The sequence below is a fragment of the Mustela erminea genome, chromosome 12 (assembly GCF_009829155.1).
Source record: "Mustela erminea isolate mMusErm1 chromosome 12, mMusErm1.Pri, whole genome shotgun sequence".
Lineage (NCBI taxonomy): Eukaryota > Metazoa > Chordata > Mammalia > Carnivora > Mustelidae > Mustela > Mustela erminea.
In genome coordinates, this window is record NC_045625.1 from 2,515,918 (window position 1) to 2,732,345 (window position 216,428).

A 216,428-nucleotide genomic window follows, 5' to 3' on the forward strand; every position below is an offset into this window, starting at 1 on the left:
AGCCAGGACCTGGTCCCCACCCATGGACCTAGAGCTACAAGCCAAGGACAGACTGGGCCCCATTCCTTCCAGGAGGTCTGGCTCCATTCCAGCAACAAGGAACTCGCTGGTTCCTCCCTCCTGCCCCCTAGCCCTGTGCCCCAGCTGGATGACCTCTGGAGCCCAGGGAGCCGAGAGACTCCGGCAGACACCTGGGACCTCAGCCAGGGCACCTCTGATGTCCCCAGGGGCTGGAAGACAGGAAGAGATCTTGACCACCATAGGCCCCTCTTTTCCCCAGGGGAGAGGGGGTGTGCCAAGGAGTGAACATCACCGTCCACCCAACCGGGCTCCAAGGCCAGTACCAAGGCTCCTGTGAGTAGCCCGCCCTCTGGCCTGGGTGCCGTGCTGGCCAGGGACGCTCAATGTCCCGAACCAGGGTGGGGGCTGGAGGGAGACAGACTCCCGGGGTCCTGCGCTGTCCGGGGTCCTGTCGGGGGGGTAGAGGAGAGAGGCTTCACCTGTCGCCGGGTGGGGGTCGCCCACAGTGGTAGGAGGCACCAGCATGCACGTCTGCTTCGTGAGCACGGACTACAGTAGCCTCATTCTTTACATCCGCCTCGAGGATGCTGGCGAGGTCACCAGCCTGTGGGCTCTTCTGGGTAGGTGGCGGTTCTCTGGATGCCGGCCGGGGCCTCTGCCCAACACCTGGGCTTAGGGGGATGGGGGCTCCGGGGGTGCTGGCTCCACCAGGGACCCTGTGGGTGCTTCCCCCGGGGGGCCTGTCCTTCACGTGGGGCAGCCCTGCACCTGCCCGCTCACTCCCTCTGGAGTTCACTCAGATTCGCCCGCGGTGCGCACGTGTGGGAGTGTGCGTACATGTGTGTCTGCGTGTGCATGTGCGTGCACGCGCACATGTGTGTCCCGGGAGCGGGGACACTGTTAGAACAGAAAGCCCCCCCGGTCTTGACCAGGGAGCTAGTCAAGGATCCTAAAGGCCCTGAGTCCCGTGAGGCCCAGAAAGTGGAAGAGGCACGTGGGGCAGACCGGGGTGGGGGGCGTCCCCCGGGAGGTGTGGAGGATGGGCTGGTGGGTGGGGGCGCCTGAGGACTAGATGGAGGCGGCGGGGGGTGTCCCGGGCTGGCCGAGTGGCGCAGGCAGCAGGCTGCCGTGTGAAGGGGCCCCCCACAGGGCTGGGGCCTGACGTGCCCGGGGAAGGAGCGCTGTCCCTACTCCGCCAAGGGCGGACCTGCTCCCGGGGCAGACGAGGATGGAGGGGACCAGGGAGGGCTGAGGCCGCAGCCACCAGCCAGTCAGCAAGGGGAGGGGCACTCGGAGAAAAGCCACGGCCTCTGGACTCTGGGCCCCTCTGACTTCAGCCAGAAGAACGCGCGGGGACCCCACGTGGCTGCAGAAGTTCCTTGAGTACGCGGACAGATTTCACCTGCAGAAAGCCCCTGTCTTCAACCTCGACGGTAAGCACGGCGCTCCGGACACACCCCCCCCCCCCCGCCAAGACCAGGCCACCATGCTGGGGCCTCACTCGCCGGGCCCGGAACCCCTAGGAGCAGTGACAGGCACAAGACCAGAGCAAGCAAAAATATGGGCAGCCTCTCCCAGGCCGCAGCCGGTCAGCCCAGTGCCGGGCGCCTTGCCTGCCAGATGGCACGAAACCCCTAGAACACAGCGACCTGGGCACAATATCCGTCCCCAATCTGTGAATTAGGGCTCTGGGGTCTGAGGGGCTTGGAAACAAGCCCCTTCCCCGTGTGCCGTTCAGTCCATCAACACACGCATGCCAGGCTGTTCAGGGCGGCAGTCGGGGAAGCATGGAGAACAAGACAGACACACCCTCCAGCCCTCTCCCGGCTTACCCGGGGTCACTGCAGGCCCGTCCCTGATCTGTCAGGGACAAGGGAGCCCGGAGCAGGGCAGCATGGCCGCGCCGCAGGGTCAACAATGCCTGGAGGCAAGGGGGGGCGACCCGAGGGGCAGTGGGGGGTGGAGTCTGGGTGGCCGTGGCAGGACAGGTGGCCGCACAGGGCCGTGGCAGGAATGGTGGCCCGTGGGTGCTGCGCTGCAGAAGGCAAGCTGCTCCCCAGCGAGGGCTGCCGGCTGCACGCCGGGTTGGTTGGTTTCAAAGGGACAAAACCTTGGGATCCCCATCCTGTCCTCTCCCCTCCACAGCCCGGTGCCCCGCAGCTGAAGCCTAGGTCAGGGCCGCCGGAGATGTTCTGCCTGGCCCTCCTGACCCCTGCCCTGGCCTCCCTCCCCTCCCCCTGCCTTGCTTGCCCTGGGGCCTCCTGAACCCCTGGGCCACCTGAGGCAGCCCCTCAAGCCTGAGCCTGAGCCCAGCCTCCAGCCGTCCCCTTCCTGGCCTCCCCCAGCCGGGCCCAAGGGCATGAGAATGCTGTGAGTGGCCGGGAGGGGCCCCGCAGCCCCCAGGGCTCTGGGCCACCACAGACACAGCACTGCAGTGGCGCAGGGGACAACCCCGCTAGGGTCTGGGCTGGGGCTCCTCTGACCTGCTTCCACCTGGGTCCTGCTCTGGGTCAACTCCGGAGAGGTGCACGGGGCCGGGGAGCCAAGCCTCACGCCCGCCCAGGTCAGAGAGCACCGAGGGCGCCCAGTACCCACCCACGCGCTCCCACAGAAGAGCCAGGGAGACAGGTCCGGGCACCCGCACGACAGGGGAGCCGAGACAGCCAGCACCCTTTCCTGAAGGTCAAGGGGGCCAGTAGGACAGTGGCTGGACCCAAGCTGTCCCTTCTTCCCGGGTGAGCAGAAAACAACCCAGGGAAGGGCAGGCGCTGGGGAAACTGGGTCAGCGGCCTCCAACACGGGCCGTCTGGAAATGTCAGAGACAGGTATGACCAGATCCTGCCCCAGAACCGCTCCTGCCAAGGCAAGACCACGCCCCTCCGACGGCCACGCCCCTTCGGATGGCCACGCCCCCTCCGACGGCCACGCCTCCGCAAGGCAGCATCCCCCACGCCCAACCAAGCGCTTGGGGTCAGCACCAGCGCCCCGGAGCCACCCGGCCCCCCGCAGACGTCCACCTGCCGCGCTCAGACGCTCCGCGAGACCAGCGGGTGCTCAAAGCACGATGCTTGCCTGCGAATCAGAAAACCCAAATTCCAGACCCAGAATGGCCGCGGTACAATGAGAAAGTAATGCTCATTTAGCCAGAAATCTGCAGACTTTATACAGAGAAAAAATGTTCAAGTCCTTCCTCGGGGACAGTGAGAAAGTGACTTAAGTAAATGGACATGGGGTTTCCTGCATAGTCTTCAATATCATAAATATGTAATAATCCTCAGGGTAACCTGTGCCTCCAAGAAATTCAATCAATATTTCAGCTGGGCGGGGCGAGGGCCCCTGGGGGCTCCAGCAGTGAAGCGTCTGCCTTCCGCTCGGGTCACGATCTCGAGGTCCTGGGATCGAGCCCCGCATCGGGCTCCCTGCTCAGCGGGGAACATGCCTCTCCCTCTGCCTCTGCCTGCCTCTCCCCCCGCCTCTGCCTGCCTCTCCCCCCGTTGTGTGCCCGATCTCTCTCTCTCTCTCAAATAAGTAAATAAATAAAATCTTTAAAAATATATTCCAGTGGGATCTTTACCCAGAACCAAAAACCCAAATCTAGAACCCACACGAAAGATCGAAAGTTTTGACATGTTTAGAGAGGAGCCCCACAGGTACCGTTCCGTGAGTGCGAGCAGGACCCAACAGCAATCACAACTGTACAGACTCAGCTCGGGGACAGAAGAACGACCAGGGAGTAGAGTCAAGAAATGAACACTAGCAAGCATAGGCACAGTGCGGTGTACAAATGGCCCATCTTTAAAGACATTATTTATTCAATAAATAGTGCTGGGAGAAATGGCTAAGAGATTTGGAGGGAAAAAAAATTCAGTTTAGCTGCCTCACTCTGCATTATCTTAAAATTAATTCCCGGTGACTCTGGCCAAACATAAAACCTTGAAAGTCTGTCTCTAGCTCAGGGATGGGTCCCCACCCGACAGATATAAATATCAGGGGAAAAGATGGTAATTATGCTTTCGATGTCTCAGAAACATCCTCACCAAAATTAAAATCCAAACCGGAAATTAATATTGTCAAGAAGCTTGACAGAGGGCCCACACGACCTCTCGGAAGCTATCCGTCAGAGCTCACGGAGAGGACCCCAGCGCGCGAGAAGTGAGCAGAGCACAGACACCGACCGTTTGTACCGTCACGTGTCAGACAGCGGGTCATTATAGCGTAAGGGGAGGTTTGACCTCACAAGGATTCCTAGAAAAAGAGACGCTATTTTACTTATCAGGTTGGCTAAATTAAGTGTTTTTTTATAGCTCAATTGGCGCCCGTGGTGTGGGGAAGTGCACTGTTGCTCGGAGCGATGGAAATGGGGGGCTGTTCTGGGGGACCCGGCTTCATGTCCTCTGGACAGACCTGTCCTTGGACCTGGGAATTCTAGACAAGAACACGCTGACCCATCCTCATCCCAAAGAAGCCAGGGAACTCACGGTGCTTTCGGTCTGATCCCATGGTTTTGTTAAAGGTAGAACATTAGAGACCCTTCCAGGATGTCCCCTGGGCCTGCCCAGCAGGTGTCGAGGGGGAAATCTGCGTGTCTGTCTGAGTGAGGCCCTCCTGGCTGTCTCCGGGCCCCACCTGAGGTAGCTCGCACCAAGCTTGTGCCGGCGGGGCTGTGGGTCGTGGAATATCCCTTCTGCTTTTCGAGACGTTCACGGATTCTGTTTTCGAGAGCTGCTGTGTGACGCGCAAGGATGGAGGTCCCTGAACGTGGCATCAGCAGCCCCAGCCCCGTGGGATCTGCTCATGCCAGATCCTTCACACGTCCTTCAGGAGCCCCGTCGGGGCGGACGGTGAGGACGTGCCCCAACACGATGGGGGGTCACAGCTCCGCCGCGGGGCAAGTCCTGCCCTGCCTTCCTCTCCAGGACGCAACAGCCAGTGTCCCTTGTGGTTTTCCTGTTCTATTTGCCGGCCAGGAGTGCTGTGCCCTTGGGTGCCGGCAACACAGCCCCCCAGAGGGGCAGCTTGAACATCAGAAGGGTATTCCCTCACCTCCGGGAGGCTGGGGTCCAAGGGGCTGGTGTGGCCGGGCTGCTGGTCACTGCGTGTGTACGCACGTATGCACGCGTCCTGACCTCCCATCCACCAGTCCGCTCGGATCAGGACCCACCCGGGACCTCACCTGCTGTAATCGCGTCTGCAAAGACCCCATGTCCAGGTAGCCACGTGCGGGGTGCCAGGGTCAAGGCTTCCACCTCTGACCACACGTGTCACACTGACCAGCACTGGTTCCTGTTCCACAGAGGAAACCTTCAGCCCCTCCAGCCCTCATGGGGACTCTCGAAGCCCTCCCTCCCCTAAACAGACGGCCACTGTGCTCTCCTCTGCGGCAGCCTGTCGCCTCGCATGGAGAAGGTTCCCCTCCTGAGCCACCGCGCTGTCCCCACCCCCCACGCCCCCCTCCTCCTCACTTTTAGCACTTCGGACTTCCAAAAGCAATGCGGTGAGCGGTCTCCTGTGCCGTGCGGGGCCACGGGCTGCTGCGGGACACAATTCTGATCTCAACAACCACTTCCTTCCCTTCACTGCACCCGAGACAGCCTCTGCCACAGGGCTCAGGGCATACCTTCTTCGTGCCAGGATCAAAGAAGGGTCTGCATTCGGTAGGAACGCCCCAGGCCACCCGTGTCCGTCACATACCGACACAGACGATTCGTGGGGATTCAACACGGCAACGCACGCCCGGGACCGACGCACATGGCACATTCTGCCCTTGAGCTGAGGGACATTTATTTTTTCCCTTTTTGCTGTGCCCTTTTGTGTGTATTTTTTTCCTGGGCTACAATCTTTCTCCATTACGCCTCCTGCCCCGCCGGCTGCCTACAACATGCAGATTCTGACATCTCTGTGATCAAACGCACGTCATCATTTTTATGCTTTATCCCGCGTGGACCAAACTGGACATTTCACAGCCACAAGGAGAAACATCTCCCGCGGTGGCCTCCGTGTGCACAGCCCGGAAACCAGGAGCACTTTAGGACGCCCTCTGTGCTCGGGAATCCGTGTCCACGCGGTCGGTCAGTGGGGGGAGGAGCTGGCAAGTCAGAGGGCCCTCGCGGAACACCGCACAGCCTGGACCAGCCAAACCTGCACGGGGGCCACAGCACGTGTCCCGGCGGACTCCGGGGACGGCAGCTTGGCCGGCTGGCGATGACAAAGTACTTGTCCGGGATCTTCCATAGGTGCTGCTCGGCCCTTTGTCCTTGTCACAACTGACGTCCTCCAGGTATTCTTCGATGACATTTAAAATCTCCAGGGCCGTGCCACTGGGGACAGGGCCGCCGTTGTAGTAGTCGCCCTGTCCCGACGGGACACACACCCGGACGCAGCCTCCTCTCGTGAGGGAGGTCCCCCGTGTCTCTGACGTGCAACCAGATGTGGAGCGGAGCCACGGACACGCCCAGGGTCTCCACGCTGCAGGCATCCGGGAAGAGCTCTCCGGCCCTCTCGGCCATCACGCTGGAGACACAGTCCACTGCGACCTGGATACACTGTCCTGTGTGTGCGGCTAAGTTCGTGTGCACGAGGTCCAAGCCGTCCCGCCATGGCCTCCGACGTCGAGGACCTGGAGCATCTGCTGCAACCCCGGCATACAGAGATCACAAGTAGGCAGAGAGGCAGGCGGGGGGCGGGGGAGCAGGCTCCCCACTGAGCAGAGAGCCCGATCCTAGGACCCTGGGATCATGACCTGAGCAGAAGGCAGAGGCTCAACCCACTGAGCCCCCCAGGCACCCCATCCTATAGTCTTCACACATCATGGGGTGTGAACTGGATTTGCATTTCCCTGAGAACTAATGAGGCTCTTTTCATGAGCTGAATAGCCATGTATTTGAAATGGCTCATTTAAGTCTTTGGGCAACAAAAGCAAAAAGAAACCACTGAGACCACATCAAAGTAAAAGCTGTGGCACAACAAAGAAAACCTTCAGCAAGATGAGGAGGTAATCCACCGCGGGAGAAGATATTTACAAACGATGTCAAGATATTTACAAGATATTTAAGATATTTACAAACGATGATACTTACAAACCTGTTACGGGGTTAATATCCAATAAATATACAAAACCTCAACACCAAAGAACAATGCAATTAGAACGTGGACCGATACCCAGAACAGACAATTTCCCAGACATCCAACCAGCCAGCACACGCGTGGAAAGATCCTCAACACCCCCACGGCCCTCATCAGGGAAATGCAGATCAAGACCACGAGATGTCACCTCACACCTGTTCAAGGCGAGTGTCCGCAACAGGAGACAGCAAGTGTCGGCGAGCACGTGGGGAAGCAAGAACGCTCACGCCCTGTGGTGGGAAGGCAAACCGGGGTGGCCGCCGTGGAAGGCAGCATGGACGTTCCTCAAAATTTGAAAATAGAAATTTGAAAATGGAAGTAATTCCACTTCTGGGGATTTACCTGAAGAACATGAAAACATAAATTCCAAAAGATACATGCCCTGTCATATTTATTGCAGCATTATGTACAACAGCCAAGACACGGAAACGAGCCAAGTGTACTGATGGACGGACAGATAAGGGGAGGTGTAGACACACGATGGATTATCACTCAGCCATACAAGAGAATGAGACCTTGCCAGTCACGACAACCCACATGACCCTACAGGGTATTATACTAAGTGAAACAAGTCAGTCAGAGAAAGACAAATACCATAGGATTTCACTTATTTGTGGAATCGAAGAAAACAATTAAACAAACAAACAAAAAAACACTCATAGATACAGAGAACAAACTGGTGGGTGCTGGGTGGGGGGGGTGCAAACTAGGTGAAGGGGTGAAGAGACACAAACCTTCAGTTATAAAATCAGTAAGTCCCAGCATGAGAAGTAAGGTCCAGGAATTATAATCAATAATATTATATTGTACACTGACAGGTGGTGACCACATTCATCATAGTTAGCATTTTGTAAAGCGTAGGAATACTGATGCTCTGTGCTGCATACCGGAAACAAACACAACATAATACCATGTCAACTGTGCTTCATTAAAGAGTTTTTGTCCCACGCCCATCTTCTCCGGGGCAGTCTATTGATTGACTGCTTTCTCCGCTCCTCTCCTGGGCAGAGGCCAAACTGCCCTATTTCTTCACATGTTTGAATGTGAAGGGTTGAAAAATGGGTCATTTAAATAAAGGAGAAACTCTATAAATCAGATCCTTTCTGAGCGGAGATTTCCGTGACCATAAAGGACAAAGAATACAGACTTTATCAAAATAGTTCGGAAGCAATTAAACCAGAGAACATGATGTCAAACAGCAAAAACACAGCCCGGGGAGGAGGGCAGAAGGAAGCGGGGAGGAGGACCGGGCTCAAGGCCGCGGCCGAGCTGGACAGAGGCGCCCAGCCCAGGGCAGGGGAAAGCCCAAGAGCTCACTTGCCTTGATCTTGAGCAAATGCCCCCGAGAGTGGTACAAGCCTTTGGTTAGTTTCCAGAGTTCTGAAAAAGTCAACTGTAACAATTTGGGTCAGTTTCCTCATTGGTTTTAGGAAGGATAAACCTGGGGGAGTTAGTATTTCGTCACTTTGGGTGACATAACTCTGCTCTTGTGCTCATTCTGCTGGAGAATCAACCATCATAAAGCACGAACTTTGGGAACTGACATCAGGTACCAGCTTTGGAAAACCCCTAGCACCATCTTCTGGGCTGCACAGTCCAGCGTCCTGCCCCCCACCAGGGCCTCCACCTCCACCCTCATGAGGCTCCCGCACACACATGCTGGGTGACATGTGTAGGAATGGTTCCAGCAAAGCACAGAAATGATCCAAGTGCCCACCAGCAGGAAGGCTGACGGATAAGCTCACCTATTTCCACGCTGGACTGTTACAGCTGTCCAAAATGGACGGTGACGTGCAAAATTGGGGGAATCTTTCAGCATCAAGAGAAAACGTAAGTCCCAAGAGTGCGTACGTGTGATATCCTCTTTGTACAAATTACAGGGGTCAAGGGTGAACGGATGGGAAAGGACAAGAAGCCAGATGCACATCACGATTGTTGCCGCATTAAAATCAGCAAGTAAGCAAACCCATAAGTAATACCAGTAGGTTTTGCATGAACGAATGAGGCTAGTGTCGTGAACCGTGGGTATGAGTCATCTCAGAAGCTGAGGTCTATTCAGAATGCATGCCCACGTGAGGAGAACATTTGCAGAAGATCAGATACAAATGAATGATAAAATGTGCTCCAACACGGGAATAATTACAGACTTGCAAGCTGACTTGGGCTATTTTAAACTAGCAGTTGGGCCTAGAATAAATGATTTTCTGATGCCTCCCTTTATCCACTGAACCTAACTACAACGGTACCGTTATTGAAGAGAAGTTTGCCAACCCATGTCCAAATGATAACCGCCTGCCTTCTTTGACCCAATGACCGCATCTGGGGGCTGGTCTCCCAGGTCCACTCACTCGATAGCGGGAAAAGAGCTCCAGGCAGGGCTAGTCATGGAAGCCTCACTTGCAAAAGCCCCGAACGGCAGACGACCCAAGACCAGCAGGGACCCGGCTGAGCCGATGATGGTGCACAACTCTAATGGCGGCGATCACGTGGCCATGGCAGACAGGACGCGCCAGACGCCTCCGAGGGCCGCTGTCACTGATCGGACCCATCGCCGGCTGCAAACCCAGCGCCGTTCTCTGTGTGGGTGTCCAGTGACAGCGGCCAGTCCCAAAAGGCGACACTTGCAGACTGTGTTGGCACAGAAACAGAACCACTCTGTGGCTTCCAGGGCTTCAGGGTGGGGAGGGGGGCGGCCTGAAGGGTCCCGGCAAATCTGGACTCTGCCGGAAGGTGTGGGAGCCTGCTGGCCCCAGGAAAGGCATGGCGCCACAGACGCACACTCGCACTCACCCGCAGGGCACACCAACAGGCTGCATGGGGTGGGGGTGAGGGTGACACCAGGGCCCGTGTCGGGGGCGGGGGGCGGCGGGTAGGACAGGGGCACCGGGGGTCTCCTGACGCTGTTCTCACAGCTGCGTGGGAGTCCACAGTAATCTCAGAATAAAAGGTTAAAAAGAGAAAATGTATGTCCTTCCTTCCAAGTCAACCCCCAAAATGCTAGCAGTTCCCCCGCCCATTGTCTCCCCTCCCCAGACCCCACCCAGGCCCCACCACCATCGCTGCCCACCCGCGTCCCGCCCGGGATTCCACCTCCCTCACAGCCACTAGGAACAGGGACCAAACTCTGCACACAGGCTCTGTAAGCGCTGCTCTGGCTGGCGGGCAGGGCGAGGAGGGGGCTGTCCTGGCCCCTGTCTGATGAGCAGCTGGCCCTGGCCGCCCTCCACAGGGGAGCACAGCCGGATATCTCCCCACAGTCCACCATTCCAGAAGCCTCCAGGACGGATTATGGGCTGGACGGCCCTGGCTGGGGTCAGCAGCCCAGATTCAAAGCCACAAATCTCAGTTGGGGGTGGGGGGTCCCAGGGTGCTGCGGGGAACAGTGTCTGCTCGGAAGCAGACTTGGGCTGCTGTAGGACCAGGGGTCTAGGCGCTCTGGGCCATGGAGAGGTTCAGAGCATGTCCGTCAGGACGGGCAGGGAGCTGGGCCGCACCCCGCACCCCTGCACCCCCGTGGCCCACCGACCTCCAGCTCCTGCACCTCAGTCCAATCAGCTGGGCCATGGCAAGGGACAGGTGGGAAGCTGCCCCCGGGCAGGGCCCACGGCTATGGGGAGTTGGCATTTGGGGACAGAACGGGGGCTTTCCAGCAGAGAGCAGAGCTTGGAGGGACCCCAGTTCCTGCTGACCGAGCTGGGCTCTGAGACTCAGCACGCCCCTGTGGGCCACCCAACCCCAGAGACACTCCAGGTGGAGAAGGGGGCAGAGGTAGGGTCAGGGGAGCCGGGCCACGGTTTCGGGGTCACTGGGCAAAGCAGGACTCGTGGGGCGTGAAGGAACCGCCAAGAGACGTTGTCACTGGCGTTGTGGCCGCCGAGGTCCGCCGTCCGCGAGAGCAGGACCTCAGCCGTGAGTCTGGCAGGGTCGAAGTCCAACAAGCTGCAGGACAGTGAGTGGAAAGTCACCCAGTCGGCCTCCCCAGAAGCCAGTGTGATCCGGTGGGAAAGTGCTTCTCGGTGTTTGTTACGACCGGAAAGCTCCTATTCCAGTGGGAGACCAGCACCCGCCGCACTGGGCCCGTGTCCATCCGTAGGGGACCGGCTGCCGTGCCCTCGGCCCAGGGGGAAGGGAGCAGGGATGGGGGGTGGGGCGGCGCGCCAGTGCCCCAGGACATGCGCCCCCGACCCCACGGCGACACGAATCCCCGAGGGACACGGCTGCCAGCCCCGTGTGAGCCTGGGGAGCCCCAGGGCAGGGCCGTCTCCGGGGTCCTTCTCCCTCAGAACAGAGGGTCCAAGTGTATGGCCCTGGTGGGCGGGGGAGGCGGAGGAAGGGCTGCTGCGCCCTCCCCGCCCGCGGATGGGGCCGGGCGGACAGGGTCCCGGGCCGACAGGTCCCGGCCACGGCGCCGTGTTCTCTCACCTCATCGTCCTCCCTCCCGCGGCTCTCCGGAGGACCCTTCGCTCCTGCCCTTAGATGCCCTCCCGCGGCTCTCCGGAGGACGGCAGCCTTCGCTCCTGCCCTTAGATGACAGAAGCAAGGGGGGGGCCCTGCGGCTTTATCCAGGTAAGGAGGATTCCTACGTCCCCAGAGGCCAGGAAGGGACCGAGCCCCTGGCAGAGGGACCCTGCTCCCCACTTGGCCGGGTCGGAACACAGAGGAGACACCAAGCCGGGCCGGCTGCCCAGCAAGCCTCAGTCCTTGCCTTTCCAGGCACCGAGCCCGGGGTGAGGGGGCCGTAGCGCCACGGGGTGGGACCGCGGAAGGAGGCCGCCGCACCAACGTCCAAGTCGTCCACTCCCCGCAGCGCTGCTGTGTCTGAACGTGAGGCCCTCCCCTGCTGCCTACTAGAAAGAGGGCCAAGGAGGAAGAGTCTGGCCTCAGACGTCTCACATCACGTGTGTCCGGGAAAAAGATTTTGGAACAAGTGACACCAAGGCAAGAGGTATGGTGAGGCCCCTGACCCCGTGTGCTGGGTAACGCAGCAGCCAGTTCTGTCCACCGATTCAGGCCTGTGGCACTGGGTGATCGTGTGGGAGACAGGAGGGGTGGGCAGGGACAGCCCCCCCCCCCAAACAGAGGTCCCCATCCTGTACCTACCAGTATCATGTCCCCTCAGGCCTGACACCACCCCTGCACTGCGCAGGCAGACCCTGCCCTGCCTGTAGGGCCCGGACGGCTCAAGGGCACGTCCAAGACCCCGTGGGCACCTGCAGCTCAGGCCAGGCCTCCCCCAGCCGCCCCACAACGGGAACACCAGATGGCACCTTTGCCTTGTGCACACCTGTGTGCCGTGTGCCTGCCTCATGGGCCTCGTAAAGCCCACCGGATCCTGGGATTTTCAGTTATCCTCAAGGAAGGAGCCTGGGATCCCCTTCTCCACCGAGCCAGGGGCACGACATGCGGCAGTCCAGGAGGAACGGGGTGCAGCTGAGCTCGTTGGGCGGGACAGAGCAAACGCCGGGCCCTGCAGACCTTGGCCAGGACGTCACACTCGCGGGCCGTTGCCTCACCCTCCCTCTCCCTTGGCCCTTGGAAGATGACTCTGCCACCTCACCCAGGACAATGGGGCTCACAGGGGCTCTGGGGGTCCCCCACCTACAGGGCGTGGCCTGGAAGGGTCCAGGGTAGGAGCCCTGCCCCCTTAAATCTCTGCCGCAGGAACAGGAGTCTGTTCCTCGGTGCGCATGCCGGCCGGAGGAAGAAGAGGCAGACCAGACAGGGCGGGGCGGGCGGCCGGGAAAGGTCAGGTGAGCGGGGGTACAGAGCTCCCAAAGACGGAGCGGACCCGAGAGGGTCGCTGTCCCATTCAGGGGTTCTGAGAAGCTCTTTCCAGGAATGTCTTAAGCCGTCTGAGGGTGGCCCCCGTGGACTGGCCGCTGAGGTGTGCCTGTCGGGGCTCTGACCATACCCGTCCACCAGAGGGTTTTGTTCCACTGCCTTGGCGCGTGACGGGGACCAGGGCTTTCCAGCTCACTGTTCTGTTTCAGGACGTTTTGCAAAAGTCACTCCCGCAAAGGCTGCTGGACAGGACGCGCTCCTGGTCTGGTCTCGGCTGTCCCGGCTTCCTGTTGTCTTGTTGGGGACCCTGGCCCTGACTCCCTCAGTGTCCCATGGACTGCTAGCACGGCACCCCCTGTCCTGCCCCTCTACCCGGGGAGGCCACGGACCCGAGTCGGACTCCAGCTGAAGCATCGCGGACAGCCCTCCCAGGCAGTACCCACGGGGGGCCCCACTGTGGCTGGACTCCCCGTCCAGAGCCGACGGAGCCTTCTGGTGGCGAGTGAGGCCAAGGAGAGGCACGGGGGAGGGGAGGGTCCCAGCAGGGTCAGGGAGGTGGAGAGGGACCGGAGGCGGGAGGTCGCAGTGCATGCGACCAGGCCATCTGGGGCAGCCGGCAGACGGGCCCATCTCGGGTGCTGGCCAGCGCTGGGTGCGGCCAGGGTCATCCCAGGGATGCGGGCTTCTTCGTGCTCGTCTGTGTCTTTGGAGGCCAAGGCTGAGGCCTTGCTGAGGAAAAGCTCAGAGGAGCGGCTGGAGTCTGACCCCCGCACTCACAGCCCAGCCAGCCGCGCCTGCCTCGACGACATCCGAAAGTGAGAACAGGACAGATGTCCTGGGGGACGCGGCACGGACACGTGGGCCAGATCCCTCATCTGGGGGAGAACGCCGTACCCTGCTCCCCCGAGGCTCTCCGAGGCAGTTCCGTGACTCTGGTCCCGCAGCGGCGCCCCACCCCGCATTGTGGGGAGCTCTGAGTCGCTTTTCTTCCCTGTCTTGGTGTTCGATCAGGACGTCTCTCCGACAGACAGGCCATCTCCAACCCGCCCCCCCGCCGCGGCCTGCAGGGGCTCAAGCAGACCCTGGCCTCCGCCTCCTGTTACTTCGGTCACATTTTGTCACACTGCTGCCTCACAACCATCGTCCATTCATAACTGGATCCTGTCCCCGCCCCTGGGCGCCTTTCTCCCTGGCAGGCCCCCGAGGAGGTGTCCGCGCCGGCCAGGGCTCTGCCTCGCTCCGGCTGTGGGGCCATCCTCGCGGGCGCGCGGATCTCCCTCTGTCGCTCGGCAGAAGTCCTCGTTGCGGCCTTAACTCCCCACACGGGGGGTGCCTGGGGGGCTCTGTCGCTTGAGCCACCGACTCTTGGGCTCAGGTCGTGCGCTCAAGGTCGTTGGGCCCTTCTCGGGCTCCACGCTCTGCCCGGGGTCGGCTTGTCTCCCTCTGCCCCTCCCCCCCGCACACAGTGTCTCTCTAATACGTAAACGACTCCTTTTAAAACCTACGCCACACTCGCTGCCTCTGCTCTTCCGGGGCCGAGGGTCTGGGGTGCCCTGCTCCGCCTGGGTAAACACTCCAGGGCCGGGCCCAAGGGTGCGTACAGCCCCCACGCCCCTGCAAGGACTCCAAGCAGCTCCGGCCCCCACGCCCCGTCACGGCCCGCTCTGTCCTCGGGGGTCACCCAGCCCCGTCTCCCGGGTGAGAGACGAGAGCCGGCCGGCCGCCTCCGCCCGGACTCCTGGCAGGTGGGGGGTGCGTCTGTGCGCTCTCCGCCTCCAGGGGCTCCCTGTTCAGATTCGTTGCCCCCTTTCTGCTTGCGGGTTTTCTCCTTGTTGATTCTTAATTCTCTACTTCGGATACGGATCCGATTTTGCGCCCTGGGCTGCAGACCCCCGTCTGTGACCTGCCTCTTACTGTGCTGATTCCATCACGTCCTTCCAAAACCCACACACCTCTCGTCTGTCTGGCTGTCCTGGTCCACGAACCTGGTGCGCTCAGGCCTGTCTCTGTCCTCCCGTCTCTCCTGGCTCTGATGACAGGCGGCCTGGCTCCCCACGGGGTCGGCCGCTGGCCCGGACTCTGCCACCGCTCTGCGACCTTGGGCACGGCTCTTGACCTCCCTGTGCCTGTCTGCTTGCTGGGGACAAGGACCCCGCACCATCAGATCACTGTGACAAGGATCACAGGGACAGCCCTGGACCAAGCACCTCCCCCACCCCCGGGCAGATGGCATTGGCACAGGGGAGCCGTGTCTCCTGGCCGTCACCGCAGTCTCAGCCCCTGCCAGGAGGCTGGCACACAGGCCCCCAATTAAACGATCGATTGTGGAGTCTGTGCTCTGAGCCAGGAGCGGATCCGCGGGCTCACCCTCCCTCAAGGTCAGGGACGTGGTGGGGGCGGGAGGCTCTGGATCCGGGAGAGGCTGCTCCGTGTTGTTTTTAAAGGCTGACCTTTCAAAACCAGCATCCCCTCAGTGCCAGAAGCACCTAATAGAGCCGGGTTTGGACCCAAAGGGTGACCTTGGCCATGCCTACAAAGAAAGGCAGCCTCTGGGAGGCAGGGAAAGCCACGGGGTAAGACTGCTTGCAGGACCCTCGGCCCCCAAGACCCAGCCCACCCGCGGCCTCTCCGTCACTTGCTCCCCGAGCCTACCTGCAGGCACTGACCTCAGTTTTGTAGGGAGAGTGGAGCTCAGTGTTCCAGAATGAACGAGGCATGCGGGCAGCCCAGTGCTGGGGGCTCCAGGCTGAAGAGAAGCGTCTTGGGGTCGTGACCCTGCGTGGCAGGGTCAGGGGTCAAGGCCGTGACACAGAGTAAAGTGTGGGCAGAGGCATCCACGCTGGCCATCTACCACCCCAAACCAAAGCCCCAGAGGCACAAGCACAGCCTCCTCGCCCTCTGCTTCTCCAGCCCCAAGTGCATCACAGGCCCCGGAAGGTAACGGAGAGGTCTGCTGGGCGGGGGGGCTGGTCTCACACGCGGCATCGCACCCCCACCCCCTGGCGTGGTTTCCAGGCTGACGCTCGGCTGACAGGTGCAGCCAGAGCTGGGCCCAGGACGGAAAGACAAGTGACGGACATGGAACACCATGTGGGACAGTCCCTCGGGATCGGGACCATCGCTGGCCTGCGGGGCTGAAGGACAGGAAGGAAGCCAGAGCTCAGCCCCCGGGACAGGATCGCCAGACACCGCACAGCACAGGGCGCCCCCGCACGGGAACGCGGTTTGTGGTGCGTCCGAAGCTATGGTCTAACTGGGTTTCTGCACGGCCTCGGGCAGGGGTGAACCCAGCGAGGCGCCCAGGGAAGGCGTGGGTCAGCCGGGCCCTCCCGCACCCACCCCGTCCACAGCCCCCCGTCTGCTGCTGCCCTCGGCCCACTCGCCTCCAGCCCAGGGGCAGGACACAGAGCTCGGGCTCCCGTGAGCGGCCACACGACGGGCTGCCAGGCATAGGGATTCCGTCGTCTCGGGGGGCTTCTGCCCCGGGCGGCCCCACAACACTCAGGCATCTTCCAAAGTCCGTGCGGCCACAGGCTCTTTCCTGCCAGCACCACTGAGGCCATGATGGGCGGCAGGGTATTGCCGGGAAACCCTGAAGGGAAGGGGGTTCTCAGAGGACCGGTTCCCAGCTGCACCGCTCAGACCCCCTCGGCCTGACACGAGGCTGTCCCTCATGACTCTCCCCAGGTGGACTGAATCTGGGGACATCCACCTCCTGGCAGGAGGACGGGGTGGGGCAGGCTCAGGGTTCACGGGCCTGCAAGAGGTTCCTGCCACCACAGCCCCCCATCCCAGGAGGCTGAGGGTCAGGGCCCCCTGCCGCCCGAGCTGTGCGGGGGAAGGGTCTGGCTCTCCCCTGCGCTGTCCTGGACATTATTCTGTTCATTCTTGCTCCAGAAGCCCCAGGAGACAGACATGGCACTCCAGTCGCTTCCCGGGGTGCCCTGAAACTCAGAGCCCCACAGGCGGCTTGCCCAGGGCTCCCCGCTGGGCAGTGGCCACTCTAGAGGTCCGTCTCTCGTGGGACATGATGCTGGGAGCCTGGGCCAGGCCAACAGACCCAGCAGTGCCGAGCACCTGCCAGTTCCACACGCACACTGATGTTGACAGGTCTCTTCCGTTCGGGGCACCTGCAGCAGAACGCATGCTTCCCCCAACTCCAGCTGTCCAGGTGTCAGGACGGCAGCTCTGTACCATCCTTGGGCCTCCCGCTCCCACACCCTCGGCCGATCCCCCAGCAGGAATCCAACTCCTCAAAACAGAACCCTTGCCCCCGCCTGCTCCGGGGCTCCCCTGTGCCAGCCAGACCCTCCTGCCACTGAGATTCTCCTAGGGCCCCCTGGCTGGTCACGCATGTCCTCTCCGCCCACCGGCTACGCTGTCCCAGTTAAGATGGGAGTCTGTGTCCTGCTTCCGGTAACACGGGGTGGCGGCCATGGGACCAGCCCCAGAGCACGCACAGAGGTGACTAGTCTGGGTAGGACAAGGACAACCCCCTAAACGCGTGGGACCACGTCGGAAGCAGACAGCACCGAAGAGATGCGGGTATTTGTCCCTCTTTTCTTCCCTTTCTCTCTTTAACAGCTCTCTGCGCGAGCACAGGCCCCACTCGGCTGCGGCGGGGCGGCCGACCCGCGGACAGAAACCCCCGATCTTCCTGGCTTCAAGAACCCGAGAACCAAGCTGGAGGCAGCCCAAGCCCCAAGCAGGGACGGGCGCCCTGGGCAGGGGGGCGCGCCCCGAACCCGGCCGTGCGCCCCCGTCACCGCTCTGCGAGCCCGGGACAGACTGTGCAGCCAGCGGGCCTGGGAGGAAGGGAGGGACGTCCGTCCCAGCGCACACCGTGTTCCGGGTCCGGATCCGGCCGAGGACAGGACCGCTGGAAACTCCGGAGAGGACTCAGGACGCAGGCGCTCAGTCACGCCATTCAGGGTGTCCTGGACACACTCCCAGACCAGCAAACACGCGAAGGGCGAGCCCGTGCTGGGAGGGCAGGAGCCGGAGTCGCCGGACCGGACACGTGAGCAGCTGCGGCGAAGATTCGTGGTCGAGGACGTAACGGAGAAACGTGCTCATAAGGAACGGAAACAAGGGACAGCTCGGGGACGTGACCGCTCTGAGAGGACACAGACAGGAATCCCGGGGCTCACCGTACACACATCAGATTAAACACTCCCTGGACGGTCCGGGGGCCACGTGGAGACAGAGAAGTCGGTGGTCTTGAGGACAGATCGGGAGACACTGTCCAATCTCAAAACCAAAGAGAAGAACTGGGCGGGGGGGCGGGGGGGCGCGAGCAGCACATCCGCGATCGTGTGACGACAGTGAGGGCCTAGTACCCCACTGCAGCTGCAAGACCGAGAAGGGAGGGACATGGGGCACGTGTTTAAAGGAATAACGGGTGGAACAAACCCCAGATTTGGCAGAAAATGTGAACTGGTAGATTCTAGAACTCTAGAACCTTCCGGCCAAAACAGCACAAAGGAAAGCGCCCCCAGGTCACCCGCTAACGAGCACCTGTCCCGCCTGGCCCTTTAGGGACCCGGAACCACTGGGGAGCAGGGACTCCCCATCAGAAACAACGCAGGACACGGAACACGGACCTGCGTCAGTGAAGGTGGGAGAGAAGCCAAATGCGAACCAGGACTCCAATCTGGTCCTTCACGCACGGAGGCAGAGCGAGTGCTCGCTGGGCCGTGTGCCCTCTGCTCCCACCTGCCGCGGGGCGGGGGGGACCTTGAACCTCTTTCCGGCCACCCCATCCTGGCCCCTGGGAGTTCACTGCACCCGCCCTGCCCTCCCCCTGCCCTCGACCCTCCCCGCGCTGCCCCCCACTCTGTTTACAGGTCCCATTCTTAGGGGGACTGTCTCTGTCAACACGGACCCAGAAGGGCTCCCCAACTTCCCGTGTCTTCCGCGTATTGTCTCCGCCATAGAACGTAGGGTCTGTGACCCCCCACCACCACGTGTCGCATCCTGACGTGTCCAACCCCGAGCGGCGGGGATTCCCATGGGCACACACAGGCGCTCCACAAATCTGGCCCAAACACAGGAACAAGCATCTAGGGTTTGCGGAATTCACGAGGATTAAGGAAACCCGTAGTCCCTCCAACACGTGTCTGTAAGGTTTTCACTGTGGACGTGAACCAAGGGCCCCGCTGTGTGCACGGCGGGCACCCATCGGGGGACCGTCCGAGAGGGCGCCCACTGCCCGGCTGGCTCTCGGGAGCCCTCAGCTCCGTGGGCAGAGCCGGCCCGGCCACCGCCACCCGTGTAGGTCGCCCCCTTCACACTGGTTTCTCTCTGACTGCCAAGGGGTCAGTCGTGCTGTGGCCGAGGCTCTGCCCGTTCCCGCTTCCCCCTCCTCCTCACGCCCCGGGCTGCCCCCAACACGTTCCCACGGACCAGGCAGCTTAGAAGCCCCCATCAAGGCCGGGAATCGTGGGGGCTCCTTCAGCGGCTCAGGGGAAGCCCCACCCCCGGCGTCTCGCAGCCCCTGCAGACACCGGCTGTCCTGGGCGGGTAACACCTCCCTCCCCGCCTGCCTCCCGCCACAGCCCATGTCCCGGCGTCCCTGTCCCTGCACAGACACCGGCCGCCTTGCCCTGAGGGCCACGCGACCCCTGCACGACCTCATCTTCATTGCGTGGGCGAAGACTGTGTTCCCAGACCACGGCACGTCCTGAGCTCCCAGGGGTTGGGACTAACACGAATCTTTTGGGGGGATGCAGTTTGACCCCCAGCAACCTCCCAGAACGCTTACATTCCTGACTCCATCACCTCCCAGAGAGCCCAGCTGCCATCACTAGGGATAAACAGGCAGCTCATGGCGACGTTGGAGAACAGTGGGTGGCGGGCATGGGGGACGAGCCAAGCTCGGGGGTCAGCGGTCCCCATGGAATCCTCATCCCGGGAGAGGCAGGCCGCCAGGACACGGCTTCTCTTCGTGGGACCTCCTCAGGGTTCCGGGGACAGGGGTGTCCTGAGCGCTGGAGCAAGACCCAGGCCCTGGGACTTCCTGCAACCCAGCCACGAAGGCTGGACAGGGGCTCCCTAGGGAAAATGCCGCACAGCCCCTCCCAGTCCTCAGGTCTGGGCAGAGGGGATGGGTTGGCGGCTGCAGGGTCGTGGCCTCTGGGAGCGGCGGGGAGCACCTGTCAGGTGCTGAGTCTGCGGGGGGGGGCAGGAACAAAGTGACACACACGGGCTTAAACAGAACAGATCTCCCCTCTGCCAGCTGGGAGGCTAGAAGCCTGGGATGGGGGAGTGGCCTGGCTGATCCCACTGAGCGTCCGTCCCTGGCCTGTCCCCACTCCTGGGGGTCCTGCCGCCGTGGCAGTGAATCCCTAGTCCCCACTCAGCATCTCCTCGTGCGAATCTTGTGCCCCAAACCCCCGCTCCTGAGGACAGCAGCCATCCTGGCTCAGGGTCCCGTTCCAGCACGATGTCATCTAAACTCACATCTGTCACGACGCTGGTTTCTAATAAGGTCCCATTCTGAGGTTCTGGGGGTCCGGACTCCCACATACGTAGCTGGAGGGTCCCGATTCAGCCCCCGACAGGCTTCAGTCACTGTCCCCGGCCTGCGGGGTCCTGCGGGGACCTGCGGGGGCCTGGGTTCTCAACCCTGGGGGCTCCCTGCTCCTGGCCCCCATTCACCAGCCATGTTCCGGCAACATGACAGGCACGGAGGCCAAGGTGACCCCAGCACCCTTTGGGCCCCATTCGCTGACGCCCACGCAGAGAGCAGCGACTGTCACTGTGGGCAAACTACACTTTCATTTAAAACGCGGGAAGGGGCAGGTGGGCAGAGGACACGCACCGGCCTCTCTCTGCAGGCAGAAAGGCCGGTGTGATAAAGTCTCCCTCACTGCGTTCAAGACCGACACCGACAACAAATTCGACCTGGAGTGTAAGTGTGTGCGGACCAAGGGTCCCCTACGGGCACGGCCCACTTGGAGGTTTGGCCCTGTGGCAAGGGCCCGGCAGCTCCATACCCGAGGGATGGGCTGGCATCAGGACTCGGGCCCCCAGCCCAGCTCACTGGGCACGGAGCCTGTCCCCCACCCAGGTCCCTGGGGCTGGGCAGGACGCGGAGTCAGGCCCCAGGCACAGGAAGCAGAGAGACTTTCCCTGGGCCTACGGTCACCCCACCAGGCAGCCCCCCATCTACAGCCAGCCTCAACCCTCATGTCCTCCGCAGTCTGGGGACACAATGACCTCTACCTGGACAAAGTACAGCCCACGGGCTACCTAATTCTCCACATGATCAACCAGCACGAAGACGTGACCAGCCTGGTAGTCCACCTGATGGGTATGTAAGGTCCCCTCCAGGCAACAGGGCACCCAGGGCCTCCCTCACAGGCAGGACTCCGCTCCAGCCAGCCTATGGGGAGGTGGCCCGCTGCCCCCCAGCAGCAGGACTAAACAGGTTTGGGTGCCAGGGACCAGACCCCAGTGGAAGGTTCTGGCCCCATCTGTGTTCCTGCTCGGCCTCAGCCACTGTGGCCCTGGGGATCCCCTCACAACCCCACACACTCGTCCACACGGCCCTCTCGCCAGGACCCTCCCACAGCCGGGGCTCCACCTCCACGCCCTCGGCAAGGGGAAGAAGGGACAGTCCCCTCCTCCGAGGTCATCCCAAGGGAAAGAGGGGTCTCTCCCTTCTCCCCACACCAGCCCCCATCTCCCACCAAGACAAGGACTCCCCTCTCGGTCCAGAGCACTGTCCCCTGGCCCACCCCCAACAGCCTCTGATGCCCCCGGGGCCTCTGCCCCCCACCCCCCACGGCACCCGGCAGACCCCCCCCATGTCCCCCGTAGTCCAGGATGCCAGCACGCAGCAGGACGTCCTGCAGACATTCCAGTCCGTCTGTGATGACCTCGGCCTGCATGAGGACCAGACTGCGGTTCTGAACACGGACGGTGAGCCCCGCCACTCTCCTGCACCCTCGGGTCCCCGTGGGTTGGTGGCCACACGGCGGGCAGGGGCTCACTCCAGCTCACTGTGCCCCTCGGATCGCTGCCAGAGTTTCAGGTCCTAGGGCCGTCGGCCCTGCGCACGTGAGTGGTGCCGCTCTGGAGCTGTGCCCACGGGCTTCCCCACGGCCCCCCAGGCTACACAAAAGGATGCAGGAGGCAGACAGAGCCCCCACCTGGCCCTGGAGCTGCCTCTCAGAGACCAGACCTGGCCCACCTCCTGTGCTGTCCCTTCCCCAATCCCCGCCCCTGTGTGCAGAGCCGAGAAGCCGGGTCTCGCCTACACGGGAACTCAAGCGGCAGGTCCGGACGCCGTGCTCAGCTCCCCTTCCGCCCCTCCCCGCCGCAAGCCCTCCAGGGACTCCACCAAGGACACCAGCCTGCGCTCCCGTGTGCGGCCCTGGCCGGCCCCATTCTGCTCCGTGCTCTCCATCTGCGCCGGCCACACGCTCCGCCCAGCCCCATGATGGGGCCCCCCTCCCCTTGCACAATAAAGGACGTTCCTTTCAAAAGATGACTGCCGGGTTGGTCAAAATTGTCCGGGGGTCATTTCTTCTGGGGCTGCAGAAACGAACAAAGGAAAAGACGAACCATCTCCCCCAATCCGAGCGCGTGGGCAGAAGCAGCCAGAGCCCTCCCCAAACCTGAGTGCCCACAGAACTCAGGCACAGACTGTTGCCAAGTGACGAGGAACGCGTTCATTTACAGTCTCACCCTCCCAAGTGTGTGAACGTGCATCCGTTAGGACTCTTGGCTTCAAATGACAGAAACCTTACACGCACACTTTGGCGGTACATGGACTGTCTTGGCTCTTACACATGAAACGTGCTGAGGCAGTGCTGCCCGCAGGCATGGCTGTATCCAGGAGCAGAAGAGCCATCTCTCTCTGTCTCTTGCCTCTTTTCTTTCTTTCCTTGTTGGCTCCATTCTCCGGCTGCCCATACGGCTGCCAGCAGCCACAGACGACCTCCCCCTCCCTCAAGATAACAGCGTAATGTACTCATACTTCTCTCCAAAGTCCCTGCAGAGGCCTCCACACGGTGGCCGTGGGCCCGCCCAGGTCCTCGCCTGGCCTGTGCTCATCTGCAAATGGAGAGAGGCGATGCCCTCGTGGCCAGGCCTGAGTCAGGGGTCCTCCCAAGAGCCAGGGCGGTGGCGGCTTCACCCAAAGCTCAGGGTCTGAGGAGAGAGGGTGGGCCTCATGAGGACATGCTTGGCGGGTGGGGGGTGGAGGCACGGGTCCTACTTGGGTCCATAGCCCAGGCTGCAACCTCCAGCCTGTGCCTCCTCCCAGTGACGTGGGTGCACCTTGATCACCCTAACACCCTGACCCCCCGCCGGGCCCTGGTCACAGTGCCTGCTCCAGGTCTGACGGGTGGGAGATGGGGGTCCCCTTCATCATCAGGGGAGGGTAGAGACCCAGAGGACGCCCCCGTGAGTGAGAACGAGGACAAGCTCCCACGTCTGCCCCCTTGGTGGGCGTGGGGCCACCTGGGTTACTGCCGGAAGGTGCCCAAAGGAGGGCTCCAGCCCGGCAGGAGACGAGGGTGCCCCACCCGCTGGGACACCGGGTCGATACCCCAGGGAGCACACGGCAAAAGCTTGCTGGTTGCCCTTCCCACGGGGCGCCCAGGGCCCAGGCCACCAGGATTGCGGTCCCAGTGCTCCCTCTGCCCTGCAGCCCTGACAAAGTCCTCCCGGCGGCTCTGCCTCGGGTCCACACCGCAGGCCCCTCCCACAGCCAGCAACGCACACAGACTACAAGGACGCGCTTCACAAAGAAAAAATTCAAACACCCGGCAAAATCATGCGCACGCACTTCCGCTCGCTCGCAGAGAAACGCTAACGACAGCAAGAAGGCTCCTCGTGTCCCCGCGGCTCGGCGAACATCGGGGACGCCCGGCGGCTGTCTGCAGCCCCGGGAACGGGCGGCCACTACGGGGCTGGACACAGACGCGTTTTTCGAGCCGGAAGCCCCCTCGAAAGGAGAAACGGTCCTACAGAACGGCCTCCACTTAGAGAAGCCAAAGCGAGTCCAACGCGCTCCCGATCGCTTGAGAAGCTCCGGCGAACGAAGACCCGGCCAGGAGGGAGAGGACGGTCCAGCGAGCCGAGGCCGGGACGTCTCGCAGACGGGCCGAGACCGAAAGACAGCCCCGCGCGGCCGGTCCGGAGGGCGAGCGGCCCAGGGTTGCTCAGGGAGGAGCGCGGCCCCGCGGGGCCGGAGGAGGGTCCCGGCGGGCAGCAAACACGGGGGCAGTGAGGACGCAGACGCTCTCACAAGACACACGTGCAACGAAATCAAAGATGAGACGGGGCCACGCACTCAGCCTCGGTGATGTTTTCTATCGTTTGTCACGTACGAGACGCCACGAGCCGTGACCAGAGCACCCGAAAGAGGACACACGAGGCTGAGGCCTCTCCCCAACCCAGGCGAAGGCCGAGGCCTGAGAGAACAGGTGGACCCGCACGCCGGGTCCAGGAACCTCAGCAAACAAGCATCGGGGACGGTGGGCGGACGTCCAGCCCAGGGTGTCCACTCTCTCTCCTCCCTTGAGGACCCACAGCAGACACACCCGTCCGTACAGGGCCAAGGCCACCCACACGCCCCCACAGGATGCCAGGCCAGGCACAGATTGGACCACAGGGAGGGGGAGGGGAGGCCACACACAGCCCCAAATGATGCCAGCGGTCCCGAGCGGGGGCCCTGGGGGGTGGGGCTCATTCCTAAGGACACGGCCAAGGAGAATGAAGGGTGCTGTGCCCGGGGAGCTGGAATCTGGGAAGGGCTGGGGTGACCCATGGTAGTCACAGAGCCCCTGGGGACTGCGGGTGACTCACTGATCCACAGCTTGGGGAAAAGCACCCCAGCTGTGGGTCCAGGGACAGGATCCTTGGCGGGAAAGGGTGAACTGGGTAGGCAGCTCCCCTGGGTCCTTGAGAAGACTCCAGAAGGTGAAAGGGTGGTTGGTCCATGGTCTGAGCTGGGACAAGCGCCTGGCCGGCCCACCACCAATGACGCCTCACCCTGCTGCCTTGCTTGTGGTCCCGAGTCCCCCTTCATGGCTCACAGCCTCTCCCACACCAGGAGCCGGCTTGGAAGGGCCCCTGCCTCTGTTTCCCCACACATCCCACGGCTGCCTGTCTGCAGTCAGCCCAGCCGCCCGGAGCGCCTGCTGGCTTCCAGGGCAGGAACACAACTCGCTGGGCATGGGGCAGGACAAAGACAGCTGGTGTCCCCAGCAGGGCTCTGCCCAGCAGGGACAGGGCATCCACTATCGTTCTTCAAGGTGAAGACGTCAACACGCTCCCCAGGGGTGCTGAGAAGCTCAGCGTGGACGCTGATACCCCTGGGGAGCTCCCGGCATAGCACATACACTCTGGACTGATCTCGCATGCCTGGCCGTCCCGACGGCCAGGCCCCAGGGGTCCGCACAGGCCTCAGGGCATCCCCGGGACCAGGGGCAACAGGAGCACTTACGACCGAGCGCACCCCTCAGTGAGAAGGCCATTTGCTCTTTGCCCACAAAGGGCTCCGTGACCCAGAACAGAAAGATTTTTCCCTGAAATGAGGTATGCCCCTAAGTGCCACCTGCCGGCTGGCCTGGACCTTGTGGGCAAGTTTGGGGTGCAGGTGGGGACTGGGGCCAGTAGGCAAGGAGGGGGTGGGGACCAGGAGCCCCAGAGAGGGGCTATGGGGCACACGGGCTGGGCCTGGGCAGGTGCTCCCACCCCTGCAAACCACGCTCTCACCAGGCGAACCCCGCTGCCCTGCCTCGCAGCTCCTCTGCCCAGCTCTGGCCGTCGGAAGTCGGAGATCAGTCTCACTGGACTGAGAGCCAGCGGCCAGCAGAGCCTCGCTCCCTCCCGGGGCCCTCGGGGAGGATCCGGGTTCTCACCTGCTTCCAGAGGCCATTCCTGTTCCCGGCACCTTCTCCTGCTTCAAAGCCAGAAGCAGAGTCTCTTCAAACCCCTCCACCAGGCAAATTCTTCCTTTTGGGTCAAATATCCCTCTGCTTCTCCCCTCTAAAGACCCTTGCCGGTAGTTTACAGCCCAGCGGGTGATCCAGGAAAACCTCCACCAAGGATGCCTAACGTACTCACATCCGCAAAGACAGCTGTTCCACGAGAGGCCACGTCCACGCGCGGACCTGCCCTCTCCGCGGTCCTCCCAGAGTCAGTGCCAGGCCAACGAGGCAGAGCCAGCACAGGTGCAGATGTGAGGAGACACGACCGGTGCATAGCCACGGGACGTCACGCTCGGCGCGGCACACAGAACACCCGTCCCTTGGGGCCCGGGGCACGCACGCCCACACCACAGCTTGCACCACGACCCACAAGCCTCAGCACAGGTCGGAGAACAGAAATCACGTGAGACGGTCCCTTTTCTCTCCTGCAGCTTAATTCATTCCTCGATTAGTCACACCACAATTAGTGGAGAAAAAAGTCAAGTCACACACATCCGACAGACCGCACGGGTAGCATCTCTAAGGAACTCCAACAAATCCACAGCAAAAGGAAAACCACCCAATTTTTAAGAAAAAAAAAACAGGCAGCGAAGGGTAACAGGCTCGTCACCAAAGACGGCGTGTGGGCGCGTGGCCAAGAGGTCCGCGGAAAGGTGCCTGGCGCCACCAGCCGTCAGAGACGCTAAGCCAAACCAAGGTGTCCTGCCGCTTCCCACCCACGAAACGGCTAAATTAAGAGCTGACTCATCTGCGGCGGCGCCAGCGTGAAGAAGTCATCTCCGGCGTGGCCCGTGGGGCTGCCACGGGGCACAGCTCCCTCTGGGAGTCTGGGGGGTCTGTACTGACACGGGAAGCACCACAGCTCGTACCCCGGCCACTCTGCTCCAAGACGTTTCAGTAGACACCGGGGTTCCACGTGGCGCTTAGTGCGGAATGTCTGTTCAGCATCCAGTACGAGTTTGTGCTCAGCACCTCAGTAAGCGGCATGACGCGTCACCGAGGGACTGCACAGCCACAAGCCCGGGGCCAGAAGGAACCCAAACGTCCACGGACAGCAGCATGGACAGCCTGCAGGATGGCCCCACACAGGATGCTCGTGGGGGGAGAACCCAGCACAACCCCACGGGCCTCGTGGGACACAGCCGTGAGCAAGGACCCCGCACACCTGCAGTGTTTATGACATCACACACACCCACGGACACACACAGACACAGTCACACGGGGACACAAGGACACACACACTGATGCACACTCACAGGGACACACACATTCACTCATAAGCACTCACGCTTACACACTCACACAGACTCACACACTTAGACACTCACATGGACCGACACACACTCACACAGACTCACACACACTCAGACACACACATTCCCGCCATGGCGAGAACACAAAATGCTGCGGCGTCTGTGGCAAACAGCGGCAATTTCCCGACAGATGAGACCCAGAACCACGACGTGGTCCAGCAAGTCCCCTTCTGGGCGGAGCCCCACACGTGCTGGAAGCCAGGACGCCGCTCTGTGCACACTTGCGTGTGAGCCGCCGCAGAGATGACCTGACGCCCACGGACGGGGCGCAGGTGACCCGCATATGGCGTGGACCGTCCGCCGTAAAGAAGGACATTCTGACACGTGCCACGACCCACGACCCACGACCCACGTGAGCTTCGGGCACGCTCTGCTGCTCGGTGAGGTAAGGCCGCCCACGAAAGGCCCGAGCCCGGAGGACTGCGTGTGTGTGCGGGCCCTAGCGGGGCCCTAGCGGGGTCGTCGTCGCGGAGAACCGCAGGGTGGGGGCCCGGGGGCGGGGGGGGGGTGGGCGCAGAGCTCCCGTGGGGGGAGGTGGGAGGAGGGAGAACTCTGGAGCCGGGGGCGGGGCCGGCCGCACTCCCCGGCGTGCGCGCTCGCAGCGCTTACGACGGCAGATCTTCTGAGGCACAGACGCGACCATGACAAACATACACCCACTCGCTTAGAACGCCACACGGGTGACTCTTGGAATGTAGCATTTTACCAAAAAGCCTGGGTATGGGCATGTGTGCTCCGTGCAACACCATTCCCATCAATCCCAAAAAGAGACAAAATGAAAACAAGGGCCCGGGACGCACTGTGGTGGGGGGGGACGTACTCGCAGGGATCCGGGGTAGGGTCCCCCTGCAGGGGCGCCCCATGGCGGGGCGGCCACGGGAAGACCCGAGCCACCCGAGAGCTGCTTCAGCCCCCAGGCCGGCGGCAGTAAGCGTTCACCATGGAAAATTAACGTCCGGCCTCTCTGCGGGATCCGCCCGCCGCACCCGGCACATTGGCCCCCTGTGGGGGTGAACGAGCTTCAAGGACCGAGCAGCGTCAGAGGTCACCCTGGGAGGAAGGCCAGCAAGCACAGGGCACATACCCCCGACCCCAAGATGCCCCACTAGACGGGGGACACCTGCCTGCAGACGTGAGCCTGAGCTCCCAGTGGGCGAGCGGGGGACACCTGGCAGCCTGGCCTCCAGCACCGCGGGGCGGGACGAGTGAGGGGCATCGGAGGGCTCTGGTTCCGCTCACCCAAAAGACGGGGTGCTGGGACAGCCCCAGGAGCCGAAAGCACAGGGCCACTGTGGGGACCACCTGTGGGAGAGCCACGGCCAGCCCCTGGCTGAGCCCCTGCCCCAGGCGTCAGACCCTGGCTGCCGCAGAGCTGGGCCGTGGCCCTCCGCCGCCAGCAGCTGCGCTGCATTCTCGGTCCTGCCTGGGCACCCGTGACCTCCACGCAGCCTGGGAGGCAGATGACGCAGAGCGGACACACGGACACAAAGGGTGCGGCCAGCGCCCACGGCTGGCTGAGGCCCCCCGGCCCCTGGGCAAGGATGAAGGCGCCAACCCCATGCCTGCCACAGTGACCGAGAACGCACGCGCGAGACCTGCCGGCCCCAGGCCGGAGGCCTCCCTACCAGTCTGTCCCGGGAAGAGGCCACCAGCACGCCAGCTTTTGTTTTTAGAAAATGAGCCTCTCGGGAACCTGTGTTGACGTGCCGACCGCCACTGCCGCCCTGGCCCCAGGGGACGCGGTAACTGCGGCTGGGAGCCGGGCCAGCAAGGACCCTTCAGGGAGGGGCCCTCACCGCCGGATCCCCGACAAGGATGCCAGGCAGAGAGCGGGCGCCTGGGGCGAGGGCTCCGCGTCTGGGCTGCCCCTGCGGCTGGTCGGAGACAGGGCGAGGTGCCCGTGACCTCCTCGAGGGGCTGCGGACACCAGCGTGGCTGGGAGCCCGCTTCCAGAGCGCACTAGCGGACCGGGAGGCCTGCCCGGGACGGACAAGGACAGGGACAGCCAGCGGAGCCCCGGAGCAGGCCAGGGACAGTGGCGGGGGCCTGCCTTGTCACTGCCACCCAGGGCGTGTCCTCGGGTGACCTGCCCCTCATCTCCATAGCTATTAAAACAAGAGAGGACTCAGTGGGCCGACGCTCAGGGCACATGCGGCCTGACCCGGCACAGGGTAACAAGGTGGGTGGGCCTCCCGGGGCCACCGTCGCGCACACACACCCGGGCTGACGCAGCTGAACTGTGCCCCCCCTCCCCCCCATCCGAGGCCAGAGAGCTAAGCCCCGGGTGGCCGCAGCCCTGAGCCCCGCCGAGGCTCTGAGGGCGAGACTGCCCCTTGCCTCTCCCGGGCTCGGTGGGGCCCGTGTCCCCGGCCTGTAGCTGCCACCCTGCACCCCCCGTCCGTCCCCGCCAGGTTCATCACTCCGCGTCACACGTGGGCCTCGTCTCCACACCCGTCCCCAGTTCAGGGCCCACGGGGATCCAGGACGGTTCCAGGTCAAGCCTCCCCTTAATTCCATCTGCAAAGACTCTTACTCCAGGTAAGGTCCCGTTCTGAGGCCTGGACGGATCAGAATTTTGGGGAGACCCTATCCAGCCCCATTCAGGAACAGCAGCACACGCCCCATGACTCTGCCGGGGTGGGCAGTGCTCACCTGAATGGGGGCACAGGTGAGGGTCCCCAGCACCCGCCGGTCCGAACGCGGCCAATCCTAGCAGGGAGGACCCCAGGAGTCACGGGCAGCACCTCGGCTCGGCCCGGGCTCCCCCTTTGTTCTTGGAGCTTCAGGTGTCTTGAAGCCCAGCGGGTGCCAAGTGGGCCTACCCATCCCCACCAGGATCTCAGGGGGCTGGGAGGATCTGGGCAACCCCGGGCCACAGAGGGACACCTGGGCAGCCACTCCGAAGTTGGGAGTAAAGACCCCAAAGTCCCAGGGGTCCTAAAGGCAGCAGCCAGTATCGTGCCAGAACGGGTCCCCCCAAAATGCTTTCCAAACTGAAACCCATAACCCAAGACCCCAGCCGGCCTTCCAGACTCTCAGTTCAGCCAGTGTCTTGAACGCCCGACCCCACGCCCATGGCCCTGCTCACCCCCACACCGCCCAGGAGGCAGGGGGCCTCTCCCTGAAGGAGTAGAACGCGACCATGTCCCTTTCTTGCATTTACCCTCCAAGCAAGGCGCCACCACTCTGCTTCCACCACAAGCCCCTCTGCGAGGCATGGAGGGTCCCCCCGGCCCCCTACCCAGTCTCCAGTTCCCCCAGTTCTGGGCATCCCCAAGCTCACTCACCCCAAGTGACTCACACAGACTGCCGGCCACACACGTCCTCTCCCCCAGCCACAGCCAACAAGGTCCCAGGTGGCCGGGTGTCAGGACTGAGGTCACCGACGAGGAGGCCCCTGCCAGGCCCCACCCCCAGGCAAGCAGTGTGACCGCAAACACGCTGCAGGGTTAAAACCTGGGACGCAGGCTGGCCACCACCGCGGCTCCCCTCCCAGGGCTTTGCAGGGGCGGAACCAGCACGTGCCGCCCATGGCTGATCGCCACCGAAGTGCCCGGTGCCGCTGCCGAGGGCCGTCACCCACGAGCCACTTCCCACCTCGCTCACTTGGACTCACGAAGCCTCCTGCAGCTCCCGCACACGACCTCCCTGAGCCCGCACGCCCGCGGGGGCTGCCCCTGCACGTCTTCGTTCAGAACAAAGGGAAGACGGCGCCCACCACAGGAGGGGCTCCGACGACACCCCGTGTTCTCACAGGCATGGTTTGGGGCCCCTCTCGTGGCAGCACAGCAGGGGAGGCACCTGGAGCGCCCGGTGGGGCAGGGGGCCTCTGGCAGGTGGTGGCTGCTCTGGGGGGCGCGGGTCGCCGTGCCAGCTGTGAAACGTGAGCGCCAGATGCTCCCCAGCCTCCCGAGGACAGCCAGCACCGCGGTCCCACCCCTGGCCTTCAGAGTAGAGAATGCTGGGGACCCGGGGGGCTTGTGGGCTCACATCACTGTGGGGACATGCCTAGCAGAGCAGTGGTCACGTCCAGGGGCTCTGGCTGGCTGTGCAACTGGCCTTCTGAGGGCTTTGGACCCCCTGACCTCCCTGCCCCACAGCATCCGAGTTCCTGCGAGTTCCCATCCTCACGACAACTGGTGTGATCATTTTATTTCTAACATTCTGGGGTGCTGGGAGTAGGGGGTGTTGAGAATCTCAGTATAATTTCCACTTCTCTGGTTACCAGTGAGGTCGCACACCCTTCCGTGCTTCGGGCTGTCGGATGGCCTCTTGGTCAAGTTCAACTCAAGTCTTGTGCCCAGTTCTCCATCGGTGCGTTCTTGTTGCTTCGGTGTACGCTCTACATATTCTGGAGAAGAGCCCTTGGCTGGTAACAGAGACAGGTCATCTTTGCCAGCTGCGGCTGCATTTTCACCCGCTTGTCTTCAGTGAACGGGGCTCTTCCTCCCCCACAGTCCAGCTGAGTGGGCTTTTCGCCAAAGGCCCTGCCCTTTCGGTCCCGTGTCTGCTGGCTCTTTCTCCCCGAGCCCGTGGGGTGTGCTCTGCAGTCCTCCTCCGGTTCGGAGGCTTGGCTGTTCTTGCTTCTCACGTCCCAGTGGAGCGTCCACCTGTGCGGGACACCCCGCCTCTTCCTACAGACCCTCTCTCCTCTCTCCACCCACGACCACGTCCCTAAAGCTGCAGCGACAGGCAGCTTCCCACGGGACCCAGGGAAGGGAGGCCCCGTGGGAGACGGGAACCGGAGTCCAGGGTCACCAGCAGCCCACCCTGCTGCGTCCCTCCTGGGGCCCAGCCCTCCCCTGGCTGGCCTCTCCCCGCCCTCCCACACTCTAGCCTCAGTGCCTTCCTGAACTCCGCAGATGCCCCTCTGAGAGGGCCGGCTGTGCCTGCAGGGACTTGTCTCCCGTCCTGCCGTAGGGGCGTCCTGCAGTAACAAGGAATCACAGACGGGGCAGACACAGCCAATTCTGAGGTCCAAAGGCCCCCTCCACGTGACAGGGCCGTACCCTCCTCCAGAGACTCCAGGGGGAGACTGGTGCTTCCGCCCCTTCCGGCTCTGAGGCTGCCGGCGTGCCCTGGCTTGTGGCCGCATCCCCCCACCTCTGCTCCGTGGGCCCCCCTAGTACTGGCTTAAACCCACAAAGACTCAATCTCAAAGAAGGTCACATTCTGAGGTCCCAAGGACAGAAGGGCCACCCAGCTCTGGGGAGGGACACCACACAGTGCCCTGCTGGGGTTCAACTTTGTGCGGGTGTCACGCAGGCTCACACTCATCCTCGTCCCAAAGGGCATCCAGCCCCGTCTTAAAAATGCCGTCTCGTACCCCATTTCTCTGCAGGGCCCATACGAGGGAGGTCACGTGCTTCCTTCTGACTTTGCCGAAGTCAAATGACGGGGCCTCATCACGAAACCTCTGCAGTGAGAACACAAGTCTGCCGGAGCGAGTCCCACCAAACTGAGCAGCCGGGAGCCGCGGCCCGTGCAGACCCACGCCTCCCGCGGGGCATCTGGTGAGGACGCAGCTGGTCTCAGGGAGAGCGCACACGCCGCTGACACTTCCAACCCGGGACCTGGTCTGTGACTGACTCTGTTCATCTAGACGTCTCAGGACTAGCTGGTAGTCTTCCGGCCAGAAGGTCCGCCGGATTCTCTATTGGATTTATTGCTGATTACTTGATTTTTTTTCTGAATTGTAAGTAAAGTCTCTTCGGCCTCCCACCCACAGGAGGACCGCGCACACTCAGAGATGGTGCCTCTCGTGTACAGACCCTCGGACAACTCGCCTCCCGGAATTCGCCGGCGCGACGAGCCTACCGGCCATCTTCCCACGACCTCGCTAACGCTCCTTGTCAACCTTCCCCGGGCTCCCGTCGTCCCTTACCGGAGGGAGTCAGTGCCGTGTCCAGCGGCAGGGGTGACGGCGTCCACGGTTCTGCGAGGTAGCTTTCCTTGCTCCGTGCTAACACAGGACTGTTTTATAGGAATCCGGCAACCCCGCTTCCAACAGACCCGTTCCCTTCGTGCCGACCGCGGCTTTGGGCAGGCGTCCTGCTGATTCTCCTCGGGGGCCTTGCCTGCTGCTAACGTGATGCCCACACGATCTTCTCCGTGTCTCTGCGCATGAAATACGGTGACTGTCCGTGACCAACCTTGCGTTTCTGGATCAAACCGCACAGGCTCTAACACATCAGCCTGGCCACACATGGCTGGGCCCACTTTCTGTCAGCGAGACTCGTAACATGGAAATGTTTTGTAATGGTCCCGGTCCGGTTCTGATAACCATGTGCCACCACCGTCGTGAGCACAGACCACGGGGGGCAGGGATGAGCACGGGGACACAGCAGAGTGACCCAGCCTTGGTGGGGGTGCAGGGGTGGGGTGATGGAGACCTCCCGTGAGCACCTCCCAGGAGTCTGCAACCAAGTGGGCAGGAGGGCGGACGGGCAGGCAGAGTCGTCATAGCCACGTCCACAATGAGGACACTGGAGCTCAGGACCTGAGGCCCCTGACCCACAGGGGACACTGTAACCTGCACTTGCACTGGTTCCTGTTCCCTTGGCCCTGGGGTCTCTGAGCAGCTGAATTTGGCCCGGCTCAGGTCACCCTACAGTGGGGAGGCTCTGGAAATAGGCCAAAGTGGAAATGGGGTGCACCCCCAGTCCAGCCCGCAGCCCCCAGCCCGTTCCCATCCTCCTGGGCCCAAGGCCTCGCCTTGCTCTACAAAGATGGGCAGTTCCAGGAGATGCACTGGGCAGCAAGGCCACCTCACAGAGCAGCCACAGTCCCCAGAGCCCTGGCACAGCAGCACGGGGCATGGGCACTCCAGTCTCCTCACATGTCCTGCACAGTCCCTGGACGCCGTGACCAAGCCCTCAACCACCAGGCGGCTGTCAAAAGGAGATGTCACAGCCACCCAGGTTGCTGGCTGCATCAGAAGCAGCTCTGTGACTCCATGAGCAGAGCTCGGTGCCCACTGGGGACACAAGGATCCTGGAGGCAGCCCAGACACACAGTTGGGGTTCTGGGAAATGGCACAACCACCAGCATGGGTCGGGCAGGGGCTTTGTGGACAAATGGCCCAGTGGCCATTGTTGGCAGTACTGTCAACAAATAGAGGTCACTGTAGTGAGCAGGAGGGAACCTGTGACAGCCAACCACGTGGCAGAAGCCCTCTTCCAGCAGGGCACAAAAGGGCCAGTGCCACAGGCCCTGGATGCCCAGGATGCCACCAGTCATTCCTGGGCCACGCCTACGTCACCATGAACACCCCACTGCTGACGCTGGTGCTGGCTTTGCTGAGGGGGCCCTACGCCCCGCACATAGGCCCCCAAGACCCCAACATCGATGAGAATCTGGTAGCCACAGTGGGCATCTGGAGTGGGGAGAGGTGGCAGCTGGGGGCAGAGAGAAGGGGACAGGGCCAGGCGCCAGCCAGCCCCCCTGCTCCCTCCCCGGGACCAGCATACCCACCTCTGCTTGGCAGGTCAGCGGCAACTGGTTCTCGGTAGCCCAGGCTTCCAAAGAACCAAAACTCCTCTGGAAGGACTCAGACATGATGTTCTTCGTTCACAAAATCTGCATGAGCCCCAGGACCATGGAGTTTCATCTCTACCGAAGGTAAGTCCGGGAAGAGGTTTCCAGACGGGTCCAAGGTCCAGGGGAGCCCTGTGCCCTATCCCCAGTCAGCTCAAGGCCATTTAACCGAGACACTGGAGAAAGGGTGACACAGTGACACAGGGCAGGGCTGGGGCTCACTGTGCTGGGATACACGCGTCCAACATCCAGCACAGCCAAGCCCCACCGAGTCCCACCGAGGGGCGCTGTGGGCACATCTTCTGGCTCCAGGGTCCTAAGGAATCTTGCCCCAGAATACAGGACACGCGGGTCCCGATTATAATGGCGGCAGAGGAAACAAAACAGAACTTTCAGTACACGCTGAGATGAAGTATGAACGGTCAGCATCAGCCAGGCTGCGAGTGGGGAGCCCCTGGGAGTCCCAGCAGCGTGTGGCCAGCAGCTCACCTGCCGGGACGCCCCCTTGCAGGAGTGTCCCCAGCCGGCTTCAGCACCCCCTAGGGCCCCTCCACCCACCGGCAGTGGGTGTCTGGGAAGGGCGGGGAGCCTGCACGCAGTCCTGTTCCTTCCTGGGCCCCAAGTGCTCACAAGCACGGAGCTGTCCAAGGCTGTAGGAAGAGGGTGGGGGACAGCAGGGCTCCCAGGGCCTGGTTCTGGCCCCGGGGAGAACCCCGTGCTCCCACCGCCCGCCCTGCTGCCCGAGTCGCAGATGCTGGCCACAACACCATCTTCCTGGAGGAGGTGGACCCCACTCGCTTTCCCATCTTCTGGTTCCACAACAGCCGGCACAGGAAGGAGACAGCAGTGGTGAACCTCCTCGGTAAGGGCCCGCCACCGCCGGCCAGCGGGACCCGGGTTTTGGGGGAGTGGGAAGGCACTAGGCCAGCAGGGGAGCCCTGACACGCAGCAGCTCGGGTGGGCCTCCGTTAGTTTCATGGACAATAAGTCTGGAAGAAACCCGAGGTCGCGCCCCTCCCACCCGAGCGGAGCCCCGCGGTCTTGCCGGCAGCCCCCAGGCTGTCGGAGCCTCTGCTCTTCCCCGAGGCCATTAGGGCCACGGAAACCCACAGACAAGAAGCACAAGTAAGAGACGGGGCTCTGTGGGTTCACTGGGACATCTCAGCGGGGACCACGGCATCCGAGGTGTGACGCGGCAGCATCCAGACGCGGCTGGGGAAATGCTTGTGTTTAGGAAACAGGCTGGCGACCTCACTTGGACCCAGAGGTAAGGGCTGTTGGTTCAGCTTCACCACTCAGAGCTCTCCGGGGCGAGCGAGGGTCAGTGGCAGGGGTGTGGCAAGGGGCCCGACTCCCTCCAGCCGCTCCAAGCGGCAGCTCCTCCTGCCCCTTCCAGCCCCGGGGGCCTCCGCGGTGTCCCTGAGCTCTGCCTCCGTCCCCAGGGGGCTTCTCCTGTTCTCAAACCTCCCTCCTCTTTCCCACTAGAGAACACCGGTCCCTGGTTTTCCTGCCCAGTCTGAACCCAGCTGTTACCTCCTCACCCTAAGACGCTCACCACACCTGCGAATCTCCTGCTTCCAGACTCTGCCCCATTTCCAAGTTCTGGGACCCAGGACGCACCCCCACCTTTCAGGGGACCATTCCAGCCATGCAAGGAGCATGAAGACGTCTGATTTGTGCGTGGCCCCGTGTTGGGCCCCCAGACCCGCAGGGCCAGTGGGGTGAGGTCCGAACGTCCAGGAGCCACTGGCCACGCCCAGGCCAAGAGGCGCGCAGGGGGCGCAGACTGCGGACCCCGGGGCAGAGCGGTGCTCAGGAAAGGCGAGGAGAGGCTGACCGTTGGCCGGGCAGGACTACCGCTGCCCCCAGCTGCTTGCTTCTGCTTTGTGGCGATGGGTGTGGGACTGGGGTCGCAGGGCACGCGATGGTGAACATTCACCTGTGTCCCCCTGGTGCTTCCCAGACACCGCTGGGTCCATCTGCTGGCCTTTAAACAACCCCAACAACCAGACACCCACAGATGTTCTCAGGCCCAGGCCCCTACCCTGACGTGCGGCTGACAAAGCAATCACTGGCTGGGAACAACAAGGCCCGGGGCGCAGAGGACGGGCCGGACCCCAGCCGAGGGCCAGCTGGAGCTCTGTGGGGCCCCTGCCTCCTCTCCAGCCTGGCACGGGGCCCTCCGGGCACACCCTTCCCACTCTGGCCACGGCGGCTCATCCCCACAACCCGGCCTGCACCCAGAAAACCCAGGGCCGTCTCCCAGCTCCCAGAACCCCACAGCCCGTCGTCTCAAAGGACCTGCTGGAGGGACGGCCCCTGCCGCTCTGTCTGCTGGCCAGAGCCCTACCGTGAGCTGGGACATCACGCGGATGTTCAAGAGTTCTGTGAACACCACAGGATCAGCCCGGCCAACGTCATCTACCTGACCCGAATGGGTGAGTGGCCACCCTCGCCCCAGCCCTGGAGGCCGGAAGGGCACAGCTCGGACCCCGGCTCAGGAACCCGTGCCCCTCTTCACAGATCGCCGCCCGCGTGCCCAACAGTAGGTAGGCCACTGGATCCAGGTGAGTGACCTCTGACCCTGCAGGGCTGTGGCTCGGGGCCCGAGCAGGGCGGTGAGGGGCGACTGTTGCCCCACACACACACGGAGCACCGGCCACACCAGCCGTGGGGACCATGCAGCTGCAGGCGGACTGCGCGGAGCTTTCAACCGCTGGTTCTGCTGGCCGGAACCCAAGGTGGGGATGCCCACGGGGTCCCCCGGAGTACTGACAGGGGCAGAGCCAGCGTGGCCTGGGGGACCTGCCGAGAGGCTCAGGGCCGGTCTGCAGAAGGAAGAATATGACAGAGAAGATGGGGGGAGGCCTGCTCATGGAAGACGCCCCCACCCCGGCCCAGGGGCAGAGCCCAAGGCACTGCAGGATCCGCCCCACCTGTCCCCACCCCTGAACCCACCTGCCTGCCTCTCCCTCACGGGAGCTGCAAAGGACTGACAGGTCACAGTAAACCAAGAGCCTTCAACCGCTCCCATCACCCCAGGAAGACCCCATCCCCGAAGACCTTTCCTGGTGTGTCCAATAAATGACTCCTGCCCCGAGACCGAGTGTGCTCTGTGGGGGTGTTCCAGCCAGTGACCACATAGGGCCAGGGCCGCAGCGGTCAGAGAGGTGAGGACCGCCCCCCTGAGTAAACCCAGCTCACTGCGGGCTCATGTCCACACGGCGGAGGAAGCTGCTAGGGGTTCCCAGGGCACCGTTCAGAAGTGACAGCCATGCATGACGCAGGCAGTCAGTGAGGCCAGACCCCAGGGCCACCCGGCGCCCAGTCCCAGGGCTTCCCACCCGGCTGGGCCAGAAGCAGATGTCGTGGAGACAAAGATGTCAGCATCCTTGTCGGGCCCGGCTAGGTCAGGCCTGGCTCAGGAGCCCCTCTGGCCACACACGTGTGTCTCTGTTAAATGGGGGCTGAGGCCCTGGGGGCAAGGACAGCCACTGGGCAGCCGGCAGGGGACGCCACCGCTGCCCCTTCCCCCTCCAACCGTGCAGGTCCTGCAGGTGCGTGCCCGCAGCCCCCACTGAGGCACACTGAAGGCTCCAGCCTCCCCTCCACGGGTGCCTCGCTGCATGGAGGCTCTGTCCTCCCCCGGGGTCACCACATCTGACCCATCCCTCAAGCCCACCTCCGCCCCAGACTGGGGGCTCTTGCCAGCAGTCAAGGGTTCCTCAAGGGAGTCTCTCAGGGCAGGCCGTGCCGTCCAGCATCAAGGCCTGTGTCAGCCTGGGATGAAGGGGAGCTGGCTGTGGTGTCCCCCAGTCAGGAGAGGGGGTCTGGTCTGAGGCTCCCAGGCCCCTTGGACCCACCCCCAAGACACCCCCAGCACCAAGGGGCCCTCCCTGCCCGACGCCCTCTGTGGTCCCCACCCCTCGGGCCCCCACCCCGGCCTCCTGCATCAGAAGCCGCTGTACCCACTGTACCCACCAAGAGCGCTTCCAGCAAGACCCAACACTGGAAGCACGTCCAGCGGCGTGGGGTGGCCGCCCATCGCAGCGGCCCCAGGCCTCGTTGCTCAGCAGGTCAACAACCCCAGCCTCTCCTGCTTCCCCCATCTGGGGGCAACACCAGTTCCCTCTCCTCGGCTCCCTGGAGCCCGGGCTCCCCCTGCGTCCCACCCCCGCATCCTCCCCCCCCCCCCCCGCCCTCACCCCGGGGTAGCACCGACCCTGGCCCACGGTGACGTCTGTCTGGGTCCCGGTCTCGGGGCACCCGGTGTCCTCACTCCTCTCCGTGCCAGCACAGCTGCTCCCACCCCAGAGCCCCTGTCCCCCGCAACCCACACCCTCCAGGACAGGCCCAGCCCATCCTGGCCCACAACCTGAATGCCCTGTCCAGGCACAGGGAGGCGGACAGGCAGGGTGAAGGGACCCATCTACCATCGTCTGAGCAGCGGGAATGGGACCTCCAAACTAGGGCACGGGCTGTGAGCAGGCCTGGGGGCTGCGGGGCCCAGGTGACGGGCTGAGGGACAGTGAGGCCTACTGGGGGACAAGGTGTCCTGGCCATTGGCAAATGAGGGCAGGGCTAGAGACGCACCCGCGGATGTGTGGCTCCCTCGGGTCTGAATGCCGGGGTCGGGGGGGCGGACAGCAAGGCCTGACTAGTCCCGCGAGGGTCTCCTCTCTCTCACGGGCCAGCTGAGACGGGCGAGGGAGCTTATGCCTGTCCTGCCAAGAGTCGACCAGAGCCTGGGGGCAAATGAGGAGCCCGGACGGCACCTCCTCCCAGCAGTGGCACACCCAGCCCCCCAGGGCAGGACCTGTGTGGCCAGAGAGCTGGATGAGGTCCCTGAGCAGAAACGAACACCTCAACCCAGACCCCAGCTCACAGTGAGCACAGTGGCCCCGAGGCCCAGGGAGCGCGAGGAGCAGCAGAGGGACCAGAGGACAGCGGAGAGCAGGCGGGACACGGAAGGGAGACGGGGAACCGACGTCACTGCTCAGAGCAACGGCCAACTGTCACCGAGGCCCAGCCGCGAGCTCAGCCCCCCCAAAATGCCCCAACCCAAGGGGAGTGTGGACTGAGAGGGTGTGGCCTGAGGGTGTCTGGGGTCCTGCCCGGGCCGCGTCCGTTCTGTGTGTCCTACTTCCATGCACTCCTCATGGTGGGGGTAGTGGGGAGAGAAGCAGGTCACCGTGAGAGCTGACTGGAGACTTGCTGAAGCCCCCCAGGCACCTCTAAGGCCCCAGAACAAGCCCGAAGTCACCAGCAGCACAGCTTGAAGCGCAGTGAGGACCAATGCCCCCGGGGCCGGAATTCGGGTTCACAAAGCGCTGGAGAGCAGGACGGCGGGCAGGATGGCAGGAAGCGGGCAGCTCCCTGGACCCCACAGCTCCTTCCAGCTCTGGCCAAGCCCCCAGCAGCCCCTGCGGCAGCCCCTCTCTCCTCCAGCTCCCCTGCGGGGTCCTGCCATCAAGTCCCGCCTGCCTCTGCCCTACATGGGGGGAGGCCAGGCCCCAGCCAGCTCAGGGATGGGGTTTTGCGTCCACACTCCTACGGCCCGGCAGGGTAGGGGCCATGGCCCCCCAGGGGATTGCCGCTTCTGGGCCACTCTCCTCTCCTGGGGGCTGGAGGGAGGGGCAGACGTTGTTGATCAACCACAGCTCTCACCACACAGGCCCAGACTGGGCCCCGGGGTTATCTGCGACACCGGCTCCAGGTGCCCCTCCCTGGGCTCAAGGTGGGCAAGCCTGCCATCCGAGACAGGGCCGTGTCCCTCCCCGGCCGAGGGAGAGCCTGGGGCTGGGTCTCCTCCTTGTTCTCCAGGGCCTGGGCTGCAGATCTCGATCTCCCTCAGTAGGTGCTGACCTGAGGTCAAAGGTGCAGGGGGCCCCAGGGCTCGGAGTCTGCCTGCTCTAGGTCAGCTTGACCAAAATCAGCTGCGATTTCCAGGGAGCCCTGGGGCGAACCCCAGCAGAGACAGACCAGCTCCCGGGGATCAGGGCTCAACAATACTTCCCCAGGTCCCCCATGGGCTCAGGGAGCCAGAAACTTAGGGGGGCAGGGCCTGCACCTGCCTCAGCCCCAACACAGCAGCCTGGCACAGCAGGGTCCTCCACAGCTGGGTTCAGGGTGCTGGCCTGATGCTGGGACACCTGCAGCGTCGTGCTCCCCCCCAAAGAGAGGCACAGGTGTGCACTCGAGGAACACACATGAACACGCATGTGCACACCAGCAGCAACGCCCACGAGCACACACAAGAGCACGGGGCTCCTGAGGACTGGGGTCTGGGGGCGACAGCAGCCCCCCGCGGGCACCTGGCCTCCTGCAAGCACCCCCCCCTCCACCACTGCCTGGCTCTCCTCCAGCCCCACCGCGGGCCCGCTCTGCCGGAGAGCTTCCATCCCACGCCAGCCGCTCCGCACGGTGACTCACAGAATGAATGGAACTTTCCGGCTGCAGGAATGGAAACGCACGCAGGTGCGGGGCAGGCAGCCCAGGCCGGGGGCTCAGGACTCACAGTCAGAGAACCTACTCTCCTGGAGAACAGGGAGCCCTCTGGCCCCCGGAGCACTCGCTGGGCTGGAGGGTCACGGGGGGCTGGGGCGTCTCCAGAAAGGTGCGAGCAGGAGCAGAACAGTGAGACCCTGGCCAGCCTGGGTCAGGGACACACACCCGCCTCTGCTGGACTGAAAGGGGTGAGAGGCAGGGCAGGGTCCGCCGCACCTGACCGCAGGGGCTGGGGATGCTCCTCCCAGTAACCCAGGCCTTCCCCAGCCCCCAGTGGTCCAGAGCCGCTGGGGCTGGAGCTGTGCCCGCCAGGAGAAGGGTCCAGATGCTGACACCAGGTGGCCTCTGTCCCAGGCACACCCACACCTTGAGAGAAGAGTGCAGAGGACCCCCCCCCCCACCTCGAACACAGGGAGACCAGTCCTTCCCTCGGGGCCCTCCTCGGGGCCCTGGCTGTGGACGAGAGCACCAGGGCCTCCCCCAACAGACCCCTGGGCCGTGAGGGCCACTCGGACCAATCCCAGAGCATGAGAGGTGGGGTCGCATGCCTGCCACTCCAGGGAGCCGGCCGGGAACACAGAAGTCAGCCCCAGAGCCCGCCCCAGGCTGCAGGGCTATTCACGGACTCTGCAGGGCCATGAACGGCGCCGAAACAAAGCCCCGGGCAGGTGCCTGAGCTCCACGCGGAAGCCGAGCCATCTGCCCAGTGAACGAGTGAATGGCGCTGATTACACAGATGCTCCCCAAGTCCCGCTTTCCACAGGATCGCCGCCTTTAATCCTCAGCCTCCCCTGGCCGTGGCCCGCCAGCCTGGCCACAGCTCAGCACAGCTGCCTCCCGAGCCCAAAATAAGCACAAGGCACCCAACATGGACACGTGCGACACGGGCCTAGCAGGGGAAGAAGTCGGGGAAGATACTGTCCACCTCCTCCCGCAGGGCCAGGGCCAGGCTGGGGCAGCCCACCTCCGAGCCCCATGGCTCCAGGGGGCCATCCGGGAGCTCGTGGAGGCCGGGCTCAGGGTCCGCTGGGAAGCCCGGCTCGGCCCCGTCCAGCAGGCTGCTCCGGACCGCGCTCCGAGAAGGGGCACGGACCCCTCTGCCCTCCACGGACCCTGGAAGCAGAGCGGACGCTTCAGTCTGGGTACCGCGGCCGACACGGTGAGATCAAGGTGCAGAAGAGGCCACCCCTCTCTGTCCTGCCCGGCTTGGAAGCCCTCGACTCCCAAGTGCCGCGACAGGTAGAGGAATCCACTCCTGCTGGCCGCGCTCGAGACCTACGAGGACCCGTGAGAGCACAGCCATGCTCTCACGGGAAACCATGTCCCACATGGCATCTCACAGACGTCCTGCTCTCCCGTCCTGATGCCCTCACAAGGATGCTTAGGGGGAGGGAACACACAGACCCCGAGCAGCAGGAGACCCACAGCCAGCCCCATATGCCGCGCTCACACAGGCGCTCCACGTGCATGCGCCACCTCGTGCTCCCCACCCCCGGGACCTCGACGACCAGCAGCACAGAGAAAACAGGCCCAGACACAGACAGCAGAACCTCGGTAGCACACAGCAAGGTGAGCCCACTCACACCTCCCCGTGCATCCCAGCCACCGGCCCCGCCCCTCCCCCAGACTGGCTGAGACCCTGAGGCATGGCCCAGGCACACCCCCACTCACCCAGCCACCAGTCGGGACCAGTGTTCAGCAAGCAGGACAACCCGTCTTCCGCATCACATCCCAACACGGGCCTGCGTGGGATCAGAAGACACCATCGTGAGTGATCCCAGCTGAGCCCAACTCCTTAAAGCTCAAGACCAAAGTGCAGGAGCTCAAAGGTGGCTTCAGGCTCAGGTTGAACAGGGCGCCCCTCCCTCCCCACCAGACGGAACCTGCCCACCGAGGACAGACGGGCCCTCCCGCCACCCGCTCCTGCCGGTTTCCCTCCAGCCTCTGCCGCACTCCCTTCCCACGCCCCAGCTGGTGCACGCTCGCAAAACACAAACTCGTTTACTATCAGCCAAAACACAGACCGGCTAGAAACACGACAACGTTTTTGGATATGCGTCAGAAAGCCACACTGCGGCGTCTGGCTTAAACGGGCCCGGGGAAACCAGCTGCGGCCCAGGCACAGACAGCAAGGGGGGCGGGGGACAGACGTCCCCGGGGCCGGGGCGGGCAGAGACCGGGGCACCCACCTGGTGTCCAGCGTCCCCACAGGGTCGGCCCCGTCCGCCGGGGGCCCCGCCCGGCCCAGGCAGCTCTGAGCCTCTGCACTCACCAGCGGGGAAGGCGGCTGCCACACGCTGGGAGGCCAGAGCGGGGGTGGCCTCAGGGCCTCGCGAGCACTTGGGCCTGGGGGCTGGGACAGCAGGCTGTAGGGCTCTACGACAGAAGGGAGGTATAGGGTGGCCTCCCCGCAAGCCCTCAGCCTGCGTCCACAGTCCCCGGCACGGTGACAGGAGAGCTCAGAAGCAGGAGGCAGACAAATGACCCAGAGATAGACACCCAAGGCCGCGGTGCTGGGCAACTGGGGTCAGGGAAGCTGCTCAGAGGAGACGCCGGATTGGCCTCAGCTCAGCCCTTAGAGCTCAGATCCGGAACCCTGCCCCAGCTGCCCACAGTCCCTACCCCAGCCTCCACCCTCGAGTCTCGCTCCCTGCCGCGTGACTTCTGCACCCTCACGCCTGCCCTCGGCTCCCAGAGTTCCCCCAAGGCCCCAGCTCGGCCGCCAGCCCCTGTGACAGGCGGTCCCCTCCCCCACTCCATGGGCACATTCCGGCAATCAGAAAGCGCAGCCTTGGCTCCCAAGGCAGTCAAGTGCATGGGGCCTAAACCCCCCCGCGGTCTTTCACACCCAAGGAGTGACAGACGGCCGGGCTGCGGGGTCCAGCACAAGCCAGACGCAGTCATCGGAAATGCCCTGCGTGCGCGGTTGCACAGTAACAGAGGACAGATGCCCTCCCCGTGCAGCCTGTGACTCACACGGCTCCAGAACACAGGATCACGAGGGCGCCAAGAAGCCCAGGCTGTGTGGGGGCTGCTCGAGAGAGCCGGGCACGGCAGCGGCCAGCAGCAGGCACGAGGACGGGACCCAGGGACCCCCAGAGGCCCGAGGTGAAGGAGGAGCGGGGGCCTGTCCTCAGGGAGCGAAAGCGCGGACGCTGTTCCCCAACAAAGGAGGACAACAGGGTGGATGAAGGGGAGCCCGCGGCCGAGAAGCCGGGCACCTCGGCCGCACCCCGGCTCTCAGTGGCGTCCGTGAACCTGCTTGTCGCAGCTGCGAGCAGCGTGGGGTCCCCGAGGTTCACCCCAACACGTGGGTGTGTCATGATGAGACCACGGTAGGTGCCCAACTTCGTTGAGGAACGGACCCCGTCGTGCCCGGGGCTCAGAAGCCATCCTGCAGCCCAGGCCCGTCCCCTGGCAAGGACACCAAACCCATCCACACTGCGACCCACTCTCGCTTACCAGGGAGGACTGGTGGCCCCTCCACCACCTCGGCCGCCCCCGGCGGGGCTTCGTCCTCACCTGCGCCTGCGGTCCCACAGCTCACAGGAGCCGATGGCCTAGGTGACAGAAGACAGAGGGAGATCCTGAACGGTCTGCATCTGCTGCCCCCATGGGCCCCCCAGCCCCCAGGGGACACTAACACAGTCAGGCCGGAGGCTCCTGCGCCACGGTCTGGGGACCCTGCTGCGCCCGCACGCGACAGGGCCTGCGGCAGAACGTCCGTCTGCCACTCGCTCCACGCCTCCCTGGACAGACCCAGAACCTACAATGGAAACAAGCCTTGTAAATGACAACAGCCGAGCAATACACACACACACACACGCAGGAAACGCAGGCCATGGGTCGTCACAGGCTGCCCTGCGGGGGTCTGAGAGGCTCAGCCTGAGCGCAGACCACGGCCCGGAAGAGCAGAACGGTGGACGAGGAGACGTCAAGGACTGAAGCGGGGACCAAGCTTGTTCCCGGGGGCTCCCACCTCGCTGGGGGAGACGGTGCACGGACAGCTGGCACCGGCACAAACAGAGAACACCGCCCCACCGCCATCACAGCCACCCTGGCTGCCCCCGGGGGCGAGATGTCCCCCGGCAGCTCCTCCGCGCAGTGTGGCCCGGGCCAAACACTACTCACGGTGTGCGGCTCCTGGCTGGGAAGCAGGGTGCCGGCGAGCCGAAGGAACTGCACGGACATCTCCAGCACCGACGCCATGTCCTCCCGCCGGCCGTCAAAACGGGGCAGCAGGGCCCGCAGGCGCTCGCAGCTCACCGAAATCCTCTTCCTGCTTCCAGACAAGCCACATGTCCAGCAGCCCACCCGGCCTTGGCCAGCAGCCCACCGGCCTTGACCACAGCCACGGGCTCTCCCCTCAGAGGGACCCCGGGCTCACCCCTGGGTGGCTCTCGGAACAAGGTGACCCCTCAAGGTTGTGGGCCACAGGCTACCCAGATCTTTGTACCAGCTCTGGCCAGCCCGTGCCTGGACCACCCCTACTAGAGACCCCAGAGGCACACCCTTGAGCTGCCCAGGACTGGGGTCAGAGAGGGGGCTGCCCGGGTGGGCCCTGGGAAGCCCCTCCCTTGGGTTTCCTTGCCGCATGCTAACTGTCCGCTGACTGCACGGCCCCCATATCCCTGGTCCACTGCCCACACCCACGTCACCAGTCTGATGTCCGCCGCCGCCCCCACCCCAAGGCCGCGGCAAGCCCAGGACCGTCCTCCACCCACCTGCGCTCTCTCTCGCTGAGCACGTTCCTCGGGAGGCCAAGGCTGGAGCCGGAGCCGGCGCGCTCGCGGGGCGCCCTGACCAGGCAGGCGGCCTGACCGCAGTCCTCGCTGCAGCCCGGGACGCTGGATGGGGACGAGCCACTGCCCAGGACAGGCAAGAGCGTGGAGCTCCGTGAACCCCAGAAAAGGCTACCGGGACCCAGGGCCTTCACGGTCTTCTCTGGGGGCCGCCGGGCGCGGTGGGGGCTGCTGCTGGGCAGAGACCCCCTTGGCCCGCCACCCCCCCCACGAGGCCTGCACAGGGTGCCCTGCCCCGGGCGGTCCCGCCGGATGGGGACCTGCAGCTCGGGTCCCCAGCCCCGCACCCCTGAGCAGAGGCCTTCCGCCTGACCCCTCCAGTGCCCCCCTTCCTCACCTGCACCCCCCAAGCGCAGCCTCAGGGCCGCAGGACGCCATGAGCGCAGCTGCAGGGACGCAACCACGCGCCAGGGACGCGGCGCCCGCACCACGCATGCGTCAGACCGGCTCCGCCCACTCACGTGGACCCTGCCTCACGTGCGGCCCCGCCCCACCCGCCCCACCTGCCCCACCTGCCCCGGCCCTCCCGCAGAAGCTGCGTTGCAGGGGTGAGCACGCGTGGTCTGCGGGCTCTGAGGCTGGAGTCCACCGGCCTGGGTGCTCCTCTGCCCTCTCCCGGGGGATCGGGGGTCGGGCCGCTCCCACTCCCGCTCAGCTGGGCTCAGCCACCTGCGAGGCCGGGCCTGCCCGCAGGGAGCCTGGCTAGGGAGGGGGACGCAGGCGAAGGCTACCCCTACCCGGGGAAGGAGGGCAGGAGGGACGGGGCGAGCCCCTGCATGTAGGTGGCAGGGAGGACGCCCCCCACGGAGCCGTCGATGTTGCCTGAGGCGGGCAGCCACAGGTGTGGGGAGAGGAGGAGGAGCTGAGGGTTTCTGGAAGGTTCTGCAGCCAGGAAACCCGCTGGGGGGTCCCAGAGGAGAGCGGACAGCTGGTCTGAGAACTGCCGTCGGAGATCCGTGCGATCGGGTCGGCCGGGGAGGGCTGGAGGACACCCACCGGCCCCGGAGGCCGGCAAGTCTGCAGTGCGCCTGTGCCTGTCCCCTGAGACATGTCCCCTTCCCAGGCGCTCTTCCTCGGTGAAGTGGAGCGGGGCGGGGGGGGGGGGGGGCAGGGGTCTCGCCGACGGTGCCCAGCCGCAGCTCTGGACGGCATCTTCCCTCCCTAGGCCGCCCCAGCGCCCCAGCGCACGGGGCTGGCCGGCCTGCCTCCCCACCCTGCCTCTGGCCGCACCGGTGCCCTCAGCCTGCCCAGCGCCACCCCCTCAGCTCACTGCCCGGGGGAGCGCTGCTCAGAGCCCAAGCCCCGCAGGTCCCTGGGGCGTCCTGTGCCCGAGCGCCAGGCTCTGTCCGCTCCTCTTGCTGCGCCTCCAGGGACGCGGGCGGGCGTCACTGGGAGGACAGAGCCCCCTCCCCCCAGGAGCGAGGAGCCCCGTGCGTCCTTGGGGGTTTACAGCGTTAAAGCGCGGCGAGGGTTCCGAGCCCATCGGTGGAGGGGGCGGGTCCCCGGGTGTGGATGCGCCCGTGCGACCGGTCGTAGCGCCGCCGGCAGGGGACACGCCCCGCCTGGCGCCCGACCTCCACCCCGGAACAGGCTTTCTTCTGCTCGGAGGGAGAAAAGTGCGGTGCTTCGGCCAAGGCGAAGCAGCTTTTCCCTCCGCTCCGGATCCCAGCCGCTGCCGCCGCGCATGCCTCTCCCCGACGGGTCGCGCGTCCCGGGGGGCTCGTCCAGCGGGGCGCGGCGGGGAGCGCGCGGCACGGGCCACACCAACCGGACCTTCGTGTTCGACGACGGCAGATGCGCCCGCAGGTACCGCTGACGCGCCTGTCCCCTGGTGGAGGGACCCCAGTCCCCGCCTGCGCCCCCTCCCAGGACCCTTACACCCGAAACCCTCCCCTCCCCACCCCACCCCCCGTCCCAGAGCCCCACATCCCCCGCCTACCGGGGTGGGGGGACAGGAGCACTCCAAGCAGGAACCGGCCGAGGCAAAGGGGCACTCACCCCAACAACCCGCAGGTGCCGCGGGCTGGCGTCTATGTGTCTGCGCTCTCAGCGCGCAGGTGGTCCTGGCAAGGCCATCTTCAGTTGTGGGGCTTCAGCATCTCCCAGGCGCAGGGAGGTGCGGCCCTCGCGGGCTGGGGAGCTGGAGCCACGCTGGTCTCCCAGCCTCCCTCCACCCAACCTGGAAGAAGGGCCCTTGGGGTAACGCGGGGGGGGGGGGGGGGACACGACAAGTGGCTTTGTGGCCCCCAAGTGGGCCATGGCAGAAGGGTACTCCGCAAGGAAGTGGGGGGCCAAGGGCCGTCCTTCCAGGAAGGACCCAGACTGGAGTGTGGGAGGGAGGTGCGCTCTTGCATCAAAGGCAGGAATCCTGGCTTTTGATTGTTTGATGTTTCGGCTTGTCCTTTCTCTTCTGGGTCCCGATTTGCTCAGCAATGTGAGAGTTGTTCCTGATATAGCTTTTAGGTGGCTTGGGAGCCAGTGACGGTCGGCCACCCTTCCCCACACAGTGTCCCAGGATGCCACGTGTCCTGTGCTACCAGGTGACTGGCCCAGAGGGCACAGCGCTTCAGGGAGCCCCAGGGAAGGCAGAGTCCCAGCAGACCTGCTGGGGTTTTTGTCCCCAGCCAGGGAAGGTCGTGCTGGGTGGAAGGTCAGGCTGAATGGGGAAAGGGAGACTGGGTGAGGACCCCCAGGAGAAGGTCAGCCTAGATGGAGAGGCCACAGGAGAAGTTAGCCTGGGTAAGGACCACCCCCCACCCCCACCCAACGAAGGTGAGGCCGGACTGGAGTGGGAGCAGCAAAGGACAGGGCTGTGGGGTTGGGGATGCGGGCTTTAGCTGGGAGGAGGAAGACCTTTCTTGGGTGCATTGGGGGCCTGGGTTGGGGAGGTTCCTGCCCCAGGCTTCACAGCAGGGTCAGCTCTGAAGTCCAGGGGCCTGGCTTGGCGCTCTCTCCAGACCTTGGGTGAGGCTCTGTCTTGAGAGGGGCTGCATGGTATCGGTAATGGCGCTGTGGTTCTGGGCCGGGGGCGGGGTTGCGGGTACCCCTGCCTGCTGCTGCTGGGGGCCGGCCTCTAGGCTCTGAGGTCAAGCACAAGAGGTCCTAGGGAGGGCTCTTGGCTCTCTGGGCTGCAGGAATCTTTACCTTGGTGCCTGGACCCTGGGTCTAGCCCTGGGAGGTGGGGTCCCAGGCTCCAGCCACCCGTCAGATCAACGGGCACTGCCCTTTTTATCCTTTTCCTCCCCCGAGTACAGAGGTCATTGTCCTGCAGGTAACGGTTGTTATGGAAGGGACAGAGGCCTGGGGAGGCCAGTCCTGCTCCTGAGCTGGCCAGTGCTAGCCTTCTGGTCCGAGCCCTGTGGCCTTTCCCAGAACTGCCAATTCCCCTCAGCCCTACCCCTCCCCACTGGGGCTGCCGTGGCCTCCTGTGGGCCCTGATGGCAGAGGGCGCAGAGAGCCAGGGCTGGCGTCCTGCCAGGGACATGCCTGGCCAGAGGTCTCGGCCGGCCCTCCAGGCCCATATTAGGGAGCAGTCCCTCCAGGGCAGCAGGAAGTGGTCTAGGCCTGAGGGGAAGGTTCCCAGGACCTGAGGTCTAGTCCAGCTCAGGCCACGCGAGGGTGGCCTCCTGGCCTAGGGGGCTGGAGAGGACTTGGGTCTGCCTTCAGCCAGAGGAGTCTGCAGCAGCAGCTCGGAAAGACAGCGGTGAGTGAGGAGACCGAGGTGGGGGTGGCCGCTGGGGGTTGTGCTCCTGTCAGAGGGCGTGACCTGTGTCCTCACACGCAGCTGTCCCGCGGCCACTAAATGTGCCAGTCCGTGCGCCCGCCAGCTGGTCCGCCCGTCTGCGTCTGAGTAACCCGCAGGGTGGCCGAGGTCGGCTCTGTGACTGTGACTTCCTCTCCCCACGGAACGGTTAGCGACTCAGTGTGAATTCTGCTCCGAGGGTTCTGCTCAGGCTGCCGGAGGAAGCGGGGGTTTGCAGGCTCTTCGGAGGGTTGCCTGCCTTCTCTCCAGACAAGCCCCGGAGTTGTGCCCCGGGCATGTCTCCCCGAGTGTGTCCGGAGCCTTGTGCGAGAAGGGGCCTAACGGGCGGGTGTGTGCACGCCTGTGTGTGTACGCGCGTGTCACACGCGAGCATTGCAGTAGCAGAGTGGGGCCCCGGGAATGTGGAGTGAGGCCCTGCCTGCTGCTGGAGGCGGGGTGGGGGTGGGGGAGTCTGCGGGACACCTCGAGATGGGTGTTGGCTCGGGAGCTGCCCCGGACGCCGCAGGCGGTCAAGTTGGCTCAAGAGCTCTTTGGACCATGACTGCGGTGGGTCCTGCTCCGCACCTTCCCCCGAGATCTTCCCCCGCGGAGCCAGGGGCCTTGCCCAGGAGGTGAGGCTCACAGTAGACGCTGGGGAGCTTAAAATGTTTGTGGGGGATGGAGGCGGGGCCGGGCCGGCTGCCTGGACTGAGTCCCTCGAGAGCCGCTCCAGAGAAGTCTGTGACGCCGTCCAGACCTTCCATGGGGGGCGTAGTGGACAGTCCGCCGTGTTGTTGCTCTGGGCTGTGCCATGGGGGGCAGGGAGGTCTGGAGGCTTCCGGACTCGCCAGCCACCCTAGGCAATGGCTCTTGCTGGCCTGTGATATTGCCTGACACACTGACAGCGACTGAGCCAGAGGCCGTTTGCTGGGGACCTCAGCTGGTGCTGGTTTCCTGAAAAGAAGGCCAGCCGCCATGTCCTTGCTAGCGGAGGGGACCCAGAACCTTAGGACTCAGCTCTGGGCTGCTGGGCAGCTGCAGGAAGGGGCCGTGCCGGGTCCCAAGCAGCATGGAGGCCGTGGTGTCCGCTGCCCACACTGTGGCTCAGGCATAGGGGTGAGCATCCTTGTCAGCTCTGCCCCTGCCAAGCCGCTGGGGACAGTGCATGGGGACAGTGCATGGGGACAGAGCACAAGCTCCTGTTTCTCCCGAGTGGTCAGGGCGGGAAGCGGGCAGGTGGAGCTCAGCCTCTGTGGGGGCGCCCCTGACCGCTGCGCTGGGCGGTGCAGGGAGACGGGCTCCTGTGGTCTCGGGGCCAGCACTTGAGGACCCGGGGGACCGGGAGGCCCAAAAAGATCCTCCCTGACCCTGTGGGACACGGGTGTGGCGTGACAAGGCTCGGGGAAGTCGACCAACCTGTCTATCCGCCAGCCGAGTGACAGCCAGCTCTCCGACTGCCCCCGTGGGGACCGTGACCAGAGCTCGGGGTTTGTACCTGCAGTAACCATGACAGCGCCAGGCCGGCAGGGGTCTGGGGCCCAGGAGAGGCTGACAGCCTGGTGTGGAGTCCTTGTGGGAACCCTGAGGGTTTTGGTGGGAACGTGACCCCGGAGGCGCTGGCAGGTGTCAGAGGACAGGGGAGCCACCCAGCACTGGGTTCTCTTGGACGCCGAGTGCACGAGACTCAAAGAGCTGAGGACCTGCCAGGAATGAGGTGTCACGTGTGGACAGAATGACAGCCCCACTGGGCTTCTGTTTCATGAGGACACCTCTGCAGGGCAGGGCAGCCTTCGGGGGCATACCCCGTGGCCTGCTCTGTGGGCTGAGCAGAGGCCTGGCGGGGACAGATGGGGTAGCCGTGCTCTGGGGGAGCCCCCATGCCCGGCCATGACAGAGGCGAGTTCACGTTCCCGCCTCGGGCTAGCTGTCCTGATGGGTTCCTAAGGGCCCCCATCAGAGGGACTGGAGGGACAGGTCCTCGGGCACCTTCGGCCAGAGGATGGGACATGGCTCTCGGGCAGGACCAGCTAAGGGTCATGGGCACCCAGTGGGGGAGTTCTGGGCCAGGCAATCTGGACATGGACCCACCACCCGTCCCTGAGGGACCAGGGACAAGGACAAGACATGTTCTTGTTGGCGTGTGCAACGGGGGGCTTTCCTAAGAGGTGGGCCCGAGCCCAGCTGGGTGGGCGGGGTGGAGACTGCAGATCCCCGTGGCTTCTGGGTGGATGTCGGGCTCAGTATCCCCAGCACGACCAGGTCCTTCCTGCCTGCCCTCCAGATTTGCTCTGTGCATGGAGAAAGCTACTGTGAAGGGTCTGTTTGGGTGACTCCAGTTTGAATTCAGCTCAATGACATGTTTCAAGCTCTCCCTTTGGAACTCGACGCAGGGGGTAGGCAGTGGGGAGCCAGCCGTTCAAGGCGAGGAGTCAGAGCCCCGTCCCCTGGAGAGAGGGCAGATGCTCCCCAGAGACGCCTGCCGGCCTGCTGCTGAGGAGCTTGAAAGGCTCTGGCTTTTTAATTATCAGCAGAGGAAGCACTTAGCCCTCCGTGGCTGTCCGCTTCCCCGGGCACCATGCCCGGCTCTCCGCCGCCCCCCGCCCCGACGACGCTGCAGTGACTTCAGGGCTCTCCTGGATGCCGAGCAGGGGTGTGTGGGGTCGCGCTCACACACGTACCCATGCACACGGGCGTCATCACCCACGTGTGCTTACATGCATCTGTGCACATGTCCGCGTGCACACGTTCCCCATCCCCAGTGCCTCTGATGGGCGTGGCTCTCCAGGCTCCTTGGGAATTTTGTACTGAGTTTGAACCACAGAGGGACACGTCATAGGAGAGACACTGTGTCCCTTAGAGAAACTGCCACTCACTGTGGGCCCTGGGACAGTCCATTAGCACGGTCAGCACTCCGGACCCCTACAACGGCCCTGGGTGGGGGGAGTGTTTTCCCAGGATGCCCCACGCCCACCGTGAGGAGCAGGGCACTTCTCCCCAGAGGCCTGCCCAGAGGTGGGCCCAGGACAAGGGCCAGGGGACGGGTGCTCCAGCCTGGAGACACCGGGGGCAGGGCCGGTCCTGGCCTCCTGGCCTCCAGCAACAAGCTCATGTGACACAGGCTCCTCGTGTGGCATTGTGGGTGGGACATGGTCTTTCCACCTGCTGCTGCCCCTGAACCAAGGTCACCGCACAGTGGGGACAGTCCGTGCCCACAAGCGGGGTGCCCAGAGGAAACGCCCTCCTGTGGAGGTTCTTTGGGACTGGAGTTGGCTGTCTTCAGTGTGAGCCCCTGTGAGGCCCACGTCTGCAGGCGGGACAGCCCCGCTGTTCCCTCATAGCCGGGGCGTGGCTCCCAGCGGCTCCAGTCGCGTCCCCATGGCAGGCACGGGCACGGGAGCCCGCCCCACGCCCTCCCCGTGCTGGACGTTCTTGGACCACACGCGGCCACCAGCATGTGCCCGTGCTGGGCTCTGTCTCCCCGAACGCCAGAGGGGCGGAAAGCTTCTCCAGTGAACGCTGACCACTTTGGGTGTGTTCGTTGACCTGCCACGCACCGTCCTTCGCCGTCTGTGCCCGTGTGCCTTTCCTCTGCGACCTGCAGGCGGTCCCGCAGGGGACCCGGTGGGACTGCTGCTGCCGGCGGCGGCTGTCCCTGGAGATTGCGGTTCGGCCCTCGGCTCCGTTTCTCGACGTTCTGTGGTCGTCACGCGTTAGAGGCCTCCTCCACGCCAGATAGCTTTCCCCGGCGTCCTGTTCCAGTCTCCTCCATGGGCGGCCGCAAGGTGGGGTCTCGTGTTCGCCCCAGCCCGGGTACCTGCGTTCCAGCGCCTGCCCCGCCAGGCCCACGTCCCCATGTCCCGTCACCGCGGTTGGTGAGGGGGGAGGGCCACCACGCCCACCACCCCCGCATGACCCCGGCTCCCTGCCACGTGTCCTTGTGCCAAACCCCAGAGCTCCCGTGGCTGCGGCTTGTGCCGGCAGCCGCGAGGCTGGTCTTGGCCTGGGTTGCACGTATATTTTTCAGTCTGAATTTCGGAAACAGTTTGTCACATTTTGAGAGATTGACCACGTGTGTTGATGGGAGCGAGTTGCTGCTTTGTCCGGGGAACACGCTGTGGACCTGTCGGGAGCATGACCTCCTCGTCCTGCTAGCGACGGCTTCCAGCCGGCGTCCGTGTGCCGGGGGCGTCTCCCCTGGGGTCCCCTCGGCCCCGGGGGTCCGTGCGGCCGCCACAAGCGAGGTCTGCCCGAGATGCTCGCCGCCGTGTTCTTGCTCCCGCTCCCGGCTTGTGGGATGTGCTCAGGTGGGGCCCGGCGACAAGATGCTCCCGTTTGTCCGAATAGTTCCTGAGCTGATTCTCTCGGGGGTTCTGGGTGTGCTGGCCACACGCCAGAAGACATGTGCGTTTCTTTTCAGCATTTGTTCTTCTTGCTTTTGTCTTTATCTCCTGGGCCGGCGGGGTCTCCGGTCATACCAGGCAGACAGGCGTCCCAGGCCTCAGGCACCACGTCGGCCTCAATCGCTGGAAGGTTCCTTTTATTGTTATTAAGTTGGGGGTGTGTCTTCCTCTGTGGAACGTAGCAGTGGGTTTTGGATCTTAACAACTTTTTTTGGTAGCTGCCAATGTGACCCAGATGGACTGCGTCCTTGAATTTCTCGGCATAACAAAGTACGTTGCACGTTTTTTTTAGGTAAACTGCATTTGGTTTTGGTCATTAACGGCTCCTGGATCCCACCGTGAACAGTCGATTCAGGCTGTTTGTACAGTGAGTCTTAAGGGAGATGGGCTGATGCCAGCGTCGGTTCCGTGCGAGTGTGACTTTAGCGACAGGTTGGGGCCAGCCCCGATGGAGGAGCAGAGAAGGTTCCATTGCCTTCTGGGCTATGGGGCCGTCTGACTGAGGGGGCAGAAACAGAGCGTAAGACCGTTAGGTCCTGGTGCCTTTGGTGGGAGGAACAGGTCTTTGACCATTTACCTTCCTTCCTGTAGTCCTGCTGACTGACTCCTTGCGCACCAAAGGGGCCGATGCAAGCAGGACAGAGAAGCAGGACTTCCTGGCTCTCGGGGCTTCCCCTCACCACCCAAAGGCAGCAAGCACATCTGCTGGTAGCAGGAGGCTCCGGCATCAGGCCAGCCTGGCTTCTCTCCCCCATGGCCTGTTCTTGTGTTTCAGGTCCTTAGGATCCATGAGCCCATGGGTCCTCACCTCAGAGGAGAGGTGCTGTGAGTCCTGGCTCTGTGCTCTTTGTTTCCGGGACTCCTGGCCACTACCCCGCCGGGCCTCCAGGGCTCTCCTCCCGCAGGGTTGCGGGTTTGGGGAGCAGGAAAGCGCACGCATGGAACTCGCTGTGTGTCAGGATGTACACATCCTTTCCCGTCCCCGGCCTCTCTGCCTGGGGTCAGCGTCACAAATCCCAGCTTCCCAGAGAGGCCTCCAGCTGACCTGGAAATGGCAGGATGGGGTGTTGGCCACCCCAGGAACCTGACGCTTGGGGTCGGAACCTTTATCCATGGGAACTTGGCCAGACGCTGCCCAGTCAGCCTGGAATTAGACACTGATGCAGACGAAGCCGTCCTGTGCCAGGGTTACGCCGTATGTGTCACACTCACCTCCTTGTTACCCCTTTACAACCAGCCTGGGAGGATGGAGGCACACTCACTTATAAATGAGGAAGCTGCGGCTCAGAGAGGGGCGGTGACTCCACTGGGGCTGCCCAGCATGAACTGAAGGGACAAGCCTGAGCCTCGCTCGAGCCCTCCAACCCCTCTGCTGCTGCCTGGGCCTCATGCTTGGTGCCCACGGGCCCTGAGAGTCTCCAGGAGGAGCAGGGACGCCCCCCACTCTGCCCTGGCTCCAAGGGTTGGCAGGTCCCACAGAGGGGGCCCCCAGGCTTGTCCTGAGGGCATGTGAGGGGTGGGGAGATGGGAGCCTTCCTTGGGCCGCCGGAGCACATGGTGCTCGTAGAAATCAGTGGTCCTCCGGTACGGCCACATCACAGGAGATGTAAAGACAATGGGCACGGTCGCGGACTTCCCAGGCTTCTCCCCTCAGGTCAGGCGGGGACAAGGGAGCAGGAAGGGGGCAGTGGACAATGTGTCTGGGCAGCCAAGCCAGGGTCCTGTCCCTGCCCCACCCAGACCACCTCAGCCGCGGCAGGGATGGGACAGCATGCCTCCCGGGTACCCAGAAGCTCTCAGGGACACATGCCTTGGGGCTTGGGGAGGGGTCTCTACCAGACCCCAGTGCCTCAGGGAGCATGGCTCAGCCATGGGCCACTTTCCAGGAGACCTCGGGGGCCCCAGCCCTCAGCTAGCACAACAAACAGTCCTGGGCTTTCAGCTCTGCTGGGGGAACAAGGCAGGGTGCCAGGAGGCCTGTGGGGTGCCCGTGTACTGACTCCAGTGTCCTGTGTCCCAGCGGCACCATCGGGGATGAAGGCAACACACCCTCACCCACCCCAGGAGTGGGAAGCCAGGCCTGCCGGCTCCTGATGCGCTTCCTGCCCCCACCTCCACCCCCACGCAGCGGAGTCCCCCCCTCTGAACTCTTCCACGGACCCTGCAGGTCTGGACATTGAGGTTAGGAGAGATGGAGGGCCCAAAGCAGCTCAAGTCTGGGAAGGAATCTGGGGCAGCCCTGCCCAGGGATCTGGCAGTCTCTCGGGGTTCTGCCACTGAAGGAGGCTTTCAGCAAGAGAGGGGCCAAACAGAAATTACAGCCCCCAGGCTCTGCCCTCCTGCCTGCCCGCACCTCCCCACAGCCCAGCCAGCGTGTGACTAAGGAAAAACACACAGCCACACTGATGCAATTAGGAAAATGTTGTTTTTCAAACGTTGCCAGATCCTCGGGGTTGACCTTGTAACATGGGAAAACCGCGCGCGGGCGTGTCGGGCCCGCGCCTGCCACTTGCAGCTTTGGCCTGGGAGTGCTCCGAGGCCTCGAGCAGCTCTGAGACCTGTGGGGTGGGGGTGTCGAGACGCCCCTGTTGCGTGTTCAGGGCACAGGGAGCGTGGGACGAGCCCTTGCTGGGGGCTCAGGGAGTGGGCCTGGCCCTCTGGGTTTGAGGAAGGAGAGGAGGGCTTCTAGGCGGCCGCCTGCCTGCCTGAGAGGATCTCGTGCTCCAGGTGAGTGCCCCCCAACCCCGCAGCCGCTCCCAGCCTCTGGGCACAGCCTGCCCTCAATTTTCCAGCTCAGGGAACAGAGTGTGGTCAGCAGACTCCTGTGCCCGCCTGGAGGCCAAGTCCAGCTCCTGCGCCCTCCCGCTGCCCTCCCGCCAGCCCTGCTTTAGACTCGGGAACAGGGCTGCCAAAGTGAGGGCGCCGTCCCCAGCTCCTTCTGCTCTCCCTGGAGCAGATTAGAAGGGGCCCAGGAGGCCCAGCCCAGGGCCCCCTGACTCTAAAGAACCATAGCTGTGGTGTGGCCCTCCTCGGGGTCTTGGCTCTTACAGGAGCCTGGGGAGGGTGAGCCCCGCAGGTAGAGGCTGCAAGGGAAGGATTCCTGCTTTCTCCCAAACATCCCACCATGGGCCGTCTGGGAAGCAACACCAAGGGGTGACCTGGGGCTGGACTGCCCTGGAAGGTCCACTGATGCCAGAGGACCGGGAGTCCAGGGTACTGGTTGAGGTTGGGAGCCTGGGTCCCTGTTTGCACATCTGTGCCACAGAGGCATCCCATTAAGAGATGTGCAGCTGTCCTGCTGGGTCAGGAGCCACCAAGCTGTTCTGAGGTTATGGGCTCAAGGGGTGGCTAGTAACCCTCTCGCCTGGAGAGCAGAGAGGGCGCATGAGCCTTGGGAGCTGCTGCCCCAGAAGGCCAGGAGCATGGGGGTGGCTGCGCTGGTATCTGCCCACACTTCTTTTACGGGTAACTAGCCAAAACTCACTCCGATGTGGTGATGGGGGCGGATGGGTAAGGGGCAGGAGCCCTGAAAGATGCTTGCAACTCCAGGGACCCCCTTGGCTTACCTAGTCTGGCCCCAAACCCCCTGTGCCAGCATGGTCAGGTCTCTTCCACTCAGGTGATGGGGGCAGGGGGCTCTGTGGTCTCTGAATCCTGTGGACACCACCAAGGGCAGTTCAGCCCTCCCCAAGTGACACCCCACTCCTAGGCTCTGATCTGAGACAAGCCCCTTCGCCCCAGGGAGGCCAAGAACAAGGTCCTCTCTTAAGTCTTCTGATCAGGCACTCCCCCTCCCCAGGAGCCTGAGGGTTTGGGAGGAGGTCTCTGGGTCAAAGACGGGTGTTCTGGACCTGGAGGAAAACTGAGCAGACAGCCTTAGCAGCAAGGATTGTGGAGGGGGCTGCTGGGCGGGCTTCGTGGCCCTGAACTGGACTTGACAAACCTCTCCTTGTGTGCTTTGGAGTGAGCCCCTGGCAGGTGCTGTGCATTCCAGTGGCCACAGGCCTGGTGGGTAGGGTGGAGTTGTGGGATGGGGGGAAGCTGGCTGGTGTGGGTGACGGGCCTGCAGAAGGCAGGGCTGGGGAGGGAGGGGGACTGGGGGTGCAGGTGGGGTGAGAGCTGCTGTGGGCTGACCAGGCAGGGGTCTTTGGAAGGGGAGGGGGAGGCACAGGGGAAGGGGATGCAGAGGGGAGGGGTGGTGGGTCCAGGGAGGGGGGGAGTTGTGCATGACTGACCCAGCAGGCAGGGGCCTGCAGGGGGTCGGGGGTGGGGTCAGGTGGGCAGGCTGGGGCTGCGTGAAGCTGACCCGGCTCCGAGTGGAGGGGGTACTTGGGGGGATGTGGGCAGGGGCCGCTCTCCTGCTGACCCCACGGGGAGACGTGTGTGGGAGATGGGGGTGGGGTGGGGGTACAGACCGCGGATGGCGCTGATGACCCCGCGGGCGGGCGGGGGTCTGCGGGAGGCGGAGCCCGGGGTGGGGGGGGCGCGGGCGCGGCGCGGGCGCGGGCTGAGGGGGCGCTGGCGTGTGCCCGCAGGCAGCCGGGCGGCGGGGACGGCGGCCGCGGGGACGGCGAGCGCCCGGACACCGGCAGCTTCAAGATGAGCGACCTGGACACGGAGGTGCTGCCCTTGCCGCCGCGGTACCGCTTCCGGGACCTGCTGCTGGGAGACCCGTCCTTCCAGAACGACGACAGGTAGGGGCGGGGGTCGCCGCGCGCTCGGCGCTGTCCGCGGTGCTGAAGGCCGGCGCGCCGCCCGCTGCCCTTCAACTTTCCCGGGTTTCCCGGGCTTCCGGGCGGGGGAAGTTTCCGAGGGGGGCTGGGCGAGGGGGGCGCGCACCTTCCTGCAGGGGGCTCGGGGGATGGGACGGGGAGCTCTGTGTGGGGAGTCCTCCCAAAGACCGCCCCCGCCTGGCCTCCCCAAGGCGGGTGCCTGCCCCCTGCCCCGCTCCAAGCCCGGCTGACTTGGGGGACAAGGCCAAGGCCAGAAGCAAGCCGGCGGTGGAGCCCGGGAGTCTGGCTGAAGGCCGATGTCCTCCAGACTCTGGCTGCGGCCGTTTATTCTTGTCTGAGGGAGCTTCTTTCAGGCTCCTGTTGTGGTCCCTTAGGGAGGGTGACCACGACCCCTCACCTCCAATTCTCCTGGCTGGAGAAAACCAACATGAGTCTTTCGGTAAGAGACCAGCAGAACCAGCTCTTGGGAATAATTCATACACCAGGAGAGCTGGCAGGAAGCGGGAAGAAATGTTGCTTTTCTCTGCCTTTTCCCCAAATAGCTGTCTTGGGTAAACACCCGGCACTTAAGCTCCGTCAGCCTCAAGGGAGGCGCCTTTCCACCCGCCTTCACTGCAAGCACAGGGACTCAGCGGAGGAGCCTGCAGGGCTGGGGAAGGAGCTGGCTCTCCTTGCTGTGTGTACCCGAGCCGCCCTCCATGGCCCCGGGGCACCTGCAGGCCCCTCCCCGCCCAGCTCGGGACCAGCTGGGTGAGGCCCAGTGTCCCCCTGCGGTGCAGCGGTTGACGTCAGCACCTAGCACACGGGTTGAAAGGGTCGGACACGGACTGAGTCCCTGGGATGATCGTTTGCTGAAGCTGACCTGGGAAAAGTCAGATTTGTGAACAAGGTCAGTGTGTAAGGACGGTGAGGAGCTGCCAAAGCATGTGGAAAGGGATATTAAGACCGCTGTGCCCACCGCCGGAAGCAGAGCGTCCCACCAGACCCCAGCACGTCTGCTTGCGTTCCCATCGGGAGGAGAGCCGAGCAGACCCCACCTGCCCACTCACCGTCAAGGTCGAGAGTTCAGTAGCCAGGCTCCCCGCTCCCTGGTTCCCCTTGTGGGACTGCATGTTGTAATGACAAGCCCACCCAGAGCACCCACAGGAAAGTTTCCCATCCCTCTCTGGGGAGACAGAGGGGTCAGGAGAACTCTGCCTGTGGCCAGGGCGCCCCTGCCCCCCTGGAACACAGAGCTGGACCTGCATTCTGAGCATCTTCCTAGGGCAGCGCCAGCCCCTCAGCACCTGCTTCCCTGGGACTCCGTTAAGTCTTGAGAACAGCAGCCCCAGAGATTTTTCCAACGTGGGCAGGAATGGCGTCTGTCACCCGGAGAAGGCCGGGGGCCTCTGGCTGCGTCGGTAAATGCCAGTGTCTGCGGCTGGCATAATTGAAGCCACACATCCCTCTGCTTTCAGGAGTGGATGGCAGAGGTCTTCTCCCTGCGTGCCCCAGAGAGGAGGCACAGGGCCTTGGTGGGTGTGGCTGGCCCTTGGAGGGTCCACGGGGCTCCTGGGTGGGGAGGGGGCCACTGGTTTGCACCTCTCCTGCCGGGTTCCAGGTGATGCTACCCCTGCTTGCTTGGGGACTGGAGGAGAGCCGGGGAGGTGCGGTGTTGGCTGCCCAGGGTTCCAGGAGCAGCCAGCTGGGGTGGGGGGCGCTGAGGAATGGGCACAGTGGGGAGCTGGAGGGACCTTTCCGCTGCGCCCTGCCAGCCACTGTGCCAGGAGCACAGCAAGAAGAGCTTTTTTTTTCAAGCTTTTTGGTTCAGGTGTGGCCTTGTCCCTCTCGTGAACCCCTCATGCTGACAGGCTGTGCTCCTAGGTCTTACTGGGGCCAGGGTTGTGTTTGGAGGTCGGGTGGCTGAGATCAGCTGAGACCCCCGTCCATCAGGACTCACAAGCAGGGAGGCCCAGCCTGGGTCGGAGCTGACAGTCCTAGCTCAGGGAGGAGGAGCCAGGGAAGCCAGGCTGCTGGAGGCCACTTCCTGGATGCCTGTGACATGGGCCCCTAGAGTTTCTACCTCTGTCCCTTTCTCATCCTCAGTGCCTATGTCCCCTCCCCCATCACCGACTCCTAAGGTGGAGGATGGAGGCAGGCTTCCGCCCAGCCCGGCAGGTCCCCTTCTGCATGTATAGAAACCTGGTCAGGGCGTTTCTGGGGACAGAGGCCTGGCCTGGGGTTCTGGGGCTGCAGGCTGTCCCCCAGCACCATGAGGCTGGGGGCTCTGGCAGACCCCACCCAGCATTATCCTGGAGCCCCTTCCCTCGCCCCAGCCCTCCACCTGCAGCCCCCAGGCCCCAGGGCAGACTCTGTGGGGTGAGCTGTGATTTGCTGCCCTGACTCTTGGCAGGCTGCGAGTGGGCAGGAAGGGCTGTGGGCTTCCTGCTCTCCGGAGAAATAAAGCCACCAGCAGTGAGTCACTGCAGCCTCACACGCTGTGGCCTTGGAGGGAGGGAGGGACTCGGCCCACGTGGGTCGAGGAGGCTGCTTCGGCCTCTCCTGGGGGGGTGGGGAAGAGCCATGGGGGGGGCGGGGAGGGCAGAGCCAGAACTCACAACACTTGCAGGGAGCAGCTGAGGTCTCGGGGTAACCTTCACCACTGCCTGCAGGGCCAGGTCTTGAGGTCCAGGAGAGCAGGACTCTGCAGAAGAGCCCCTGGGCCAGGCAAGGCCTGGGGCTCGGGACTCCCACTCCACCTCCTGCTCCCTGCCCGCCCCCCAGCAGGTCCGCAGCTGACCCTCCCGTGCGCTTGGACACCTGAGCACGTGGCACTAGCGTCCTGGGGGATAGACTTAGGGATCTGAGTGCTTCACAGCTGGGGGCCACAGGAAGGGGTGATGACAGCCCCAGTCACCCCGCAAACAGCACTGTGATGAGACAGCGACATGGAGGGGGAGTTTTGTCATCATAAGTGTTTCTCTGCCTCCTGTCCTGGAACACAGACGGGAGGCTTTCCGCCCTGCCCACCCCCAGGCTCAGGGAGATGCAGCTGGGCTCTCCCCTGAGGTACAGGGGGACGCGGGGACACGACGACACGACTGCCTTGTCCCCCACGAGAAGAACTGTGGGAAGGGCTGGGGTGGGGAGAGCCACAGGTGAAGGCAAAGGGCCTGGCATGTGGCCACCTCCTGGCCTGCGTGTCCCTGACCAGCTGCTTTCCACAGCTGCCTGCCGGGCCAGAACTCAGCCTGCGGGGTGGGGGGGCGCCGCTGGAGGCCGTGTCAGCATCGGCGCCCTCCCCTCTCCCCCAGGCATCTGAGTGGAGGGCGGAGGGACCCTGAGAAGCATCCAGGGATCAGTGCCCTCGGGGGGGCCCTGGGGATTGGGGGGGCACCAGGCTGCTGCAGGAAGGACTAAGAGGCCAGGACCCCAGGGGCCCCCACTGGGCTGTTGGTCTCTGCTCCTCTGAAAACAGAGGAGGGAGCCGGGCTTGCTTCTCTGGAGTCGAGCAGTGCCAAATATTATTTCACACAACAAACTGGGAAGCGGGAAGACAGTCCTGCGCTGCTGGAGCCTGGGGTGGGGTGCGGGGGCTCGAGCACAGACCCCTGCCCACCCTGCCGCAGGGTGATTGACAGTCGGGGATCCCGGGACAAGGACTCCCCAGCTCTTGGTCCACTGGGGACCCTCAAACCCAGGTTTTGGGTGCGGAGAGTAACAGGCAGGGCTGGGGTCCCTGCGGGAGGCGCGCCCCTTCCCCTCCGCTGAGCAGAAGAGGCTCAGGCCCCCGCAGCAGGGGGATCGGGAACAGCTGCCCTCAGAGCCCCTCAGCTGTAACTGTTAGAAAGTAGACATCGCTGAGCCCCACGGGAGAGGCCGCCAGCGCAGGCGGATCTCAGTGTGGCCGGGTCAGAACCGCCCCAGGGCCCTTTCCTTCTTTCTCTTCCCCCTCTGTTTCTCTCCCCGGGGCTCCAGCAGACGCACAGGCTTCAGAGCGGGACACTGTCCCTGCTCACCGACCGGCACAGGACCCAGGGCCCTCCCCAGAGCCCCGGAGGGCAAGCACCACCGGGGATCCCTACTCTGGAGGGGGTCCGGGGAAGATTGGGGGCCGTGAGGGAGGCCGTGGGGACAGCAGGCTAGCCCGAGTTTTGCACGTGGGGGTTCCCTGCCGATGACGAACACAGAACGCCCTGTCACAGTAGAGGGGAACCAGGGACCATGGACGTGCCCCGGCCCATGCCAGCCAGGCTGAAGGGGCAGCTGGCTTGGTGCCAGAGGAGCTCACGGCTTCGCGCCGGGTCCTTCCTGTGTGGGGCTGCCGGGCTCAGACCTCCTGGGGGCCTGCCGCCTCTTCCGTGTCGTGACTCATGGGCAGGGCTGGGTTCGTGGCTCCATAATGAGGGCAGGACAAGGTGGGAACCCCGCTCTGCCCCAGCACCTGCTCCCTGCCCTGCCCCAGCTGGCGGCCTGGGTTCATTGCAAACACATAGACTTGGAGGACACACAGGCCGGGGAAACGGCCAGGGCCCCGGCTGGTGGGGCCCAGGCAGGGCTGGAGGATTCTTGCCACCTTCAGGACCTGCGCAGTAGGACTGGGTGGGCCCCGGACAGGGGGGACATGGGGCTAAAGCCAAACCCCTCAGCTTCCCCCAGACATTCTGTTCAACCAGCGCAGCCACCCCTGCAGAGCCCGTCACCCCCGGGAGCGGCTGTTCCTGCCCCCGGGCTCCTGCCTGCTGCCCACCGGCCTCTCTGACGGACTCCCAGTCTTCCTCCCCCGCTCCCCGGCTCTGACCCGACATCCCTGTGCCCCCAGCTGCCGCCGCACCTCTGTCCCACCTGAGCCCCAAGGCCCGCTGCCTCACGCACAGTCTGGGCAGCTTCTGGCTTCGCGGTGTCGGGGCACGGCCCGGGCGCTGGCGTGTGGCCCCGGGAGCTGATGCTGGATGCCGTGCGGCTGCTCCAGGGATGCGTCCGTCTGGGGCTCACTGCGGCACGGCGGCGCGATCCAACCAAGGAAGAGCCAGTGTTGGGGAGTAAAATTGGTGATTTTTTCCACGCACCTTCCCGGTCCAAGGCTCACCGCTGTCCCTCCCCCACGGCACTGTGAGTGGGCCGGGGCCGTCTGACTCCGTTCCCCGTGTCACCTGGGGTCCCCCACAGGGAACAAGGGCCTGAGTGGTGGGGAGGGGGAGGAAAAAGGTAGAGAGACGGCGGTGACCCCTGTGGAGTCCAGGCTCCTGGGGGCAGATCGTGCCTTTCTCCAGGTGGGGGTTCTGGGGACTGGGGTCCCCCAGCCTGAGAAAGCGAGCAGCAGGCAGACGGAGAGTAAAGGGACACCAGGGAGGGACAGGACGGGGAAGGGCACAGGCCCACGTGTGCCGAGACGGGTCAGCCGGGCTCTGGGCCCTGTGTGTGTGTTTGTGGACTGGGCACGCCGCTGTCTTCTGGGCGCTGGGGGAGTAGTGGGCCTCAATCCGTGTGCCGGCTGTCCTGACCCCCCTGCTCATGCCCTGGAGGTATCTCGGAGTCCCCACGATGGGGACTTGGGTGTCCCCCGGGAGCTGTGCTCCCCATCCTGGCGCTGGGCTGTGCCAGCTCTAAGCCCACATTGGGAGACACGTGTGCGTGACTCAGAGTTCGCTTCCTCCCAAATTGGTGTGAAGCGCGGCATGGACCCCCTACGAGGGGCACCAGCATCCTCCAGGGGCTCCAGAACCATGATTGGTTTTGGTTTCAAACTGTAGCTCCCGTTAGCGCCTGTTGGGGTCCCCGTGATGGCCGTTTACCGCTGCGGCCGTGTCGTGGGGGGACCGTCGCACTGTGCAAGCGTCCGGAACAGAGCAGGGAGGCGGCAGGGCTCGGGCCGTGCTGCAGTCAGCTCTGGCTGCGCGACAGAACGGCCTCGACCCAGCAGCTGAAGCAAGAGATGCTGACGTCTCAGAGTTCTGGCAGCGGGAGGTCCGAGGGCACGGAGCCCGCACGGTGGGTCCGGCTGACGGCCTCTTCCCGGTTTACAGCCACCTTCTCGTGTCTTCACGTGGTGGAGAGACGGAGGGAACGCAGGGACCTTAGCGAACCCTGATCACCCCCAGGGACGCCTCCCAACACCATCCCACTGGGGGCTGGGCCTTCAGCATACGAAGTTGCAGGCTTGGCAGAGGAGTTAATGCTACGAGAGAAACGGCAGGTGGCAAGTGGCCCTTCCCTTCGTAGGGTTAAGCTCTGCTTTGACTTCACAGTCCTTAAGCTCTGAGAGCGTCCCAGGAGACACTGGAGAGAGGGGCTGCGTGGAGCCTCTTGTGTCCCCTCCAGGCTGGGCGTGCGCGCAGCGAGGGGCCCTGTCCAGGGTTCCAAGGCTGATTAGGGGAGCTTTGGGGAGGGGTGGGCTGCAGAGAGTACCCCAGACCCAGACCCCTAACAGTGCTTGCAGCGAGCCTCCCCGCCCTGGCCCCAGAACGCATGCTTACGCAGAGCCTGTGCACACGATCTTTTTTGGAAATAGGGGCTTTGCAGCTGTGATCAAGGTAAAACTCTCAAGGTGAGATGATTCTAGGTTAGGGTGGGTGCCGAGCCCCGTGGCCAATGTCCCTAGAGAAGAGAGGACAAGGGCAGAGGTTGCGGGGACGTGGCTTCAAGCCAGGAGCAGGGCCCCGGGAGCCGGGAGAGGCAAGAAGGACCCTAACCTGGAGCTTCCAGAAGGACCGCTGGCCTCGGGACGGGCAGAAGATGAGTCCCAGGTTGCCGCACCCCAGGACGCTGACACGGCTATCACGGATAAAGGGCGGGGGGGCTCCAAAGCCAGGGACCAGCCACCTGCCCCCTTGTCTGGGTACTAAGGGATCTTGTGGCGTGGGGTTGTGGAGGGCACCCTGGGCCTGCAGGGTGGTTCCTGCCCTTGTCCGGTGGGACCCTTGGCCCACGGAAGTTGGATGGAGTCTGGGAATAACGTGGCCCGTCCTTTTGCTGGGGTGTTTTCTGGAGCGGGTCCTACACTGACGTGGAAAATCGGTTTTTCAGCGGAGAAAGAGAGGCTCCCTCCCACTGGGCCTCCCCCAGCCTGTGGGAACAACGGCTCCTGGCTCCCAGGGCTCAGGGGCTGGGGGGGCCCTGCGTCCTTTGTGACCTTGACCCTCGCTAGAGCTCAGGAAGGAGGCCACCTGCAGGCAGGGAACGCAGCTCCCCTGGGGCAGCAAGGGGCAGGGAGGAGGTGTCTGTGCTGGGCAGGGGCTGGGGCCTAGGGCGGGTGCGCAGGGGAGTACGTGAGGACAGAGGCCGAGGTGCCCACCTCTCCTCTCCACAGCTGGGTGCCGGGCAGGAGACCCACACTCCCAAGCCTGGCAAGGCCCCGGCCAACCCCCACTGCGCCTTTGTCTTTTCTAGAGGTGGGAGTCCCTTCTGGGAGGTGAGCCAGCTGCCTCCTCAGCCCCGGGAGCCCACGTCCTGGCTCCCTCCCTCCTCCGTTGCCCCTTTCCAGCCTCAGTGGGCCCTGGGTGGGGCAGGGACGAGAGGCTGAGGTGAGCTCACCCGGGGCTCTCCCCGTGTGCAGCCCCTGGAGAGCCCCAGACGCTCCCCAGGGGCCTGCCCTGCCCGCGCCGCACCCCCCTGCAGCTAACCAGCAGCTGACTGTCTCCCTCTGTCTCTGTGTCTCCATGTCTGCTCGGTCTTGCTCTGCCTCTCCAGCCGGTTTGTCCTTCGTTCTAGGCCCTTCCAGAGCAATTAACTAGGGGCTGGGAGCAGGGAGAAGGACCCCAGCCCTGTGTCTCCTTCTGGAGGGGCCTGTGGCCAAGAACTCCGGCTGAGCCTGGCAGGGGTTCTAATGCCCTGAGGGGAGATGTGGCCCCATGGCCAGGCAGTGCCCCCGACAGCAGCGGCACCCCCCACAAGCCAGCCCCGCCACATTCCTCTGGACCTGCTGGGCGGGAGCGGGGCACACGGGTGGGCTGTGGGAGCTGCCCCAGGAAGACAGCCAGCCAGGACCACCCCCCGCCAGGTCGGCTGAATGATAGTCCTCCAAGGATGCCCCCGTCCTAATTCGTGGAACCTGTGAATGTGGCCTCAGACGGCAGAGACTTTGAGAGTGGGACCAAAGTAAGGATTTTAGGACGGGGAGAGGCTTCTCCCTAAGCGCTGTCCCAAGTGTCCTCATTAGAAGGAGGCAAAAAATGTTAAAACGGTCAATTTTGTTATGTGTGTTTTACCCCAATTTGAAAAGAGAGAGAGGCAGAGAGTGATTTTACACAGACAAGCTCGTATGAGGACAGAGGCAAGGATCAGGGGGACACGGTCCAAGCCAAGGGACACGGCAGCTTCCAGGGGTCACAGCCCTGCGGTACTGACCACGGACTTTGGGGCTCAGAACTGGGAGGGAACGGTCCCCGCTAGGACAGCCGTGGGCACTGGAATGCACAGAATTATCGGGGGAGAGTGGCCATCGGGAGAAACCACCCCGTTTTCATCTGGGGTGTGCCCCGGCCCGCGGACCAGCCCCACTCTGGGAAGCCACTGTCTCCCGACAACACGTTCCCGGCGGCATGTACAGGGGACTCCCCGAGACTCACGCCATGTGCTGGGGAGCCTCTGGTGGTGCCCGGGGATTGGTGGAGGGTGTGAGGGGGAGTGGGGGCTGGGGGTCCCCGGGAGGGGAGCGGCGGCAGCTGCCCAGGGGGGAGCTCACCCCTCGCGACTGGTTTGCTCAGACCAGGAGTCCTGTGTCCTGTCTGGTTATTGGGATCCTTGGACTCCTCGTGATTCCGAGCAGCTCCCACCCAGGGCGGCCTCCCCAAGGTCTCCAGGGCTGCCCGGGACTGTGAATGGGGTGGGAGGCCACACCCGGCCTCACAGTACCCGACACGGTGTCAGCGGCTGAACTTCTAAAGTCACAGGTTGGGGTTCCAACCCCCCCAGGGCCTCAGAAGAGTCCTTGTGTGGAAGTAGGGTCACGAGGTCGTCGAGGGGGCCCTGCGCCTACACGACGGGCCCTTTTACAGAAGGCAATTTGGAGACAGGCCCGAGGAGGACACCCCAGGGGCAAGGCAGGGAGGGAGCCGCGGAAGGGCTGGCCCTGCCAGCCCCGGGGTCGGGACACCCACTTTCCCTTGTCCGAGCCGCTGGCTCAGCGCTGCTTCCCTGCGCGGGGTGGGACTCCACTGTATAATTAAGAAGACTCAGCGTGACCTTGAGCTGATCAGAAGGACATTCTCTGGGGGACCCAGTCCCGTCGCATGAGCGCCCTGAAAGCAGGACGTCTTCTCTGGCGGGACATGGAAGAGCGGGTGGTTTGAGGCACGGGGTCTCTGGCACCCGGTGCCTGGCGCTCCAGATGGGGGGCCACAGCCGAAGATGGAGGCAGCCCTGGGGAAGGGAGCAGGGGGCAGCCAGCGAGACCAGGGGCCCGGCCGCCCGCCGGGGTCTGGAGGAGTTGGAGGAGCTGCCGGCGAGAGAGCCCAGCCCCGTGGACGGGGCCGAAGCCTGGCGAGCCCCCAGGACAGACGGAGCCAGGCTGTGCCCGGACTCACCCTGCAGCACTGGCAGGGGTGAGGCATTGCCTGCAGTCCAGCTGCGTCCGGCTGCCCCTTCCAGGGGCTTCAGCCTGTCCCCCTGCCTCCAGTTTCCTCACACGCTGGCTCTTGGGCCCAAAGGCCTCGTGGACCAAATAGGAAGGACTTTTTAGGTGATGCTGTAGCCTCCACGTGGCCCCGTATCCTGCTGGGTTGGGGCTGGCTGCTCATCCCTGCTCTGGGCGGGCACAGCCCCCCGCTGCCCTGCACAGACCCCATGTGCGTCCAAGGACCGCAGCTCCAGGAGCATCCCCGCGGGGCCCTGCCACCTGCCTCCTCCGAGTCTCGCCCCCAAGTGTCAACCACGCGCTTCTGCAGCTGCTGCTGCTACTTCGTCGAGGGGAGCTGGGTGTGTACCCTGACCCAGAACTCCTGCTGGAAAGGCAGAAAAACCGCACACCATTCTTTCTCTCTCGTCACCGGTTTCCCGAGCAAGGCAGCGTGTCCTGGCAGCCCCGGCCGTGACCCCGCAGGGCCGCTTTTCTGACCCTCCTTGTGGGCACGAGTTCACCCGCGGGGCCACAGAGGCTCAGCGGAGCCCCCAGCACGCCCACACCCCAGTTCCCGGCACCTGGCGCGTGTCGCCACCACGGGCCGGAGGGCCTTCGCGGATGTGGTGAGGTGGAGGCTTTTGATGTGGGGGATCTTTGCTGTGGCCCCGTGGTGTCATAGAGTCCTCGAAGGGAGGCGGAGGCACCGAAGCAGAGGTCAGCGGCATGAGGCTGGGCCCCGAGAAGTTGCAGAGACGGGGAACATCCCTCTCCAGAGCCTGCAGAAGGAACCAGCCCTGCCCAGCGTGGAGCTGGGGTCCCAGGACTATGAGATGGTAAACTCGTGTTCTCAGCCACTCAGTTTGGGGTGAGTTGTCCCGGCAGCGGCAGGAAACCCCTCCACCACGATTTAATCATTGCCCGTCCCGGTGCTCACCTGTCCCTGCTGGCCCAGCGGGAGCCCCTCTGGCCGGGCTCCCTGCCTTCCCTGCCAGCTTCTCTTCACGGCGAACCGCACGCGTAACAGAAAACTTGTCATCCTAATCGTGTGTAGGGACATAGTTCAGGGCACACGCATGTTGGGCAGCCTTCCCCAGAACGTGTCATCTTCCTAAACTGTCCCAGTGAAACACTGTCCCCTCCCTCAGCCGCGGGCCCACGCCGCGCCCCGCGCCCCTCATCTGTGGGTCCGGCTCCCCCGCGGCGTTTCTGCTCACACAGACCTGGTCCCGCGGTGCCGGGCTGACCTCTGCCGGCACCAGACCCCCAGCTCCGCGGCGCTGCAGCCGGTGCTGGGGCTCCCTCCTCTCGGAGGCCGAATGCTGCTCCGTGGTGTGGACAGACCGCGTCTCGCCCTCCTTCTGTCTTTGGGCTCTTGAGCCGCTTCCACGTTCAGCTCCTGTGTGTGACGCCGGACACGGTGTGCGACTGCCTCCCGGAGGCTCTGCTTCCTGCCGGCGGAGCTGCCGGCTCACGGGGAAACCGAGTTCAGCTCTTTGAGGAAGCCCCAGGCCCTCCCACCGCCGCCGCCGCCTCTCGCGTTCCCAGTGACGCGCACGGTGCCCAGTTCTCCATGTCCAGCACGTTTTCTTTCTGTGGGTCGATCACCGCCCTCCCGGCGAGTGCGCGGTGGCGTCTCGTTTGAGTCACGCTGCCCTCGTGATTGGCGGTGTTGAGCACCTTTCCGAGGACTCCCTGGCCCCCAGGAGCCGCCCAGGCACCGCCCCGGCCCGGCGACGGTGCCTGTCATCAGGACACCCCCCCGGGTCGCCTCTCCCGACATGGGGCTGTGGGTGAGGATGCCGAGGACCCCGCAAGCACACCCCAGCTTGGCTTCAGAGGGTGGAGGCCGGCACCCGCCTGGGGGTCCCCGGCCCGCGCTCTGCCTGCTGCTCCTGTTCTCCCGAGCCCCATCTCGAGAAGCTTCTGCCTCTCCCTGGGCTCGAGGCTCTGGGGCCAGCCCTCTTCCCTGCCTGCACACCTGTAACGTCCCACCTGCAGTCCCTCTCCAGCCCCGCCGCCCACAGCGTGCCAGGCGTGGGCGCCCAGTCCCCCACGAGACAGTGTGGGGCAGGCACGTGAAGGGTGCCCAGAGTGGACCTGGCAACGCACCCCATCCGCTCCTCTTGTCCTCCCCGTCTCGGGGCATCACCGCCCACCCACTCCCTCAGCCCAGGTGGATTCCCCCACCATCCAGTCCTCCCGAAGCCTGGCAACCTCCACCTGTGCTCCCCGCCTCCACCAGGCCCAGCCCCTCTGGGCACAGAAGATGCAGAGCGACCCCTGCTCCGCGGGGCTGCTCCAGCAATAGGAGGAAAGCCGTGTTCGTAGTGCTTGGGGAAAGGGAGACGGCTCTTGGCTTCCGCCCCCCTGCCGCAGCCACGGGGCTCGAGCTTGTCCAAGCCCAGCAGGAGTGGGCAGTTTGGGACACTGCTCACGGTGTGCTGTGGCCAGGGAACTTGGTGCCCCATGCCCGGGGTCTCTCCTCCAGGAAACAGGGACTGTACAGTAAACTGGATGACCATCTTCCAAATAAATCAGAGCTTATGTAAGCGCTGCAGCAGGCCAGCTGGAAGGGCCTCCGCCACCCACTCCAGACAGAGCGGTGCTGACGGTCGCCTGGTGGTCCGTCCCTGCACATCAGCCGAGGGTTTCCGTTAGGCCCCGTCATACATAACACTGGGAAAACCCTCCTTGGTCCCCCTTACCATGGACCTCGGAAGCCATCGCTGCATGTGGACCAAGTGCCCTCAAAACCCAGGAATGGGAGAACACAGGGTAGCCGTGGCGGACGCGGCCGTCCGGCCAGATGTGCAGGCTGTCCTGCGGTGGACGGGCGCGCTGGCCGTCTGCGCACATACAGGCGGGCGCCGCGCCATCGTGGCCACACGACCACGAGCTTGCGTCCTGTCTGTGGGTGAAAACGACTCCCAAGGAGCCCCGCGGCTTCCTTCCCCCGGGGTGGCCCGCCACCCGCCCTGCTCCTTACTGAGCGAAGGAGCCACAGCATTGCCCAGAGCCCCGCATTCGCTGGGGGCAGCCGCTCCGTGTCGTCCCGCGGGAAGGGGGACAAGTGTCCGCCAGCTCCTCGCACCCCCCCCCAGGAGCAGGCGTGGGGCTTTGCCACATCAACACCTTGTTCCTTTGAGGCAGATTCCTGATGGGGGCACAGCCCCGTGGGGTGCTGGGGGTCTGCCGAGACCCCAAATGGCTCTGTGCCAGACTGTCCTGCCTCTCCATGTCGGGGCAGGGGCCAGCAGGGGCTGCGGGTTCTGAGGCCTACCGTCCTTCCACAGACCTTCCAGAAGCCAGGCAAGCTGGAGCCCCCGGTCTGGGCGTCCGGGTTCAGGCAAGTCAGGAAAGCCTGGAGTGCTGGCCGCTGAGTTCAGCCGTGCTTCTCAGCACCTCCTGCCCCCAGCGGGCTCCAGCCAGAGCCTCGGCCCCCACCCCCCCACACCCACACCTGCTGGCAGCTCCCTGGCCAAGCGCCTCACCTGCCTCACCTGCTGGCTCCTCAGACTGTTTCTCCCCGCCTCCGTCTCCTGGGGAAGCCACCTCCGACCTCCGTGCCGTGCCGCATCTCCCCACTTAACAAAACTGAAGCTTGCACTGTCTCCCGAGTTGTTCCCAGTCGCCGGGGTGACCCGAGCCGTCCCCAGCGGGGCATCAGGCGCAGACGGGGCTCCACGAAGCAGCTGCTTTGTCCAAAGCAGGGCCCTTGTACCTGGCACGGAGCTGAGCCTAGCATACGGGCCCTGCTCAGCGAGTGCCCCTGCGAACACCGGATGGCCCTGTGGGATGGAGGGAGGGTGGGCAGACAGATCGGGCATGTCCCACCTGGCGGGGGTGGGATCACCCAACCTGAGCCAGCGTGGGTTTGGGGGCCTGGCAGGTGGGCACAGCTCCCGCAGGCCATCCAGAGCCCCACCTGAGTCCCCAGGATCCGCAAGCTGCCTGGGACTTGGGCACACAGCTGAGCACCGCTCGTGGGCTCCAGCCGCTCTTGCCTGCGGAGGTGAGTGGCCAAGAGCCACCAGCTGTCACCGCGCCACTACTGCTCCCCTCCCCCAGCGCCGTGACTGTCGTGATTCTTACTACTACTTCCGTTACAAGGCGGCGCTGGCCCCTGGGCGCTGAGACCCCTCCCGCCGGGACTCCCCCGCGCGTCCGTCCGCCCCCCCCCCACGGTCTCTCGGCGCCCCCCGCCCGCCCGGCCGGGCCGATCCACTGCGGCGGCGGCGCGGGGAGCGCGGGGCGGGGCGCCGAGATGGGAGCGCCGCCCCCGCCGCCTCCCGCCCGTGCGCTCCCGCAGGATGGCGCGGGCCAAGCTGCCGCGCTCGCCGTCCGAGGGCAAGGCGGGCCCGGGGGGCGCCCCGGCCGGCGCCTCGGCGCCAGAGGAGCCTCACGGCCTCAGCCCTTTGCTGCCGGCCCGCGGCGGGGGCTCCGTGGGCAGCGACGTGGGCCAGAGGTAGGGGCGCGTGCCTGGGGTCCCCGCGAGCCGCCGGGAGGGGCTTTGCTTCTGCCGCTCGCATCTCGCACGGGCTCCGCTGGGCTGCACCTGCCGCGTTGCCTGCAGCCCCGGGGAGGGGGGCGATGACTGGGTTCCCCACTGGGAACCCTCACCCAGGCGCGCGCGGAGCCTGTGGTTCCCCCCTCCCCCCCCCCCCCCCGCAACTCCCTTCTGCTCTCAGTAACTGGTACGGTGGGCCTGCAGGTAAGACTGCAGGGGAGAGGAAAGAGAGGACCCGGACACAGTGCCAGGTGGCTCGAGGACCCTGCCCTGCCCTGGCTCACTGAGCCCACACTCCTGTTGGTTCTAGTGGCTGCTTGTCCGGAGGCAGGGCCAGCGTCCTCATCCCCACTTCAGAGGCGGGCAGCATGAGGCCCAGGGAGGTAGGGGGCCTGGCCAAAGGCTGCATAGCAGATTGGAGCTGGGACATAGTCAGGTCTCAGGTTCCCTGGGGACGAATGCCCCAAGCTAGTGGCCCCCAGGGTGCAGGAGGTCTGCTTCCTGGGGAGGGGGCTCTCCTGAGGAGGGGGCATCACGGGTCCTTCTCCAGTTCCTCTGAGGGCAGGGGGGCACGCAGCTCCCCCATCTCACGGGCAGGGTGGCACGCAGCACCCCCATCTCACGGATGAGGACACTGAGGCTTGGACTGCTAGCACTAGTACTTAGCCAGCACCTTCTGTGTGCAGGAAGCCCTTCTAGATGCTGCGGGAGGAACAGAGATGAATCAGACCCGCCCTGGTGTAGGCACACATCGTGGGCACGGAATCCTGTGTCTGGCAGAGAGGAGCAGGCTGGGCCAGGGTGAGGAGAGCGGGGGCTCCCCGGGCTGCTGGTCTTCGGGGAGGGAGTCCAGGAGGTCGGCAGGGGCCCTCCAGGCTGAGCCAGCAGCCAGGGCCGAAGCCCAGGGGCAGGGGCGCCAGGCCTCATTAAGGTCAGGGCGGAGGTTGGCAGGGAGTTGGCCTGGCAGATGGCAGAACCAGGGGTGCCTAGGGAGTCTCTCCCGTGCCCCTCCCACCGGGCTGCAGGCTGTCCAGGCCCCTCCCTGCCTTCACACCCCATTTCCGGCTCCTTGGAGCTGCCCAGTGGTTACTCCCAGTCCCTGGAGCAGACTGTCGAGAATGGAGGCGAAGCGTGTCTGAGAGGCTCGGGGCAGCTAATGGGCAGCCTGGGTGGGCAGGAAGCGAATGCTGGCCAAAGCCCTGAGGACGGCTCTCTCCCCTCCATGGCTTCTTGGACACTGTGGGCGGCAGTGATTCTTGAGGCTCTGGTCACAGCCAGCCCGGCCCTGGGAAGAGATCGGCTCCCTCGCTGCCCCTGTTCCTGCAGGGACGCGGGCACGGCCGGTCCTGCCCAGGCCGCATCTGAGCCTGCAGTGCCCAACGGGAGCGGAGATGGCCAGGCCGCCTCCTCCAAGAAGCCTTCTCCCATGCCCGCACTCTCCTGCCCCCAGTTCCGTGCTGGTGCTTACGTGAGGGGCTCATTCTGTCCCCAGCAGCCCCTGAAGTGTGGGACCCATATCAGCCTCCTCGCGCAGAGCAAAGGGCACTTTCCAAGGCTGCGTAGTATCGGGGCCGGGAGCCCGGCTGCCTGTTGCCCCCAGACTTTAGACACATGCTACGAGGTTCATTCTGGATGGGAGCAGAGAGCACCCACAACAGGTTCCTGAGCTGAGCAGGCCTTGCAGGCCTCCGTAGGCAGTCAGATGTGACCGAGCACCCGGCACCCAGGGTCCGGGTGCTGGAGACAGTTGTCACAGGGAGCGAGGGGCCACGGCTCCTGAGCCGGTCTCACCTGCATGCCTGGCTGCCCCCTGGGGCCAGCCAGGGCCAGAGCTCTTCGGGCCTGGATGCTTCACCAGTGCTGGGGAGGCAGTGAGGCCCAGGGAAGTCCTGCTCCCAGTCCCATGCCCAAGCCCCTCACCCACCCACTCCCAACACAGTGCTCCCTGGTCACAGGGATGCTGTGGGCCCGCATGGGTTCCTCCCGAACACACACCCAGCCTAGGCTCCCTGGGCTCAGAGCTCATGGGCCTCCTCCTTTTTCCTCTGTCCCTTGCCTCCTCAATGCCTTGTGAGGCCAGGTGTGCGAGGGGGACAATGGTTAGAGATTGGGATCTGGAGGTTGGAGTGATGCAGCCCGTCGTCATTCGAGAGCTTCTGAGCAGGGGGCCCAGTGGGCCCTCCACAGGCGTCAGCGCTGCTCTGGGCCCCCCCCCCGTGGCCCCAGCAACCCCAGGACCGGGTGGCCTTGTTCTCTGGGGCCCCCTTGTGCCCCCAGCGACCCCAGGCCGGGTGGCCTTGTTCTTCCCAGGAGCTATGGCAGGTCAGGGAGGCTGACCTGGAAAGGCAGACAGGGCGGGAGAGGATAGGCCTGATCACTGGGAACGCCCTCCACCGGGGTTTGGGTTCTGCACCCAAGGAGGGGTCCCTGGTGTATCCTCGGAGGGGACGCCTGGCTGGGCAGCCCGGAAGGCGTGAAGGCAGCACCAGTGAGCAGGGAAGGGCTGCAGATCTAGGAAAGAGAGTCGGGGGCTGTGGGAGTTGTGGGGAGTGGGCGGGTGTGAGGGGCGCCCCGGGGGCAGCTGAGTCTGGGGCATCTGGAAGCACATCCAGGAGAACAACAAGGGCAGGACCCTCTTGTGGGTCTGGGTGCTCTGAGGGGAGGGGAGGAGCAGGTCAGAGGCCAGAATGGAAATCAGGCCCGGTGTGAGGCGGCAGGTGGAGGCCAGGGTGTCCGCAGGGCAGAAAGAGAGGAAGAGGCGTCCCCAAGGAGGAAGGGGAGCAGGAGGGCCTGGGCGGAGGAGGAGTCGTGCACTTGGCCGTGCCCCTGTCTGTGCCCCCGCCATTGGTAGTTCAGGGGAGGGGACATCCTGGGGCGGGGTCTCTCTGAGCTGGGCTGACAGGCAGGGTTTAAGGAGTAGAGGGGAACTCCAGCTGCCCGCCAGGGGCTCCGCGCCAAGGCCCTCGGGGGGAGGCGGGGCCTGCGGTGTGGGGGCGGGGCCCGGAGGTGGGCCTGGTGGGCGGGGCTTGACGGGGGCGGGGCCGGAACAGGTGGCTGCCGGCGCCGGGCCTGGGTTAGCATCCCTGTGAGCCCAGGTGGGGGCGGCATTGAGCGGCCCCTGGGCGCAGTCTGTCCCTCCCCGCCGCGTCTCTGACCACTGAGGAGGGGCCTGGGGGGGCAGGGCCCATCCCCGCACGCAGGACCCCGGGAGCATCTGTGAACTGGGGCTGAGGAGGGAAGGGGCGCCAGGACTGCAGGAAACACCTTTCACTCCGCGCTCCCGCGCAGGCGCGCAGTGTGCCAAGCCCCAAGCGTCGCGGCCACATCTGGGGGTCCTCGGGGTGCCAGTGTGGTCCTGCTTTCCTGCTGTTCTTCCCAGGACCCCACGTGTTTGCCCTGACCCCAAGCCTGCCTGTCTCAGTCCAACAGCGGCAGGCAGAGTTCCCTCCCCCCAGGCGCACTCGCCCTCCTCCCCTTCCTGTGGCCCCCATGCTCCTCCAGGAACCTCAACCCTCCACACCACCGCCCCCCCAGGGCCCCACACCCACTCTCCCTGAATTCCTGGCTCCACCACCACGGCCGTGGCCCTGCCAGACTCCTGGGACAGCTGTCACCCCAACTTGGGGCTTGGGGCAGTGCCGGGGTCTATGAAAGGGAATCTGAGCAAACATGTAGACTCTGCCGGAAGCACCCGGTGACTCCAGGCTGAGGCCCGGTGCAGCCCTGGCTCCCACTGCTCCATGGGGGGCCCAGCCGCTCCGCACACCCCGTCCAGACCTCGTTCCCAGAGAGTCCTGTGGCCCCACCTTGCCCACCCCAGCACAGGGAGCTGCGGGCTGGGTGCTGGGAGGGGAGCCTGCCCACCCACAGGGAACGGGTGGGCGAGTGCCTACGGCCCAGCCCATGGCGAGGGACTGCCCCAGCCCTACAGGCCGGCTCCTTCCTCCTGCCTGTGGCCTTGGGAAAGAAGTGGTCCTCTCTGAACCCATGCTTCCTCTTCTGGAACGTGGCTGCTTTGAGGATTAAGAGCACGTCATCAAAGAAGAGTAGAATTTCGGCACACACAGACCCCCGCCAGCCCCCCAGGGGCCAGTTCCCAGAGCCCCATAGCTCCCACCCGCCTCCTTTCCAGCCCAGGCCCAGCTGTCTTGGGGTCAGTTGTGTGTGGCCAGGTTGGCAGAACCCTTCCGCAGGCGGCCCAAAGGGCAGCCACCGTTTGGTGGTTGGTCAGTGGAGGGGGTGCACCTGGGTACCCCCTAAGAAGCATCAGCACCCAGCCTCGGCCTGTCCTTTCTCTGGGAGGTGAGGGTGCAGGGCTCATGGGCTCTGTGGCCCATAGAGAGCAGGGGAGCAGAGGGCAGGTGGGTGGACTTGAGACAAGGGAGCCCTGACTGTCGCGCCTTATGTGGGAACTGGCTCTCGCCAAGTCGGCTTCCCTGGTGGGAAGTGGGGCTAACAGTGCCTTTCCCTGGAGCCAGGGTTGTGGTGCTGGGGACAGGCGTGGCAGGAGCAGGGACAGTGAGCGCTCGCTGAATGGACTGATCCTTTCCTAATCCCTGGGCTGAAGGCAGGTGGCCTTGGCCTTGGCCTTGGGTGGGGTATGGCCTGGGCAGGGGACGCATGTGCCGGCTGCTGCCTGCGCTGTGCTGCTTTCCAGGGCACTGAGGTCTCCGGGCACGGTCACTGCCCCGCTGCAGGCTGTGTCCCGTGGGCCCCTCTGCCGCCTGAGGGCTCCGTGGGTCGGGGAGGGGTGCGTGCCCATGGGTTCGCTCCGCTTCCCTCGGGCCCTGCCCAGCGCCTCCTTGAATGTCCGTGACCCGCCTGGTCCAGGAGTCCAGGCCCCCCGTCCATCCGTCTTCCGTGTTGACGTGAGCGCCTGTGTCTGTCCCCAGGCTTCACGTGGAAGACTTCAGCCTGGAGTCCTCTCTGTCTCAGTAAGTGCTTGCAGGGACGCCCGCGGGAACAGGCAGGGGTCCTGGCACCCACGGCACCCTAGGGAGGCAGGGGCTCGGGCCCTGCCCACTCTGGCGGGGGGGAACTCCAGGCAGGAGCAGGCCCAAGGCAGCACCGGCCTCCCCCTCCCCGCACCAACAGGAGATGTGGGCCTGAGGGCTGGAGCGTGGGCTGAGTCCCCCGGGCGGTGCCCTACAGTGGGAAACAGGGCTGTCTGGAGGCGGGGACCCCCAGCCTCTGCCTGGATGGGGACAGGCAGACGACTGTTGGGACCCTCCTGCCTCACCCAGCCTGGGCCATGTGCGCTGGTCCAGGCCCCGGGCACAAGGCTATTCCTGGGCTCAGCTCCGATCTAGGTCAGGTGGAGGGTGGCTTTGAGGCCGGGGAGACCTACGTCGTTCTCAGAGTGGCCACATCCTGCCCAGGCCCTCGGCGTTCGGTGTGGCACTGATGAAGTCAGTGCAGCCTGACTTCATCCATTCACACGGTCGCCCTCCCTTGGGGCATCCCGCTGCCCACGCTCTCCCTGTGGCCTGAGGCTTGGGGCTGGGATTCTCCAGTCTGGAGTGTGGCAGCCAGGAGGCCGGGCGGGCCTAGGCCCCTGTGGTGCAGTGGGTAATGGGGGGTCCACTGCCCGCAGGGCTCTCTGGGGCACCCCAGGCTGCCCGGGGGATGTGGACCGTGTGCAGCCCCCCGAGGGGCCGAGGCTACAAGTCCTACCCACCCCCCAGAGTCGTCACCGGTAGAGCAGATGCCCCGGGCCACAGAGGCTCTCCCAGGCCCCTGCCCATCCGAGGGTACCCACACCGGGCCCTCCCCGACAGGCACGCAGCAGGCCCCAGGTGGGACCACCCTACCCGGAAGGCCCAGGCTGGGCTCCTCTGCTGTTTTGAGAAGCCACTGTCCACCCCCCTCTTCCCCTTCCCCCGGCTGCTGTGCTCCTCCAGGGTGCCCACCCAGGGGACGTCTCTGGCAGTCGGTCCCTGGCCGCAGGCAGGCGCTACAGGAGAGCTTTCAGCTCCGGTGAGGGTCGGGGCACGGGAAGGATGTGGCCACCCGCCCTCCACAGGCGGGTCTGCAGGCTGGGGGCTGGGGGCTGGGGATGGCGGGGACAAAAGCAGCCTTCGTGCCCACGCCACCCCACCCCCGGTGCCCCGCCACCCTGCAGACACCCCAGCCAGTGCTCTGTGCCTCCACGCCCGGCTCTGCGCCCACAGGCCTCAGGAAGAGCTGGGGCACGGGGGAGCCGCTAGCCCCACATCTGTCCTGCGCTGGGCCCCTGGGCTGCTCACCTGCCCTGCCCTTGCTCAGAGTAGCTGGCCTCGGGCTTAGCAGGTAGGCCTGGGCCCCGGCCTGTCTCTTGACTGTCTGTCCGTAGGTTTCAGTGTGGAGGGAGCTCCCGGGCACCTGCCAGTGGAGCCGGCAGCACGTGGCAGCGAGCCAAGGGAAGTGGGCAGTGGGATCTCGGCCGCACAGGAGGGCACAGCTCTGTGGCCACGGGTTTAGTGTCCGGCCACCCTCCCCTCTGGCTGACAGCACGGCCTGCCTCTGGAGCTTCCCGGCACAGGCCATCCATGCCGGAGCCGCCTGCCAGGGCTCCCCAGGGCCTGCCTGTCGGTTTACCCGGCAGCCCACCGGGCAGCGGGGAGAGGGACGGCCGCCCGCCTCCCCTCGACCGGCCTCACCACTGGACAGCCACCCTTGCCTGGTGGGTCCTGTCCTGGCATGAGGTGAGGGAAGTTTGAGCTGTTTTGCCGGCACAAGGGGGGCTGCACGGGTCCACTCCTGCGTGGGCGAGACCGTGGGGCCCAGGAGGGCGGTGGGCCTCCCTCAAACACGAGCTGGCTGGGGATGCAGCAGAGCAGGCTGGGGACTGACTCTCCACCCCAAACATTCATGAGGTCCTGGTCTCATGGGGATCCCGGAGACCCCCAACGCCTGTGACCACTGGGTGGTTCTGGCCAGTCTCAGGCCTTGTGAGACCTTCCTCTCCGTGCATGGAGGGATGAGTGTGGTTGGGAGTCTCTGAGGCCCCCACAGCGGGACTCAGCGAGATGGCCCTTCTGTCTGCTCGGCCTGGACCCGTCCTCACCAGCCTGAGAGCCACTCACCTCTGAGGACTGAGGACTGTCCCAGGGACAGGGCCCACATTGAGCCCGTCCGGTCCTCGGGGCTGGTGGCCTGACCCCAGCTGTCTGAGCCTCGGGCTCCCCGCAGCCTCTGGGCCCCAGACCAGGCCCACCCGCAGCAAGCCTGAGGGACACCCCTGCCTCCGACCTTCTTCCTGGGCCCCTGACAGCAGGAAGCAGGGGCCTCGGGCATGCCCAGTCCTACCCCAGGCCTCCTGCCGAGAACGACACGTAGAAAGGTCGACCTCTTTGCTTGTCCTGGCCTGTGGTGTCCAGGCGGAGTTTGCTGGCCGCTGGGGGCTGACACCCCGCCCCAAGACCACCGCACCGTGTGTGGGTTCCCAGGGCCCCTCTCCCGGCTCTCCCTTGGGCGGCTTCCTGGGAGCTTGGTCCCCAGCCCCGTCCCAGGGCCTTGAGCCACAGCGGGACCAGCCATTAGGGGAGGGGGTGGCCCCAGCCAGGGTCACAGCCCTGCCCACGGAGGGCATCAGCCACGCCCCATTTGCAGCCACACATGCGGACTTAAGGCCCAGGGCCCATCTCTCTGGGGCAGTGTGAGATCCAGAGCGGGCCACTGTGGGCGCCCCGAATCAGTCCGAGCCGGGGGGCGGGGGGTGCCAAGCCCCAGGCCCTGCACAGGGGCCATCAGTCACTTAATCCTCCATCCGGGAATGAACGCTTTGCCAGATTTCCCAGGAAGCAGCCTGAGACCCAAGAGGGCAGGTAACAGCCCAGGCCTGGCTCCCTCCAGACGATGTGGCAGACGGTCCCGTCACTGTTCCTTCCCCAGGTGAGGAGGCCCAGGCTCAGGCAGGTGCGGGGGCTGCGGAGCAGCCGGACAGCAAAGCGGCCTCAGGAGGGCCGACTGCCTGTGGCCCCGGGGACCCTCGCGTCTTCCCGCCAGCTCGCCAAACCCAGAGCGCGTCCTTCAGCCGGGCCCAGCCCGCGGGGGCACTGGGGCCTCGGGGCCGGGCGGCTGGGAAGGCGTTTCCTCCTGCGTCCGCCCGCGCCCCCTGGGCCTTGTCACGCTCATCAGCACCTGTACCTCGGGGTACGGACAGCTCGGAGTTCACTCTCGTGGCCGGGCTAGAAGTGGGCAGCCGCAGCTCATGAAAAATTAAAAGCTCAGGCGGCTTCCTGTGCTCCCCGGCCCTGCAGGCTCGGTCCACGAGGCCACGTCCGCCAGCCTTTCTCGCCTCCATCCACAGGCCGCTGGCTGCTGGCCACCGACCGCCTTGGGGGCTGTCCTGATGGGTGTCTGCAGCTGCCCCACAAGGGGACAAGGGCCGGCCAAGGAGTGACTGGGGTTCCACTCCTCCGGAGCAGGGGAGGGAAGCGACGGTGTCCGGGGCCCAACAAGCCCCAGGTCGGCGGTCCTGACCCCGTGGGCCCAGGCGGTGGGGATCGATCGGGAAAAGCTCCAGCGCAGTGAGGGGCTGGTGGGAAGCAGGGGCAGGGGGCCGGGTTGGGTCAGGGTCGGGGTGCCAGGGAAGGAGCTGGGGGCCCCCTGGGTTTTCCCGACAGAGAGCGGGAAGGACCTAGGGACTCTAGCCTCCTGCCCTTTGTCTCACCGGCTGGCGTCCAGCCTTCCAGAAGGAACAGGCAGGGGAGGCAGAAGTGCCGGGACCTCTGGAAGGGAGAGAACAGGGGCCACTCGGCCACATAGAGGGTGGCCCCGGGAGGAGGTGGCTCTGAGGTCTGACGTGGGGGAGGAAGCCGCTTCTGGCCTGGGGAGGGGCTGGTCCTGCTGGTTTAGGGAGCAACACCCCAAGGGGCGATGCTGGAGGGCAGCAGGGCGTCGTAGGAGAGCGGGGGTTTCAAAGTCACCTTGCACAGGCCGGTCAGGTGGGCGTCGAGAGACACCGGCGACCAGCCCTGGGGCATCGCACATTCAGAGCTGGGATGTGGGATGGCCAAGGAGTCCGGGGCCGAGGGAGGGGACCAGAGCGGGTGGGGGTGGGGGGCAGCACGGTCAGTGCCCGGGAAGCTGAGGAGGAAGGTGCCCAACGGCTACCAGTGCCCGAGGGCAGGCGGGGCCTTGCTGGCCAGGGACAAGCCAGAGTGGACGGCACAGGTGGTGTGGGGAGACCCATGTCGAGGCTTCGCTGGGACCGGGCCAGGGTGGCGGGGAGGGTGTGTTCCCAAGCTGGGTGCTCTGGGGCCCTGGGGAGACCCTCGGACTTACTGAGTCGCATCTGTTCTCCTGACATGACCAGACCGGGCGCAGGCCCCACCGGGGCTTGCCTGACCAACTCCCCAGAGAGACTTTCGGGGGCCACCAACCCTGCACCAGGTGACAGCTACAGGGGAAGATGGGATTCAGGGGCCCTGAAGCGGGCAGCGCTCCAAGGGGAGAGAGGAAATAAGCCTGTGCTGGGGTCCAGTGGGGTACGAGGCATGTGCTGGGGTACAGAGGGCATACTGGGGTACCGTGGGCGTGTGCTGGGGAACAGAGGACGTGTCGGGGTTTAGGGCTTGTGCTGGGGTACCATGGCGTACGTCAGGGTTCAGGGCATGTGCTGGGGTACTAGGAAGTGCACTGGCCACTGGCTCTGAGGTCGGAGCGCCCTGGTCTATGGAAGCTTCTTCCTGCTGCTCGGCTCCAGGAGTCCAGGTTGTGGCTGGGGGACCCTCTGCACGGGACGCAAGAGAGGAGAGGGGCCCACAGCACCCCTGTCTCCTTTGGGACCCTTCTTGAGCCCTGTGAGCGGCAGAGGCCACAGTAGCCGGGGCCGAGGCCCCCAGACCAGAGCAGGGCAGGGAGGTGCGGGTGCCCAGTCCGAGGCCCCTCCCGAGGGCCCACGACCAGGGCCGGCGCGGACGGCCTCCACGTCTATGCCGCGTGTACTCTGCCCAGAGCAGCACTTGGGGATGAGGACGGCGGCAGACCCGTCCTGGAGACGCGGCAGCCGCCCAGGCCCCACAGCCCCGCCCCGTCAGGGTGAGAGCAGGGCTGACGTCTGCCCCGGCGGCGGGGGGATGCCCGGGGCCTCGGTTCACAGCCCACCCGCCACGTGACGGAGCCCCTGCCCTGGTGGGCAGTGGCCAGGAGGCCAGCAGGAGGACAGGCTGCCTGCCATGGGATCCCTGGTCCCAGGACCACGCCCGCCTGTCCTGCTGGCTGTCGTCACTGGAGTTTCTATACCGGGGGATCCTGAAACCCCGCCAGGCCAGCGCGCGGGGCAGAGCGGCTCCGGGGGGCCCCTGTGTGAGGCCAGAGCTATGACAGCCAGAGGCTCATTGCCCCAGGCCCTGTGTCACTGCGGGGGACCAAATGGCCCTTCCCCACAGCGACTCCCTCACTGATGTGCTGGCTCTGCTCTGTCCGTCCCAGGACGCTGGGAGCCTGAGCAGGACTGGGGGCCTGTGGACATCGGTGAGCCCAGGGAAGCAAGGGCAGCTGGGGCTGGAGGGGCCTGTGCTGGCTGCAGGGGAGGTCACGCCTCCCGGCCCCTCTGTGTGACCATCCTGGAGGCTGCAGCAAGTCTCAGGCCACAGCCACCAGGGGCCATCAAAAAGAGCAACTGTCAGCTTCCAGAACATTCTACATAGATGAGCTGGCATGTTTTGAGCCCGTGCTGAGGGCCACACAGGGTGCATTTAACCCGGGTGAACGGCTGCCTGCGACAGCAAGCCTGGGGACCGTGCGTGTTCACACTCAGGGCCTGAAGGGCCCTGGTGGGAAGCAGGTGGCTGCTGACCAGCCCCCGCTCTGCCCACTGGCTTTGCAAGGGTGGGGTGGGCAGGTCTGCCAGGACCACACAGGTGCATGGATCACTGGCGGGGGGAACCCTCCTTGTCCTGCTACGCCCTCTGTCCGTCTGTCTGCCCAGCTCCTGAAGTGCAGGGGTAGCTGGTCCGGCCCCTTGGGGAGCCCCCGCTGGCCAGAGCCCCCCATGGCCCTCTCCCCGCCCCCAGGGTCCAGGTGGAGTTCTACGTCAATGAGAACACCTTCAAGGAGCGCCTCAAGCTGTTCTTCATCAAAAACCAGAGATCCAGTGAGCAGGGGCGGGGGCAGGGCCCGCGGGGGCAGCAGTGTTGGGCGGGCAGGAGGGGGATGTCACTGAGCCAGGGCGTCTGTGCGGGGCAGGGGCGTGGGGCAGAGGAGGGGCTATGCCAGTGAGTGGTGGACGCAGGGCAGGGTGGGAAGGCCCCTGGTCTCAGCATTAGGCCCTGGAAACTGTGGGGACCCTGCCCCCTGCTGGACACTGGGCTGGACTTGGGGCCCTCCTACCCGCCCCCTGCAAGCTTCCCTGCTCCCCTCCGTGCAACCCCACCCTTCCCCTATAGGTTCCCTCCACCTGCTTCCCCAGGAGGAGCTTGGCCTCCTCAGACTCTTCCTGGCGCACAGGATGGTGGCGGTCCCCCCGGGGCCTCACCCGTCCCTGTGACCCCGAGACTCCCACCCTTCCGTCCCGAGGAGTGGGTGGCCTGGGGAGCTGTCTGCACCCCCATCTGTAGGGCAGGACAGTAGCAGCCCCCGGCCATGCAGAGCGGTCCCTCAGTCCCTCAGCCCAGCCCAGGGGGTCCCAGGGGTCCGGGGGGCGGGGGAGCTGTCAGCAGTGACCGTCACCGTGGGACTCCGGTGGTGCCGGAGCCCTGACGGCCCCTCCCCCGCAGGCCTGAGGATCCGGCTGTTCAACTTCTCACTGAAGCTGCTCACCTGCTTGCTGTACATTGTCCGCGTGCTCCTTGATGACCCGGCCCTGGGGATCGGATGGTGGGTGATGCGGGGGCGGCCGCTGGCCAGGGCCGAGGCCGTGGGGGTCTGCGTGGGGTGTGCGCCGGCGTTCAGCCCAGCCTGGCCCCTCGGGGACTCCTGCCTTCCCTGTGTCCTCACTCAGGGTCCTGCTGACCAACGGGCTCAGCCCGGGGACAAGGGCACCCCGGCCATGGACGGTGGCCAGCTGTGCCTCCAGCAGAGCACAGGAGGGGCTCGGCCAGCAGCTCGGTGCCGGCTTCGGCCGGGGAGGGGGCAGGACACATGCCAGCCCGGGGATGCACGCGGTGCCATGACTCCTCCTGGGCCCCTGTCCCTGGCAGGGGGCACCCGCGGCCCCCCCAGGTCTGGGCTGTCACGCAGGCTCACGGATGCCCCGCGTGGCCTTGCTGCTTCGGGTTCTGCTGGTCAGCCTTGCGGGACGCCCGGTTTTCTCACCGGCCGGCTGGCAGAATCATGTCTCTGTGCCTGGCAGTCTCAGGGACACCTTGGGTGGCCCCTTCTCTCCCACGCCGGACCGGGGGACAGGGCCCTGGAAGAGGACACCCTTCCCTTCCTCTGCCGTCCCTGGGCTTCCAACGCCCGGGCGTGCGGCTCTGGACGATCCCGTGTCCCCCGCGTCTCCTCTGGGGCCACTTTCTGAGCTTCGTCTCCAGCCCGGCCTGTCTTCCCATGTCGGGCCCCGATTCCCAGAGCTCCCCTTGCCTTGGGCAGGCGCAGCCTTCCCGCTTCTCCCGAGGCGGCGTCTGGAACCGGGCTCTTGCTTGTGGTTTTCTCTTTGGCTCGGTCTCTGCTTCTTCCGAGCTCGCGCTGAGTGGGTGTCCACAGCCCCACGCGAGGGCCGCAGAGGCGGGTCGGGCGGGCTCAGCACTGTCTCCGAGTGGACGGGCTCCCTCCGCAGAGCCGGTCTTCCTGCCTTTCCCTGAGGGTAGGGGCAGCCACCGGGCTCCCAGGCTGAGCCAGGGAGGAAGCTGGGGCCCAAGGACAGGGCAAGCTGCCCTTCACCCCTGTCTGCCCCAGGCCTAGTGTCCCCAAGCCACACACTCAGCTCCCTGGGAACCCCTCCTGCCTTCAACGCGGGGGGCTGCACAGATCCGGCTGTGGGGGTTTGAGGAGAAAACTGAGGGCTCAGACTCTCAAACCGCTTTCCTGAGTCACCTTCTCCCCCGGCGCACCCTGAGGCATCTGGTTCCACAACCCTACAGAGCCCGGGTCTGTTATATTCATTGTCCAGTGCCCTGCACGTAGCTGGGCAGGGGGGAGGGCAAAGGGACGGAGGAGGGGCCGGTGGAGGGGTGCAGGGGCGGGTGGGTAGGGGTGGATGGATGGGTTATGGACTAGTGTGTGGCGGCTGGATGGACGGATGGATGGACAGGTGAATTACAGAGAGCAGATGGAGCGGTGGTGGTTACGCGGACGGTGGATGGTGGTCGGTGGTCGGTGGACGGTGGATGGGCGGGGGTGGGGGCGCGCCGGTGGGAGGACAGCCAGCCACATCTACGGGCGCCGAGTCTGCAACATTAGCCCCAGTAAGACTCAGGGAAAGAGGGTCACTTGGAAGAAGAGGAGGAAGGAGCTGCCTGTTGTGACACTTGTCACCACGGGGCTCTGTGAGAGCGAGGTCCCCTCGGCCAGGGCCATTGGTTACATCCTGGGGCAGAATGAGCAGGCCTGCCCCGCCCCTCCCCCCTCCCCAGGGGCCGGGCATCCCAGAGACGTGCGTCTTGGAGCCGGCCGTCAGGGTCAGGGAGGGAGCTCGCTGTCCGTGCCCGGCTCTCTCACATCGTCCTGCCATGTGTGTGGCCGCTCCGGACTCCGGGAGCCTCTGCGCTCCATCTCCGACCCTCCCCAGACCCCCCTGTCAGACCAGGCCGAAGCCCCAGCTCTTCCCTGGGCTCTGCCATCCCTGTCCCAGCGTGGGGTGCTTTCCCACCCGCCGGCCTGGGGGTCCGCGGGCCCTGGGTGGGGTGCGGAGGGCGGTCCCGTGGCGTGCTCCCGCGCCCGCGGCAGCCTTGGGAAGCGTGTCTTCGGGGCCTCGGCTGGGCCACCTCTCTCTCTCCACAGCTGGGGCTGCCCAAAGCAGAATTACACCTTCAACAGCTCATCCTCTGAGATCAACTGGTGAGTCCCCTGGCCCAGCCCCTCAGCTGGTGCGTGGCCTTGGCCCGTGCGCGGGGCGGCACCGGGGTGCCCCTCGAGAGCCCCTGACGCCTCGGGGGCAGCGTTAGACTTCGAGGCACCACCAAGTGACTTGACTCAGCAGCCCCCCACTCCAGCTCGGCCCGCAGACGGCGGTGGGGTGGGGGGCAGCAGCAGGGAGGGGCCTGAGTGAGGCGGGGCTGCTCCCCTGTGTGCCACCTTCACCCAAGGAGAGCCGCGGCCCCAGAGCGCCCCTGATGCCTGGTTCAGAGTTAGGATGCGTCCCCCAGGGCGCGGCCACCCCCTGGGTAGAAGGGCTTCTGGCTTCCCGCTTGCTCGGTTTGTCCCCTCCCCCGCTGGCCTGCACCCCCCCGAAGCAGGGGAGGAAGGGAGCCCCGGGCTTGGTGAGCCCCAGTGAGCCTGTCCAGGGTGAAGGGCCCCCCTGAGCCTGCAGCCCTGCCCCTCGTCCCCAGCTTCGGGCCTGGCCTCCGCTCCTGGGAGCCTCCCCTCCCCCTCCTGTCCTTGTCGCCTCCGGGGGCAAGGCTGGTGCCCTCCATCCTCCCAAGGAGCAGCTCGGGTCACCAGAGGCCCGGGGGGCTGGGGGACAACAGCCCAAGGCTCACCTCCCTCCCTCCCCAGGGCGCCCATCCTTTGGGTGGAAAGAAAGATGACTCTGTGGGCGATTCAGGTGAGTGGGGGCGTGGCTCCGGGGGGGCCCTGCTGCCCCTCGCCCCACTCAGGCTCCGCCCCTCCTAGGTCATCGTGGCCATAATAAGCTTCCTGGAGACCATGCTCCTCATTTACCTCAGCTACAAAGTGAGTACCCCCACCTCGCCTGACCCTCCCCTCTGACCCCCCCACCCCACTCCTGGCCGGCTTGTCCCCCCACCCCGTTTCCTGACCTCCTGGCTGGTTTGTGTCTCTCTTCTGCCACCACGGCGCCCAGGGGAACATCTGGGAGCAGATCTTCCGCGTCTCTTTTGTCCTGGAGATGATCAACACGCTGCCCTTCATCGTGACGGTGGGTGAGCCCCGGCGGAGCGGGGGTGGCCCCCTAGCACCAGCCCCCTGATCCGTCTCCTCCACAGATATTCTGGGCGCCCCTGAGGAACCTGTTCATCCCCGTGTTTCTGAACTGCTGGCTGGCCAAGCACGCCCTGGAAAACATGATCGTAAGCCTCGGGCCACGCAGCGGCCTGCCTCCCCGGGTGTGAGCCCCCCGGGACGCCCCCGGCCTGGCAGGGAGCTGGCCACCGTCCCTCCGTGCCCAGGAGGCCGGGCTGAGGCTCGGCAGCGCGCCACCTCTGTCACAGCAAAGGACCGTCTCGGCCCTCCCATCTCTGTCTCGACCGGGACCCGTGGTGGCCTCGTGCTGCAGCCGAGGTCCAGCCCCGAGCTTTGCCTGCAGCTGCAGGAGGAGGGGCGGGAGCCAACAGGCCACGCGGACCGGGCCCACGTGACCCAGACCCACGGACGGACCGTCTGTTGAGTGTCTGACCAAAACCCCTTTCCCAAGCAGTCAGCCGGCAGCGGGACACAGGCTACCCCCGGGGCAGCCGTCCCCCCCCAGGGCTCACCCCCATCCTCAGTGAAGCCAGGCCCTTCCGGTCTGTGCCCCCAGCAGCCCCCCACTGCGGGTGACCTGAGGGGCCACCGAGAGCAGAGAGCCGAGGGCAGGTGTCCCACAGGGGAGCCTGGGCCACAGACACACCCCCTCGCTCGCTCCCGAGCCCTGGGACGCCCCGCAGGAAGGGCCCCAGCTCCAGGGCGGGTCCCAGGCTGTGGCCCTGACCGGCCGGCATCCCGCAGAACGACTTCCACCGCGCCATCCTGCGCACGCAGTCGGCCATGTTCAACCAAGTGCTCATCCTGTTCTGCACCCTGCTGTGCCTGGTGTTCACGGGGTGAGTGCGCCCTGCAGGGGGTCCGCCACCCTCGCCTGCGTGTCCAGGAGGTCAGGGAGGCCTCAAGGGGGCGGTTGGCAGTCCGGCCCAGGGCTGGGGGGTGGCTCAGAGCCCACTCTTGCAGCCGGCGGGGTCCTGAGTCCAGCTCCTCTAGGAGGAGGTTGGGGATGTGCCCTGCCCGGGGCTAGTGAAGCTGGTCACTACCTCCTGTGCCTCGGGCAAGGATGCAGGACAGGCACCGAGGTCTGGGAAAGAGAGAAGGAAGGCCACAGGCTTCTTGGCTGCCCCCACCCTGCCCTCCCAACACACACACAGTCCAACAGAGCTGGGGGCTCAACCTGATCTCTCCCTGTGCCTGTCCCCCTGGGGGACGGTCTCTGAGCCCCTCTCTGTGCTGAGCACCCCGTGGTGGGTGCTATGGGCCCCCCAGGCCCTGCCAGCAGCACCTTCCGTCTGGGGACTGGGCCTTGGGGTCCCAGGCACAGGAAGCAGGGCTGTCCAGCCGGGCCCAGGAGGGGCTGGACAATCCCCGCACCCCATCCGACCTCCTGGGTGAGGAGGCTGGCCGGTGGGGTGGCGTGTGGGGGCTCACAGCCGGGACACACCCACCTCCACGGGCCCCCAGCCCCACATTCAGCCAGTGCACGAACTTCGGGCTGCACTTTCCAGGGGCCTCAAAAGAGCCGTGGGAAGGAAAGGGAATGTCAGGGGGAATCCGACGGGCGGGGTTGTGCCGGCTCTGACAGACCGTTGGCATGGCGGGCGGGGAGCACCTAGAGCCCACAGGGACTGAGCCAGACTCAGGACTACATGTGGGGTGGGGGGTCCCCCGGCCAGTGATGGGGCACCCAGGGAGCTGTGAGGTGGCCACGGCCCTGCTCACGGCCCTCTGACCGCCCGGCTCCCCAGGACCTGTGGCATCCAGCACCTGGAGCGAGCAGGTGAGAACCTGTCCCTGCTCACGGCCTTCTACTTCTGCATCGTCACCTTCTCCACCGTGGGCTACGGCGACGTGACGCCCAAGATCTGGCCGTCTCAGCTGCTCGTGGTCATCATGATCTGCGTGGCGCTGGTGGTGCTGCCGCTGCAGGTGCGCGTCCGGTCCGCGCCCCCCACCCACCCCCCACGCCCAGCTCAGGAAGGAGGAGTGCCAGAGACCTGCGTGGGACAGGAGGGGGCGAGCCCGTCACCTCCGGCCCTGTGGGAGCCGTGGTGGGTCTGGGGCTGGTGAGGCCACTGCCTCCGGCGGGTCGAGGAGCCAGGGGCGGCATTCTCAGTGGGGGACCGCGGTCAGCTGGAGCAGACGGTCTGTTGGAGGAGGCGGGGCTGGGGCCTCAGGAGCAAGGTCGCGGCTGAGCGCGGCGCTAGAGCAGGTGGAAAGGGTGGTTCCCATTTTCTCCCCGTGTCCTTCTGCTCAAGTCTGCTGCCCGGTTAGCTCCCGCGGACAAGAGCAAAGCCAGCTGACCGCGTGGCGCATGCAGGCTTCACACGGCAGAGACATCCTGACCCTGTCTGGGGGCCCGCATCTGAGTGCAGGGTGACCGCATGGCGAGCGCCTGCTGGACACCCCGAGGGAGGCTCCCTTTCACACCCTTCCTGCTTCTGGGGCCACGGGGATCCCTGGGCTCCCCCAGCCCATGGCCCCATCCCTCCCATCCCTGCTCCCGGCCTCACGCGCCTCCTCCTTACGTGTCTCCGTGCCCACTGCCCTCCTTTTAGGGGCCCCAGACATTGGAGGAGGCCCACCCCAATCCTGTCTGACCTCACCTTAACTAATCTCACCTGCAAAGACCCTGTTTCCACGGAAGATCCCACGGGGAGGTTTGGAGTGGGCGTGAGTCTTAGGGGACGCGGTCGAACCTAACACAGGTCACTTAGCTGCCTCTCGGCCCCGGGAGGTAGACATGATCGTGCCATCTTACAGAGGGGGAGGCTGAGGCCCAGCGTCCATGCACGCGGCCCCCACCCTACACAGGTGACCCCTCCAGCCGCGGAGCCAGTCCTATGCTTCAGGGCCATGGGGTCTTGTCCCCAGAACTTAGCAGGTGCGCCATAAACTCAGTGAAATGATCCCATCTTGGCGGGATGCTAGTGGGCCTCCCAGCAGGGGTGAGCACACCAGAGGGCAGCTGCCGAAGGCAGGGGTGTTGAATCTCAAGGCCCGGAGATAGCGGGGAAACTGCCGGGGAAGGAGGCCGCCCAACCCCCGCGGGTCGTGGAGCCCTGCTAATTCAGAAGGACTCACAAGGGGTGTGTGTGAGGCTGGCGTCCCTGAGGCGTGGGCGGAGTGGGCGAGTCCCCACCGGACAGAACAGTCTCTTCCTCGCCACGAGTCTGGATTTCGGTCCCTGTGCCTGAGAGTTTCCTGCCACCCCCAGGCTTCTCCAAAGGGATCTTAGGGGCCCATGGCGACCCCAAGTTCTCATCATCGCCCCCATGTCAGGAGCGTGGACTTGGGTATCGCGTCACTGTTGCCAGGGCTCCGGGGGCCAGGAAGCAGGGCTCCGTTCCCCCCCCGCGCCCCACCCCGTTCCCTGCCGCCCCCCCCAGGCGGCCTGTGCTGTCGGGGAAGGGGGCTCTGCATGTGCAGCTCCCATGAGGAAGGGCCCCTTCCCTGCACTGCCCCCGAGTCGGGCCCCCTGGGACTCAGCGGCTCTCCCCCCCGCAGTTTGAGGAGCTGGTCTACCTGTGGATGGAGCGCCAGAAGTCCGGCGGGAACTACAGCCGCCACAGGGCGCAGACGGAGAAGCATGTGGTGCTGTGTGTCAGCTCCCTCAAGGTCGACCTGCTCATGGACTTCCTCAACGAGTTCTACGCGCACCCCCGGCTGCAGGTGAGAGCTGCGGCCCCGGATCCCCGCTGTCTGCACTGGCCGCCCCGCGGATGGGCCCACTACACCTGAGCCGGGGCGGGACTGACCCCGCCTCCCGCAGGACTATTACGTGGTTATCCTGTGCCCCACCGAGATGGACATCCAGGTCCGCAGGGTCCTGCAAATACCCCTGTGGTCCCAGCGGGTCATCTACCTCCAGGGCTCCGCGCTCAAAGACCAGGACCTCATGCGAGCCAAGTGAGTGCCGGCCGGGGTGAGGGAGGAGCCGAGTGGGGAGGGTCATCGGGGCAGCCAGCGGCTCCCACTCAGGCTCTGGGCCTGCTGCCCGCCCAGGCCAGCCAAGCCCCACATGGACCCCACCTCGGAGCACCAGGGCTTGCCCAGCCCACCTGTCCTCCCGTGCCCAAGGGTCGGCCTGCCGGGGCTCCCACTCGCCCCTGCTCCGGGATGGGAGATGCAGTCAGGTTCCGGGAACGGCTCCAGGTGGGGTCAGGGTGGGAAGACGGGGGCCGTGGGTAAGGTTTCTTTTAAAGACAAGCTGCGAGGTGCCTGGGCGGCTCAGTCCGTTAAGCATCTGCCTTTGGCTTGGGTGGTGATCCCGGGGGTCCTGGGATCCAGCCCCATATCCGGCTCCCTGCTCAGCGAGGAGCCTGCTTCTCCCTCTGCCTGCCACTCCCCTGCTTGTGTTCTTGTGCACTCTCTGACAAATAAAATCTTTAAAAAAAAAAAAAAAAAAAAGACAAGCTGCCAGAGTGACTTGAGGAAAGAAGACGAAGCTGTCAGATGGGACTTCCCAAATGTGCCACTGCACGTTGCAGGCAGCCCGGGAGTCCCCCCTCGGCATATCTTCATTCCAGGGACCTCTTCTCATCCTGCGATGGAGTGTGGGGTGCTCGGCCAAGGGGAAGCAGTAGACTGGAGAGCCAGGGCGCCCCCCTTCCCACCTGTAACATTTTAGAAAGGACTCCAGCATGGAGGTGGCCGTGGCCAGGGGACCCAGCCTCTCCTGTGACCCAGCTCCAGGCCAAGGGGCAGGGAGAGGCAGAGGCCTGGCAGGGGCCAGTGATGAGCCAGGTGGGGGGGGGGGGGTGCAGGGCAGCGTATTGGGGAGGGAGCGGCCTCCCTGCCCTGGGCTGTGAGCACTTCCCCGGTGCCCCTGCTGCAGCCGGGGCTCTCAGGGGTGGGAGAGGAGAGCAGAACAGGCCATCCAAGTCCCTTGGGAGACACAGGCCAGCAAGTGGACAGGGTCCGGCCTCTTAATTACCACATGCTCTCCCCCATTCTGCGCCCCAACCTGGCCCTGGCTTAATAGGGTCATAGAGGATGGGCCCCCCCGCGAGCTGGTCTGAGTCCTGACGCCAGCCCATCAGCCCAGAGCGAGGTGGGGTCCGACGGGGCTCAACCCTTCCGGCCTCTGAGCCCGTGACATCTGAGGAGCGTGGACGGTGCAGGCAGCGCTCAGACCTGGTGCTTTGCAGGATGGACAACGGGGAGGCCTGCTTTATCCTCAGCAGCCGCAACGAAGTGGATCGTACAGCAGCGGTGAGCGCCGCTGGCCCCCAGCCCAGCCCGAGCAGGGGGACGCCTGAGGGCAGAGACCCTCCCCTGGGCCGCTGCACCCCTCAGCACTGACCCCGCCTCCCCTCCCCCAGGACCACCAGACCATCCTGCGAGCCTGGGCCGTGAAGGACTTTGCACCCAACTGCCCCCTCTACGTCCAGATTCTCAAGCCGGAGAACAAATTCCACGTCAAGTTCGCAGGTGCGTGCGGCGGGTGTGCGTGGGGGGCTGTGGGAAGGGCTGGAGCACCCGCGAGCTCACAGAGCCTATCGGGGGGCTGTGGGGCGCGGTGAAGCCCACGCAGGCGTCCCTGTGGGAGGTGACCGTCGGGCACGCGGACCCAAGTGTCCGTGGGGCCTCCGAGAGGCATCTCTGTGGTCGCGCTCCAGCTGGGCTCCCGGTGGGAGGGGGCGAGCAGACCCCCCGCCCTGGAGCGGTCCTCAAGCTGCGAGTCCGGCTCCGATGCTGGGAGGGCAAGCGGCGCCGGGGGAGGGCGCGGGCCGGGGCGCCCGCTGTGGGACGGCGAGGCCCCGGCGGCCACCTGCCCCGTCCCGCCGCAGACCACGTGGTGTGTGAGGAGGAGTGCAAGTACGCCATGCTGGCCCTCAACTGCATCTGTCCCGCCACGTCCACGCTCATCACGCTGCTGGTGCACACGTCCCGCGGCCAGTGAGTGCGCGGCCGCGGCAGGCGGGGCGGGGGCGGGGCCGTCGGGGGGGGGGGCTGCTGCTGGGCTCCGCCCTCAGGGCAGGGCGGCGGTGCGGTATGGGCCGCCCCCGGGGGCCGCTGACGGGCGGCCGCCCCGCAGGGAAGGCCAGGAGTCCCCGGAGCAGTGGCAGCGCATGTACGGGCGCTGCTCGGGCAACGAGGTGTACCACGTGCGCATGGGGGACAGCAAGTTCTTCCGCGAGTACGAGGGCAAGAGCTTCACCTACGCCGCCTTCCACGCGCACAAGAAGTACGCGCCCGCGGGCGGGGGCGGGGCCGCGGGCGGGGGCGGGGCCGCGGAGGAGGCGGGGCCAAGAAAGGAGACCGGAGGCGGGGCCGCGGGAGGAGGCGGGGCGTCGAGGGGCGGGGCCAAGAAAGGGGACCGGAGGCGGGGCCGCGGACGGGGACGGAGGACGGGGGCCGCGGGCCAGGGCGGGGGTGGTCGGGGGCGGGGCGCCGAGGGGCGGGGCCGGCGGGGAGGGGCGGGGCCGGGGGCCCGGGGGCGGGTGGCCGCGGGGTAGCCAGCCGCTGCGGCAGGACCTACAAGACGCGCCCCGCGCAGGTACGGCGTGTGCCTCATCGGGCTGAAGCGCGAGGACAAGAGCATCCTGCTGAACCCCGGGCCGCGGCACACGCTGGCGGCGTCCGACACCTGCTTCTACATCAACATCACCAAGGAGGAGAACTCCGCCTTCATCTTCAAGCAGGAGGAGAAGCAGAAGAAGAAGGGCTTCCCGGCGCAGGGGCTGTACGACGGCTCCTCCCGCTTGCCCATGCACAGCATCGTGGCCTCCATGGGTGAGCCCCCGCCCCGCGCCTCGTGTTCCCGTCGGTACACCCCCCCCCCCGCCCCGCAGGGCCCTCGGGGGCGCTGGCGTCCCAGTGTCCGCCCTGGGACCGGGCGGGGGGAGGCTGCCCCGCACCAGCGGTCCCACCTCCGATCCGCGAACCAGCCGCCCCCAGCAGAGCCAGGGAGGGACGGCCAGCCAAGGTCAGCCGCTCTGCTCCAGGGACAGTGGCCATGGACCTCCAGAACACAGAGTGCCGGCCCGCACAGAGCGGTGGGGGCGGCGGGGGCGGCAAGCTCGCGCTGCCCACAGAGAACGGCTCGGGCAGCCGGCGGCCCAGCATCGCGCCCGTCCTGGAGCGCCCGACAGACAGCTCCGCTCTGCTGCCCTGCGACCTGCTGAGTGACCCGTCGGAGGACGAGATGACTCCGTCAGACGACGAGGGGCTGTCGGTGGTGGAGTGAGTGCCCCTGCGCCCAGACAGAAGCTTCCGATGGGGGGGGGGCAGACACGGGCCTGGGGGCTGCGGCCAGCAGGGAGGGAGGGTGAAGTCCCCGTGGACTGAGTCAGGGCTTCATGGGAGACCTCGTTTGGCAAACGGAATGAAAGCTGGGCTGTGCCTCCTGTCCCGCCTCCCCTCCACCTCTACCGCGGGCTGCCACACCTGCGGGCCAGGCCTGCTCAGAGGGGGAGGCTGTCCTCTGAGCATCATCTATCGAGGTCACGGGTAGGGGAGCCCTTGGGGAGGCGCCATCCAGCCCCAGAGGCAAGTGGCGTGGCTGGCCACCAGGGCCGTGTCCCTGAAGCCAGCGGGAGACAGAGCAGAAGGCCGTCCCCTCCCCCACGCTGCTCAAGGCCTGGCTGTGGCCACCCCCATGTGGGGTGCACTGGGTGCTGCTGGGGAGACCAGCCCAGCCCCGGGCAGCCGGCAGAGAGGGGCCGAGGGCCAGCGTCGGCCCCCGGGCTGGGGTGCTGGTAGCTTCAGGGAGGGCAGGAGCCTCGGGTTATGCCGGCGATCGCAGGCTCTGTGTAAGCGTGTGTGTGTGTCCATGAGTTGTGTGTTCGTGTGTGTGCTGCGTGGCTTCTCACCTCGGACCCGTGGTCCGGGCCCAGCCCTCCTCGCCCCACACACAGTCCCACAGCTGCGCGGGTCTGTGGGGTCTGGCGCCTCCGTGTGGCCGCTCGGGGGCACAGCCCTGCTATGCTGGGCAGTGCGGGCAGGGGCTGGGGTGGGGCTGCGGGGGCGGAGCCGGAGCCCCCAGGCCCACCGGACAGGCGACTGCTGTCTCCCACGCCAGGTACGTGAAGGGCTACCCCCCCAACTCGCCCTACATCGGCAGCTCCCCCACCTTGTGCCACCTTCTGCCCGTGAAGGCCCCCTTCTGCTGCCTGCGGCTGGACAAGGTGGGGCCCCCCCCCCCCCCCCGCACTCCACGGGACTTGACCTTGCGAGGTAACCGTGAACTTCCAGAAAAAGCTTCAAGACGAGCAGGAGATCCTGGGCCTTTGCCCAGACTCACGGCATTTGCTCTCGGCCTCCAAAGACATGCGGGTTTTACCCGCACCCCCTGGGAGCAGGTGGAGCCCCTTCCCCCTGCCCCCCGCCTGTGTGCTTTCTGAGAGCCAGGACGTCCCTCAGCGCCCCTGTCGGGTCCACCGGCCGCCTCGGGTGCCCCCTCGTCCCGCAGCCTTCGCTGCCCTTCACGCGGCAGGTTTGCCTCCAGGGCCCATCCACACCTCGCGGGGCATGCACCTGTCCTGACCCTTCTCACGTGGCTCTCAGCCCTGCGTCTGGAGGCGTGGACAGTGGTTTGGTGGCACCTGCCTCGGATGGGGGGGATGGGTCTGAGAGCTTTCTCGTGAGAAGACTCTGCCTGTGCACCTGGGGCCCGATCTCCGAAGGTGACAGTGTGCTCAGAGGCACGAGACGTTCGTGCGCTGCATCCCTGGGGGTGTTGGTGTGGATCACGTGGCTCACCCAGGTTCCTCTGCTTCTGCCTTTGGGGCTAGTGAGTCATTTGTGGGGAGACGGGGAAGGTCTGTCCTCGCCCGGGGGTCTCAGCCGGGATCCCTTGTACCTGCTTCTAAGCGTTCAGCCACGAGGAGGCGTGTCCACCTCTGCGCTTCGCACAGTGCGGTCTCTGACTCCTCTTTGGTTCAGGACTGTCACCACACTTACTCCTGTGGTGCTGCGGTTTGTGGCCAATCGTTACTGATTTCGGGGCTCAGACTTTCCTGTTTTGTGGGGGGAAGTCATTTGGGCACATTGGGGCGAGACTGTGTCCCTGTTGTCCCCAGAACACTTCCACAGCATCCCCGCCCTGTCGTGCACCTGCCCTGCCCTGCTCCTGTCCTGGAGCCACTCCCCCAGGGAGCCCCGCGTCTCTCCGTGCAAAACGGGGGTGACACCAAGTGCTGGGTACAGGCGTGCTCGCAGCTCCTACAGTATCACTGCATCTGGGCCTCAGCGGATGGAGCTGGAACGTGTGCATACACGGATGTACACATGTGACACATGTGCACATGCACGTGGCATGCACACACCACACGCATGATATGTGACACGTGTGCACATGTACATGCACAACACATGCACACTGTGCACATACATGACGTGCACATGTGACGCGTGGCGTGTGCGCACATGCACGTGCGTGCATGTGCATATGTGTGGCTCACATGCGTGTCACACATGTGCACATGTGACACACACATGTACACATGCACATGCACAACACAGATTTCCTTTCTGCATCTGCTGAGATCCAGGTTCGTACAGTGCTTCCCTCCCCTCCTGGACTTGGGGGTCCCACAGCACCATCCCCTCTTGCCGCAGCTCTGCCCCAGGGCGGTCATACACGGAGCCGCCGCAGGCGGGGTGAGCAGGTCTGCTGGGGCGTGTGGCTCCCATGGGGCTGCTGCAGGCCACAAAGGGGCCAGGGCCAGCAGCTGGCCACCAGGTGCCTGTGGGTGCCCTTCGGCAAGGGGTCCCTGAGAAGCCTGGCGTCGCCACGGTGGCCGATGCCGTGTGAAAGTCAGTGAGGGGAAGCCCCACAGAGACAGTCAGGAGGTGGGCAGAGGGAGCTCCTCACGGCCACTGTCCAGGGCAGAGCCACAGGGAGGAGACAGGCTAGCCACGGGGCAGCCAGTGAGAGGCCACCACACCCGCCCCCGGTGGACTTTTAGTTCCGAAGAGCCCCTGCCCACTCACCCCTTCTCCGAAGCCCAGCAGGCCTGCTCTTCTCAGAACTGGCCCATGGCTTGTTCCGGATGGAATCTCGCTTCTTCCCGGTGAACCCGGGTTTTGCTGGTACAGTAACCGACGGTCTCGGTCCCAAGGCTGAGGTCGGCCCCGGGCTCTCGGCAGGGCTGCAAACACAACAGCTACGAGGACGCCAAGGCTTACGGCTTCAAGAACAAGCTGATCATCGTGTCGGCGGAGACGGCGGGCAACGGGCTGTACAACTTCATCGTGCCGCTGCGGGCCTACTACAGATCGCGCCGGGAGCTCAACCCCATCGTGCTGCTGCTGGACAACAAGTGAGACCCGCCGCGCACCCCCACGCCCACTTGCAGAGGCCCCTGTGTCCCTGGGCCCCCCGGTGCTCAGAGCACCCTTCTTCCTCCTGCACGGTTTGTCCTGTCCCCTCACTATGAATCTCCGGGGGGGCCTGGCCCAACCCCAGCTCCTCGACCCCCCGAGCCTGGGGTCTGACCTGAGCCAGTCCCCCTCCCCCACCGGGGCCGTGGTTCTCCCTCAGGCAAAACAAAGAACAGCCGCGTGGTTCTGTAAAGGCCCCCACGTCTGATGCGCTGTGGTCTTGGGGGACCCCTGCTCCATCCAGCCTTGCTCACTCGGGGCAGGGCCAAGCTGGGCACAGGGGGCGAGCGGCAGAGCAGGGCGGGCACCCACGGGACCTACTGTCCCCACAGGCCTGACCACCACTTCCTGGAGGCCATCTGCTGCTTCCCCATGGTCTACTACATGGAGGGCTCAGTGGACAAGTAAGGGACTTCGGCCTCGCCGGCTCCCTACGGAGCCCCTCCCTGCCCCGCCCCTCCCCCCGTCCCACCCCGCCCCTCCTCACCGGGTGTGGGGAGCCCAGGAGGTGCAGGGGAGGGGGGTAAGCTGCACCCAGAGGGAGCTCCCGGGTCGCCCGACCTGGCCCTGGGGGCCCCCGGCCACGTGGCATGTCCCCCCGACCCCAGCCTGGACAGCCTGCTGCAGTGCGGTATCATCTACGCGGACAACCTGGTGGTGGTGGACAAGGAGAGCACCATGAGCGCCGAGGAGGACTACATGGCGGACGCCAAGACCATCGTCAACGTGCAGACCATGTTCCGGTGAGAGGCCGGGGCTCGCTCCCGGGGCGGCTGCAGCAGGGCCAGGCTGGGTCCAGAACCAGCGCCCCGGCCATCCAGGAGCCCGGCCCTCTGCAGCCGCTGGGACCACGGGACCCCACCCTGAGTCCCCGCTGCCTCATCCGCGACCGGGGGACCCTGCCCTGACCCCGCTGCCCCATCCGTGACCGGAGGACCCGCCCTGACCCCGCTGCCCCATCCGTGACCGGAGGACCCGCCCTGACCTCGCTGTCCCATCCGTGACCGGAGGACTGTCCTGACCCCGCTGCCCCATCCGCGACCGGGGGACCGTGCCCTGACCCCGCTGCCCCATCCGCGACCGGGGGACCCTGCCCTGACCCCGCTGCCCCATCCGCGACCGGGGGACCCTGCCCTGACCCCGCTGCCCCATCCGCGACCGGGGGACCCTGCCCTGACCCCGCTGCCCCATCCGCGACCGGGGGACCCTGCCCTGACCCCGCTGCCCCATCCGCGACCGGGGGACCCTGCCCTGACCCCGCTGCCCCATCCGCGACCGGGGGACCCTGCCCTGACCCCGCTGCCCCATCCGCGACCGGGGGACCCTGCCCTGACCCCGCTGCCCCATCCGCGACCGGGGGACCCTGCCCTGACCCCGCTGCCCCATCCGCGACCGGGGGACCCTGCCCTGACCCCGCTGCCCCATCCGCGACCGGGGGACCCTGCCCTGACCCCGCTGCCCCATCCGCGACCGGGGGACCCTGCCCTGACCCCGCTGCCCCATCCGCGACCGGGGGACCCTGCCCTGACCCCACTGCCCCATCCGTGACCGGAGGACCCGTCCCGAGCCCCCGCTGCCCCGTCCACCATCGCAGACCCCGCCCTGACCCCGCTGCCCCGCAGGCTGTTCCCCAGCTTGAGCATCACCACGGAGCTCACCCACCCTTCCAACATGCGCTTCATGCAGTTCCGTGCTAAGGACAGCTACTCTCTGGCTCTTTCCAAGCTGGAAAAGGTGAGCAGCCACACTGGACCTCCCCCGCCCCACGTGCTGAGCTGTCAGGCCCCTGAGCCCGGAGGGAGTGAGCCGGGGGGGGGTTCTTGGAGCTCAGGGGCCACGGAAGGCCGAGGCACCTGCTCTCCTCTAGCCAAAGGGGGCCCGAGACGGGGACTCAGCTCCCGTGTGAGGCTCCTATGTCGCCCAGAGCCTTTAGGGACCCTGGCCCCCCTGATGGCCAGGTCCAGGCCTAGCCGTGCCTGGGGCTGAGGCTGCCCGCCATGTCTGTAAATACCAGCACGGGATGGGGACACCGACTAATTCCCCACGCCCCACGTATTGGGCCCAAATCGGAAACATGACGAGTCTCCGCCAGCGGGCAGGTGCACACAAAGGAGTGGGGGTCAGAGAGGGGAGGAAGTTGCCGGACCACATAGTGGCGGGGAGGCGGGGCGGGAATCCACTGTGGGCTTCACAGGGCTCCAGGAGGGACATCCACTGGCTGGCGTTGGTGTGGTGCTCTGGGGCACAGGGGTGGGCCACGGGGGACACAGGCCCTGGTGATATCGTCCCTGATAAGGCCGCTGGGAGGCACCTCTCCGCAGCAAGGGGCAGGGCCTGTGCTGGGGTGAGGGCAGGAGCAGGGAGCCTCGGCGGCCGTCCACCCAAGCAAGGCCAGGCCGTCCACCCCAGATAGAAGGGACAAGCGCTAGAGCGTCACCCTGACGCGGGCAGACAGTGGAAGGAGCCCAGGGGCAGGTCACGAGGCCCATGAGGACCTGGCGCCACGCGTGCCAGAGGGACGCCGGGCAGGGGGCCTCCAGCCCCTTGGAGGACACACAGGGGCTCCTGCTCGGCGCCCGTCCCGGCCAGGCCCTCTCCGGAGTGCGCTCTGCCGGGCGCCTGGGGCCGGTCCTCCCGGCCACGCTGAGACCCTCGCGGCAGCTGGGGGCTGAGCGTCCGCGCCTGGAACGGCAGGAACCTGCCGGACTCCATCCAGATGTTGCTCGGGATCGAGCCAGAGTCTTGCGATCTAGGAATTCTGGTCTGACCCGAGTAGGGATGGGGGTGACCGGCACGGGGTCGGGCTCCAGCCGCTGGTCCCTCGCTGCCCGCTCCCCAGAGCACACGCGGTCCCTCAGGCCTCCCACACAGACTGTTCTAGGAGGTGGGCTTCGAGGGAGCCTGCACTCCCACTCCCCTTCCTTCTGCGCTGACGGCCCCTGCCGGCCCCCGCGCAGCCTCACTTCCCGTGGCTGGTACACCCCCTGCCCAGCTCAGGACGACGAACCCCATCGTGGGGCTGCGTGTGGTCGGGGCCCGGACAGAAGGGAGGACATCGGCACGCGTGACCCCAGGACACTGCCTCGAGAAACATGTCTCCTCCAGGCTGACGTGGGCTGGGGGTCCTGGGCCACGGAGACGGGGGCGCCGCCAGAGCTGCGGGTTGTCACCTTCCCTCAGAGGGTCGGAGCCGACATCCCCCCACGACCACCGTGAGCCCCGGGCCTGGAGGCCACGGAGGCCTTGTCTTCTGACACGCCGGCTAGACTTGGCCTGGGGTCCCCCACGGGCTCTGGCCCCAGGCACGCCCCAGCTCCGATGGCTCAGCAGATGGCCGGGCGGCGACATCTCCCCCGGGAGCGGCTGGGCTCGTCTTTTGAAGAATTAACGGCAGTTTATTTTTATAAAAGTGTGCGCGTCTTCTGCTTCAAGCAACACTGAGATGATGGAGACGTTTTTTGGAAACGGCGACCCACGTTGCCGTTGGTGTGTGCCGGCCACAGCGCCGTGTGAAGAGAGGACCTGACAGGAGGCCGGGGAAGCCGGGACGAAGCGGTGGGGGTCCCCCACCCCATTCCGGCCGCTTGGCTGCCGAGGGGCTGCTGATCCCGACCGGCCTCCCGCCCCCGCTCCGCCTGCAGGAGGCGTCCCTGAGGCGCCAGCCCCAGAATCGGCAGGGTCTCCTGCAGCCTGAGGTCATGGGACCCCATGTTCAAGCACTGGGGACGTCGTGTTAAAGTCGCCGCAGCTGCCCCTCCGAAGGCCCCGTGGACCCAGTTCCTCCTCAGTTCCCCGGTGCCACTTGGACAGGAAGGCAGCCGGGTTCTGCCGCGCACCCGTGGGACGCAGACGCTCCCGGGGGACTTGGGCCTGCAGATCCGCGCCCAAACGGGGTGCACTTGACCGGGCAAATGCCGCCACCAGAACCCACCCCGCGACTTCACGCCCTGATGCCACACGCTGCTGCCCTCCAGGCGGCCCCTGGGTCTTCCATGTCCCCTGCCTGCCTCCCGCCTTTGAAGCAAGTCTGGTCCCATGAGAAAGGAGGCCTCTCGGCTGTCAGTTTTTGCAGATGAATCTTGGGTGCTGGGGGGAAACGGCCCCGAAGACGTCCGCGTCTGGCTCACTAGGGCCTAGATGCAGTGTGGTGCGCAGTCAAGGGACCGTGTAGACAGGAGAGGGCCCCCTGGGGGTCCACTGTCCTCCCCGGGGACCGGCCAGGCCGGAGGCGGAGGGCCAGTGGTCAGCAGGTGCACTACCGGCTGTGGGGCAGGAGTGAGCCACGAGCTGGGCAACTTGGTCAGCTTCTAGAAACGAAGCGGGAGGAAAAGACTGTCCCCAGAGCTGCGGGAAGGAGCGCCGCCCGCTGGCACCTTCATTCCACCCCGTGAAATCCACGCTGGGCTCCCGACGTCCGGAGCTGGGCGAGGGAGGCTCTGTGTTCCTGCTGCGAGGCTGTGGCGCCGTGTCCCGCAGCCACGGGAGCCTCCACGGCGGGTTCCTGGAACTCAGCGCTCGCCGTGGGGAACAGGAGGCAGAACGGTGCACGCGTTCCCGTGGTTTCATGTCCACAGTCCCACCGACTTCACTCACCCGGGCTCGAGGATAAAGTGACGGAGATTATTTCGAATGTTGGGACGGCGAGAGCCGTGCGTGAAAGCAAGCGTGGGCGGTCCTGTGGGACCGGCCAGGTCCCCCCTCCTGAGCTCTGGCCCCGAGTGCGTCTGGGGTTGGGGGGCACTAGCTGGGTGCTGGGGCCAAGCTCCGCCGTCTGCCGGTGCGCGCACTCCCTGCACGCCCCACGCGGCCGCGGCCTGAGCGCCCACCTGAGCCCCCTTTCCCGCAGAGGGAGCGGGAGAACGGCTCCAACCTGGCCTTCATGTTCCGCCTGCCCTTCGCCGCGGGCCGCGTCTTCAGCATCAGCATGCTGGACACCCTGCTCTACCAGGTCAGCGGGGGCGGGGAATGCCGCAGCCCAACCTCCTCTCCACCTCCAGCCGACGAAGCCCTGTTTGGAGCATCCCTCCCTGGGTCCCCCTGGTGTCTCCGTCCTCTTCCTCCCAGAAAGACACCGCTCTGGGCTCTGCTCCCGGCAGCCTCTGGGTCTCCGACCCCCGAGGCTGAGTCAGGCTTCCCAGCAGGGGACGGTGGGCGCCCCAGCGGGCACGGGAAGGGACCCGGCCTGTCCCCGGGGTGCCCGCGCCTCACTGCGGCCTCCTCTCCGGCCAGTCCTTCGTGAAGGACTACATGATCTCCATCACCAGGCTGCTGCTGGGCCTCGACACCACGCCGGGCTCCGGCTACCTCTGCGCCGTGAGTGACGGGGCCGGCCGGGCGGGCGGGCTGTTGTGGGGGTGCACGCGGCCGGCCCCCACTCAGGGCCGCCGCTCGCTCTAGATGCGGGTCGCGGAGGAGGACCTGTGGATCCGCACATACGGCCGGCTCTTCCAGAAGCTGTGCTCCTCTAGCGCCGAGATCCCCATCGGCATCTACCGCACCGAGTGCCACGTCTTCTCGAACTCCGAGGTTCGGGCGAAGGGCTCCGGAGGGTGGGCTCGCGCACCGGCGGCCCACAGGCTTCCTGTGAATTTCGTGTTGCCGCCGTGTTTCAGTTCCAGGATCCAGGCCTTGGCTTGCCAGGCCCTCCTGGGGTCAGGCTCATGTGCCCCCACGTGGGGTTGGGCGGCTGGGACTCCCGCGTGGGGCCGGGGAGCTTGAGAATGAGGGAGCCAGCTGGAGCTACAGTGGGCAGCCTGCCACGCAGGTCCCGCGCCCATGAGGGGCTCAGGCACTGTCTGGGGCCGTGGGCAGAGGCACCCCACCCCCGGCACCCAGGTTGTCTCTGGTTTCCTTTGCAGCCCCACGACCTCAGAGCCCAGGTGAGTGGCCCCATGAGCCTCCCATGAAGGTGTGCCCCCGACCCCAAGCCTGGGGAACAGGGTGACGGCGGGGCCGGGGGCGCGTCCCCAGCATGGGTCAGCCTTGGCAGAGCTCCAAGAGGGCCCCTGAGGATCCAAGCTCCTCCGGCCCCATGTGCACTGTGCATGTCCCACGGTGGCGCCCGTCATAGCGAGTGGCCCCCTCCTTGCTGTTCTGACCGGACCTCCATGCCCCCAGCCTCGCAGGGCCGCTGCCAGGCAGGAGTCTCCCCACGCCCCCTGGGTTCCCACACACCCGCTGAGCCGTTGTCACTCTCCCATCGGCCACGCCCCCGCCCCTGCTCTCCTGCGCGCCACTCTCCTAGAGGGGGAGACTGGGGCTCACGCAGGGGTGGGCCTCCGCGGCAAAGTCAGGACTGGCCGGGTCCAGGGGGGAGGGCCCCAAGAGGTGGTAGGAGCCACCCTCGCTCCCCCGGCAAACGTGGACAGACCTGGAGGCTGGCGGCTTGGGCTGGAGGAGGAAGGCCCTTGTGCCCCTGGGGCCTGGGGTCCCCCAGCAGAAGGCTGGGCTCCCCTCCCCTCACCCTCCCACCTCGGCCAGTCCCAGATCTCAGTGAGCGTGGAGGACTGCCAGGACACGCAGGAAGCCAGGGGGCCCTGGGGCGTGCAGGCGGGCGGCGGCAGCGGCAGCACCCACGGCCGGCACCCGGTCGGTGGGGACCCAGCCGAGCACCCGCTGCTGCGGCGCAAGAGCCTGCCGTGGGCCCGGAAGCTGAGCCGCAGGGGCTCCAAGCCGGCGGGGAAGGCGGCGGCCGCCGAGTGGGCCGGCCAGCAGAGGCTCAGCCTGTACGGCCGCTCCGAGCGCCAGGAGCTCTCCGAGCTGGTCAAGAACCGCATGAAGCACCTGGGGCTGCCCACCACTGGCTACGGTAAGAGCCCAGGCGCCACCGCCCGCCACGGGGCTGGGACAGACACGGCGCTTGACCCGGGTGCCCAGGGGCCGCCTCTGCTCAGGGCCTCTGCGCTGCCCGCCACACCCATGCGGCCCCTTAGAGACCCTCTGGTGCCAGGACACAGGATCTTCCCAGAACTGGCCCTGAGCCCCGCAGGGAGGGCTCCCCCTCACCGCTCTGGGGCCTCAGTCTCCCCATCTGTAAAACGGGACTAGATCAAGCTGACTGAGCCCAGCGTGTGGAACTCATGGGAGCCGTGGCCGGGGTGCGGGCCAGGCCAGGCCGGGCTCCCCCAAAGCCAAGGCCACAGTCCTCATGTGGGTTCAGTGAGGCGTCTCTGGGGTCAGAAACGCAGCGTGCACTGTGTTCCCATGGAGAACGGGAATGTGGCAGGGAGACCCCGCAGCCCCCGGCCACCCCTTCCCCGGCTTTCCCAGCAGCCAGAGCGTCTGGGGCTCGGCAGGGGGCAGCTGGAGCTGTGGCCACCATGGACGTGGGGCCCCACAGCTGCTCCTGAGACACGGGCCCTGCTTCCGCTGCTTGTGGCTGCTCCCCAGACCCTGGCAGCCCCCTTTTCTGTGGAGCTTATTTTGGAGGAAAGTTCATGACCTTGGCCAAAAGCAGACCCAGAGGAGAGATGCTCTATCCCACGCCCGCTCTGGAGGTGCTGCCTCTGTTCCTGCTGCTGCCCGTCGCCACCCACACACTGCACTGGGTCGAGCCTCTGGCGGGCGTGGGGTTCCCTCTCGGGGACTCTGCCTGGGGCTCAGGCTTGGCTGTCCCCCTGCGGGCACGGGCTCTCGGCAGCCTGCGTCCTGCGTGTGCCTGGCTCAGGGGCCCTAGTGCCCCCTCCAGGTGGGACCAGAGGCTAGAGTCTGGGGCCGGCCCTGCCCCCACCATGCAGAAGCTGCACGCTCCACCTCTGTTCCCCTCCACGTCTCTGCCCCTCAGGACGGTGCTCACCGGGCCCCACGGCCAGGGTCAGCAGAGACTCCGGCCCACCGACCCCGGGACTGACACCTGTCCCACATTCCCTTAACCTCCGCACCCCCCTGCCCTCCCCAGAGCTTGGCAGAGAAGGAAGCCACATGGTGGTGGCGGACCTGCTTCCCCGGCGGCTGGCGCTGGCCGTCCCCGCGTGCACGGCCTCCCGCGTGCGGCCGGCTGCCCCCGCCGCGCCGGCCGCCGCACTGCTTGCTGACCTCTCTCTCTCTCTGTTTCTGCCCGCTCCCCCGCTGTGTGCTCCGTAGAGGATGTAGCAAATTTAACGGCCAGTGATGTCATGAATCGGGTAAACCTGGGATATTTGCAAGGTAATTCTGCTCGGCCGGGTCCGGCCGCCACACGAGGGGCCTCCGGCCGTGCCGGCGGGCCGCCCCAGCCAGGCAGGCGGACAGGAGAGTCGGCAGGAGAGGGCTCTGCAGGCAGGGCCCCTGTGCTTCCCAGGCCGCCCCTGTGCAGGGCCCGGGCGGTCACCGCGCCGCCGTTGGGTTGCACCACAGTCTTGCTCCCATGTGCTCTCAGCCCACCCGCCTCCAGGGAAGCCGTCCAGGCGGATGGTTCCGGGCCTGGGTCCCGTGGGTGCACACACACGGGGGAGCGCGGCGAGGCCTGGGCCAGCAACAGGGACACTGGGGTCTGCTCTGCCCTGGGCTTTCATGGGCCGCCTGTGTCGGCAGAACTGGCAGGAGCTCCAAGAGGGCAAGAGGGGCCTCCGCTTCCGGCCAAGACAGAGCCGGTCCTCCCTTCTCTCACCTGGGGTCACGCTTCTTCCAAGAAGACACCCAGCAGCCTCCCAGATCAGCTCTGAGACCCCCAACAGGAGGCAGAGCAGCATCAGGCCGCAGGCCCTGCTGCCAGGCCCCCTTCCTTCCCGGGCAGTTCTTTGCAGCCCTAGAGAAAGCTCCGAGTGCACGTGCCCAGGCCCCCTGGGGCAGCACCTCCGTCCAGAGCTGGGCCAGGAGCCGTCTGGGCCAGACCCAGGCCCCAGAATGGAAACCTCAGTGGGGGACTGGCCCGTTAAGGCCCGTGCTGAGAAGGCCTTGGCCTCTCCTGGGTTCTTGTGCTTTTCCTTGCAAGCGGGGATGGTGTTCATGGAAGACCCACGGGCCAGCACGGATCCAAGTCCGGCAGCTTCCATGAGCAGGGTGGCCGCGGGACCCCTCCCAGTGCCCGGCCACCCCTGCTTCCTACCGAGGCTGAGCACCTCCCAATGTGGGTGTTGGGAAGTGCCTGAGGCCGGGGGCAGAGGAGAGGGAAGCTCCTTAGCCAGGCCCCCAGGGGAGGGCATCCACCCCAGGCAGCCCTCTGGAGGGTGCGGCTGCCGGCCCTCATCCCTGCTGGCTGCCACCCGTGAGGCCGGTGGCTGAGACTTGATTAGGTGCGGGGCTGGGGGGCAGAGAACGCAGACCCCGGTGTGGGGCGGGGAGGGCCAGTGGCATGGCAGCACCAGGTCTGCAGGGTTGCCGGAAGGCCTGAGGCAGGAGGAGTGCGGGGGTGGGGCGCAGAGTAAGGGGACAGCTCCTTTGGCCGTTTGCCAGGAGGGCCGTCAGCAGCCCCCTGCCCCCACCTGAGCACGGTGGCCACAGTGCAGCTCACCTGTCCCGGGAAAACTGGGGTCAGTGGCTCGTGACCAAGCAGCCCCCACCCCCTGGCGCTTCGGCTGGGCCCCCACAGCCTACCCGCCCACCTCACGGCCCAGCACCCCCAGAGGCACAAAGGTGGGCCTGGCTCGGTCCGGTCCTAAGCTGTTGGTTTCAGGAACACCTTGGTCGTCTGGGGGAGACGCGCGGGCCCAGGCTGGGTGGGGAGGGCCCCATGAGGCAGGAGCCAGCGTGTGAGATGGCTGCCCAGCCACGGAGGGGTGGCCCGTGTGCCCTGGGGGAACCAGCTGTTGGCTCTGACCCCAGAACCACCCCCCACTTTCTGTGTGCTGACCCAGCGTCCGTCTCCACGTGGCCGCTCCGCTGGTGCCTGTGGTTGGGGGTCAGTAAGACCCACCTCCCTCTCCTCCTGCGGCACCCCTGCACGTGCCACGAGGCCCACCCCGGAGACACTTGGGGGGCCTGGGGCTGGGAGGTGTGCTGTCCCACATGGCCACCGATTGAGCCCCCCTGCTCAAAGGCCGGCAGCTTCCACCAAAGGGCCCCAACATGAGCCGTGGAAAGAGCAGAGAGCTGCGGTCACCAGGCAGCTGTTCCCGGAGTGGACGCAGAGGCTGGCGCCAGGGGACGGCCCAAAAGTTTGAACATGTTCACTGGCCCCCAGGGCCCAGCCCGTGCCCCGGCCTGCCTCCAGGGAAGCTGCTGTGCCCGGCCTGTAGCTGCCGTGTGGAGTCGGCTGGCACAGCTTGACCCCCAGCCCAGCCGGCCCACGGGCCGCTTCTCCAGCTTTGCAGAGAATCCCTTCCTCGGGGGCCCGGCCGGTGCGGTCCTGCCGACGGGGGTGGCGCAGGGAGAAGGAAATGACAGGAGCTGGGGGTACCGGCCACGGGAGCTGGACCCCTCTGCAGTGCCGTCCCCTGGATGGCCGCCCAGGGTCAGGAGATGCCTTCTGACATTGCCGATGGGTAAACTGAGGTCACGAGCCATTCGTTTCTCTGCCAGTGAGCACAGGGCCTCTGGCAGTCCTGTGCGTGGCCAGGGGGACATCTGTGGCGGGACTGCTGCTTCTCCAGACCCCGTTCCCCCCCCACGGGCTGCGTCCCCACAGCCACCCATGCGCCAGAGACCAAGTCATCCCTATGGGCTCTGAAGGGGCTGGGAGAGGGGCCTGTGGGCCGGCGCCGTGGAGCAGGCGTTGGGAAACAGGACGCATGTCCAAAGCAGAGAAGGGTGGTCAGCCTGGTAGGGAGGGGCCGGCGGGAGGGCTGGGTCAGGGTGCGTGTGCGCATGTGTGTGGGCACGTGGGCGCACGCAGGTGTGTGCAAGCGGCAGGTGTGCCCGTGGCTGCCACGTCGGAGCTGCCGGCTGCCCGGGCCTGTGGGTGTCAGCCCGTGCCCACGCCATCGTGGCAGACCCCAGCCCGTGCCGGGCCCGCGGCAGGTACCCATCCGGCAGGGCTAGCCCCACGGGGTGCAGGCAAGACGCCCGGGAAGGCGAGGAAGATCCTGGGGCCAGGCCAGAGCCCCCGGCTCTTGGGGCGTGGCAGAGTGGAGGGGCGCAGCGGACCGGTGACCACACGGGCCCGTGTCCTTTCCAGACGAGATGAATGACCAGCAGAACACGCTCTCCTACGTCCTCATCAACCCCCCGCCCGACACGAGGCTGGAGCCCAACGACATCGTGTGAGTCCCGCGTTCCCCCCACAAGCGGACCCCACGCCCCCCCACCCCGGCCCGGGCGGAGGACAGCGTCCAGGGCTCTCCCACCCCGCAGGTACCTCATCCGCTCCGACCCGCTGGCGCACGTGGCCAGCAGCCCGCAGAGCCAGAAGAGCAGCGGCAGCCACAGGCCGGCTTCCTGCAACCCCGAGACCCGTGACGAGACGCAGCTCTGAGCCGGCCCCGCGAGGAGCCCCACCCCACGACGGCATGCCTCACGCTGCATGGAGCGCCGGGGCCCCGCCGTGCCCCCACAGCGCCCCGGCGTCGGTCTGGCCCGCCCCGGACAGGAGCCCTCCCCGGGGAGAAGGGGGCGCGTGCCCCGGGCCCCAGGAGAAGCGGGCGGGGAGGCCTTTTTTAACCTGTTTTTACAAACCTGTACGGTCCGCGTCCCCTCGCAACGCACTGCAACTCGTGACGGGGTCCGGCTGCGGCGGACGAGGAGGCGGGCAGGGGTGCATGCGGACGGGAGGGAGCCAAGCCCCCGACGACTGTGCTCACTCACACAGCTCACGCGGAAGCCGTGTTCCCGCGGCCACGTACCGATGGCCCGCTCACGGGGCCGGGTCTGGCCACGCGACAGTGAGGGTCTGGCCCAGGGTCGGTCCGAGGGGCTCCCCTGCCGGCGAGCACTCCAGCACGGTGCGGCCGGCAGGAGAGGGGAGCCGTGAACCCCGGGAAGTCAGCAGCTTGGCCTGGAGCCCCCAACCCTGAGGCCGGGCCTGCTCAGAGCACATGGAGGGGAGCGGGCTGCCTCGAGACCCCCGAGGGGTCCGCTGCCATACGAAGGTTCCTGCGACCCAGGACTTTGCGGCCAAGAACAAGAAGTCGTCCTTCCCGTCCGTGTTGACGTGAACGGCCGCGGCCCCGCGTCCATGGGCGTCAGGCAGGGCTGGTGCGTTTCCACTGGCTGCTGGACGCTTGTTAGCACCGACCCAAAGCACAACTCACCCTGGGCTGCTGGCCCAGGTTCTCTCTGCGAGGGAAGGATGTGGAAGTCGTGGTGCCACGCCGCCGGGCTTCCCTTGTCACTGTGTGTGACAGGTGTTGTGCAGTCAGGGCTGGAACCTTCTATTAAATGGATGCTTTCTGCAAACATCAGGGTCGGTTATAAGGCTTTCCCGCCGTGGCCTCGTGGTCTAGGCCTGGCCCAGTCCCACTCCCTAGCCGCCCCCCCAGCCCAATTCCAAGGGTGAGACATGCGTGCTGTGGCCCCTGCCCCACCCAGACCCCACAGGGAAGGCCCCGTCCCAAGGAAATGCTGCCGGCCTGGGCCTTCATGGCCGCCGGGCATCTGGGTGCTGGCAGCTGGGAAGCATGGCTGGGGTGGGGGCTCCCTGGGATGGGTACGGGGACCCCAGGCTCTGCCGGAGCCCCCTAGCAGGTGTTGGACACGGCATCCAGATGGTGGCAGGCAGCAGAGGGGCCCGCTCCCCCAGCCCTCGGCCACACGAGTCCAGCTCACCGCCCCCACCCAGGGCCTCCTGCCCTCAGTGAGCTCGCAAGGACTTCGTGTGGCCATCCTGGGGCCAGGGCTGCTGAGCGGGTGGGGGCCTCCGGGGACGGGCCGGTGGGGACGGGCCGGCGGGGACGGCAGCCCGCACTGATGCGTGAGGACAACGGGGCCGATGGCACGAATGCCAGGAGGGGCCACCGCGGGATGGGCGAGCAGCTTCTCTGCGTTTCCTGGCAGGAGTCTTCAGACACAAGGAGGAACTTCTGGTTCCTCCTGTGACGGGACACTGCTCGGACAGGAGTCCTCACGAGGGGCTAGGCGGGCCCAGCTGACGGGAGGGCGAGGGGAAGGGGCCATCGTGGGGATGCGGCAGGGGGGAACGCCCCCTACAAAAGGGCAAGTTGTGCCCACAAGTGGCGGCAGAGGCGGCAAACGCCAGGACAACCCCAAACCGTCTCCAAAGGTCCAAGCGGTGAGCCGGGAGATGAAGGGACGCGGCGCCCGGGAAGGTGCCGTGAAACCCACCGCAGGCAGGAGGCAGGTCCCCAAACCAAGGACAGGCCGTGAGAACACCAAGGAGCAGGGAGGTTACCCCACCTACACGCACGGCAGGAGGAGCCCCCAGATTAGCAAAAGCCACGCGCTGTGTGTCGGCAGGAGCAGCCTGCGACCCCGTCCAGGCCCCCAGGGGCAGCCGGCTGGCCGGAACCACCTTCACCCCTAGTGAGGTCAGCAGGAGCCTGGGGAATGTGTCCACCCACGGAGCTGGGTCGTGGGCCCTGCCCCGGGCCTGCCAGCTTGAGCCCACTGCAGCTGTGGCTCCTCCCACCTTGCCCTGGCTGCAGTGCTGAGCGGCCACAAATGATCCCATCAGGTCTGGCCTGCCCACCCGGGCCTGGCACAGAGCCGGGGTCTTCGGGGCAGTAGCCCCTCATGCCCATGGCACTCCGCAGGGGCCCTTTCTAAAGGGGGCAGTGCACACAGCCTCCCCCACTGCACAGGCAGGCCCCCGGGGTCTCTGGGCCCCAGAGGTAGACCCCTTCTTGGAAGGGCTCCTCAGATAGGGTTCCCCTGTTTGCAGTGTGCCTGGCTCCCAGGTAGGGCTCCTCACGGCTGCCAACACCGAGCCTCCAGGGTCCCTCTGGGGTTGCCAGGAGGACTGCTCACTATGCCACTTGTTGCCCTGTCCTGTGTCCTGAGACGCTGTAGGCTCCAGATTTGCTCTGGGCTTCTGCCACGGCCCCCTCTTCCTTCCCATCTTGGGGTCCTGGTCCTTCAGGACAGGAGGCCGGGGGCACTCCTCACCCACCCTGAGCTCTGGGATGGTTCCAGTGGCTGGTACCCAGCCATCCTGCTGTACACGTGGTCTCAGGGCTCTTCCAAGGGGAACCCCTTCCCCCAGCACCTCCTCCGAGAGCTGGTACTGAGCCCTTGGGTCCCCAGTGAAGGAGCTGAGAGGGACAAGACACACCAGGGGCCCCAAAGCCCCTCTCCAAGCCTCAAAGACAGGACAACAGTGGGCACCAAATTCAGGGCTGTCTTGTCCTTTGTCCCCAAATCCAAACCCAGAGTCCAGTGGTCAAACCGCGTGCTAAGTGCCTGGGGACTTCCGCGCGGGGCGGCGTTCCATCTGTAGACCCGCCCGGGTGACGGGGTCTCCCCAGCTGAGCCCTGGCCACTGCCCTGCTTCCAAATGCGTCCTAAGTGACCGCAGGCATCCCGCGCGTCTCGCACGGGGCTTCCTCCCGGGGCCTTCACTGTCTCACTGTTCCGTGACCCCCTCGCACAACGCGTTTCCAGACGCAGCTGGTGCCGAGTGGGTCCAGAGACGCCGGCTCACACGCTGGACTGTTGGCAGCCCCCGTCTGACCGGGACACTCGTCCCCTGTTCACCTTTGCTTTTCGAGGAGAGCTTTCATGTTTCTTCGGATAATAACCACTTGGGTTTTTCTTTTCCTATCTTTTGTTGACCTAAAAAAAAAAGCCAGCGACTTTACCAGCAAAACGAGTTTACTGGGGTAGAGCAGAGAATTACAGCTCCGGACGAGCGGCGCGTGGTGGGTCCAGGCCAGCCCAGCGGTGGAGGCCGGGAGGCTCCTTCGCCGAGTTCCCGCGAGCCCCTTCCTTCTGCCGGGGACAGAGAACCAGACAGGCTCTTCCTGTGGCAACGCAAGCGTGAGCGGGGGCGGGGGGGCACTTTTTTCTTTTTTTAAGACTTTGTTTGACCGAGAGAGCACAAGTGGGTGGAGCAGAGGGAGAGGGGGAAGCAGGCTCCCCGCTGAGCAGGGAGGACCACGCAGGACTCGATCCCAGGACCCCGGGACCCTGACCTGAGCCGAAGGCAGACGGTTAACCCACTGAGCCCCCCAGGCGCCCCCAGACACGACATTCAATGAGATTTCCTTCGTTTAGTTCCACAAGTCATACCTCATTTTTCTTCTCTTACTACGAAGGTTTGGGTGTCCAGTAACGCCTCGCCTAGTCCTGGTGACGGAAGGCAACCTGGCCTCCATCCTGACTGACACGGGGACACTCCGGCATCTCCCTGCCAGATGTGGGGTTTGCTGGAGGCCCCTGGCGGGTGTAGCCGAGTCACCGCATTTCTAACGGCAGGAACGAGCACAGCGCCTTCGACGCCGGCGGCCGTTCCCACGCACGCTCTCTCTCGCGCTACTGGTATGGATTACGCCGAGACGGTTTCAACCCTGTGGTGTCACATCTTCCAAAAGGCGGCTGGACCCACTCCATGACTTCAGCCCGGCTTCTGCACGTCAGTCCCCTGTGAGAGGGACCGCGGGCCCGTGCCCCGCGCTGCTTTTGGTCAGCCCTGCCGGCGGCCGCGCTGGGTTCACCGACCAGCTCTACTGCGCGTGGTTCCCTCGTCCGCGTCCGCTTGTCCCACGCCGGATTCCTTCCTGCCACCTTCTACTATGATTTTAGCCTCCTTGGTGAAAGCTCATTTTGTTTTTTCTGATCTTTTTAAATTTCCAACAAAGACGTTCGGGACTGCAGCTTTCTGAGGCTGGTCGTGGGAGCCCGCAGACGGCAACATGCAGAAGGCGTCAGGCGCTCTGGATGGGAGCAGGTGCCTCCCCAAACACCACGACCTGCGAGCAGGCCACAGGCCGCCGGCGCGCTGCTCACCACCCGTTCGGGGAGCCCAGAAGCGCAAGCCAGGCCTCACTGGGTAGGAAGGGGTCAACGGGCCTCACCCCTTTCAGGAGGCGCTGGGGGAGGATCAGTGTCTTGCCTTTTCCAGATCCTGGAGGCCACCCATGTTCCCGAGCTCCTGGTCGCTACATCTACGGTCAAAGCCAGCTGCGTGGCACCTTCCTGTGCCCTCCTCTGTGGCCACAGCTCCTCCTCTGACGCTCGGCTGCCTCCCTCTTGCACTCCTGAGAGCCCCTGTGCCCTGCTGGGCTCCACAGACAAGGTCAGCTGAGAAGCAAGCCCGATTCCTGCCACAGCCTTAACCCATTCACCACCAACCAAGCACGGTCACACACAGGGTCTGCAGACGAGGCCGTGGACACCTGTGGGGCCGTCACTCTGCCTTCCATGGGTGCCAGCAGGCCTGAGCCACATCGTGGCCCAGGTGGGATGCTGGGGAAAAGGGGTGTGCTCCAGAGGGCTCTGGGCCATCAGACCCACGCAAACAAATGCTACGGGGCGTCCACCTCACACACGGCCGTGAAAGCCATGTGCGCACAGACCCAAACACAGCAGGCTGCCACACACGCCTCCATACACTCGGCCGCCCGAAGATCATCCGTGGTAACCAGGCCAAATAGATCTGAATAATGTCTTTATCACGACACCCGCTAAACCACGGAACATCAGAGAATGGACCATTTGTATTCTCTTTCCTGTGTTACCTTTCAAAATTGTATCTGTTGTGAATTAATAAGAAAAAAGACAGACAACCCAGCAGAAAAAGAGGCGAAACACTTGAACAGGCACCTTACAAGAGAGGAAACTCAGAACGACCCGCAAAGACACGGAAACGTGCTCTCTTCTGCCGTGGTCAGGGCAGCGCTGTGAGCGCCCAAGATGAGCTTGTGTCCAGATGAGCTTAGACACCAGCCGCGGCGTCTAAGACCCTGTTTAGATTATTGTTTAAATTTCTGTGAATCGTAAGAAGAAGTACCAGGCAGTGAAAGAACAGGCCGGAGGCTCCCGGGAGAGGAGACCACACACATCCTGCTTCCCACAGAACTGTGGAAACAAAAGTCAAACTTAAGTGTCTGGAAAGCAGGGATTGTTTTACTGCACGAACCCACTCCCAGTCCAGGCAAGGAGAGTCCCTCCGCATGGGCAGCACCATCCCCGGGTCCCAGTGAAAGCAGCACGCCGTAGGGAGAACACTTCCTCCCCCTGGGGACAGCGGTGCTCCCTCTACGGGGCTGCTAAACGAGGCCTGCGGTACAGGGTCTATCTGAAAGCAGGAAAGCCAGGACCACAGTCATTGCTTATAAACGCTTCGACTGAAAACACAAATTCCTCCTCCAACACCACCTGCAGCTCTCGGTTTCCTAACGCAGGGGGCACCCAGACCCCGGGCGCCTGGGACGCGGCCGGCGAGAGAATGCAGGGCGACGCTGGCGCACGCTCAGGCGTCCGTGCACAGGGCAGGCATGAGGCTGCGATCTTCTACAGAGACGTGTGACCCTCCCGGAAAGCCGCAGGACGCCGGCCAAGCACTGGCTGTTGACACTACGGGACCGCCGCGCCCTCTCTTCTTCCCACGCTCCTGTCCGACGGACGGTGCTTACCGCCGGGATGAAGGCCGACTGGGCCCCGGCTGCCCCGCATGCCTGACACTGCGCCGAGCCCACAGGGGTCCGCAGGAGGCAACCAGAGGAGGCCCAGCCCCTCCAGAGTGCCACTGCCTTCTCGCCATGTATGGTCACTTGAGGCCTGGCCTATTTCCACCCCCGCCCCGCACAAAGCCATCGTGGGTGCGGCTCCGGGGGGATTCTGCAGGCCCACGGGCTCCGAAGGCCGGGCTGTCCAGCCTCATCCCTCCTGCCACCCCGATTAGGGGAGGTACATGCACCCTGTGGCTGTCTACTCCCCCACAAAGACCCCCGTGACTCTCCCGTAATGGAGACTCTGGTCCCCGACCAAGCACACGCTCCACGAGCACACCCCCTTCCCTCCCGTCCTTGCGGGGCCCTGTCCACGTCTGACCAAGGTGGTGGCTCTGCTCAGCCCCGGTCCCAGCTGCACGGGCCGTCCACGCTACCGTGCCCCAGGCCCCATGAAGTTCAGCATGGCCATCTTGGCCCCTAACCTGTGGCACTCCCAGGGTCACACAGGATCCCTCACCACCTTCCTCTCAAAGCTTCGGTCCGGGTGCAGGAGCAAGGCCTCAGTGTCCCCAGACCCAACCCAAGGGCAAGTTCAGCCCACTTCTACTGCCTGCCCATCGGTGCCCGCAGCCCAGCCTGGGCGCAAACAGCGAGGGGAAGGCGGCCTCTGCGGTCCCTCCAGGAGCCTGTGCCTTCCCCAGGCGCCCTCGCCTGGCTCTTCCCTGGCCCAGCCCAACCCTCGGCTCTCCGGACACTCCACCCAGAGGAGGAACAGCCGGTGTGGCCCAAGGGAAAGATGCGCAGAAGGCCCCAAGCCGCCCCTGGTCAGCCCACAGCTGGTCCTGACGGCCACACCCCTGGGCCCGCGTGCGCCACTTAACACGAGCTCCTGCTACGGACCGACCGCCTGTCAAACTCGGGGTGTCTGCAGCTGCACCAGAGTCTGAGCCGAGTACATCACAACCAACGACACGACACGGTGGTGCCTTTCACCCCACCAAGTCTCCGACCGCGCTTCGCCTCACGTCGCCCCGCGGGGCCCCAGCCGGGCAGTGGACGCCTGCGCGGGCAGAGGAGAGGACGGTGAGCGGAGCGTCGCAGCCGAGCGTCCCGGGGAGAACCTGGCTAACAGACACGGGGGACCGTCCGTCCGAAAACTGAAAATCCACTGCGCCGCACACCCGTGAGCCGCTTACTTTTCCGTACGTAGGTCCTGCTTCGGTTCAGAAAGAGCGAGGACTGTTTTGTAACGAAACCAACAAAAACGTCCTCTGGAGTAAGAAGGCCAAAGTAAACTCCGGCTCCTGCAAAACCGAAGACCAGAGGGTTTCACCAGCATCACGGCCACGTGACGGCCCTCGGGGACGACGGAAGACAGCAAGGGACGGTCTTGTGCCTTCTTTCTAGAACAAGAGCCGAGTCACAAGGTCGTCTCATGCCTGGCCGCGGGAGCTTCGGTCCACGTCGGCCCGCGGGGGAGCGACGTCACCCCGGAACACCGCCCACACCGTCGGCACACGTGCACTGACCCGCCAGTGGCGTGCTCCAGCAACCCCGACGCCGGCCAGCGGGGCTGAGGTCAGAACCTTGACTCCCTGGGGTTGGCGACGGCCTGGGAGCCCCCAGAGCGCCAGGCGGGCCCCCCAAGGCCGGGGCAAAGTGGCCACTTTCCATGCAGACAGCTGATTAGCAGACGCCGTGGCCACAGCCTCGGGCCTCACAGAGACGCACGGGGCCTGCACTTCCATGGGGAACGGGTTTGACGCTGTCACTACTTCTCTGCAAGGGAAGCAACCCCACGTTTTCATCGCCCAGAAACGTGTTTCCCCGAAGCAGACTTCACAGACCGTGTGCCCATGTGGAGGTTCTCGCTGTGGTTCTCACGACGCTTCTGGGCTCTGTGACTTATTCCCAAGACAAGCGGCTCCGGGGAGATGCGTCCCTTGCGATTTCGAACGTGTAACTCACTCTTTCTACAGCAGCGAGGACCGCTGTCAGGCCAAGAGTGGGGACAGAGTGGGGATCGTCCCTCTCTGCTCACTGTCAAACGAGCACAGATTTGCTCGGGACGGGGGGAAGCCGAGAGCGGGACAGGGACACCGAGACGCTTTTTAGGCCCAGTGCCTGCCCGAGATCACAGGCCACATCCACGGCCCGGGCCTCATGTGCGATGGACGGCAGAGCCCCCAGCGCAAGTCGGCTGGTGACACCGGACCCAGGGTCGGAGCCAGGCGCCCCGAGCTGCCCAGAGAAGAGGCCACCCCGGCGCGTCCTACTTCTTGGCCAGAGTCAGTGGGGCACAAGCAGCCACGGAGCCGTGTCCCTCCCGTGCGTGACGCAGTCCGACAGAAACATGATCGAAGTCAAAGCCAGTCCGCAAACGTCGGCATCCGTCATCAAAGGTGACCCAAGCTCATCTGAACCCAAGTTCCTTCCAAAAGGAAAGTTTCTTTAGGTGAGTACTTGCCCCTTCAGAGCACGACCACAGACACAGGCAGAGGTACACGCGAGGAGTGACTTCAGAACGCTTCTATTCGCGCCTCTGCCTCTCCAAGAGCAGGCCTGGGGCCTGGAACACCTGCCCAGACCCGGCTCTGAGGCGGCGCCCGGAGGACGCGGCGGGGAAGGCCCCACGGGCAGATGGGCCACCTGTGCGCGTGCCCACATCCCTATCTATGACACTGGTGCACGCGTGTGTGTGGACACGAGAGCAAGGTCAACGGAGGACCGGCTCGCTCGAGTGTCCTCCATCTTCGAACAGCGACCCTCGGGGCTCCTGGCGCTCCCAGTCCAGACCAGTCGTCCGGGTGCCACTTCCTCCACAGGTTGAACTCCGCGGCTGGACAAGCACAGCCCGACTGTCCCGTCAGCATTCCAGCAGGCAACGAGATGGCTGCCTTTCCGTCCTATGAGATTTGCGACACAACACAAACACCACGGGGGCGTTGGAAAACGTGCACTGTTTATAAAGCTGTAAGGCCATCCTACAGAACTGAAAAATGTTTGCCACGTCAAGCCAGAAGGGACTAAAATTTCAACCACGAGGCACACTTGGGGGGCTCAATAGGTTAAGCCTCTGCCTTCGGCTCAGGTCAGGATCTCAGAGTCCTGGGACCGAGCCCCGCATCGGGCTCTCTGCTCAGTGGGGAACCTGCTTCCCCCGTCTCCCTGCCTGCCTCTCTGCCTGCTTGTGATCTCTATCAAATAACTAAATTTTTTAAAAAAAAAGAAATAAATAAAATCTCAACCACGAAATGCATCCCATGGGTCTGAAATTTGCCATAATAAAAAAGCTGGCTCTACAATCGATACACCAAACGCTTCTACTGGCCATTTCAGCACCGGCCTGACGACAGGACATAAGAAACGTCAGCTGCTGGGGGCATCTGGGGGCTCCGCCGGCGAGGCAGCTGCCTTGGGCTCGGGTTCTGGCCCAGGGTCCTGGGATCGGGCCCGCATCACGCTCCCTGCTCAGCGGAGAGTCGCTTCTCCCTCTGCTGCTGCTCCCCCTGCTTGTGCACTCACACCGTCTCTCTCAAATAAATAAAATCCTAAAAAAAAAAACAATTTTTTTTAAAAAGCATCAGACTCTAAGGTAGGGCCTGTTGACATAATAGACAGTAAGAAGACGGTACAGGACAACGTCCAAGTACTCCACAGGCCGACTAATCCCATCAAGAAAACCCAGGATTTGGGGCGCCTGGGTGGCTCAGTGGGTTAAAGCCTCTGCCTTTGGCTCAGGTCATGATCCCAGGGTCCTGGGATTGAACCCCACATCGGGCTCTCTGCTTGCCAGGGAACCTGTTTCCTCCTCTCTCTCTCCTGCCTCTCTGCCTACTCGTGATCTCTGTCAAACAAATAAATAACACTCTTTAAAAAAAAAAAAAAGAAAAGGCAACCCAGGATTTCCCCGGAGGTCTGGCAGGAGCGTCCCTTCCCCGCTCTCTGCCAGCAGCTCCGAGTCCTCCTTAACAACCATCACGCCCCCTCACTCCACCAGGACCCCGGCGAGTCGGCCGAGAAGCGGCCACCCGTTGGGACTCCACGAAGGCCGGTGGCTAGTCAAAAAGCCTCCCTGCTCCCCACAAGAGGACGTGACTCTCTGGGAGTGGAGTGTTTCTGACGTAAAAACCACCAGGAGCTCCTCTGAGCAAGGAGCAGAGACGCGGACCGGCGGAAGGACCCACAGCAACCGCACACAGGTGTGACTAACAGAAAGCAAATTAATTACTTTATTACATCTTAGTGATCTCTTAAAATAAATAGAACAGTAGGAGATCAATCGTACAAGGAGAAACAAAGCCCACGAGTGAAACGCACGGGGACAAGAAGTCCACTGCAGACCCCTTCGCACTCCGCTTCCAGAATCCCGCAGCCCCACGACGCGCTCCCAGGCTCCCAGGACGGAGCCGCGGCTAACACAGGACGTACGAACCTGGGGTCTTCGGAGGGCGGAGGGCGCCGACGGGAGGCGGCGGGAAGAAGGCTCACAGTTCCTTCCCGTGTTCTGTAGCCGGTTCCCTCCTTCCCCAGGTACAGAACTCACTTACCTTCCATCCTTCTGCAAATTAGGGAGCAGGGACAAGGGTCTGACTTTTCCCATTGATCCGAAGGGTTTTCTGCAGTTCCAGATAGATTCAAGTAATACTCCCAAGAAAACATGTGCAAAACTAACACGCGCGACTCCAGAATGTTCCGGCACTTGGCTCGGATCAAGGCTCAGAGCAGCTGGTCAGTCACACAGCGTCAGCAGGACTGCAGCTGCGTGAAGGCCGGGGGGCCGGGTGCACCTGTCTCCCGGGAGCCTGCGGTCAGGAGAGGCGCGGACGACCATCTGCGCCAACACGGACAGAATCCAAAGCCGTCTCGCTTGCTTGGAGTTCCAAGATAACTGCAAACAACCACTGACATTGTTTGTAAATATGCAACAGCACAGAACGGCCAGTCTGAACGGAGCCCCGCACAGTCCTCTCAGGGCGTGCTGCCCTGCAGAAGCCAGACTCGGGTGGACAAGTCGGGACATCGCAACGCCACTGCGGGACCCGTCAGCCTAAGTGCATCAGCTCTCGAGAGAAACATGCTCAGAGTGGAAAATATTCTACGTTACCAAAATCTGTCTTTATTAAAGTGAACAAATCGTTAGAGAACTACCCAAAACGCCACGAGCGCGGGCTGGCATCTGCTCGGCTTGCGCATCTGCAGTCAGGCAGCCGCCGGCCGGCGGAACCGCTCGCCACCGCGCGATCGCGTGCCAGCAAGCAGCGTCGCCACGTCTGTAAACGTCATCCTAGCAGAAGACAGACTTTGCAGATTTTCAGTGCTTTTAGTGAACTGGTATTTTCAGTAAACGTTTTCTGAGCAGCAAAGAACAAGAATTTTTTTCAGAAATCTTAGAACTGGATATAAACATTGGCAGTAGACACAATCAATAAATATCATACAATTTCTCAAATGAACAAGATTCCCCCAATTCAAATCCCTTTCCTAAACACATTCAAACCCCGACCCGAGACCGAGCCTCGGCCCGCCATCTCCTGGGATTCCAGCACGAGGGGTGTGAGGTCACGTGGGGGGGGGGGGCAGGAGGTGAGATAGCGAAGGTCACTTTCCATTCACACCGAAGGAGAACTTCAAGTAAAGGGATCCACAGCCTGGAGACCTCACGACACGCGTACCCCTTGTCTGACCCTCCCTGGTCAGCAGCGGCCGCGGCCTCCACGAGCCACTCAGCGGGGTGCCCCGTCCTCCGCCTGGCGTCCTGTGCGTGCGCTGGGAGCCAAGGGACGGTTTTCTGTGGTTTCACTGGAAGCCTCTCTGGAAAGGGTCTGTGACTACGCACACTTCGTACCCAAACAGATGAAAATAATAAATATCGATCCTGTCCACACACCCTTCGGACCCGCCCGCCGGCGCCGCTGTCATTTACGAGTCTGGGTCTTCTTTGGCACCGCGGGCCGCTTGGGCTGCCACAAGTGGTTATGAATAGTGAGAGCGTCCACGCTGACGGACATGGTTTTGGCTGGGATCAGGTTAAACTGTTTTCGGTCTGAGCTGTATTTATACAGCTTGTCGATCATTTTCTTGGTGATGCTCTTCGGGCCCGTGCCGGTCAGCTTGTAGATCTCCTCGGTGTCGGGATAGTAGCAGTAAAGCGCTCGGAACTGGCAGCCGGCGTCCCGGAACAGGATGATGTAGTGATTGGCGTCGCACTTCTCCAGCTCCTGCGTGGAGGGAGGAAAGGGAGAGGTGAGGGCTGGAGAGTCGCTCCTCCCGCCCGCGGCACCGCCCACCCACACCCAGCCGAGGTGCTCCCACTCGCACAGCGGAGGAGCAGCACCTGCCCCTGAGACTTGACTCGGGTGGTCCACGTGTGTGAGAAAAAATGCTTTTGAAATGGAGTGAACGATCACACACGCCCTCACGAGCCACCAGAGAACCGCAGATCGAAACCCACACTGGGACAGCGCTCGTGCCCACGGGGAGGGCCACCACCCAACAGAAAGGCGACGGCGAGTGCCGGCGCCGGTGTGCAGAGACCGGAGCCTCCAGCGCGGCCGGAGGGAGCGGAACCAGCTGGGCGGCTGCTCGGAACGTTAAGCACAGAGTCACCCCCGTGGCTCGGCGGCTCTTGTCTAAGCTTCCACACAGAACCCCCGACGTGAATGCTTGCGGCGGCATTCGTCACCACCGTGACAGAAGCAGAAAGCCAGATGCCCTTCAGCGGGAGAGCAGATCAACACACCGGGGCAGAACTGCATAAGGGAGTCGGATCTGGCCACGAAAGGGAGAGCGCCCCTGCCACAGGCTCGACAGGGATGGGACACACCCGTGACGCGGTCGGGGAGCACACAGCCCCAAAAGGCCACCTGGTGCAGGACCTCCTTCGTGGGACATGGCCAGGGGAGGCCCCTCCGGAGACAGCAGGTTGGTGGGAGCCAGGGCGCATGGGGAGTGTGGCTCGAGGGACAGACTTTCCTCCTACACCCGAGCTACAGACGACAGCCATACCGGTCTGCAAACAGATGGAAAACCGCCAAGTCTACCAGGGACGTGCCCCCAAAGGAGCCCGAAGCAAGCCAGTGTGGGTACTGGTCACTGTGTCCGCTGCACACCGCTTTGACCTCCAGGTTTTTGTGTTAAAGCCCAAGCTGAACCACCTAACCCAGCACCCCTCCCCACCAGGGGTCCCCGAGCCCAGTGCCCTCCCACAGCCGCGGCCGGGCTCTGCCCTCACCCACCCAGCCCAGCGTGCCACGGGCTGCTCCCGAGGCTGGGGAGGGGCGTTCCTAACAGACTGCCCACAGAAGCAGACAGGGACCCGGCCGCCCTCCATGAAGCCAGGAATTTAAAAGATTTGTAAAAATGTAAAGCAGAGCCACTCTTCTGTTTCTGCTTTAGAAACCACACTTGTTTTTCACAAATACATACTAGCTTCGTAAGAATGTAACAGGCTTGGGGTGCCTGGGTGGCTCAGTGGGTTAAGGCTCTGCTTTTGGCTCAGGTCATGATCTCAGGGTCCTGGGATCGAGCCCCGCATCGGGCTCTCTGCTCAGCAAGGAGTCTGCTTCCCCCTCTCTCTCTGTCTCTGCCTCTCTGCCTACTTGTGATGTCAAATAAATAAACAAAATCTTAAAAAAAAAAAAAAGAATAACAGGCTTGTCATTTACTCAAATTAACTCACACACAAATATATATTTTCAAAGATCAAGTGGGGAAACCCAGATCCGTAAGTATAAACAATACTGACTTCAATGAACTAAAAAGTGCGTTTAAACACAGAGCGAGATGCAAAGCAGCAGCGGCTCCAGACACAGGCCCCCCACGCACCCCATGCTCTGGCCCGTCCCAGCCACCGCCCTCCTTCCGCACCCCTGCTTCCACGCTCGCGCCCCCTCTTCGGCCCCCGGCCCGCGTCTGCACCCTCCCTGCCCACAGCTGCATGCACCGCTTCGCCGAGAGCCGAGCGGGGGTCCCGCGCCGACAGCCGCCCTGTGGGAGCTGCCCCATCCATGCCCACCGGCCTCCCCTGACCCCCTCTGCCCCCTGGTGCCCACACAGGCTGCTCCCAGCTGCCAGCGGACCCAACCCCTGGCTCCCGCCCCGCTGTCCCCTCCACTCACAGGCAACTCATCGCTTCCTCTTGTACGGCACAGGCCGAGCGCAGCCACCACCTGCTGCTGTCAACGGTACTGTGGGCACGGAGCCACGCCCACTCGGTCACACAGGGTCTGCGGCCATTTCCACGCCACAGCACCAGCGCAGACACCGCGTCCTCTCCAGCCTCTCCCAGAAGCAGCCCGCGAGCTCCTCTATCAGGGCCTGCCTCACACCCCAGAACGTCAACCTCACAGCCCGGACCTTTGGGTCTGCCCCCTGACTGATCCCCCGGATCGAGACCTGCGTGAGGACACCGAGGGAGAGGCGTCCCCACCATGCGTGGGGCACAGGGCGTCGCTCGCCCCGGCCCCGAGAGCCAGTCAGGCTAAGGGCGTGCGAGCCTGACCTCGACCCTCCACTTCCGACTGCCGATCAACTTCTCGGAGACCGCCGTCAGCTTCCCTTAAAATGGCGGACGCCAACACCATCCCGCGGCAGCTGTGATCACGGTGGCCAACATGAAGGTGGCATCCGGCACCACGGAGTCCAACAGCAAGCACTTCACGCCAAGCTTCATCTCTCCAGGGAGTTGAGCGTTCCCCTTCACCCCTCAGGACACCCTGCAAGTTCCTCCTGTCTCCCGCCGACGCGGCCTCGGCCACAGGCACCAGAGTGCAGAAACCCGGTCCCCTCCGCCCCCTGCAGTCACCCTGCCCTCAGCTAACCGGCCGAGGCTATTAGCTCCTGCCACTCACTCCGCACGGGAGGGCCCTGCCCTAGACTCCAGCTCTGTCCCCAGGGCAACAGCCTTGAGTCTGGCCCGTCTGCAGCCCACTCTTCCTCAAGCCATCCCCACCCCCGCACAGCAGAGCACCGTGCACACGGCTCTCGTGTGCCCGTGCTCGCCCACCCGGCACTGCCAGTGGGGCCCAGGCGACTCGGCGGCAAAGCCACAGCGGGAAAGCACCCGCACACTGAGCGACCAGGTTCTGTTTTAAGAAAAGCTCTTCATTCACTAACACCCTTCCCTCTACGCAGACTCCGTGGTGAGTGACAACGCGTGCCAACGGTGCCTCACTTAAAAAGAACAAGCGGCTGACATTGGATACTTGCCTCTAATATTGAATTCTTGTGAGGTTCATTCACTTTTCCAGCCAGACAACAGTGAGAGATAGCGTTGTGTATGATCGGTTTGTTTGACTTGCTACTGGGCTCCTTAAAGAGCTTGGGACCTGTGAAAACAGGCGAGGGGCACAAAGTTACACTCTAAGAAACGCACACATGCACAAGAAAACCCCGAGTTCCCCAAGCAGCAACCAGGCTGGGTCAGCAAGGTCTATGTTTTTGAAAACGGAAAGCAACACCCACTTCAAATCTGCTGGAAAAAACCGTTCTGCGTTACGATCTTTAAATAAACTAAAAATCAAGGTGGTGGTAGTCCCTTTCTGGTTTCACTTGCTTTCATATGTAAAAGAACCAAGAAATAGTCTCAAGGTCTAAGTCTCCCTAGTGCCAAGACAACACAACTCCGCATGGGGGGCCACAGGGACAGAAAGGCACGTTGCGGGCCACAGACAGGCAGGGCCTGCCTAACACCCGCCCCCAGCGGCAGGGACGCGCCCGTGACCTCCCCTTACCTGTGTACTCGGCCACGGACACGAGAGAGGACGCTGCAGACGCCGTCTCCCAGTCTCTATCTGTGCTCCGGCTGGGGTTACGGCTCAGTGTGGGCAAGGCTTCCAGGGACTCGACTCTGAAGCAGAGGGGTGGCGGGGGCAGGGGAGGGACGGTCACAGGCATCCCCTCTTGCCCAGCCCACACCATCCGGGCAGGAAGGAACGCCCACCGTGGAGGAGTCGGACAGCGACCCCACCCGCTCCGCCCCCCAAGCACGACTACAAACTCGGGGCAGAACACAAGGGGCCCAACACAGTGACTAGAATAGACGCCCTGGAGGGACGTTGCCCTCCATCAGACGCCTGCCTGAGGCGGGACCCTGACAGAGCACGAAAGCAGCACCGAGACTCTGCTGGCTCGGGAAGCTTCCAGACTCACTTTGGGAGATCTGCACTGCTGACACATGAGAGACAGACCCCGGGAGGGAGCAGAGTGGACGGAGTCCAGAAGCCCAGGTCTCGACCCCTCCCCGACACCAGGCAGGCCTAATTATATCCCTCGGGGCAGTCCCCACAGAGCCCAGCAGAAGCCAACAGTGGCAAAGCAGCACGTGGCTTCCCCAAGGGGGCCGGCCAGCCCAGGTGATGCAGCGGCAGAACCAAACCCCAGCCAGGATCCAGAGTCCCTGACGTGGGCCCTGTGCAGGGCCCTGGTGACAGGAAGCCACCAGCCACGTGATGAAGAGGACCACGTGGCCACAGCCCCAAGAGGACACGCACAGTAAAGGATGGAAAACATGTGGGGCCAACGACACACGTGCAGAAGGCACAAGATCATCGGTGGTGGTACCAGCAAGGCCCCCCGTGCATCCCCCGTTACTGCAGAGTCCCAAGGGAAGCTGTCCCACGCCACAGAAACCCAGCCTCACGCAGGCCGAGCACTCGCCTGCCGGCGGCGTCAACCAGCAGCAGCCAGCAGACCCGTAGGCTGAACCCAGCAAGGGGCAGTCACCATGGGAGCCACGTCCAGGGGATGTTGGGCAGAGGGCAGAGGGCCGATCCTGATTGGGGTCCTAAGCCCTCAACGCCACCACGGGACGGCTAGTGACAGCGGAGCACACGCCGGAGGCCCCAGCGAGGCGCTGCTGGGAACCGTGGTACTCAGGGACACGGCCGGGCTCACAGGGAAGAGGCAGCCCCGCACGGAGGCTCCAGCGCCACGGCTCTGACATAGCCTGCGGGGTGGGGCGGACAGGCGTCCCCGGGAAATCACCCCAGAATCACAGCCCACGACCCCCCATGTCCACCCCACAGGCCCCCTTACCGCTGGGAAGGCGTGCCCCCCGAGTGCACGCTCTCGGGCTCGGTGGTCGCCGCGGAGGCCAGGGACAGGCTAGAGCCCGACTGGGCCCGGCTCAGGTGGTCGGCTGGTGGGAGAGGAAAGCTGCCGCCAGGCCCGCCGCGGCACCCCCCGCCACCACCGCACGAGGCCGCCCCGCACGCCCTGCCTGCTTACGGGTCGAGGAGCACTTGGTCGCCGCATCGCCGCACGACTCCTCACGGTGGACGGACTTGGGCCGCGGCTTCTTGGGCTTGGCTTTGGGCTTGCCCAGCCCCTGCTCCTCTAAAATCTGCTGCTGCTTCCGGCGCAGGTACTCCTGCTTGATGAGCTCCCGCCGCGCCTTCTCCTCCTCCTTTCGGACCCGGTCTTCCTCTGCTTTCCGCCTACGGGACCCGCGCCCGCTCACACGCGCCCCCGGGGCTCACAGGGCCGGCGGCCTCCGCGCTCCCCGCCCCGCACCAGCCCCACCTGCGCCTCTGCACACCCGACGCCCCCACCCAGAGGCACCCCCGGACGAGCACCCGCAGCCCGGACGGTCACACACGTCAAGGGGGACCGGCCCTAAGGGCGTAAAGCAGAGCCCGGCCTGGCCCCGTGGGGGCGGGATGGGGACGGGCTGGGGGAGGGAGGCCCAAGCAGGGGTGCAGGGGGGGGGCTCACCGGGCCTCGTCCCTGCGGAGCTCCACCTCCGCCTCCAGCTGCTGCTTCCTCGCGCGCGCCTCCTCGGCCTTGCGCTGCTGCTTCAGGAGGAAGGCCGCCCGCTTCTTGGCCAGCTCGTCCTCCGCCTTCTGCTCGTCCTGCAAGCAGGCCGCTCGCGTCACCCGCGGGACACAGCCCCCGCAGCGGACGTGCGCCGACAGTGGGTCCCGGCACGGCCGCACACGCCCCGGACGCCCTCACCGAGGATCGGGCCGGCCTCGCAGAGACGAGGACACTCGGGAACAACTAGGCCGCCCTGAGAACAGCCCCAGCCGTCACCTTCCCATTGGGCCCTGTCTGCCTCGCTTTCCACACAGGAGCTGACCCCGGGACTGACCGCCATTCGCTGACACGTTCCAAGCGTCAGGCACCACACACGGCCTGGCTGCCGGTCAGAGGAGACGCACCCCTGTGCCCGTGGGAGAAGTCCTGGGAAACAGCGGGGAAGCTCCCACGACCCGCCTCCCTTTCCACCTAAGGACACACTCAAGGACAGACACCGAGCCCGACAGGAAGCTTCCGCGGAGCTCCCGCTGCTCTCCCGGCCCGGCCCCCACAGGCCCACGAGCTAACAACACCGGCGTTTACCGGACGGTCAGGAAACCATCAAAAGGAACAGAACACTTCTGAGCCGTGAAAACGGCGTGGGATGCCCGTTTCGGGACCGGACTAAAGCCTCACGGGCACCCGGCCACGCTCGCTGCAACAGGCCGTACCCGCGGGCACTTCCCGTGGAGCCGGGTCCTGGCGACAGAGCGCGCGGGGCCCAGCTCTGAGTGTGAACCTCTGACACACCCGTAAAACCAAAGGCACGAGAGGAAGCCCCGCCACCCGTCCGACAGTTTACCTTGAAGAAGAAGCCGACCCCCGGCTTCTGGTCGCCTTCGCTGGCGAGGTCCGCCGAGCTCTGGGGACCCTCCGTGTCTCCGTCCTCGTCAGGGGCCTTCAGGTCCGAGAGGTCCACCTCGATGAGACTGGCCTTGCTCCTTGGGGGCTCGTCCACAGGGACGTTCTCTTTCCCAGACACAGCCGGGGAGCTGAGCGCCGCCTCCTCCACACTGCTACCCAGAACTTCTTTGAGGCCCACCTGTTCCGAGAGGATGTTTGTGTCTTTGGAAGGGGGCAAGACAAAAGTCCGCTGGTTGTCTTCATCGTGGAGCCTGTGGCTGTCAAAGAGGCATCTGTCGTGAGCCTCGTTTCCAGGCTCCGCAACACTGTCCCAGCCCGGGTCAGAGGGGGGCCGAGCGGGGAAAGGCCGCAGGTGAGGGAGGGTCTCTCTACTGGGCGTGGGGGTCTTGCTGCGGGAGGAAGTCTGCTGTCTGTCCTTGGGCACTTTGAGCTCAGCCGGCCTGCCCGAGCGGGAGTTCCGACCCTGCCCAAGGCGGGGAGGCTTGCGGTGACCTGTCGTCCCGGGTGGAGAGAGCGGCTCCACGAAGTGGATGGCCGCCCTGACCTTCTGGTCCTGGGCGTTCTGCTTCGGGCCCGGGACCGCGGGGGGCTTCATGAGCAGCTGCTCCTGCTGCTGCGAGATCCTCAGGATGGCCTGCTGCAGCGTGCTGATGGTCTCGTTCAGCTTCTCGATGGACAGGTCACACTCGCTCACGTCCAGCGCCTCGCCGGCGTCCTCCAGCAGGGCGGCGGACAGCGCCTTGCTCTTCTCCAGCTCGGGCAGCGCGGCAGGGACCTTTGCTCTGGGCGGCTGCAGGAGAAGCAGGCCCTCCGCGTCCACGTCTGGAGACGCCAGGACGCCCTCCCGGCCCTCGTCCTTCAGAAGGAACTCCTCCGACTCGCAGACCCCGCCGTCGAAGGCCTCGCCGTTGTGCTGGGCGAACTCTCCCGCCAGGGCGTCCGGCTTGAGTGGCGGGGGCGCGCCATCGGCCTTCCCCTTCTTGACCACGTGCAGGAAGGCGGCCTTGCCCAGCTTGAGCCGCTGCCGGGCCGACAGGGCCTCCATCTTCTTCTTCTGCGTCTCAATGGCCCGGCGCTTCTCCTCCAGCTGCATGTGCAGCTGCGCCAGCTCGGAAGCCAGGAGGCTGGCGTGCTCCCGGCTCTGCCGGCTCGGGCTCTGCTCCCGCCTCTGCTTCCACGTGGTCAGAGGGGCCGGGCAGCTCTCGGACGCGTCGGGAGTGGTCTTCTGGGAGCTGCTGGTGCTCGACTTGGTCTCGCAGCTGTTCAGCCTCTGCAGCTTGCGCTCCGCGAAGCTGGTCATCTTGACGCTGCCGCTGGCCACGGAGACGCTGCTGACCTGAGACACGGTGCTCAGGCACGGGCTCGAGCGGCCGCTGGCGTCGTCCTTGTCCTCGTGCTCCTTCCCCTTCATGTCCTCCTGCAGCTTGGCGGACTCCTCCTCCCCGACACACCTGGCCGTCACCACGGGGGCGTCCTCGCCCACGAAATCCTGCTCCGCTTCCTCCAGGTCTGCCACGTCCGAGTCTGAGTCCTGCCTCAGGACGGCCCACGGCTCGGGCTCGTGGGCACCGGGGCTCCGGGCACAGCTGACGCAGAACCTGCCCTCGGGGTCCTCATCGGCTCTGGTGACGTGAAGGAAGAAGCCATCGGCAGTCTGCCCCTGAGGTAACAGATTGAAACCACCGCTGCCCAGGAGCCCACCACGGGCGTCCCCGGCCACCGGCAGCCCCGGCTCGGTGGGCGCGGGCTCCATGCCCACAGGGAGTTCCGCACAGGAGATAGGGGTGAAAGTCCTACTCAGGTCACGAGCACCGTGACTGCTGGGCGCCCTCTTGCGCACCAGGGGCTGGTGGCCCTCGCTGGGCCTCTTGGATGTGAAGCTCCGTGGCCGCCCCTCCCCGCACTCTTCCTCCTTGGCAATCGCCTGCTTCTCCTTGGCGGGCCGAAGCACGGCCGGCATCAACGGCTCCAGGAAGAAACTGTCAGGCGTACTTTCTAGGGCATCCGCCAGCCTCTGGGGAGACCTGGCGCTTGGGGGCAGGCTCCGGTCACCACAGTGGGGCGCCACATCCGTCCTAATGACGGCCACCAGCTCTGCCTCCTCATCCTCTATATCCACATTGTTCAGAAGGCTCTTCCCATCGGTCTTCAGCGCCGTGGGCTGTGGCTGGTTCTGCGGAGTCAGGTGAATGACATTGGAGGCCAGACTATCCTTACTGATGGAGCGAGCCAGGCTGACGCTGTCACTGGAGCCGGGGTCCATGTCACAGCTGGTGGCGTGATGGAGAGCAAAGGGTGCCGGCTGAGACACAGGCCTGCGATGTGGGGAAAGAAGCCGTTGGACATGCCACTGTCGACACAAGCAGTGACTCAGACACCGAGCGACACGGTACTAGTGACAAAAAGACGACAAATCGGAGGTCTAGAGGATTAAGCAAACCCTCTCCCAGGGCAGGGGATGACAGAGACCAGCTTCAGCAATTCTCAAATGTTCCAGTCCAGAACCCCTTTACACCCTTAAAAATCACCAAGGACACCCAATAGTTTTTAGTATATATTTATCAATATGAAAATTTATCACATGAGAAATTAAAACTGAGGGACCCCTGGGTAGCCCAGTCGTTAAGCCTTCAGGTCAGGTCATGATCCCAGGATCCTGGCATCGAGCCCCGCATCGGGCTCTCTGCTCCGCGGGGAGCCTGCTTCCCTCTCTCTCTCTCTGCCTGCTTCTCTGCCTACTTGTGATCTCTGTCAGATAAATCAACAGAATCTTAAAAAAAATAGAAGTTTATAATATGAAACACTTTTGTAATTGTCCCTGCTGTCCACCCGGGCTCCCATGTCTGACTCCAATTCCATCGACCTCCAGAGTGAGGAAAGTGCAGAAGGGTCCAGCGCCATCAGGAAACAGTTCTGCCCCGTGGACCAGGGATGGAGCCCATCTGGAGAGCCACTGTGCTCGCCTAGCGAGCGCGTCACACACAAGCGAATCTGACACGCGGAGCTCACCTGTTCTTTTTTTCCGACCACGCTAGTGCTGCACCACGGGGCTGAGCGTCGACTCGGGTTAAAGAACTGGACCGGTGTCTCTGATCTGCGTGTGGGGAGAGCGGGACGCTCGGGGTTAAGCAACTCATTTCATAGCATCTGAAATTCTTTCAACATAATGACCATTTCTTAAGCAAATGCGCCATAATGCAGGACACGCCCAAGGAAAGCAGAGCATCGCAATGCAAATTTCGGGAATTCCAGTGAGTGACACTGAACTCAGTCATCAGTCCGCATCACGACCCGAAATAACCGGACCTCAAGTAAACATCGACACACAGACGTTCCTGCCTAGCGAACACACAGCAATTTTCCGTACACTTCATATAATTTATAAAGACTATAAATTATAAACATATAAACATATGTAAACATATAAAATATGTTTTGTATAAACATATGTTTACATTAAAAAAACATATAAAGACTATAAATTCTAAGGAGCATCAATACAAATTAAAATGTATTCTACTGTAACCTTCCTAACTAAAATAACCACATCACAGCAGGAACAGTCCCTTGAGAACGATCTTTTTAATAAGTTACAGGAGAAAGGACAGAGGGCGGGTGAAGGGGAAATGGGGCTCTTACCGGGAGGGCCCTCCCCCTGCACGGCCTTCTGCTGTCTCTGTCTCAGAGGCAGTAAAGGATGGGACGGGCTGAAGGCAGAAGCCCCCTTCCCCCTAAACAGGAAAGAATAGGCACGAGAGTCACTGGCTTGTCAGTTCGCAAGGTCAACAGTAAATACAGTAAACTCAAGAGACCATCACAGGCTCACAGCAGTCCAGGAGAGAATCGTAGATTTTTTGGGAAAAATTAATTATTATAAAAACAAGCCCAAAAAGTACCCAAAATTTCCAACCTGAGGTAAATATCCCAAAACTGCAACTCAGGCTCACAGGGACTTGTGGCCCCTCTGCATGCCTGGAGGGTCCTGGGGGCAGGGGGCTAGGCCAGCGGAGGCCCTCCCACGGCCACCCCCCAGCACCTTCTCCATCACCCCTTCGGAAAGACGCTGCAACTCAAGCTGCCAAGCAACTACAAGAGGCGGACAGGCTGGGACTCACAGATGCTCGGGCTCGTCGTGCACGCGGTGCCTGTGGCCGCCCTCAGCTGGCGGCTGCGTGGGCGGCTGCGCGTCGGCGGGGCTCACCGCTGCGGGGCTGCCCAGGAAGCTGCGCTTGGTGGCGTTGGAAATGGGAACGGGAGGCCGACTGCTCTTGTGGTGTGACACTGTTTTAGCTGCAGAAATCACAATTTACAGAAATGTTCACATTATTTACAGTTACTTAAAACATCAGCAAGGGGGTGCCTGGGTGGCTCAGTGGGTTAAGCCTCTGCCTTCAGCTCTGGTCATGATCCCAGGGTTCTGGGATCGAGCCCCGCATAGGGCTCTCTGCTCAGTGGGGAGCCTGCTTCCCCCTCTCTCTGCCTGCCTTTCTGCCTGCTTGTGATCTCTGTCCAATAAATAAATAAATAAAATCTTTTCAAGGTAATAAATAAAACATCAGCAAAAAACACCTAAAAAAAAAAAATCCACAGCTTTTATAAGAACTAAAAATTAATGCAACTTTTACCTAAAACAAACTTGTCCAAAATACTGGTTTCAAATCAATGAGTGTATTTCGTGGTAATGAATACTGCAAACGTTACACCAAGATGGCTACGAAAATGAAAAGCTACACCACAGGTTAGAGCAAGAAGAACTGAAACTGGCGGGCGTGTCTCCAAACACCACCAAGCCGCCACCACCACCACGGGCGCCCTGCCACTGGCTGCCACGGTGGCCCCAGACTCAAGACAGCCCCGGGCAGCCCTTCCAGCCCCACCTGCTCAGGGTGCAGAGGGCAGTGCCCCCCACACACCCTAAGAGGACAGCAGAACCCTGAGTCACCCCATCAGGGACGGAGAAGATCAGCACCCGTGAAGGGCCTACAGACTCTGGACTTGCAGCCCCCCAGCAACTGGACAGATCCAGGCCCAAGTTTGGGGGGGGGGACCCAACGGGGGCAAACCCTGCACCGCAGGGCCCACGATGAAGTGGCCCTGGGAGTGCCAGCAGGGAAACAGAACCTCAGAGCTAGAACTAGGGGCGCAGGGGTCGGACAACCATCTGAGGTAAAACACAAGACACCATCTCACCGCCGTGAAGGAGGGTCCTGGAGGTCACACGGCGACCGGACCACAGCTCCCGCTGGGGAGCACAGAGCAGGCAAGGGCCCCTCCACAGGCCCAGGCCCCACAGCTCCGCAGACCCTCGGCCCTGCAGGCGTCAGTGGCAGGAAAAGAGCCACAGGGTGCCAAGTCCCAAGGGGAGAAACATGGGTGACGACCGCGGACGCCAGCTGCACAGGGCCGCGCTGCCCACCACAGGGAGCCACCCCCTCCACACACCAAGCCCTGGGGTGCCTGCGGGGCTCTGTCGGCGAAGCGCCTGACCCTCAGCGTCGCCCAGGTCATGATCTCGGGGCCCTGGGATCGAGCCCCATGTCAGGCTCTGCGCTTGGAGGGGGTCTGCCTGGGCCTCTTTGTCCCTCTGCCCCTCCCCCAACAAGCGTGCACACACTTGCTCACCCTCTCTTTTCCCCAGATAAGGACGTCTCTAGACAAACCAACAAAGCAACCCGGCACACACTGGGCACGGCGGAGACCAAACGCCTCGGCCACAGGTCACCCAGGACAACGTGTCCTGAGCAGAACGCCGTCCCGCGCTCCCAGTGAGGAGGGCAAACCGGCCTCCAACGACACCCAGAAGCTGTTGGTGCCTTCGGCTGTGGGCGACGTCCGCCGCGGCCCCAGTGGTCCCCCAGCTCCTGCCCGTAGCCACGGCACGGCCAGCTGGCAGAAAAGCCCGAGCCTGGCGAACAGCACGTCAATTCAGAATGCAGACTAGGCTGCCGGCCGCTGCCAACTGGGCTGCCCGCGGACCCCACTACATGGGCACAAAGGCTTCGCACGTGGACGAGCCAGAGGCAGGACCGGGACTGCACCTGGAAGACGAAAGGTGGCCCACAGCCCCGCAGAGGAGACCCAGTGACCACTTGGTGGCATGTCAACTCCACCAGACCCACCGTGAGGACGTGGGAGGACCAGTGACAGCCGTGAGCAGACACTCGCAGTCAGCCTGGAGGACTGCCTGGCACCCACGCGGCCAGTGCCAGACCAGGACATGCCCTACAGAAGAGAGGGGTCGCGTGGGTCCCACAAGCCAGGCCACAGCCCACAGGCAGCCTCACACGTGCCCCCTTACCCTGCACGGCTGCCTCCACGCCTCCCTCCCACTTTTTCTGAAAAACCACCACCCCCTTCGGAGGCCAGCTCTTGCGGCCAGAGCACAGGTCACAACACCGAATGGTCACCACGAGGCATCTCGTTCCCATCAGCACCGCTGGTGCCGGCCGGGCTCCACACACACTGCTGGGAGCTGGGGCTCCCAGGAGAGCACAGCAAGGACCAAGGTGCAGAGAAGGGTCACGGTCAGGGCGCGACCTCACAGGACACCAAGGGAAGGAGGGCCAGTGAGGCGGCAATGAGGATGGGCCCGGCTGGCAGGGGCGGGACAGGCTCCGGCCTCTCGGGCAAGAGGGGACGCAAAGGCCCTTGAGCTGGGGTGACCCGCCACCTCAAAAACAAAAGGGGAGAGAACTGCACCTGCATTCCCGCCCCAAGCCCTGGCCCTGCTCGACTGTCTTACTGCCAGTCTGGCGGGGTGTCCGCCCAGCAGTGGTGTTTCAGTGCAGTAGGCTAAGCCCTCCCCCGCGAGGTTACCAGGCGTCTGCAGTGCGGCTTTCTTAGACTCCTTATTCCAGTCTCTTGCTCATTTTCCTGTTCTTTTTTCTTACTGATATGCATGAGCTTTTATATGCTTCGAGTACCAGGGACACGCTCGGGCACTGGTCACGCCAGACGCCAGGGACACGCGCTGGGCACCAGGATGTCAGACAGCAGGGACACACTCCAATAGCAGGTAACTGCTGTACATATCATAAACACCTTCTCCCCACTGTGACTTCTTTTTTTTAACTCTTTACTTTCTTTCAATGAAAAACACCTTAATTTTAATACATCAGATTTCTATTTCCTTTATGGCTTTTTAGATCCTCAACAAGGAACCATGTGGACATGGAGATGCTCTCCCCCCTCCCTGGAGTCCCAGGGTCCTGGCTGATTCCCAGGGCTGGCAGATTGATCCTAGATCACAGTCAACAGATGTTGCTCCTTCCTCGTGGGCGACAGCAGAGCCGTACACCCCCCTCCAGGAAGGCTAACCAGAAGCCCCAAAAGTGCTTCTCCAAATACGCTGGGATTCTGATGCTGTGGAGAAGCACAGGCCCAGAGCGGAAAAGCTCGTGCAGTGACCATCGCGGGCCACAGCGCAGCAGCACACGGCAGCGAAGACGGCCGCCCAGGGCTCCATGTTCCCAGGAGAAAGCAGTTAAACACAGCCTTGCGCAGAAAGGCAGAGCCCCGTGACGGGCGCCTTCCTGTCGCTGTACCTGGCAGCTCGGACAAGACCACCATCTCCTCCGAGAAGGCTTGCCACTCACCGTCCTTCAGTTCCTGAACATCCCTGGGCTGGACGAAATCTGGTTTGACGTTCTCAAACCACCAGAAGAGCTCGGCGATGAAAACCATAACGTTCGGCTAAAGGAAACAAAACCAGGCACACAGTAAGCAGCTTATTCATAAATGGGTTTAGGAATTGCGTCTTTACTAACTCACGGTCACCTTCAGCACGAGGGGAGCATAGAGCATGTCCTCCAGCGTGAGATAGAAGCATCTGTTGAGGTACTCGTTGGCGAACTCTCTCAGAAGCCGGATGTTGTACAGGCTGTCGGCCATGGACGTGACCTCCTTCAGGCATATGTCTGCCGGACAAGACAGGAGCGGCTGACCCTGGGGATACTCTGCTCCCAAAGCGCGCGTACACGCCTGTGTCTAATTCTGCCCTGAACACATCCTGAACGGAGGGAGTGCGGCTGTGAAAGGGCAGCGTCACGGATTAAACATCACAGGAAATGTAACGAGTGACACTAAGTACAGTAAGCAAACACTCAACAAAGAGATCCGAGAATCCCCAGGACCTGAATTTAACTGTTAACACCTAAAACGCATAACAGAAACCGTCTGGGATTTAAGACGGGCTCCAAAACGAACAGCGGCAGCACCCTGTGGCTTCTCCAAGGGCCTTGCCGTACGAAGCTGGCGAATGTTCCACTGCGTCTCCTTCGCCAACCGCAAACCCCCTGCGAGACGTGATCTCCCCTAGGGGGTGGGGACAGGGGTACCAAACAGGAAATGTCAGGCTTTCCAAGGAGTAACAGCAAATACTTCTAATCACACACGCACAAAATCAGGAGACCACACGCAGCAGCAGTCTCCCTCCGGCAAAGCGGCTGGGGACCGCTGGCCACTGGCATCCGGGGCAGGACAATTTCCCAGGTATGCGGCTTTACAGGATGCCAGACTCTTCCAGCGGTCAACTCACACACGGGCCCCCCCCACCCCGGAGTCTTGAGTGCTCGGGCTGGGGGGCGGGGGAGCGGGGGGAGACAGCTGCTCTCCAGCCAGCGTGGAAGGAGCCGAGCCGAGCACTACGGGAGCCCTGCCCGCAAGCTCACACACACAAGAATGCCAGAAGTAGAACTTATTTGAAAATAACTCTTTTCAAGAAGCCACCGCCAAGAGTTTGGAAGCAGGACAACTGAGATCTGCGTGCGCCCCCCTCGCGGAGGAACCCAGCCTGCCCCACGCCTCCAGAGAAACCCAGTAACTGTGAGCGCCGGCAGACCTCAGAAGCGCGTCCCTATCTTAAGTGCAGATTGTAAAACTGACAAATGCAGGGACCGGATCCCAGAGCACCCGCATGCAGATGGGAGAAGCGATCACAGCACACCTTATCTGATTCCGGTCTTCTCTTCCAGTGCTTGAATCCCACAGACAGTCTTGAAGCCCACCCCCACCGCGCGCCCAAGGCTGCGGCTCTCTCTGGCTGCGGCACCCGTGCCCGCACAGGTGTCCATGCACATGGCACCACGACCCGGCTTTCTCCAATGGACGCTCTGGGTAACACAGGCCACCTGCCATTTTGCAGCCTGTCTTTCCCCAAGCTCGGGTTTACGTTTCCCCGTCCGTCTGTGTGGGCGGGAGATTTCAGTCCTGCGTGTGGACAGCTGGCCGGCGTCCTCCAACTCCCGCTGCTACCCGTGAGAACCAACTCTGCGCGCAGCTCCTGCGGCTCTCCGAGAGGCAGCGGGGGAGGCAGGAGCCGCGCTCCGCACACAGGGCCACCTGCTCTCGGCTCCCCCCTGCCACAGCTGGGCGTTAGCCAGCCTTGGAGCTGCCGCCACCTGGACGAGCGTGAGGTCCCCCTTCTGAAGCGGCACCTCCCTGACCACGGGGGCGCCCTGACGTCCTCTGCGACGCCTGTCCCTTCTCTGCGGGCTGCTCGTCTTCTCATTTGCAGACTCTCCGCTCACCGTGGTTACGGCAGGACAGAGCAACGACCCTTTGTCTGTTGGTCCCATCATTTTCTCACGGATTATCATCTGTCACTTCATTTTGTTTACAGAGTTCCTTGGTCAGCGCCCTGACCTTCAATATGGTTAAATGTAATAATTCTTTCTATCGCTTGTGGTTGTTTTGTAATTTCAGTAATTCATCCCAACGCTGATGTCCAAAAAATATTTTCCTATTTTTTCTTCCCCAAATCCTCTAAGTTTTGTGTTTCAGGTGTAGGTGTTTCATCCCAGGCAGGGACTCCCACCTCAGGTAGACTGAGACCTCATGGCCTCCCCACAGGTGGCCACCCGTCCCCGGCACCAGGCGCCTCCCCGGCACCAAGTCCCCAGAACACGGCCGGTCCAGCTCCTCGGGGCCACTGGACTCTCCCAGGCCCAAACCACCGGTTTGGCCAATGTAAAGTTCAACAAAACCTGGTCTTCATAGAGTCAAGTCCTCACACTCTGATTCTTCAGAATGACTTGTCCGAAACCTGCGATAACCCACGACAGAGTAATGAACACGTGGGTCACAAGCGCCGGACCAGCAAGAACTCGAGCCCCCGAGTCAGACCAACACACAGGCAGGGGCAAGAAGGCTCGTCACTCCCCTCAGGGGCAGGCTCACAGGCAAAGAGGAAAGGCCAGAGAGAGAAAGCCGCTGACGGACATGACCATCAGCAATTCAAAGTCTGATGAGAAACAGGCTTCGGTCTCAGAGCCCCTTCCCCAAATGACGAATTAATGAGAAAGCAATCCTAGCGGTCTCAGACTGGAGAAGCCTGGGGACACCTCCTGAACCAAGCAACCCAAGGGGCCACGACACCAGCCTACTCTGGGAAGATACACCACTGCTGGGGCATTCCTGCTAAAAATGCACGCCCAGGATCTCAGCAGGAGGGCCAACGGACAAACCCAAACAAGGGACGTTCCACAAATTAAAGGACCTGCTGTACTCTTCAAAAGGTCAAGGCCGAGAAAGACAAAAAAGACTGGGAACCGGCTCCCCACGACGGGACACCACACAAGAGGCCTGACGACCACCTACGGTGTGGCGTGGGCTCGAACCCGCACTGGGAGCGATAGCAAACAGCGACACTACGGCGACAATGGACAGAACGTTCCTGACTCTTGCTGTGAGGACAGAATGCCTTTGTCCCCCAAGTCCTTCTCAGATGGTCCAGAGACAGAAAATCCAGCGCGCGCAAGACAGCACGGAACAAAGGCAGCGTCTGGAGCAAACTACAGCGGGAGTCCCCCGTGCATCTCCTGTGACTCACGCGCACCCAAATAAAACGCAGTCGAACAGTGACGCGTCCCTTTGCCTTCACACTTCCAAGTAAATTGTCACGTTACTTTGTCCCTTTCTGTAACAATTCATGTACTGGACCGGCAACAAACGAACAATCCGAGGAAATCACGGGTTTTATACTGATGCTTCGCATCTGCGAATATAGTTAGAAACTCCTTCCAAGGACCGTCAATGGGTCCTCCTTTGTTCAGGACTCAGGGACAGTGGCTCCTGGAGGCAGGGCAGGGGCAGGGCAGGACCCCGAGGCCAGTACCCCGAGGGCAGGCTGTGTAGACGCAGCACGTCCACAGCAGTCTGCGCGGGCCCAGAACCGGCGGGCTCCCAGGGCGTCCAGCGGCTTCTCACAGCCTGTTTCCGGCACGTTCTGCAGCCGACCCCCGCCTTCCGGTCCTGTCTGTCCAGACAGGGCCTCTCACTGTTCCCCGTCTTCTCTCCCGCTGTCCACTTTGCTTTTGGACTCTCCTTGCTGGGAGAGTTCTTCAAAGCTGTCCTCCAGCACTTGCACGAACTCCGAAATTTCAGCAGCCATGTCTTACTTCCAGAGCCGTCTGTGCCGTCACACCACACGCCCGTGTTCGGCACTGGTCCTGCCGGCGCCCCGTCCCTGGCCAGACCCGCTCTCCTCCCTCATCTGTTTTCTCTGGCCTCCTGCGTGGCCTCTGCTGACCTGGCCTCGAGTTCAGGCCGGTACCTTCCTCAAACATCGGGGGATCGCCGGCTGCCCAGGGTCAAGGGTAAGGCCGTAGGAGGAAGGCTCTGCAGTGGGGCAGCAGGCGGCCAGTGCTCTCCCGGAGGACCGCCAGCGGGCAGCAGCTGTGGGACTGCCCAAGGCCAGTTTCTGCAGAGAAGAACCCGTTCCCCTTGTTTTTAGCACTGCAGATTCATTTATTTATTCACTGATATAAAAACTGTCCTTATGCCATACAATGAGATATAAAACACTTGGTCACTTAAAAAATTACTAATACAAACAAATGCCGGTAAAAATTAGTCTTCTAGCACATTACTTTATTCCATTTGATATGATGACAGGAAGCAAGATTAGACAGAAATTAGCACAACTTTCTTTTAATATTTATTTATTTTTCCTAGAGACAGAGAGAGAGCATGCACATGAGTAGGGCGGGGGGCACAGAGGGAGAAGCAGGCTCCCTGCTGAGCAGAGCGCCCCGATGTGAGGCTCCATCCCAGGACCCCGGGATCATGACCTGAGCCGAGGGCAGACGCTTCACCCGCTCAGCCCCGGGGCGCCCTGGCTCGACTGAATGACGCACAGCTGACATTACACTAGCTTCAGGCGTAGAGAGGAGCAAGCTGGCAGCTACACAAGTCACGAGACGCTCCCCACGACACGTGAGGTCACCGTCTGTCCCTGCACGAGGCCGCGCCCACACTGCCGACTGGACCCCCGTGCTGTCCTTGTCGCCCCGGGGCTGCTCCTGTGGCTGAGGTCCTTACTCTCCCTCCCCAGCCCCCCCGGGCAACCCCCCCCCCCCACCAGCGTTGGCTTGTTTTGTTTTTGTTTTTGTACATCCCACACGTAAGTGAAATCATACACTATCTACCTGTCTTACTTCACGGAGCTTGACACCCTTTAGGTCCATGCATGTGGTCGCAAAAGGCCAGATTTCATTCTCTTGTGGCTGCGTAATACCCACCCCACCCCCCCAGCCCCCCATCCCCACCCCGTGTGCGCGCCACACCCCCCCATTCACCCCCGAGGCCTTGTGCACGGGAGCGCGGCAGACGGACCCGAGGCGCCGCGGGAGGCAGGCAGCCGCCTGGGCCGGCGAACGTCAAGAAGCATCGTCTCGCCCTCCGGAATGAGACGCTCCGTCCAGGGCCGGCTCTCGGGGTGCCCGGCCACCGAGCCTGCCCGCCTGTGCGTGAGACGCGCGACACGAGAGCTGTGTGGCCCATCTCCTGAGCTGTGTCAGGTCACCGCGGCCTGAAGGAGGAGCAACTGTGCCCTCGCGGCAGGCATCCCTGCCAAGTCCCCACTGTGTCCCTCCCTGAGTGCGTCTGTCCTGCTGCCTTTCTGGGCTTCTCGGGAGTGAGTGGGTCCCCTTCCCTGGCTTGAGCGCTGCCGCTCCTCGCCGCGCTATAACCAGGCACTTGCCGCTCAGAGTCCGGACGAGGCCCGGCGCCCTCCGTGACGGAGTCCGCACCTCAGCTCCCTGCTGTCGGGGCTGCTGACGACGGAAGGGGAGAGAAGCCACTCGCTGCTCCCCTTCCCTCGGCTTTCTTCGGGCTTCTTTCCTAATGCGCTAGATCAACCTCGTTCGTTCATTGTTTTAAAGTTCTCATTTTCCAGAACGTGCCCTGCGGCCACAGGCCTGCACTTTCCCGCCGCCCGTGGCTGCCCAGCACAAGCTCTGTGCGTGTCGTCCGTTCGCTGGGCGGCGCGGGTCCACCGGGCACCGACCTGTCTTGGGCGCGGGAGAGATGGGCGGGACGTGCCCCTGGACGGGACAGACGGGAACTCTGCCCTTGGGGAGCTCGCACTGGACACCCCCACTAGGCCGGCCATGCATCGTCTTTGCTTTCTAAATATTAAAAATTTTAGAGATCTGAAGAATGATTTCTCCATTTACTGCATTGTGGGAAGAGTATCCGTTCTCTGCAATCTGCCGAGGCTTCTTTTGGGGCCTTAATCAAATCCATTTTCCATAGACACTTCCGGGCTTGCTTATTTTCAAAGCACAGACCCCGCGGCAGTCGTGCACTAGACCAAGCCAGGTCCCTGGAGCCGAATCTTCCCCACCTTCCCCCACTTGTACACGCGCCTCCTCAGCTTCCGTGACTGAACTTAAGGGTGTGACTCCATTCGTGCCTCCTGGACTTTGGTCACTTTTAAAACCCACGCTGATGTGCTGCTGTCAGACGCAACGAGGCTCAATGCGGCCACGTCTTCCCGTGGCTCCACCTCCTCTGTCCTGGGGACTCCCGCCTGCCAGAAACTCGTTTTGTCTTGCGACCCCAACGCACAGGTCAGAGGGCAGGCCAGATGCACCAGGAGCTGTCTGCACTGCTGAGCCGGAAGGCGGACCCAAGAAACAGCCAGAATGCGGAGGGCGACAGGCATGGAAACCCCAATCGAGGCTCTGAGGCCCAGGAAAGTTCCAGCACACTCTGAACAATCCCGCCCCCTCTTCGGGTTCCCACCTCTTTTCTGACGTCCTTGGTCACTCTGAACGTCCTGTTGCTCGTTCCAACACTCCTTTTCACCCCGGCCTGGGAGTCAGACCTGACATATGTGCCGTTCCCCACACGGCCCTGCTTTCCCACGGAGCTTGTCTTCAGGACGGGGTGGCCGTTCTCTGCGGGCACGTGGGAGCCCTGGCTCCTGGAGGTGCCTTAAGCAGACCACCCCCCCCGCCCCCGCCATGGCCCCAGACTCCAACTAGTGCTAGACTCAGATCAGGAAGAAACTTCCCCTCACCACACGGGCAACATACAAGTCAACCCCTTCACACCCATGATGCATCCTGGAAGATCTGTTCCCTCAAGAAAGATCACCCCAGCCCCCCAGGGCCACGGGCTTCCGACAAGTCTCTTCAATCTTTCCGAGGCCAATACACAGGCCTTTCCTTGTCTTTCCTTGGTCCGATCACAATGCTCCTAAAAACACAGCCCCGAGGCCAGACGAGCATGAGAGGCCTGATGGGCCCAGGGCCAGCCACGACTTTCACTCCATGACAGAGACCCTCTCTGGAACCCAAGACTGCCCCTTTCTTTCAAGCTCAGCTACTGCTTTAGCTACAAACACTATGACATCCACCTCCCCAGTGCTTGAGGCAGGATAACCTCCACTCCATCCCCTGGGGTCCGCGCCTAACACAAATACCTCACCGGTAAGGGAGTCGTCTGGGCACGCTCCCGGCCTGCGCCTCCCTCCCTCAGAAAGAAGGAAGGATGCTTAGCAAAACCTAAATGCGAATTCCTGTTCCCGCAGCCCCCGCACACTTCCACTGCCCTGCAGTCCACGGAGCGTCTGCGTCTCCTCCCTACCCACCGGGCTACGTGCACCTAAGAGACACGCTGACCTGTCACCAGCAGGACGCATGTGGGAGCCACTCAGAAACGCACCCCACACTTGCCACCCCCCAACTAGGCTCTAGATGATTTCAATTTTACTGAGGAGGGCGTGGAGCCCCACGCAGGGCTTGAGCTCACCACCCTGAGATCAAGGCCTGAGCTAAGACGGAGCCACCAGGCCCCAAGTTCTAGATGTTTCAAATGGACTGTAGCAAGACAGACAAAACCCTAACCACATTGAAATGTAAGAGAAGTCACATAAGTTTAAGACTTTACCCAAATACTTCCAAAATCCCATTTCTTCGAGAAATAAAAACGCAGGTCAAGCATAAGCACATCCCCCTGGTCTGACTGCATCTATCCACAGACATCCTGGCTGGGGTCAAGGACTCCGCATGCTACGCCCCGGCCCTTTATGCATCTGGCCCTACACACGCGTGGCGCCCCCCGCAGGGCTCGGGTCCGCTCCCGAGGGCGTGCAGCACTCACCGTCCAGCTTCATCTGCTCTGGGCAGTAGTAGTGGACCACAGCCAAGAGCGCGGCCCCGTCACTGCCGTCGCGCATCAGGTCCTCCAACAACGGGAAGTAGGGCGGCTGCCGGGCGGACAGGTGCTCTCGGCGATAGCGCACCTGCAGTCGACAGAAGGAGAACAGTGTACGCGCGCCGCGCCCCCACGACCGCCACGCTGCAGCCCGTCACGTGGACAGCGGACACGATGCCCACTGGATGACGCGGGAACAATGGCAACCACACAGGAAAAGCTTGAATGTCCGGATGACGTGCTCTGCCTTGAACACACATGCTAAGACCCGGGGAGCTGAGCGCCACGGCCACCCTGGGGGACAGCAGGACGCCGCCGGGCTGTCCCACTCTGAGGGCGTGCGAAAGAGGAGGCAGGGTGCGCGGCCACACTCCCGAAAGCCGCCCGCTCGGCACGATGAGAAACAAGTTAAATGGTGAGACACTGAGGCTCGGTGGGATCAGCCCTAACCTCAGCCGTTAAGAAAGGGGCGAAACAACACTAACGTACGGTTTGAGAAACTCCCCAAACCGCGTTAAAGAAAATTCCATAGACTTCTCATAAACGCAACAGGGTGTCAGGAGACCGGACACGCGCACATGCCCTGTGACAAGCAGGCGGCCACGGCCTCCACCCTCCTGCCTTCCAAGGAGGGGCTGTGCACCGGGTCCCGCACCACCCCCGGCCTGCCGGCACGGCCCCCACCACAGGACGTCTGGGGACGGTGTGCAAACATACACGCCGCCCAGGGGAGGCGAGTCCACGCAGGCGCCCGTCCCCGGGGTCCCGCTGTGCACGCACTCCGTTTCTTCTGCATCAACCCTCACAGCACAGCCGCCTCGCTCCGGGGGAAGAAAACACACGAGGCAAACAGGAAAGAAAACCAGTCCGTCCTGACGACCGCGCATTTCTGAGACTCATGCCGGATTCCACCCGAAGAAAAGCCGTCACTGAGTAATCAAGAATTTAAAGTTGTCTGAGTATCATCCCCAGCAGAAGAGTCGACACAGCCGGGGCGGGCCGTGCGTCCAAAACTCTGTCCAAGCAGGAACGGGTTTCCTCCATGCCCTTGACGTGTGCTCACGGAGGCTTTAACTTGTTTCTCAGGGCCCGCGACAGCGGGGACGGCGGGCGGCCACGGGGACAGCCCACGGGCCGGGTTCAGAGCAGAGCGCATGCACCGGGCCAGGCTTCCACACACACGACACAGCACACACGTGACAGACGGACCACGGCATGCAGCAAAGCAGATGGCATTGCGTGGAAGACGGATGGCATGGGCTGAAGATTGGGGAAAAGGACTCAACCTTGGGGTCCAAAGAGCTTGTCTCGTTACCTTCAAGGCAGGTCTCTAACATGCCAGGCCGCACAGCGCCAGCGCGTAGTGGCGGAGCCTGCCAGGCCTGCCCGCCGCGCCCCGGGCTCGGCCACACGAGCCCATCCACCAGGCGCTGGAGGCGCGGCCCCAGCTACCAGCCTCTACGCGAGGCCAGAAGGGCTACTGCTCCTGACCGCGTCTTTCAGACTCTACGCCACTGTCCGCTGAGACTCGCCTTCCTATAGGACGGCTCAATTCCCGACGACATCCTCACTAAGTAACATAACTTAACACTCAGGCCCTTGGCCGTCAGGGCTCCAGAAGTGCGGAGACACACAAACTCTCCTAACAAGCTTGTCCTCGTCTTGGTTACAAACGCATCTCAGAGAAAAGCAAAATCCTCCCCAAAGTTGGCCACAAAGCAGAATCCAGCACACGCATGCGCTGGCCAGCTGACAGCCATGGTGTCTCCCTCATGATAAAACACTAAGGATTGGCTGGTCTGAACAATTAAACTAAAGGCACGGGCAACGGAGAGTCTGCAGAAAGCTCTGTGCGCCACAGCTCCAGCCTAAAACGCACCACTGGAAGGGCCCCGTGTTTTCCCACAGGAATGGGGTAACAAACGGGTTCTGCTTCCTGAACACATCACCAAGGGGAGCACAGCTAAAACTTTAGACCCAAATCCCCACTTTTTAACTTTCTTCTTATGGGAAAATTCACACTTACTGTTAAACTGGATTCCAGAAATCCTGAATCTGCTGACCTAATTCAGAGCCTTGCCTGGCCGTCCCGCTCCCCACCCCAGAGTGCAGGGGTGGGAAGGAAGCAGGGGTGCCCCGCACACCCCACGAGACGTCTCTAGAGAGGGACGTCCCCCTCCGCCACGCGAGTGGCCTTCCACGAGGCACACCTCCTGCAGCCACCCCATGACCCGGGTCACACTCACTAGGAGATGTCACAGTAAATCTCACCGTCAGGGAATGTAACATCTTGATAAAATGTGAAGAGTAACCTGGAAATCCGACCGTTCCTTCCTGTGTCTGTGAGACTAGAGACGGGTCCTCTTGTCTCTGTTTATGTTCATCCCGTAAAGAAGTAAACTAAGTGTCCATAAGAAGAAACGCCAGACTCTGCCTATAAAATTACCTAAGAAATCGGGCAAAACCAAGCTGGGTGTGGGCTACAAAAAGCCTACTGAGCCCAGAACCGGGTTACGGCTTGCCCTGGAGAAAAGCAGTGCCCATCCCAGGGAGGACCTTTCAACCAAAGGACCAGGTTCGAGTGTGAGCAGCTGTTTAATGGAAGCAAGTGACCGCGACACGAAGGCTGTCTGGTGCGGCTGGGCGCACGGCGTTCACTTACGGGCACTAACTTCCAGTACCACTTGGAGGGGGACTGCTCGGGAAGCAGGGGAGGAAGCAGGAGAGAGTGTCAGCAGACAGGCCCGGCGGAACCGCATCAGACACACCGTCACGCAACATTCACGAGCCGGGACGTCCTCTGAGAGGTAAGGGCTGTCCGGTGCACGTGACCCGGACGCCCTCGCTCACCACACGACTGAGGTGGGAAGTCACAGGCACCTCCACCAACACTAGCCTCTGCGGGAGCAAAGGACACCCCGGAAACTTGGCGCGGGCCAGGCACCACCACCGACAGATGCCAACGGCCACTCGGAGAGGCGCTCAGGGCGTCGTCTGTGCCCATCTGAAGACCAATGAGGCTCGGAAAGTGTGGCCCAGAGCGTGGTGCCCACGGCATTCCCGGAGTGCGGGAGCGCGTGGAGGAGGCGAAGGGACGCCAAGACCACAGACGTGACGGGGCCACGTGGCACATGCGTGTAAGGGATGTGGCTTCAGTCACATGCCTGCTTAGCAAAAAAAGTACTATCGCAGGGGGAAGGAAAGGACAGAAATGAGCAGAACGGATAATGCAGCATCCGTGTCGTGTCACGGGACACGTAACATCATCTGCCTGGGCTCCAGGCTCTAGACACACCACCGGCCACGCTCGACCTCGTGGGCCACAGAAGGGATTCTCGAGGGCACCCCTGGCAGCAGGCGATTTTCTCCTCAACTGGTGGCATCCAGAGGCTAATTCCCAGGTAGCCCTATACGTCCCCATTCTGGGTTTCCAGTCCCTCCCAACATCTCCCTCTCCCTCCCACGTGACCTACACGACCCCTCACCCTCCCGCCCCGGCAGGGAGAAACCCCAGTGCGCTGCCACGCCCACCGCCGAGGCACGGAGCTGGTCTGCCGCTGGTCTGCCGGGAGACCTCGGGGCCTCGCTCCTCCGCAGGGGTGGGGCGGGGGCGCGCGAGTAAAGAGTAAGCAAATAGCACCGACAATTCTTTAAACCCGGAGGACACCAGCTGGATGTGTTCGGGAGGAGGTGAATTGGCCCTTTACCTTTTGGTGAGCTGGGCTTTCCAACAACTGCTGTTTTAACTTCACCTCTTTTTCTGTTATCTCCCTCATTTTAAGGTTTACCTGAAGCAGAAGAAAAATGCATTAAGAGGGCGATGGCTTTGGTATCTGCACACCCAAACCTCTGCACCCCCCAGCTGCGCCCCCACCCCGCGTGTCCATGTTCCCGCCGGCGCAGGCATCCCTGAGGCCCACTGCGCGGATGCAGGAGTCCAGGGACCCCACGGCACGGCCGCTCCACAGGGAGACCAAAGCTGGCCCGCTGCTCCCCGAAACACTCCATGCCCCTGCCCACCCATGTGATGCTGGTCGCCTCACGACAGGGTCAACGGGCCACCTCAGTGAACGCCTGGGGCGCACAGACAATGCAGACTGTCACCACCAGCACAAGCCACTGTGAGACCGTGTGGTCGGGACGGCCCGCGGCAGAGCCCAGCAGGTGTCCCACGTGCTCCCTGCCTGGTCACACGTGACACCAAATCAACTTTAACCGTAAGATTTAACTGTACACCCCTTAAACAACTAATACAAATGATCAGAAATCAAAGTATTCTCTCTTGAATGATTAACCCGAAGATAAAATCGAAACTGCAATCATAAGATAATATGCAGGGGGTGCCTGGGTGGCTCCGTCGGCTAAGTGTCTGACTCCCAGGTTCGGCTGAGCTCATGATCCCAGAGCCCTGGGATGGAGCCCTGAAGCCGGGCTCTGGGCTCAGCAGGCAGTCTGCTTGAGGATTCTCTCTCCCCTCCCCCACCCCTGCATACGCATGTACTCTCTCAAAATGAATAAATGTTTAAAAAAATAAATAAAATAAAATCATGGAGAAAAATACTCATTAATGTTTCAAAGGATATGGTCAAAACTATAATCAGATGAAAAAACACCAAAATGAATTTTTTTTTTTAAGACTTTATTTATTTACTTGACAGAGACCGGGGTGGGGGGGAGTATAAGCAGGGGGAGGGACAGAGGGACAGGAAGAAGCAGGCTCCCCTCTGAGCAGGGAGCCCGACTCGGGACCTGATCCCAGGACCCCGGGATCATGACCTGAGCCGAAGGCAGTCACCGTGCCACCCATGCGCCCAAAACTGAGTGTTTTATTAAACAAGAACACAGGCAGAGCATGTGGGTGGCTCAGTGGGGTAAAGCCTCTGCCTTCGGCTCAGGTCATGATCTCAGGGTCCTGGGATCGAGTCCCGCATCGGGCTCTCTGCTCAGCAGGGAGCCTGCTTCCCCCTCTCTCTCTGCCTACTTGTGATCTCTCGCTCTGTCCAATAAATAAATAAGATCTTTAAAATAATAATAATAACAATAATGATTTTTTTAAAAGGCTAACTGTTGAAAGCAAAGTAGCATGTCTGCGCTTACAGGGAGTGAATGCCACCAGCACCACAGAGGTCGGGAAGGGAAGACGCTTCTGACATCATTTGTGAAACGGTATCGCTTTATCTGAAGTCAACTGTGCAGAAGTAAAGATGCATACTGTAAACCCTAAACGAGCCCCCAAAAACTACTGGATAAAACAGAGTACTGAGAAATAGTCAGTCCAACATAAGCCATAAAAGAAGAAAGAAAAGGAAAAAATGAGGAAAGAAAAAAAACTGGAAAGCAGATCTCAAGCCCACAGGTCTCAGGAACCACATTACACGTAACCGCTCTGAACACTTCAGCGACAAGGCCGGTGCTCGTGTTAAAGAAAAAGACGAGAGAGGGGCGCCTGGGTGGCTCAGTGTGGAGCCTGGACTCTCGATCTTAGGGGCTTGTGTGTTCGAGCCCCATGCTGGTAGGGATTACTGAAAACGAGAACTTTAAGAAAAATAAAATAGAAAAGGGAAGACAGCCAACAGAGTGTGAAGACGTACAGAGGAGGAAGGGAAAGACGCAGCACGGGCGCACCAGTGGTTAGGAAGCTGAGCGGCTGCGCTTCAGGAGTGGAGGCGGCCCTGGGGACGAGGACGGGCACCTGGAAGAGAGACAGACACTCCCTGATGACAAAAGGGTTAATCCATCCAGGAGATACAGAAATCCTAGAGACCGTACCTGTAACAGCAGACCGCAAGGACAAACACAGAGGAGCGGAACCCACGACGGGCACCGAGACCACAAGGCCTGTCACAGGCGGCGGGACAGGGCGCCCACAGCCGGGGCGCCCATGGCAGAGCACCCCACAGTGCTGGCACAGCACGCGCCGTGTGCCCTCACCCGCTGAGCGCTCAAGAAAGCCGCGCCGCAGACCGTCAGACCCCAACAGAGTCGGGGCTGACATCGCGGACTCTACTGTCTGAGCACAAGAGAGTGTGAAACCGGAGCACTGCAGGAGCCCAGCAGCCGCCCAGCCACGCGCAGACTCAGCCCACACTCCAGGTAAGCCACGGGGGGAGGAGGATGCCGCAGGGGGAGCTGCGGGCGGCGCCCCGAGAAGGACAAGCACCCCAGCACACAAACAGGGCGCTCCTGCTGGAGAGCTACAGGCTGGCGCGGAGACAGGGCTGTAAGTGCTCACTTTCTGCCTTCAACCAGACAGGAGAGCAAAGCGAATTCAAAATAAAAAGGAAGAAAAGTTAAATAGCAAATAAAAGAAATCAGGAAAAATCTAAAGCATGTTTTTAGAAGATCACAGAAGATGACAAAGCAGCCCAAACGGAGGAAAGAAACTCAAGTGACAGCAACAAGAGGAGACATCACTATAGACATGCACACATTGAAGGGATAATAATTTAGTTCAATCATTTAAGTAAAACTGAGATTCCTTAGAAGTCACAAGTCACCCAAAGTGACACAGAATTAAATACAAAACCCGAAGTCAGGCAGCATACTTGAACACGCAGCTAACCACAGACTACCTACAAGCGTCTCCAGTCCTCGGGAAGGAACGGAGGAAAGCCGTGGGAAGCTGGCTGCACACGTCTGCTCCAAGGGCACCCGGACAGACCGACGAGGCCAAGTGCTGGCAACGGTCAGGGGCACCGGGGCTCCCTCATTAGTGGGAGATTCGTCACTTGCGAAGACACTCCGGCAACCTCCTCCAACGGTCGGTCATAAGTCCGTGTACTCCTCTGTACGCTACTCAACGAGACGAAAACACACCCCGCCTGTGGACCTGTGCACAGTGCCCCTGGCAGGGTCAGTCACAAGAGACGGACCCTGGGAACAAGCGCGGTGCCCATCAGCAGGGGACCGGGAAGCCACGCTCTGCTCATACAACGGAAGCCTCCTGAGTTCGAAAAGAAAACCGCTGGCAGACACACTAGCGTGGATTGATGTCAGAACCATTTCATTCCGCGGAAGCAGCGAGCCACAAAATGAGCACATACACGGGTCTATTTCTATCAAAACCTGAAAGAGCTAAAACTAACTCCCAGGGAAGAAAGCAGACCAGCAGTGATCTAGGCTACAGCACTACTGTACAGGGGACAAAGGGACTCTGTGACGTGACAGAGATGTCACCTTGACTGTGAGTGTTAAACACACAGCCACTTGTCAAAACTCAAACATACAGCAGTGAAGGTAGGTTTTGTTTGTTTGTCAAAGACTAAGCAACTGGCCAGCCATCAAGAAAAATGAAAAAAGCCACAGCAAGATGGTGCTGGTCCAACTCCAGAACTCCAGGACACAGGACAGCTCAGTCACTCACAGAGAGCAGGGACTCTGGAGAACAGCTCAGTGGGGAGTCCCAGCCCGAGGGAGGGCAATCCCCAGGCCCCTCCAGAGTGCCCAATGACCCAGCGGGAGGGAAAGGGGCCTGCTCAGAAGCTGGGGATGCGGGCAAAGCCACGACCTTTCTGAGCACGCGGCCATGTCCGCACACGCTCCCGGCACAGCAGCACCAGCTTGAGAGGGAGGACGGGGGCCGGCCCAGCACGGACGCCAAGGGCTCTCCAGATGGTGGTGCGGCAAAGGCCAGCCGGCAGGTAGGCAAGAGCTAGGTGGCAACCACCGAACCACTCAGGCTGGGCAGCACAGTCCCTAGAAGTGATGCCGCAGAGGAAAAAAACCCAGAGGTCGCCGACAGGCATCGACTCCACAGTGGCTGAAAGGGGTGGCAGCACCCAGACACAGAAAGGAAGTGAACCCACAGAAACACGTTCCCAAGTGAAAACAGGCCAACATGACAGTGAGAAAAGCCAAAATCTGTACCCAAGCCTCCGCACCCAGCAGGAATCCGGGGAACACACTGCCGACAAGCACAGCTTCGAAGAAGACCCAGATGTCCTCAGGCATGAAGACTGATGCCGGAGAGAAAGCTCCTACGGGAACTCCCGAGCACCTGAACCTTGTTAAACTTGCAGCAGTTTTCAGTGGGAAGAAAACCCACCCGCAGAAGGAAGGTGGGAAGGTCTCTGGGCCCCCTTCCAAGCCACCAGGCGCCCGAGGACCCACAGCCACTGGAGTCCATGTGGGAAAGGCTTTGGGGACCTCACGGCTCGTCACAGCTCCAGGAAAACCCTGAGTGCAGAGAGCGTGAGGTGCATCTTGCCCTGCATCGGAGCGCACATCCCAGAGGAGCCTCGCAAGCAGCTGAGTGAGCACAGCCCCCGTCTGACACTGGGAGTCGACGCTGGAGCGAAACCGCCGCGAAGCTGTGAGTGCAGCAGCCCTGGCCAGGGCTCAGCACTCGGCCAGCGTCGAAGAACACACAGGAGGGAAAATCGATCAACGTAAAAAGCTTGTGTTCACATGGAAATGCTAAGGCACTAGCGAAACATGGAGAACACTGAATAAAAATGTAACTACTGAGCAAGGACAAAGAAAAGTCACAAAAAAACGGAAGCAAGTATTAACTCCAGGAAAACCAAAGTGCAGCACTCAAGAAAGGGGTCGCGAGCTGTGACAATGTCGTTCCTAGTCACAGTTATGTCATCTCTGACTGCAGATCCAACCCCAGCAGGCCACGTGACCACAGGAGGCCGCCAGGGACCTAAGGGGAAGGTCCCATGAGCGAATGCCTACCAGAAGCAGGGCATTTCTTTACAACAGAGGTTAGTGCCAGAAAACAGCCGTGAACGGATGAAAGTGACACTGCCGAACCACACGACAACCACCTTCCGCATCGAAGCCACGGCCCACAGGCAAACAGAGGCAACAAGAACCTGGAGAACCATGTACAAAAATACTGCAACGCGGAGGGCAATCCTAAAATATGTGAAACGTGATCACGCAGGGGAGAAAAGGAATACACCCCACCCCCAAAGAAATATGACCAAAGATGATAAACAATCTACTGGGGGGAACAAAAAAGAAATAGCCAAACATATACCCTATTTTTTAAACTCTGATTTGCCCAGTGAATGAAAACATAAAAGTAAAAGATGACACTATGTTTCACCCTTAAAAATGGCAAGTTCTTTTTCGGTCATCTCCGATCTAGGGGAAGTCACGGAGTAAGACGCCTTCATGGACTAACAGTATGAAACACCAGTCCGACCGCCACACTCAGAACCTGCAGAAACCACTCTAAAGCCTTTAGAAACAAACCTCACCTAGGTGGCGACCACTGGCCACCAGTCACGAGCAGAAGCAAAATGCGCATGGCCACCTATGTAGCCCACACCCAGAGACTACAGCAGGCGGGCGGCAGGCCAGCCCAGACACCCCTCCCCATCCTGCCAAGAGCAAGCCTCAGCTGGGGGCCCAGCAGCTGGAAGCACCCAGTTGTGCCTTTAAGCCTACATATTACATCCAAATGAACAAAAATGATGAGAGTTTATATTAAAACGCTACATTTCCAACTGGTAAAGTTACAGCAAATATATATTTGATTTTATTTATTCATGGTGTTTTCTAAATTTTCTATAATGACCATGTCATTTCGTTTATAAACGGAAAAACTCAATGCAAGCTGTTAGAGGGGAGAAAGGCTAGAACTTGAACTTCAGCGGTGAGGGAAGGAGGAACACAGAGCACAAGGTCAAGACACCCTGCGGAGGCCGTGTGGCGACGGACAGCGGCTCTGTCTGCGGAAACCACGGCTGGGAGAGAGCCGTCCAATCGCTATGCTGACCTCCCGAAACAAACGTAGCTTTGTAGGTCACCAGTAAGAACACACACACCCAACGCCTGACCTCAGAAGCTCACGCTGGATTTACAGAAACACCCCCTGCGAGCATGGGCAAAGCAGTGGACTCTAAGTTTCACCTTAGCTCATGATCTCAGGACGGTGGCACCAGAGCGGACGCCACACTCCGCGTGAAGCCTGCTTGAGTGTCTCGCTCCCTCTTCCTCTGTCCCTCCCTACCTCTCGCTCTCCAAACAAAACAAAGAAGGAAAGAATCACTCAGGGTTCAGTTTCCTATGGAAACACACAGCAGCCCCAAACATCTTTTTGTTTGTTTGTTTGTTTTAAATCTTATCCATTTGACAGAGAGATCACAAGCAGGCAGAGAGGCAGGTGGGGGGGGGGGGGGGAAGCAGGCTCCCCACTGAGCAGAGAGCCCAACACAGGGCTCGATCCCAGGACCCTGAGATCATGACCTGAGCTGAAGGCAGAGGCTTTAACCCACTGAGCCACCCAGGCAACCCCCCAAACATCATTTTTTAACCAAGTTCTTGTGGGTGCTTCCGACACGTGTGGGATTACACAAGCAACAAGTAAGACATGCGGCGACAAGTAAGAGGCGACCTGCTAGGCCATGGCCATGGCCAGCTTTCAAGTCCACACCAGGACCCAGAGGCTCCAGTGAACCCTGGAGAAGCCCTCTACCTCACTGGGAAGAGCTCTACGTCATCTGGTCCTCCATCTGATCCCCCTGACCTATACCTGGGTGGGAAACCAAGTACACAACGGGCGTCTTAGTGAGAATTTACAACAGGCACTTGACATAAGGCCGTGCTTCTCAGGACAATGAAGGAAGGTCCTTTCAAAGGAGCCGACCCACACACCAGGGCCTGGCTTCACCATGCTTGACTTATTCCACGGCCACGGATCCTTACCTCGCCTCTTATCAAAGCCTTACACTGTAAAGAATGCACGCACAACTGTATGAGGACGTCATTCACAACTCGTGGCACACTCAAACAGCGTGACAAGGCACAGCTTCTGTTCCCTCTGCTTTATGACCCAAGCATCCCCCAGTGCACACGTGCAAATCAGGATGCTTATTAACAAAAAGCTTTGGTGAGGTAACCCTGTCAATAACACAAGCCACTAAAACTACTTCCACACTCTGCAGATTACACTGGCGGCTCCTGAACTCAAGAGGGGGAAACGGCACTCAGGAAAATACCACTTTTCTCTTAATTGCCAAAGCACCTTGTAAAATCGAGGCCTCCTTGAATGGCCAGAGGCAGGGAGATGAACCTCGACAGGCCGGGACCCGACAGGCCCCGCTCACACCCCTCCTTTCCACGGCCAGGCGCGGAGTCCTCTCGGTCCGCACGGCCGCAGGCGCAGGGCGCACACAGCACACTCGCTTCCTGCCCCCACGGGCCCCGCTAGGGGCTGGTTCTCAGTGGGACACGCAAGGAGGTGCCTCCCGTCCTCTGTGGAGACAGCACCTGCCGCCCAAGGGGCACCCCAGCCCTTCACACGGCTCGAGGAGACGCTCGCAGCCCCTCGCCCCCGCCCTGGCCGCGGCCCCCGGCACTCACCTTGTTCACCCAGAACACCATGGCGTCCTCGAGGTCGTACGGAAGCTCCTTCGAGGCGCTGAATGTCGAGAAGCGCTTGACGCTGGCCACCACCTTCTCGATGCTGATCATCTCCACGGTGTAGGCCATCATGAGGGCGTCCACCATCGCCATGTGGGCGCTCTGGAAGCAGAAGCAACAGTCAGGTTCAACACAGACTCGGCTCGCAGATTCCAACCCAGCTCCGTTCTGACAAGTTCATTATCTGCACATTATTCGTCCCCAGGCTCCGGCCAACTCGGCACTCTGTGGTGTGGAGGACCCCGTGCCTTTCTCATCTCCATGGCAACCTGGAGAGCCCCTTGGGGGGGGGACCCTGTTTCAGGGCTGAGACAAAAGGTCCAAGGGGAAGAGGTGTGTCCGAGGCCGCAGGACGACGAACGGGCCCCGGGTGCCGGTCAGGAGCCCTGAAGGCTCACGGCACAGCACAGCTTTGCACCCTTTCTTCCCAGAACCGAGGAACAGCCTCTGGACTCGCACAACACATCGTCACAAAGCCCACGAGTGCAAAACACCAGTGACCAGCCCAAGCAGCAGCAGGGAAGCAGGGGGAACCGCCGGCGCAGTCCCACCAGCGGTGCGGCCCCCAGAGGAAAGTGGGGACGGGGAGAGACAGGCACGTTTCCTTCTGTGTCGCGACACACACAGGCGATACGCACGAAACCACCCAACAGGACAGGCTCAGGGACGGTGGAGCACAACACCTGCAAAACCGCTGCCTCCAGCTGTTTTTATGAACAGGCCTCGGCCCACGCTCGGCGTCCACGGAGCTCTCCCGACGCGGACCAGCGCGGAGAGGAAGCGGCTCCTTCCCCACTCTCTGCAGCGACGGGCCCCCCGAGACACGCGCAGCTCAGGACCTCGCCAACACCTCGCACACGCGCGAACCTCGGCCGGCCTGCGGGACTCTCGTGCTCGTGCTACCTCTGCCTCAAGTTTTGGGCCGACCACGCCACGTGCAGCTGGGCCGGGGGGGAAGAGCCGGCAGCAGGACAGGCCAGGGCGCCATGCTGGTGGCTGTGGCCCTAGAAGCCCTAAAAGCAGTCCCTGCGGCGACAGCCCCCGCCCCCACAAACGCGCGGGAAACTCACCATCTTTATGGGCGCGTGGCTGAGGTCGGGGTCCGTCACGGGGGTGTCGTCACTCTCCATCACGTAAATCCCTTTTCGGGACAGGGCTTGGATGACAGACTGGTGTCCCTGTAGGGCGGCCACCTGGTCCCCCTTGAGGATGAGGCTGCAAACACGGCAGTACAGCTCACTGGACAGCAGGAGCTTGATGACGGGCGGTTTGATGTGCTCCTGCTCATACTGGTCAATGTAAAAGGGGTCCCTGAGGTCCTCGGGGATGTTATCTGAGCCAAGGGAAGAGAGGACCACGTGAGCGTGAAGCGTCCGTTCAGAACACTAACAGAGGACAGAGCTGCCACTGATCCCGATGGGTGACTAATGACATAAAGAGACCCCAGGACTGCACACTCCCACACCTTCTCCCCTGGCAGAGGCAAACGGGCTGCTTACCCTAGCTGGGAGGGCCTGGACAAGGCACACTCCAGAGCAGCTTCCCCACCACCACCTCTTCCCGACACAGGAGAACCAGAAGTGGGTGTGGGAGCCCAAAGGGGGTAATGGAGGCAAAAAGCAACCGAGACACAGTGAGGCTGGAGGCAGGACACCTGGTCCCACCACCGGCAACGCGTGCGGCCCCCAGGACCACCCAGCAGCTGGTCACCCCGTGGGACAGCGGGCAACACAGCCGACATCAGTGCTGGGAAGGAGTTGAGCACATCTCTCCCCTGACATCCAGCTCATCCAGAGGAGAGAGAGGCTGAATACTGCGGTCTTGACGGACGAGAAGGCCGGGCCTCTGGCCACCACGCCATGGTCAGAACAGCGGCACCGGGCCTTCACCCGACTTTGGACCAGGCAGCATCAGGGCCACCCAAGCCGTGCCCATGAAGCATCACAACTCCATCAAATCGAGCATTACGAATGAGGAAACAGAAGCACAGAGCGAGTACACCACGTGCTCAAGGTCACAAGCAGCAGAAACCAACCACGAATGCAGCCGGAGTCGGTGTCTACACCACCTCCCGCATGAACCCGCCGGCCACGAGCGCAGCCGGAGTCGGTGTCTACACCACCTCCCGCATGAACCCGCCGGCCACGAGCGCAGCCGGAGTCGGTGTCTACACCACCTCCCGCATGAACCCGCCGGCCACGAGCGCAGCCGGAGTCGGTGTCTACACCACCTCCCGCATGAACCCGCCGGCCACGAGCGCAGCCGGAGTCGGTGTCTACACCACCTCCCGCATGAACCCGCCGGCCACGAGCGCAGCCGGAGTCGGTGTCTACACCACCTCCCGCATGAACCCGCCGGCCACGAGCGCAGCCGGAGTCGGTGTCTACACCACCTCCCGCATGAACCCGCCGGCCACGAGCGCAGCCGGAGTCGGTGTCTACACCACCTCCCGCATGAACCCGCCGGCCACGAGCGCAGCCGGAGTCGGTGTCTACACCACCTCCCGCATGAACCCGCCGGCCACGAGCGCAGCCGGAGTCGGTGTCTACACCACCTCCCGCATGAACCCGCCGGCCACGAGCGCAGCCGGAGTCGGTGTCTACACCACCTCCCGCATGAACCCGCCGGCCACGAGCGCAGCCGGAGTCGGTGTCTACACCACCTCCCGCATGAACCCGCCGGCCACGAGCGCAGCCGGAGTCGGTGTCTACACCACCTCCCGCATGAACCCGCCGGCCACGAGCGCAGCCGGAGTCGGTGTCTACACCACCTCCCGCATGACCCCGCCGGCCACGAGCGCAGCCGGAGTCGGTGTCTACACCACCTCCCGCATGAACCCGCCGGCCACGAGCGCAGCCGGAGTCGGTGTCCACACCACCTCCCGCATGAACCCGCCGGCCACGAGCGCAGCCGGAGTCGGTGTCTACACCACCTCCCGCATGAACCCGCCGGCCACGAGCGCAGCCGGAGTCGGTGTCTACACCACCTCCCGCATGAACACGCCGGCCACGAGCGCAGCCGGAGTCGGTGTCTACACCACCTCCCGCATGAACACGCCGGCCACGAGCGCAGCCGGAGTCGGTGTCTACACCACCTCCCGCATGAACACGCCGGCCACGAGCGCAGCCGGAGTCGGTGTCTACACCACCTCCCGCATGAATACACAGGCTGTCTGTCACAGCTGGGGACACTCGTCTGCTAAATGGCTGGAATGGTCAGCCCTGTGGTGTCCCTCACACTCGCCCTGCACGATGTCAACTGCTGTCCCCCAAAAGTGGGGACACTCTGTACTCAAGTGGATTGGGAAACAGCCTACACAGAGGCTGGTCTCCGCTGGAGAGGCCCGCAGACCTTTAACTCTCCAGCCTGAGACCTCCCCCACACGCGCTGGCCGAGCTATTTGAACCATCCCCACCTGTGGAAGGGCTCAGACAAGCCCAGTCTCTCCGAGGAGGCTGCTGAAGGAAACCCACGACACCCAGGGCTGAGACCCGGGGCCGGCAGCACGCCCTCTCCCTGCGCAGCCCCGGCTCTGGTCCAACTCTCAGGGGTACTGCCTGAGGAAGAGGCAACCTTGCCAGGGACCCCCAAAGCACCCTCCGCCTGCCCTCCCGCCCCCACCCGCCGTCCTCCGCACTCTTCTCAGAGCGCTGAGTCACCTCACTGTGGCTCTGGGCCTCCTCCGTGTCCCCTGTCTCCTCAGCGCTTACTTCCAACAACAGTAGCTACCCTGTAGCTGCCCTTTGTTTTCAAGCTCCTGGCTCAAAGCCCGATGAGAGCATCAGGGTAGCCCAGTGGGCAGGGAGGAAGGACCAGGGCCAGAGGGTCCCACCCTTGCCTCAGGGACAAAGCAGCCAACAGCTCCGAATGAATGGACCCTGTCAGAGACGAACCGATTTTGAAATGGCCCAGGCTTCTGAGTCACAACAGACCGTCCCACCAATAAAAGCTGCAAGGGCCAGTGGAGAAAACACAGTGAGAAGATTTCTGCTTTCTTGGTAGGTGATGGTGACGTGAGAGTGGGGCCGAGGCAGGGCCGGGTGCTAAGGGACGGACAGGAGCCCCGGCAGGGAGCGGAGAGCAGCCTGGAGGACGCGCAGAGGACGCCAGACCTGGTCCCCGGCAGCACGAAGTCAGGGGAGGACAGTGAGCCAGGGACTCCACGGTCCGAGGACACTTTCAGGGGAAACACACAAGGCTGCCCTGGGCAGGGGCAGTGGGACCAGCCAGCACTGGGGCCTCGGGATCACCCCCGCCAAGTCCTCTGCCTCTCTCCACACCTGCCCCACCTCCATCCCCTCTGCTGGTTCCTGGAAGAGGCACTGCCCATTTCACCAGGCAGGTGACCTCGCCCGGCCGGCAGGCTGCACACCCTGTCGCCAGCCCCTCCCCTGAGCTGCCCCACCCCTCCGTCCCCTGGAGACTGGCAGGTGGAGGCTGCCACCACAGAGCCTAGCCGCTGTCAGGGACCTCCACCTCCCCCGCCCGCCCTCCTGGGCGGCTCCGTCTCAAGGTCAGCTGCTCAAACCTAAAGCTTCAGGGTCATCCAGTTCTCTTCCTGCCAACCTTCTGGCAACTCTGGCTGACTTTCACTCTGAAACAGATCCAGAAACTGACAGCCACTGCCATGGAGGGGACGGGACCCAGGCACAGCGAGGGGCTGGCCCTAGGAAGGACAGAGGTCCTGGAACACAGGGGCAGAAAGACACTCGAGCTGAACCCCAGAAGCTGGCGAGGCTGGACAGATCACCCATCACGGCCCAGCAGCTGCCTTCGCTTTTACAGGAGGCCCACTTAGTGGGAGCTTCAAAAATAATCACTACAGGGGCGTCTGGGGGGCTCAGTGGGTTAAGCCTCTGCCTTTGGCTCGGGTCATGATCTCAGGGTCCTGGGATAGAACCCCACATCAGGCTCCCTGCTCTGTGGGGTGTCTGCTTCCCTCTCTCTCTGCCTGGTTGTGAGCTCTCTGTCAAATAAATAAATAAATAAATAGTTACTATAAATTGATTCCCATAAACTACTTTTTAATCACGTATGGACATGAACATGAGTCCTATCACTGACTCACCTAACCTGCGGAATCAGGACCCTGGCAGTTACGGGAAAATGCACCCGCTCCAGGTACATACTCTGGACCTCGACACAGGCCCCCTGCTGCCCCGTGTCCCGGCAGGTCCCCGTACCCGCCCCCCAGAGCGGCAGCAGCCCCTCCCCACCCCGCCCCCCCTCCAGCAGAGTCAGCTAACCAGCTGCCTCAGGGGCTCAGCGCCTGCCAGGACTGCTTGGGCACATTTCTGAAATTTCCCATTGGTTTTACTGAAGTCAACAACCATTTTAAAAAAAGACAACTTGCAAACGTCTTGGACCTATGCCCAGTGACTGACTCCCTCTCCTCTACAAGCCAAGATCAGTTGGTCACAATTACCCGTTTGTTTAGGGCTCATTTACTGAGGACCTCCTGTGAGCCAAAAACGTGCAGGAACGAGGGGGTCAAACGAGGCAGAGCCACCGCCTGGGCAGAGCCTCTTCAGACGACGGAGAAGTCACCAAGTGACACGGACACAAGGTTCTGGGCACCATGTAGAGGGGGACAGGGCGCAGTAGGGCACAGATGAGACCCCAGGCTGGCCCCGCAGGGCAGGGAGCAGGCCGTCGCAGCCGATGGGGCAGGAAGGGGGGCAGGGACGACGACACATGAGGGACACATGAGGCCAGGACCCTGAAGAGAGGATTCTGGGAAACCCCGGCTCGAGGCCGCAGGAGAAGCCAGCCACACAGGCCACTTTGTTACTCGCCCACCAGGCGACAGACTAGGCCCGTACCCACTGCCCGCACAGGAGGGACTCGGGGTGTCCGTGGGGTCGTCAGGGACTGAGGCGGGCACAGGTGCTCAGGGGGCCTAGAGTAACGGGGGCGACCGGCCCCGGGGGGATCGGGGGAGTCAGAGGACAGGGGTCACTCGCTGCCAGAGCCCCACTGCAGTCAGCGGCCTGAGCGACGGCGGGGGCCGGCCGTGAACAGGCAGCAGCGGGAGGGGCGCCAGGTCTGCGGTGCGACCGAGGAGACGGCAAGTTTCGCACTTGGCCGACGAGGACGGGGCTCTGCTAACTCAAACACCAGAAGCTCGGGGACGGCCAGGAGAGAAGGACGCTCTCCGCCAGGCACGACAGCTCTGCGGCAGCCGGGGGCTCTCGCAGGGCTCTCAGCAGAGGGAGAAAAACCCAGAGACCCAAGCGCTGGAGAAAGGAGCTGGCTGGGACCCACACCCCAGAAATCGTCAGGGCGGCCACGGGGAGAGCGTGCAGAGTACCCACCGCCCACGGATGGCTGCCAAGCCCTGACACGGAGAAGAGGTCAAGGCACGGGGGGCCCCAGAAGGTGGGGTCAGAGAGAGAACACATCCAAGCGGCAGTGATCCGCGACACAAGACCCAAGAGACTGGAAGGTGCCCGTGGATTTACAAGTGGGAGGCAGCGCTGGCCCTGGGAGGAGCCGGGTGAGGAGGGGGACGGACGAAGGGGCTGCGGAGGGCGCCACTGCTAGTGCTGGTGGCGGCCAGCTCTCTGGCTGAGAGGGATGGACAGAAGGAAGGAAAGGACGGACGGAAGGACAGACAGAAGGCAGGAAAGGGGAAGCAGCAGGGGAGTGTGAGGGCAGAGGCCACGAGCCGAAGGCGCACCCAGCAGACAGCTGGAAGGCAGGAGGCTCCCGAGCGGGAGGGCGATGCCTGGCAACCCAGCAGAACATGGAGCCACAAGAGCGCGGTCTGGGGGACAGGGGTCCCGGTGACACAGGCCTGCAGTGACAGCAGGCACACTGTGGATGGCCAGCGACACAGGGCTAGGACCCGCAGGTGCATGTGACGCAAAGACCGTGTGGGCAATGGGAGGGCTCGGGCCAGCCCACTCCACAGAGGGAGGGCGCACAGCAAGTGCCGGACTGGAGATGGGCAGCAGGTGCGCAGGCGACAGAGGGCAGCGCCTCCTACCACTGGGCCTCCCAGATCCTCAGGTGCTAAGAGGGCCTGTCCCCCTGTCCACGGCAGAGAGCTGAGTCCTGGTGCTGAGGGGAGGGCTGGAGTCCTGGGTCTCAGGCCTCACGCAAGCGTTAGCTGCCGCTCTCCTCCACAGGACCGTCAAGAACTTCAGGACGTTAAAGAGGCGCGCCAAGGAAGCACCCAGCGGTCGCCACGTTCCGCTCTGCAGACCGCCGCCATGTCCCCTGCACCCAGAGCTGGGCAAGGGAGCCCCCTGCTGACACCCCGCTACGGCCCCCCATGGAAGCCCAAGACCCCAACAGGCTCCGGGGGTCTGAGGACAACAAAGACCACCCAGCCGCCCACAACCAGCAGGACAGCACCTCAGCCCGGGGCTTCCAGCAGCCCCGCCGTGCCCTGCCGCAGCCCATCTCCCACCACGGGCGGGTTCCAAGACGTCAGCACTCGTGCCACTGAGAGTGGCCACTGCTGAGGTTCCAGAGGCGGCTGTGACGGTCCCCATCAAGGACACCTACACCACCTCTCACTGGGGACGCATGGGGACAAGCCCCACAAATCATCATAAGGGCAGTAAAATCAGCCAGAGGCCTTCGAATCTGCCCATACCCCAAGCCTACGCCAGGAATGCAAGAAAGCCGAGCAGCTGTGCCAGGCGGAACCCATGAACCCTCCTGCTCTACAGCCGCCGAGCACAGCAGCAACGCCACAGCCAACAGTCGTGCAAACAGGCGCCCTCTCCGCCGCTGTGCTGGGGCCGCCTCGGCTGCAGGAAGCACAGACTCGTCTTCCAGCCAGACCAGAAGGAGAGACAGACCCTGGGCACCCCCTGCCTCAGAAAGCAGGAGCGGATGCTGCATAGCGAATCCCCGAATCTGTGGGTCCTGTCCCACACAAACCAAGTGGCCCCGGCGTGACCCCAATGGGATCGGCACAGCAACGACTTGAGAACTACGCTGGGACCCAGGTTTCACTGTGGTGTCCTGTGGGCCGGACAGAGTGGCCCAGGCCTTTCAGGACCAAACGAACATGGAGCTGAGCCGCACACGAGGCAGGCAGACTTGGTCTCGGCCTAACTGGGCCGCCGGTTTAAAGAAAAACTTTCTAGATCTTAACAGGATCCAGAGTCTCACATGTCAGAGTCAGAATACCCAAAACATGATCTGGATTTACTCTGCAAAGAAAACAGAGGGAACCTACAGTCAAGAGACCCCTGACCCCGCGAGGGCCCAAACGTCAGAGTCCTCTGACGGGGACCGAAGGGTGTTTACAAGCGCGCTCCAAGGAGGAAGAGCAAATGTTTCTTAAATGAATGAAAACACTAACACAAAACTGTGAGAAACTCCATTAAAAAGAAGTCCCAGAGTGGAGGGAAACCCAAGACCAGAGCAGAGGAGGGCCGGGCGCTGCTGAAGAGAAGAGGGGGCTGCAGACCGCACAGTGCTACCCCGGGGAGGTGGAGACACTACGGCCCCGGCCAGCACGCAGCACCGCGAGCAGCAGCCGTGTCAGCCCCCCGCAGGCCCCGCCCCATCCTCCCTCTCCCCTACACTTCGAGGCCGGGGAGTACAGCTCGGAGAACAGCTCTCTGACCAAGGACGGTGCCCAGGGGAGGGAAGGGTTGAGCACAAACCCCAGTGCCACTGTCCTGGCAAGACCCTCCTAGCTCACACCTCAGAGACTCCCCAGGAAGTGCTAGTCCCTCTCCCCAGGGAAGAGACAGCACCGGCAGCTACCACCCCTGGGATTCCACCGCAGTGCCCGCCAGCAGGACCAGTGTGAAGCAGGTGAGTACCCCGTATCTGGCAAGGGAAGACTCGTGACCAGACGCAAAGTCGGGATCCTTACACCCCCGCACGGAGAGGGGCTGTCCAGTACCAGGAGGTCACACACCCCAGACGGTAGGTACACACAGAACTGACACCTTCGAGGGCCCGGCTAGCTGACGAGGACAAGGTCACCGGACACGTTCCAGAGAGCCCATGCCGCTACAGCATGCTGTCCGGTCCACCCTGTGTCCCAGGAGGACCCTGCAGCTGGGGCGCCTGGGGGCTCAGGCTGTGAAGGGTCTACCTTCAGCTCAGGTCATGATCTCAGGGTTGTGGGATCGAGCTCTGTGTCGGACTCCATGCTCAGTGGGAAGCCTGCTTCTCTCCCTCTGCCCGTCCCCTTGACTTGTGCCTGTGCTACTGGCTGGGCTCTCTCAGATAAATAAGATCTTAAAAAAGAAAGAAAAAGAAAAAGAGAAAGAGAGTAAGCCACATTTCTAGCACCTTTCAAGTTATAAGGCAAAATTCGGACTTGCAGGGCAGGACGAAGAGCAGGGAACCTGGGTAACCTTGCAGACACTCTCGGCTGAAAACCCCCAAGGCTGCACCCCAAGAACAGGCTAGAACCAGAGGCTCGGCAGACCCTGAGAGCAGCCGGAGCAGCACAGGGGAGGGAGGAGACCGGCGACTGGGGCCGGGGTCTACAAGCGCGCGCTCCCCCCAGAGGAGGCTCCGTCTCGGGCCTCCGAGGGTCCCTGCCATCCCCCAGACACCTCATCCACTCAGCACAAACGGCAAGAAGCAGAGGAGCAAAACAGCAAAGCCAGCAGAGACAGCGAGCAGGAGCGGCCGGCTCCCGGGCCTGCAGGACGGCCAGGCTGAAGGAGGTCAGGACAGCCTCTCCCCCGGGACCACCATGAACTCTGCAGGAAACCGAAAGCAGCCACGGGAGGGTTCCTGACGCCAACAGCAGCAGGCAACTGTGCGAGCAGAAGCCAAGCCCGAAGGAGCAACACTTATGGGGTCCCCAGCTCTGTACCCAGCTCCTCTCCTGCCTCTGAGCTGAGGGCAGCCCGACGCAGCACCGCACGGGGGACACACAAAATTCTGACGCAAACCGGGTCCTTCCTGCCAGATGACCGAGGAAAGGGCCCTGCACGCTGGCAAGTGGAACCCAGGCTGGATTTCCCCTCTTCCCTTCCAGCCTGCCCTGGTTACAGGACGGTAGGGACCGTGCAGGAGCCAGAACACGAGAGGGGAGGGGCCTCCGTGGTCTGAGGACATCAGGGCAGCTGCCGTTTGCCGACCTCTCTTCGCTGGCCGCCCCACCCCAGGCACGCTGGGGCTGCACGGTGACATCTCTGGCAGCTAGGACTCCACCTGAAGCCCTGTCCTAGCCGGAGAAGAGGAGCTTCTTGGAGCCAGAAAGTGTAGGGAGAATCCAAGAAAGGAGAGCCAGGAAGGGGATCCCTAATTCCACGGATGAACCCACACAACCCTGAGCTACGTGCATGTGGGAGAGACCCAAAGAACCAAAATGACCTTGAACTCACTGCACACAAACAGCACAACAGACCCATGGCCTGAACCTAAAGGTGATTACTACCACCCCCTACAAACAGAGCCCCAGAACACCTCAGCAGGACCTAGAACACGCCCCACAGTGCAACAGTCAAAATGTCCAAGGCACAACCCATAATTCGTCCACACTAAAAACGAGGAAAGGGGCGCCTGGGTAGCTCAGTCGGGTGAGCGTCTGACTCAGTTTCGGCTCAGGCCATGACCTCAGGGTCATGGAATCAAAGCCACGGGCTCCGCGCTCAGCTCAGTCCGCTTGCGAGGCTCTGCTCTCCTCCCTCACCTCCCCTCACGCACGCTCACTTGTGCTCTCGCTCGCTCTCTGAAACACGTAAACACATCTTTTTTAAAAATAAAATAGGGACGCTGGGTTGGCTCAACTGGTTAAGCCGCTGCCTTCGGCCCAGGTCATGATCCCAGCATTCTGGGATCAAGCCCCGCACTGGGCTCCTTGCTCGGCAGGGAGCCTGCTTCTCTCTCTGTCTCTGCCTGCCGCTCTGCCTGTGCTCGCTCGCTCTCTCTCTCTGACTAATAAACAAATCTTTTTAAAAAATAAAATAAAATAAAATAAAAAACAGGAAAATGTGACCAATTCTTGGGGGGGGGCGGTACTCAAGCAACAGACGCCAACGCTGAGATGACCCCGATGTCAGAATGACCAGACTTTAAAGCACAGACTACAACCAGGCTCTACAAGATCAAGGTCAGGACTCTGGAAATAAATGAGACGATAAAAGTTCTCAGCAGAGAAATAAACTGGGGGGGGCGGGGTGGGGGGAGAACCAAAATTTGAGGACAGAACAATATGGCGTATCGACCAAATGTTCCCTGAGCAGGAAGGAGAATGAAGAGGACGGGGAAGTGGGTCAGTGAAGCCGAGACGTGTGCGTGACATCATCAAGCTGAAGGGGCCGACGGAAGAGAAGGAAAAGCCCCAGGGAGCAGCGGGGCGGCATCGGACGTCTGATGCCGGTGCCCTGCAGGGAAGGGACTGGTGCCCGGAAGCCTCTGAGTAAGTCAGGGCCAAACTCTCCCGTACTTACTGGAGGACACAGGTCTGCAGGCTTAGGAAGCCCAGCAAAACCAAACAGAACCGACTAGAAGAAACCAGCGCCCAGACACGTCCTAATTAAACGGCAACGAAACAAAGACGAAGCAACAGGTTCCGGAGACGACGGCTGAGGTGACGAGCTGACTTAAGGGTACTCCGCGGAGGCCTCCAGCTAAACAACGGAAGGAGAAAGGACCAGACGAAGGGGCGCCTGGGGGGCTCAGTCGGTGAGACGGCTGCCTTCAGCTCAGGTCAGGATCCCGGCGTCCTAGGATCCAGTCCCGCATCGGACTCCCTACTCAGCGGGGAGTCGGCTTCTCCCTCTGCCTCTGCTGCTCCCCCTCCTTGGGCTCTCTCGTGCGCGTGCGCTCTCTCTCTCAGATAAGTAAAATCTTCAAAATCTTTTTTTTTTTAAAGATTTATTATTTATTTAACAGACAGAGAGAGAGATCACAAGCAGGCAGAGAGGCAGGCAGAGAGAGAGGAAGGGAAGCAGGCTCCCTGCTGAGCAGAGAGCCGGATGCGGGACTCGATCCCAGGACCCTGAGATCATGACCTGAGCCGAAGGCAGCGGCTTAACCCACTGAGCCACCCAGGCGCCCCAAAATCTTCAAAATCTTTAAAAATAAAATAAAAATATAAAACTATAAAAAATACAACATAAAATATTTTTAAAAGGTGGGGAAGCATTTTGAAAGAAACACAATCTGGAAATTACAAAAAAAGAAAAAAGAACTTGACAGGTAAGAAAAATGACGAAGCAGAAGTTGCAGAACAAAAACGCGCAGTAAGTAAGCTTCATCTCGCAGACCGGACTGGTGAGCCGCAGACCGGACTGGTGAGCCGCAGACCAGCCACGGAGGAGGACGCACAGCAGAGAAGGAAAACGAGGGAGTCTGCACGTGTCACAGGAAGAGGAAGGAGAGAAAACACGGGGCAGAAACTGTCCTCCAGCAAACACACAAGAATCTTCCGCACTTGCAAAGTTCACGAAACCCAGGGTACAGGCGGAGGAGGCGCACGCACGGAAGAGCCTGCTGGCGGCGCGGCAGAACCGGAGAACACAACACAAACTCAGAGCAGCCGTGAGGGCCCTGTGGCCAAGGGCTCAAGGACAGGAGGCACGGACTTGTCCCTCCCTGCTCCTCTCAAGTCCAACGACAAACCTCGGAAGAAAGTCAAAAGACAACCAAAAGGAGAATATGAAAGCCGCCTGAGGAGGGCAAACCGTTCTGGGACCCCCGGACTGGAGGAGCGGCACAGCCATGGGGCAGCTCATGACCTCCCACCCAACAGGAGTGTCCAGACCGGGCTTTCTTGACCCTCCACCTCGAAAGAGAAGGCAAGCCGAGTGGGCTCATTCCTGCCCCACACTGACCGGGAGCCCCACACAGCAGGCCGGCCCGGCAGAACCAGCGAGGGGCAGACAAGAAGCCGCACTACGAAGCAGTCCGGCACACCTCGCTCCACACAGCCCGCAGTCTGGAAGTACTCTCCTTCCGGCCCCCAGCCCCCGACGGTCTGCACAGGGGGACCCCACCATGGCCAGCACCCGGCCCGGGACGCGCTCTCTGTCCTCCAGAGACACCAGGCCATCCAGCGCCAGGAAGCTCTTCCGCCTCTTAAAAACAGCACCAGCAGGCACAACGGGGGCCCCCCGGCCGCAGACACACCAGGCAGCCATCCCAAAAGCACTCGGGCCCTGAACGTTAGACTGTCCTTGGCACCACGCTGCACACAGGCAGGCCCAGGCCGGCGTGCTGTGCTTGACTAGGGATGACGCTGCGGGAACTGTAGATGGGACCCAGAGGCTCCCGACACAAAAATGATCGAGAATCCCTTGTCACACCCAGAACCAGGAGAAAAGACCACCGACTGACACCAACACCAAAGCGAGCAGAATGTCGGAGTTCTCCGACAAGGACTTTAAAGCAACTATCATAAAAGTGATTCCACAAGCAACAACAAATCCTCCCTAAACAAGAAAAATTGAGAATTTCAGCAAAGAAAAAGAAGTGATAAAAGAAGCGAAAACAAAACTGAAAACTAGAGCAACAAACTGCACCGGCTGGCTGGGCTCAACAGCGGACGTGATGGAGGGCGGCAGCAGTGAGCCTGTGGGCAGAGACACAGTCCTCCAAGCTGGACAGACAGACAGCACGCCGAAGACAAATGAGCCTCAGGGCCTGCAGGAGAGCACGAGAGCCAAAACCCAGGTCCCTGGAGTCCCCGAACAGAGGGGACAGTGAGCAGGGCTGAAAGAGTATGAGAAAAAAATAATGGCTGAAAACCTCCCAAATACAGCAGAAACGATAAATCCACAGGTTCCAAGAAACCGAGTGAACCCCAAATAACACAAACCCAAAGAAATCCACACTGAGACACATCATCACTAACTCTTGAAAATTAAGGACAAAAAAAAATATTTGGAAGCAGCTGAAGAGAAACCCTGCACTCTAAACAGGTACAGGTGCCCCGAGCTCGACAGACAGCAGGAATCTCCCGGAGCCACGTGGGCTGGACGGAAGCAGCAACACCTTTTTCACGCACTTGTGGTAAAGAGCCATCAACCAGATTCCACATCTGGTGAAGGGATTTAGGAGAAATAGAGACATTCGAAGTGGGAAACAAACTTTGTTTATCTACTTATTTACTTATTCTGCCCAGGGAAGGGGCAGCGGGAAAGAGAGAGAAACTCAAGCAGACTCCACCCTGAGCATGGAGCCTGAAGTGGGGCTCGATCCCACCACCCTGAGCTGAAACCAACAGCTGGAAGCCCAACTGACTGCACCAGCCAGGCACCCCCAGACACAGGAAACTTTAAAAACTAAAAACAAAAACAAAAACAAACAAACAAAAACAGTAATTTCCGGGGCGCCTGGGTGGCTCACTCAATAAAGCCTCTGCCTTCGGCTCGGGTCATGACCCCGGGGTCCTGGGATCCAGTCCCGCATCAGGACCCCTGCTCAGCGGGGAGTCTGCTTCTCCCTCCTCAAACCCTCTTTCACTCTCTTTCTGAAATAGATTTTTTTTAATTTTCTTAAATATTAAAAAAAAATTCCAGCAAACCTTAAACGAATGTCTAAATGTGACAGAAGAGGGAATCCTGGAGCATCAGGGAGAAGAGTAGCAGAAAGGTACTACTGGTAACAGACTATCCTCCTCCTGAGTTTTCTGAACGACATCCAGTGACAAACGAAGACCCCAACACCCTCTGATACTCACAACAACGGTATTTAAAGGTGGGGAGAGCAAAGGGACCAAGGAGGAAAAAGGGTTTTGACACCTCACTCGAAATGGCCAACCAGTGCCAGTCCACCGGGGTGAGTCCCATGCACTGTACACCCAGAGCTACTGCGAGACTGGAGACGTGCTCCCAAAAACAACCTACACCGATCAAGATGGAGTCCTAAGAAGTAGTCAAGCGATCCATGGGAAGGCAGAAAATGAAAACAGGAACAAGAAGCATAAAACACAATAACATGTCAGACTTAAGCCTTAACTACTAGCAACTCCACTAAACGTAAACACCCCAAGGACCACACATAAAAGACAAAGACCGGCAGAGCGGACCAATACTGCCGTGCGCTGTGGACGAGAGATTCACCTCAAAGTCCATGACACAGGAGGCTGGAAATGAAGGCTATACCAGGAAAACACTGTTCCCAAACACACACACGGGTGCAGGCCTAGCCCCAGCAGTACCGGACACAGCAGAAGAAAACTGAAAACAAAGAGATGTATCACCTAACGATAAGAGGGTCAACCCACCAGGAAGACATTAAAATCCTAAATGGGAGCGCACCAAATTACAGAAGTTACCATAGGGGAGACTGAGGAAAGGGGCCCAAGACCTCACTGTGTAAGTTCTCACAAATGCCATGTTAACATACCATTATCTCAAAATAAAAGTTTAATTTCTTAAAACACTGTCCAAAGACCTGAAAACAACCAACAACAACGACAAAGATTCAAATGGTCAACAAGCCTATAAAAGAGTGCTGATCAGGGGCGCCTGGGTGGCTCAGTGGGTTACGCCTCTGCCTTCGGCTCTGGTCATGATCTCAGAGTCCTGGGATCGAGCCCCGCATCGGGCTCTCTGCTCAGCAGGGAGCCTGCTTCCTCCTCTCTCTGCCTGCCTCTCTGCCTACTTGTGATCTCTGTCTGTCAAATAAATAAATAAATAATCTTTAAAAAAAAAAAAAAAAGTGCTGATCACCCTGAGTCACGAGGGCAACGCACAACCGAACCAGAACCACCGGGAGCCAGCAAGACCCATGCGCCCGAACGGTGAAGTTACGAAGACAGACAGTGCCGTGTGCCGGCAAGGACGCGCGTCGGCTGGGGCTCTCACACTTTGCTAGTGCAAACAGGAAGGGGAAGCGGCGGGCAGTGAAAAACACCACGTGACCCAGCGACTCCAGGGCCGGGTGTCCTCCAGGACGAAGGAAACAGATGCCCACACCCAGCCGTGTCCGCGAGCGCCCACGGCGGCGATATCCGTGGCAGACAGAAGTCCCAGCGGCCACGCCCGCGGGAGCAGCCAGACCACAGGGGCCGTCGCTCGCCCCGCGCAGCAAAAAAGTCTGTGCACGCGGAGAGCTGAGTCTCCAAATTACCAGGCCACGTGCAGGAAGCCACACGGCATAGCTGCGGTGTGCTGAGAGGTACACACGGCCTTAGAAAACCCGAGCTCGCCCCCAGCCCCTGGAGTGTATCGGAGAGGCTCTGGGCTGGGACCCGCTAGAGGGGCGCACGCGGACCCCTGTAGACGGTCAGAGCGAAGAGCTCACCTTGACCGTGCTCAGGCTCCTGAAACTACACTCTCGGAAAGTGTGCGTTGTACGTTCGTGTGCAAAGTGTCTCTCAGCAGAGCCGATTTTCCCAGGGGTCCAAAGGAAAATTCTTCCCGGTGCATCTGCCAAACGAGGGGCATTACCCTACCCTACAGAGACTTCTCTGGAAGGCACAGGTTTCCAACATCTCTTCTCGCCTCAGGAACCTTCAATAGCTCCCCAGTTGACACAGCAAAACCCCACTTTGCCCACCAGCCATTCAAGGCAGCCCAAGGCCAGGCCCCAGGCATCTCTTCCAACGCACACTCGCCTTCCCACCAGGCACCCAGAGCCCACGCCAGTCCCAGCTGCACGGCTGGTGGCCCCTGGGCAAGAAGGGGCCCCACCCTATCTCCCCTTCATCCTGGCTTCCGACCGCCTGTGCCCTCACCTCCACCTGGTTCTTCCCCACCTAAGCCACAACAGACTCAAGCCTCACTTAACTGGAATAGAACACTCTAGATTCCCTCACGCTCCCCTCACCTGCGCTGCCACAGCACCTGCTCCTTCCCCAGGTGGCTGTCCCCTCGGGTGCATCCCAGGTGTCCGAGTGTGCGGCCAAGTCGGGCACTACCCGAGCCCTGAGAGCCTGTCAAGGACCCCCGAGTCCACAGCACACACTCGCTGAACTGACGGCGATCTAATTTTGTGTGAGCGAGTCTGAAGCGAGTAGAGGACAGTCACCGAGGGGCCCGGAAGCGCACGGGTTAGGCGCACAGCAAGGGCTAGGCCAGACGGAGGAGTCGGAAAGACACGAAAGCAGAAAAGCTGTGCGGAGTAAGGACTAACTATTCCCGCCCAGGGGGCCCTGTGCGGGCCCACCTCCCACCCCAAAGTCAGCCCAGCCCGTCTCGAGGGCCTCATCCGCTCTGTCGTCCCTGCTGCAGACAGGCTAGGCTAAACACCCCCAGCTCTGCTAGGGACCCTATGTGCACCCGCCAAACCCGCAGAGTGAATCCCAGCCCCGGGCTGAAGGCGTGAGGAGGTGCCACCCTCACCGGGGGGTCAGCGCCCTCGTAAGGAGGCCCCAGAGCTCTCCCGTCCCTCCTGCCCTGGCACGGAGCAGCCACCCCCACGGCAGGCAGCAGGCTCGCCGCACGCCGATGCTGCCGGCGCCAGGGTCCAGGGCTTGCAGCCCCCAGCACTGGGGGAGACAGAGGTCATCCAGGCTATGTAATGTCATCATGGCAGCCGAAACACCCTGAGAGCTGATCCCAGATATCCCACCGGACTGCCTCGGCCCACTCCAACCTGCTAGAAGAATCCTGCCAGGCTCCGTCTCTCATCAGCCCCCACCCCACACAAACCTTCCCAGACACACATCACGAAAGAAACCCCACCCAGCATGGAACACCGCAGGCCATCTGGTCCACACTGGTCTCCTAAACCAATCCCTCCTATTCCGGTCCACGAGCCCTGTCAGGAGGTTACTCAGTCCACATTGAGCACTTCTTGCCCTGCACACAACCAGCCAGACGCCCCCCTCTCTCCTGGAGGGGCTTCCCACACCGGACCCATCCTTCCCAGAACCTCTGACCCACGAAGCCCGCCCACTGCTCCACGGGGCCCGCTCCCCCAGCCGGCAGCTCGCCAGTCGGCCTCCAACGGCGGAGGCACGGACGCCACGCTGCGCTCGCTCACCTCCCTTCCCTCCCTCCGCAGCTCGCGTGGGCTTCAGGCCGATGGGCGCACCTCGGCCCGTACGGACGCCCTGGGCTACGGAGCGCACACGACAGTGAGGCCCGGGGCAGCACACGGTGACCGCTGGCCCCATCCCGGCCACGCTCCGATCAGACGGAAGATGGAAGCAATCGGAGTGGCTCAACCGTCCAACTAGGAAGTAAAAAAGAACACTGTCCACGTCCGGTACCACGGCCACAAAGCCAATCAACAGCAGGGGAAGCCCATGAGCTAGTCGGGGGATAAAGGTCACACGGACGGGGTTCTTGGAGGGGCACGTGCACGAGTTTACTGCTGCAGCCTAGGAGCGGCCGGCCGCTCTGAGGGTCGCTCCCATGTAAAGGCTCGGGACAGTCTGAACTTGGAGGTGGACATCGCGCCCCAGTTAGCTTCAGCGGGTGGCAACAGGACAGGAAAGAGGATGCGTGCAAACTGGCAGAGCTTTAGAAACGCACTCATGCAGGTCACGGCCAGGGGACGGAGCACAGACCGTCTCTCTCGGCACTCCAGCCGCTTCAAGAAGGGCTCCGACTCCGGCACCCACCGGACCAACAGCTGAGCGCAGCAAACAGAGCATCCAGCAGGACAGCCGGGACCCCTGGCCTCACGGACACCAGGCAGTCCTCAGCGCTCCCAAGCAGAGGGAAGGTCGTGCCACAGGCCAAGCAGCGGCCCCTTCACTATCTAGGAAACCTAGAAGGTACATTCCAGGCTGCCTGTCCCCTCCACCTCCAAAGTACCCAAAGCTCTTGCCAAGAACAATCAATGATTAAAAAGTACAATCCGGGGGCACCTGCAGGGCTCAGTCGTGAAGCGTCTGCCTTCGGCTCAGGTCATGACCCCAGGGTCCTGGGAAGGAGCCCCATGTCAGGCTCCCTCGTCAGTGGGGAGCCAGCTTCTCCCTCTCCCTCTGCAGGTCCCCCTGCTTGTGCTCGCTGTGTCTCTCCCTCTTTGTCAAATAAATAAAAGAGATCTTCAAAAAAAAATTAAAAAAAAAAAATACAACGTGAACTCATAAACCAGGAATCTGAGTGAATCACCAGGTTAAAAAAAACGACCATGAGCTTGCAAGTGAGGACGTCCCGACTAAGACGCACACGGGCCTGTTCTCCTACCGGCCTAGGGACAAGAGCAGCCGCCGCCTCTACTTCCAGTTCTGGGGCCTGGAGAGACGTTCCAAGCACACAGTCCATTTTCACCAAAGGTCCCGGTGACACAAGGTGGTAAGCCCAGAGTTGACACCAAAGAGAGGCGGGCTGTTCCTGACACCCACTGAGCAGACAGGGTCCAGGCCATCCCTGCGGTCTGCAGAACGCGACTCAGCAGCAGGTCCCCCAGCTCCGCTGCACAGACCCAGCCCAGCCACGAGGAGTTCCCTTCCCACAACACGCTTCCCAATCAGTTGTCCCATCACTCCAGTGCGAGTGAGAGGACCAGTGTCAATCCCTCGAGGAGGATAGGTTCTCTCCACCCCCATGAGCTGCCCTGGTAGCCCCTCCGGGCCTGCCCGGCTCAGGCAGCTCAGCCCCTGGCCAGGAAGTGTTGAGGCGTGACCAGTGTCAGCCTGGCCTCCAGGGCTCCTTGACAGGAAAATCACCAGCACTCGGCCCCATAGCAACAAGTCTGAAAACAGCGGAGTGCCTTCCAGTACTCTCCCTGCTTGCCGTTTCAACACTGTCCTTGGAAGACAACAATTACACCCTCCCATTACCCCCTGAAACCAAGGCCTAGAACCCCTTAAGCTTCTCCGGTCATGAGCTAAACTCAAAGCCAGGAACGCAGTAACCCTTCACAGCACCCTCCCCCGTAATCAAACGGCACTTCAGGTCACTCCTTTTTTACAAATTTGTTACAACTTCCACCGAAAAAAAATCACAAAATTTCCCAGGTAAGCAGCTTCTACTTTTATTTCTTTTGGTCTTCGTGAGTGAGCTCTAGCCCCAAGGTGGTCTTGAACTCCGGACTCAGACACCAAATGCCGCACAGCCTACCGACCAAGCCAGCCGGGCACCGGCTTCTACTCTTTCTTGCAGATACTTTTAAGTGAACACCTTCAGCACATCCAGGACACTACCGCTAAGAAAATAACGAAATCACTCTCCACGAAACAACAGTCACCCCGAGGAGGGGCAGAGCAAGCACAAGGTGGCCCCAGCTCTGGGCTGCAGCGAGCCAAAGGCACCTTTCTGAATCACGGCAGGCCACCAGCAGGCCACCAGCAGGCCACCAGCAGGCCCGGTGGGGGGACGCGCCCCTGAGCCTCCCCATGCGCTACAGATGGCGCACAGTGACCCGGGGGACATGGAGAGTCCCACAAGGCAGACACAAAGCATGACGGCAGCCTCGGCGCACCTGGCCCTAGAGCGCCTGCGTGCTTTCCATTCCCGCACAGAGGAGAAGCTACTCGGGTTCAGCAGCTACTTAATGACAACCGCACAGGTGAAACCCTGAAGCCGCTTTCACTATCAGGCGCCAACACTGACGCGCCCTGGAAGCTGCAGACCCGAAGAGCACATCTGATTAGCTGGAACTAAACCGGAGAGACACAGGGAGCTGTCCCAGAGAAGAAACGAAGAACAGACCCCTAGATTAGGAGAAGAATTTCAGGGCGGGGGGGGGGGTGTTTGCTGTCTAAACTATCCTATCAAAATCCACTCCGCTCCACCGTTCTGCTCTCCTGAACGACCAGACGGCGGGCAGTGCCAGTCTCCCACCCAGGCCGTGACCTCCACACCAGTGACCTCCAAGAAACCACTCCGCTGAGCCAAGGTGAGGCTTCTGGGTCACGCGACTTAGGATCGCCCAAATTTGTAAATTTAAAGGGACATTCAAAAAGTCTGTTCCCCTTCTGAATCAACGTACAGACTGGAAAGGCCTTTTTGTTTGGCAAAACTGAACGGAAACCAGACCTCCTAGACTCAGCGTTTGGCCACTGCGCCACCGCGACGGGAGAGCCACTGAACGCCGGACGGGCAACACGGAACCCGGTCTCAGGTCCTCGGACAGCATCTTTCCTCCTCCTGCTCCTGCGCACGTTCTGCTCTATGAACACCCACCTTTAACGATCCCAAAACTGTAAGGCCTATTTTAATGAGTCTCTGAATTAATTACCGGATGCGTCGATGAGCATTAAAGAGAGATCTCTTACTGGGAATAAAACTGGACCCTGAGAGACGCACACTCATCTCCAGAGAGTGGACGAAGCCCACGCTGGTCGCCAGAGCTGAGCGCAGCGAGACACACACTCATCTGCTCTGCTAAAGAAACGGAAAGCGAGGGGGGGTGGGAGGTTGGGGTACCAGGGGGTGGGTATTATAGAGGGCACGGACTGCATGGAGCACTGGGTGTGGTGAAAAAATTATGAATACTACTTTTTTGAAAATAAATAAATTGAAAAAATTATAAAAAAAAAAAAAAAGAAAGAAACGGAAAGCGAGCAACAAGACAGCTTCTGAAAAGTATCTGCGCCCGCACAGCATTCACCACCAGGACACAGTCATTTCCATACATAAAATCTCCAAAACACGCACAGGAGCTAGACCCTGCACACATGCCCCAGGAGCCGGGCCCAAGGACACACTGGGCCTCGGAGCCAGGCGCGGGAGCCCCGCCAGCATCCGTGCGCGGTGACCGAGCCTCCGGTGAAGTACTACACGGCCGTGGAAAAGCAGGAAGTCGGCCGGAGCTGGGAAGAACCTAAGAGGTCACACATCGGAAAGCCCTCTCGGAAGGCGACAGCAGAGAAAAGCCAGCCAACGGCCGCAGGTGTCCCAGGCAGGCGGGAGGCAAAGCCGCAAAGGCCCACCAGGCTCAAGGGCCTTCCTTACCCCGGCTGCAACACACCCAGTATTCCTCCTCACGGCTCACTCTCAAGTTCCTGCAGCTTTTATCAATTCCCTGCTTTCCCTAAAATCACAAAATTCACGTGTGCACCCACCTCCCCAGAAACCGCACCGCTGCGGGGCAGCCATCAACGAAACCGCAGAAGCCAAGGCTGTGGAAGGACGAAAAGGCGCTCCTCGCACGCTGTCCAGCCAACCCAAGGCGGCCGGCCAGCGCAGGCCGCAGGGCGTCTACCCTCACGACTGGCCGGGCCTCCCCCGCGCACAGGCCGCTCCAACTGCTGCGATCCTGTCCCGGGGCCACCCTGCTCCGGACGGGCTCTCGCGGGGTCCGCCAAGTCCAGCCCCAAGGGCCGCTCCGCACGTCGCTGCTGCGGCCTTGGAGCGGGGACGTGTGCAGCAGAGGAGAGGCCGCCGGACAGCGGCGTCCACGGAAAAGGTAGGCTGCCCAGCGCCAGCGCCCAGCATGGACCCAAAACAAAGCACCGGGTCTCACAAAGCCACGACGGGGCCCTTCGTCTGGGAAGTTCCGAGAGCTGGAGCCAGGAGCCCCCTAATCCGCTAAGCACATTAGGACCGCAGGCAGCGGATGCGGCAAGGTTACCCAGGGGTTCGCGACCGGAGCCCACCGCGGGGACGGGGCTCGCGCAGCGCACTCCGTTTCCACCCCCGGCTCCCGCCGGGCAGCTCCGCCAGCGAGCTTCTGCGCGCCCCGCCAGCGCAGGGCGTCCAGGGTCTGCCCCCGCAGGACGGCCGGCCCCGCACCCACCCCCGCGCAGCCCCCGAGCGGCGGCCGCGGACGCGCCGCCTCCCGCCGCACCTGCCGGGCGACCCCCGCCCGCGCCCCCGCCGTCGCGCGCCCCGGCCCGCGGCCGGCCGCCTCGGGAGGGCCCCCCGCGCGGCGCCGTGCGGCCCGGGCCCCCGCGCACAAAGGCGGCCCCGGCCCCGGCCCCACCGCCGCCGCCCCCGGGACCCCCCGCCCCGGCCCCGCCCCGACCCACCGATGCCGTAGGCCTTGGCGCAGATCCACTGCAGGTTGGCCGCGATCTTGGCGCGGGCCGGGTCGTAGCGGTCCAGGGGCACGATGTCCACGGCGCCGTCGGGCGCGGCCTCCATCCTCCGCCAGCCCTCCCCGGCCGGGCAGCCGCCCGCGTCCACCATCTGCACACAAAAAGGCCGCTGCGGCGCGGGCGGCGCCCGGCCTCCGCCGCAACAAAGGCGCCGCGCCCCTCGCCGCGCCGGGACCCGCGAGGGGGCCGGGCCCGCGAGCACCGCCGCCCCCGGGAGGCCGCCCCCGCCCCGGCCTCACCTCACAGCCGCCGCCGCCGCCGCCGCCGCGGGTGCTGCTGCTGCATGCTGCGGGGCCGCGCCGCGAGGCCGGGGCGCCGGGAGGCCCGGAGGCCCGCAGGCCCGGAGGCCGGGAAGGCGGCGAGACGCGGGGCGCGGGCCGGGCCGCGGGGCCGGGGCTGGGGGCGCGTGCGCGGGCGGGGGCGGGGGCGGCGGGGGCGGCGGCGGCGGCCGCTGAGGAGGCGGCCAACCGGCGGGAGCGCGCGCGACGCCGAGGCCCTGCGCACGCGCGCTGGGTGCCGCCCGCCGCCCCGCCCCCCCCGGCCAGCCCTCGCCCCGCCCCTAGCCGCACGCGCAAAGGGAGCAGCCCGACCCCGGTCTGAACGCGCCCCTCCCCTCGCCGCACGCGCAGTGGGCCAGCCCGAGGCCCCGCCCCCGTCCGCGAGCACCGGGCGCGGGGTCGCGCGGACGGGCGCGGGGACGGGCGCGGGAACGGGCGCGGGCGAGGCCGCGGACGCCGGCGGGCTGGAAGGCCCTGGCGAGACCCGCAGCAGCCTTTTGTCTGGGCCGCGCCTCCTCCACGCCGGCCCCGGGTCGTCCGCCCCAGAGGTCCCAGCCGCCGCCCGGCGGGCAGACGGCCACCCCCGCCCACCAGAGCAGCCCCGGGGGCTCCCCCTCCCAGAGAGCGCCGCTGCGGCCGGGCCGCCCTGCCCTGGGGGCCCCGCGTGCGTGCGCGGCGCTCCCCCGCGGACCCACCCCCGGCCCGGAGACCCGGGACCCGCGGAGACCAGGGACGCGCGCTTCCTGAGTCGGGGTCTGGGCGCGGAGGGCCGCCACCCGACGCCACAGCGAGGAGCCCGAGGTCACTGCACAAGCACCCGGCGGAGAGCCCCGCCTGGGGTCCCTCCAATGCGCCCGCGGGGAGTGAGGGCAGACCGGGGCGTCCGGGCGTCCGGGCAGGGGCACAGCGGCGGCAGTGCTGGGCCATGAGCGACACGGACGCCCGAGTCCAGGGCCGCTAGCAAAGGGGATGGGGGTGGGGGGCGGTCAGCACAGGAAGCTCTGACCTCTTCTCTCAGCCGGGAGCCACAGGGGCCCTGGAGCACAGAAGGGGGGGGTGCAGGGCAGGGGCGGGGTGACTAACCCTGTGGGGTCAGGGAACGGGTGGTGGGCAGGGCAGGCAGCAGGGAGACCATACCTGGCGCAGGGCAGGATGTGGAATGGGGGAGAAGGACCCGGTCAAGGGTGACTCCAAAGGGTGTCCCTGTTGATCTTGTGTCATGCTACTTTGATAGACGCCTTATTAGTTCCAACTGTGTGTCAGCTGACCCCTACAGATTTCTGCATTTAAGATGATGACAACTGTGAACCCACATTCTAGTACCTCTTACTCGTCAGTCTGGTGTCACTTTATTTCTTCCCTTACTTGATGTCCCTGGCCACAGCCTCCAGGCATCCGCTAAGCCAAGGTCAGGCAGTGCTCGTCGGTGTCTTGTTTCTGCTCTCAGGAGAAAGCATCCAGTCTTCCGCTGTCCAGGACTATGTTAATGGGGGGTTTCCGAGCATATCTGGCTGAGGAAGTTTCCCCTCTGCTACTCGTTTGCCGAGTGTTTTATCACGAAAGGGTGTTAGGTTCTGTCCGGGCCCTTTCGTGACTGTTGAGATGATGGTGTGGGGTCTTTTTACACTATTAATGTGGTATTGTTTGATTTTCAGATCTTGAACCAGCCTTGCATTCCTGAGATAAAGCCCAGAGCAGATCATTTTTTTCAAGTTGGCAAATCATTTGGGGGGGGGTTTTGGTGGTGGTAGTGGTGGTGTTAGCTATACTGAGATGAGTTGACAGGTAGCACAAGGTATACTGTGATGACCCGGTCCGTCTGTAGCACGTGGTACGCGGAGTTTTTACATGTAGGTGTATATCGTGAAACGATTACCACAGGTCATTTTACATCCGTCTCCTCACCTGGTTACCTTCTGTGTGTGTGTAACATTTAGCATTGACTCTTCTAGCACCCTTCAAGGATACGCTACAGTGCTGAACACAGGTTGTGTCCACGTCTGGGCTGAGTGAATAATGCTCTCACGAACATGGGGAGGCAGATGTCTCTTTGAGAGAGTGGTTTTAGGTCCTTCAGCGATATACCCAGAAGTGGAACTGCTGGGTCATACAATAGTTGTTTTTAATTTTGTTTGTTTTGTTTTTAATTTTTTGAAAAACCTCCATACCGTTTTCCACGACGGCTGCACCAGATTGCATCCCCCCATCGGCGCATGAGGACCCGCTTCTCCACATCCTCCCTGACACTCCTTATCTCTTGCGTTTTTGATTGTAGCCATTCTGACCAGTGTGAGATGATACCTCACTGGGGTCTGGGCTTACATGGCCCTGATGCTGAGAGACGGCAAGCGCCGTTTTCATGTATTTGTTGGTCACTTGTCTGTCCTCTTTGGATGAAATGTCTGTTCAGATCCTTTGACAATTTTTAAACTGGATTATTTGTTTGGGAGTGCTTTCCCTCTTAAGGTTTTTTGGAAGAGTTTGAGAAAGATTGGTGTTAATTCTTGGGGTGGCTGGGTGGCTCAGTGGGTTAAGCCGCTGCCTTCAGCTCAGGTCATGATTGGCATCGAGCTCCACATCGGGCTCTCTGCTCAGTGGAGAGCCTGCTTCCCCCTCTCTCTCTGCCTGCCTCTCTGCCTACCTGTGATCTCTGTCTGTCAAATAAATAAATAAAATATTTTTTTAAATTGGTGTTAATTCTTAAAATGTTTAGGACAATTCACCAGTAAAACCATCTGGTTCTGAGCTTTTTTTGGGCCGGGGGGAGATTTTTGATGACTTGTTCAATCATCCTTAGTCAGTATTGGTATGTTCAGATTTTCTATTCATGATTCAGATTTGTACATTTCTAGAAATACATCCATTTCTTCTAAGTTATCCAGTTCAGCATGTAATTGTCCATCGCAGTCTCTTATGATCCTTTTTATTTCTGCGGCATCTCTTACCACGTCTCTCCTCTTTCATTATACTTTTATTGATTTGAGTCCTTCTTTTCTTGGTTAGTCTAGCCAAAGGTCTGTCAATTTTGTTTATCTTTGCAAAACACCAGCTCCTAGCATCCTTAATTTTTTTTCCCTCTTGTCCTTCTAGTTCCTACTTTATTTATTTCTGCTCTAATCATCTTTATTATTTCCTTCCTCCTGCTAATGTTGGGCTTAGTTTGTTCTCATATTTCCCTGAGGTGTAAAGTTGGGGTGTTTATTTGCCATCTCTCTTTTTTTCTTCATGTAGGCATTTATGTCTCTAAACTTCCCTCTTAGAACTGCTCTTGCCCCATCCCATAAATTCTGTATGTTGTATTGTTTGTCTGACGATACTTCCTGATTTCTTTGTTGAGTTCTTCTTTGAGCCCTTAGTTATTCAGATGTGTGTGTTTTAATTTCAGTATATTTGTAGTCCTTCTGTTTTTTGTTTTTTGTTTTTTTACTTTATTTCTTTATCTGGGGGGAGGTGCAGGAGGAGAGAGAATCTTATGTGTGCTCTGCACCAAGCATGGAGCCTGACACAGGGCTCGATCTCAGGATGATGAGATCACAGCCATACCTGAAACCAAGAAGACGCTTAACTGCACCTCCGCAGCCGCCCCGTCCTCCTATTACTGATTTCTCATTTCATATCATAGTGGTCGGAAAAGACTTGTGATAGGATTTCCGTCTCCTTGGATTCATTAAGACCTGCTCCGTGGCCCAGCCTGTGCTACGTCCTGGAGAGCGCTCGTGCACACTTGAGAAGAACTGCGTTCTGCAGCTGCTGGGCGCAGTGTTCTGTGTGTGTCTCTTGGGTCTGTTGGGTCCACAGTTTGTTCAAACGCACCGTTTCCTTACCGAGTCTGTCTCTGGGCAGTCTACCTGATGCCGACAGTGGGATCTTCAAATCCCCTCCTCCCACTGTAGGTCTGTGGTCCCCTTTGCGTCTGTTAATTTCTTTTTTCAGATTCTTAGGCGCTCCTACGTTGGGTGCTGTATATTTATAATTGTTATGTGTTCTTGATAAATTGACCCCTTAACCACTATCGAGTGACCTTCTTTGTCTCTTGTGACCAATTTTTTTTTTTAAGATTTTATTTATTTATTTGTCAGAGAGAGAGAGGGAGAGCGAGCACAGGCAGACAGAGCGGCAGGCAGAGTCAGAGGGAGAAGCAGGCTCCCTGCGGAGCAAGGAGCCCAATGTGGGACTCGATCCCAGGACGCTGGGATCATGACCTGAGCCGAAGGCAGCTGCTTAACCAACTGAGCCACGCAGGTGTCCCTCTTGTGACCAGTTTTGACTGACGGTCTCTCTCCTCTCAAACCAGCATAGCCACCCCTGCTGTCATTGGGCGTCTATGCACAGGGCATGTGGGTTCACATCCTCTCGGCCCACGAGTGTCCGTAGAACTGAAGTGAATCGCCAACAGGCAGGGTGTTGTTGGATCCCACTCTTAATCCATTCAGCCAGGATAAGTCTCTTGATTGGAAAACTTAACCCAGTTACATTTAAAAGAACTAATAAACGGAAGGAGGGAAGGACTCGGAATTGCCAATTTGCTCACTGTTTTGTATCACTTTGTTCTTTTGTTCTTCTCCCGCTGTCTTCTTTCGTGGCTTATATCTTGCGATGGTGCGCTCTAACTCCTTTCTCTTTTATGCAGATACGAGAGTCTTTTTTTTTTTTTCAGTCTACACCCAACATGGGGCTTGAACTCATGAGCCCAAGCTTAAGAGTCACAGCTCCACGCTCCACGGACGGAGCCAGCCAGGCGCCCCATAACAGCCTATTTTAACGCGACGACACTCGCCTTCCGTCACGTCACGTGTGAAAGCTTCGCCGTTGCTCCTCCCCCTCCCTTTCTGCCACCGACACCACAGTTCACGGCTTCCCGTGCGCGCCCGTTTGCAGGTTACTGCGGCTGCTGCTGGTTTTCACAGTGCTTCCCCGTTCTGCGCCTTGCCCTGGAGACCGCGGTGGTTCACACGCCCGTTGCGGGGTGAGGGGGCTTCTGAATGTGACTATGTATTTGCTTTTCTACTTTGATTCGCTTTTGTATTGTCACTTTGTATCCTCTCGTCACAGCTGAGGAGGTCCCGTTAGCATGTCCTGCAAGGCGGGTTTGGTCATGATGAACTCCCTTGGCTTTTGTTTGAGATGTCTTTTTTTTTTTTTTTAAGATTTTATTTATTTATTTGACAGACAGAGATCACAAGTAGGCAGAGAGGCAGGCAGAGAGAGAGAGGAGGATGCAGGCTCCCTGCTGAGCAGAGAGCCCGATGCGGGACTCGATCCCAGGACCCTGAGATCATGACCTGAGCCGAAGGCAGCGGCTTAACCCACTGAGCCACCCAGGCGCCCCTGTCTGAGATGTCTTCATCCCTCCTTCATCTCTGAAGATGGGGGAGGTGGGGGGGCTAGTCCCCCCCCCTTCTAGGCTGTGAAGACCCTTCTGGGGGGGGAACAGCTTCCTCTGTCCCCACTCAGGACGGTGGGATCACCTGTGGTGTGGCAGTCATTCGGGGAGGCGCTGGCTTAGAGGCTGGCGCTGGGGCTGCTGGGGGAGCCGTGGATGGCAGGCTTGTCTCCAAGGCGTGGGTCCCGTCTGGTCCCTGGGGGACACAACTGCCTTCAGCTAGGACCTTGTTTGGTAGAGCTGGCGCTGCGTCTGCTGCTGGGCCCTCAGATAGCAACGGTTACCCAAAACCGAGTTGGCTTCTTGGTGGGCTTTAAGCCAAAACATACAACCAAGTCCAATGACAGGAAGAGGAAGGGTTTACTTGCAACAAGTCAAGGCCCTTTCCCTGAGCCGTATCTCTCCCGACAACAAACTGGGGAGCTTGTGAGCACAGGCCTCTCGCAGTGGGGGCATGGCCTAGAGTTGCGGCAGAAGTCCTCTTGCGGGGACTGGGTCCCGAGGCCGGCGGGGACCCTGGTGCTCAGAGGCGTTCAGATCCACGAGGACTGCTCAAGCGCACACTGGGTGTGTCTTCCATCTTGAATATGACTAGGCTGTTCCCTGATGGGGCTCATGTCCTTCCGTGACATGCCTGGGGGCTAAATGACATGTCTGTCTTCTTCCTGGGGACCCTAACTTTCTGCTTATGTTACAGATCCCTGGGATGGGGAGATGCCATCTTCCGGCCGGGTCACTGGTGGGGCCCCAGGCCGTGGCTGACCAAGTCCTGGCTGCTTCGGGCTACACAGGCACTACTGAGGTCTGCAGACCTGGCTTTGGAGGCACAGATACGTGTGCCTCCGCCAGGCTCCTGGGCGGCCTGCACCGGGCTCCCTGGCCAGGGTTGGAGGGGCTGGAGCTGAGGGCAGGGCCTGTTCAGAGTCTCTGGGGGCACAGATGGGAGTATGTCCTGCCGTGTGTCCCTGTGCAGGTGGGACCGCTTGCGGACTCTGGCTGGGAGGGGACGGGGCCGGTCACAGGCCACTTGAGGACCCATAGCCGGGGCAAGGTCTGCATCTGGTCACCAAGGCATGGCTAGGAGTACCTCCTGCCAGGGCCGGGGGCAGAGATGCTGCCAGCTGGACCAGTGCCAGATGGGGCTGTTCCGGGGTCTGCGGCTGGGACCTCTCTGGGTGGGTCAGCTGTGTGGGCCGAGCCCCGGTGTTGGGCTGCACCAGACCCCACAGCCCCCACAAAGGCACTCGGTCTGCAAGTGGGCCCCATCACAGCCACTCAGCAGGGACACAAGGGGGCGTCTGACCCGGCCATCTTTGGGGGGCCCGCCTGCGGACGGTCTTGCTTCCACGCCCCCAGGTGTGGCTAACCACCGCGACACCAGGGGCTCGTGCCTGGTTCATGAGATACCAGCCTAGCTTTGTGGTGTCTCTGTCTGCTTTGGGGTCAGGGGAACACTGGCCTCATAAAATGGGTTGGAAGTGTTCCCTCCTCTTGTGTGTTTTGGAAAGTGTGTGCGGAAGTGGCGTCCACTCCTCTGTGGGCACTGGGTGGGGCTGAGCACCCACGCCCAAGCCCGGGCCCGGGCCCGCCACTGCTGCATGAGAATTCTTCCTCCTGGGGCACCTGGCAGGCTCAGCTGCTGCAGCATGCGCTCCTGATTTCTGCTCAGGTCATGATCTGGGGGTCGTGAGACTGAGTCCCAGGTGGGGCTGTGGGCTGGGTGTGGAGCCTTCTTGGGATTCTCTCCCTCTGCCCCTCCCCCCCAAAAAAGGAAAATAATAAAATCTTTTAGAAAAAGGAAAAAAAAGAATTTGCCCTCTTCACTGACTCGGGGTCTACTCAGACCGTCTGTTTCTTCTTCAGTCAGTTTCAGTAGTTTCTGTCATTCCATCTCCGCTCGAGGGACTTCGTCCTGAGAATTCCGAAGGTCAACCCATCTTGCCCAAAGACAGCAAAGGCCAGGGCGCGGCTTGTGGCAGAAGGATCAGGGGCTGGTGTAGCTTTGGGCGCCTTAAATTTGGGATGCCTGTTGGAGCCCACATGGACACGTCCACTCCTGGGGTAGAGGATGCCGCCACCGAGAGGCACCGCCAGCCTTGGACACAGGGGCACTACGGGGAGAAGGCCATCACCTCGGGCAGCGGGCAGCCTGGGTCCGGTGTGTGGGCCTGGAGGTCGGGCTGCCAGCACCCGGAGAGGGAGCTGCCTTGGGGGCCCATAGAAAGCCATCTAGGGACCCCGGACAAGCAGACTTGCGGGCGGCAGAGGCGAAGTGAACGGAGCTGCGCAGTCAAGAGTCGCAGAAAAACAGTGATGGCCCCGGGCAGGCGTGCATGCTCTGGGGTGTCTGTGTGTCCACAGAGGGGAGAGGCCACAGCCTGTGCATGCGGACGCGCCAGGACTGGTGCAGTACCCGGAGTACGATGGTGTCCTTCCACCTCAGGCCCAGGAAAGGGCCCAGCCAGGGCACGGGGGCGGGGGGCAGTCACCTGCTGGAGGGCGGGATGGAGGCGCTGCGGGTGTGAGGGGCCAGGAGGAAGCCCAGCACAGGCGTGTGGGTGGGTGGGAGCAGGGCGGAGCTGGAGATGGCGCACGGCTGGGCAGCCTCATGGGGCTTCTCCTCCTGGACAGCAGGCTGATGGCACAGGGGCACGTCCCCCCCCACCGAGTGCACAGGGAGCCGCTGGGCGTGACAGAGCGTGTGGGTGCAAACAAGGCAGAGCCGAGGAGGGTGCGGGGCAGGGGGTGGGGGGGGGGACTAGGCCGGGACCGCAGCCTGTGGAGGGGCAGTGTCAGAGGGGACAAGGTGGAAGAAATGCAGGCTCCCCTGGGGCGGTTAGGACCGCCGGGTCAGCATTGTTACAATGACACTCCAGGACTGGTGCCTCTCCACTGGATGGCTTGGTTTTAGTTCTGGATAAGTCCTTTGTACCAAGGAGCCACTGACACAGGCCTCTGGGCGTTCCTGGAAGTTTCAGCTTGGAAGCCATTGTCTTTAACCCAAACTCCGAACACATTCTGCCTGATGGTCCAAACCCTGACTTCACTGTCAGTATGGGACTGCTTTTATTTGCAGGAGTGATTTGTCAGGGACCCACCCAGACTCGAAGACGATGTTAGGACCTGCTCCCCAGTGTCCAGCCAGCCCTGGGGTCCTGGAGGAAGCAAGTGGAGGGGCCCCCGGAGAGAGACCCCAGGTGGGATTCCAGCTCCCAAGTCCCAGGAGTGGCGCCCTGTCCTCCCCTTGGCCAACCCGCTTGGAGTGCGAGCAGGCAGGTCACTGCCTTGGTCCCTCAGAAGTCCATGGAAGCAGATTCTCCCCAGCAGCAGGTGGCCTTGGGCTGGCTTCCTCCCCCCCCGACCAGGTGCCGTCCACCTGCTCCCGGGCTCTGTTCCCCCTGCAGGCAGCCCCGGTGCCTTTCCAACCCCGAAAGAAAAAAGACGACCGTCCTCAGGGCCTCCACTAATTTCGTCCTATTTTTATGCCATTTTCCCCATGTGATTTTTATAAGCCCCAGGTTCTCCTTGCGTTTCCTTGTTCCCGCAGATTCTCCGAGTGCCCGCTGCTGGTGGCATGCATGGCCCGGCCCCAGCAGTGCCCCTGCGGTGGCCAGAACGGGCCAGTGGAGGCGGCAAGCACGTTCTGCTGAGCTCCTACGGGTGCGACCTGAAGAAACATCTGATTCAGCCTTTTCCAGTCACCCGGCAGCTGTCTCTTCTTCATGGAAATTTTAAAATGACGTTTCTATTTTCAGTTTTGATTCCATTAAAATCTGGCGTATTCCGGTCTTCCTGAGTCTCGCGGAAGCGTGAGGTGTGCTGAGTCCCCGGTGGCCGGCTCGGGCCATCACGCTCATCACTGCTGGACAGACCGTCCCTCGGCGGCCCGGCCCACCAGGGGCGACCGCACGTGCCCATCCCGTGGCCCAGAAGGAAGATTTTGTTATAAAAGAAAAAAAGTATTTTTGCCAGGGCAAAATAGGCCAGCCTCCTGGCTTTCTCTTTAAAAAGGGAAAAACAGAGAGACTAGGTCAAAAGAAAGCAGAGCCCTGGGAGGGCTGCGTGAGGGGCGCGGGGGCGGGGCGGGGGTGCACAGCCCCGGAGCCAGAGCCCGGCGGCGCGGCCCCACCTGCAAGCCCGGCTGGTCACGGAGCGGGCACCAGAGGCTCAGCCCGCAGCCCGGGCTGGAACGATCTCGCTGTGTTCGGACCCGGCCTTCTGGGGCTCGCTGAGCGGGTCCTTGTGGGCCACCCACCGACGGCGGCCTCTCAGCGAGCCCTCGGCACCCGCAGCTAAGGACCCTCGCCCGGTCCTCCAGGGAGGGGGTGGTGGTCTGCGGGGTACATTTACCTGCTGCCCCCCACGGGCTCCCAGACACACCCCGAGTGTCAGGCCGAGTGGATGCGGTCTATCCTGCAACCGACAGGCCAGTGGAATGGCGCAGTGGCTGAAAAAGACACCCCGAAGACAGCGACGCCCTCTGCCCGAGCCTGTGGGTGTGCTGCGGACACCGATGGCACTGGGTCAAGGACCTCGATGGAGATGGTCCTGGATTTCCCAGATGGGCCTCGTCACAGGACTCCTCTGTAGCTGGGTGGGTGTCATCCCCAGAGTCACGTGTTGAAGCCTAACCCCGCCCCTGGTGAAGGTGTCAGGATGCCTTTGGGAGGGGAGGAGGTCACTGGGCAGCGCTGCAGGAAGGGACCCCAGAAGCCCCTGTGCCCCTCCCACCGCGGGAGGTCACAGCGAGATGTCGCGTCTGTGAGCCGGGGAGCCGCCCCCCCGGACACGGACTGTGCGGGCGCCGGGGTCCTGGACTAGCAGCCCCCGGAGCTGTGGTGGTGGGCCCGTCTGTGGCGCTCCGTCCCAGCCGCAGGGGATGGACCAGGGCCCGCCGTCACAAAAGGGAGGCAGGAGGGTGAGAGTCAGAGGGAGAAGACGGGAGGACAGCAGCAGAGGTCGGAGCAGCCCAGGGTAGGCTCTGCCGGCCTCGAACATGGGTACCAGCCTCTGAGGAGCTGGAAAGGCAGCCGTCCTCCCCAGAGCCCTGGGAGGGACCAGCTGCCACACCTGCACTGTGGCCGGTGAGGCAGGACCACAAGCTGGCGTGGGTTGAAGCCACCATGTTGGGGGCACTTGGTCCCCGTGGCCCCAGACCCACACCAACAAGGGAACCAACTCCCCACTCTTCCCAAACACACTCAGCATGCACCGGCCATCCCGGCCCATGGGGGACACACGGTTCTCCTGCCCAGGGCTACCGTCTGTCACAGCAGCCCCCAGCCTAGCGGGGCCCCTGATCAGGGCTGGGCTTCCCGGCCCCGTACGTCACCCAGGACAGACACGTGTGCTGGGTGACGCTCACGTGTGTGGCTTGCTCCCGTGGGGTGGGGGTGGGGCAGGGTCGCTGGGATTCCCAGCTGTGATGTTGGGACAAATGCTGGGCCTCTGTCCCTGGTTCCTGGCGCACAGCTCCGAGAACCCCTTGACTGAGAGGGGACCAGAGCACGCTTCGTGGGCTAATGAGCGGAGTCGGGTACGCCTGGAGCTTAGGGCCGGGGCAGGCCGGGGCGGCTAGGAGGCCGGCCATTCGGCGCCAGCCCCACTGCGGGCAGGAGAGGAGACGGAATCCAGCGCCACGGCCAGCGACAGCACCCGTCAGGCCCATGCCACAGGGCAGCCACAAAAGCCACGGACTGATGGCGTCCAGAGAGCTTCTGAGCTGCTGCACTCGTTCACGTGCTGGGAGGGTAGCGCCCCAGGTTGTTTGGGGAAACAGCCTACGTATCTGGTGTCATACGTGTTTGAGGGAAAACAGACAGACAGGAGCACCCGGCCGGCTCAGTCGGTGGGGGAGTGACTCTAGTCTCAGAGCCGCGAGTCTGGGCCTCACGTTGGGGGTACAGTTGATTTAAAAATAATAACAATCTTTTTTTTTTCTTAAGACTTTACTTATTGAGAGTGAGAGAGCAGGGGCAGAGGCAGAGGGAGAAGCAGGCTCCACGCTGAGCAGGGAGCCTGATGTGGGGCTCAATTTCAGGACCCTGGGACTGTGACCTGAGACGAAGGCAGACATTCACCCCTTGAGCCACCCAAGCGCCCCAAAAGTAAGAAAAATGTTTTTAAAAAACCAGACGGCTGGGGCACAGGCAAGCTCTAGCGCATGCCGGGATGGGAAGCCGTCCTGTCCACCCTCACCGGCTTGGGACAGAAGTGTGACCCTCCCCAAATCAAGGAGCCAGCATCAGCGGTCGGTCACCCCCAAGTCGCCCATCATGCATCTAGGACCTGCCACGTGCCAGGGGTGGGATGTCACACGCTGTGCCCTGGAGAGAACAGCCGTGCCTCCCTCCGCCCACAGGAAATGCTGGTCTGCTGCTCTTTGCTCTCTCCGAGCCCAGGACACCAGCCCAGGCATGCACACGTTTCCAAAGCACGCCTCCGACCACCACGGGCTCCCGGCCACCATGGGCTCCCGGCACCGGGCCACCCTGGCCTCATACCACACCGCCGCCGGGTCAGCCACAGGGCAATAGGGCGGACAGGTGTGGGCCACGGAGCCCCACACTGGTCCTGGTTCCAGCCACGTGTTGGGAGCGCACGTCTCACCATGGTCAGCACCGGCGCCTTCTGGAACACTCGACCTGGGGTGTGCTCCTGCCCAGAAGACCCCAGGCACTCACAGGAGCTGTGCTCCTGGGCGGAGGGGTGCACTCCACGCAGATCCTTGCTCTGCTGACTGGAGCACATGCTCCCCACTTCTCTGGGGACATTTCACTTTAAATAGCCGCTCAGTCCCCAGAGGAACAGTGTGCCGTGGGGGCCGCTGCAGGGGACAATCCAACGGCCCGTGAACCCAAGCCCTTCATTATCTGCCACCACTCGGGAGGGACAGCAGAGCGGGAGGGACAGCAGAGCGGGAGGGACAGCAAAGCAGGACGGAGGCGAGCGGGAGCAGGCCCGAGCCTGAGCGCCGGCAGGCAGCGCCCACGTTCCTGGTCCGAGCAAAGAAGGAAAGCCGAAACCCGCCAGGTCCCCAGGCGGGCTTTGAACGCGAGTCCTCTCAGGCCGGTTTACATGCCAAGTGCTGAGGACACATGGCACAGGGGACGTCAACACAGGCATCGGCAACCTCCACGGCCCCCACGAAGGAGTCGCGAGCAGGGCGGGCGGGGTGGGGGAGGCGGCCGGCGCGCGGCAGGTGCAGACACGCCGGCCCGCTCGCGCGGGCTCTTGCTCAGGCCCCTCAGCTCTCCTGCCTCACCTGAGCCCGCCGCGCACGTGCGACGCCTTGTCCCCTCTGCGCCCACATGGCTTCCCGTGGCCGCGGGGCAACACGCGGCTGCGGCCCCATGGCAGCGTCTCAGCCTGGAGACCAGCTCTGCCGGCGACAACCGCTGTTCGCGCTTAGTTCTCCGGGAACCGCCTGGAACAGGGCGGCCGCGCCCGTCAGAAGAAAGCCGCCCTCCTGGGAGCTGGGACGGAATCGAGCCCAGGGTTGAGGTCACAAATGTCCGTGTGCTTCGGTCTGCTGTCCTGAGGGCACGGCCACCGAGAGTGACAGGCTGCAGGGGCAGGAGCGGCCCCGCCTGGGAGTCCAGTGAGCGTTCGGTTCAAACCGCTGTCTTCACCTCTCGTCTTCCTCCCAAACCAGGCAAATGATTCCTTCATAGCTTCTCCCAACCTCACTGCAGACAGTACAGCAACAGTCCTCGGTATTTGTCATGGAGGCAGAAATCCAGCTGGCGGCGAGCTCTCAGCAGCCGCGTGGCCGCCCAGGGAGCCCAGGGACAGGAGGGGGACGAAACCGGCCACGGCTCACCTTGGACAGAAACCTCTACTGCCAGCTGTGCCCTGAACGATGGCCCTCAGCTCAGCCACCTTTCCCGCCCACCAAGCTGCGGTGTGCGGCTCCCACGAAGACGGACCACGGTGAGCAAGGGCTGCAGGCCAGCTCCTAGGGCCCCTCGCTGGGGCAGCCCCAGGGCTGCCCAGGAAGCCACAGACGCCACATGCACACACCAGGCACGCAGCACGAGGTCCTCCTGCAGGTGGAGGGGCAGGCCCCGGACGCCGGCGTCCCTGCAGGTTCTCATCAGTCAGAAGGGATGCAGCCGCCCACGCACACCTCCGATGGACCGCTGCCACGGGGGCCACAGCACAGACCCCCAAACAGGGAGAGAAGCCGCATAGGAACCAGAGCCGGCCAGGCCCATGGCTTCCCGAGAGATGGCACCGAACGCCTCACTGCCTCCGGACCTGAAACCGTCTCCAGGAAGCGACGCGGTTGGTGTCTGGGGGAAGGCTGGCCGTCCAGCTGTGCCACGGCACCAGCTGTCTTCACCCCCAGCTCCTGGCTCGGGCTGCTCCGGTGGTCTGAGGGCAGGCTCTCAGCTGGCTACGGCGCACTCTTCTTCCTGAAGGATCTCCGGAGCTGTGGTGCAGAAGGTGCACTCGAGAGCCCGAGGCCCCCGGTGAGGCGGTCCACCCACGCCCACCCTGACACAGCTGCTGGGGACACGCACTGGGGCCAGCCCCTGGGACTCTGCCGTCAGTCGGTCCTGTGGAGTCTGAGAAACGCACGGCCCACCCAGCTCTCGCTGGGCACGGGGACACCCCGCAGAGCACCAAGGAAAACAGACACGAAGCCTAAGAGCCATTTGCAGTCGGCCGTTTTAAAGACAAGACGTGACGCCTAGTAAGAGTGCAGAGCCCGTCCCTGGCCCTCTGTCCAGACAGCCGAGGGAACGAATGATGGAGACCATCTGATTCACGACCTTCAAACTGACTTTCGCTGCTCGTGTGCAGAGCCTGAACACCGAGAAGAATGAAAACACCCAGATCTGTGGGGAACAGTTTCTTAGAACACCGCTCCCCGCTGACACGGGGAGGGAGCTGGGCCGAGGCTCCCCGGCAGCGAGGCGGCCCCGGCCTGCACCCGTCCACGAGGCCCACAGCGGGGCCGCCAAGCTGGGCTGCAGGCAGGGGCTTCAGCAGAGAAGTCCGGAGAAGCCTCTGAGACCCGCTGTAAGGGACGAGGAACGGGCAGAGTTGGAAAAAAAGGAAAAAAAGGAAAGCTACAACCTATTTTCTCATCTTGCAACATGAACAATTTTTTTTCTAAAAGATTTACCTTCCGGTGGCTCAGTGGGTTAAGCGTCTGCCTTTGGCTCAGGTCATGACCTCAGTGTCCTGGGATCGAGCCCCGCACTGGGCTCCCTGCTCGGCAGGAAGCCTGCTTCTCCCTCTCTCTCTACTGCTCCCCATTTGTGCTGTCTTGCTCTGTCAAATAAATAAATGAGACACTTTAAAAAAATAAGTAAAAATAAAAATATTTGATTATTTTGGAGTGACAGCACGAGCGAGCATGTGAGTGGGAGGAGGGCAGAGGAAGCGGGAGAGATCTCCAGCCTTCCCGCCGAGCGCAGAGTCCACACTGGGGGCGGGTGCGCGGGGTGAGGGGCCACTTCACTCAAGGACCCTGAGATCACAACCTGAGCCAAAGACAAGAGCCAGGCGCTCCACCGACTGAGCCATCCAGGTGCCCCCCAAGTAACGTTTAAAAAAGGAACGGTGGTAGGGGCCGCCGGCTGGTGCCCCGGTTGGGCCAAGGGTGGCCTGGGGGTGCCCGGCCGGCCCCCCGACAGTGGAGTCCCCTCGAGCACGCCCGAACCTGCACTGTGCCCCCAGTCTGCAAGTGCGACAGCTCACAAGCCGCGTGGCAGAGCCCAGCACACCCTGTTCAGAGCGCCAACAGGTTCTTCTCTGGCACTGAAATGATACGGACACACACGATAGGAAAAAGGGAATTTATTTATTAAAGAAAAATCATCTGTGAATTCCTCTACTTAAGTTAGTACTGACGTTAACACTTTGGGTGGAAACATGCCTTCTTCCAAGGAACAAGCAGCAGCTACAGGTCGGGTCAAGGAGCACTTCCAGAGCCCGCAGGGGCCCTGACGGGGAAGGCGACCTCCCCCCGAGCAGCGCCACGTCTGTACACATGGTCAGAGGCTGACGCAGCCGCGCATGCGGCCATCACACGGGTTTTCAAGCGAAGATCAAAGCGTGCCAGGAGCCCCACGCCCTGACCCCTGGCCCGCGGCAGCCAGGGGTCCCCACGCTCTCCGGCGCCCGGCTGCCACCAGCCCGAGCGCCCGGGACGGGCACAGGCAGCAGGCGGGGCGGCCATGCCGCCTACGCGCGGTTCAGGGTCTGGAAGATCCGGGAGATCTGCAGCACCACCGGCCCCGTCTCCGGGTCATTCATCCACTGGCTGCTGTTCAGCGGGTTTTCCAGCATGTCTTCGAACGCTGTGGGAAGACAGTGACGCCCGCTAAGACGGCCCCTCCGCACCCAAAAGCCTGGCCGTGCTGTCCCAGAGGGGAGGCCTTGTGTCGCTGGGGGCCACCCGCAAACCCCCTGCCACCCCCAGCAGCATCTGCTGTCCCACGCATGTACCCGCCGTGGAAAGACCACGAGCCTGGTCCCGGGTGCCGGGGCAGCCCCTGCACTCGCCGGCCGGCTGATGCCAGACAGCGACCGGGCTGGGGCTACCAGCGATCTTGACACAGTCACAGCCTGTGAGTCAGTCGTTCCGCTTCCAAACCCACCAGGCAAAGTCCCCAGATGCAGAAAAGACAGGGGGACACTGCTGCAAAGTTAACGCTATCTGACGGGAAAATCAGAATGCTCTATCTTAAAGAAAGGACTTTAAAATACATAACCGAGGGGCTCCCGGTTGGCTCAGTGGGCAGAACAGGTGACCTGTGACCTCGGGGTCACTGAATCTGTGCCCCATGTTTGGTGTGGAGACGACTTCATTTTTTTTTTTTTAAAGATTTTATTTATTTATTTGACAGACAGAGATCATAAGTAGGCACAGAGGCAGGCAGAGAGAGGGGGAAGCAGACTCCCCGCTGAGCAGAGAGCCCGATGCGGGGCTCGATCCCAGGACCCTGAGACCATGACCTGAGCCAAAGACAGACGCTTAACCCACTGAGCCACCCAGGCGCCCTGGAGACGACTTCAAAGTAAAATCTTAATAAACGAATCAGGAAGCAAACACAAAATAAACACGTGACTGAGCAATTCCACAGCAAGAAACGAACCGTCTCGACAGTTCCACAAAAGCATCTTCCCCAGAGACAGCGGCATGAGTGGCCCTCGCCCACGGCCAGCACACAGCCGTCACCCCACGCGCAGGGCAGGGGGGCTGCTTCCTCCAGGGCCTGGTGGCTGTTCGGGGTCTCATGGGCCCGCAGCTCCACGGGAAAGGGCGCTTCCCTCGCGTTTCGGACTGACAGCCCTCCTAGCCCTCGAAATAATCCCCGCGGACCGTCCCGATCAAAAGCCTCTGAAAACCAGGCCAAGGTAGCAGAGAACCCGAAGGACACCTGGGCATCCGGGAGAACGGGAGGGAACGCGGGGTCCAGAGAGCGGAGGAGCCCACGTCCGCCTTCCTCCTGGAAGCCAAGGGCCGAACCAAAGCGTGAGGCGGGACACCACCCGGCAGGCTGCGTGGGAGCTCGGTCTTCGCAGGCCTCACATTCGAGAATTTCAGAAAGACAATTACTCAGAACCAAAGGCCGACCCAGTCCGCACGTATGACGAAGGACGGGCGTCAACACGCGAAGACCTCCAGGCCGAGCTCAGAGGCCGAGGCCGCAGCAGGAGCAGCGGATGCTCCAGGGCACGCAGGGACGCGAGGCTGGCACACACAGGCGCGGACGAGAGCGGGCGGGGGGGGCCCTAAGCCAGTCACGCCCCACTCCGGCGCGCGAGCTGCCCCCGAAGCAGGAGGTACAGAGGAGGGCGGCCGGCCCACGGCCACGAGGGGAGGAGCCGTGGCAGGAACGGGAGGACAGCGCGTGCTTCACCACCCAAGGCCTCTGCACAGAATCAAGGACGAGCATCGGCTAAACTCCTCTGTGTACAACAGCAAAGCCAAAGGGCACCTGGGGACGCAATCAGGGAAGCATCCGACTCTGGCGGCTCAGGTCGTGATCTCGGGCTCGTGAGATCGAGCCCCGCGTCCGGCTCTGTGCTCAGCAGGGAGCCCACTCAGGATTCTTTCCCTTTGCCTCCACCTGCACACACGCTCCCTGTGTGTGTCTCTCTCTAAAATGAATAAACCTATGAAAATAATAAAATAGCGAAGCCAGAACGTGCAGCACAGGGGTGCACCAGCAGGACACGGGGTAAAGCGGGACAGCACGCGGGCCCGCCAGTGCTTCGGCAGGTAAGCCGGCGATGGGGCAGCGGCAGGGGGCAGAGGAGACGTCCGCCAGCTTCTGCACCCTCTCCAGCTCGTCCCAGGTGGACTACGGCCAGCACTTAGCTCATCTGAACCGATCACGGTCATCTTAAACTCTCTTGTCAGGAAGGTGTGTGCACGAGCCTGTGCCCCGGTGGCATGGGGGCCCAGTGGCCAGGGGAGGCTGTCCTGGGGCAGGCAGAGTGCACGGGGCACGACACACGCAGCCCCCCTGTGCTGGGCAGCTCGGGACCCCCAGAGCCGTCCATGGGCCACAGCCAGGTGGCACCTACCCTGCCCCCTTGTTTTGGAAACCTGAGGAGAGGCTCCCCGTGAGCCGGGCGGTCCCAGCAGAGGGCAAAGACGTTCAGTGAAACCCCACGTCTGTCGTGAGAGAACCCTCTGAGAAAAGACAAAACCAGCCAGGAGCAGAGGGCAGTCTCGGAGGCAAGCATTAAAAGAAAACCCTTCAGAAGAGGGTGTGGACCGACCCAAGGCAGCACCTTCTTTCCTCCTGTCAGGCCAGCAGGCAGCAAGGGAGCTGGGGAGCCCAGCGAGGCGCCCACACGTCCCGCACAGAGAAGGAAAATGCACGTACACACACGCCACCAAAGCCCGGAACTTGGGGACCCACACAAGGCCTCCCCAGCCCACACCGCACACACTCCCGGGTAGATGACCGACTTAGAGAAGGAAAACAAACCGACAAAACTTCCAGAAACAAAATCTTCCTCACCTCAAGGCCAGACAGTTTTCCCAGATGAAACATACATGTCCAACTACATTTAAATGTGTCCCCATGACACAGCAGAAACCCCAGGAACAGGAGAACAACACTCACAATACAAAAAAACTGATAAAGGGCCAGCGTCCAGCAGACACGAGGGGCTTTGCAGCTGCATAAAAAATGCTCCAGAGGACGACACCCAGGACGGGCCTTTCAGAGCTGAGGTCCTAGCATGGCTCCCGGAACGGGCTGGGCCTCACAGCTGTGGGAAAGGGCCAAGCTCACAGCTGTGCCCGCCTGGGCAGCGGGCGCTCTCACCGGGGGGCTATGCACAGGGCCTGACGCACCCCTGCGGCCCCACCCACATACACCTGGCCTGGGGACAGCAGAGTGGTGACATGCCCCGTGGCACAGTCACACTCCGTGGCACAGTCACGCTGGGACGCAGAGGCCTGCCCGGGACCCACCCTGACAGGAAGGCGGGTACGAGGGGCTCTGGCGACAGAGCTCTGGGGGCAGACATGGGTGGCACCGCCTCCTAGGAGCCTGAGCGATGATAAAGGTTCGCTCCCAGGGCTGGGGGGACAGGGGTACAGTACGGGAGGCGCCCAGAGGACCCATCGGCCTGGAACACTCCAGACATTTTTTTAATACTGTGGCTTTTTTTTTTTAATTTTTTCTAAAGATCTCATTTATCTGTCAGAGCAGAAGCCGGCGGAGCGGCAGGCGGGAGAGGGAGAGGCACACTGCGCGCTAAGCACAGCGCCCGACGCGGGACTCCCAGGACCCTGAGATCACGACCCAAGCCGAAGGCAGATAAAAACGCAGACATGTGGCTGTTAGTCTTACTTTAAGTCCGGAAAATCCCACATGCTTCTGCACACGTGTTATGTTCCACAGACAAAATGGGGCCAGAGAAGTCCCTCACCCCAGAAGAGCCAAGGCAAACGCCTTCCACCCAGCCGGTCCAGCCTAGGGGTGCCGCCCACACTCGCCCACGTCTGGACAAGCCACCCTGACTGGTTCGAGAGCTCGTCCGAGGCCCCCGCACAGAACCGCCCCCCTGCGGGCAGAGCCTGAGCGCCGGCCCCACAGTGACTCAGGCAGGAGTCACGGACAGTGGCGGAGACCCCCATCACTTGGTGACACCTGTGGGGTGCGACAGGACCATGCTAGGGAAGGCCACGTACCTAGTAATGTTTTCGGGTTAGTCAGGCCCAGCTGCACCACCGGGTTATCCAGAATGGCTTGAAAGAGAGGGCTGTCGGGGTCGATGCCCTTGTCCAGCTCCTCGGGGGACGGCTTCCGGTCTCCCAGCAGCCACTCGCACTGCAAATGCAAGAGCCGGCCCCGTGAGCCCCTCCTGACCCCCCACAGCACCAGCTGCCCGCAGACCCAGGGGCTCTGACATTGGGAAGGAAAAGCCACACTGGTCTAGCCGACCCCCGCTCCGCAGCTCAGGCAAACAGCGGCGAGTCCTCGGTCCTCGGTCACTGAAGGGGGATGAGGCCGGACCCGGCCCGAGCAGCGGAAGGAGGAGGAAGAAACGCACGGAACCCAGGCTGCGTCCCCGGGAACCCAGGCTGCGTCCCCGGGAACCCGGGCTGCATCCCCGGCAGGGCCCGGAGCTGGCTGGTGGGCAGCCGGGCGTCCGAGTCCCCAGAGCGCAACGCCCCCTGCCAGCCACCACGCCCCCCCAGGGGAACAGGAGAACAACATTCAGAGAGAGTCTGAATGTCCGCCAGCCGCTGGTGCGTGTCGCAGAGCGGGATCTGCCTCGGGGTCACTTCAACACGCTCAGCGAACAAACACACCCGCCTGCCAAGCACGTGCTTTCTCAGAAAGACAAAGAACATGTAAAACGTTTTATGCCCTCGAACCCTCTCCTCTTGCTGCACCGGGGAATCAGACAACAGGTGGCCCGCAGGAGGAGCCGGACGCACACGGTCCCAGGCCGTGTCCCCCTCTGCCGCAAGGGCGAGGCGGTGTCCGGGTGCCCCGACGGCAGTACTCACGGCGGCGTTCTGCTGGTTGTTGTTCACCCGGAGGGCGTCCATCACTTCCTTCTCATCGAAGCCCATCTCCATCAGCGAAATGACCGCCTGCGGGGGGAGGCACAGACCGCTCAGAGCCTCGCGCAGGCCACGTTTCACCACGGCATCCTCGCGGGGGGCCGACGAGGTTGGCACAGGATGTTCTGGGGCACGAGTCTGGTTCCCTGCGGCTTCACGGATCGCTCGAGTCTCCTGAGCGACAGACGGACCACGGCCAGCCCGAGTCCGCGCGGCCGCAGATGTGCCCGAAGCCTGCCTCCCGCCGGGCGGGTCGGCCATGCCCACGTCAGACCCTCGTAGGCTGGACCCGCGGTCTCCACGACCACACGGGAGCTCGCAGCGGATGGCCTCGTGAGCCAGAATAGAAGGTATTAGGAAGAGGCCATGTAAGCAAACCCGATCTAAGTGAAGACCAAAATGGCCACGTTAATATTCATTTGTGAAGAAAAAAGGTGGGAGAGAGAGTTCTTCAGATTTTATCTTTAAAAATTGACACTAAAATTAGTTTTAAACATCTCAGGAGTATTAAGACAGAAGCTATATCTCGAACATCTGGTGATTCTTAGAGGGAACAACCCAAGGTCATTGGGAGGTGGGGGACATGTACATTTTCATGACAAAAATCACATAAAACACTACAGCCTTCACTTTTCTCTTGACTTTTTATCTTTTTTATTACTAATTTGAGAGTGAGCATGCAAGCAGGAGTGGGGGGAGGAGCAGACTCCCCACTGAGCAGGGAGCCTCACCCAGAACTCGATCCCGGGACCTCAGGACCACAACCTGAGCCGAATGCGGACGCCCAGCCATCAGAGCCACCCAGGAGTCCCTATTCTTGATTTTCACACAATTTTTAGAAGAGTCCACTTGGCGGGGGGTAAAGATTTTATCAAGTTAATTCTTTTTTTCTTTTTTAAAGATTTTATTTATTTATTTATCTGGCAGACAGAGATCACAAGTAGGCCGAGAGGCAGCAGAGAGAGAGGAGGAAGCAGACTCCCTGCAGAAAGCCTGATGTGGGGCTCGATCCCAGGACCCTGGGATCATGACCCGAGCCGAAGGCAGAGGCTTAACCCACTGAGCCACCCAGGCGCCCCAGGTTAATTCTTTAAAGATCAAATCACACTCTTGTGGGGTCCCTGTCTTCTTCCCGCCGTTGCGGCTCTACTTCTGCCAGGCGCCGGGGCGGCAGCGCTGGGCAGCAACCTGCAGAGCCCCGTGCGCCACCCTCTGTGGGCTGGGCTCAGCCGAACTAGACCGTCGAGCGTCCCAAAGAGCACCCGGCAGGAAGGACGTCCGCTGCACACGGCAGTCAGGACTGACCTTCCCCGGAGCCAAACGGTCGCCGGGGAGCTGAGCTGGCAGCCTCTCCCCACACAGCCCACATCCAGTGCTTTCCTGCACCGGCTCCCACCCCCAGGGGGGCTCCACCCCTGAAAGCAGGAAGAAGGACCCACTGCGCCACAGTCGGACTCCCAAGTCACATAAGCTCGCCCAGAACCCCCAACTAAATCCAAGGACAGCGTGGCCTCCCTGTGGCCACCCGTAAAAGCGAGCCTCTCCCCTCACTCACCCCTGCCTCAGCCCGGGAAGCGATGGCCCAGGACTTGTGCACGGTGACCACAGGGACGCCTCCCGCCTTCCTGCCAGGGGTCTGGGCACTCACCCCTGCCTTGCCCGTTGCACTTGGCTGCCCCCACCCCTGCAGCTGGCATGGAGGGTGGTGGGGGCCTGACAGCAAAAAGTCTGTTTCAGTCTCAAGCACAAACCCCGCTCTCGGACCCGGACTTCCCGGGAAGCACGCAAGCACCGCCGACCTTATAGACTCTTCTCTCCAACGGCGTAGGACCAAAGGCTGGATGAGCCTCGACAGCCCTTTCTAGTAGTAGTCACAGAACGTCTACTGCCAAGAGGCCACAGGAAGGCCCAGCAGAAACGCACGTCTCAGGAGAAGGGTGCGTCGAGACAGCAGCGGTGGTCCCCACATGCCAGGGCTAGGCTGGGGGGCCGGATGAGGATGACGCAGAAGCACCCTCAGGGGATGCCCAGAGCCCCAAGGCAGAGCACAAACCGCCCCCAAGAGCGCGGCTGCCCGTTCCACAGGGCTTGGCCCAGCACACCCCCCGGACTCCAGAAAAACCTGCTCCAGCTCAACAGAAACGCTGCCGGATGCACAGCTGAGCTCACCGGAAAGCCAAGAGCAGCAAACTTGTGGGACAGCGGGGCTGCCGTGGCAGGCGGCAGGAGCCATCAGCATGGCCTGGGGGACAGGACGTGGGCCATGGGGCCCTACGAGGTGAGCAGCTGGAGCTTAAGACTAGGACCCTGAGAAGGGTCTACACCCCTCGGGCCGCAGCTATGCCAAACGGTGGCCTGGGAGCCCTGCCTTCGTGGCTAACACGGAAGCGGGCCCCTGACAGGAGGTGCCGCTCAGCCCAGGGAAACAGCCTCAGAACGACCCGTGGCGGGCAGCCCACAGACCGGCCACCTGGGAGTCCCTGGAAACACAAGCCTGCAGGTAGGTGAGCCCGCCCGGACGGCATGGGGCTCCCCGCAGAAGCAGACGTGTGAACTCAGAGCCCTAACAGCCAAAGCCCACAGATCTGTAACCGGAAAGAAAAACGCAGGCTTAAAGCACCAGACGCGTCCCAGAGAAAACCAAAAGCCCAGCAGAGGAACACAGCAGTGCAGAGCAGCAGAGAACAGAACAGCAGCCACAGAAGCATTAAGAACAGGACGACGGCAAAAGAGCAGCCTGAACCCATGGCAATGTCGCCCCCAAGTACAGCCAGCGCCGGGCGGGCCCCGGGACCTTTGATCCTGCAGACGCCCCGGTTCCCAGATGGCCGGCGGCTGCCCGGCCTCCCCGCCCACAGGCAACGCTGCAGCGCCCCGGCCTCCCACCTCTGGGCGGCGTCCTGGCCCAAGCCCGTGGCTTGCCAGTATCGACAACATAAACGAAGCCCTGCTGTAGCTCTCAGGAGATGACAAACGTCTCGGCAAACTACTTGGAGAAGAAACACCCACCGGGATCCACGTGGGGACAACTTAAAACTGAATTTGGGCCCGTCTACGAGCCCCTCACTGAGCTCCACTCCCATGCGGAGGAAGAGCAACCCCGCCCGGCCACCCCCGGCCCCGGAACACATACCCGAGCGTCAGCCCGAAACTCCCTTTTCCTCCGGATCTTCTTGAAGATCTCCGTTAGCTCGTCTCTGGGCTCTTCGTCTCCTGTGCTCGTCCCAGCAGCCTCCGGGGAGGCCTCGGGGGCAGCCTCGGCCTGTGCCCCTTCCGGCGAGGCCTGGCCTGGGAGAGGCGCGTCAACGGTCGGGTCTTCCGCGTGCTCAATCAGCCACTCCATGGCCTGAGGTACCGACATGCTGAAAGGCAACAGGAGACTCTTTCCAGCACCCCCAGGCCTGTCAGAGGGCCTCGAGCCTCCTTGACATCCCCAGGGAAGCCTCTCTGATAGCCAAAGTCAGGCGTCTCAGTACAGAAGGGTCTGGAGCTCTGGGCCCTGCCCCAAACGACCCCAAGACCCTGGCAAGAGCGCAGAAACCCAAGCACTAAGCCCAGAGAACGAACCCGTGAGGTACACAAGAACCAAGGCCCAAGGCAAAAAGGAGCAGAGCCCGTGGAGTACAAGTCGTGCACTTCGGGTCCAAGTGTAGGCACGGAAGCGAGCAGCTGCGGCCCGGCGAGCCTGGGGGGCTGCCGGGGGGGCACCGCACGCACCGCCGGCTGCCACGTCGCTGACACACGCAGGCTCCCACGTGGTGCCTACAATGGGCCCGGGGAGGACTGCAGTTCAGCCTAGCCACAGCGCGTTCCCGGCAAGGGCCACGGTCCCAAGACGCCCCACCGAGTCACTCCTGGGACACGCACCGAAATGTCTCACTTTAAAAACTCACATCTACTGTACACGGTTCAACCTAAGACTCAGGGACGGAGGAAGTCGCCCCAGGGGAGCCCCACAGCATCGGCAGCAAGGGAAGGAGGCGGCCCGGACGTACTGGTTCAGCCGAAGGGCCTTGGCCGCCCTGGTCTCCGGGAAGCCCATCTCCGTGAGCTGCCGCAGGGCAGCCTCGTCCACTCTGCCATCCTCCTCCTCGTCCAGCATCGCTGCGGGCGAGAGACGGGGCCACCTGTGAGGGCCAGGCCAGTGCGAGGGCTGTCCCCCAGCCCGGAGCCCGAGGGGCCCACCTGCAGGCCAAGTCCGCCCGAAACACAGCACGTGGACATGGAGCCCTCGGCCGGCAGGCGGAGCAGGAGCCCCGCGGCCACGGGAAGCGCAAGCAGAGCCGGCGCTCCCGATACTGGCGCGGGCATGGTGAGGAGAGCGAACGGGACCGCGGGGCGGACACAGCCGCCAGGGTGGGGGCATGCCGTGGGGCGGACACAGCCGCCAGGGTGGGGGCACGCCGTGGGGTCTGAACGCAGGATCCGGCCCCGGGCTGCGCGCATACCATTCGCCTTCTTAAACAGTTCAACCGCATCCGGGTTCAGCGCCAACAACTTCTGCGCCACCTCGATGAGCGACACCAGGATCTTCCGGAGTTCTGTCTGGAACTGCGGGGGAAGAAAAGACTCTGACTTCTCCAAGTGCCCCAGAGACCTGCCCAGATGGGCGACCGCACTCCTGGGCCTACAACTCCGTACCCGGGCGTCCCAACCACGCCACTCTCGGTTCCGGAGTGTGGAGACGGACGGAGAGGAGGTGGGTGAGGCCACAGGGTGGCAGGAGGGCTGTGTGCCTGGCAGGGAGGAGCGGCCTCGTGGGCTGTGTGCACGGCTTCTCAGCTGGCGACCCAGAGAAACATCTGGAGACACGGCCCAGCCTTCTGGCCAACTTGGAGAGCACGAGCCCGCTACGTAAGCAGAAGAGATCAGCCTGACTGGATGGGCTTCCCAGAGCCGGGCTTCTGATTCTCACCCGGCCAGAGGCCGGTAGGCACAGCAGCATCGGTGGCAGCCGGCTGGCCCCCGCCGAGGAAGGTGGCCACTGGGAACGCATTCAGAAACCCCGACAGACGGTCCCCAGCCCCACCGGCGAGACGGGGATCAGCCACCCCTTTCCCACAACAGGCCTCAGACAGCCACTGAGCGCCCCTGCTGGGGCAATCCCGCACACAGCCCGGGCCGTGGTCAGAGCCCAACGCCCTGCTTGGCAGGGCACCCTCTGCTGCTCCAATGAGCAGGGCTCGTGGCAGTGCTCTCGGATGAGATGGCCGTGCCGTCCTAGTCCTGTGCAGCGTGGGCGTAACCCCAGTTCTCGGACGGTCCACGGGGCACTGGACACACAGTGTATTTAGCGTAGAACTTTCCAATCTAAAATAACTAACACTCCGGACTTCTAACTACAAATTTTTGGCAAATTAGAGCAAAACCCTAATATTCTCCCAGTGGGATCAGTCTTGGTCCTGCCTTCCGATGTCTTTTCAAACCTTCTGTTTTGGAATAACTGTCGGTTATACCCAGGGCTCCTGCCCGCCCTTTCCCCCGGATTCCCAAAGCACCGCCGAGAAGCCGTGTGGCCCTCACGCAGGAGTGACGGGCCCGCGGTGCAGCCCACAGTGAGCACTCACGTCTCTGATGTTGGTCTGGACCTCGGCCCGGTCCATGTTGTGGGGCGGCACGCTGGCGGTGGCTCGGTAGATGGCCTCCCTGTCGGGGGCTTTCTGCTCTTGTTTCTTCTGCGGAGAATAGTAATCAGAAAGTCGGAAATGAGGACGAGCACCGTGACGGGCAAGGCCGTGTGAGCCAAACACACAGGGAGAGAAGCACTCTCATCGGCAGCAGAGGGTCCCTGTGGGTTCGGCGCTCACTTGGGACATGATTCCTGCCTGTTGTGCCAGAGGGTGGCAGGGCCGGAGAGAAGATGCAACGGTCCCCTGCAGCCACAGAGAGAGCATCCCACGTGAGCTGTGGCCGTGCGGGGCCAGGAGCACGCACGCACCCCGCCTGCGTCTGGAAGCCCTCGCAGCAGCATGTCCGGACTGGACTATGAGGACTCCGAGACCGAGAACGGGAGAAATGCAGACCATCAACCCAGACAGAAACAGGGCTCAGCAGAGCGCACAGAGAAGCCCGACCAGAAACAAGGCCCGGCCAACTCCAGGCCAACACCACAGTCCGAAGGAAGCCCGCCGGGCTTGGAGCGAGCAGCCAGACCCGAGAACAGGGCTCCTCCACCGCCCTGCTCAGCCAGCAACCGCCTGGGGGAGCAAACTTGGGGAGCCCCGAGCCAGGGAGCCTGGGCTCAGCAGCAATAAAAGGCGGTACCATGCTAATCCTTGCCAATGAGACCCAACCCCGGCCCCTACCGCGTCAGGGACACGAAGCAGGAGACCTCCTGCTGTGGGGAGGAGGAGCCCAGGGCTGGGTCTGCCCCACAGGGAAGCCCGGTGGCAGGTACACCCCACCGGGCACAGAGAGCAGCTGGTGAGCCCCCATGCCTCTTACTGGGAAGGCAGCCCAGGAAGGCCGGGGGTGGGAGGGAATCCCCCACCACAAAAGACAGGGACCAAGACAAGAAGGGGAAAAGGAGAGAAGCCCGGAAAAGAGAACCAGAGGAAGAGCACTGCGTGACGGAAACCGCGAGGGAGACGGGGTGCGACCACCGGAGGCCACGATCCCACGGGAGACGCACACTGTCACGGCCAGATCAACAGGCCGCAGCGGCCAGAGGACAATGTCCAGGAAGTCGCCCTGAAGGCAGGTCCAGCATCCAACCAACAGCAACGCCAGAGGGAAGAGAAAATGACGGGAGGGCATTCTCCGAAAACAATCCAGGGAAGCTTTCAGAACAAAAACACACACGGGTCTCCAGACGCCACATGCCACACGCAGCAGAGGCCGAAGTCGTGAAGTCCCAGTGCCCTCAACAGCCTCTCCACCCGCGGAGAGACCCCGGACAGAATGCAGCACGCACAGGAGACGAGTCAGGCCTGACCAGTGCCGGCCGCGTGGCCACCCTGGGAACGGGGACCATGGCCTTCTCCGTGTGTGCACGTAGCTGGCCCTCCCCAGCAGCCTCTCGACGCTGTAGTACAAGGGCCTCAAGACTCCCTGACCTTTCTAGAGGCCGGAGAAAACCAGGCGCCACCAGACCAAGGGACAGTCAATAGCACGACACCGGATCCTGCAGGCAGAGTTCGAAGGCGGCCCTAAGAGCCCACTCCTGGCAATGATGCCTGCACGATGCCAGAGCCCGTGAGCAGGATAGCCGCTCCCTGCGGTGAGGTCATGCTATGCCACAGCCAACCTGAAGCAAAAGAAATGACCCACCCTGGGAGGCCTGACCTAAGCGGGTAAGCCCTGAAAAAGGAGGGGGTTCTTTCTGGCCGGAGATTCAACACGTAAGAAATTCTGTTGCTGGTTCCAGAGATGCAGGCCCCTTGTGCCGAGAGAAAGCCCCCCCCAACCTGGGCTGCCAGAGGAAGGAAACGGGGCCTGGCCCTTCAGCCATACGCACTGCCAACCGCCTGAAGGATCTGGAAGCAGACCCTTCCCCAGAGCCTCCCTGGAGGAACGCAGACCAGCCACACCTTGATTTGAACCCAACGCCCAGGGCCCAGCTGAGCCCACCCAGACTGCAGGTCTGCAGGTCAGACCAGGAGGTGTGTGCAGTTCTAGGCCGGTGTGTCCATGGTACTGTGACAGGGGGCAACAGGAAGTGTCCAGATATACCAGGTTCAGAAACTCTAACACAGGGGTGAGGCGAGAAGGCCACGCTGCACGACAGGCCTGGAGACCCGTGAGGCAGAGGAATGTGGCTAGGAAGAGCTGGAAGGAAATCTCCAGGACAGCAGGGACCGGCAGACAGCCTTGTACATAGGACCCTGCTTTCAGAAGATCTATCAGTCCCGGCAAAGAATCTGAAAGCTTAGCGATACGCCTGCAGAAAACACATCGATGAGGCAATCGCTGACTCCGGGAGAAACGAAGTTGCATTAATAAGGATAAAATAATCCAAGTACCCCTCGCTCCTGACGGACAACAGTGCGTGCACGCTAACACCGATGGAAGCCCTGAGACCTTCAACCAGTGTCAGGATCTAATCCTCCAAACATCAAGGAGCCCAAAAACCAAAAACTGATATTCTGAGAAATACTCAATTCTGCATGTGGTTTTGAAATCAGAAGAATTACTGGGGGATGGGGGAAAGAGCTCCAAGAGGTCGCCTTCAGGGCACGTGACGCTGGTGGGAGGAGGATGCTTTTGTTAAGAAACCAGCTACGTGATCTGACTTTAGAAACGCAGCTTACTTTCCCTTAAAATTAAGACTAATTCTCAAAAATAGGCACTAACGTCGTATGTTTCACTTTGTAAACACGCACACAGAAAAGGTGACCCACCAAGTGAGGTCCGTGGGTTGCTGCGAGGCACCCAGAAGTGCAGGGGCGGTGGAAACCCTGCTGTCTACACTGGTCACCCAGGGCGAACACTGTAACCTGAGAAGCGCGGGCGGCTCTCAGGGCGGGGCAGGGCAGGCCCAGATCTGTCTCCTAGAGATGGGGTGAGCTGCTGGCTCGTGGGCGAGCGGGCTCCAGCCAGGTGCGGCCACAGATAAGAAGGGCACACGAAGCCCAGGGCCACCGGCCCCGCAGCAGGCCCTCAGATAGCTCAGCCCGCTAGCAGCGCAGGGCCCAGCCCACGGAGTCCGGTCTGCTTTCTTGGGGACTGAGCACTCTCCTGAGCATTTCAAAGCACAAACAAGAAACTCCACCCAAGGGCGCCTGGGTGGCTCAGTGGGTTAAGCCGCTGCCTTCGGCTCAGGTCATGATCTCAGGGTCCTGGGATCGAGTCTCGCATTGGGCTCTCTGCTCAGCGGGGAGCCTGCTTCCCTCTCTCTCTCTGCCTGCCTCTCTCTCTACTTGTGATCTCTCTCTGTCAAATAAATAAATAAAATCTTAAAAAAAAAAAAAAACCTATTTAAAAAAAAAAAAAAGAAAGAAACTCCACCCAAGAGAAACAAAGGAAAACCGTGGAATTAGCATGGCTGCCCGCTCGAACAGCACGGCTTTGCACCGGGCATGGTGTGAGGCCTGCCTGGCCCTTCCCTGCGCATGCGCCTGCCCTCTGGGAGAGGGGCCCGAGTGCGCCGCTCGCCACCCCTTCCCTGCGCTCCTTCTCCCTGTCCTGTGGGCACAGGCCTCACCCGATGAGAGGCAGGCCTGACAGCGTCTCCGGAGTTGCACCGACCCCGAGACCATACTGGCCGCCGGACCAGCAACCAGGAGAGGCTCGGCCACGACGGGAGACCCCCCCAGTGGTTGACTGTCGGCCTGCTGGGTCTGGGAATGACTCATTCCCAGAACTTTTCTTTCTCACAGGCTGGAGGCTGGAGACTAACCAAGACTTCCAGTTCCACACTCAGAAACTCACCTTTTCTTCTGCCGAGACGTCAGCCATCTTAGGAAGTGGAGTCGGAGCACGTTTCTTTATCAACAACAAGACATCTAGGGAGAAAAAACGCCGTCAAGCTGGTTACCGATCTCTTCCATAAGATGGCAAAACGGGTGCCAGAGGAGCAAGGGTTCTCCCAGGTGCCGCCCAGGCCCAGAGCCCACGCACACCCGTGCCTCCCCGCCTTCCTGCCCGCGTACAGGGGCGCGGCAAGAACCTGGCCGTGGGTCACACAGGTGGCCGGTGGCCGAGCAGACACACACAGCACAGCCCTGAGAACCGTGCAAACAACTGGAAGAGATTCCGCAAAATGTCCTCATTCCCACAGGCACGGGGTCCTGAGGCTGGAGAGCTGGGGCCAACCCTCAGAGTGAACCACCTGCCAGTGGGCTGGACCGCGCCGGCGGGGGTTATAAACAGCGTGTTCAGGAGAATCCCCGAACTGACAAATACAAAACTACAAGCTTCTCCCCAGCGCCTCCCGACACAAACTCGAAGCAAGGGAACGGGTGTGCATGGAGTCAGAGTGTCTTCCGAGGGCATCGGATACAACGGCCGTGACTGGACTTTCCCGCCCCAGAAGGAAGCCGGCAGCAGCTCCCGAGGCCCTGGTCCTGCTCTGACACAGAGTTACAAACACAGCTCACATCTGGCTTCTCAGATGGATGCTGCTTGTCCAATTTCGGTGCGCTCTGTTTTTCACAAACGGCCCATAATGCACACTTTGTTTCAACAAAGGAAGAATAAAAGCATCTCAGCTGACCCAGTTTCCCCGCTCGGCCCCAGCCTGGAACACAGACTTGGATGCCAAGGACGCCTCTGCCTCTTGCTCCCCTGCTCCCAGCTGTGCCGAGGCTCCCACCGCTGCCCCGCGAGGCCCCTACCTTGGTCTTGGACGTTCTCTTCCAAGATTGTTTTGGCATCACTCAGCACCCTCTCCGAAGCAGCATGTATCAATTTGTGATGGGTCACACTTTTGGGGTCTTCCAAGCTCCCATGGGCACACTGCGGGGGGGATCATATATTTAAAGACAAAATAAATCATAACCGTAGCGATACTAGGACCTGACACCCTGAGCCACACCAGGCGTCTATTGGTCACCAGCTAGAAAATGAAGGCTCAGACCAAGTCAAAGACCCCCCATGAATGGTGGAAGGCGGACAAAATGCCATAACATCTGACCCTCCGGGCAGCGATCTGCCCACCGAGCAGCTAAGTCGTCCTGAAACAGGCGCCCAGCCTGACACAGGACACCCTGCTGCTAGAAGCGACCTGAATCGCTTCCTTCGTCCAGAAGGATCCAGAGAGGATCAGGATCAGGGCCACTGTTCCCTGAAAGATCGAGGTACGATTTGTGCACTTTTTCTCTCTTCCGGATGGGTGAAGGGGCTGAGAGAAAGCAGAGAGAGAAGCTGGTCCACGAGAGCCAGAACTAGGGGCCGGACCGCTTCACCACCTGCGCGAGCCCGAGGGCAACCAGCCTCTGTGTGGCCCCTGCTTCACCAAGTGACCACCACATGGACCTTGAAGCTGCGGGAGCCGCTGGCAGGCCCCTCCTGGGCGTTCAAAGGGGGTGGACTGGCACACAGCTACAGCTCACAGGACCCCAGGGACCCCAGAACGCAGCACTGGGGCGGGGGGCGCGGACATCCAGGCCAGAGGGGCCGCAGCGACGCCCGGAACGTGAAAGCTTCGGCGCTGTCGCACATTCACATAAACTGGCCGGGCTGAAGGGGGCGGAGGCGAGCCCAGCCCACAGGAAGATGCACTCCTACCACTTACGACAGCAGACACCAACCCCCTCGCTCGCCTTGAATTCAACACTGGCTCTGCTCCAGAAGTACTGGGTGTGCTTCTTCTAACCCTGAAATCTGCAGGCTAGTGGATTCAACACGTTCAGAATACAGTCTCGGAAACACCATTTTCCAAAACCACCTTCATCTGGCCCCCAACACCACCAGTGTGAGGCGCGCCGGCAGCGTGCCAGGGGCACAGCACAGGCTGAGTCACCCGTACGGCGCGATTCCTTCACTCTGGGTCTTTGTCCTCAGCAGAAGCCCTCGGAGCAAGTGAGCTAGGGCAGCCAGAGAGCCCCATAAGAACCCAATGCCTGGGCAGGGAGGCCGTGACACCTCCTGAGCCTGCCTCCTCCCCAGGAGAGCCAAGAGGGGGCTCCCACACCTGACATCCTGTGTCGTCCCAAGACGCACTATCATGGGACCTAAGAAACACGAACAGCCTGGGGCGCCGGGATAGCTTAGGTCATGATCCTGGGGTCCTGGGATCGAGTCCCGCAGCGGGCTCCCTGCTGGAGAGGAGTCTGCTTCTCCCTCTGCCTCTGCCCCTCCTCCCTGCCCATGTGCTTGCTCTCTCTCAAATAAATAAAGTCTTAAAAGAAAAAAAAGAAAGAAAGAAGAAACATTAACAGCCATATGGACAGGAACTGTATCATGTCGTGGCAATTTCATGAAAGATCTCAATCAACATTAAACCCCAAAAAAGAGCAAACCAAGAGTAGCACCCCAGCTCCCCTAGAGGTTTTTTTTTTTTAGGATTTTATTTATGTATTTGTAAGAGAGATAGAGAAAGAGAGCACGCATACAAGTAGACAGAGAGGCGGGCAGAGGCAGAGGGAGAAGCAGGCTCCCTGCCGAGCAAGGAGTCGATGCAGAACTCGATCCCAGGACCCTGGGATCATGACCTGAGCCGAAGGCAGTGGCTTAACCCACTGAGCCCCACAGGGGCCCTTCTTCAAGAGTTCTGATGACGAGGGACACCTGGGTGGCTCAGTTGGTTAAGCGACTGCCTTCGGCTCAGGTCATGATCCCAGAGTCCTGGGATCGAGTCCCACATCGGGCTCCCAGCTCCATGGGGAGTCTGCTTCTCCCTCTGACCTTCTCCCCTCTCATGCTCTCTCTCTCTCTCTCAAATAAATAAATAAATAATCTTTAAAAAAAAAAAAAAAAAAAGAGTTCTGATGACGAGACCCTCAATGAGAAAGCACTACACTCCCAACAGCAACGTGGGGGTGGGGAGACACCCCCACTGTCCCCTCCATGGGCAGGGCTCCGCCTGAGCCCGCACCAGAACACAGTGGGAAGGAGACAGACGCTCAAGCACAGGCCGAGCCCCGCTGCCCGCAGCGACAAGACATTCAGGGAACGGTTTCGGGGGGACACTCGAGGCTACAACTTGAGAATGCTCTCTCCTAACTAACGCGTCCTGGCTGGCTCGAGAGGCAGCACGCCCTGCCTGCGGAACAGGACGGGCTCGGAGGTGGGAGGACTTTCTGAGAACGCAGCTCCCGGGTCCCGTGATTTGTGCCGTTCCTCCACCACAGAGTGGCATAAAATCTCAATGCAAAGTAGAAGAGTGCCAGAAAAATCCCAGACGACACACCTCACTCCCGGCTGGGATAATAAATATCAGGTACATAATAATTAGCATCTTACTCAAATTGGCTGCCTAATGACCGTCAAGAGCTCCGGAGATCTATCAGCAAGCACCTGTGGACCAGTCAGCTCCCGTTTCTGGGTCCCCTTCACGAAACAGTATCAGGATGGCTCCGTAGTGAATTAGCTGAATGCCATCCCCATTCACCCCCGACTTCTCCCTCCCCAACTCAGCAGGTGGCCTGCCATGTCCACGCAGTCCTGGACTCTCAATCCTCCTCCCCACGTGCCCCATGAATCCACACGCTTGTTTGGGGCGCACTGGGAGTCCGGCCCTGCACCCGAGAACACAGGCCCAGCCCTCAGGGAGCTGCTGTCTTTGGTGGGCTGCCAGGAGGGGACACAGCATCTCAGGGAGGCTGTTGTTAAAACGCTCAGCGCTACACAAACACGGTGAAGGCTCTCACAGCCTGGACGGTCCGGGAACCCCCAGCCTGCTGGCTGAGTGCTGTCCTGGGGTTCATGGCAAAAGCACCCGGCAGAAGAAAGGACGGCATGCCTGCCGGGGGCTGCCAGCCCAGAGCCCCCTCCGCCCAGGGCCCCCTCCTCCTCCGTGAGAGTCACCGACGTCCAGCATGTTCCAGAAGAGGGCTCACTGGTAACCAGAGCGCTCCCTGGCCTGCCCTGGACAGTTACAGGTGCCTCCGGAGCCCTTAGGCGGACAACCCAGAGCTGGGCAGCGTGGGCATGTCGCTCCGCACCGGCCATCGCTCGGAAGGGCTGAGCTCCGCTCTGACAGGGCTCCGTCCTGCCCAGCACCGTCTCCCGGACGGCCCGAGCGGGGCAGGCGGCCGGCGGGGGGGAGGCGCGCAGAGGGAAAGCCGCCCAGGACTCGTTCCAGACGTGAGCAACCCGAGGAGCCCGCAGGGCCAGCAGCACGCACGCGACTGAGCCGGGAACACCGCGTCTCCCAGCGCCGCGGTCCTGCCCCGGGCCCTGCCCACGAGTCAGTGTAAAGGCCTCGGGCAAGCAGGGCTCAGGGGCAGCCCGGCCCGCGCCGGTTCGGCGGCACGAGCGGCCAGAGCCGGCGCAGGCCCACAGGCCGGCCCGCAGGGAAGGCAAGGGACGTCTCCACGGCGCGCCCCCCCTTCCCCGGGCACCGCTCCCCGCTCCCGGGGCCTCACCCCAAGGGCAAGCAAGCCCAGCTGCCGGGAAACCAGAAGGGCCTGCCGGGCGCGGCGACGTCGCGTCCCCTGCCTCAGTGTCCCGCCTGCCCCCAGCTCCTCGGGCTGCCGCGGGAGTTCAACGACCGGCGCCGGGCGGGAGCGCGTCCGGAGGGCGGCGGGGAGGGGGCGGCGGGGAGGGGGCGGCCAGGCGGGGGCCGGGGCCGGGGTACGGGGGCCGCGGCGGCCTTACGTGCTTGAGGCAGCGCTCCTTGAGCTTCTCCACCGCCGTGTCCTCGGTCGCCTCCTCCAGCCACTCGGCGCCGTCGGACGCGCAGATGTGCAGCCGCAGCACCTTGCCCGCGAAGATCTTCTCCTCCTGCACGAACATCGCGCCGCCGCCGCCGCCGCCCGGCCTGCGCCCGCCGCCCGGGCCGTGAAGGTCACCGGGGCGGGGCCAGGCCGCCCGCGCGCTCGCTCGCCGGCCGCCGCCGCCCCGCCCCGGCTCCCCTCGGCCGGCCGCCCGTCACTGGCCGCGGGCCCAGCGGTCGCCTCGCTCCCGCCGCCGGGCCGCCGGGGGCGCGCTGGCTGCGCCGCGACGGAAGTGCGTCACAGCGCGCGCCCGGAGCATGCCGGGAGATGTGGTTCTCCTGCGGCCTCGGCGCGCCCTCCCCCCCCCGAGCCGGAAGTACGTCACAGGGCGCTCCCGGGGCATGCCGGGAGCTGTCGTTCTGGCGCTGCTAGGTCTCTCCAGCCCCGGCCTGCGCTTCGTGGCTTTCGGCCGTGGCCCGCGCGACCCCTGAGTCCCGTGGTCCGTTCTGAGATGGGCTCTCGGTGTAGAGCACACAGCCAGTCCCCAGGACTGCGGAGGGAAGAGCAGTGGAAGACACTCCACACTGTCTTTACGCAGACGACATCGTTTTAAAGGATTTTATTTCTCGGACAGAGCGCGCGCACGCAGGGGAGGGTCAGGCGGGGGAGCGCGCACGCAGGGGAGGGTCAGGCGGGGGAGCGCGCACGCAGGGAAGGGTCAGGCGGGGGAGCGCGCACGCAGGGGAGGGTCAGGCCGGGGAGCGCGCGCACGCAGGGGAGGGTCAGGCGGGGGCTGCGCGCACACGCAGGGGAGGGTCAGGCCAGGGAGCGCGCACACGCAGAGGAGGGTCAGGCGGGGGAGCGCGCACACGCAAGGGAGTGTCAGGCCGGGGAGCGCGCACAGGCAGGGGAGGGTCAGGCGGGGGAGCGCGCGCACGCAGAGGAGGGTCAGGCGGGGGAGCGCGCACAGGCAGGGGAGGGTCAGGCCGGGGAGCGCGCACAGGCAGGGGAGGGTCAGGCGGGGGAGCGCGCACAGGCAGGGGAGGGTCAGGCCGGGGAGCGCGCACAGGCAGGGGAGGGTCAGGCGGGGGAGCGCGCACAGGCAGGGGAGAGTCAGGCCGGGGAGCGCGCACAGGCAGGGGAGGGTCAGGCGGGGGAGCGCGCACAGGCAGGGGAGGGTCAGGCCGGGGAGCGCGCACAGGCAGGGGAGCGCGCACAGGCAGGGGAGGGTCTGGCCGGGGAGCGCGCGCACGCAGGGGAGGGTCAGGCAGGGGAGCGCGCGCACGCAGGGGAGGGTCTGGCCGGGAAGAAGCCGACTCCACCCCCCCCCAAACTCCCAGCAGGAAGGCCGACCTGTGGCCGTCAGGACCCGAGCGCAGGGCTGACGCGCCACCAACTGAGCCCCAAGCTCCCGGGGCCCACATTGCTCACATCTTGAAGTAACAGCCCTGGTGACCTCCGCAGCGGCTTCTACCGCTTGACGAGGCGCCTGCGGACGCGGTAGTTAAGCCCGTGACCGCCGCTGTGCGCCTCCGACCGCAGGCTCTGGTCCCCAGCCCAGCGACAGCGGCACTTGGGAACTGGTTAGGAAGGCGGGTCCCTGGCCTCACCCAAACCCCGGCTCAGGGGCAGAGCGCTAGCAGAGCGCTAGCCGACAGCTGGGCCCCTGACCGGGGGACTCTGTACGCACTTCTGGGAGGAGGACAGGCGTGGAAGGGTCCCTTCGGGCCAGACCTAGACCAGGTGACTGATCTGCCACCGCTCACTCCTTTCATTCATCCAGAATTCCTTTACCGAGCAGAGATGAGTAGGGCGCCTGCTCTAGGAGCGGGCGCTCCAGATGGGAAGGTGGGGCCAGCATCTGTATCCCATTCGGCCACTTACTGTCCCCAAGCTGCTTTGTACACATGCCCTCACTGTCCCCTAGAATCATCCTGACCATGCCCGAACCTCGTCTGTCCAGAGTAGTGTTCAGTGATTCTTCCATGAATCAGGCTCTCCACTAGTCACCCCGCACACGGGCATGATTAAGGCCGGAGACGGGAATTCTGCCCTAGGAAGACCTAAGACGTGGTCTTATGGGACAGAAGGATGCCCGAGCAAGCAGAGCCAGAGAGGAGGGGGGCACCAGGGGCGCTTATGGGACCCAGTGACATAGGAGGGCTGAGGATGAGAAGTGGGGAATGACGGAGCAATGGTGTGGGGGGAGAGGGGGCAGTCCCAGCATGGCCGGGAGACCGGCAGGGAGGGGGAGGGAGGCTGGAGGCTCCCGGTGGGCGAGGACATGGGAAGCTGCAGTACAGCACTTGGACCTCCCTGGAGGCCGCGGGAGCTGCGTGTGGGTGGTGGGGTCTCTGCCGGGGGTAGCGAGGAGGACAGGAACCAGCCCGGACGCAGCAGAAAGCCAGGAAGCTCCTGCACCCTTCCAGAGGGGCATGCGAAAGGCCTCAGCCAAGACAGTGAAGACAGTGGCATGTGGGCAGGAGACGCGGCCCCGTGTGGGGGTGTGGGACTAGGTCGACGGAGGAGGGCAGGTGAGGCGAGAGCAAAACCCCGCCGCCGTGCGCGCCTCCAGCGTGACACCTGACAGTGCACAGGGTGTCGCCCCCCCGAGGGGAGGAGGAGAAGATGGCGTGGGAAGGTGCTGAGCTCTGCTCTCCAGTGCAGGGGTGGATGTGCAGGGCGTCCGAGGGGACCAGGCCGGAAAGCAGTTGAAGGCACTGAGCTGCTTTCTCTTCTAGGTGAGGATTAGGACACGTGTGGACATGCAGAGGAAGGACTGCCCCCCCCAGCTTTGGGGAGCGGTCAGCAGCTGCCTTTGCTGCTTTGCGGGGTCATAGCTCCCGCTTCTCCAGTGGCTGAGCCGTGGCGTATAAAGACCCAGCCTCTCCCCGGCCCTAGAGCTCCCCACCAGCCTTGGCCACAGCCAGCTGAGCTTCTCCCCGTGTCAAACCCCTGCCTCCCCTGCCCCCCGACAGAGGCTGGTCCCTAAAGCACACTGGGCACCTGACTCGTCACAGCCTCTGCCTGCAAGAGCTGCCTGGTGCGCCTGCCTTGACCCCCACCTGTGTCTGTTCAGTACCGACTGCGTGCTGGGCGCCCCTGCAGGTACCGGCAGTGCAGCAGCACGGCAGGAGTAAGCTGGCCACCCGCTCCGGGAGGCGCTCTCAGGACCAAGGGCCGGTTGGTCTGAACGTGGCACGCCCAGGACCCAACGGGGCTTCAGCACGAGCCGAGGGTTTCCCTGAATGCAGCAGAGCCAGCTTTGGCTCCCGTCCCAGAACCAAGAGTGTCCGGGAAGAGCCGAGCTGCCCTGGGTGGTGCCAGGAGGATGATCTCCCTCCCCGTGGTGTCCCCACACCCTCTGACTCTTGCCAGGACTCAGCTCCTGGGCCCCCAGCAGGCAGCGGCTAGGCCATAAAGGCTGGAGAGGGTCTCCTGGCTAAGGGGA

The 216,428-nt window shown here is 62.8% G+C and overlaps 6 protein-coding genes and 1 pseudogene across 17 annotated transcripts in view; 3 read left to right on the forward strand and 4 right to left on the reverse strand.

Moving 5' to 3' along the window:
- Positions 1–3,443, forward strand: part of LOC116571030 (uterocalin) — a 4,976-nt gene extending 1,533 nt beyond the window's left edge. Inside the window, exons 3-6 of the mRNA XM_032308717.1 lie at positions 281–354; positions 528–641; positions 1,359–1,454; positions 2,167–3,443. Of these exons, the coding sequence (XP_032164608.1) occupies positions 281–354; positions 528–641; positions 1,359–1,454; positions 2,167–2,192 (310 nt within the window). The 3' untranslated portion in view covers positions 2,193–3,443. The remainder of the gene's footprint in view (positions 1–280; positions 355–527; positions 642–1,358; positions 1,455–2,166) is intronic.
- A 38,541-nt stretch (positions 3,444–41,984) lies between these two features.
- On the reverse strand, positions 41,985–46,447 carry SOHLH1 (spermatogenesis and oogenesis specific basic helix-loop-helix 1). Its single transcript, XM_032308624.1, has 8 exons — positions 46,367–46,447; positions 45,952–46,092; positions 45,359–45,506; positions 44,872–44,993; positions 44,690–44,787; positions 43,417–43,603; positions 42,899–42,969; positions 41,985–42,340 (listed from the first exon to the last, which is right to left on the reverse strand). Exons 1-8 carry the CDS (start codon positions 46,405–46,407, stop codon positions 42,117–42,119), a joined length of 1,032 nt encoding a protein of 343 aa, XP_032164515.1. The 5' UTR covers positions 46,408–46,447; the 3' UTR covers positions 41,985–42,116.
- A 1,206-nt stretch (positions 46,448–47,653) lies between these two features.
- On the forward strand, positions 47,654–110,533 carry KCNT1 (potassium sodium-activated channel subfamily T member 1). Of its 10 annotated transcripts, none has more exons than XM_032308114.1 (32): positions 47,654–47,835; positions 58,707–58,865; positions 83,950–84,029; positions 84,652–84,751; positions 86,816–86,872; positions 87,530–87,578; positions 87,647–87,706; positions 87,837–87,911; positions 87,979–88,062; positions 88,700–88,794; positions 89,704–89,884; positions 91,463–91,627; positions 91,728–91,864; positions 93,106–93,169; positions 93,280–93,388; positions 93,748–93,856; positions 93,996–94,145; positions 94,458–94,693; positions 94,912–95,143; positions 95,982–96,087; positions 98,051–98,223; positions 98,617–98,688; positions 98,893–99,027; positions 99,907–100,018; positions 103,131–103,232; positions 103,514–103,597; positions 103,682–103,810; positions 104,143–104,163; positions 104,765–105,092; positions 106,367–106,429; positions 109,317–109,401; positions 109,493–110,533. In XM_032308114.1, exons 1-32 carry the CDS (start codon positions 47,714–47,716, stop codon positions 109,611–109,613), a joined length of 3,795 nt encoding a protein of 1,264 aa, XP_032164005.1. In that variant the 5' UTR covers positions 47,654–47,713; the 3' UTR covers positions 109,614–110,533. The 10 variants fall into 10 exon arrangements, with proteins under 10 accessions (XP_032164005.1, XP_032164006.1, XP_032164004.1 ...); XM_032308113.1 differs by having other exon boundaries at positions 47,657–47,835; positions 94,906–95,143; XM_032308121.1 differs by lacking the exon at positions 47,654–47,835 and adding an exon at positions 56,743–56,898 and having other exon boundaries at positions 94,906–95,143.
- On the reverse strand, positions 67,556–70,981 carry LOC116570674 (annotated as a pseudogene).
- A 9,389-nt stretch (positions 110,534–119,922) lies between the features above and the next one.
- CAMSAP1 (calmodulin regulated spectrin associated protein 1) lies at positions 119,923–178,185 on the reverse strand. Of its 2 annotated transcripts, XM_032306285.1 has the most exons (18): positions 177,935–178,185; positions 156,255–156,517; positions 155,125–155,286; positions 147,516–147,596; positions 146,471–146,503; positions 143,755–143,896; positions 136,144–136,283; positions 135,963–136,059; positions 132,483–132,657; positions 132,007–132,098; positions 131,377–131,461; positions 128,306–130,682; positions 127,420–127,556; positions 126,934–127,142; positions 126,742–126,844; positions 125,439–125,554; positions 124,915–125,033; positions 119,923–121,925 (listed from the first exon to the last, which is right to left on the reverse strand). In XM_032306285.1, exons 1-18 carry the CDS (start codon positions 178,092–178,094, stop codon positions 121,623–121,625), a joined length of 4,794 nt encoding a protein of 1,597 aa, XP_032162176.1. In that variant the 5' UTR covers positions 178,095–178,185; the 3' UTR covers positions 119,923–121,622. The 2 variants fall into 2 exon arrangements, with proteins under 2 accessions (XP_032162176.1, XP_032162177.1); XM_032306286.1 differs by lacking the exon at positions 146,471–146,503.
- Positions 178,186–183,618: 5,433 nt separating this feature from the next.
- On the forward strand, positions 183,619–185,341 carry LOC116569877. Its single transcript, XM_032306290.1, has 2 exons — positions 183,619–184,231; positions 184,362–185,341. The coding sequence occupies exons 1-2, from the start codon at positions 183,821–183,823 to the stop codon at positions 184,743–184,745; spliced, it is 795 nt and encodes a 264-aa protein (XP_032162181.1). The 5' UTR covers positions 183,619–183,820; the 3' UTR covers positions 184,746–185,341.
- Positions 185,342–193,795: 8,454 nt separating this feature from the next.
- UBAC1 (UBA domain containing 1) lies at positions 193,796–213,244 on the reverse strand. 2 transcript variants are annotated; one of them, XM_032306287.1, is made up of 10 exons: positions 212,919–213,244; positions 208,994–209,114; positions 208,089–208,162; positions 204,287–204,394; positions 203,168–203,270; positions 202,715–202,823; positions 201,853–202,081; positions 198,663–198,749; positions 197,838–197,976; positions 193,796–193,977 (listed from the first exon to the last, which is right to left on the reverse strand). In XM_032306287.1, the coding sequence occupies exons 1-10, from the start codon at positions 213,054–213,056 to the stop codon at positions 193,862–193,864; spliced, it is 1,224 nt and encodes a 407-aa protein (XP_032162178.1). In that variant the 5' UTR covers positions 213,057–213,244; the 3' UTR covers positions 193,796–193,861. The 2 variants fall into 2 exon arrangements, with proteins under 2 accessions (XP_032162178.1, XP_032162179.1); XM_032306288.1 differs by lacking the exon at positions 193,796–193,977 and adding an exon at positions 197,319–197,523 and having other exon boundaries at positions 212,919–213,241.
- Positions 213,245–216,428: the final 3,184 nt, after the last annotated feature.

What these genes read in the sequence shown, in the direction of transcription:
- SOHLH1 (XM_032308624.1), bottom strand. Translation starts at nt 46,407, where the DNA reads ATGGCGTCCTGCGGCCCTGAGGCTGCGCTTGGGGGGTGCAG. An exon ending in CTCAGCGAGAGAGAGCGCAG is followed by an intron (nt 45,507 to 45,951) that starts GTGGGTGGAGGA and finishes GTCTGGAAGCAG; the next exon opens with GAAGAGGATTTCGGTGAGCT. An exon ending in TGGTCCCGACTGGTGGCTGG is followed by an intron (nt 42,341 to 42,898) that starts GTGAGTGGGGGT and finishes CTCTGCTTCCAG; the next exon opens with GGTCCGTGGAGGGCAGAGGG.
- KCNT1 (XM_032308113.1), top strand. Translation starts at nt 47,714, where the DNA reads ATGCCTCTCCCCGACGGGTCGCGCGTCCCGGGGGGCTCGTCCAGCGGG. An exon ending in TGACTCTGTGGGCGATTCAG is followed by an intron (nt 87,579 to 87,646) that starts GTGAGTGGGGGC and finishes CGCCCCTCCTAG; the next exon opens with GTCATCGTGGCCATAATAAG. An exon ending in GCTGCCCACCACTGGCTACG is followed by an intron (nt 105,093 to 106,366) that starts GTAAGAGCCCAG and finishes TGTGCTCCGTAG; the next exon opens with AGGATGTAGCAAATTTAACG.
- CAMSAP1 (XM_032306285.1), bottom strand. Translation starts at nt 178,094, where the DNA reads ATGGTGGACGCGGGCGGCTGCCCGGCCGGGGAGGGCTGGCGGAGGATG. An exon ending in GCAGGGGGAGGGCCCTCCCG is followed by an intron (nt 131,462 to 132,006) that starts GTAAGAGCCCCA and finishes CCCCACACGCAG; the next exon opens with ATCAGAGACACCGGTCCAGT. An exon ending in GACCAAGTGCTCCTCGACCC is followed by an intron (nt 126,845 to 126,933) that starts GTAAGCAGGCAG and finishes CTCTCCCACCAG; the next exon opens with CCGACCACCTGAGCCGGGCC.
- LOC116569877 (XM_032306290.1), top strand. Translation starts at nt 183,821, where the DNA reads ATGGCAGGCTTGTCTCCAAGGCGTGGGTCCCGTCTGGTCCCTGGGGGA. An exon ending in ACTGCTCAAGCGCACACTGG is followed by an intron (nt 184,232 to 184,361) that starts GTGTGTCTTCCA and finishes CTTATGTTACAG; the next exon opens with ATCCCTGGGATGGGGAGATG.
- UBAC1 (XM_032306287.1), bottom strand. Translation starts at nt 213,056, where the DNA reads ATGTTCGTGCAGGAGGAGAAGATCTTCGCGGGCAAGGTGCTGCGGCTG. An exon ending in ACTGTTTAAGAAGGCGAATG is followed by an intron (nt 202,824 to 203,167) that starts GTATGCGCGCAG and finishes TCTCGCCCGCAG; the next exon opens with CGATGCTGGACGAGGAGGAG. An exon ending in ACAACCAGCAGAACGCCGCC is followed by an intron (nt 197,977 to 198,662) that starts GTGAGTACTGCC and finishes TTGCATTTGCAG; the next exon opens with TGCGAGTGGCTGCTGGGAGA.